This window comes from Symphalangus syndactylus, chromosome 5 (assembly GCF_028878055.3).
Source record: "Symphalangus syndactylus isolate Jambi chromosome 5, NHGRI_mSymSyn1-v2.1_pri, whole genome shotgun sequence".
NCBI lineage: Eukaryota > Metazoa > Chordata > Mammalia > Primates > Hylobatidae > Symphalangus > Symphalangus syndactylus.
Genome location: NC_072427.2, coordinates 52118454 through 52406811, shown reverse-complemented (window position 1 = coordinate 52406811; position 288358 = coordinate 52118454). Strand labels below are relative to the sequence as shown.

The window sequence follows — 288358 nt, the reverse complement described above, 5'->3', positions numbered from 1 at the left end:
CAGTCATAGTAATTTCCTTGGCAATAAGCTCTAGTTTGATTTTACAACAAATATTTCCATACCAAGACTGATTTTGTAGCTTTTCCTGTGAATATTACTGGTGTTACTAGACTTGGAATGGCAGCTTCCACTTACATTGCAATTGATTGAATTAAAAGGGCTTTGCAAGGCAGAGAAATTCAATTTGCTAGCCATTTACTCCAAAGATATTTTTCTGAGCAAGAAAAAAAGCAAAAGGTTTCTCATCACTAAGAAGATTAAGAAAGTTTCAGAGCCTCAGGAGAAAATGTAAAAAGAGGCTAGTCAAACAGTCAGAAACTACATTATTGAAGAGCAATTCTGTAAAAGTCATTGAGGCTTTTTCATCTTCTAATGACTGTTGATTTTCTGACACTGCTCAAGGCTCGGCAGGTTCTGGGAAAAAGAAATACCAGCATAACTGCTCATATACTTGTTTTGAGCTATATTCATTTTTTTGATATAATCATTATGTAACATATAGCCTCCTAAGTGTTTTTAATTTTTCTAAAATACACATTGTTTAAAATTACAAGAGATTAAAAAATTTTTTGAAAGATATTTTCCTATAATCTCAATTCTATTTTTTAAATTCATCTATAATTTATAGTCACTTTATGATTATGAAATGGTATATGAATTTGGACACTACAAAAATTAACTCATTATTTCAATACTCAGAGTTATGCATTATTTAAATTTCATCTATTTACTAAGCATACACAGGCAAGGTTTTGTATTAGGATGTCATTTAATATCGTATTGTGAGCATTTTCTTATATCATTAAAGATTATTGAAATAGATGATATGCCTGATTAATATTCCTTTAAAAGTCTGTTACCATATTTTATTGAACAATTTCTGTATTGTTGGACACATACTGTTTCTAACAGTTTAGTAGTAAAATGTATTGATATAAATATCAGCTTTTTTATAATCAGCTTTTTGGCCATGAGCTTTTTTAATAATCAGAAATCAGCACATGTTATTTTCTATAAGCAGATTCCCACATTTGTAATTACTACCTAGCTATTCATTGTTTAATTTTACTATAAATTATTTTGAAGATATTATCAGTTTAAGATATTTACATAGCATTCATTAATCATAATAGTACTTGGACTATGCAGGAAGTACCATGAGGATGTACACATGGTTCATTGAAGAACATGTAAAGTATTTATTATGTTAAAATAATAATAATAACCCTTATTCTTAGTTTATTAAAATTTTGTTTTAAAAGTAAAAGAAAAGAAGTGTTGGTTTTTATTAAATATCACTTCTGCAGCTATTGATGGGATGGCATAGCCTAGTTCATTTGTTATTTTGAAGCAATGTGATGTAAGATTTTAAAAATGGGAAAGAAAATCCTTCATTCCAGTAAGTACTATTTGGTTATTGAAAATTTCCTTTTAAAATTATTGTTGAGATTGACTTAATTCTTTTTGGGATTTTTGTCCAGAGAATCAAAAAGATTGATTGCTTTTTCTTTGGAACTATACTGGGTTATTGTGTGTAACCTGTCTTAATATAATGAGTTGATTAACCTTCTAATTTACTGCATGCTTTGAAACACAATATATAGTGTCCTAGAATCATTGCGAAAAGATTGCCAATGAAGTTTTCCACACCTAGAGCTTGTGGAAGGTAGTTTTCACCACATTTGTAAACTTCAGGCTAACTTCAAGGTAATCGTGCCCTTTATTGCGCTTGCAAAGCCCCGCTGTCTTGATTTCTAAATATAGATGGCATTTTACTTTCCCTCTCTTTCATAACCTAATTCCATTCCCCTGCCATAGGCAGCCATTCAAATATCATTGATATATATTCTTTCATTTGTATTCGTCCTTACACAGTTCGTAATATTACTTTCTGAACATGCACTTTTACATTAAATAAATAGCTTTTGATATAGACTTTAATCTATTTCTCATTTTCCACTCCAATCTATGTTTCTATTTTGTTTTGTTTTGTTTTGTTTTTGAGACAGAATTTCACTGTTGTCACCCACGCTGGAGTGCAATGGTGCGATCTCAGATCGCTGCAACCTCTGCCTCCTGGGTTCAAGCAGTTCTTCTGCCTCAGCCTCCTGAGTACCTGGGATTACAGGCACCCGCCACCACGCCCGGCTAATTTTTTGTGTTTTTAAAATCTATCTTCTATTTCAGTGCTTACAACTACTTTGTGACCTATTATTTTTGCGTAATATTTCCAGTATGAATCCATTATGTCTTAAATTTCCCCAGGTTATGGACAACTTGATTGCCTCTAACCACCACTCCCAAAGACAATGTTCTGATGAACATAATTGTACACATCCCATCATCAAACTGTGTGAGAACTGTTCTCTATATGGTCACAGCAGCGGGACTGATGGTCACAACATCTGGGCATATTTAACTGGACCAGGGCTCCCAGGTTCTCTGCAGAATGGCTGCACCTGTCTGTATTCTTATTGGCTGCAGATTAGGTTTCCTCTATCCACAGAATTTTACTAACACTGCATTACCCAGCTGTTTTTGCCAATCTCTTATGAGTAAAATGATATCCGATTATTGTTTTAATTTGCATTCCTTTAATTACTATAATGTTTGAACAACTCTCCAAATGCTCTTTTGCTTTCTGGCTTCTTTTCTGAATTACTTTATCTGTTCATATGCTTTGCTTAGTATTTCAACTGGTGTGCCTACATTTCTTCTTGTTTACCTGAGGAGTCCTTGCGTAATCTGGGTATGGATGCTTTTTGGTATTAGACTTGGCAAATAGTTCACCCCAATCTGTGATCTGTCAGTAAACTGTGTCATATTCCCTATGGAACATAATTTTTTCTTTTGATATAATCGCATATCAAATATAGCAATATTATACCTTGTGATTTGTGCTTTTGGCATTTAGGTTATGAAGACCATCCCTGCTTTTAGGTTACGAATGTATTTTCCTACATTGCCATCTATTCAGTTTTTTTTCCTTTCACATTTAGTTTTTAAGATACCTGGAACCAAGTGCTACAGATAGGTTTATTAAAAGCAAAATCTATGTATTACTTCGTTTCTTTCAGACTACACTGTGTTATTATGTATAATGTCTTGAAAAAGTGAATTGATTAGTTTTCCAGCTTACTGCGTTATTTGAAACAAACACATATTGCCCTAGAATGATGGCAAATAAACTACCCACAACATTGCCCAGGCTTAGGGCCTGTGGAAGGTAATTTTCTAACGTTTTAATTAACATTATATATATATCAGACTAACTTCAAGGCAATCATGAAATTGTATTTTTATATTTTTCTTTATATAGTGACTCAGTTTTTCCAAAACCTTATGCTAAAATGTCCCTTTGGCCATTGATTTTTAGTGCCAGCTTTTCCAGATTTTATGAGCCTATCTAAGTTTAAATATGTTGTTGAGATCTCTATTGTGTCACATTAGCCTTGCAGATTCTTGTTGAGCCGGCACCTTACTGGCCTTATTTTTATAACTTTATGGTATCACAGTATCTGATATGCTTAATCATTCTTCTTTGCCTTTTTTAAAAATAGTCTTAATTATTTAAAACATTCTATATCTCATAAATTTTTGAATCAATATACTGAGTTTCTCAAAAACTCCAGTGGGAATTTCGATGGAAATGACTTGAATCTATAGATTAATTTAGGAATAACTAACTTGTTTCTATCTTTAGCTCATCATAATCATGTGCAAGAAATGTCTTTTGTTTTAGAAAACTGTCAGTCACTTTAAAAAGTTACTTTTAACAGTTGATTGTGTGTTAACGTTTATTTCTTCGATGTTTGTACTAAAGAGTCCGACCCTAATTGTTTAATGTCTGACTCCTGAGACAGCTTTTTTTTTTTTTTTGAAACGGAGTCTTGCTCTGTCGCCCAGGCTGGAGTGCAGTGGCGTGATCTCGGCTCACTGCAAGCTCCGCCTCCCGGGTTCACGCCATTCTCCTGCTTCAGCCTCCAGAATAGCTGGGACTACAGGCGCCCACCACCACACCCGGCTAATTTTTGTATTTTTTAGTAGAGACGGGGTTTCACCGTGTTAGCCAGGATGGTCTCGATCTCCTGACCTCGTGATTTGCCGGCCTCGGTCTCCCAAAGTGCTGGGATTACAGGCGTGAGCCACTGTGCCCGGCCTGAGACAGCTTTTTAAGCCTCGTTCCTTCTTCTTACCCTTGCACCTCATTTCTGGGCAAGCTTAGAAAAAAAACCTGGTGCTGTCTCCTTTGGCACCAGCTGGGGTTTCAAACCATGCAACCACCTACTGATGTACAGAATTCCTCACCCAGGCCCCACTCCCTATATGCAATAAAAAACCCTAGCCAAGCCATGTGCAGTGAGTGGTGTGTGCCTGTTGTTCCAACTACTCAGCCGAGGCAGGAGGACTGCATGAGCCCAGGAGTTCTCGCCTAGCCTGGGCAACACAGTGAGACCCTGTTGGTATTAAAACAAAGCAAAACAACAACAACAACAACAACAACAACAACCACCACCTAGCCAGTCTCCTCCCCTCCCCCACTCTCTCAAGTCACTTTAAGTCCAGCTTGGGAAGCCTGCCACGCTGTCCCCCAAGATCCCTGCTATGTGAGTGGTAAACATTTCACGCCCTCTCAGTTTGAGTGTGGCAACAGCCAATCCAGATTTTGGATGAGGGTCCATCTTCTTTCTGCAGAGCAACAGCAACAATATTTAATTATATTTTATTTTTATTATGGTCATATATTTTGTAAAGTATTATATTTTTTAGTAGTTTTACTTTTGCAGAGAAATATTTGGTTTTGGAAATTGACCAAAATCTGACATTTTGCCAAAGTCTTGTTGTTTTAATAATGTATTTGTTTATTATCTTATATTTTTCTATTCAAATTATCATGTGATCTAACATAACAATAGATTTATCTGTTCCTTTCTAATCTTGACACCTGCTAATTCTATTCTTTTCCTAGATTATTATCTAGAAGCTCCAAAACGACATTAAATTAACATGGCTCTAGTGGGCATTTTCACCTTATCCTGATCTTAAAGAGAGGGCATCTAAATGTTCTCTGTTAAGTGTGTGTATGCTACAGATTTTATATGCTATATATATTTTTGGAATGTAACATCTTCCAAGACTAAGAAGTTTCCTTCTATTTCTAATTCACTGCATTACTTTTTAAATCTTCTTTTATGTTTAATTTTTGTGGGTACATGGTAGGTGCATGAGATGTTTTGATACAGACATGCAATGTGAAATAACCACATCATGGGGAATGGGTATCCATCCCCTCAAGCATTCATCCTTTGTGTTACAAACAATCCAATTACATTATTTTAGTTATTTTAAGATGTACAATTAAGTTTTTATTGACTATAGTCACCTAGTTGTGCTATCAAGTAGTAGGTCTTGTTCATTCTTTCTATTTTGTGTACCCATTAACCATTTTTACCTCCCCCCAACTCCCCACTCCCCTTCCCAGCTTTCGGTAACCATCTACTCTATGTCCATGAGTTCAACTGTTTTGATGTTTAGATCCCACAAATAATTGAGAACATGTGATGTTTGTCTTTCTGTGCCTGGCTTATTTCATGCCACATTTCTTTATATACAGCCAGGCTATATAGTATTCCACTGTGTATATATGCCACATTTTCTTTATTCATTGATCTGTTGATAGACACTTAGGTTACTTCCAAACCATAGCTGTTGTGAACAGAGCTATAACAAACACGGGAGTGCAGATACCTCTTCCGTATACTGATTTCTTTTCTTTTGGGAATATACTCAGCAGTGGGATTGCTGGATCATATGGCAGCTCTATTTTTAGTTTTTTGAGGAAGCTCAAAACTGTTCTCCATAGTGGTTTAACTAATTTATATTCCCTTCAACAATGCACAAGGGTTCCCTTTTCTCCACATCCTTGCCAGCATTTGTTATTGACTGTCTTTTGGGTATAAGCCATTTTAACTGGGGTGAGATGATATCTCATTGTAGTTTTGATTTGCATTTCTCTAATGACTAGTGATGGGGAGCACCTTTTCATACATCTATTTGCCATTTGTATGTCTTCTTTTGGGAAATGTCTATTCAAATCTTTCGCTCATTTTTTGATTAGATTATTAGTGTTTTTTTTTTTCCCCTATAGAGTCGTTTGACCTTCTTGTATATTCCGGTTATTAATCTCTTGTCAGATGGGTAGTTTGCAAATATTTACTTTCATTCTGTGGGTTGTCTCTTCACTTTGTTGTCTGTGTCCTTTGTTGTGCAGAGGCTTTTTAACTTAAGGTGATCCACTTGTCCATTTTTGCTTGGGTTGCCTGTGCTTGTGGGGTATTGCTCAAGAAATTTTTGCCCAGATCAATGTCCTGGAGATTTTCCCCCAATTTTTTTTTTTGTAGTAGTTTCATAGTTTGAGGTCTTAGACTGAAGTCTTTACTCCATTTTGATTTGATTTTTGTATGTGATGAAAGATAGTTGTCTAGTTTTATTCTTCTGCATAGGGATAACCAGTTTTCCCAGCACCAATTATTGAAGAGACTGTCTTTTCCCCAGTGTATGCTCTAGGCGCCTTTGGTGCAAATGAGTTCACTATAGGTGTGTGGATTTATTTCCGGGTTCTGTATCCTATTCCATTGGTCTGTCTGTTTTTATGCCAGTACCATGCTATTTTGGTTACTATGACTCTGTAATATAATTTGGAGTCAGGTAATGTGATTCCTCTAGTTTTGTTCTTTTTGCTTAGGATAGCTTGGCTATTCTGGGTCTTTTGTGATTTCATTTAATTTTAGGTTTGTTTTTCTATTTCTGTGTAGCATGTCATTGATATTTTAATAAGAATTGCACTGAACCTTTGCAATTGCTTTGGGTAGTATGGCTATTTTAAAAATATTGATTCTTTCAATCCATGAGCATGAAATATTTTCCATTTTCTGTTGTCTTCTTTAATTTATTTCCTTGGTATTTTATAGTTTTCATTGTAGTTTTTTTTTTTTTTTTCACTTCTTTGGCTAAGTTAATTCCTAGGTATTTAATTTTATTTGTGGCTATTGTAAATGAGATTACTTTTTAAATTTCTTTTCAGATTGTTTACTGTTGGCATTTAGAAAAGCTACTGATTTTTGCCTGTGGATTTTGTATCCTGTAACTTTACCGAATTAGTTTATCTGTTCTAATAGTTGTTTTGTGGAGTCTTTAGGTTTTCCAATAGTTGAGTTAGTTTTTAATATCATAAAAATGTTTTGAACTTTCCAGAAGCTTTCTTTGAATCTGTTCAGATAAGCATATATTTTTTTCTGCATTCCAACATGGTATGTTCCACTGACAGATTTTCTAATGTGAATTCGCCTCGCAGTTCTTAGTTAAATGAAATTTTGGCCTGTAGTGTATTCATTGCCATCCATTTCTAAGTATTCATAATCCTCAAAATTATTTTAAATCTAAGAATCCTTTTTCCAAAATATGTAAAATTTTAGCAGGAATATATTGCATTACATTTAAAAAACAGTCTGTATGATACTGGTTCGTTGGAATTGGTGGAAAATTTTCATTTATGGCCTAAATAGTGCATATGTTATCAGATCATTTAATGTCTCTATCCCAGGTATAGTGTTCAGATTGGCTCAAGTTTTCATTTTAAGTGATGTTTTAATTTTAAATACAACTCTTTGTATAGTTATTTTTGTGGTTGCTCTAAGGATTACAATATACATACTGAATCTTTAAAAGTCTATTTAGAATAAAAATTGTACCTGAGTAAGTGCAATATAGAAACATTTATAGGTCCCTTTAAACTTGTTTTTTTTTTTTTTTTTTTTTTTGGTATATTAGCCCATATATTTTCTGTGTTGTACAGACACATTTAATCTAAAATAGTTCTTATTGAATTCTGGGAAATTTGTTCTAATTTTATCACAGAAGTTATTTCCTGGGGCGTTTTCTTTTTTTGCACTTCTGTTATTTCCTATTTTCCAGATGTTGTCACTTACATATTTTCTCTCTCTTTGCTATTCCTAACTCCTGAGACTCCAGTATGATCTTCCAGGCCACTCACTTGTTCTTCAGTCATTTACATTCTATTTATTCCCTTCCACATGTTCTTTCTTAAAACAGTTTCATATTTTATAACTGATACTTTATCATATTCTGTTTTATGTCGTTTCATCTCATGCTACTAATGTTCTCTTCTGTCTTTGACATATTTATTTTGCCTCTTTTACTTTATTGCTCCATCTTTGTCAGTAATTTCACTTCATGTCAAAAATGTTGTCTGGTTTTTCCTTTTTAATTCTAGAAGTACTTTTTAGATGTCCAGTAATTCTGTGTGAGGCAGCAGCTGACCTGCCTGGTGACAGGTGTTGGAGGAAGGTAAAAGGCCAGGCCTCAGGTTGTGTTCCTCCACATCAATGGCACATTTTTTTTTTTTTTTTTTTACTATCAGTTATAGTTTTTCTGCCTTCAGTTATGGATTTGTCTTTCACTTGTTTATTTGTCTTAGTTTTCTTATTTTAAATGACTCTTTCAGCATAAGAAATACAGTGCCTTGTACATAGTAATCAACACATAATTATGATTTCTATTGTTACCATTAACAATAATGTTTAATTCTGCATATGAATATCCAATTGTTCCAACACCATTTGCTGAAAAGCTTGTTCTTTGTCAAGAATGATTTACTGTGTTTCTGGAGTCACTGTTTTATTCAACTGACCTATATGTCTTGCCCTTTCACCAATACCATACTGTCTAGGTTAGTTTACTGTGGATTTATGGTAATTCTAAAAATGTAGTGGTGAATCATCATTCACCATTGTATGATGATGGAGAAGGGTGAAGATGTTGATTTTTTTTTCTCAAAACATACTTGATGCATTTATACCTTAGGAACTTTGAACTTTATATTGCCTCTGTTTTCCTACAAATCTCATGGTTAACTTCTTCCATGCCTCAGGTTCCAACTAAAAATTTGTTTTCTAAGGAAATTTTTCTTTTCTTGTCTTTTCTATTAATACAGGTTCTTACAGTGTCGCCAAGGCTGAAGTGCAGTGGCACAATCTTGGCTCACTGCAGCCTTGACCTTCTGGGCTCAAGCAATCCTCCCACCTCAGCCTTCTGAGTAGCTGCACTACAGGCATATGCCACTATGCCCTGTTCGTTTTGTTTATTTTACTTTATTCTTTTTTGAGACAGGGTCTTACTCTGTTGCCTAGGCTGGAGTGCAGTGGTGCTATCTTTGCTCACTGCAGCCTCGGCCTCCTGGACCCAAGTGATCCTCCCACCTCACTCTCCCGAGTAGCTGGAACCAGACCTGCACTACCAAACCCAGCTAATTTTTGTATTTTCTGTAGAGACAGTGTCTCACTCTGTTGCCCAGGCTGGTCTCAGACTCCTGGACTCAAGCGATTTTCCCACCTAGGCCTTTCTAAGTGCTGGGATTACAGGCATGAGCCTCCGAGCCTAGCCAATGAAACTTATTTTTTTGCATCCTATTTAATATGACTTCTCTCACATAATTTTCTATTATAATATTTTATTTTAATTTTGTTACTGGATATACCACAATTAGAAATTATCTTTATTGTTTGTTTTCTGTCTCCTTCACTAAAATTTAAACGGTGGCTCAGTAACCACGTTAGCTACTCTTAGAGCAGAAACCAGAGCCTAAGCTTATCTAATATAATGTGTATTACTTTTTTAAAATGTGTGTACATTTCTTTAAATATTATTTCTTGATTTTCACAAAATGCTAGTCAAGATATCTTAAGTAGGCATAGTTTGGGAACATGCTTATTAAAGGACTTTTAGACCTTAGCAATAATCATGAAGATTATATTTTATCCTTCTTTGTGTTTTTTTTTTTTTCAGGAACGCAGTCAAAGAACACAGAACATTTTATGCCATTTATGAAACCAGGTATGTCCATGATACCTGCATTTTATCAATGAAAGGTTTTCACTTCTTACTAATGCTATGAGTATTAGTAGTGATTATAATATGAGCTATAACTTATTTTATGTATTTTGTTGTTGAAATGCTTGTCTAAATTATGTTAAGGAATATATAGAGACTAAAAGAATATAATGATGAAATAAGATCACCTTAACTTGTGTAATTTTGCTATGATTTTAAATGAAAGTTTTGTTGAATTGCATCAGGGCATCTGATTCCAGGACTAAGTGTATGCAAGTTTGAAATCGAGTGATTTAGCATAGGAAGGAGCTTCAGACATCCTCATTTGCCACGTTTGGAAAGGTAGCCCACGAAGTTTAGGTTTGCCCAAGATCACACAGCTACTCAGAAGAGGAGTTAAAAAAAGAAAACATGTTCCTTACCTTTATCACCATGTTCTCACATTGCTCCACAATGACTGGCAAAAAAAAAATGCCCATGTAATTATTTTGTGCATATAAAATCATGTTCTCCAACTGATATTCTCTTAGAAAGAGACAAACTGACAACAAAATCTTGCAGTAACTATTTAGAAGTCATATATTTAAAGAAAACTAATCATGTAATACTTTTCTTTAATCTTTAAAGATTCAGCTACACTACAACTTCACAGTTAAGACTTCTCTAGATACCAAACACTCCAAGCCTCCAAACCAAATCAGCTAGCATTCCAGCCAAAGTTCATTCTCCTCTGGGCCCATTATTTTTTAATGTTTAAAGCTTTTCTATGTAAAAATGTAACCGCTCCTTCCTTCCTATTTTATTTCCTTCCTTCCTTCCTTTCATATACCCAGTCTCAGTACCGTAATATAAACTATACTAGTTGTTAAATACTATTGGTAGAATTCGTAATTTATTATTAAACATAATTCTAGTTTATCATTTTTGCATATATATAATTTTATTTACTCATCCACATGGGAGCATCAAGAAATGCTCCAATGGATATCTGAAAATCAAACATATTCCTATATGTAATCTTCCTCCTCATAATGACATGGGTCAACTCCCCTGACCATATGACAACTCCAGTTTTAGCCATCAGGTTTACTGGCATGAGAAACCAAAAGTGACCAAGCAACAATAGCTTTATTGTTATTGAGGTTATTAACATGCCTACTTGTGGGAGTGTCCCTTTTCTGAGAACCAGGACAAGTATACCCAAAATATTGATGTTTATAATTATTCACTATTAACATTAGGGTTCACACTTTGTGTTGTAAATTCTATGGCATTCGAAAAATGTACAATGACATATCTGTACTTGAGAACAAGTGTAGTATAATAGTAACATATTCTGTGTGTATTATAGTATCATACAGAGTAGTTTCACTGCCCTAAACTCCTCCTGTTCTTAATCTATTCAACCCTCCTTTCCTCCCCCTGAAGCTTTAAGAACCATTAATCTCTTCTTACTGTCTCCATCATTTTGCCTTTCCAGAATGTCATATAGTTGAAACCCTACAGCATGTACCCTGCCAAGACTGGGTTCTTGTGCTGAGCAGTATGCATTTAAGAACATTCCATGAATTTCTGTGACTTGATAGCTTATCCCTTTTTATCTCTGAATAATCTTTCATAGTATGAATGTGCCACAGTTTGTTTAGACACTCAATTATTGAAGGATATCTTGGCTGCTTTCAAGTTTTGACAATTATGGGTAAAGCTACTATAAACATTCGTGTGCAGATTTTTGTGTGGACATACATTTTCAACTCAAATTAATAAATACCAAGAAGCATGACTGTGGATTAAATGGTGTATTATTCTGTTTTCATGCTGCTAATAAAGACACGCCTGAGACCAGGTCATTTATAAAGGAAAGAGATTTCATTGACTCAGTTCCACATGGCTAGGTAGGGCTCATAATCATGGCAGAAGGCAAATAAGGAGCAAAGTCATGTCTTACATGGTAGCAGGCAAGACAGCTTGTGCAAGGAAACTCCCATTTATAAAATCATCAGATCTCATGAGACTTACTCACTACCACAAGAATAGTATGGAAGAAACCACTCCCATGATTCAATTATCTCCACCTGGAACAACCCATGGTACATGGGGATTATCACATCACAATTCAAGATGAGATTTGGGTGGGGACACAGCCAAACCATATCAAATGGTAAGAGTATCTTTAGTTTTGTAGGAAACTGCCAAACTCTTTCAAAGTGGCTGGACCACTTTGCCTCCCAGCCAGCAATGAATGAGAATTTCTGTTGCTCTATAGCTCAGTCAGCATTTGGTGTCGTCAGTGTTTTCGATGTAGCCTATCTAATAGGTGTATAGGGGCATAGCATTGATGTTTTATTTGTAATTCCCTGAGGACATGTGATGTTGAGCATCTTTTCATATGCTTATTTGCCATCCATGTTTCTTCTTTGCTGAGGTGTCTATTCAGGTCTTTTGCCCAATTTTGTTTATTTTTATTTTTGTTTTATTTTAAATTCTGGGATATGTGTAAGATGTCCACGTTTGTTGCAAAGGTAAATGTTAGCCATGGTGGCTTGCTGCACCTATCAACCCGTCAACTAGGTATTAAGCTCAGCATCCATTAGCTATTTTTTTATGCTGTCCCTCCTACCCCCTCCCCCAGACAGGCCCCAGTATGTGTTGTTCCCCTCTCTGTGTCTGTGTGTTCACGTTCTTCAGCTCCGACTTACAAGTGATAACATGCGGTGTTTGGTTTTCTGTTCCTGCATTAGTTTACTAAGGACAGTGGCTTCCAGCTGATCTACGTCCCTGCAAAGGATGTGATCTCATTCCTTTTTATGGCTGCATAGTATTCCATGGTGTAGATGTACCACATTTTCTTTATCTAGTCTATCATTGATGGGCATTTGGGTTGATCTTATGTCTTTGCTATTGTGAATAGTGCTGCAGTGAACATACATGAGCGTGTATCTTTATAATAGAATAATTTATATTTCTTTGGGTATATACACAGTAATGGGATTCTTGGGTCAAATGGTATTTCTTGTTCTAGGTCTTTGAGGAATTGCCACACTGTCTTCCACAATGGTTTAACTAATTTACATTCCTACCAACAGTGTAAAAGTGTTCCTATCTCTCCACAGCCTCACCAACATCTGTTGTTTCTTGACTTTTTTTTTTTTTTTTTTTGAGACGGAGTCTTGCTGTCGCCCAGGCTGGAGTGTAGTGGCATCATCTTGGCTCACTGCAAGCTCTGCCTCCCGGGTTCATGCCATGCTCCTGCCTCAGCCTCCTGCGTAGCTGGGACTATAGGCGCCCGCCACCTCGCCTGGCTAATTTTTTGTGTTTTTAGTAGAGACGGGGTTTCATCGTGTTAGCCAGGATAGTCTCTATCTCCTGACCTTGTGATCCGCCCGCCTCGGCCTCCCAAAGTGCTGGGATTAGAGGCATGAGCCACTGCGCCCGGCATTGACTTTTTAATAATTGCCATTCTGCCTGGCGTGAGATGGTAACTCATTGTGGTTTTAGTTTACATTTCTCTAATGCTCAGTGATGTTCAGCTTTTTTTCATATGTTTGTTGGCCACATAAATGTCTTCTTTTGAGAAGTGTCTGTTCATGTCCTTTGCCCACTTTTCAATGGTGTCATTTGTTTTTTTCCTGTAAATTTGTTTGAGTTCCTTGTAGATGCTGGATATTAGACCTTTGTCAGATGGATAGATTGCAAAAGTTTTCTCCAATTCTGTAGGCTGTCTGTTCACTCTGATGATAGTTTCTTTTGCTGTGCAGAAGCTCTTTAGTTTAATTAAGTCCCATTTGTCAATTTTGGCTTTTTTTTTTACAATTGCTTTTGACATTTTCATTATGAAATCTTTGCCCATGCCTATGTCTTGAATGGTATTGCCTAGATTTCCTCCTAGGGTTTTTATGGTTTTGGGTTTTACATTCAAGTCTTTAATCCATCTTCAGTTAATTTTTGTACAAGGTGTAAGTAAGGGGAACAGTTTTAATTCTCTGCGTATGGCTAGCCAGTTCTCTCAATACCATTTATTAAATAGAAGACCCTTTCTCCATTGCTTGTTTCGTCAAGCTTATCAAAGGTCAGATGGTTGTAAGTGTGCAGTCTTATTTCTGAGCTTTCTATTCTGTTCCATTGGTCTCTGTGTCTGTTTTTGTACCAGTACCATGCTGTTTTGCTTACTGTAGCCTTGTAGTATAGTTTGAAGTTTGGCAGCATGATGCCTCCAGCTTTAGTCTTTTTGCTTGTGAATGTCTAATTCTGTGAAGAATGTCAATGGCAGTTTAATGGGAATAGCATTGAATCTATAAATTACTTTGTTTTTGTCCAATTTTTAATTGGGACATTTGTTTTTCTGTTGTTGAGTTTAAGGGTTTTTTTGTTTATCTAATAGTTTGGAAATCAGTACTTTATCAGATGTGTTTTGCAAAGATTTTCTGCCAGTCTGTGGCTTGTCTTTTCATTCTCTGAACAATGTCTTTCACAGGACAGAAGTTTTTAATTTTAATGAAGTTCAACTTACCAATTTTTTGTCATTAATAGTGCTTTTTGTGTTGTATCTAAAAAGTCAACACCAAACCTAAGGTTGCCTAGGTTTTCTCCTATGTTATCTTCTAAATGTTTATATTTTTGCATTTTACACTTAGGTGTATGATCCATTTTTAGTTAATTTTTATGAATTTTTATGAAGGTATGAGATCCCTCCCCCTCTCTCTCCATATCTATATCTATATCTATGAGGCATATGTATATGTGAGGCACACATATATATATGAAGCACATATATATGAGGCATATATATATACACATACACTTGCATGTGGATGTCCAATTGTTTCAGCACCATTTTTTAAAAATTCTATCCTTTCTGCATTGAATGGCCTTTGCTATTTCATCAAAGATCTGTTGACTCCACTTGTGTGAGTCTGTTTCTCAGCTCATTGTTCTGTTCCCTATATACATTTATGAATTCTTTCACCAATACCACACCCTCTTGATAATTGTAGCTTTATGGGAAGACTTTTATTTTTAACTTTTATTTTAGGTTCAGGGGTACATGTGCAGGTTTGTTATAAATGGAAACTCAAGTCATGGAGTTTGTTGTACAGATTATTTCATCACCCAGGTACTAAGCCTGGTACCCAGTAGTTATTTTTCTTGGTCCTCTCTCCTCCAACCCACCACCCTCAGGTAGGTCCCCCTGTGTCTGTTGTTCCCCTCTATGTGTCCACGTGTTCTCATAATTTAGCTCCCACTTATAAGTAAGAACATGTGGTACTTGATTTTCTGTTCCTGTATTAGTTTGCTAAGGATAATGACCTCCAGCTCCATCCACGTTCCTGCAAGGGACATGATCTTATGGCTGCATAGTATTCCATGGTGTATATGTACCACATTTTTTTAAATCCAAACTACCATTGATGGGTATTTAGGTTGATTCCATGTTCTTTGTGTTGTGAATAGTGCTACAGTGAATACACAAGTTCATGTGACTTTATGATAGAATTATTTATAATGCAATGGGATTACTGGGTCAAATAGTAGTTCTGTTTTTAGCTCATTGAGAAATCACCATAGTGCTTTCCACAATGGTTGAACTAGTTTATACTCCCACCAACGGTGTATAAGTAACCCCTTTTCTCTGCAAACTCACCACGATTATTTTTTGACTCAGAGCCATTCTGACTGGTGTGAGACAGTATCTCACTATAGTTTTTATTTGCATTTCTCTAATGATCACTGATATTGAGCTTTTTATTGTATGCTTGTTGGCTGCATGTATGTCTTCTTCTGAAAAGTGTCTATTCACGTGCTTTTCCCACTTTTTAATGGGGTTGTTTTTTTCTTGTCAATTTGAGTTCTTTCAGATTCTGAACATTAGACCTTTATCACATTCATAATTTGCAAAAATTTTTTCCCATTCTCTAGGTTGTCTGTTTACTCTGTTAATAGTTCCTTTTGCTGTGCAGAAGCTCTTGAGTTTAATTAGATTTCATTTGTTAAGTTTTACTTTTGTCGTGATTGCTTTTGGTGTCTTTATCATGAAATCTGCTGGTTCCTGTGTCAAAAATGATATTGCCTAGGAGCTTTTGGGCTGAGACTATGGGGTTTCCTAGATATAGGATCATATCATCTGCAAAAAGGGATAGTTTGACTTCCTCTCTTCTTATTTAGATGCTGCCCCTTATTTCTTTCTCTTGCCTGATGGCCCTGGCCAGGACTTCCAATGCTATGTTGAATAGGAGTGGTGAGAGAGGGCTTCCTTGTCTTGGGCTAGTTTTCAAGGGAAATGCTTTATAAGAAGTCTTGAAGTTGGGTAGTGTCAGTCCTCTGACTTTGTTTTTCTTTCTTTTTTTTTTTTTGAGACAGAGTCTTTCTCTGTCCCTCAGGCTGGAGTGCAGTGGCGTGATCTCGGCTCACTGCAAGCTCTGCCTCCCGGGTTCACGTCATTCTCCTGCCTCAGCCTCCAGAGTAGCTGGGACTAAAGGCGCCTGCCAACACGCCCAGCTAATTTTTTTGTATTTTTAGTAGAGACGGGGTTTCACCATATTAGCCAGGATGGTCTCGATCTCCTGACCTCGTGATCCGCCCGCCTCGGCCTCCCAAAGTGCTGGGATTACAGGCTTGAGCCACCGCGCCTGGCTTTGTTTTTCTCCTTCAGTCTTTTGTTGGCTATTTTGGCCCTCTTGCCTTTCCATATAAACTTTAGAATTAGTTAGTCAACATTTAGAAAACAATTTGCTGGAATTTTGATTGGTATTATGTTTAATCTATAGATCAACTTAGAAAGAACTGATGTCTTGGCAGTGCTGAGTTTTCCTGTTCATGCACCTGAAATATCTCTCTATTTAGATCTTTGATTTATTTCATTGAGTTTGTAGTTTTGTAGTTTTCCTCACATAGATCTTCTACATGTTAGATTTATTCCTAAGTATTTCATTTTTATGCCAATGATCAAATAGTTTTAAGTTGTATTATTCTTTTATTGTTTACCATAGATATTATAGTAGGCATTCTTTTAGTAGAGTATAATATGAATTATAATTGTCCTATTTCATAATTATCATTAATTTTAATTCTACATACATTTTAAACCCTACAAGTTGTTATAATTATCTTAGAAGTATGTTTTACACATTCAATATTCATTTAGATTTACTTACATATTTACCACTCATGTAGTTCTTAATTTTTTTATACACTATCATGTTTCTCTTAGCAAGTATATTATATATGGGAAGGACTCCTTTCAGCATCTCTTAGTACAAGTGTACTGACAGCAATTTCTCTAAGTTTTTTGTCTGATATGTCTTTATTTTTCCTTCAAAAGTGAAGCGTGTTTTCACTGAGAATAGAATTATTTGTTGGCATGTACTTTCTTTCATCACTTTAAAGATCAGATTCCAGTGCCTTCTTTGTTGTCCTTTTTCTGGTAAGAAGTCAATTACCGTCAGTCTTACTGCTGCTCTTTGAAGTTAATTTGTGCATTTTGGGGATGTGTGTACAATTTTTCCTTTGATTCTGATTTCCAAAACTTTTATATGGTGTCATTTTCTTTTTTCTTTTTCTTTTTTTTTTTTTTTTTAAGATGCTTTGGTTTCATAGTTCCTGTGAGTTTGTGGCTTAATCTCTTTTTACCAATTTTAGAAATGCCTTCTTAGCCATTATCTCTTCAAATATTGCTTCCACACCATCAGATCTGTTCTCCCCTTCTGGAACTTTAATTAGAACCATGTTACACCTATTTCACCACAGTCTTAGGTCTTTTGTTCTCTTTTCTGTGTTTTCATACTTCATTTTTTTTCCATGCTTCTGTCTGGTTATTTCTTACTAACCTATCTTCCACGTAACCATTTCTCTTTTCATTTTATCCTATCTGCCATTTGGCCCATAGTTTGTGTTCTTAATTTGCCATTGTATTGTTTTTTTTTTTTTTTTTTTTGAGACAGAGTCTCGCTCTGTCTGTCGCCCAGGCTGGAGTGCAGTGGCGCAATGTCGGCTCACTGCAAGCTCCGCCTCCCAGGTTCACGCCATTCTCCTGCCTCAGCCTCTCAGAGTAGCTGGGACTACAGGCGCCTGCCACCATGCCCGGCTAATTTTTTGTATTTTTAGTAGAGACGGGGTTTCACCGTGGTCTCGATCTCCTGACCTCGTGATCCGCCCGCCTCGGCCTCCCAAAGTGCTGGGATTACAAGCGTGAGCCACTGGGCCCGGCCGCCATTGTATTTTTTATTTTCCATTTAATTAGCTCATATAGATTTTCATTCCCTGAAGTCTTTTTCTATCTTGTCATCTATGTCAAGTATGTTAATCAAAGTTTTGTTAAAGTCTGCATCTGATAACTCTAATATCTGGATCACCATGGTTATTATTTTATTGCTAGTTTTTTAGGTTCTAGGTCCTGGTATGTTTTTTAAATTTGATTTAATGCCAGAGATGTACTTTAAAATATAAAAATCCTAGATCAATACTGTGCAATAGAACTTTCTATGGAGATGGAAATGTTCTATGTGTATGCTGTCTGATATGGTAACTATTAGCCACATGGAGCGTTTGAACAGTTGAATTATGATTAGTGTGACTGAGGAAGTAATTTTTAATTTTATTTACTTTTAGTAAATTTAAATGTAAATAGCCACATGTGGCTTGGGGCTGACATTGGTCAGCACGGTTCTAGATGAAGTTTCTTGCCTGGCACTGTGTTGTAAATGTTGCCCACGTTCTGGTTGATATTTCTTCTACCAGAGAGCATATTCTTTAGCTCCCAGCAGGAGGTAGAACAGGAGCAGATCATTTTAATGTGATCAGGTGCCAAGCTGCGGTTCAGCACGTCTTTGCTCTCTCTCTGGTTACCCTGCCTCTTAGTTTGTGGTTCCCCAGGGTCATGCATGAAAGTCCAGCATGAGAACCTGGGCCTCTCCACCTTGCCCAGTTCCGAATCCCAGTTTTTGTTTCCTAGAATGATGGGAACCCTGGTGGTTCTCCTCAGCCCTCCAGCCTGTCACGACCTGCCGGCTGCTCAGCTTCTCTGCCTCTTGGCCTGTGCTGCTCAGGAACTGGCAAAGGGCTTAGGAGAGTAACGGGTGAAACTCTTGAAATCACTTTTCTGCACTTCTTTTTTCCAGGATCTTGGCCTCGCAGGCCCTGGCTGTGTGGCGGCCCTGATCCTCCATCTTCATCTCATTAGGCCTGCCGGCCTAATGAAAGCTCTCCTCAGCCTCGCGCCCTCCGCAGCTGCTTTCTGTTCAGCTTCACAGCCTCTGCCCCACACAGCTAACGAATCATCAACTGGGCTGCCTTAGTGCAGACCCTGAGATAAATGTTACAGTAAAAAGTCATTTATTTGGAGGCTGCAAGGGACACTGGTCATGGCATGGGGAAGTGATAGAGATGGGAGGGCAGCTAATAACTTTATTTCATTAAGCCAGTTACCACGGGAAGCAACTGGGGCTGAGCCCTTCGAGGAAACTCTGGAAAATGGCTCAAAACACCTGTCTCACATTTGTCATACTTCATTTTTGAGGGATCTAGGTGGTTTTTGTACCAACTCCCAAGGGCTGCGTTGGGAGGGAGGTGGTGTCTGTATCCCGCACCCTACCCCCACCTCATATCCAGCCTGCCACCACTTAGAAGAGCCTTCTGAACTTCCCCAAACCCTACATTGTCAGGCACTGAGATGCACACACAGACTTTGGAGGTCTGTTGGAGCATACCCAAAGGCTGCCAGCTGCAGCACAGCAAACGTGACACGGAAGGTCGGGTTCACCTCAACGAATTTGTTTTCCTTCCAAGATTTCAGTCTCTTCAGTCCTGGCTACTTTAAGAGCTCTCAAACGCCCTCATACGTATATAGTTTTTTTTTTTCTATTTTTATCCATTTATTTTCTGCTTGTTCTAAGTGGGAAGATTAGTCTTCCAGAAAGCTAGTCAGTCATAGCTGACAAGTGGAAAGCTAGGTTGTTATATTTTGGACACTAAAAGTATGTTACTGAATGATTTATGGGCCTGAACACTAAAATATCTTTTTATTGATTTGGAATTTGGATAACTGCTATCCAATTTGTACCAGTGAAATGAGAGTATTTTAAAGACCATCAAGCAATTCTGAACAAACGCGGACCCAGCGGAGACCCACTTCCTCATCTCAGTGACCTACTGATGTATGTCCCTTCCAATTAAACGTGTCTCCTACTGTGTTTGTTATTTTTTCATATGTGATTATCTATGAAAAATTAAAGAAACAGAGTAAAGTCTTCCAGTGTCATCCTTCCACACAGTTCATTGATGGAATCACTTTGAGAACAAAATGGAAATTGCTAAGCGGGGGAAGAGTCTTCCCTGATCTGTAGTGTTCATGCTTGCAGAATTGTAATGTTCCTGGGCTTGCTGCCAGGCCACAGTCAGGCCCTGTTGCTGAGAGATCCTGGCCTCTAACTTGCTGAGAGCTCAGTTTCCCTTTTGGGTACTGCCGTTGGTGTCAGTTCTCGTGCTCTCTGAAGCATCTGCCACATCTTGGCTGTGTTTTAATACTGATGGACAACTGTCAATGTACATCTTCTTTGGCATCCCAGGAACTCCCACTTAGGTACTTCCTTGTTCCCCAGACGGGCTGACCCCACCTCCTGCCCCATGCTCTGTGCACAATTCTAACACCACAGACCATGCCGAGCAGCAGGATGTGCATCAGGGGCCAGAAGTGGAGAGTTTCTGTGGACTGGCAGAGGCCACTGGGCAACAGGCAAGCAGCCGCCTTCATAGCAAGTTTGGGGAATGTGGACTAAGGAAGAAGGAATTTGAAGGAACAGCTTCCACCAAGCATTTTTGGTCATACATACTAACAGTAAAATATAATTCGGTTCTACCCATATATACATTATGCTTCTTGTAAAATGCATTAATGCAAATGAGATTTTTTTAATGTCCAAAAAAAAAAAAAAGAGCTCTCATTTCCTACCTCCAGTGGACCATTTTAATGACCTCTTGGGGAAATCATTAACATAGACAAGAAGAAAGCCAGGTACCAGGAAACCCAAAGGCACCACAACTGGAAAAGTGCCATTGTAAAGCAACGCAAGGTCAGTCCTTGGGGTAGAAGTGACAACAGGCTGAGAGACCAGTGTGTGCCAAGTTCCACAGGATGCAATCACTGAACTAGCTTCCCCCAGGACAGAATCCAATTTCAGAGGAGCTTAACTAAGCCCTGTAAGCAGAATGGTTAATGAGCAGCTTCGAATTGAAGTGGAATATGTAGAGAATTAGTGTCGTTTCCAGTGAGAAAAACCAAAGAGATCCTGAGCTTGCACTGAGTTAGTTTCTTTGCCTTCAAAACCTTACATTCAATGCAATATGTACTCCACTGTGCAGATATATTTGTATCTGTTTTCCAACACTGAACATCAGGGTGGATTTTCTATCTATTGGGGTGCAATTCAATCTCATTTTACTTAAGCAGAAATTAAGTGTAGCATGACTTTTATGTTCCATTGTTTAAATTGAATGAGTCAAAATCTGATATCAGCCCTTGCAGTTAATGCTGAATTGGGGAAAAAAAAAAGCAACGGATGGTAGTTGTAAATGTTAGCATAGATTTGCAGGGGAACTTTGCATTTATGCTTCTCCTGTCCAGAGTTCCTCACATCATCTATATTTGGCAGCAACAGTAAAAATGTGACTAGTACTGTGAAGGTACCGCCAATATTTGTGTTCCTTTTGACCACCGTCAGAACCCAGTGCAGGATCCCCAGTAGGAGGAGATATTACAAGGCTCCTTGTCAATTTTCGTGCAGATGGGAGGCACAGTGACGCATGCTGCCACCTGACCCTCCTTCTCATCAAATGGAGAGCATCAGGTGGCTTCCGACTTACGTATCTTTATACCTGGTACTTATCTATTAATACCATACTCCAGGCAGGTTGACATCACCAAGCTCCTGGAGTGAGAACACCTGCAATTATTTTCCAACCAGGGCACTATAGCCAAGAGAAAGTGGCCTCCGCTCCATTCACAGTCGTATGTGTCTGACCCATCATGACAAGATCCGAGAGAAAATCTTGTCTCAACCTTAGGAGAGTATATTTTGTCCTAGGAGTGTCTGCTTTCTCTTTCCTTGAAAGTTTGTATGCAAATATGTTATGAATATTAGGCAAAAAAAATGTGATTATCATCATTTTTGTATCTGGCTTTTTTCCATTTTCTGTCCTCCTATAAATTTGGCACCAATAAGTTTGAAAATAAGAGTTCTGGCAGGGTGCAGTGGCTCATGTAACTCCAGCACTTTGGGGTCCACGCAGGAGGATCAATTGAGGCCAGTAATTTGAGACCACCCTGGGCAACCTAGTGAGACCCTCAACTGTACAAACATTGTTTTAAAAAAATTAGCCAGGTGTGGTAGTACACACCTGTGGTGATAGCTGCTGGGAAAGCTGAGGCAGGAGGATCACCTGAGCCCAGGCTTCTGTGAGCTATGATTGTGCCACCGCCCTCTAGCCTGGATGACAGAGCAAGACCCTGTCAAAAAAAAGAAAGAAAGAGAAAGAAAGAAAGAAAGAAAGAAAGAAAGAAAGAGAAAGAAAGAGAGAGAGAGAGAGGGAGAGAGGGAGGGAGGGAGGAAGGAAGGAAGGAAGGAAGGGGAAGGGAAGGGAAGGGAAGGGGAGGGAGGAGAGAAAGAAAGAGAAAAGAAAGAAAGGAAAGAGAAAGAAGGAAAGAAAGAAAGAAAGAAAGAAAGAAAGAAAGAAAGAAAGAAAGAAAGAAAGAAAGAAGAAAGAAAGAGTTCTGTTGAGTTTATATATTTGAGAGCATTAGGAAACTAGTCACAAAACCATCAGGGTTTTCGTGGGCCTACAGTCAGCCTCCTTTTATCGTCTGGCCCTTGCTGTCTCAGGAATGTGCGGTGGGACAGCTGCGGAAGCCTTTCCTACACAGAGGTAGTCAGGGCGGTGCTGAGTGGCAGCTGTCTGCACGTTCCACCCAGGGACTTTAATGGGCTCAGGGCTGCGATCCCTGTGAGAGGAGCAGCAAACGAGATAAGGCTTCTGGTCACTGAGATTTCTGCCTGGACGTAATTTCCAGAACTTGGCTGAGGAAAGGGGAATCCCAGTTCAGCAGCATGGTTGAGCTGAGGAGCGGGAGAGGGTCCTCAGAGGCTGAGGTCATCATTACGTGGTGCAAGACTCTCAGATACACAGAGAAGGAGCTCCAGACACAGGCTTGGGTGCACCTGAGACTGAACATCCATCTGCACGTGCATAGGGCAAACCTCCACGTGGCCAGGCAAAGAAAAATGTGCAGGAAAGACTAACTACTGGGAAATTAAAAGTAAAAAAAAAAAAAAATCCTCAGAGATCACACAGGGCCAAGAATCATTTGAATTCCCCAAATCCAGAGTGGAGAACACTTGAATACATGAGGTTTTCAGTAGGCCCCAGAAAGATGTCCTAGTAATGAGGCTAAACTAGACCTACAGGAATAGGCACCCGAATCCATCATGAAAAAAGCTTAAAAGCCAGTCTTGAAAACATCAAACTTATCCACTGAGGCCAGCCAGAACAGTCACAGGAAACTTTGTAGGCATACAGCGAAGCCCAAACTTAAAAATGTAACATTCACAATATGTGGCATTTCACTGTCTGTAAATTATACCTCCATAAAAGTTGACTTTAAAGAAATCAAATATTCTCATCTCAACAGACACATCAAAAAATTAGTAAAACTTAATACTAGCTCATTAAAAAGCAAAAAAACATTTAGCAATCTAGCAATAGGAGACAGCATCCTAAAGGCTGTGATGGGGCATAAGGCTCTATTAACATCACAGTTAATAAGGAAGCATTAAGCACAACCCCTTTCAGTCTTTAACATCTGCTATCAGCACTTGTATTTATCAGAATACTGGAGGTCCTGACCAGCAAAATAACATAATAGAACAAAATTGAAGATAGAGGGAAATAAGATAAAGAATTAGAACTTCTTACATAGTTACTGGCTGCATATAAAGTCATATATATAATAGCAAAACTGCTCAAACTCAGAGGGTCTAGCTCCAGAATACTTGAGTTCCCCAGCAACAACTAATTAGAAAATTGACTTTATAGTAACCAAGCACTCCTACTTTTTTCAACTGAGTTGTATATCATTCCTAAGCGTATGTGAAGATCTTGGGGAGAATATTAAAATTTTATTTTATTTTATTGTTTTTGTTTTTTGTTTTTTTTTTTGAGACGGAGTCTTGCTCTTTCGCCCAGGCCAGAGTGCAGTGGCGCGATCTCGGCTCACTGCAATCTCCACCTCCTGGGTTCACACCATTCTCCTGCCTCAGCCTCCCGAGGAGCTGGGACTACAGGCGCCCATCACCGCGCCCAGCTAATTTTTTGTATTTTTAGTAGAGACGGGGTTTCACCATGTTAGCCAGGATGGTCTCGATCTCCTGACCTCGTGAGCTGCCTGCCTCGGCCTCCCAAAGTGCTGGGATTACAGGCGTGAGCCACTGCTCCCGGCCCTAAAATTTTATTGAAAGGCATAGAGAAGACCTAAATAAATGCAGAAATATGTTATGTTCATGGATGGCATTATCGTAAAGGTGGCATTTTTTCTCAAAGTGATAGTAAATTCAACATAATTCTAATTATTCAACAGGGCTCTTTCTAAAATCTGACCTGGTGATACTAAAATTCAAGAGCAGATAAGACAACTGAAGAAGAGGAGAAGTAGCTAGGGACCAATTCAACCACATTTTGGGTGTTACAGGAAAGCTATGGTAAAGAAAATGTGGTTCCAGGAAGGCCACTAGGTAATGGACTAGACCAGAAATCCAAAAATAAAGCAACAGGAGCACATGAATATGGAGTGTGAGAAAGGTGATGTCATAAATCAGAGAGCAAAGTGTGGATTTACTCATTCATGACACTAGAATAATGGGCCATGCATGCAAAAGCAATAAAGCCAGGTCCATATCTCGTCCCTTACACGGAATTGGCACCAAATGGGTAAAGCCAGGTCCGTACCTCATCCCTTATATGAAATACCTCATCCCTTACACAGAATTGACACCAGATGGACAAAAGACAAAAAAATGAGGGAATAAATTGTAAAACTTGAATAGAACAAAACACGAGAGAATATCTCGATGACAATGGTGGAATAGATGCCTTTCTTGAAGTATACACACACACACACACACACACACACAGAAGCACACATTACAAAAGAGAAGACTGATAAATCGTCTTTGCCAAAAATTACTTCTGTAGGAAAAACGTGAAAATACAAGCCCAAAATTCAAATGTGTGCAACCTTCAGTAAGCCATAAATAATATCCAGAATATATATATGTGTGTGTTTGTACATATATATATTATACACAAAACAGGCAGCAAATATGAATGATTAGTTCACAAATTAAAAAAATCCCAATAACTAGTAAGCACATAAAAGTTATTACATTTAATTAATGATAAAGTGCAAATTGAATAGTAATCTATTACTAGTTCATATTCATTATATTTGTAAAAATTAATGTTTTATCATGCCAAGAGCGTTAATGATGTAGGAAAATGAAAAACTCTTACGTGGAACTGATGACAATAGGTAAGCCTATTGATAACACATTATAATGTATAACGGGTTATGATGTATAAATGGGTACAACAATTTTGGAAATCAATTTGTCAATACTAGTAAATTTAAAGATACAAGTAATAGATGATTCTATTTCTAAAGAAATTTTCATCCACTAAGATTTATGTACTAGGATGGTTATTTCAGCAGTAGGTAATAGTGAAAACAAAAAAAAAATTTAAATCCTAACCTCTTTAATGTAAGGAAATGGATTAACTAAGGAAGCAGTGATAGAAAATTAACACCTTTATCTTGTTGACTCTTCCAGTACAGAAATAAGATGGATCATTTTATTTCCTTTCCTTTAGCTTTTTCTTTACGTAAGTTTAAGCTTTGTAGTTAGGTTCATTCCAAGAAATCTTGTATCTTTTATAGTTATTGTTAATGTGAAACTGTGAATACATTTTCTAATGGTGTATAGGAAATATTTTATTTTTCATGTTGGCTTTTTAATGTAGCTACTTTCCTTCCTTCTTTCCTTCCTTCTTCCTCATTTAGACTAATTTTATTGCTCTTTTAAAGAAAATATTGACTTGAATATTTATTTAGTTCCCAAATTTCATTCCTTCTAACTGTACAATGAATTGATTCAAGGCAACAATTTTCACATGTGTTTTTTGGGGAAAGGTTCAATTTTATGACATTCTCTTGTTTCTAAATATATAGTTGTTTCAGTTTTCCTTTCTCCTAGTGATTTAATTTTTAGGTGAAGAGATATTTGGCTATCCTTTAGTTGTTAATATGGAATTTTATTACATTGGTTAGAGCACATTGATTTCTGCTTTAAAAAATTTGTAGACATTTGCTTTTGCATAATGTCTTTCCTGTGACTGGTCTGTATGTGTTCGCAAAATTTGTTGGTTATATATACGTACATTATCATATTAGGTTATTTTTTTCTCCAAGCTAGTTAAACTTGTTATATAAATCTCTTATATTCTTATTTATTCTGAAAGAGTTGTATTAATGTCTCTCACTAATTTTGTGGGTTTGTCAATTTCTCCTTACATTACTATTTATCTTTATCATTTACTTTATATACATATATTAACATCATTAGAGAAATAAAAGAGGAAATAGAACCTGCATTACAAGAGTATGTTGCAGATTACTCATTTCCAAGATGTCCATATATTGCTTGTGTTTTAGAAAGACCGTTAGTGATCTTGGAAATAAGGCATAAAATTATCCAAATTTAAAAGTAATAAAAGTGGCTGGGCATGGTGGTTCCTGCCTTTAATCCCAGCACTTTGGGAGGCCAAAGTGGGAGGATGGCTTGAGCCCAGGAGTTCAAGATCAGCCTGGGTAACGTGGTGAGATCCTGTCTCTACATCTCTACAAATACTTTTAAAAATGAGCTCTGTGTGTATGGTGGTATGTGCCTGTAATCCCCGCTACTTAGGAGGCTGAGGTGGGAGGATTCCCTGAGCCCAGGAGTTTAAGGTTGCAGTGAGCTGTGATTGTGCCAGTGCACTCTGGCCTGGGCGACAGAGCAAGACCTCATCTCCAGAAAAAAATAAAAAATAAAAAAGAATAATTTGTATATTGGAAGTGTACATTGAAAAAGTCAAGAATATACACTAAAATGATAATATTATTTTGTGTTGGGAACAAGAGCAATCTTATATTCTTTTTTATTTTCCAAAATGATACTTATTATTTGTATAATTTTAAAAAGACTAAATAAGGGCAAGTTTGTATAAAATGATAAGGGAACTATATGCAATGTTAATAATTAGTTTTAATGGATAAGATTTTGCATTTCATTTCTTGTCTTTGAATTATAAATAAAGTGATATATATTTTAATATTTGATCATGCTTAGGGTACAGGCATGAACTACATGAAGAAGCCTACAGTAATACTAAACAGTCATATTGATGGAGAATATTTTGAAAACTCATTATTTTTATCATACCCCATCACATAGTACTTGTTATCAGTTAATGCCTTATATTAAAAAATTAATTTCATGAGCTCACCTGGGTATTATACTCAGACAGAAAAATGTAAGAAAGCTGTTGTACATGAGTATAAACCAATTAGTCAATTGCTTTTAATTAAACAATATATTTAAGGCTTTGGATTTCATCCTTACCATATAAAGGAACTTGGAGTAGTCACTGCTGTCCTTACAACAAGAAAAGTCCCAGCAAATTGAAAATGAACAGCTTTTCTAGGACTATCAGAGCACTTGAGTCGCGAGGCAAATCGCCTCCCAGAAATCTGGAGACACAGGGCAATTCAGAGGGGCAGAGCGGAGAGCCGGGGGTGCAGCGGGGGCTGCTGGAGCTCACCCCAGAAAGATTCCTCATGGACAGCCTAAAATGTACTTCAATTTTTATGCAAGGGTATAAAAACAATTCATCCTCTACTTCTAGGAATTAATCTTAAGATTCTTAAAATTAACATCCGTGTGTGGAACACTTACAGGGTCATTTTGATGACCTGATGGAGGCTGAGCACTGACGAGGCAGGGTGTGAAAATCCTGGGGGCTGCAGTCTTGGGACGTGGTCCTCACTTGCGTGGATTTTACCTGCAAAAATGCCACCAGGTTCTCATGGGGAAAATCTGAGAAACAGTCTCTAGTGTTCTGGCAGGAGAAGGGGGGAATTAATTATTATTTTCTCTGCCACAGAAGCCTACACTCCAGGGAAAAAAATTCCCCTCGGCCCTATCCCAGCTGGTGGAGGTTATTCTTCCCACACCAGACACCTCTAGACTACCTGCCTCTTGGTAAGGGCTTTTTTTATTTTTTATTTTTAAAGGGCATTACAACTTTGGAGAAAAAAAATGTAATCGTAAAGGTCAAAGCCTTTACACAGGCTGGTAAAATGCTGAGATTTAAGTATTTTATATATACTTTAATATATGTATATATATGCAAACACACACAGATATATATATATATATATATAGGAAATATATATAAAGGAAAGGAAATAAAATGTGTGTATGTGTGTGTGCGTGTGTGTGTGTGTGTGTGTGTGTGTACAGCAGAATGTTCAGGAACCATGGCGCAATTTTATTTGTTTGAGGCAGGGTCTTTGTCACCCAGTACACTTGTGTGATCCGGACTCACTGCAGCCTCAACTTCCTGGGCTCAGTGGACCCTCCTATCTCAGCCTCCTGAGTAGCTGGGACTACAGGCACACGCCACCATGCACAGCTAATTTTTTGTTTTTATAGAGATGGGGTCCCACTATTTTGCCAGGCTTGTCTTGAACTCCTGGGCTCCAGCGATCCTCCTGCCTCGGCATTCCAGAGCACCGAGATTACAGGCATGAGCCGCTGTGCCCAGCCTTAATCATAACATTATAAACTATTCTCCTTTCCCATACCTGGCCACTGCACCAGCAGAGCTTCTGTAGAATAACAAGGAATTACAGTGGAAAAATATGAAAAGCACAGAGTCTCTCTAAGAAAGAGTAATTAGGGAGCCCAAAATCAAGAGGGGAGGCAAAAAACAAGAACATTGGAGGAATTGGAAACCCCCGGCAACTAAAGCCACCGCACACATTCAGTAAAGGCCACCTCCCGCCCAGGTTCACACAAACACAGTAAAGGCCCCTTTACCGCAGCCCCCATTACGTGATACGAGTTTGACTTTCAACAATAACTACAAATAATGCCAAAAGGCAAGAATAACAGAATAGTCTGAAGTAAACAACAAAACTAGCAGCAGATAGGCCACAGATATTGGCATTACCAGAGAGGGACTTTAAATAACTGTGATTAATGTGTTTCCTTTAGAGCCCTCATGGGAAAGGTAGAAACATGCCTGGACAGATGTATCATGTAAGCAGAGAGATGGAAACTCTAAGAAAAATTCAAAAGGAAATGCTAGAACTCAAAACTGCAAGAATAGAATTGAAAATTCAACAAAATCGAGAATGCTTTCGATGGCTTCTCAGGACCCTGGGCATGGGCAGGGAAGAGTCAGCAGGGGGAGGGCATAGAAGCTTCTCAAGCTGAAATGCAAAGAGAACGAAAATAGGCAGAACGTTTAGGAACTATGGTACAATTTTATTTATTTATTTATTTATTTATTTATTTATTTATTTATTTATTACTTTTTAAGAGGCAAGGTCTCACTCTGTTGCCCAGGCTGGAGTGCAGTGGCACAGTCACACCTCACTGCAGCCTCTGACTCCTGGGCTCAAGTGATTCTGCTGCCTTAGCCTCCAGGCTAGCTGGGACTACAGGCTCATACCATCATGCCCAGCTAATTTTAAAAAATTTTTGTCAAGATCCTGTCTCACTGTGTTGCTCAGGCTGGTCTCCAACTCCTGGCCTCAAATGACCCTCCTGCCTCAGACTCCCAAAGTGCTGCGGTTAGTCATGGGCCACCATGCCTGGCCACTGGGACAATTTTAAAAGGTGTACATTCTCATAATTGGCATACCAGAAACAGAAGAAAGAGAAAGCAGAGGCAGGAGAAATATTTGAACTGAGAATGTCTGAGAATTTCCGTAAATTAATGACAAACATCAAACAATAGATGAAGTTCAGAGAACACCAAGAAGAATGAATACCGAAACCAAAAACCAACGACAACAGAACTAACAGACTACACCTAGGCATATCCTATTTAAACTTCAGTAGACAAAAAACAAAGAGAAACTGGAAAGAAGCTGGCAGTGTGGAGCTGCGGAGAGCTTTCCCTCTGGAGAAGCAAGGATACGAGTTACAGTGTACTGCTGTTCGGAAACCATGCAAGCAAAAGGAGTGAAATAAAATATTTAACATATTGAACAAACAAACAAAAACCAACCCACGATTCTATATCCACTGAAATGATCCTTCCAATGTGAAGCAGAGATAAATTCTTTCAAGACAAAAACAAGAAATTCAAATCAGTAGACCTGACTTGCAAGAAATATGAAAAGACTTTCTTCACTGAGGAGAAAGATTGTATAGGTCAGATTTGGAGTGACAGGAAGAGATCAGAGAAATTAGAATGTAGATTAAATTAATCTAAAATATAGCTATTTCTTTAAAGTAGGTGTCGTCACCATATATTGAGTGATTATAGCGCATAGATCATTGAAATGAATGACAGCAATGTCATAAGGGAACTGGAAATAGTTTTAGGGTCCCTGCATTATGTGTAATGAAGTATATTGTCGTTTTAAGGTGAATTTGGATTTATTAAAGTACATATGGTAAACACTAGGGAAACCCTTAAAAACATTAAAAAATAAATAACTTATATTTATAATAATAAAAAAATATGTTAATAAAGGCAACAAATCAAACCACATAAAATGCTCAATTAAAGCACAAAAGAGAGAAGAAAAAAACAAAGAACAAATACGATGAACAGAAAACAGTTACCAAGATGATGGAGATTAATTTAACTACTGTATATTAATAATTACTTTAAATGGAAATGGTATAAGTACAACAATTAAAACACAGAGAACAAGACTAGATTAAAAACCCATACCCAAATAAACGTTTTCTAAAAGAAACCCACGATAAAAATAAAAATCATAGGTTAAAAAAATAAGGATGTGAGGCCAAGTGTGGTGGCATATGCCTGAAATTCCAGCTATTCAAGAGGCTGATGTGGGAGGATTGCTTGAGCCCAGGAGTTCGAGGCCCCAATAAGCTTAGATTAGGTCACTGCAGTGCAGCCTGGGCAACACAGTGAGACCCCGTATCTTAAAAAAAAAAAAAAAAGGTGGGAAAAAAACATAGCAATGCTGTGCTGGGTTGAATAGTGCCCAGTGTCCTCCCTAAATCATGTCCGCATGGAACCTCAAAACCAGAACCTCAGAATGTGACCTTGCTTGGAAATGGGGTCTTTGCAGATGGAATTAGTCAAGATGGATTCGAGTGGTTCTAAATCAAAAGACTGGCATCCTTATGAGAAAGAATGTGGATACACAGGACACAGAGACACACAGGAATAACAGCATGTGACGATGAAGGCAGAGGCTGAAGTCACACAGCTGACAGTAAAGGAGTGCCATGGATTCCAGCCACCACTAGACGCCAGGGAGAGGCAAGGAAAGATTCTTCCCGAGAGCCTTCAGAGGGAGCATGGCCCTGCCTGCATGTTGATTTCAGACTTCCAGGCACAGAACCATGAAAGCACCCACTTCTGTTGATTTTAACAACCCAGCTGGTGGTTTATGACCACAGCCCTGGAAAGCCCTGTGTTGACACTATGAAAGCAAAGCTAGTGTCGCCACAGTCATTTCAGTCACGGTAGACTTTACAAGAAGGAAGATTATCAGAGTAAAGAGGGAAACTGTGGCTGGGCGTGGTGACTCACACCTGTGATCCCAGCACTTTGGGAGGCCGAAGCAGGCGGATCACAAGGTCAGGAGTTCGAGACCAGATCAACATGGTGAAACCCCATCTCTAGTAAAAATACAAAAATTAGCTGGGCATGGTGGTGGGCGCCTGTAATCCCAGCTACTCGGGAGGCTGAGGCAGGAGAATCGCTTGAAACCAGAAGGCAGAGGTTGCAGTGAGCCGAGATCATTCCACTGCACTCCAGCTTGGGTGACAAGAGCGAAACTCCAAAAAAAAAAAGGAGACTGCATGATGATAAAGGGGTCAACTTTCCAAGAAAACATAACAATTCTCACTACTAGGAGTAGCCTAAGAAGACACGACTACTAAAAAAACAGGGGATCCTGAGTAGTATCCTGGAACAGAAAAAGGACATTAGATAAAACGAAGAAAACCTAGATAAAGGATAAACTTTATTTATGTAATGTATCAATATTGGTTAATTAATTGTAACAAATATGCCTGTTATGTCAGGTGTTAATAACAGGGGAAACTGAGTGTGGTTTATAGGTTAACTTTCTGTACCTATTCTGCAATTTCTCTGTAAATCTAAAACTGCTTTAAAATCAGTTGTGTGTGTGTATCTGTGTGTATCCCCTTAGATAAATGCATGACTACACAATTTAAGGAAAAGTAAAAATGTCTCATGTGTTTAAAACATTTTACCTTAATAATAAAAGTGCTGTACTAAAAAAAAAAAAAAAAAACTCTTGAGTTGCTATTTTTCACTCATCATCAAATGCTCACAGATTAGAAGATGAAACTAACATCTAGATGGGTATTCTGAATTAATGAGTGTCATACTCCTCACGTGACTTCAACTTATAAACTTTGGAAAAAATAATTGAAAATATTACAATATCCTTTTTATAAGGTCCACACCATTTGACTATATCACTCATTTCTTGAAATGTTTTAGAAGGCAAGTGTCAAAATGGAAGCAAAGGTTTTGGCCCCAAGACGTCAGAAAGGACACTGACTTATAATATTGCATATTGAATAGAATGTGTCTTGTATAATGTCTAGATACAGCTAAGAGTTTCCCAGGAGAAGGCCACTTTGTTCTTCATATTCTGTTTTTATAAAATGTATGTCAAGAGCTGAGCTAGAGAGCTGAGCTGCCAGTTGTCGGAAGTCGTTGATTAAGACAAGCCAAAATGAAGGTAATGGCCAAGGCTTGGGTCACTAACTGTGAGAGTATAAGCAAGAAGCTACTCAGGACAAAGTGCCAGTCCTAACTGCCACTCAGCAGCCCAGTTCCATTGTCCTCACAGAACAGTGTAAGGTGTGGGGCGGGTGGATCAGCTTAGAGGTGGGGATCATAGCTCTTCTCCAAAGAAAGGCTGCTTACATTTATGAACCTGGGGACTATGAGGATGGATCAGGGCAAGGGCTAGGAGTGGAAAAGTACTAAACCCTGAGTCACAGTGGAGAACGTGCCATCAAAGTCACCTACGCCTGATAAGAAGGGTCCCCAGTCAACAGGCCTGGGAGATAGGAATAGAGACATGCCTAACAGCATAGCTGGCCGGGGACTGTTAGGAATAGAGACATGCCTAACAGCATGGCTGGCCGGGGCCTGGTAGTTGCAGCCGCTCTCATCAGAGACTGCAGTGCGCTGACTGTGCACCAGGTCTTGTGTGGGGAGGGCAGCTTCCCCCATGAGACTGCCAGGTAAAGCATCTGTAATTGTCTGTGGTTGGCCTGAAAAATCACACACAAGATTTTGGCCAGGGGCTAGATTCAACATGCTTATCTGTTGAAAGAATGCTTTTCTGCTGCTGTTTGCATAAGGGGAAATAGACTCATGTTTCCAAGAACCGTATATTTTTAAATGAAATGATGTGTGGTAAAATTCTTAAGTGATATTCCTCTTACAATTGTCAGAATGCTAGAATCATACACAGATGTTTTGACAGAGTGTCAGGAATAAAAAACCAGCCAGGCACAGTGGTACCCATCTGAATAGTACCAGCTTATCAGGAGGCTGAGATGGGAGGAAGGTTTGAGCCCAAAAGTTCAAGTCCTGGCTGGATAGCACAGCAAGACCCACATCTCTTAAATAAATAAATACATTTTTAAAAGTATTATTTAAAAAAGAAAAAAGGGAGTATCAGAGAGATAGCATGTTGCTGAGTGCAAAGTAACTGTTAGTTAAAAACCATACTTCTTGCTTGGTGCTCAGGAAGTGATGTGATAAAAATTCTACAGCTTGGAAAAAAATTAATGATAATGTAATAGCAATAAAAATGTTTAACAAATGTTTCTCCTATCTTTGTAAAACAAGGTGGCAAAAATAAAGATTTCTAAAACATATATCTGAATCATATAATCAATGGCTTTTTGCCTAAACTTACCAACTTTGTTATTAGAGAAGCACTACAAACTCCTCTCTAAATGCTTATGAGGCAATTATAACAATTGTTTATATATTGCAACACACCAATAAACTAAAAATAACAGAAAAATATTGACCAATGTTCTGATTACACTGCAAAAATCTGGAAACAATCACATCATATTTTTAAAAATTAAAACAAAAAATAAAGTAAAAACCTTATTACTTGGAAATTTTTAAAAGTATTTTGGGTCAAAGATGAAATAAAATTGGCAATCATGGAGTACTGAAATCCACTAATGTAGCCAAAGCTGATTCAGAAGAAAATTTGTAGTCTTAAACAAACAAACAAACAAACAAAAAAAGAAGAAATAAAAAATGTCATGACTTTAACATTTAAGTCAGGAAGGGAGATGAAATGTAATAACAAATACACACAAATACAGAAGAAATTAATGAAAATATATATCAGTAATTTAGAAAGCAAATAAAGAATAGAAATGATGTATGAATCCAATATCTCTTTTTGGGAAAAAGAGTAAAAGGCAATGACAATATTCTAATTTTAAGAAAAGAAAAGGCAAAAATATATGAAATTGCATATAGAAACACTGCCAATGTGGTTTTTAGGCAGAAATCTGTAAATTCATAAATCAGTGAAGATACATAATATATATACAATCTCAAAAATATAATTCAAGATTCGTTATCAAAGACTTAAAAAGAAAGAAAATTCATAGTGATGAGTAGACTAATACTCCTTAGTATGTTAAAAAATACCCATTTTTACTTATTATATGATATCTAATCTTAATATGAATAATAATATATTTTCTGTCATATTTTATTGTGAACAAGTAATCATCAAGGAACTATTAAAGTGAGATGACAAGAATATCTACAATAATCAATGTTTAACATTGTTTTGTACATTAGAGGCAATGCAATAATGGCTAAATTAATGTGATATTAGCAACTGAGAAGAGAACACACATTTGTCTTATTTCAGATGTTATAAATATTCACCTAAAATACCAGGAAAATAAAGTTTTATAGTATTTAGAACCAAAAGAAAAATATTCTGTAAGTCTTGCACCTCAAAATTAGCATAAAGTTAGTAGTTTTCCTGCATGCTTCTTTTTTTTTTTTTTTTTTTTGAGACGAAGTCTCACTCTGTCGCCCAGACTGGTGTGCAGTGGCACTATCTCGGCTCACTGCAAGCTCCGCCTCCTGGGTTCACACCATTCTCCTGCCTCAGCCTCATGTAGCTGGGACTACAGGCACCTGCCACTACTCTCGGTTAATTTTTTTGTGTTTTTAGTAGAGACAGGATTTCACTGTGTTAGCCAGGATGGTCTTGGTATGTTTCTAATAGTCATTTAAAAATACAATGAGGAGCTGGGCGCAGTGGCTCACGCCTGTAATCCCACAACTTTGGGAGGCCCAGGTGGGTGGATCACTTGAGCCCAGGAGTTCGAGACCAGCCTGGGCAACAGGTGAAACCTGTCTCTACAAAAAAAAAAAAAAAATCAGCCAGGCATGGTGGCGTGTGCCTGTTGTTCCAGTTGAGGTGAGGTGAGAGAGGCTGAGGTGGGAAGATTACCTGAGCCTGGGATGCAGAGGTTTCAGTGAGCCATGATGGTGTCACTGCACTCCAGCCTGGGCAACAGAGCGAGACCCTCTTTCAAAAATAATAAATAAATAAAACAAAATAAAAATAGCTTAAAAATACAATAAGAAGCTTCAGGCTGAGGAAGGTTGGTGTGGGAGCAGTGGGTAGTGAGGCTGGGTTTGATTGCTAATGTTTACAGGGCTTCTTTTAGATGGGTGAAAATGTTATAAACGGAGATCGTGGTGTTGGTTGCAAAACCCTGTGAATAAATAAAATTCAAAGGAGAATAAAAGCAGAATAACACAGGAAAAAGGGAGGTTGACATTCTTAGCATGTGAAGCACTTGTACAAAAAATTAGCATGTGACAATCCATAACCTACGATTCAGTAAGAAAAATAAAGTTTGTCTTTGTCTGAGGGTACGAGCAAATCTAAATGGTCAGAAAATCTGAAAAGATTTCTGAAGTTACGAATAAACAGGGAACTGCTGTTATCACCACATTAGTATTTCGTTTTAGAACAAATTGACAAAAATGTAATTCTTGGTATGACAGAGAATTATTGAATATATAGACCAAAGAGAAGTTTCGAGCTCTGCTATTGTAACTGTAAATTGATAGAGTCAATTTGGAAAAGAATTTTTGTCAATATTTAGTAAATACGAAGATGTATATATTCTTTGATAAGACATATTTATATGTATGTTTGTGCAAATTTACTGGAGCCACATTTATTAATAGGGATAAATCTAAAAATCATAATCTTAAGGAATAAAAGCTAGTTACACAAGAGTAGGAAGTCTAATGATATACACAAGCATTTGGGTATGTGGGGGCCATCCATACACATTATTATCTCAGTAGAAGTTCTTTGCACAAGGAGAGTAGAGTCTTCCCTCCTCCACTTCTCTCCCTCTTCGTGGTATTACCAATGATTTAACTAGCACATTGCACTTGTCTTCAGCTGTTAACTGAAGCTACTATTTAACAAGTGTACTTTTGTGGCTCTATGAACGTCTCCAAATGATAGTCAAAGAACACAATTGAAGTAGTATGGATGGCTGAAATGTTTGCTCTTCTAGCACTCTGCAGGCTAAATTCAGCTGATCTGATGGAATAAAGTTTGTATCTTCTTCCTCTGTAACCACTCCATGACTTTTTTTAGCAGGTAAGTAGCTGACTTCAGTAATGAGAGGTGAAGCCGACTGGGCTTCTGGGTTGGGTGGGGACTTGGAGAACTTTTCTGTCCAGCTAAAAGATTGTAGGCCGGGCGCAGTGGCTCACGCCTCTAATCCCAGCACTTTGGGAGGCTGAGGCGGGCGGATCACGAGGTCAGGAGATCAAGACCATCCTGGCTAACACGGTGAAACCCCGTCTCTACTAAAAATACAGAAAATTAGCCGGGCGAGGTGGCGGGCACCTATAGTCCCAGCTGCTCCGGAGGCTGAGGCAGGAGAATGGCGTGAACCCGGGAGGCAGAGCTTGCAGTGAGCCCAGATCAGGCCACTGCACTCCAGGCTGGGCGACAGAGCGAGACTCTGTCTCAAAAAAAAAAAAAAAAAAAAAAAGATTGTAAACACACCAATCAGTGTTCTGTGTCTAGCTAAAGTTTGTAAACGCACCAATCAGCACGCTGTAAAAATGGACCAATCAGCACTCTGCAAAATGAACCAATCAGTGCTCTGTAAAATGGACCAATCAACACTCTGTAAAATGGACCAATCAGCAGGATGTGGGCAGGGCCAAATAAGGGAATAAAAGCTGGCCACCTGAGCGTCTGTGGCATGTGCTGGGCTCTTCTTTCACCTTGTGGAATGTTTGTTACGTGGCTCTTTACAGTAAATCTTGCGGCTGCTCACTCTTTGGGTCCACACTCTGCTTATGAGCTGTGATATTCACTGTGGAGGTCTGTGGCTTCATTCCTGAAGTCAGCAAGAGTAAGCCAACCACGAACCTACCAGGAGGAACAAAGAACTCCGGATGCGCCACCTTTAAGAGCTATAACGCTCACTGCAAAGGTCTGCAGCTTAATGTAGATCATGAACTCACTCAGACCAGCAACCCACCAGAAAAAAGAAACTCCGGACACGTCTTAACACCTGGAGGAACAAACTCCAGGCACAGCATCCTTAAAAGCTGTAACACTGCAGGAATCTGCAGCTTCATTCTTGAAATCGGTGAGACCAAGAACCCGCCGGAAGGAATAAATTCTGGGCACAGTAGTAAGTATGGGAGTCCTTAAATTCTACTTACTTGTTCCACCTGTTAAGTCCTCTTTTTGTCTTTCCTGGTAGGGTCTTAGTGTTAATGCTTGTCTACAGGCGCCCCCGTTTTTTTCTCAATGTTCAATCTCATGGAAAGAAATGGATAATCTCTTCGAGTTCTTACATAGTCTTTGAAATTCCGCTGTATCACAAGTGGTTAAAAGGCAAGAAGTGTATTACATTTATATTTTTGTTCGGTAAATTTGTTAGCAAAATGTCTAGGATAAGGTAGATCTCAAAAATTGTGTAACTTAAATGGATGCTTAAATATAAAAAGGAGACAGAAATCTGAAAGCATTTTCAGACGTTAGATAACATAAACTTATTTGCTTAAATTATACATTATGTATTTCAACATTCTATTATATAATGAAGTAATTGTGAAGCTTAAATGTTCTTAATATGTTATATATGTTAAAGACATAATGTAGACTATAATTTAGACTACATTAAGTTTCACAATTTGTTACTTTTGCTGTATAATATAGAATGTTAAAATCCATAGTTTATAATTTATGATTTAAACTATGTGTTATATACCGAAATGTTATATATAATGAAATATATTAACACATTAACATGTTAATAAATGCTAGTGTTTTTTTAAACTTATTTTGAAATTATTTCAAACCTATAGAAAAGTTTCAAAAATCATACAGAACTACCATACACGTTACTCAGATTTAGCAGTTTCAAACATTGTTCCACATTCTTTTTTCATCTGACTCTACAAATATAAACACACATTATTTTTCCCAATATATTTCAATATAACTTGCATATATCATGTCTTTTTACCTCTGTTAATTCAGTGTGTACTTCGTAAAAGAAAGGACAAGGGTGTTTCTTCTCAAACTAAAGAGACTACTCAAAAATTCAGATGTATTAAAATGGTGCAAGATTTTTTCGTCTTATTTTTACCTGTGTTTTGATTTACACTTTTCATTAAGATACAGCCCTATGGTGGAGTTAGACTTCCAAGCTTGTGTCAGTTTCCTATTTGTATGATCTTAAAACGCGAAAACAGTTCTTTATCTGTGTCTCTCGTTGCACCCAGCTTACACTTGGAAGTATTAGGCCATCTTTTCACTACTTCTGATCATCATTGCTATTTAGTCAAGTTAGGAAGGAGACCCACACAAAGAATGACTCAGGAGAAGAAGAAAAAGGGGACCATGGCACGAATCTTAAAAGAAATTAATGATGTTTTGGAAATCAATGATTGATTGATAGACTTCTAAGTCCATTGTTACTGAATATGTTAAAATCTGAGTAATATGTTGGAAATGCACATTGTATCATCATTGGATTAAGATCTTTTCTTGTGGTGTTTGTGGTGTAAGTGGACTATTTTTGGAAACCTTGGGTGGTAAAATGTTCCAGATGCAGGAAGACAACAACAAACTATATGATTTATTATTGAATATTTTGCGTTATCACTAGTAATCATTTTCTTCAGGGCAATTCTTATCTTCTATTTCTTTGATGAGTTAAGAATTAGCCAAGCAGGTCACATCCTTTCCCCTCTGCCTATTGGCATTTCAGCAACTATTCCAGAGACAAGGGTTTTAAATTAGCCTTTCTGATTGGGATTTTGCCATAGGTGTAAATATACTTAATAGGATATATAAACATACTTCGCTAGTAAAGTTATTATGGATTTAATGAGATACTGAGGTAACCTCTGCTGCTTTTAGATCACTGTTCTGAGAACAATGACAATTACTCTCAGTAACTGCTCTTAGTAACATCAATAGTCATTTCTCTATAATCAAAATCATCTTAAGAGTTCTCCTTCCAGCAATAATGAAGTAAATGTGACTAGACTTGCTTTTCTCTCATAAGTCACTAGAAAAGCTGAAGAAAACCTACGAAACAACTGTATGTAGTCATTAAACAATAGGCAGTTTGGTACTCTGATCCCTCAGAGAAAGGAAACAAGAACCCTACAATTGACTTGGCTTTTTGCGTAGAGACCTTTATGGACTACAGGGTAGTGAAAAGAATCTTAAGCAGGACATGGCGGATCACTAGATTGAGAAGACAGAGATCAGCATTCTGAGAAAATGCAGCAACTTAAATTTGCAGAATATGGAATGAGAGAGGAGGATGCTAGGCAGAGCGAGAGCTCAAGACATCTGGGTTCTCTTGCATTTGTTGATGAGTATTAAGCTGTACATGCATACAGTGAGTCTCCACAGAGCTCAATAGACAATAAGCCCGGACCTACAACCTATATGATTTTTGGAGGTTACACAAAACTAGATGAGTTTCTAATTCTAACCAGCAAGAATGGAGGATCTTTATTAAACATATAAAGACCATTAAATAGGACCATTAAATGGGCATATTAAGTAGGTATCCTAGAAGGGTAATGCTTTAGTAGTAGGACAAAAAAATCGCCTTAAAGGCCACCTTAGACCTTCCCTTTAAAGAACTTTAAAACTACTCTTGAAAAGATCAAACTGATCATTACATAACAACTGCCGGAATAAAGACAAACACCCTTTAAAAGAAGATGGCAAAATACAGCACAGAACAACATAAAATTCACAATGTGCGGAGTCTGAAAAGAATTATTAGCATACCAAGTTTCAGGAAAATGTAACACATAACCCGAAAAAAAAACTACTCATTATAATAATAGCAGTGCAAGAAATAATGATTGAATAACCAGACAAGAAAATGATAAAACTACTGTTGATGAGCTTAATGGTTTAAAGAAAAAATGAACACAAGGCAATAATGGAATATATAAGAAGAACCAAATGAAATTTTTAGAGCTGAAATACAATTTCTGAAAAGATGGTGTCACTGGACATGACTCAAAGCAAATTGGACAACGCAGAAGACAAGAAAAGTTAGGATTCCCACTGTCACCACTGTTATTCGACATAGTACTTGAAAGTCCTAGCTAAAACAGTCAGACAAGAGAAAGAAAGAAAGGGCATCCAAATTGGAAAGGAAGAAGTCAAATTGTCCTTGTTTGCAGATGATACAATATTATATTTGGAAAAACCTAGAGATTTCACAAAAAATATATATTAGGTTGGTGCAAATTGTGGTTTTTCTCTCTAACATAATTACACGCTAGAAAATTATACAATTACATAATTGCATAATTCTAACAAAATAGAATGCATAAGATGTATTTGATAGCACAATAGGATGACTATAATCAACAATAATTTATTGTACATTTAAAAAACAAAGTATAACTGGAATGTTTGTGACACAAAGAAATGATAAATGCTTAAGGAGATGAGCACCCCATTTACCTTGATGTAATCAGTATGCGTTGTATGCCTGTACCAAAATATTTCATGTACCACATAAATATATACACCTACTGTGTAAACGTAAACATATAAAGGCTTTAAAAAGAGAACTTGAAAACATAATATGGCTATCTGAACTAAAGCACAGTGGAAAAACAGACTGAAAAAAACAAAGTATTCAGAGGCCTGTGAGACTATATCAAAGTGTCACACATATGTGTAATTGGAGTTTCAGAAGAGGGGAGGAAAAATGTTTTTGAAAATATTAGCTGGAAATTATCCAAATGAGATGAAAGCTATAAACACACAGACCTGAGAAGCTCAATGAATTCCAAGAAGGATAAACACAAAGAAAAGCACATCTGGGAACATCAAGATAAAATTGGTGATAAGTATTGATAGATGGAAAAACTTAAAGCCAACTCAGATGGTGTATATTAAGATATTATGGGCTGGGTGCAGTGGCTCATGTCTATAATCCCAGCACTTTGGGAGGATCACTTGAAGCAAGGAGGTTGAAAGCAGCTTGAGCAACAAACTGATACCCTCTCTCTACAAAAAAAAAAAAAATTAAAAAGTAAAAACTAACTTAGCTGGTCTTAGTGGCATGCACCTCTAAGTCCCAGCTACTAGGGAAGCTGAGCCAGGAGGATCATTTGAGCCCAGGAGTTTGAGACTGCGGTGAGCTATGATTGCACCACTGTACTCCATCCTGGGTGACAGAGCACGACCCTGTCCCTGAAAAAAAAATAAAAAAAAATGTACATGAGAGAGATAATGTATTTTTATTAATTTATTATTGAAATACATAAATTGTTATTAATTTCTTATGAAATAACAAGGGACTACTATTTTTACAGTGCTAAAAGAGTGTCAACTTTGACTTTTATATCTAGCAAAATAATCTCATGAAAATGTAGGCAAACAAGATTTTCAGTCAAGAAAAGCTAGGAGAATTGTCACTAGCAGACGTGCTCTGGAATAAATGTTATAGTAAGTTCCTTGGACAAAATGAAAATGATATCAGATGAAAACTTGTATAACTACAAAGTAATAAAGAGTGCTATAAACAGCAAATATGTAGAGAATTATTTTATTTTAAAATATTTCTTGAAAGGTATTTATAGCAATGTCAATGTGTTACGGTATTTTAACATATATACAATATAAGAAAATAGGACACAATTTGGGGGTGGTACAATTGCACTGTGGTAAGTTTCTTGCATTAGACATTAAATAGAATTATAGTATTTGACACTAGCCCGTACTTAAAGATAAACGTTGTAAACCTTAAACACCGGAAAAAAAGCCATAGCTTATAACCCCACAGTAAATATGGAATTGAATGCTGTAAAAAAACGATTTGAGGGGTTTTTTGGTTGTTTGTTTGAGATGGAGTCTCACTTTGTCGTCAGGCTGGAAGTGCAGTAGCGTGATCTCAGCTCACTGCAACCTCTGCCTGCCAGGTTCAACTGATTCTCCTGCCTCAGCCTCCCGAGTAGCTGGGAATACAGGCATGCGCCACCACGCCCAGCTAATTTTTGTATTTTTAGTAGAGACGGGGTTCACCAAGTTGGCCAGGATGGTCTTGACCTCTTGACCTCATAATCCGCCTGTCTCGGCCTCCGAAAGTGCTGGGATTAAAGGTGTAAGCCACTGCACTAAGCCGAACTGAATTTTTTAAAAGGCAAGAAAAGGTGGGAAAGGGCAATGAACAGATAAGACAAACAGAAAACAAAACAAAATAATGATGTTTGGCTTAAACTCTACCACTTCAATAATGACATTAAACACAGGTAATTTAGATTTGCATTGTGCAAAATGGTAGCTAGTAGCCACTTGTGACTATTGAGCACCTGAAATGGACCTACCCCAAATTAAGATGCACTGCAAGTGTCAAAAAAACACCAGATTTTGAATGCTTAGTATGACACTTTTTTTCATTACATCGATTAAAGGTTGAAATATATTTTGGATATATTGGGTTAAATAAAATATATTACTAAAATTAATTCTACTTATTTCCTCTTTTTAATATGGCTACAGAATTTTTTTGAAAATCTCAATGTGTGGCTTACATTACATTTCTATTAAATAGATCTGAACTGGACAGTTCAACTAAAAGGAATTATCAGACATGATAAAGAAGTTGGCCTGACTAAATGAGGCCCACAAAAAAGATTTTAACTCTAAGCAAATAGGTTGAAATAAAAGGAAAAATCATCATAAAAGAGTTGGAGTAGTTACTAAGATAAGACAAAGCTGGCTCCAGGCAAAGAATACTACCAGCAACGAAGAGGAAGATTTCAGATAATAAAAGAGACAATTCACTGGGTGGATCACAAGCTCAGGAGTTCGAGACCAGCCTGGCCAAGATGGTGAAACCCCATCTCTACTAAAAATACAAAAAACTAGCCCGGTGTGGTAGTGCGCACCTGTAGTCCCAGCTACTCAGGAGTCTGAGGCAGGATAATCGCTTGAACCCTGGATGCAGAGGTTGCAGGGAGCCAAGATCGTGCCACTGCACTCTGGCCTGGGCAACAGAGCGAGAATCCATCTAAAAAAAAAAAAACAAACCATAAAACTCCTCCACGCCTGTGCACCAAATAACAGTTTGAAAAGACAGGAAGACAGGTAGCAGAAACTCAAAGAATTGAAAGAAGTAATAGACAATAATAATATTTAAAGACATCAACATTCCCCTCTCAGTAATTGACTGAACAAGTACACAGAAAATCAGTAAGGATATATAAAACCCAAACATCACTGTCAGCCAACTTAACCTAATTGACATTTATACAATACTCCATCCCCAAAGAACGGAATGCACTATCTGCTCAAGTGTGCATGGTATAATCTCCAACCTAAACTATGCACAGGTCAGAAATTTTATCACAGCAAATTTAAAAGAGCTGAATCTATAGGAAATATGTTCTCTGATTATAACAGAATTAAAAATAACAAAATAGAATCTAGCATATTTTAATGGTTTGAAATTAGAGAACATACTTCTAAATACCTACGGCTAATAAAAATCAAAATAAATGAGAAAATACTATGAAGTAAATTAAAATTAAATAGTAGCATACTAAATCTTTTGGAATACTACTGAAGCTTAGAAATACATAGCTTTAAATGCCCATATTAGAAAAGTCCTAAAAATCATTAATCTAAGCTTCAATCCTAAGAAACTAGAAAAGGAAAAAGCAAAGTAAGCCCAAAGAAAGTAGAAGAAAGGAAATAGTAAAAACAAAAGCAGAAATCAATGATACAAAACAGACAAATAATAGAGCAAAGTGGTACAACCAAAACCAGATTATTTGAAAAGATGAATGAAAGTAAGCAACTTTTAGCCAGACTCATCAATATAAAAAAGAGGACACAAACTACTAATATCAGAAAAGAAAGTGGGAGCATAACTACATGCACTACGAACTTTACAAATCATAATAAGGGAATGTTACAAATATTTTTCATTAATAAGTTTAGAAATAAGTTAGAAATCTAAATAGCCTATGTCTGCTGAAGATAATGTATTTATCATTTAAAAATTAAGGAAATCTTCAAATTTCATTGGCTTCATTGGCAAATTCTAGGAACTATTTAAGAAAGATGTAATGACAATCCTACATAAAAATCTTTCAAAAATTACAGGAGAAAGGAACACATATGGAACCTTGCTTTCTGAGGTCAGCATCGCACTAATACAAAAACTAGGCAAGAAAAGGCAAACATACACCGAAACACTCATGACCATAGACACACACATTTTTAAAATAATATTGGGCAATCAAATGCAGCAACAGGTAAAAAGTATGAGCAAAATGACCAAGCAGTGTTTATCCTAGGAATACAAATATTGCTTAACATTTGAAAAATCAATGTCATTTATCAGTCTTTACTGGAGTAGTTTATCAGTCTTTACTGGACTTTGATGGTGAGAGGTGACAGCGTGCTGGCAGCCCTCATAGCCCTCGCTCACTCTAAGCACCTCATCGGCCTTGGTGCCCACTCTGGCCACTCTTGAGGAGCCCTTCAGCCTGCAGCTGCACTGTGGGAGCCCCTTTCTGGGCTGGCCAAGGCGAGAGCCGGCTCCCTCAGCTTGCGGGGAAGTGTGGAGGGAGAGGCGTGGGTGGGAACCAGGGCTGCCTGCGGCGCTTGCAGGCCAGCGTGAGTTCTGGGTGGGCGTGGGCTTGGCAGGTCCTGCACTCGGAGCGGCCAGCCAGCCCCACCGGCCCCAGGCAGTGAGGGGCTTAGTACCTGGGCCAGCAGATGCTGTGCTCGACTTCTCACCGGGCCTTAGCTGCTTTCCCGCGGGGCAGGGCTCGGGACCTGCAGCCTGCCATGCCTGAGCCTTCACCCCACCCTGGGCTCCTGCACCGCCCGAGCCTCCCCTACGAGAGCCACCCGCTGCTCCATGGCGCCCAGTACCATCCACCACCCAGGGGCTGAGGAGTGCGGGCACATGGCGCGGGACTGGCAGGCAGCTCCACCTGCAGCCCCAGTGCAGGATCCACTGGGTGAAGCCAGTTGGGCTCCTGAGTCTGGTGGGGACTTGGAGAACCTTTATATCTAGCTAAGGGATTGTAAATACACCAATCAGCACTCTGTATCTAGCTCAAGGTTTGTAAACACACCAATCAGCACCCTGTGTCTAGCTCAGGGTTTGTGAATGCACCAGTCGACACTCTGTATCTAGCTACTCTGGTGGGGACTTGGAGAACCTCTGTGTGGACATTCTGTATCTAGCTAATCTAGTGGGGACCTGGAGAACTTTTGTGTCTAGCTCAGGGATTGTAAATGCACCAATCAGCACCCTGTCAAAATGGACCAATCAGCTCTCTGTAAAGTGGACCAATCAGCAGGATGTGGGTGGGGCCAGATAAGAGAATAAAAGCAGGCTGCCTGAGCCAGCAGTGGCAAGCTGCTCGGGTTCCTTTCCACACTGTGGAAGTTTTGTTCTTTTGCTGTTTGCAATAAATCTTGCTGCTGATCATTCTGTGGATTCACACTGCCTTTATGAGCTGTAGCACTCACCGTGAAGGTCTGCAGGTTCACTCTGGAAGCCAGCGAGACCGCAAACCCACCAGGAGGAACGAGCGCCGCCTTAAGATTTATAGCACTCACCGCAAAAGTGTGCAGCTTCACTTTTGAAGCCAGTAAGACCATGAACCCATCAGAATGAAGAAACTCCGAACACATCCCAATGTCAGAAGGGACAAACTCTGGACATGCTGCTTTTAAGAACTGTAACACTCAACTGCGAGGGTCCGCGGTTTCATTCTTGAAGTCAGTGAGACCAAGAACCCACCAATTCTGGACACAATGACATTTGCACTTTTGGATTATTATAGGGGTATTACGCTGTAGGAACTCTTAATTTGGGTTTGTCTGATGTTTCCTTGTGATTGGATTTAGCTTGTATATTTTTGTGGAAGTGACATAAACTGATGATCTCACTGCGTTATATCATGGGATGCATAATTTTGAGACCTAATTCTTTAAATTTGTTCATATTCATCTGTTGATTGAGGTAGCATCTGCCCAGCTAAATTATATACTATTTTCAATTTATAATTTTATAGTTAATTTTATAATTTTGTGAAACACAGACTTAAAAGCTCATTAATGATCAAAACATCATTCATGTTAAAACACTGAAATGTATATGAACTCTAATTTTCCTATTTTATCCTTTGGGTTGTAATTCATTATTATCATTTTTTATTTTTGCTCAAATCATCCCAGAATTAGGCAGTATAAAAAATTCAAGCTGGATTTTGTGTCTTTTTGACATGTTCTCGTCATTCTTTGAACACCTCCTTGCTCTGCCACAAATGTTCCAATCCCATCTTATACTTTCCCTGTCTTTCTCTAGAAGTATCCATTTTCCCAAGTAGCTCTGGTTCCTTTCAGTAGAAAATAGTATGGAGAAGCCAAGATCTGGGTGCAGAGGGTGCTCATTGCTGTTGTGCTGTCACTGTTCCCAGGCCCTCTTGGTGGGTAGAAGCAGAATATATATATATACGCACACACACACAACACACATGTGTGTATATGTATACAGGAAGTACATATATACATGTCTATATGTGTAGGTATATATTTATAGTTGTATTTATAGATATACTTTGAAAATCAGTAGTTCACACTAATACATTCAATTGCAATCATACCACAGGGATTATCTCTCCCTTTTTTTGTACTTGTAACTCCCATCTCCAACAGAGAGAAACTTGGCTTCCGTTACTCTTGGTATATGTACTTACTGGATTAAGTTTCCACTATGTCTCCCATTGCTGCCACTGCTTCCATTCCCTGTGGGCATTCTCCTCTTCCTTTTCAGGTTCTGACTGCCCATTTTGGGCCATCCCAGTACATGGATGCCTTCCTGACCTTGCTTGGGCTGTTTTTCGACAACAGGTCACTTTATCAAATGAATGCCCCCCTCATCTTCACCTTGTGTGTGTCTTCCTGTGGGGGAACCCTCCTAGCACTGTGTGAGCTCGAACTCTGTATGCCAGGCTCACCTACCCAGTGCTTGCTCTCCTCCTCCTGCGTGGGCTTAGACCCTCATGCAGGGCAGGCTTCAGGCCTAGACACTCTCCTCATCCTCTGAAACAGACTGCCAGAACAGACCAGGCCTCAATGGGGGATGTTCTCTTAGCTTTGCTTTGGCTATAATTTCAAAACACAGGCTACTTTGCCCACATTCCATGATCTGAGAACCATGGCTGGCTCTCCCTCTCCAGGCCTTCCTTACCTTGCTTTGGCTGTGATTTTCAAACTAAGCCTTCCATGTGAAATGGTGCTTTTCTCAGTTTCTCAAGCTATGAAGCTTTGTGCCATCTTCACACTGCTTGGACTCTGGCCTGAGAGCTCCCTACTCCATACCAGGTGCACACCATGTACTTCTCTACTCTTAGGACTAAACTTTTCCAGGAGATGAAAGAAAAGGAAGAGAGGGTAGGGGAGGGAGAACAGAAGAAAAATAAGAGGAAGATGTCAACACCATACTTAATGGTAAACAAACAAACAAAAATCCTGGACAACAGCAACGACAAAACCTGAATATTTTCCCCTAATATTGGAACAAGGCAAGGGTGTCCACTCTTACCACTTCCTTTCCACATTGTACTGGAAGCCCCAGCCAGTACTGTAAGGCAAGAAAAAGAAATTTAAAATACCTACGTATAGGAGAGGAAGAAATAAACTGTCTATATTCACAGATGACATAATTATCTCTTGGATATAATCCTAAGGAATCTACAAAAAAGTCTATTAAGTACACTGAGTAAGGTTGTAGGATGTAATGATAATATAGAAAAGTTAATCATACTTATATGTACTAGCAGTATGCAATTGGCAATTAAATATTTTAAAATCACTTATAATAGCATAAAAATATGAAATATGTTATGATGTCAATTTTCCCTAGATTCATCTACAGATTTTATGTAATACAAATTAAAATCCCATCAGGCTTCTTTATAGAAATTGAAAAGATCATTCTAAAATATTTAGGAAAATGCAAAGACGTCACACAGTTAAAATAATTTTGAAGAAGAACAAAATTGGATGGATTATGCTACATTATTTCAATATTAACTTTATAGCTACATTAATCAAAACAGTATGGGTTAGTGTAAAGAGATATAGATAAATTAATGGAAAAGGGTAAATAAAATAGAGTAAAAAAACACAGCCACACATATAAGATCAATTGATTCTCAACAAAAATATAAAGGTAACCAGATTGAAGGAAAGAATATTTCCAACAAATCATGGTTCATGATATGGTTTGAATCTATGTCCCTGCCTAAATCTCATGTTAAATTATAATCCCCAGTGTTGGAGGTGGGGTCTGGTGGGAGGTGATTGGATCACGGGGGAGGTTTCTTCTGGTTTAACACCATCCCCCTTGGTATTGTTGTGACAATAGTGAGTTATTGTGAGATCTGATTGTTTAAAAGTGTGTAGCACCTTCCCTCCTCTCTCTCTTCCTCCTGCTCTAGCCATGTGACATGTCTGCTTCTCCTTTGCCTTCCGCTGTGATTATGTTTCCTGAGGCCTCCCTAGAAACAGAAGTCGCTATGCTTTCCACACAGCCTGCAGAACTGTGAACCAATTAACCATTTTTTCTTTACAAATTACCCATTCTCAGGTATTTCTTTATAGCAATGTGAGAACTAATACACTTCATTTGGAAGAACCTTGATCCTTGCATCATCCACAAAAGTTAACAAATAACAAGTCTAAATATTAATGCTAACTTTTAGATAACATGCAGAAAATCTTAACTTTTAATTAGGCAATGATTTCTAAAGTAGAATATCAAAAGTGTGAACCTTAAAAGAAAAAAATGGATAAATTGCATTTCATCTAAATTAAATTCTTCTTTTCCTTGAAAGATACTATTAAAGAAATAAAACAGCAAGGCGGCAGACTGGAAGAAAACATTTACATTACATATATCTGACAAAGGATTTATATTCAGAATATATAAAGAACTCTAGCTGGGCGTGCTGGCTCACGCCTGTAATCCCAGCACTTTGGGAGGCCAAGGCAGGTGGATCACAAGTTCAGGAGTTCAAGATCAGCCTGGCCAACAGTGAAACCCCGTCTCTACTAAAAATATGAAAAATTAGCCAGGCTTGGTGATGGGTGCCTGTAATCCTAGCTACTTGGGAGGCTGAGGCAGGAGAATCACTTGAACCCAGGAGGCAGAAGTTGCAGGGAGCCGAGATTGAGCCACTGCTTGCCACCCAGGGCAACAGTGCAAGACTCCATTTCAAAAAAAAAAAAACCTCTCACATCGCCATAAAAAAGATGGCAATTAAAATGGACAAAAATCTTGTATCTTCAAAAAGAAAATGTGAGTGGCCAATATGTAAATGAAATATGCTTATTTATATATCACCAGGCAAATGCAAATTAAAACCACAATGGGTTGCCACTATACACCCACCAAGATGAACCCAGAGGATGTGGAACACCTGCATTTCTCTTGCATTGCGGGTGAGATGCAAAATCCTCCAAGTGCTTTGGAATATTTTGGCAGTTCCTTATAAAAGTAAACATACACTCACCACATGATTTAGCCATTTTACTCCTAGGTATTTGTCCAAGAAAAATGAAACCTCATGTCCATATAAAGACCTATGTATGAATCTTTATTCATAATCACTAAAATTAGAAAGGCCCATCAACAGGTGAATTGAATACTACTTGGCAATACAAAGGAACAAACTACGGATCTGCAACAACATGAATTGAACTCAGAAACATTACACCCAGTGAAAGACGCCAGACATGAAACAACATATAGTACATCATTCTACTTATATAGAATGCCTAGAACAGGCAAGAAAAAAAAGTAACAAGTGTAATGACAGAATGTATGTCAGTCAGAGCTTGTCTGGAACCCTCAGTGGCAGATGGGTCAAAGGGTCACAAGAGAACTTTGGGAATGATGAAAATGTACACTAGTTTATACATTTGTTGAGACTCAGCTAACTATACATGCAACATTTTATTTCATGTGCTACGAGTTGTTTTTCTGAAGAGCATTAAAATGTAGTGCCAGAAAATTTTGATACTGTTTAAAAACACAAATTTTCTATAAGAAAGAAGAGTGACTGAACAAAATAGTTTGGGTAAAAGGCATTTGGGTCAATGAAAATGCACAAACATGGATGAGGTAATGTGATCACCTGATGCCTCCCAGCTATCTGCTTCCCTTCCTTCTTTTTACCTTGAGAGTCTCCAAATATTCTTCTAGACCATTTAAAACCACCTTCCTATGAACAAAACGCCATTCACCTCCTTTTCCTTCTGCCATGAAAAATTACCCTCTGTGGGACTCCTGGAGCCTTTTTCTCTTCCAGTCTAATATGAATGCAAGTAAGAACTGAATTAATAATTTTCTGCTGATTTGGCTAATACGTAATTACTATCTAAGCAAGAGAGCACAAGGATGTGGGTGCTGGTGTTCAGTGCTTATCCACCCTTCCCAGATGGCTGCCTATGTTGGAGGGAGCTGAGAAAGGAGGAAGGGCGGCAGGCTGCATGTCCACCCTTTGTTGCGGATGTAGGTGCAAGTTGGGCAGCGGCTGTGATGTGCAGTAGCGTGGGGGTGTGTAAGGACCTTATAGCCCATGCATCCTGATCACACCTTTGCAGTCTTTCTCTTTGATTTTGCCTTTTGAAAGAGACTGTGTTTTAGGTGACACTTCTAGTGACTTGCCGACTAATTCACAACTCAGCCTAGGTTCCCCAGAAAACATATTCTGAGGCAAAATTTAGGTGGTGATATGTTACTAGGATGTTTGATTCCAATGAAAACAAGAGCAAAGGAAAAGGGAATTGTGGCATGAAAAGAGAGGGGGCAGATAGGAGGGTTCATTACGAGGCAGACCACCCACTGCTGAGTATGAAGTACAAAAGATGGATCCATCTCACGAAATCATCTTTGAGAGGCCAACAGCGACTGCATCTCAGGACATTTCTTAGGAAGCAATAAAGGGAGACTCTTTGATCCATGGATATGTGTCCATTAGACAAAAGTCTGCCCCATAGGTTTTTACCTTGCCTGAAATTTCAGATTGCATATATGTGAGTACTGAGCAAATCCCGTGGCATCTTAGACCTTGTGGATATGAGGTGAGCATATCCCATGTGGGCTTGTTCCCATGTAAAGCTGATCAGACCTCTTGCAGAACTGGGTGCTGAGGCAGCAGCTGGGGTGATAAAGCCAAAAGCTCCAGAGAGGGTGAAGCCAAGAAGTTCTGATGTGATGCATGGTTGGATAATAATGTTTGTAATGTGGTTTTGCAAGTCTTAGAACATATAAACTGGTAGTAAGGGGGCTAATTCTTGCTATGTTGTTGGTTTTATTCAAACAACTTCTTTTCATTGTTTACTTTTTATAGCCACGATCCCCAGCAGGGCATTTCTCCGAAAGAAATGCATGCAAATAGGAGAAATAAACTGAAATATGAATGTGTGTGTGATACAACAGATATAATTTTCCAGATAATTTCATTGTGCATTAACAGAACATTGAATGCGAAGCAGTGGTGAATAGACTTTTCCAGAAAATAATTAGGGTGCTATATTTATCTCTGAATCTTTCAGGTACTGCGGTCACATTTTCTGTTCCAAAAATAAAATAGCTGATTTTTAGAAAAGGCAGTTATATTTAAAACTAATGCACAGAAACATGCCAACGTGAGATTTAGGATCTAGATTTAGATATTTACTAATATAAAGTCTCAATGATCTTAAAGAAAAGCTTAAGCTTCATGGAAAAAAAAATGAGTCAATACTGGAAAGTAGTTATCTATTATTAACCATTCATTAAGTCCTGGAATAATCTGAAGAAGTCTACAGAACACAAAAACGAGCTTGATGTGTAGGTTTCGTTAGTTGGCTACAAGTAGAATTGTGTAACCATCTTCTTCAATATTAGAAGTCCGAGGTACAGAGAAACTTTATTGGGGATCATTCACTAAAATAGAAAACCCGTGGCCGTAGGTGAGTGGCCCCTTAGGTGTGCGGTGGTGGTCCAGAGGGCGGGGTGCATCCGGTGTGCACTGGTACACCAGGGTCCTTGCACCAGTGGGCCAGTAGCCTTCTAATGACAGCCGAAGGAGGCCTGTTGCAGGGAAGCAAGGACCCTTGCCTTATATTAAGGACCACGGATAGCTCTGGGCGGCACCAAAAAAGGCACGTATTTTACCATCCCTGGAATGACAATCCAGTCTCCAAGTCTGGCTGGGATTCCAGTTTGCTGATAACAAAACACATATTCAGGCCTCTCTTAACCATCCATTACATTTGTATATATGTGAGCAGAAAGGGCTCAGTGCTCCCAAGAAATGTTCAGGAGTAAGGGTAAGAGGTGCAGTTTAAGGAGCAGCTGTTCAAAAAATGGTCCAATTTTATAAATGAAAATTCGGGCCGCCACGCCAGGGGCTGGAAGACGGGTCAGGCGGGAAAGCCTGGGAGTGGGGGTGGGGTAGGGGTAGGGGCGGGGATCCGTCGCCGTTTGGATGCTAGGAGACTAGGGGGGAGAGCGGATCCCAGCAGGTTAGGCCGGAACAGCGCCATGTGCTCCGGGCTCCTGGAGCTCCTGCTGCCCATCTGGCTCTCCTGGACCCTGGGGACCCGAGGCTCTGAGCCCCGCAGGTGAGGCGGGGGCTTCCCGGCGTTCTGCAGGCACCGTCGGGAGGCGGCGGCACGCAGTCCGGCGGGCAGAGGCGCGGCACCTGGGGGCTCTCGGGCTGCGCTGCAGCGGGCGGTGGTCGTCGTGCGGGGCCAACGTCGGGGGCCGGGGTAGGCGGGCAGTGTTTCCGCCGCCGCTTATTCCGGCGCCGAGGCTGCCGACAGTCCCTGCACTCGCCCGGCCGCCGAGAGCCCAGAGAAGCCGGCTCAGTGGCCGACCCCCGGCCCCTCCCGACTCCGCGCAGCCGCGGTTCCGCTCGCAGCGTCCGGCTCGGGTCGCCCCCGCACTCCGCGGTCCCAGAGGTCCGAGTCCCGTGCGGCGGCCGCCGAGGCGGGACGGGAGCGCACAGGGCCCCGGCCTCGGGCCGCTGCGAGCGAGGGGGAGGGCAGAGTGCGCGGCGCGGCGGCTCCGCCTCCGACTCTCCGGCCTCCTCCCCCGCCCCGCGCCCGCGCGCGCTCCTCCCTCCTCTCCCAGCGCCCGCTCCTCCCCCTCCTCCCCTCCCCCTCCGCCCTCCTCCGCTCCGGGCCAGCGCGGCGGCGGCGGCGGCAGCAGCAGGAGCAGCCCCGGCTGCGGGTCGCGACGGCGGCGAGGCGCCCCCTCCCCCGTGCCGGGGCGCGGCGGAGGGATGTGGGGCCTTGCGGGAGGAAGGCTTTTCGGCATCTTCTCGGCCCCGGTGCTGGTGGCTGTGGTGTGCTGCGCCCAGAGGTAGGGTCGCGGGTGGGCCGGCGGGCGGCGGGCAGAGCGCGGGGTGTGCGGGGCGCTGGTGGCTGAGCCGCCCCTGACCCTGCTCTCTGTGCTCCCCGTCCCTCCCCCAGTGTGAACGATCCCGGGAACATGTCCTTTGTGAAGGAGACGGTGGACAAGCTGTTGAAAGGCTACGACATTCGCCTGAGACCCGACTTCGGGGGTAAGTGGGCTGCGCGGGGCCGCTGCGGGAAGCGCGACCCACGACGGCATTGGCCTGGGCGGAGGGAGGCGGGGGCCGCATCCACGGAGCCGCGGCGGGTGGGGGTGGGGGCCCTTCGCCCGTGCCCCTCCCGGGATAGCCCCCAGTCCTCAGAGCCGCCCGCGCCCCGCGGCGGAGCTGGGCTGATCGCCGTGTCCTGCGCTTCCCGCAGGTCCCCCAGTCTGCGTGGGGATGAACATCGACATCGCCAGCATCGACATGGTTTCCGAAGTCAACATGGTGAGTGCCCGCCCTCCCAGGGCGGTCCCCGAGCCCCCGGCCCGCTGTCTGGGATCACAGGCGTCCACAGTGCTGGGCCGGAGGCCTCTTCGGCCGGGGCCGAGTTTCCCCGGCCCCCAGAGGGAGCCGCGCTCCCGGGCGCCGGCCCCTCGCTTGCCCGGCTCCCTGCACCCGCCCGGGGCGCTCGGGGGCCTGGCCGGCGTCGGAGCCGCGAGGGCGCACCCTTCCTGCGGAGGGGTCCTGGCCGGCCTAGTGCTCCCATCTGCCGCTGCCCGTGGGCTCCCAGCCCCTCCAGCGCACTGTCGCCTGGTCCCGAGGTTTCCCGAGCGCTGTCTCGCCTCCTTAGCAACAGGCGCTGGGGAACCGGGAGAGGCGAGATGTGGGGGTGGCTCCTATATTCTAGGTAAGAGGTACTTAAGGTTTCCTTTGTTGTCGTTTGGAAAGAGATGCTGGCTGCAGGAAAGGGGAACGAAGACGGTGGTCTGTGCGTTCCAGGGGTGTCTCTGCGGTTTTTCCAAGGCTCCTCCTGGACTGGGAGACCCGGGCCCGGCACCGCCAGTCTCTGTCCGAGGTGCTGACAGGCTTCCGCTGCTTCAGAGAGCGGGAGGCCGCGCCTAGGCGGGCTCTCAGAGGAGCCGCTCTGCCGGGAGAGTCGGAGGCTGGTGACCCAGTGTCACTTAGGTTTTCTGTGAATGCAGACTGGATTCAATATTCTGACCTGTGGGAAGCGGAGGTCAGTACCCCGAGGTGCGAAGCGGGCTTTTGCCAGGAGCGCTTTAGGACGTCAGGGAATCAGGAGAAGGATGGCTCTTTCATTTGTTAATTGAGCTGAAACGCCGTGGGATTTGAAAACTAGTTTAGTTTTCTGCTGAGAGACACTCTAGAAGGAGCATTTGTAAACAATGTATTTTTTTTTTGGAAGAAATCGTTTGGCAACTTTTCTTTCGGACATACAACATTGAGAATACAGTGAGACATGGTTTTAGATCCACTCGGTAGGCTTCTTAACTCTCGCGTACGTCGGAATCACGTGGGCAAACTTGCTTTAAATGCATGCCTGCTAGTTCCTCACTCCAAGGGATTCTGATCAAGATAGGCTGGAGTCTTGGGGTCTCTGCATTTAAAATTACTTCTTCAGATATTTTGAAGCGGGTATTTTGTGGACAATATTTTGAGAAACTTTGCAGTAAGTCACAGATATATGAATATATACCAATAAAGTAAAACTGTTTTTAAAAACAGACGTTAGTGAGATACTTTTAAAATACCTACCACTAAAGATCTTGTAGGACGAAACTTTTGACCACGCCAAGCTGTTCTCATTAATTTTTCACTGTTAATCTAAAGCTTTTAAATTTACAATATGTATTTAAAAATGTACTTTTTTCCAAAGTATATCACTTAGGACATTTGTAAGTCAAATATTGTATCAGTAAAAGTGTTAGCAAGAAACACAGAAGGAATGTGACTGCATAAATTACCTTACAATAAAAATTAGCATTATGTCTATTTTACTTTTTATGTAATACTATAAAATATTTTACTCAAAATGTTTGTTTTATGCTTTTAAGGAAACAAGTTAATACATTTAAGATCCACACTCTGTGATCTATGATTTTCTCAATTGGGGACTTCACATTCTCTAGAGAAGACAATTTAGTACAGAAGTTAATTGATTATTTAGTGGATTATTATGTCAAAAATAATTATGTCGGGGGATGGCAGGTGGAAGAGAAAATGTATTGATTTGGCCCTTTAAGAACTCTACACAATAGTAAAATAATTCGGGGAGTGAGGAGAGTGTGCTGTTGCACACCATCACATATTTGTTTGAGTTATTTTTTAAACTTAGTTTTCCAGTTGTTCTGGCATCATGCTGATAGTTCGTACGTTTAAAAACTTCATCCATGTTTGCCTAATTTGTAGTCTATGATTTGAAGTGTCTCAATTTTCTCTGAACCCAGTAACAGAAAGACAAATGGAAGATATAGGCCATTGTATTGAACAATCTTTAAGTGTATATGCCATAGCCAATAGGTATGCATAGCAATCCAAAATATACTTGTACGCATTTTTTTTGCATTCTTATGACAGTAATTTTTCTGGCTCTGTAAACACACACCTATTATAAACAAATATTGAGGATCCCAGTAGGATTGGAGACTGAAGGCTATTGGGCAGATGTGAATGTCAGCCATTTAAAATATCTTCCTCCCACAAGCAGATTGGTCACATCATGTTTTAGAAAAATCCGATTTTCCTTGAAATATTTATGCATGATAATAGCTATGGTATTTCGCCTGTTCTTAAAGGAACCTCAAATAGATCAATGGTTAAATATCATTTAGGATCTCACGTTTTAGAGGGAAAGAACAGAAAATACATAAGCATAGGATTAGAGCTGCCACTCAGTCAATGTTGTTTGAAAACAGTAAAATCTATTCATGAGCTTTATTAATCACCTTACTGGTCACACAAAACTAAGTGTGGTAAGTTATGAAACTCAATAAGAAATGGTCTCACTTTAAGTGTGTTGTAACTCTTAGAGCAGATATGACAAACGGTTGTTCACAGGATGTGGCAAGTCCCATTAGAGGAACAAGTGACAGAGGCACACAGAAGAGAGAGGGAGGGAGGAGGAGGGATGAGAGAAGCTGGCTGGGAGGAAGGAGGTATTTGATGTGGAAACTTCCACGAAATAAATTATATTTAAATTGTGTGAGGGGTATGAATAGAATTCTGACTGGCTTACTTGAAGGAGGATATTCTGGGTTAGGAAAGAAAATGGCAGAGTTACGAATGGATGGATGAGCAGGATCAGAGATTTAGAAGGGGATATTCCAGAGATGAAGTAGGAAAAGCAAGACAAACCCCTGTGCACCTAGGCCGTTCTGCAGGAGGCCAAGGACTTCACATGATAATTTCAGGAAATAAGGAGCCTATAAATGGTAAAGGTTTTAAAGCAGGTAATTGACAGGACTTGAGATGTGGCATAAGATGACTATTTTGGCCAAAATGTTAATTTAGATAGAGTATTAGTGATGGTGAGGTAGAATGAATGAGGGATAAATGATCTTGGAAGATTCTTTCTTGAAATTTTCCCCTCAGGTTTTGATAGATGCATTTTTGAAAATGTGTATTTAGTGAAATAAATACAAATTCACCAAAGTTCGAAACAAGGACTTTGAAAAACACGTGTATCTCAAAATGGGGAGAGATGTGTATGCATTTGTTCATGAGTTTTTTGAGGGTGATTGCAGAGAACAGTAACAGATACTACACAAGAATGATGCTGTTGTTGCTTTTTGCTTTAAACAATTGTAGACTCCAGTCTTTATCTACTGGTAGTGTGGGTAGACGATGCCTCCAAAAAATGTCTCCAATCTCAAATAAACACATATATAGATCAGTTATGCATGTAAATGCATATCTCATCATTCATTTTGGTGTTTTGTGGAAACAATCTAGGAAGGGATTTGAATGTTTTAATATTTAGCATTGGTTTTGCCATAACTTGCTTCATGGATAGTGGAGTTATACATTTCCATTTTTTTCTAAATCTTTTAATGTTTCTTTTCATACATTCTTTTTTTTAAAATTAGCTGACCTGATACTCGTCAAAGAACATTTTGTTTTGTGTAACTTCCCTCTTGTTTCTCTTAGCCCCTGTTTAAAATTTTAGATAATCTATAAAAATTATACATGGCTAGATAATTATTGTGATTTAGTTTGTATATTTCTTTAAGTGAGATTGCGTATGTCCAAGAACACTGTCTGCTTAAAATTACTGTGTGTGTTATAATTTTGGTGCTTACCAGTGGTTCTAGTGAACAATAAATGTGTTGAGTAGATAGATGAAGAGATCAACAAATGGGAAAAACTATTGCAAGTATAGGAAACATAAAATATTGAAAAATAAAACAATTAGAGATTTTTAATTTAAAAGCAGTATTTTAAAATATGAGTTTTAAAAAATTTATTAAAGCGAGCCATTGTTTGATCTGTTAATTTGGAGAAGTTACATGTACTTACTTTTTACTTCATTAACTATCTGGTATTAGGGACATAAAACTAGATTCAGACTCTAGTGATAGTAATGATAATTCCTGTGATTTAACTTGCACTTTGCTATTACTTCATACTTAATCCATTAAAATTAACTCAATCCTAATGAAAGTGTAACTACAGGACTTTTTTTTTCTCATTTCATGTGTATAAATAATAAATTATTGTTTTTTGTTTTTAAAAATTAGAGTTTCTTTTGGGTAACATACAATGTGTATTTTTAGTTATGAGACATACTCATCCATTATGCTAGCTGTTTTGTGTTCACTTCTCACTTGTTGCATTTTCTTCTCATAAAATCCATTTTTTAATGTCTAGGTGTGAAATAAGTGTGCAAATGAACATAATTTTAGCACATTTCAAGAAGCAGCTTTGGAGCTGTATCACTACTAAATGGATACAGTCATACCCATGTACAAAAATCACACACACACATTTGCACTATTATTTTATGTTTTTCTTTCTTCTTTTTAGAAGAGGGGCAAAGAGGAGAGGCAGATTCAGGCTAGAGTGAGCTAAGATTAGAGGTTTGGAAAATGCAGCTTTTAGACATCTTTTGACCAAATTTATGTTAATTAGTCCTCCTTCCTGCTACTTCAGGGTCTAGAAGCTGCTTTGCCATCAGTGGGTGCTGAATGAACACAGTGCGTCCAGTCCCTGGCTAGGTTCTCAGGCAGGAGGATCTGAATCCCAGCGGTCCATATAGTGTGTTTAAAAAAAGCCTTATAGCATTGGGAGCTATGGGTTCTGTTTCCAAGTCCGTGGGAACATCTAGCCTCAGGCAAGTCACTTAATCCTCAGGAATTCAGTCGGAGGTTTCCACATGCCCATTGTGTGGGGCCACAATTGATACCAAAGTGGTATCATAAGAGGCTGAGCTCTACAGAGAAAATCTCAGTGAGCACACTCACACTATCACATGTTAGCAGGCTGTCCTTTACTGATTGCTTCTGGAGAGGCCTGGGCCATATTCAGAGTTTGCATATGAATTGCTATTAACAGTTTAAAGGTAGGAAATGCGCTAATGCTCTTATTACAAAGCACGCTGGGGGATGACTCAGCAGAAAGGAAGAGTTTCCCTGACCCAGTTGGGGTTGTAAAACTGCTTACATGGAAGGCACTTCAGGGGTAAGGTCCAGGGTGTGTGTCTGTGCTTTGGCTCTAGGTCGCTCCATTTGGGAGGTAAGGGTGTTTACTGAGCACATTACTTTTCACTGACGGTATGTTTCATGCATAAGTTATGATCATACATCAATGCTGGGCCACTGATAAGAAAGCATATAATGAACTTCAGAGATGGATGACAATAATACCTTATATAATATGCTCTTTAATAAGAGAGGCTTGTGTTTAATATTAGAACATATGGTATAGAGAGCAAAAAGAGAATGCTTTTTGCCTTTCTCCTCAGGGAGGTTGTAAAGCTTATGTTACATCCCTTAAAAAAATGGATCTTACATGCATGGTCCTGTTGTGGATGGCCTCTTGCTTGAGCCTGTGCTGGGCTCTAGGATCTTATGGTATGCTGTCGTTGGTTTGAAGTGATGGGGCAAATCTGCTTATTTACATGTAGTTAAAGAATTAACTACATGTAAATGAGTTAAAGAAGTCTGGTAGGTTGCAGTTGGAGTTGCAGTTGACAAATTATGACTGCTGTCTGTCTTTGACTCCAACATTTGGTTTTTCCAAAGATAAAGTATTCTGTTTATATTTCCTTGGATAATGGTAAATAAAATGAGTTCAAAAAGATAGCTGTTGCTTCTTGGGCTACTTGCCAAATGAAGGTGTCTTGTAGATTTGGTCTTCATTTAAATGAAGAATGGAGTAGATGTTAATGAGGAGGGCAGTGTTCTTTTAATGAAATGCATGCAGGAACAAAAGAAATGGAGAAGTGTCGATAGCAGGTGGAGAGTTCTCCTAGGGTGTCACATCTCTTGGAAAGAAAGGCTCATGTTTGGGACTGCAGACTTCTTGATTTTCACAAGGAATGCCACCTGAATTCATCAACTGACTTTTCAGAATCTAATATGGGTGACAGCTCTTCTTTTTCTTCTCTGGGTAACTGAACCTTTCTTTCTCATAGGGGTCTGTGTCTTATGCATGCTGATCATCGCGTTTTGATGACTACCAAACATTTGGAATAAATAAATGAAGCCTATCAAACATTTGAAATCTTTTGTCATTCATATTGAGGTGTGACCTAGGGAGTTGGTAACTAACAGTTTTACACCATTCTGCGGTTTATAAAATGCTTCAGGTATTATGTCACATTTGATTATCAAACTTGATCCATCAGCTGGTGAGGTAGGTAATAGAGGTGTTAACCGCATCTCCATTTTTTAGATGAGGAAATAGGCTCAGAAATAGCACCAACTTTCTCACTCTTACTGCACGACAAAGCTGGGACCTGGTTCTGCTTCTTTGATCTGTCTACCTCATCATGCTACAGGACAACAAAAGATGCTCCTTTAAGGGCTCACGGGACTTTATCTTCTTCCATGACCTTCACTGCTATCTAAATTAGACATTTCCCATTCTGCATTTCTGTGAAAACTTATTCTTTCCTGCAACACTTATTATAGTGTTAAATGTTCTTTGGGTGTGGTTGTTTGCTTAGTCTTTCTTCTCCATCTCTCTCCTTTAGAGCATACACTCCATGAGGCAGGGCTGTTTCTATGAGCCGTTCTTTGCATAGGATCCAATATTCGATAGGTACCTTTTCAATATTTGTGGAAAGGAATATATGAATGAAGAATAAACAAATGAATAAATATATAAGTGCATGAAGAAAGTGATATGTAAATTTCCAATGAAATACTTTTATATCTCGGAATTTGGGCTCAGGATAAAGAAGAATCTTACAGGCTAAATGTGATATATACAGTGTTTACTTTAGAGGACATAATTCAACCACAATTTGTGTGATTGCACCCAATTATAATACCACCAACCAAAGATCACAAAGTCTGTAAAGTATTTTGTAGCTGGTACCCCTTTCACTGGGGAACTTTTATGCTGATTTCAAAGCAGAAAGAAGAGTCAAGGATTGCGGTGTTCTCTCAAAATTTAGCCTATGTAAGCGCTGGTGAGGATGTTCTAAGCACCAGTCACTGGTGCCTTTGTATACCAAAAGTTTTGTGTCTCCTTAGAAAGTATATGAGTGTGGGCCGGGCGCGGTGGCTCACGCTTGTAATCCCAGCACTTTGGGAGGCCGAGGCGGGCGGATCACGAGGTCAGGAGATCGAGACCAGGTGAAACCCTGTCTCTACTAAAAATACAAAAAAAATTAGCCGGGCGTGGTGGCGGGTGCCTGTAGTCCCAGCTACTCAGAGAGGCTGAGGCAGGAGAATGGCGTGAACCCGGGAGGCGGAGCTTGCAGCGAGCCGAGATTGCGCCACTGCACTCCAGCCTGGGCGACAGACCGAGACTCCGTCTCAAAAAAAAAAAAAAAAAAAGAAAGTATATGAGTGTGGAGCTTTTGTATATTACAGGGAAGTTTTGACTCTTTTTTTTTTTTGAGATGGAGTCTCACTCTGTCGCCCAGGCTGGAGTGCAGTGGTGCGATCTTGGCTCACTGCAAGCTCCACCTCCCGGGTTCACGCCATTCTCCTGCCTCAGCCTCCTGAGTAGCTGGGACTACAGGTGCCCGCCACCACACCTGGCTAATTTTTTGTGTTTTTAGTAGAGACGGGGTTTCACCGTGTTAGCCAGGATGGTCTCGATCTCCTGACCTCATGATCCACCTGCCTCAGCCTCCCAAAGTGCTGGGATTACAGGCGTGAGCCACTGCGCCCGGCCTTGACGTTCTTTTTATACAGGGATTCTTTGGGCTTTGTCTTCCCTTCCCCCTGACCACTCAGCAGTGCAGTGGAGCAGAGGTGGTTTTCATTTGTTTGCAAGTTTCCAGTGCAGCTTACTTCTGGGCCATTTATGCCAGCCATTAAGAGGATTGTCTAGCTGCAAAATTTGGAAGAAGAGGACTAAGATAGGTCTCATCTCTTGGCGATTTGCTCAGTGCCACTCAATCAAGATAGAGAGGGAGTCACTTGATCTCTGTAGCTGGAAATGTAGATTGCCCCTCATTCCTTTGTAGTCAGGAGACCACATCCAGAATTAGAAGCCATGTGTAAACGTTAACTAATGTATCTCTTTTTGCATTTTTCCACTGAACTTAAACATCACACAGAAGCATTTACTACAGATATCAAAAACTTTGGCATGTGCAGTACTAACATTTCACATGAATAAGAATAAGATCTGAGAACATCACAGTTCTTTAAGTGTCCTAATTTGTTTTTAAAAGAGGATCTGAATTCTATTGATTACATCATCATCATGTTTTACCCCAGTTCTACAATAAAAGAATTCCTTTTATGTAACTGCTGAATCCACATGCCATGATTCATGACACTATATATATATATATATTTTTTTTTTTTTTTGAGACCGAGTCTCTCACTGTCGCCCAGGCTGGAGTGCAATGGTGCGATCTCGGCTCACCGCATCCTCCGCTTCCCGGTTCAAGTGATTCTCCTGCCTCAGCCTTCTGAGTAGCTGGGATTACAAGGAACTGCCACCACGCCTGGCTAATTTTTTGTATTTTTAGTAGAGATGGGATTTCACTACGTTGGCCAGGCTGGTCTCGAACTCCTGACTTTGTGATCCGCCTGCCTTTGCCTCCCAAAGTGCTGGATTACGGGCATGAGCCACCATGCCTGGCCCTATATATATATATATTTTTTAAGACAGAGTTTCGCTCTTGTCACCCAGGCTGGTGTGTAATGGTGCGATCTCGGCTCACTGCAACCACTGCGTCCTGGGTTTAAGTGATTTTCCTGCCTCAGCCTCTCGAGTAGCTGGGATTACAGGCGCATGCCACCATGCCCGGCTAATTTTTTAATTTTTATTTTTAGTAGAGATGGGGTTTCACCATGTTGGCCATAGAGATGGGGTTTCACCATGTTGGCCAGGCTGGTCTTGAACTCCTAACCTCAGGTGATCCACCCGCCTCGGCCTCCCAAAGTGCTGGGCTGACAGGTGTGAGCCACCGTGCCCGGCCCATTTGTTTCATTTTATTTTGTATTAACTTTAAAGATTACTTTAAAATCTGCTAGCTTAAAATGATATAACCCTGACTGTGTTTGTTATATATGTATAAAATATTTGTCAGTTAGCTCAACATCACATCACTGTTCTTTTAAATTTTATTTTTTTGAATAAGACTTTACAATAATTAATTTTAATGAGTAGAAGGAACAAGTTTTCTGGGTCATCCATTATTCCATGGTGTGTGTGTGTGTGTGTGTGTGTGTGTGTATCTATGCAGACCAAAAATGGTTGTGAAAGAACAAAACCAATTTGGATAATTTATTGTAATATTATTAATTTTTGCCAATTATGCTGACTGTAATTCTCTATGTGAGAGATAAATCCATATATCAGGTCAAAAGTATACTAGAATGGCCACAGAGCACAGTTCTTGCCGTGTAGGATATGCTTGGTAAATATTTGTTGAGTGAATTCTTGGAGTCAATGGCCCTTGCAGTAAAGGTGTACCTTTGAACTGTTTTATTGCAGAGATTCTCTTTTTTGGGTTTTTAGCCCATAAAATTAACCGTAACTTTAAACATGAGGATCCCTGGCAACTTGTCCCAGAAAAAATATCTGAGTTATGGAAAACAGTGCCATCCCTATGGCCCAGACCACTGGTTCCAAAGCTATGGGTCAAGAACCCTTGGGAGGCTGTTGGAGTTACTGCCAGGTGCCCTCCAAGCATAATTTCTCACCATTGATATACACTGAAGGCGCAGAGTGCACAATTAGGGCAGGGCCTGCAAAATGCCTTGCCTTTCCAAGGCAGTGTGCATGCTAGAAAGAGGGCGGGAATACCTGTCTGAAGACCTGGATTGATTGTGCGATATTCTTCGTTGAGGCTGTTAAACATTCTGCAGTTAACTCATTGGTATGAGGGTGTATTGGATTGTGCCACTGAATGAGTTTTCATTTCTGAATCTTTCTTTTGATTTGGCCCTGGTCACCAAAATTCCCTGTGAGGTGTCATTACTTGTGGCGTGGACTAAAACAATGGTTGTTTGGAGAACACCGTCCTATGGAATGTTAACGTGTGTCCTGTAATCATTCCCTGTGAGATGTCATTCCTTGTGGCATGGACTAAAACAATGGTTGCTTGGAGAACACTGTCCTATAGAACGTTAACGTGTGTCCTGTAATCATTCCTTGTGAGATGTCATTCCTTGTGGCATGGACTAAAACAATGGTTGCTTGGAGAACACCGTCCTATAGAACGTTAATGTGTGTCCTGTAATCATTCCTTGTGAGATGTCATTCCTGTGGCATGGACTAAAACAATGGTTGCTTGGAGAACACCGTCCTATAGAACGTTAATGTGTGTCCTGTAATCTAAGTGTTTCTGCTCAAATAATGTTGGAAATTATGGCCAACACATAAAATAGGTTTCGTTGCTGCAGGAATTGTCAGGTTGTTTAATACATTAATGATTTTGTAAATCTTCATAAGGGGGTGAAGAATTCAATGTTTTCCAGATATATTTGACTGCAAATTTTTTTTCTTTGTGAAGGGATGAGGGGCCCTTAATTAGCACTTCTTCACAAAGGTTTTGGTAGAATACAGTTTAAGAAGTATGGGGCTAAAGGACTGAATCAGAATGGTCTTCCATATTAATGACAATAGCGGAGAAGAGTACTGTATTAGCAAAGCCACTTTGACTGACAGTGCCCACATCACGGAAGGCAAAATTTTGACAAATAATCTACTGGTTTATAAGGAGATGAGTGATGTTTTCCAGAAATGAAGATTAAAGCACTTGTTATAATTAATTGATTTTAAAAAATAAGATATTTTTTGTTTTACAGTAACAGTCTCTGTGACATTGAGGGGAGGTTTGTATGTATTAAGCCTTCTTATGTTCTTGTACCTATTATAAGAATAAATGATAAAGAGGGCTGGGCGTGGGGTTTTACGCTGGTAATCCCAGCACTTTGGGAGGCCAAGGTCGGCGGATCACCTGAACTCAGAAGTTCAAGACCAGCCTGGCCAACACGGCAAAACCCCATTTCTGCTAAAAATACAAAAATTAGCTGGGCATGATTGTGCTCTCCTGTAATCCCAGCTGCTCAGGAGGCTGAGTCACAAGAATCTTGAACCTGTGAGGCAGAGGCTGCAGTGAACTGAGATCGCGCCACTGCACTCCAGCTTGGGCGACAGAGAGAAACCTTGTCTCAAAATAAATAAATAAATAAATAAATAAATAAGAGGGATAGAGGTGTGTGTTAAAGAGGAGAAAGCGCAAGAGGCGTCAACAATAGTAGCTTAATTTGGAGAACAAAATACGGCTGCCTGAAGCTACTGGGCGTGGCCGTGGTTGGTAGCCTTGGATACTGGAGATTCCTCCTGGGGGCTGTAGCAGCAGGGGAAACAGGCAGTGCTCTGACACTGCATCCCACTAGGGAGAGTCCCCTTCCATCTTTGAATATATTCTATTATATACACGGGTATGGTGACATGTAATTTATATTATACAATGAGAATATGTAGTATAGTATATAATTTATGTATCAGTTATATTTACATATAAAATGAAATTCTGTTTGGATGAAAGATTCTAGTGATGAAAGTATTTGGCCTCCTCTGGAGGAAGTCATCTCTAAAATTTCTCTTATGACTAATTTTTTTTTTTTTTGAGATGGAGTCTTGCTATGTCACCCAGGCTGGAGTGCAATGGCATGGTCTTGACTCACTGCAACCTCAGACTCCTGGGTTCGAGTGATTCTCCTGCCTCAGTCTCCCAAGTAGCTGGGTCTACAGGCGCGTGCCACCACATCTGGCTAATTTTTTTGTATTTTTAGTAGAGACGGGGTTTCACTATGTTGGCCATGCTGGTCTCCAACTTCTGACCTGGTGATTTGTCCGCCTTGGCCTCCAAAAGTGCTAGGATTATAGGCGTGAGCCACCGCGCCTGGCCTAATTTTGTATAATTCTATGAAAAGTGTATACCTGTTCAGGAATAGTCACTAACAGTAGCTCGGGGGCAGATGCATTTTCTGGACTGTTCTGTAAAGCACAGTACTCTCATAAGAGGACAATATTGATTAACCACCACTGCAGAGGCCTCTCTGGCACCTGACCTGTACTTGGCTCAGGATTGTAAAAGGCTGGTGATCATGGGTGAGTAAATGAAAGCAGATCCAGAAATTCAAAGAGATTCAAAAATGTTAATTGATTGTGGTGGGTTTTTGTTTGTTTGCTTGTGTGTGTGTGTGTGTGTGTGTGTGTGTGTGTTGGCATTTAGAAGCAGAGAAAACCAGTTTTTAAAAGAAGCATTCTTGTTTTGGAAATACAGTGCTTATCTGTGTATACCTGTATCTATATCAATCAATCAATCAATTATCCATTCATCTTTCTTTTTCTCCTTATGCCTGGAGAACCACTTTTCAATCATAAAATAAAGATAAAGTTTGAAGCAATACGAAATATGCTAAATAAAACATGGTTCTCCAGGCTTAAAATTTTACTTTATTATCATAAACTGTTTGGAACATTAATTATCTAGGCAATTTCCTCCATACTTCAGGGTATTTTGCCTTTAGAGAATATGGAGGGTTTAGCTTTCAAGCTCACCCTCTGCAGTGGAAAATCTGAGGTGTAAGAACGCTTATATCCCAAGGAAGGGTTTGTGTGAACTCTGGCAAGTCATTCAGACTCAGTTTGATCATCTTTCTAATGAGGGTGCTGGAATGGATGCTCTCTGAGTTGCCTTGCAGCTCTGATTTCCGTGTTTCTTAGAGTCCGTGAGCTGTTTGAAACATAAGGAGACCTTCTATTTGCTTTACACAGATCGCAGCTTCTAGTCATTTGATACCGCATGTGGTTTAATTGGTTGTCCATGTGGTGGTCAGTGGCACTGAGCCCATCTCCTCTGGCAGCTTGCAATTGTGTTGTCAAAGCATGGTGAGTGTAGAACCCGGGAACTCTTTTTTCAGGTTCCCTTTGCTGTGTGCTATGAGCCTCAGATACTTTGTACATAAACAGGTGGGATTTAGCATCCGAATCCATGCTCAGTAATTTTCAGGTCTCAAACATAGTTGCTTTAGTTTTTTTGGTCTCAATTTAGAATTATTAGTTTGTGAAAAAAACCTTCAGTGAGCTATTAAAATGTTTCTCTTGTATCCAAAGCATAATATTTCCCTTATTACCTAAGAAGAACCAACCAGTAGAGAAGTACCTTAGTTTTTGTTGTTGGGTTCCAAATTGTCCATATTTAGGTTTTTAAGAACATTTTACATGCATTTAATTCATGCACCATTTTTTAATCTTTTGTGGTATTTTAGTAACAATCTTAACATTCTTTGAGTTCATAATCCAGACCAAAAGGAAGAGGACAGGGGTGTGGTCAGTATCATCTGCAGTGCTGCACTCGGCCAGTGTGGGGCGAGGAGCCAGCATTTAATGCGGATAATTTTAAGCTTGGGCCTCAATTATAGCATCTCTACAAAAAATAATGTTTTGGCTGGGCACGGTGGCTCACGCCTGTAATCCCAGCACTTTGGGAGGCTGAGGCGGGTGGATCACGAGGTCAGGAGTTCAAGACCAGTCTGGCCAACATGGTGAAAACCCATCTCTACTAAAAATGCAAAAATTAGCTGGGCATGGTGGCACGTGCCTGTAATCCCAGCTACTCGGGGCTGAGGCAGGAGAATTGCTTGAACCGGCACCCGGGAGGTGGAGGTTGCAGTGAGCCAAGATTGCGCCACTGCACTCCAGCCTGGGCTACAGAGCGAGACTCCATCTCAAAAAAAAAAAAAATTTTTTTTGCTATATTCTATTTTTTTGATTCCTAGTCTTATTAATAAAAAAATTTTTTATACATAAAGTCCAAACAAGTAAACCGCTGCAGGTGTAGAGATGAAGACTTCGGTCTGCCTGTACCAGAGATGTGCAAAGAGACCAGGAAAATTGCTTGATTTTATTCTGTCATAGGAAAAAGTTGGATGTGCAAATATATTAAGTTTTAGGAAACTTCCCCGTCAGGATTAGGATTATATAGATCCAAATGTGGAGTGTGTACCAAACTTGGAAGTAGCCAGTGACCCCCACAAACGATTTCCAAGTGTTTAACTTAGGCTTTTCCACTGTAGATGAAATCCTGTTGGTAATGGATTTAGTGTTTGTGTGGAGGAAATTACAATGTAAAGAGAGTAAATAAGTGATTTGCGCTAATTTATTACCTTGACATACTTTGTCTACAATGGTGGTGTCACATATGTTACTTAAGGTTTTCTTTTCTTTTTTCCTTTTGTCTTTTTCTCTTTTAGAAGTATGGCTGCTTCTTGCAAAGTTCAGATGCTTGCAAGGGGAATGCTCTTTGTTCCATGTGTAACCGAATTAGCACACCTGGGGTAGAATCAACTCTTGAGAATTGGTGGGTGGGTATAGATCGTGGGCATTGGTTGGTTTGTTGAGATTAAGGAGAAAAGGTCAATTAATGGGGCAGATTGTCCCACACTGGTTCTCAGCTGCCTGCCTGAATGACATTTACCTCTCCTTAGGAGATAAGCAGTGATGGCTTTACCTGCTGGTTTCTCTCTCCAAGTTTGGATACCTCATGAGTCTGTTTGGCTCAGTATTTTTTCTCTTTTTATCGCATCTCTGAGTTTCTAAAATAATTAAGGAAAATTCTCTTCTCCAACATCCTTCAGAGGAAAGCATTTGGAATTTGTTAAACAAAGGCTGACAGGAAAGCAAGCCTCTGTTAATTGACATCTAATTTCCTGATATGGCAACCTTTGCCCAAGACTATATTTGATTATGCAATAATGTGCAAACAGAAAAATCAGAACCTGCTCATGCTGCCAAATTAATAGGAACCATCAGTCAGCCAGAGAGGGACTCACACATCAGACTTACATATTACTAAACTATTTTCTGTGTATCATCACAAAAGCGTGATTGCACCTCTGTGGTTTTTTTTTTTCTTCTGTATGGCTACTTGCATTATAAAGGAAACTGTGAAAACAGCAACAATCAGAACAAAACCCTGAAATGTAAAACAAAACATGTTAGAATTCCATTATACTGATAGTGGAGCCTGTTGAGATGGTAGAGAAGAAGGCTTGTAAGGGACTGGTTTTGTGAATATGTATGGCAAAACACTAGTTTTGATGCTTCACAGTGAAGTGCTGTTAACTAATTTACACTTACTCTAACAGGTTAGTGCAAAGTGAGCTACATATAGAGAGATTTTTAAAATTCTAGTCTTATCAAAGCACTTTGCATTTTGTAGGTTAACAGTGGGAACTAGCTGGAAGGAGGCAAAACAGTGAACTTTGCCATTTTTAATTTTCAAAATACATAATATCACTGAATAATTACCTCTTGTATTCTCTGCTGTGACTTGACTTTTTAGTTCAATTGCTCCGTGTTGATTAGTGTATTCTTGTACTGTCTCTTTCCTTCTAAATACTTAAGCTTTAAGAGGCAGCTTAACTCTATGATAACTGCTCTTGTAACTAAATGAAATGTCCAGTGACATAAATCCAAATGATGATAGTTTGGGATTTTCCACTTTTTTAGTGCCCCCGTTCAAGCTTTGCAAGTTTGACTTGTGACACTCATAAGTCCTTAAGGCCACATTAAAGTTACTGAAGAAACTCATGAAGAGAGTATTTGGTTTGAGCCCAGGAGTGAGTGAGCAATTGAGCACGCCAGGCAAGGAATGTGTGAAGAATGAATAATTACAGCTCCTAGGGACACTGTTGGGCCGTGGTTGCAGGGCAGGAGTGAAGAAAGGGATGAGTTTCTGGGCACTTGGCCTGGGGAGCTGACACTCAGTCCACAGCAGACTAGAAGGCATGGAAAGACCCAAGGGAACCATGGTGGGATATGAATAGCAAAAAATGGTATAAGAAACAGGAGTTTTCTTTCTTTAAATACTTGGGACACTGGGATATCTTGCTATGTTTCATCAGAAGGTAAATATATACTAGTTGCTACTGTGCCCCAAATTAAGTTCTATTTAGTTTAGCTCTTAGTATGTTTATCCCTGATACAAGTGAAACCGCTGGGGGTTTTGACTACCTGAAATGTTCCTACCATCATCCTTCTGGTGGCAGCCACGTTGGGTACATAGTTCTAAGAGGGTTACAACCTGCAAGGAGCTGGTGCAGAAGAATCTCCAGGGGTTTTCAGAGCTGCAAACTTATGGGATGCTTAGACACCTGCTCTGTTCAGATGTGATGAAAGGGAGGAAAGCAGGTAGGAGAATGGTTAAGTAGAAAGAAGTGAGGCAGACATTCTCCTTTACTTAGCTGTGAACTCTATACATGATCTGTACACCCATGGGTTTTTATACATAGCACATATGGGACTTTATACATAACACATATGTGAGATTACATTTTTATATTTTTTTAACATTGTGTCAGGTGCAGGAACTTTTTACCTGTGTGGAGTGTTCTGTACTTAGAAAATTTTGTTTTGAGACAGGATATCGCTCTGTTGCCCACACTGGAGTGCAGTGGTGTGATCTTGGCTCACTGCAACCTCTGCCTCCTGTGCTCAAGTGACCCTCCCACCTCAGGCTCCTGACTTTTTTTGTTTGTTTAGTAGAGAGGGGGTTTCACCATGTTGCCTGGGGTGGTCTCGAACTCCTGGGCTTGTGACCCGCCCACCTCGGTTTCCCCAAGTGCTGGGATTACAGGTGTGAGCCACCATGCCCAACCTGTTCTGTATATTTAAATTGTGAAATGAAGACCCATCTGGAGTCGATAAGATCATTATTTAGGAAATTTGATACTCATTACACTTCTACTGCTTCTACAAAATAATATCTATTATTTTCCAAAATTAAAAAAAGTCCTCACGAAGAAAATTTTATAATATATGAATACATTTGGATGTATTTCTTTTAGTTTTTCATGCACATTTAATAGGTATGCACTATTATTTACACACTGTACATACAAGTAACTATCATACTTTTATGTGTAACTTTATATTATAGATACTCTTGTGCTATTAAATATGTTGTACATTTATTTTAAGGGCTGTATAGTATTCCCTTGACTGGCCAAATAATGTATTTTACTTAGTAGTTTTCTATTGTTGGACATTTAGATTACTTGCTCTGATTTGGTTGACTAAATAATGTTTTGATGAATATCTTTGTGCCTAAGTTACTGTATGTGTTATGGATTATTTCTTTGAGATATATTTCATTAAATAAGATTACTGAGTCAAATGGTATGAATATTGTTTTAAGGTTTTTTATCCATGTAACCAAGTAGCTTTCAAGAAAAGATCTTTCACTTTGGGCTCCCATTGGAATGTCCAAGAATGTTCTATATCTATACTTCTAGAATCAATTTCTATTAGTAAATGGGAAGACAACTGTAGCCCACAAAACATTAGAATGCAAACTAAAATTGAGTTAAATCCCCAGATATTCTGAGTATTGCCATTATTCCAACATGATCTCATATAATAGTAAAAAATAACACATACTTTGGTTTTACATTAAAATTGACTTTAATTTAATTATATATTTAATATTCTGGTAGGTGAGCAATAGAATACACATGTTCAAGTCATTGTTTTGGTTTAGTCATTAAGACTAATTCTAATTTCCGCAGTAAATCTTACACAAGAAAAGAAAAAGTCTCTCAGAAGTCAGGCCTAAGAAGTTGGGAAAAAAATTGTTAGGGGCGGCTGGGTGCGGTGGCTCACACCTGTAATCCCAGTACTTTGGGAGGCTGAGACGGGCAGATCACGAGGTCAGGAGATAAGAGACCAGCCTGGCCAACATGGTGAAACCCCATCTCTACTAAAAATACAAAAAAATATTAGCCGGGCATGGTGACCCGCACCTGTAATCACAGCTACTTGGGAGGCTGAGGCAGGAGAATCGCTTGAACCGAAGAGTTGGCGGTTGCAGTGAGCTGAGATTGCACCACTGCACTCCAGCCTGGTGACAGAGCGAGACTCCGTTTTAAAAAAAAAAAAATTGTTAGAGGCTCTAACCATTTTTATCTGGAGTTTCATATGGTCAGATTCCACCAAGGGATTTAAATCTCCGTTTAATCCTGTGTTTTATCTCCACGACTGAGCCGAGCCTCGACCCCTCGGGTGTTTGAGTGCATGACACACTGGTGAAATAAAGTGTGGGGAAACTGAGGTCTCAGGCCTGGCACTGAGAGGAGCCCATCATCACTGCACACACCTCTGGGGTAAAGGGTCCTCCTCCGTGTCATTGCCTTGATCTTTGTTGGAGTGCAGTGAGGGTGTGCCAAGTGAGCACTGATTCATTGGAGGTGCTGTTTAGTGAACCATTAGTTTACTTTGCCTACATGGGTAGCATTTTCGGAGACTGTTTTCCATGTAGTTAATGAGAAAAAAAAAAGTCAGACATCATTTAATATGATTCAAAGTTTGGTCTACTGATGCAGAGACAAAATGTTAAGTGGCTATTAACATGTAATTGGGAAGGGCATTTGGACTAATTTGGATTTTTCCACAATTGATTGTGAAATGAATCAGTAACTGTTTTTTCTCCCTACCCTAATTCTTACTCCTTCCAGCATGCCCAGAAAAGCAGCACCTTGGTGAAATCTACTCAGAAGGGACTTCACATTTCTCCAAGTTTCTCAACTACTTCTGATCTCTCTGTCTGTCTCTGTCTCTCTCTTGTTTTACATTGTCAGGCATTTGAGCAAAGGTGCTCTTCTGCTTTTGAGAAGACCCTTGTTGCTGGTCATCTTCTCTCCCTCTCTCGCATTCTTACTCTTCCTTCTGCTCTGTCAGAAATTTTAGTTCAACTCGTGCTTAATTGCCTGGTTCTGCCTCCCATCTCAGGCAGCAAAGAAATCTGTTTCAAGTCCCTCTATCCCCTTTAAATCATGGGTTTATGTTGCTTTTTTCTAGCCTTCAAAAAGATGCAAGCCCACCCACTGGAGAAAATGGTCTCTGATGACAAAATGTCTCCTAGTAAATACATTTATTATTTTATCTTCATTGTCTTCACCACCCAGAACATTCTCTGTCCTCAAGGCCTTCGTCCTAACATCCCATCTTTGCTGATAGTCGTGGAACTCAAATTTTGTTTCCATCAGAAGACCGACAGCGTTGGTTTACCTGTAGCCTGCCCTCGCCCCAGACCAGTGTATTTCTCGCAGAGATGCTGCTCCCTGTGGAATTCACCTCTCTACCCACGCTCTGTATTTGGCTTTTCCTGTACCCACATTCGCTGTCACCTTTCTAAAATGATAGCTTCCTCTCCATCAGGTTCTTTCCTTTAATCTTCATATAGGAAATAGAAAGAATCTGTATTTAAAAGAGACTGGCCAATCCCTTTGCTTGGCTGCACTGCCTCTAACAGTTGAGTTCTTTTTTACAACCACCTCCCACCGTGTATTTCTGGACAGTTCCTGGGACCAGAGTCAACCTATATCCTTGCCCATGCCCTGGTTATTGGCCAGGTCTCCTGAATTGTGCTTCACTTGTCACTCAGTCCCAAAGATCATCTTTATCTCTTTCTTCTTTCTCCAGTATGTAATTATTCACCCAGTCTTGCCCAGTGATTTTGGTAATATAGTGAAGACCGCTCCTTTTTTCCCAGTGCCATAGTGTGGAGCCCTCAACTGCAGTGGTCTCTGATCTGTCTTTCATCTGTGAATCTCCTGTGGTCTGGTTCCTCTTACACAGTATTATTAGTCGGTTCTTCCTGCCACTCCCAGCATAGGTAGCCCTCACGGCTCTAGAGTGCCCGCTTGATGTGTGTAGTGAAGGGGTAACTGGAGCCAGTGTCTGCAGTGACGGGACACTAAGAATAAGGACCAGCTCCACCATCTGGAGAAAGTGCCTGTGGACATCTGGGCAGCCCTCAGTGCCTGGGGCAGCTCAGAAGTTAGCAAAGAGTAGAGCAGGGAGTTCTGAGGCTCTCAAGAGGTATCAGAGCCTGCAGCACCATTTGGTCAGTACAAGAAGCAAGATTTAGCTTTCTGTCGGAGAAAATGCTAGAACAATAGAAGAATAGACACCTCAAGCATATGTACTGGTAGTGATGCTATTTTCATTGAGATGACCAGAGGCAAAGAGGACCTAATCTTCAACGAAGGCATTGCCCAGAGAAAGAGTGCAGCAGGGCAGACAGAGCCAGTTGTTGTCCTGGCGTGCAGTGTCCCTCGGAAGGAGGATGCTACAGCGCGCCGACTGTAGTTAGTAATAACGGACATGTGAAAATTGCCAAGAGGGTATTTTAAATATTCTCACCACAAAAAATGCTAAGGATGTGAGGTGATGGATGTGTTCATTCGCTTGATTGAACCATTCCACAACATGTACACACATCAAGGCCTGATGTGGTACATCATAAATATGTACAGTTTTTATTTATAAATTAAGAATACACGTGAAAAAACGCTTATTAAAGAGAGGGGCTGGGCGCGGTGGCTCACGCCTGTAATCCCAGCACTTTGGGAGGCTAAGGTGAGTGGATCACGAGGTCAGGAGATCGAGACCATCCTGGCTAACACAGTGAAACCCCATCTCTACTAAATATACAAAAAATTAGCTGGGCGTGGTGGTGAGCACCTGTAGTCCCAGCTGCTCGGGAGGCTGAGGCAGGAGAATCTCTTGAACCCGGGAGGTGGAGGTTGCAGTCAGCTGAGATTGCACCATTGCACTGTAGCCTGGGTGACACAGTGAGACTCCATCTCAAAATAAGTAAATAAATAAATAAATAAATAAATAAATAAATAAATAAAATAGAGCAAGCGATCAATTCTGAAATTTTGAGAGTCTGCAGGAAGTCTGTCCATGTCTGCTAATTGCTAATCACCCTTCCCTTAGGTACTATGGTTACAAGGAGAACCAGAAAGGAAAGACAAAAAGAAGGTGTGCATGAGGAGGCTCTTGGTGTGCGAGTTAAATAACACTAGGTTGTTGATTTTTAAAAAATGTTTTAAAGCATGCTGTTTTTTGTATAGAACAATTTATTTCTTGGGAGAAGCAGACGTGCCACCTCAGATACATTTATATTTTTCGTTTATTAGCCTATGTTTCCTCCTTGCCAAGCACCCATTGAAAGCCATGTTACATAGTTTGTCTGAAAATCAGCGATGCATGTGAGGTTTCTAGTTTACTAGTGTGGTGCAAGAACATGGCTTTTATTCCTACAAAATAAAAATCTGAAATTAGCTAGGAAAGGAACAAATTTGACAGTATGAAATCTAGAGAAATGAAGGCATGATTTATGCTTGGACCAAAATTTATTTACTGGAATGCTGAATCAACAGTAACATAAAGGTCCCCCAACATAAGGGACCCCTCATTACCAAAAATAGTAATGAGTTAGATATATTATTGATTTTTTTAAGGGTGCTTTGGAAATAATAGGCTACAATGAAAATTAGGAGTCTAACATCAAATTCTAAATCAGGAGGAGGCAGTGGAGGTGGTTACTTTCAGATTCTTGGTCTCATTGTCTAGAGAGCCCTTTTTTAACGGAAGGAAATCTGATCACTTCTCTGTTATTACTGTTGGGCTGTATTCCAGGAGTTGGAAATCGTAGCCTTTGGAACAATGCAGCTTTCCCTCTGCAATTGTTCTGGACACATTCCTGAGCATCTCTGGTTTGAATTTCCACAATGTAATTGTTGCCAGTTGATGTTTAAAAGATTATTATTTTAAATATTTGATTAACATGTATTGTAAAACGTGCTTTGTTAAAGAAAGGAAGGAATACTGTGACTTCTAGATAGCCTTATCATCAGACACCATTTTTTCCCCAAGTTGACTAAAATGGAAAATACGAAAGCTCAGAGTTTGAAGAACTTTTGTAAAAACGCATCACATATGTTTCAGCATTAGCAGTTCTTCAATCTTTTGTTATCTGGAAAGATTATAAAAATCTAGAGATTTCATTATTCCTAAATGTGAATTGTATTTTATAATACATAATTTTAGAGGAAAAAAAAAGGCCAAATACTGACTTGTTACTTGAGGGACTTAAGAATAAAGGCATCTGATTGTATCATAATGAAATCTGAAAATAAATAAGTTTGGCAAAATGTCTGTAATTCATGATATTTCTGCGTTTCATTAAGTAATTAGCAAAAAAAAGTACTTTTCTTATTCATTCAATATAACAGCATTGCCTTGACTTCTTCACTTTCTAGCCTGCATCACAGGTTTTTACAGGCTTTCATATCTCTGGCAGTTTTCTACTATTTATGAGTTGAGCATTTTATGAAATTCTATTTTTTTCAATTTAATAACAATGCCATTTTACTCTAAAGCAGCTTCTTGCATTAACTTTTCTCTTCATAATCAGCTTAAATTTAATGTAAACACACATTTTAGTTAATCTTAATTCACTTGTCTCTGTGTATTCTACCTGATTCTTATTATTTAACTGAGCATGCCTCGAAGATAGGTACCATGTCAGCTGGTCCCTTTGCTTGACACACAGCAAGGAAAATTTTTAAAGAATAATTTACGCTTTCCTAACAGAAAAGTTGACATTTCCATGATATCATACAGTTTCTCGGTTTGAGTGGGGAATACCTTATCCTCTGAGCAGTTCATCTAGAAAGCAACGGAAGGACAGTAGTGAAGGGTAGTGAATGGGGTCTAAACCTTAGTGTCTTCCGCTAATTGAGGGCTTGGGTTGAATGGATAATTAACACCCACAGTTTATTGGAAACCTCATTTTAGTATGTAGTTTTAACTTCTTCCTTCACTGAACCTCTCCTAGAGTTGCTAATGAGTAGCAACATGGACTGATTTGAATTCCAACTCCTTTAATTTCCCAGCCTTCTTTCTGTTGGAGGTGCTTAGAAGCAGGGATACAATCAAAAGGCGTGAAGACACAGGGGAAGAAGAAATGGAAGAGAGAATAGAAACAGTTAAAAAATTTTTCTAAACAGATTTCCAATTCTGGCCAACATGGAATAGTGTCATTCTTCCCAGGTCCTTCCTCCTGGAGCACAAAACTCTGGCCATAACACAACAAATAAACACAGGAAGAATCTGAAGGTTGAAAGAGGAAGGCAGCTTGCCTGAGAAACTCAGGACTTGAGGAATGATGCTGCGTTGAGTTCCTTAGGTATTCTTTTTGCCTTTCATGTATCCCAGATACTGCTCTGGGAAGTCTGCAACCTGACACTGCTGACAAGCAGACAGACACACAAACAAACAACAACAAAAAAGCTCCCGCCAAAGGACCAGGAAAAAGATGGTCTAAGAGCACAAAAAACTTTTTGATAATGCCTACCCTACTCCAGCCAAACACCAACCAAAAGCTGCATGCAATTCCTCCTCATGGTTTCAGCAGTCAAGCTGGGAGCTAATCTTACACCCACCACTGAGTAGAAACAGGAGGATGTGCTCCCAACATACAGAAGAACCAAACAACACCATCAGTCAACAGGATTTGACTGACATTTATAGAACATTTTACACAACAAAAGCAGAATAAACATCCTTTTCATCTGCCCAGAGAGCATTTCCCAAGATAAACCATACCCTGAGTCTTAAACCCTAGTACATTTAAAATATTAGTATTATACAGTTTGTTTTCTAAGCATAGTGAAATCAAACTAGAAATCAATGACAGAAAGATAACACTAAATCACTAAACATGTGGAAGTTAAACAGTAAACTTTAAAGTAATCCGTAAGTCGAAGAGAAAGTCTCAAAGAAAATAACATGATACATAGTACTGAATGAAAATGAAAATGCAGCATGTCAAAATTTGCAGTGCACAGTTAAACCAGTGCTGATGGGGAAATTGTAGCACTGAACAATTAAAAAAGAAAGAAAGAAAGAAAACACTCTCAAATTTAAGTCCTCAAAAACTAGTAAAGGAAGATCAAAACAAACCCAAACCAAGCAGATGATTTTTCTCATTTTTATTTGTTTATTTATTTATTTTGAGATGGAGTCTCACTCTGTTGCCCAGGCTGGAGTGCAGTGATGCAGTCTCCACTCATTCAACCTCCACCACCTGGGTTCAAGTGATTCTCCTGCCTCAGCCTCCCAAGTAGCTGGGACTCCAGGTGGACACCACCACGCCTGGCTAAATTTTGTATTTTTAGTAGAGACCAGGTTTCACCATGTTGGCCAGGCTGGTCTCAAACTCCTGGTCTCAAGTGATCTGCCCACCTTGGCCTCCCAAAGTACTGGGATTACAGGCATGAGCCACTGTGCCCAGCCCAAACCAAGCAGATGTAAGAACATTATAAAGATAAGAGAAGAAATAAATGAAATTGAAAACAAAAACCAATAGAGAAAATTAATCAAATAAAAATTTTTATCTTGCCCCCCCAAAATCAATTAATTTAATAAACCTTGGACAAAGATAAAAAGAGAAAGACATCAATGTCAGGAATGAAACAAGCTATCACCGCACATCCCACATACACTTGAAAAAAAATAAGGAAATACCATGAACAATTTTATACATATAAATTCAACACTTCAGAAAAAATAGACCAATTCCTTAAAAAACACAAGTTACTAAAATATACCCAAGATGAAGTAGAGAATCTGAGTAGTCCATTAATGACTAAAGAAATTGAATTTAGGCCGGGCGTGGTGGCTCATGCTTGTAATCCCAGCACTTTGGGAGGCCGAGGCGGGCAGATCACAAGGTCAGGAGATCGAGACTACGGTGAAACCCCATCTCTACTAAAAATACAAAAAGATTAGCCGGGCGTAGTGGCGGGCGCCTGTAGTCCCAGCTACTCGGAGAGGCTGAGGCAGGAGAATGGCGTGAACCCGGGAGGCGGAGCTTGCAGTGAGCCGAGATTGCACCACTGCACTCCAGCCTGGGCGACAGAGCAAGACTCCGTCTCAAAAAAAAAAAAAAAGAAATTGAATTTGTAATTAGAAGTTCCCAAAAAAGAAATCTCTGGGCCCAGATAATTTCGCTGGAGAATTCTATGGTACATTTAAAGAAGAATTATTACTAGCTGTATGCAGTCTCCTCTAGAAAATACAAGAGGAGGGAACCATTCCCAACTAATTTTATGAAACCAGTATTAAACTGATACCAGGAAGAAAGACAGTGTGCTAAAGGAAATCAGGGAACAAAATCTCTCAAGAACAATGGCACAAAAATTCTGAACAAAATATGGGCAAATCAAAGCCAGAAATATCTTAAAGGAATTATATGCCATGACAAAGTGTGATTTATTCCAGGTGTGCAAGGCTGGTTGAAGAGTTGAAAATCAACCAGTGTGTCCACAGTATTGATAGGCTAAAGAAAAAAATTGTAGACAAAAAAAAAAGCATTTGAAAAATACAGTACCCATTCATGATAAAAATTCTTAGCAAATTAAGAATAGAAGAGAATTTCCTTAATTTATAAAGAGAATCTACAAAAATCCTACAGCTGTCATTATAGTTAAAGGTGAATGACTGGATGCTTTCCCCCTGATTGTGAACAAGGCAAAGATGTCCACTTTCACCTCTCTTATTTTAGCTACTTCAGTAAAGCACAGATGATAAATAGAAAACATACAGATTGGGAAGGAAGAAATACAACAGTCTCTGATTGACATGGTTATCCACATAAAAAATCCCAAAGATTTATATAAAAACTTCTGGAACTGAAAAGTGAATTAAACAAGATTACAGGATACAGGATCAACAGGAAAATCAATCACATCTATATGCTAACAACAAATATGTGGGAACTGAGATTAAAATAAAGACATAACATTCAGAATCACTCTAAGAATATGAAGTACTTGAAACAAGTGTAAAACTGTATGCTGAAAATTACAAAATGCTGTTAAAAGAAAGGGAAGAAGACCTAACTAAATAGAGAAACTTCCCGTTTTCATGAATTGTAAGACTTACCATAGCAAAATGTCAATTCTCCTCAAATCTATCTGTAGCTTTTAGGCAATCCCTATCAAAGTCCCAGCAAGGATTTTTGTACACATAGACAAACATACTCTAAAATTTATATTGAAGTCTGGGAGAAGGGGATTTATATTGAAGTCTGAAGACAGGGATTGCATAAAAGCTATAGACTGATTTGAAGAGAATCTCAGTCTGGGAGGACACTGGGGGGGAACATTCTGCACAATGGTTATGCTTGCTATATTACCACAGTAGTCAATGGAATAGAATAGTCAATTCAGAAATAGACCCACGCAAATATGCCCAACTTATTATTTATTTATTTATTTGTTTATTTATTTATTTTGAGACCGAGTCTCGCTCTGTCACCCAGGCTGGAGTGCAGTAGCGCGATCTCTGCTCACTGCAAGCGCTGCCTCCCCGGTTCATGCCATTCTTCTGCCTCAGCCTCCTGAGTTAGCTGGACTACAGGCACCCACCACCACGCCTGGCTAATGTTTTGCATTTTTAGTAGAGACAGGGTTTCACTGTGTTAGCCAGGATAGTCTCGATCTCCTGACCTCGTGATCCTCCAGTCTCGGCCTCCCAAAGTGCTGGGATTACAGGTGTGAACCACTGCACCCGGCTGCCCAACTGATTTTTAACAAAGGTTCCAAAGCAATTCAGTGGAGTGCCTTTATAACAGCGGTGATGGGCAAATGACTTTGACCTAAACCTCAGACTTACACAAAAAACGGACTTAAATGTAAAATGTAAAACTTCAGAAAAAAACATAAAAACATCTTTAGGACATAGGGCTAGAAGAAGAATTCTTAAATTTAACACCAAAAGCATGATTCATAAAAGGACAAATTGGCAGACTGGACCTCATCAAATTAAAACATTTGTTCTGCAAAAGACTCTAAAGACTCTGTACACTTAGAAAAAATATCTCCAAACCATGCATTTGACAAAGAACTTGGAGTATATAAACAATTCTCAAAATTCAGCAGTAACAAAACAATCCAGTCAGAAAATGGGCAAAATATATGCGCTGACATTTCAGGAAAGAGTATATACAGATGGCCAATAAGCACATGCAAAAATGTACAACATCAGTAGCCATTAGCAAAATGCAAAAAAAAGCTGCAGTGAGAAATTCCTAAACACCTATCAGAATGGCTGTAAGAATAATAAAAAAAAGTGACACTTTAATACTAGCTAGAACATAGAGAAACCGGATCGATCACTCCTACATTGCTGGTGGAAATTAGAAAATCATACAGCCACTCTGGAAAATAAGTTGGCAGTTTCTTATAAAATTAAGTATGCAGTTACCTTACAACCCAGCAATTGCACTCTTTGGCATTTATCCCAGAGGAATGAAAATCAGTAGTCACACAAAAACCTATAAACAAATGTTCACAGCATCTTTATTTTTAATAGCCCAAAACTGGAAACAAACTAAAATTGTGAATCATTAAACAAACTGTGTTGCATTCACACCGTGGAATTCTATTCAGCACTAAAAAGAAACTATTGATACAGGCACCAACTTGGATGGAGCTCATGGAATTAAGCTTATTAAGCGTAAAGGTTACACTATATTTTATTTACGTAATTATTATGAAATAATAAAATTACAGAGAAAGAGGACACGTTAGTGGTTGCCAGTGATTAGAGATGGCGGAGGCCAGTGGAGGAGGGGTGTGGGTAAAGAAGGTGGCACCTGGAGCCTTGTGGTGTGAGAAAAAAAACTGAACCCAGGAGGTCAAGGCTGCAGGGAGTCTACGCCTATGATAAAATTGCATAGACCTATAGCTATTCCTGCCCATGTATGAATACACACCCACGAGTGCATGAAATACTGGTGAAATCTGAATGAGGTCGTGGATTGTACCATATCACTTTCTTGGTTTTGATATTGTACTATAGTTACACAAGATGTAAACACTGAGAAAACTGGGTATGGAACCTCCCAGTAAAATTTTTTTTTTTTTACAACTTCTTATGAATTTATTTTTCTTTCAAAATTAAAGAAATGTTAAACTTTCTGAAAACCTATTGATAGAGTTTGAATATATGTTTCTGCCAAATCTCACCTTGAACTGTAATCCCCAGTGTTGAGGTGGGGCCTGGTGGGAGGCCTTTGGGTCATGGGGACGAATTCCCTCATGGCTTGGTGCTGTCCTCATGGTTGTTAGTGAGTTCTCACTAAAGATCAGGTTGTTTACATGAAGCATGTGGCACCTCCCCCTGCCACTCACTCTCTTGCTCCAAGGGATGTGCTGCTCCCACTTCACCATCCACCATGAGTAAAAGTTCCCTGAGGCCTCTCTAGCACCATGCTTCCTTCATAGACTGTGGAACTGTGAGCCAATTAAGCTTCTTTTCCTTATAAATTACCAAGTTTTAGGTATTTCTTTATAGCATTGCAAGAATGATTTAATACACACACACGTATACACTTATATAAATAAATGTCAATAAGTAAAAATCTTCTTGAGGATATAACTTGAAAATTGAAAATATGATTTTTGATGTCATGAGTTTGATACTGATTATTCAAGTTTTAATGAAAGTTTCTGTTATTGGCCGGGTGCAGTGGCTCACGCCTGTAATCCCAGCACTTTGGGAGGCCGAGGTGGGCAGATCACCTGAGGTTAGGAGTTCGAGACCAGCCTGGCCAGCATGGTGAAACCACGTCTCTACTAAAAATACAAAAATTAGCCAGGCATGGTGGCAGGCACCTGTAATCCCAGCTACTCGGGAAGCTGAAGCAGGAGAATCATTTGAACCCAGGAGGCAGAGGTTGCAGTGAGCTGAGATGGCACCATTGCACCCCAGCCTGGACAACAGAGCAAGACTCTGTCTCAAAAAAAAAAAAAAAGTTTCTGTTATTGCTGATGAGTTAAGTTGAAAACGATTTCCACTGTAGTTAATAACTCTTTACTTCAAAAAGGAAGCATAGTTTAAATTTTTAAAAATTATGAAACCAAAAGGCATGGGAGTTACAAAATTAGTTAAATATTTATACAGCCTATCTAATTTTTTAAGTGAAATATCTGAGAACTTTCATGCTTGATTTTAATATCAAATGCAATTACTCGTCTGCTGTGTCCTGAACCATGCTGAATTGCATGGATAAGAGCACGTAGATTGTGCTATTTTTATATGCCTCACTCAGAAAACCTCTCCCTGTGTAAAATTCCTTCTCTTTAATTTGTGTGAAGCTTGGCTGGTGTTTTAGTGGGAGACACGATGTTGGTCACACTGGGTGGGGAATTAAGTACAGAAGACTTTGTTTTAGGGTGACTGGTCTCATTCTTTTTCCCTAGTTTCCTTCCCCATCAGTAAATGCATTCTCCTTCCTACTTAGCGGGGAGAGTTGAGAAATAAATTTGTTTTAAAGAAATCTGAAATGAGTTTCTTAGAGAGGAGTCTCAAAGCATACAAATTGCTGTTGATACTTGTGTGCATCTGCATTCATCTCTGGTGACCAATCTAATCACAACTTGGAGTCAGTTGCTTGGTAGGAATGCAACTGGTGCAAGGTAAGTGTTCATAAAGTGAGGTGATCAGCAGATGGGGAAGACAGTCACTGTAATGATAGAAAATGGCCTTTTCCTCTTAAGGATGTTGGATTACATTTTGCTGAGTAACAAAACATACAGAAAAACTAATGATGTTCACCTTCCCCACAATGTTGGATTTTCTTCGCTCTGGCATAGACTGTCCATTGATCTAATGAAACCTTTATGTGAACACTTAGCTATACTCCGGCATCATTCTGACTTGAAAAATATTTACAATAATACATACCAATAGCCAAACGCCTACAATTTAGGGCAAGTAAAAGATTATATGGTTAAATAACAACAGCCATCTGTCACAGTAGAACACTCAAAGAGACTAATTGCTCCAAGGCATGTAGCCTTCGTGGAACTGGGATTCAACTCCTACCTGAAATCTTTCTCCTGCAGAGCTGAGGGGTGTGTTAGGGGCTGTGGGAAGAGTAGAGATGGGAAGCAAAAAAAAAAGAGTATTGTCTGTTTCATGTGTGCCGTTTTCAAGGAGAAAATAAACTCCAGCTGGGCTCAGCTCACGCCTGTAATCCCAGCACTTTGGGAGGCTGAGGTGGGCGGATCACGAGGTCGGGAGTTTGAGACCAGCCTGACCAACATGGTGAAACACCATCTCTACTAAAAATACAAAAATTAGCCCGGCGTGTTGGTGCGCACCTGTAATCCCAGCTACTCAGGAGGCTGAGGCAGGAGAATTGCTTGAACCTGGGAGATGGAGGTTGCAGTGAGCTGAGATCCTATCACTGCACTCCTGCCTGGGCAACAGAGTGAGACTCTGTCTTAAAAAAAAAAAAAAAAAAAAGAAACTCTAATGGCTAATGATAAGGTGAGGAGGCTTGTTGTATAGACACTAATCATTCCCAAATTAACTTGTAAGATAAAATTCCAGTTGGAATTATAACTTTTGGCAAGAACTTGATAAATTGATAAAGTTCATGTGACAGAATACATGGGTGAGAATAACAAAGTTTGGGAGAAAAAGATGAATTACAGGACTTTCCTTAAGCATTTAAAAAGCAGTTGGAAATGAGGGCAGGTCAGTCACAGCAGGATGATGTAGTCAATCAGTGGAAGAGAAAAGACAGTTCTGGAGCAGACACATTCATACATGGGAATTTAGACAGGTAACAAAGATGATGCTTCAAGCCTTGGCAAAGGGATAGTCTACTTAAGGTTTTGGGTGAAAACATTAGACACAGTTTTCTGTCTCATGCCATGTATCTGATGGAGCAAAAGCTTGCACATTTTAAAAGGACTTGGGAGAAAACATAAAGGAATATTTGGACCACATCTTGAATATAAGTTATAATCCTAGAGTAAGAGAGGCTTTTTTTTCCCCAATACATCATAGACCAGAAACTAAGGAATAACAGAGTTTAAACTAAAAATTGGGTAAAGAATGGATGGGACAATATTCACGCCAAAGGGTAAAGATCCAATGCAGTAAAAGGACTCCCAGGCTTCAAAGACATCAGAGAGCCAGTCCTGGGAAGGACCCAAGAGGCAAATTCTAGGAGATACATGGATAGTGGTAATGGGGAGGCAGTCAGTATCGATGATATGCTTAGAGAGACATAAGGATAAGTCACCTTTCACCCAGCATTACTAAGGATATGGGAAAATGTGCTTGTGAAAAATGTCATGTGGCAGTGCATAAGGGGCCAGTATAAAAAAACTGCATGCTTTTAACCCAGAAATTGCATTGTGAGGATTTTTCCCTGAAAATATTTACATGATTGTTACAGAGATTCTAATTGCATCCTTTAGAACTGCAAACACTCATAGTAGGAAAGACTGGTTAAATTAGCATAAATACTCTCAGACAATTGAGTAAAACTCTCCAAAGGGTGAGGTGGGCTAAGGCAGGAGCATCTCTTGAGACCAGGAGTTTGAGACCAGCCAGGGCAACATAGCGAGACCCGCATCTCTACAAAAAATTAAAAAGATTAGCAGACATAGTGATGTGTGCCTGTAGGCTCACCTACTTGGGAGGCTGAGGCAGGAGGATCATGTGAGCCCAGGAGTTTGAGACTGCAGTGAGCTAGGATCCTGCCAGGGCACTCCAGCCTGGGGGACAGAGTGAGACCCTATCTCCAAAAAACAGACGAACAAAAATGAGGTGTATACACCCACATGATGCTGCAGTCATAAATATTTGCAAAACCAGCATATGTAGGATGGACATGAATTTAGAAATAAATGTATATAAACCGGAAATGGCCAAGAAGGACTATGTGTTTAGCTCTTCTAGGAGGTGTCAGTTATAGGTTGCTTACATGTATATGTGTATAAGATTCTCTTTTTAATGGAGATAGAGATACTGGACAGCAGACTCTGATGAATGTGATGGCTCTCGTGTGTCAGTGTCTGGTAATGGCACTGTGCCCAATGGAAAGGCTACCATGTTTATTTTCCTTTTTTTCTTCTCTGTGAAGAATATGTAGAAATCGCTGAAAGCAACTATTCATCATACGATGGGGAACTCAATTCATATAAGGCTTCTGCATTTTCCACTCTGACCCTAAGCTTGGTACTTCAAGGGATGAAAGATTAAAAAGAAAAGGAAGTAACACGAGATAAAGTCCATATAGGAATTTTTTTGCTATGAGCTTGTATAAAGTACTGATACACACACACACACACACACACACACGCATTCCTCCCTCGCCCATCCTGCCATTCTACAGGTGAGGAAATCGAGGCATTCTGTGAGTTCTCCTGGCCCGTCTGAAATTCTGACTCAGAGTTGGCTCTGTAACTTGGCTGTGTGCCACTCCCGCCATCTCCCCCTCCAAGTACTTCCAGGAGTGCTTGTGTGTGTTGGGGAACCTGGGAGGAGTCTTATGGCATATTGTGCACACCAGCAGACTCTGAGAGTGAAAGAGTACATTCTTAGTACTCTGCTGGGACAAGCGGGAGTGGCCAAGGCTGTCCTGGACAACGTGGGGCCACCAAAACTGGCTATCACATTAGATGTGGCTCCTATTGCCTGTTACTGTGGACGTGCTTCACAGCACAGATTAGGAAAAGTCCTGTGAGGATTCTAAGGAGGGAGAGCCAAGCCCCAGCTGTGGAGACAGGGAGGCTTCCTGGGGTGCCCACGGGACAGACAGAGGTTGTCCTGGTCCCTTGGGTGCTGCAGAGGAGGAGGAGACAGACCCCGTGAGTGGACCAGGTGCTTGCGGGCCGCCGTGAACGTCAGATGCAGGTGCTCCTTCAGCCATTTCTCCTGCCAGGAACACAGCCCAGACCCCAGGTCCTCACTGCAGCGTCCTTGTCATCTGCTTGGCGGTATCCTTTGATCCTTGAAGAGCCAGCCTGTCTTCCCCCTCATAGTGAACCCCCTTTCCCATTCAGCCAGGGTGAATTCATCACTACTTCTACCCTGTTGGGCCCCTGAGCCCGGCATTCACTTCAGCCGCACTTTTCACAGTTTATCCTGAGTGTTGGCTCATTGGAGTGTGTCCCCTGTGGGCTTCCTGTTCCTGCAGAACAGTGACCCCAGCCTAGCTCCCCTGCCTGCCCGCCAAGCCTGGCACCTGGCACACCGTGAGGATGGGGATGGTGGGGGGATATCGAGTCACTTGGTCAGCCCTGGGAAGCTGCCGATTGTTGTTTCAGCAAGAGAGTGATGACACCCACACTGGCTTGGAGGAAGATTATTTTGTTGACAAGTTGTTTAAAAGCAAGGGAGTCTTGGAGGCAGAGACAAATGAGCGGCTCGTGCAGGTGTCACGGCAGGAAGTGGAAAGGTCTCTGTTAAGAGGCTGGCTCCAGCAAATCTCTTGTGTGCAGCCCCTTTCATTTTCTGAAGATAAGAATGGATTTTATCTTAACCCCGTTATCCTGTTTTCTATTTTATAAATTCTTTTCCTAGCATAAAGGAAAGATAAACGATGGATAGGTCCAATTAAGAAAAGTGATGGATATTCCAATTATCCTGATTTGATCTGTACACATTATGTGAACATAACAAAGTATCACATATACCCCCCAAATATACACATCTATTATGTATCAATAAAAATTTTTCTAATAAATTTTCAAACTTCATTTTTCCAAATTTATAGTCTAGACACACCTTGTATTTGTTATTTAGAAATACCTGGTCAATGAGAAAAGGAACGCTCATCCTGCCTGCCATATCGGCCCCTCCTTGCATCATGAATATTTGGTATAGAAAGGTGAATTAATTAATGCATTAATTCACTCAGCAAATATTTACTGAACACCTGCTGATCCCTTCATAGATTTCTATTTCCCAGCAACTATATCGGACCAACCATGTGCCATAAACAAGTAATTTTTGTCAATAAGGATAAAGCTGTCTGGATTTTTAGGGAAGTTAACTATTCCTTCTACTCGGCACTTCTGACACAAGCAGAGACGAGAATAAGCTGCACAGAGTGGTATCTACTTGGCCAAGCGTCGCTGTTGTTTGAGAACAAGCTGGTGTGGGTTTCTGTAGACACTGACCTTACTGAGTGTGATGTAGGACAGCCAAGTGGAGCAGACAGGGCTGGGCTGGGCGAGGCTGGACGGAGGTGCCCTATCCGCCTCCCAGCGTCAGCTGTGCTAGGATTCCATGGAGCATCAGCACCAGGCAGTGATGAGCTTGATCACCGTGGGCCGCAGTGTCCCTTCTCTAAGCCCATATTTGAGCTCCTATCTTTGCGATTTATCTATCAGGGTTGTTGTTGGAATTAAATTAGACATATTGTTAGGAAAGAAAACTGCACGTGCTGAATACATCCTAGGTCCTTCTTCCCCTTTTTATCTGTTCACCTCATCAAATGTGAAAAACCCACTTTCTCTTCCTCTGTCATGTTGTTGTTTCTGTTTTATTAAGATATATGGCTAATTTCTCATGGATAAATGCATCTAACCCTCAGGCTGAGATAGCTCAGGGAGCCAGGAAATGTGGATGGAGAGTAAGCCCTGGTCCTCCTGGAAAATGAGACTGAGCCTCTCTCCTGATTGCAGCGAAGTTACACATTGTCTGGGAGGGAATTCCAAGGTAGCATGAGAGGTGGTGACAACAGGTGCAGTTACAGAGGGAAGATAAGTACAAAGAAGGGGGTGAACAGGCAAGGGCACTATGAGAGTCAGTCCTTGCGGTTTGCAGTCTCAGTGTGTGAAAGTACTCACCACAAGCTTAGCTTTCCCTGCCAATACTTTGTATTGTTTGTTGAGGTCCCTTTAAATAGTTTCAGCCAAAAAAGGAATTATAATTCTCATAGAAGACAAGGAGACAGGGACAAAGGTTCTCTCAGGTGCAGCTGGTAGAAAGAGAAATCCATCCTTTTTGTCAATAAGCCCAAGACTGGACGGGTGCTGTGGCTCATGCCTGTAGTCCCAGCATTTTGGGAGGCCGAGGTGGGTGGATCAACTGAGGTCAGGAGTTCTAGACCAGCCTGTCCAACATTGTGAAACCCCGTCTCTACTAAAAATACAAAAATTAGCCAGGCATGGTGGCGGGTGCCTGTAATCCCAGCGACTCGGGAGGCTGATGCAGGAGAATTGCTGGAACTCGGGAGGCGGAGGTTGCAGTGAGCCGAGATCGTGCCATTGCACTCTAGCCCAGGCAACAACTCCATCTCAAAAAACAAAACAACAACAACAACAACAAAAAAAACAAAACATAAGCCGAAGACTTCAAAAAGTCGATAACTTTTGCCTAGTCATTTCTCTTCCAGCAATCAACCACACAGAAACATTCAGGAACTTAGACAGAGATTTGTGCCACATTGTAGTTTTAGTAGCAAGAAAGGAGAAAACAAACTCAATGTCCAGTGATTCATTGTGTATTGAAATGATAGAATATTACACCACAATAAAAATTCATGTCTTCAGAAATGTTTCCTTACGGGAGAATGTTTATATAACATTAAGTAAAAAAGTATGATATGAAAGTGTATGAACAGAATGATCCCCTAGTGTGTGTATATATAGGAACTGGGCTGAAGAGTTTATTTTATTTTAACCACATTATCCCCTTTTGTACACACACACACACACACACACACACACACACATTGTAGTAAATTAAAATATTGACTTTCCACCTGGATAGATTGCAGGAAGTTCTTTTGGTTTATTCTGTGTACTTTATTATTTTTCAAATGTTCTATCTTCTACCATCTGTTTTTCCCACCCCTGTCCTAAAGACATTCAGTGAGCACACACACATAGCAGGGGCCTGAGGATTGACCAGAAGAGTCTCTTTCCATTGTCCTGCAACATTCATCTTTAGTTTCAGTTTTTATCTTGGTGAAAATGTTTTCATTTATATAGTCAAAGAAACAAAACGCACCCGATTTCAAATCCCTTTAGTGGTTGACTGTGCAGTCCTCTTGTTTTCCATGCTCAGTCTTGTTTTGCACAGCGAGTTCTTCCTTCCCTGGGCTATCCAGTCATCACTGCTTTTGAGGTCACAGCCTTTTGAAGCATGCACCAGAATCACACAGACAGGGACCGCTTTTCCGGTCAGATATCTCACTAACAAATCGCAGAGGGGGCGAGCTCCAGTGGCCTCAGCTGTGTTCTCTGGAACAGACTTTGAGAGTTTCTCTCATTGCTCCAGCACTTTAGAGGGCGGTGGTGTCCCTGGAGGCCTGGTGGTGCCACAGGAGGCTAAGAGGGAAAATCAAGGAGGTTAAACCCAAAGGGACAAGGCTGTGCTTTGCCAGCCGCCCTCCTTATTGGAAAATGCACTCTTTGCAGACCTAACCTGGGAAGTGCCGGTGACTTTTGCACCAAAGTTAAAGGATGTTCTCATCCACCCAGCAACTTCGGCCCCCCTTTGGCCCTCTTCGTTTCCAGGCCTGTGGCCATTGAGTTATGGATTCATTCAGTCAGTGTTCCTTGAGGATTTGCTACCTGCTCATCCTCACAAGAACCCACACTGTGTGATGTGGAAATGGAACACATTCTAGCGAATTCCTTTCTTAGGTCACAAAGCTACCCTATGCTCCACATCCACAGCCCTGCAGCACCCCACCCCATGGCAGTTGGAACGCCCGCCTCTCCTGTGGGAGCTGGGCCTCCTCCCCGCCGCCGTGGCTCACTGTGCCGAGGGGCAGCTCACAGAGTGACATTGCCATATGCGTTCCTCAAACTCCGGATTGAAGTTGCCTGATACGAACATTTAGCTAACAATTTCAGAAGGAGTACTCCTCAAGACAGCAATTTCTGTCATGTTTTATTTTTTCCTTCCCTGTAAACTGTTAACCATTTACCTCAGGTTAAAATGAAGCACAAGTTATGCCTTATAATTTTATCATGTTATTGAATAGTGTATTTCTTATCCGCTTTGTACTAATGGGAAAATAACTTTATATGATTCTGCCAATGATAGTGCCTTATGTAAGCAGCTTATTTAAAAAATTATTATTTATTTTTATTGAGGTAAAATACATAAAATTTACCATCTTGACCATTTTAAAGTGCACAGTTTAGTTGCATTAAATGCATTTGTACTTTTGTGCAATAATTACCACTATCCTTCTCCATAATGCTTTTCAGCTTGTAAAACTGAAACTGTGTACATTAAATAATAACTCCGCACACCTCTCCCCTCAGTCCCTAGCAGCCATCACCTTACTTTCTGTCTCTGTGATTTTTACTGTCTAGGATCTCATATAAATGGAACTATACAGGATACGTCTTTTTAGAACTGGCTTTTTTTTTTTTTTTTTGAAGACAAGGTCTCTGTCTGTTGCCCGGGCTGGAGTGCAGTGGTATGGTCATAGCGCACTGCAGCCTCAACCTCCTGGGCTCAAGTGATCCTCCTGCCTCAGCCTCCTGAGTAGCTGGGACCACAGTCACGTGCCACCATCCCCCACTAATTTTTTATTTTTATTTTTTTGTGGAAATGAGTCTCCCTATATTGCCCAGGCTGGTCTCAAACTTTGGGCTCTAGCGATCCTTTTGCCTTGACCTCCCAAAGTGCTGGGGTTGCAGACATGAGCCACTGGGCCTAGCTTGACTGGCTTCTTTCACTTAGAATAATGGCCTCAAGGTTTATCCACGCTGTAGCTTGTGCCAGAATTTCCTTCCAGCTTAAGGCTGACTAATATTCCCTTCTATAGCTATACCACAATTTGTTTATCCATTCATCTGTGGATGGATTCCTGGGTCACTTCTACATTTTAGCTATTGTAAATAATGCTGCTATGAACATGGGTGTACAACTATCTTTTTGCAACCTTGCTTCCAATTCTTTTGGGTGGGATTCCCAGAAGTGGAGTAGTTTTATCCAGAAGTGGAACTGCTACCTCATATAGTAATTCTATTTTTAATTTCTTTATAAAGGCCACACTGTTTTCCATATTGGCTGTACCATTTTACATTCCCATCAACAGTGCCTAAGCATTCCAATTTCTTCACATCCTGATCAACACTTGTTATTTTCTCTTTGTTTGTTAGTAGCCGTTCTGTTGGGTATGAGGTAGTATTTCATTGTGGTTTTGATTTGTAGTCCCCTAATGACGAATGAAATTGAGCATCCTTTCATGTGCTTATTGGCCTTTTGTGTATCTTCTTTGGAAAAATGCTTGTTTATGTCTGTTGTTCATTTTTGAAATGGGTTGTTTTTTGTTGTTGAGTTGTAGGAGTTTTCTATATATTCTGGATATCAATCCTTTATCAGATATATGACTTGCAAACATTTTCTTCCATTTTGTGGGTTGCCTGTTTACTCTGATAGGGTTTTGTTTTGTTTTGTTTTGACTGGTTCTTGCTGTGTCGTACAGGCTGGAGTGCAGTGGCACAATCACAGCTCACTGCAGCCTCAACCTCCCAGGCTCAAGCCATCCTCCCATGTAGCTGGGACCACAGGTACATACCACCACTCCTAGATAAATTTTCGTAGAGATGGGGTCTTGCTGTGCTGCCCAGGCTGGTTTTGAACTCCTGGATTCAAGCAGTCCTCCTCCCTTGGCTTCCCAAAGTGTTGGGATTACAGGTATGAGCCACTACACCAGGCTTTTTTTTTTTTTTTTGAGACTCACCCTGTTGCCCAGGCTGGAGTGCAGTGGTGTGACCATTGTTCATTGTATCCTTAAACTCCTACGCTCAAGTAGTCCTCCAGCCCCAGCCTCCCAAAGTCCTGAGATTGCAGGCATGAGCCACCTCACCCAGCCAGATAGTGTTTTCTGACGTGCAATGTTTTAAAATTTTGATCACATTCAGTTTGTCTGTTTTTTTCTTTTGTTGCCTGTGCCTTTGATGTCACATCCAGGAAGTCACTGCTAAATACAATGTTGTGAAGATTTTGCCCTGTGTTTTCTTCTAAGAGTCCTATAGTTTTGTCCGGGCACAATGGCTCATGCCTGTAATCCCAGCACTTTGGGAGGCCGAAGCAGGCAGATCACCTGAGGTTGGGAGTTTGAGACCAGCCTGACCAACATGGAGAAACCCCATCTGTACTAAAAACACAAAAAATTAGCTGGGTGTGATGGTGCATGCCTGTAATCCCAGCTACTCGAGATGCTGAGGTAGGAGAATTGCTTGAACCCGGGAGGCGGAGGTTGTGTTGAGGCGAGATCACACCATTGCACTCCAGCTTGGGCAACAAGAGCGAAACTCTGTCTCAAAAAAAAAAAAAAAAAAAAAAGCCCTATAGTTTTAGGGCTTACATTTAGGTTTTTTTTTTTTTTTTTTTGCCTATTTTGAGTTAATTTTTGTATATGGTGTTAGATAAACGTCCACCTTCATTCTTTTGCATGTGGATATCCGGCTTATCCAGTACCATTTGTTCAAAAGACTGTCCTTTCCCTATTTAACAGTCGACTCCCTTGTCAAAAGTCATTTGTTCATATATTCCAGCATTTATTTCTGAGGCCTCTATTTTATTCCACTGGTCTGTGTGTCTGTGTTTACATCAATGGCATATCGTTTTGATTACTGTTGCTGTGTAGTAAGTTTTGAAATCAGGAAGTGTGAGTGCTCCAGCTTTGTTCTTTTTCAAGATTGTTTTGGCTATTAGGGGTTCCATATGAATTTTACGATGGGCCTTTTTCTGCATAAAATGTCATTGGGGTCTAGAATTGTGTTTAATCTGTAGATCACTTTGTAGTATTGTCATCTTAACAATGTTAAGTCTTCAAATTCATGGACTTTGTTTTCATTTATTTATGTCTTTATAGTCTTTCAGCAGTATTTCATAGTTTTTATTGTACATGTCTTTCACCTCCTTGGTTAATGCCTAAGTATTTTTTTTATTGTATCATGAATAAAATTATTTTTGTAACTTTCTTTTCAGGTTGCTCATTGTTACAATATAGAAATGCAGGTAATTTTTGTGTGTTGACTTTGTATCCTGCTACTTGGCTTAATTTATATCTATTAGCTGTAACAATTTGTGTGTGTGTGTGTATGTGTGTGTAGTAAGTGTTTTCTACATAAAATATCATATCATCCATAAAGGGAGAGAATTTTACTTCTTTCTTTCCAATTTGAATGCCCTTTATTTATTTTTCTTGTCTAATTGCTGTGCTAGAACTTCCAGTACTATGTTGAATAGAAGAGGCAACAGCAGGCCTTCTTGCCTCTTTCCTGATCTAGAAGAAAAATTCAGTTTTTCAGCATTGAGTGTGATGTTCACTGTGAGGTTTTCATATATGGCTTTTTTTTTTTTCTATTAGTGACAGGATCTTACTCTGTCACTCAGGCTGGAGTGCAGCGGCACAATCGTAGCTCACTGAAACCTCAAACTCCTGGGCTCAGGGAATCCTCCTATCTTACTTAGCCTGCAGAGTAGCTGGGATGACAGGCACATACCACCACTCCCAGCTAATTAATAAAAAAGAATTGTATTTTAGTAGAGACGGGGTTTCATCATTTTGGCCAGGATGGTCTTGATCTCCTGACCTCGTGATCCACCTGCCTCAGCCTCCCAAAGTGCCGGGATTACAGCTGGCTATGGTAGCGCGTGCCTGTTATCCCAGCTACTCAGCGGGCTGAGGCAGGGGAATTGCTTGCACCCGGGAGGTGGAGGTTGCAGTGAGCCAAGATCGCGCCACTGCACTCCAGCCTGGCAACAGAGCAAGACTCCATCTCAAAAAAAAAAAAAAATATTTTTGGTAGAAAGGGATCTCACTATGTTGCTCAGGCTGGTCTTGAAATCCTGGTCTCAAACAATTTTCCCATCTCTGCCTCCCAAACTGTTGTTCCCTGTTTTTTAAGAATCTTTAAACATGATAGAAGTCTTTGTGTTAATGGATAATCATACTGGAAATTGGACTGTAAGAAGAAGTGTGATTCATAGATGTGCTGTTTATTTATCTCTCTGTCTACTCATCCATCCATCCATCCATCCATCCACCCGTCCATCCATCCATCCATCCACCCATCCATCCATACATTCATCCACCCATCCATTGATCCATCCATCCACCCTTCCATCTGTCCATCTGTCCGTCTGTCCGTCCATCCATCTATCCATCATCTATCCATCCATCCACCCATCCACCCTTCCACCCATCCGTCCACCTGTCCATCCATCCATCCGGCCATCCATCCATCCACCCATCTGTCCATCTGTCCACGTGTCCATCTGTCCATCCATCTGGCTATCATCAATTCACCTATCTGTGAGAAGCTGGTCTTATCTAATCAAATTTTATACTGACTTTGTTACCAGGAAATAAACATAATCGGTACCCAAATATCATTAAATCTTCATTTTAGCCACATTTACCTTGTTGAAGAGGTAAAGGTTGTTTTGTTATCTTTTTAAAAACATCGCTAAATGGTATGCAGGATCTACTTTTTCATGTTCACAACTCTGCTGTGCATATCTGCTATGTTTGTTTGTTTACTGAATTTTGGCATAAACCATTTGCAGTTAGTATCAGTGTGTGCAACATTACATGCAGAAATAAAAATGCAGAGTGTGAGAATATGAATATGGCGGGGAGGGAAGACCATTATCTTATAAACTCTAATCTCCTGGTTGAGCTGAATTTCAAAGGAGGGAGTAAAAATAAGTCTCCTGCTGGCCTGCATCCCCCACTGGCATATCTGTGTGGGTGTATGTCTACTCTACTTTCCATGTGGGTACCAGAAAGAATCACTGAGGTGCAGCGTCCTCTGTATGGACTCCAAAGTGAGGTCCATGGAGCTGGCAAAGCCTCAAAAAGGTTTTATTCAACTCAAGAATTCAACAAGGATATGATTCTGGCAAGAATTGTATACAGTGAAAAGTAACTGCCTCCCTGGTGGGAAGCAGTCTTTTGAAAACTTCAGTTAAAATGCTCATTGTAGTATGTATGTATGTCTGCTGGTTTTCTTCATGATGTTTATTTTTGTTGTACTGTTGTTTGGTGATTTCTTTCATTATTTTATTTAATAGGTCACATGTGTTCTATAAAATGATCTCATTTTTAAAACAGAACTGTGAGATCAATGTCAATTATAATCTTTGCATGAAAATAGTCATTGATTTGTTGAAAAGATTAATAGAGAGAGAGAGAGAGTGAGTGAGAGAGCCTGCATCATTAATACTGGTGTTGTTGCTGAAAATAAGACTTCGCAGCAGTGGCTGAAAAGATCACACCTGTAAGGTTAAATGTTGAACCCAAATTGTATTCATTATTGCTTGATAAAAGTAATCTGTTAGCTTCTATTATAAGTGTTGCATATGTGTGAGTTCATTTGCTGCTTACATTGCTCCTATAAGAAAAGTATTTCACTCTTAACCCTGTTTTACATATGAGGAAACTGAAGTGTATTTGGATTGAGCAATTTGTGCGATATGGCATAACCAGCAAGAAACAGATGGAAGATTTAAGCTTGGACATCTGGCACTGACTTTCGTTCTTATCTTCTCTATTATACTACTTTTCATTAGGTCATTCATTAATATATGTACCAAACCTAGAAAAAAATCCAAAATGGCAAAATGACTTTAAGATGTAAAGGAAGAATAACGGTCCTAAGGACCCAGCCCCACCCTGGCCATTTGCCCCGTGGCCCTCGGCTGAGGGCTGTGGCCTCTTCAGCTCCTCTTCTTTCTCTCCACAGTGGGATGTGACTGCGTTCATCTGCAGGGCGGGTGGTGAGGTGCCTGTGCACCGGGAAACTGTTGTTTCATCCTGTAAGTCTTATTGCCCTGGTCTTATTCAATTAATCCAGGGGCAACAGGGCTTCAGGAAATGGGATATAACCAACAGAAGAATGATACATTTTCTCCACTTGGACTGTAAAAACAAATATTTGCTAGATGTCTCAGGAATTTAGAATATTTGAAAGCCAGGTTTCTTCTAAATTTCTTTTGTGTATATTGCTGTTCTTCGTATAAGTATAGAGACGATACTGCTTCTGCCTGACATGGCCAGGCCATTTATGAGTTCAGCATTCATTTGACAATATTTATTGCATACCTCTTATGCACCTAACTTGGTTCTAGGTACTGAGGTTACATCAGGGAATAGAATGAAGCCTCTGCCATGCTGGGGCAGATGTTCTGTAGAGAGAGACCGACCACAAACAAACATGCAAGTAAACATCTATTGTGTTGGATAGTAGTGTGTGCTGTTGGGCACGGCAGAGCCTGGCAGGTAGAGAGTGCAGGGAAGGCCCTGCTGCTTGGGTGGAATCTGAGCGTGCACCTGGAGGAGGTGAAGGAGCCTGCTGGGGGCATAGGGAACAGATGGTGTGAACCTTTCTGCCCTGAAAAAGTAAAGCATGAACTGATCTATTTTTGGCTCAGAAGGTTATAGAGAGAAGTGAGATTTTGTTCCCCACCCTCCACATCCACAGAGAATTTGGGGGCCTGATCCATGGAGGCTTTAGAAACACCCGGATTAACTTAAAGGCTTCTTCTGCAGGGGTTGTGTGCACAGTCTGCAGGCCTCCTAAAAGGCTAGCCACTAGCTTGGCGCTTTTGTCCAGTGTGCTGTGCGGAGGATGATGGAGAGGTGGCAGTCGGTGGCTGGATCAATAAAGGCACCACAGTCCTCCCCAGGCTTCTTGGGTTCATGAGCCTCCGAGGAGGGGGAAGGTGGAGGGGACAGCTTCTGGGGAGGGATGGTGGGTCGGTCTGCCAGACTAAAGCTCTAGATTTGTTACCTACATGTCACTCCCGAAGGCCAGTCGGAGGCAGTGTTGCTCAGTGGTCTCCAGGGTGGGGAGCTGAGCAGTCTGAATACACTGTGCAGCCAGGACCACTGAGAACACAGAGGCCCCCGGCCCCTTGCCCAGACCTCTTTGCTGCTGCAAGATCAGCAGATGCCAACTTGCAGAGCCATGGGGGAAAGCAAGTGAGATCTGAATGATAAATATATTTTTAAAACAGTTGAACTATCTTTCTTATAAGTTACTAAGTCAGTCTTGACTCACGTATACTCAGTATAGGGGTGTTTCTGTTATACCACCAAAACCTGGACCTTCTTGAGGAAAATTGCATCAGGAAGCTACATTTTCTTTGCACATTTTAGTGTTGTGTGAGCGAATTTATGTAACCATATGCATTTAAATTGCTTAGCACAAAGCCTTGCCTATATAAGGGATGAAATAAAAGCCAGCTGCTGGTATATGAGCTGATAAATCTAGACAGGACCAGAGATCTTTTGGAAAATAACATACAGGTAACAACATGAGAGTCCTTTGAGTTTGAAAGTCTGAGCAAAGTCCTAGAGCAAATATGTCGTGAAAGATGAAATACGTTAATGATGGCTGTGTAGAATACTACTACCAGAGCTTTTTGAAAAGGCACTTTAAGTGTATCTCTCCGTTATGAATATTCTGTGTGGGCAGCGTGTGCTGTGTGGCCTTCTCACCATATCCATGGTATTTTCTCCCTTGGGCCTGGAGCCAGCCCACCCTTCCCAGTCTCTATTGTAGTTAGATGAGACCTCGGGCTTGAATTTCAGCAGAAGTGATGTACATCCGTATAGTCACTGCCTCCACTTCAGCATGCAGTTGTGCGTGCTGGAGTGGAGGCAGTCCCTGGGCCAACCATGGAGGGCAGGTGCTGAAGATGACAGAGTCTCCATATGTGTGGGAACGAGAATACATGGAGGGGACACTTTGCTCTTTGTTTCCCCTGTCTAGTGCTGTTACAGAGGGAAGATTTAAATTTTGATGGTGTTTGGGGTTTTGGTCTCATTGATACAGTTGTGAGCCTCACCTAGTAGAGTGAGGTATCATAAGCCATTTGACAGAGAATCCCTCAGTTGTTCCCCTGGAGGAATGTCTCGCTTCCTGTTTAAATGTTACCTTTAGATGCAGTGTATCTGGACGGGCTGGGATGGGCAGAATCAAGAATCAATGTAGGTAACTTTGAAAAACAGTCTTTTGACCATTGACTAGAAGGGAATAACAACTCCTCTCAAGTATTGTATTCTAGTTAGTAAAGATTTTAGTTTCTCTCAGGGGTAAGTGATAGAATTTCTGAAATTATCTGTATTCTAGATGTGAGTAAATAAGTGAGTATATTCAATAATAAAAGCAAGTTTCTCATTGTCTGAGAAAAGAGTGATAAACAAGGAAACAAGTAAGGCTCGTATGAACCTTGTGATGTTGAATTGGAATCAGTGGTATTGGTATGAACACATGAGGTCATGATATATATGCAGAGAGAGAGAGAGAAATGGATGTGGCTGTGTGTAAATGGACTCGGAGGTCCCAGCTCTGGCTACAGCGATGGCTGAGAAGCAGTGTCATTTGAGCACACCTGGCTTCCTGATCTTGGTTTCTAATATCCTCCAATAAAATGAATCAGAGCTTCTAGGAGCAATCCCTGATTTCAAGGCTGGGGTAGGGAAAGTGCTAGGTAAGCTTAGACAAGCCTTTAGTATCAGAAAGTAAGAAAGTGCTTACAAATGTTGGGAGTCTATTGAAACAGCATAGAACAGAATTGAAGGGTCTCGGGATGGCCAAATCTGGGGCAATTTGAGCAACAAAATAATGTCATCATTTTGTGCTAAAACTTACAGAATAAAAGTATCCCATAGAATAAACTATCCATGAGTCCACACTGATACAATACATAATTAAATAGATATATACGTAAGTAAATACCTAAGGAAGGAGGGACATCTCTTCCTTACTGTAGAGGATGGTGGAATTAGAAAGTCATCATTTGACAGGAATCATAATAACCGAAATTTCAGGTGAGAGTCATTAGTATATGCTAAAACTGGTGAGTGATTTTTTTTTTTTTTCCTGAGACGGAGTCTTGTTCTGTTGCCCAGGCTGGAGTGCAGTGGCACGATCTCAACTCACTGCAACCTCCACCTCCTAGGTTCAAGCAATTCTCCTGCCTCAGCCTCCCTGGTAGCTGGGATTACAGGTGCGTGTGACTACACCCAGCTAATATTTGTATTTTTAGTAGAGATGAGGTTTCACCATGTTGGTCAGGCTGGTCTCGAACTCCTGACCTCATGATCCGCCTGCCTTGGTCTCCCAAAGTGCTGGGACTACAGGTGTGAGTGACTGCTCCCGGGTGTGAAATTTTAATGAGAAATAAAATATTTGCACAAACCCACATGATGCCTCTTAATTGCGAAAGGAAAAGCAAAATAGTGACTTTGCAGTGTAGAAACCCAGCAGATGCCAGCTTGACCAAGTGGTAAAAGTTAACCTTGCTGACAGTGGCACAAAGAGACATCGTGTCCCTCCTTGTATGATCACCAAGAAGGGCACAGCATCACCTCTATAACATATTTGCCAAAAATATGTAACTTGAATTGAGTCACGAGGAAACATCAGGCTATCCTAAATTGCAGACATTCTATAGGATACCTTGTCAGAACTCCTCAATGGTGTCAAGATCATGAAAGACAAAACAGATTGAGGAAGTGTCCAACCTTCGAGAAGACTGCTAAATGCAATGTCCGTCCTTGTTTGGAACCTGGTCCAGAAAGGAACTAATGTGGAACTATCAGTGACATTCAAATAAGACTTGTGAATTAGTTAATATGAGACCATTGTTGATGTCCTAGTTTTGATCATTTTACTGCAGTTATGTAAGATGTTAACATTTGAAGAAGCTAGACTAATGGTATATGGGATATCTTTATACAGGTTGAGCATCCCTAATCCAAAAATCCAAAATTTAAAATGCTCCAAACTCTGAAACATTTTTAGTGCTGACATGATACCAACAAGCAGAAAATTTCACATCTGACCTCATGTGATGGGCTGCAGTCAAAATGTAGGCACACAACATACAGTTCATTCAGTATCCCCAAGGGAAAAAACGACCCTCCCAGCTCCCTCCAGCTGTGATATGTCTTTTCTGCACATGCCCAGCACATCCCGATTCCCCCATACTAGCACACCCACAGTGAGGAGTAAAATGACACATATGCAGGCTGGACATGCCAAAGCAGGTTCCCACATGGGACCAGGACTCATGAGCATTACTCACTGTGTTTTCTGATGGTGGTGCCGAACAACCACAGATTGTTTACATGGGTGGCTGAGATAGTGACACCTTTGATTGTTGATGGTTCAGCATATGCAAACTTTGTTTCATGCACAAAATTATTAAAAATGTTATACACAGTTGCCTTCAGAATATGTGTATAAGTTGTATATGAAACAAAAATGAATTTCATGCTTAGACTTGGGTCTCATCCCCAGGATATCTCATTATATGTTTGCAGATATCCTCAAATATGAAAAAGCTCCAAATCTGAAATTCTTATGGTCTCAAGCATTTTGAATAAGGGATAGTCAATTTGTTCTAGATTTGCAACATTTTCAAAAGTTTGAAATCATTTCAAAGTGCAGAATTAAAAATTAAAGAATTTAGAAGTAATTTGCATGTAAGCATCGTTACCAGCTACTTACTATGAGGTCAAGGTCCATAGCAAGTAACATTGGCGCTTTTGTCCAATGTGGTGTGTGGAGGATGATGGAGAGGTGGCAGTCAGTGGGTGGGTCAATAAGGGCACCACAGTCCTCCCCAGCCTTCTTAGATCATGTGCCTCTGAGGAGGGGAAGGTGGAGGGGACAGCTTCTGGGGAGGGATGATGGAATTATAAACTTATTTTAAGACTGTGCATCAGCCTGAAAAGACAGCTGAAGTTATAGCCACTTAGTACCTTCCCAGAAAAATATTCAGTCAGTTGAAACTCCTCACAAGGCTATGAAAATCCAGACTTTTGTGTGTATGTTTGAGGGAATAGGGTACCTTTTCCTAAGAACCAATTCATTCTACAGATACCTGTAGCATGTACTATGTACAAGGAGGGGCACTGTGATGGAGGGACAGCAGTTAATTAGAAATGGCATTGTCTTCAAGAAAGTGACACTATACCAATTGCCTTTGACAAGTCATGGCCAACATTCACATAGTGTATTGTGAGCTCCATGGGCTGTGTCAACTGAAGAATGTCAAGGGTCATACATTTGGAAAGGGGAGCTTTATTTCTCATAAAGGGTTGCAGCCTGCATGGCCATTCTGATAGGCTGGGAAGTGTAGCCTCTCTCATCAGAAGCTGGAAACAGACACTTTGAGGGAGGGGCAAAGGGAACAAGAATTTTTGCAGACTGGGGTGGCTAAATATGCATATTTAATACACTGTAGGAGGAGTCATGAATATTTATGAAAGAAGAAAGGAGAACCATGCACATGTGCAGTTAGCCTCGTGCCTCTCCATGGGACCTGTGTTTAACAATCCGTGGTGTTATCATCATCTGAGGGTGGAGTTTTCAGCCCTCTGACATCAAAAGGTGAAACAGAGGATGCAATACCCCTCACTGTACATCTGCTGTAGACTGGTGCCAACCACTCCATGGTTGGTGGTCTCTTATCAGGAAAGAATGCTGGTTGGTTGTTTTGCTGAAATTGTACAAGGAAGAGGCAGCCTCAGACAGTTGGTTGCTATCTGTGGAGTCTTTCGAAAGGGCTGGTTTCTGTTTAGCCCCTGGGAAGAAAGGTGGTTAGCAAGGGAAAGGGTATATAATGAGGCATTTCTGACCTTGCATCCCATGATGGCCAAGAACTCAGCTTCCAAAATTTCTCTAGGGAATCCTTGGCCTAGAGGGGGTTCATTCAACTGGTTGGGGGTTTTAGGGTTTCATTTTTATTTCTCAGCTGTGATGGCCCAGGAGCAGAGAGGATCCACTGATACTGTTAGAATTATGTTACATGGAGGAGAAAAGAGTTTCAGAACAAGTGACATTTCTAGAAGATGGGCAGAATGTTCCCTGGCAGAAGGGTGTTGTGGGTGAAGAGCTCTGCATAAGTAACAAAAAATGAATATGAAAAGCTTAGCTTGTGAACCAGGAGAGCAGAGTGATGTACACGTGGACTGTAGCAGCCAGTGAAATGTGGGAAACAACACCAAAAAGGAATCTGTCCACATTGTGAGGTGCCCTCCTCAGGAATGTGCCCATTCCTTGGGGCTAACGAATTACCATTCTTGTTTATGACATTTTTTTTTTCTCACAGAAAAGGAATTCAGGGAACACTGGTACAATTGGTTTACATCACGTGTCTGATAAGTTTTTCTTTGTGAAAAAACAGTGGAGCATAGGAATCGTGGCCTTGGTTTGCCTCAGAGAGAGATGTGGTAGGCAGTGATATCCTCATTCACAAAACAAGCATCTCTGTTTACCTGTGTGTTCCTCACGTTCCTGGTGACCTATATTATTTTCTGAGTTAAAACATACAGGTTTCCAACTGACAGAGTCAGTGAACTAGAACTTCTAGGAGAATTCATCGGGACAATGACCATGGCTGGGAGGTCAGGTGTGTCCCCTCCAGAGGCTGCACTTCCCACCCATGAGTGCTCAACTCTGTGTCTGCAGGCAGAGGCACATTCTATCTTCATATCTGTGAAGATAATTATTTGCTTAAATTAAATGTGGGTAGTTCATTCTTTGCAAAATTATAGCTGATGAATGCCAAAATGTAGGATTTCTTAGTGTGAAAATAACTACTCTAGGTAGGGAGGGGTTATATTCCAAGATAGTTCCACACTTATCAGGATGTGGAATTAGAAAGAATGCCTTCAGCAAAGCAGAATACAACATTCAAAAGACATGTTGAATATGTGAATTATTTTCACATAGGAAAAGTTAAAAGATATGTATAACTTGTTCAAAGAACACATAATTTTATATTGTGACCTTGTAAAGACTCTAATGATAAAATTAGTTTGACAGATATCTTCTGCAAATTGAGTGGAATTTTTCTATGATTTTTTCCCTCTGATTTGTGTAAACTTCAGGACCTCTACCCTTACCCCTTTATTAATATGCTTACCATGATTGCAGAACTTGGAATCTTCTCAATGGAAGAAAAGAGGCCCTTTTGAGTGACATTTTGGAAGCTACTCTGAATGTCTTAAGGTTGAGAGCTTTCGTATTATTATTAAAATGAAGTCACTCTCCTGGGAAATGAATGATACAATCTAACATAGTGTGAAGCTGATAGGTCCCTGAGGCAAAGCAGTGGGCAGGGAGAGGCAGTCACAGTTGCAGCTGAGCAGAGGCACCCAGGAGGAGAGCAGGGCTGGCTATGGCACGGGGAGCCAGAACAAGGAAGCCCAGCCCCCGGATCCAGTGACTCACATCTGAAGGTACAGAAAGAGCATTATGGGAGGAGTCAGAAAACCCTGATTTCTATGACTGCTTCCCAGGCCAGCCATGGTATTCCTGAATGAATGCCTTTGCCTTGGGCCTTGGTTTCCCTATCTATAAAGTCAAAAGTGTTGCCAAGAAGATACTTAAAGACGACAATGCTGCCAAGCTTGAAATTCTGTCAGATTACGAGGACTGAATATTAACGTAAAGTTCAGTGAATAAATTGCCTTAGAATTTCCCCCTTCAACTGCAGCCACAAGGAAGAAATGAAGGTGAGAAGCCAGTTTTAATTTTCACAGCACATCATGTGGTTTGTTTTCCATCTGAGTGCCTATATTGCCAAGACCCTAATTGGCCCAGAAGAATAACCAACTGGAGGGCCTCAGTGTTTGTGAGATGGTTTAGTCCTGCATTCTCAAATTCTCTCTTGTAAACAAGCAACCCAAACAGCCATCCGGAGATCTCGGTGATTTGCTGCTCAGGTCTCCCTTTCATGAGATAGTTTGGCAATTCCCCAAACCATCTTACAATGAATCCTGATAACCTATGCTCCACCCCAGCCCAACTGAAGCTCTCCAGGTTGTTCTAATGAGCCACCCTTGTTGAGGACCTAGATGGGGCAAACTATATCTGAGCGAAGAGAAAAGAAGGAAATTAGGTGAGGTAAGCTAAGATTTATTGCATGGAACTTGCATATACTGGGGCTCATTAAAAAAAAAATGGATTGCATTTCAATTTAAAGAATGTAAAACTTTTTTCTTAGCAATATTGAGTAGATGGAAAACTGAGCTTGGTGCGGAACTACAGTTAGAAAAGTAACTTGCGACCACATCAGCAAGCTTTAATTGAACTGTCATGGACAGTGGTCTTTCTTTGATGTTCTCAGATGCCACTACATCCTCTGGGAGCAATGAAGGTGCAGCTGAAATCTGCTAGTCCTGACTCTTTCTTGGTGTCTCCACTGACTCACCAGGCAGCCTTGTCTCATCAGATTTATGATGCCTGTCAGGGAGCACTGTGGACATTTGAGGTGGGCTCTATATTTTGTGGTGCAGGCTCTTTCCCTTAGGTAGGAGTGCAGGAGTGGACAAATAATTTCTCCTCTACCCTTTACAGTTCTTAGTTGAGACAGAGCTCTGTAACAAAAGACAGCTCAACAAGAGAAAAACAAGCAGAAGATTAATGCATGCCCATGTGCAGCCGTGAGATACCCAGAGAAATGAGTACATCTCAAAGAGGTGGCTTTGAATTCAGGTTAACTATCATCCTCTGTTGAAACGAAGAAGGGAGTGGGGAGGCCTGGCTTGGGGAGGTGACCCAGAGGAGCAAGAATAAGGCTTGTTATGCAGACTTCAGTGGGTGCCTCTCCATTGATGAGTGATTTAGAGTCCTCCTCTTCCTGGTACCCAGAGGAAGACACTCTTACAAATGGAGATTTCCTTGTTAGATGCAAGTTTCCCTTCCAAAGGGCCACTTCTGCTCTGTTTACAGAGCTTCTCCTGCCTGCAGTTTCTCAAAATTACCAGCTTAAAATCATCATTATGCCAAAGAAGCATATTTTGGGGTGGCATATTCTGGACTCCTACAGGAGGTTCAGCTTCTCTGTCACTAGCTACTGCACCTAGCAGCACTCCCTGCATTCCCACAGCCAGAGCATCCACACATTTTCAGGTCCCCTCAGGAGAGCTTGTGGGGACCCCTGGGCGGATGGAGGAGGGTGAAAGCCTTGCAGAATGAAGTGTTTACTGACATTTGAAATGTTGGGGCGGTCTCCCCCATACACACACCCCTGCAGGATCTTGTTTGCATCCCCTTTGAGTGCCTTATTTGGGCCAATGATAATATTAACCTTTTTTTAAACACTTTCTGATAAAATAAACAGAATTTTGGGAATATCTGCACAATGCACTTCACTAGAATATAGGTTCCATGTTGCAGAAGTAAGGTGTTACTGTTGCTCAGCAGTTAGTCCTTCAACCTCGATTCCGGGTTCCCTTTTGAGGAATCTTCCTCCCTTTTGAAGTAGCTAGAAAATCCCCAGGGATTGTGTATGTGTAAAGGCCCTGTACATGTATAACGAAGGTTTAAAGAGAAAGAATGTAACAGCTCATGAATCAGAGACTCTTGGTATTCCTAAGAGAAGATATTTGTGGTCTAAGTAAAATCTAATTCCTTTTAGTGGGGAGAGGGGAAGAGATTGTACAGTTGCCAATTTTTAAAAACCTGACTGTCTGGGTCCCTGGATACTCTGAAATGATGCGTGCTTGCCCCAGTCTCGTCTTCCTAAGTCACAGCACCTTTGAATCTTCATCACATGGATATTTCAGACACTAAGTTCTACAATGCTGTGTGATTGAGGTAGGCATCAGAGAGCCCGGAGAAAAATAATGACTGACAGCAGCTGATAGAGATGACAGGTAAGTTTCACTTGCGTCCGTGTGAAGAGACCACCAAACAGGCTTTGTTTGAGCAATAAAGGTTTTTAATCACCTGGGTGCAGGCGGGCTGAGTCTGAAAGGAGAGTCAGTGAAGGGAGATAGGGGTGGGGCCGTTTTATAGGATTTGGGTAGGTAAAGGAAAATTACAGTCAAAGGGGAGTTGTTCTCTGGCGGCAGGAGTGGGGGTCACAGGGTGCTCAGTGGGGGAGCTTTCTGAGCCAGGTTGAGCCAGAAGAAGGAATTTCACAAGGTAATGTCATCAGTTAAGGCAACGACCGGCCATTTTCACTTCTTTTGTGATGGAATGTTATCAGTTAAGGCAGGAACAGGCCATTTAAATTTCACTTCTTTTGTGATTCTTCAGTGACTTCAGGCCATCTGAATGTATATGTGCAGGTCACAGGGGATATGATGGCTTAGCTTGGGCTCAGAGGCCTGACAGTAAGACAGGTTTCAATGACCAGTCAGGTTTGGGAATTGCCAGTCTGGGGTTATGATATCAGTTATTGGGTGAATTTTTGGGTTTAACTGTTTTTATCTTTCTCTTATTGTCCTAATTTCTTCAACTGGCTTGTGAAGTTAATATTCAGAGCTGACCATCCTTAGCATACCTGTGTCCGAACTGATGATCTGACCTATTTCATGACAGAAACAGTGGTCAATATAGGATGATAAGCTACAATGCAGGGATCAATGTGTTCACACCTTGAGGCATTTTAAAACACTGTGCTTGAATGATAATAAATATCTGCTAAGTAGTGTTGTCAGTCATTCAAAGCTGAATATTTAAAACTTAGCTTTTACCCATGGATATTGCAAAATTGAGCCTATTAAAGTGTGAATAAAATTTGAATAATAACAATTTTAGGAACGATTGACAATTGTTTGAATCATTGTGCCATGGATTTTCATATAATGATTTTATGCCTGATTTGAAGTGTGAAATTGAAACCAAGCACATTCCATTTGTAGAGGGTGCCAACCTGAGTTCCTGGAAAGAAAGACATACCTGTCAGTGTGTGTGTGGAGTCCTGGAACAGTCCGTACTGAGCAGGGTCGTTCCTTCACTCTTTAGTTGGCCCCACATCTGTGCAGCAAACACTCATGGGCACCTGCCATGTGCCTAGTGCTATGCCAAATGCTTCGCATGCAGAGCAAAGACCAGGAGCTTGCTGTGCTGTTGTGGACATGGCAGGAATAATTACAATTCAGACCGATGTGCATGTGCCCGCCCAGAGGTCAGTGTGGTGCATGCAGGCAACCTGTAGGAAGCCCCACTTGCCAGGTGGCGGTGGGGACCACGAGGAGATGCACAGAGCGGCCCGGTGAAGGGCAGTGTAGGAAGCACAGCAGCAGAGGAAGAGCTTGTCCAGGCCATCAGAGTGTGAAGTGGCCCCACAGCATGTCAGCAGCGAGTGTGGGGAGAGGCAGGCCGAAGAGGGGGTCGGGTCTGATCATATCCGGCTTGGGAGCTGAGCCCAAGAGGGCCACACTTCAACAGTGTGGGAGCATGGAGGTGTACAGCTTCAGGAGTAACAGGATTAAGTTGGCATTTTTGAAAAATCATTCCGGCCACCTTGTGGAGGATGATGGATGGTGGGTGGTGTTCTGAATATCTGAGATAGCTACAGCTATCCAAAGCCTGCTGCTGAGGAGGAAAGGTGGATTATCTGGATCAGCTGGGGAATAACCATAGGCGAGAGTACTAATAAGAAAAAAAACACATTTGAGCATCATATTAATCTTGAGATTGTATGCAAAATGTTTTGCAGTGTTAGTATGGATTCTTGTAAGTATTAATAGAAATAAGCTATAAATGCCGGGCGCAGTGGCTGACTCCTGTAATCCCAGCACTTTGGGAGGCTGAGGTGGGCAGATCACCTGAGGTCGGGAGTTCAAGACCAGCCTGACCCACATGGAGAAACCCCATCTCTACTAAAAATACAAAATTAGCTGGGCTTGGTGGCGCATGCCTATAATCCCAGCTACTGGGGAGGCTGAGGCAGGAGAATCGCTTGAACCTGGGAGGCAGAGGTTGTGGTGAGCTGAGATCATGCCATTGCGCTCCAGCCTGGGTAGCAAGAGCAAAACTCTGTCTCAAAAAAAAAAAAAAAAAAAGAAAGAAATAAGCTATTAAACTGCACAGGCTGTCCTTTGCCAATTCTGGCCTTGGACTAGACCTTTGGGGAAGTTTCTTTTTTGTTTTCAGGTGTGTGTAGGACCAACAGCTTCCAGAAAAGAACACTAAACACAGTGCTGCCATAGATAGTTTATTGTATGACATTTTTTTTGGTTGTTTTTCTTTTCCAAAGTGGGCAAAAGAGAAAGAGTGAGACAGAATGAGAGAGAAACTGATTGTGGAAATACTTGGGCTATGCAGAAGTGAGAACTCTTCTGCCTTTAAAATGATTAACAGAGGATAATATCATTTACAAGGATCAAGGGATCTCCACCTTTGGCCTAAGAGGCAAGTGGCTTTGGAATGCTTGGATTTGTTACAGCTGTTGAATTCTGTTGGTTAACGCCAAATACCAGATTGACAAGACGAAGATCCAGCTCAGCTTGTAAAGAGGTGTCTGTTCCAATGGGAGAGAAGAAAAATATGGAGGAAGGGAAAACAAAATCAGTATCCCTAAGAGAAGCATGAAGCATTACGTGTGATGGGTAAGGGAGGGAGCCAGGGGGAGAGAGAGAGATTCCATCCAATTATCAGATCTGAAGGGCTGTCTTTAAAAAATGTGGAGTTCTAGTTTTGGATGAGCCTTGTTGGGAAGGCATGATTTGGACAAGGGGAGAAATCAGGGTAGCATCTTCCCTGGAACCCACAGCATGTTACTGTTTTGGTGATGGGTAAGTAATCAAAGTGCTAGGATGTGTGGTCTTAGCTTTACACATGATCCACGTTATCCAGTCCCTGGGAGCTTCAGAGCTGGAGAGCAATGTCATTAGAACTGGGTTGTTCTTGGGTGGATATTAGAACTGGGCTGTCATGGGGTGGAGGTCCCCAGAGCTGGGCTGTCATTGGGTGGAGGTCCCCAGAGCTGGGCTGTCATAGGGTGGAGGTCCCCAGAGCTGGGCTGTCATTGGGTGGAGGTCCCCAGAGCTGGGCTGTCATTTGGTGGATGTCCCCAGAGCTAGGCTGTCATTTGGTGGATGTCCCCAGAGCTGGGCTGTCATTGGGTGGATGTCCCCAGAGCTGGGTTGTCATTGGGCGGAGGTCCTCAGAGCTGGGCTGTTGTTGGGTGGAGGTCCCCAGAGCTGGGCTGTCATTGGGTGGATGTCCCCAAAGCTGGGTTGTCATTGGGTGGAGGTCCCCAGAGCTGGGCTGTTGTTGGGTGGAGATCCCCAGAGCTGGGCTGTTGTTGGGTGGATGTCATCAGAGCTGGGCTGTCATTTGGTGAAGGTCCTCAGAGCTGGGCTGTTACTGGATATATGCCATGTGAGCTGGATGCACTGTGAAAGAGAAAGGCAGTTGGTGATAAAAATAATTGGATGATTCTTAAAGAAATAGAAGAGACTTGCTGTTGGCAGTGAGAACCCACAGGAGGCCTTTAAGATGTAAGTGAGATTAGCAAGTTGATGTGAGGCAGGCTGTGAGAAGTTGGTGAAGATGGTTTATGGGTTTGACCTGCTTGGGGAACTTGCACACATTGCTCAAACCCCCTGAGCATCATTTCTTCATGGCAATTGTGAAGGTGAGTTAGGTACTGGATGGTGAAATACAGAGGGGAGCTCTTAGCTCTGAGGGACTTGGATGTGCTGTGGTATGACACAAAGGGCTGAGATAGGGGTTTTTGGAGCCTGTGGTTCTCTATAAATATGAATGCAGCATCATCAACTACATCGGGATCATTATCCTACCTCTTTGTTGGATGTGCTTCCACCTCCACTCCCAGCGCACACCCGTCACACACACAGCCACGTTCAGTGGGAAGAGGATCAGCATGTAGCATTCAGTTGCTGAGAGCTGTTTTGCAGTTTGTACCCTCTGGGCCTTTAGGAGAAAAAAATCAATACAATCTTACGTTTTGAAGATGAGACTTCTGTTTCTTTCCCTTGAGTCAGGATATTGATCAGCTCATGTATAGCTTGAGTTGGATGCACTTGCTTTAGAAGGTGTGGGGAATTCCTGCATGGCTCAGCTTTCCCTTCTAATTGAAAACCAGCACTGTGTTCCCAACAGTGTGTGTTCTTACCACGGCTTGTTCTCTATGTATTTTGCTTTTGGTGTCTGGAAGATGTAGCAAGTCTGGAAATCTTAGAGCAATCTATGGAATGTTGAGGTCACATTCTATACATTATAAATGAGTTGCAATAAAGAAGGCCCATAAATGCCAGACCATGGATGTTTTTAATAGTTTACTAATAAAAGAATGGATTTTGCACACAAGACAACAGATCATTCAGGCACTGGATGCATCAGAGTAATCTACTTATCATTAGTATATTACATATCACAATGCAACCAACCCCATGCACCTTAGCAACATTTTCTAGCATTTCATTATCTATATTTTTATCTGAAAACATATTCTATGTGCTCAGGACTAGTAAGAGAATCAGTTTATAAATAGTTATTATTTCATAATTTGTTCAACATAATTACCAAATGCTAAGTCATGTCCTTCTCGTTCCTGCCTTGGCACTTAAGGACTTATTGTCATAATTTGGCATTTTTGTGCAAGTCTTATTACATCGTGTGGGTTTTCTCTCCTCTCTCTTCTGGGATGTAGCACATCCCACACACAGCTGCAGGGAAAAATTCTCTGTCACCATCATATCTGTTGCTCTGTTTCCTGCTCAGTTCTTAGAGAGGCTTCTGAGGACCCTCAAAACCCAAAGTTAACTTTGCTGGCTGGAAATGGCAACTTCGAATAATTGGTTTTTCTGCTGTTTCTCAGATTTTTCTGACCTCTTCAATCACCAGCCCAAGTCTCCCATGTGTGTTCCTGCCTCATTCCAAGGCTGGGGTGGTTAGAAAAGCTCACTGGTCCTGGTGAGAGAGACTCTCTCCTTGCTCACACCTGCCTCCTGCTTCAAGCTCAGACCCCCCAGGTCCTCAAGGAGCTGCCCATGAACCCCTCTTGCCCTCTTGCCTGCATGCCCTCAGTATGGATATATTTACCTGGTACCTTGTTTTTTGTGCCTAACTGCTATGTGGCTTTGTAATTTTTTTGCACGTGGCTTTTTTGGGATGTGCTTTATCTCCCCTTGAGGCAGGGGATGGTTGTGTTTCTCTGTTTTTGGTGTGTCCTCTGAGAACTTAGTGTTCTCCACAGACTTCAGATTTGTCTTTCACTCCTATTTCCTGAACTCCTCCTGTTCACTGAGACAGTCCTGAGTGATTTCCTATGCACCTTTAATAATTTCTAACAGTGATAATGAAAATAATAATAGATAGTGTGAAAGGAAAATAAATCTGGGACCTCTAAATCACTAAGCTAAAGGGAAAAAGTCAAGCTGGGAATTTCTTAGGGCCAACCTGCCTCCCATTCTATTCAAAGTCGCCCCTCTTCTCACTGAGATACATGCATATCTGTTTGCCTCCTTCGGAAAGGCTAGTCAGACACTCAAAATAACTCGACCATTTGTCTCTTATCTACCTATGACCTGGAAGCCCCGCCCCACTTCCAGTCTTCCTGCCTTTGCTTTGAGTTGTTCGGCCTTTCCAGACTGAACCAATGCTCATCTTACATATGTTGATTGATGTCTCATGTCTCCCTAGAATGTATAAAACCAAACTGTGTTCTGACCACCTTGGGCGCATGTCATCAGGCCCTCCTGAGGCTGTGTCATGGACTTGCAGCCTCAACCTTGGCAAAATAAACTTTCTAAATTAACTGAAACCTGTCTCGGATTTTGAGGGTTCATAGTAGTTGTGGGGGCATTGTTATATTTCAGGCACTGTGTCAAGCAGTTTCTGTGTATCATCTCGCTACATCCTTACACCGACCCCAATGCGGGGACACTTACGAAGAAGCTCTTTTTACAAGGGAAGAAACGGAGGCTTAGGGAAACTAGGTGAATTGTCGTAGCTCAGACGTCTAAATATTCTGCACACCTTCCTTGGCCGTTTTCCGCGTGTTTGAATGCAGTGACAAACGTATTCTCCTTATTATTGTTCTCGTTGCTGGCACGTGTTAGAGTTTCCTTCTGGGTCAGAGTCTCTGCCAGGGTAGTCACCTCAGCTCCGCCATGGCAAGTGTGCCTGGGGAAGGCACTTTGGATACTCACAACATGTGGCCGTTCAACCTCCACCAGCCGTCTCTGATCCCTGGTTCCTCTGCTGGGTTTGCTTCCTTCTTGGGTCTGCTCCCCTGAGGGTGTGTGGTTTGCTGAGGTACAGTACACCTGCAGTAAGGAGGCAAAGTGGGCACAGGAGTGTGCCGCCTGATGAATGCTTACTTGCACATAATAAGCTCATGCAACCAGTGCCCAGATGGAAACAGGGAGCATGCTGTCTCCCACCCACAACGTCTTATGGAAACGGCATGTTGCGGCCACCAGTTCTCACTCCTTCCTGTGCCAGCATTGCCTGTCCACAGCATTCATTCTTCCCACCCTGTTGGCCCCTCTTGGAGAATCTTTTTTGATGCATCTCTGATGTTTTTCCAGCCTCTACCCTACAGACCTCCAGGCTGGATCATCCTGGTAGCCTCTTCCTCTCTCCTTGCTCCTGAACCCAGCACTGTGTTTCAGGGCTCACAGAGATGACTGATGGCACCAGGCGACTGAACTGCCAGTGTTGCTGATCAGACCTGGGTCTCCCCTCTCCTGTGCGTCCACTCTCTGCCTGTCCATACGCTGCCTCTGCTACCATTCTCTCTGCCCGCCACATTCTCAGCAGACGGCCTCACCCCATGAAAAAAGAATAAAAAGGTTATCAAGAGGAAATTCCTTTGGCTGTCCTCCCACTACCACTGCCCCTTCCCCTACAGTCACGGCCTCCTGTGACACCTTTCCCACTGCCCCACTCTGCCTCAGCCGCTCTCAGGAGCTGAGCGCCGACTGGTTGCCCAAACCAGAGTCAGGAGGACCCAACCCTTTGTTTGTCCTTGCCCTCATGGGCACCTTGACCAGCAGAGCCTGGTTCTCCCACTTCTTAAAAAGCTGCCCTTTCTTCTACCCCTACCTGACCCTGGAACTCCCCCGTGGTGGCATGCTGCTTCTGGCCAGCAACCTCGCCCCTCCGTTTGCCTTCGCTGTGCAGCCAGCATGATGCGGAGTTTCCGAAGCCTGCAGCCCAGTGTGCTGCCTCCTGTGGCTGGCTTTGGGTTTCCCAGCCCGCGGGTGTTCCTTGAAGCTTGCCTGCACATCTCCTCAGCCTCTGCTCTGGCCACAATATCTGCTCTGTGCCTCCCAGCTGTTTGCTGTGGTCTCCTCAAGGGCATCTCCTCCCCACCTTCCCGAGGTGGCCGTGGGCACAGGGCCCTGGCGTCTTCCTTCTCTCCCCCCCTCGCCTTTCCAGTGCCTTCCGCACACTGTAGCAGCACTGACATGTAATACAAGCTGTCACTTCTCCCAAGGGCCAGACTCACATCCTAAATGACCACTTGGAGGTTTCAGCACCGCAGATATCAAATGTCCACAAGAGGATTCTGGAGTCACGGGCTCTCAGCTTCCCACACTCTAGTGCTTGTTCGTCAGAGAATCCTGTAGTGTGCTGCCTGCAACAGCTGCACAGATTGAATCCCCCCCCACCACTCCTGCCCACCCCTGCTTTCCTACAGCTTCAGCATCTCCATCTGGACACTTCTCCCTGCCTCCTTGCTGCTCTTCTGGTTCCCCTGCTTCTTACATAGTAGCCAGAGTAACCAGAGAAAACCACATTTATTCCCTTAAACAACCCACTGATATGGGCAGGCATGGTGGCTCATGTCTGTAATCCCAGCATTTTGGAAGGCTGAGGTGAGAGAATTGCCTGAGGCCAGAAGTTCAAGACCACCCTGGGCAACATAATGAGATGCTGTCTGTATAACAAAAAAAAAAAAAAAAAAAGAGAAAAAAAAGAAAAGTCCACTGATGTGAGCATTCTCCCTCTCCTTCACATCCTCCCCAGTCTTCCCCCTGCCCACCTCCCTGGCCTCCCACTTATGCCCTGTGCTCCAGCCCTCTGTCTCACCAATGCATGACATCTGTGCCCACCCAGGGTCCTTGCCCTTGCATCTCAGCTGCTCTGCCTGCTCTGCTCGTGATCTGCACCAAGCTCTCTTCTTCTCAGTACTCAGATCGATACTAAAATGCCTCCTCCTCAAAGAGCCCTTCCTGTTTCCAAAGCAGCTTCTCCTCTCCATGCAGTGCCCCTCTCTCCCCTTACTTGTTTTACTTTTCTCGAATTGCCAAGTGTTAAGATTGCAATGTTAAATCATTAGTTTATTTCATTAGGTTCGCTACTTCATTACAATACCAAGACAGGTGGTTTATGCTGCTGGCTGCTGCTATAAGAAAGGAAAGGCTTATTCTATGCTAGCTGCAGCCAGAGCCATTCCAGGGAGGAGCTCAGGTTGATTCCCCACATTTTCGGGCTCACTCTGATGTGTCCTGCTGTGATCATGGGCTTTGTACCCTAAGGCTCAGAAGAATGGGAGATGGGGAGCCTGGGGCGGGGGAGGTAGTGTTGACAAATCTAGACAAGAGCCAGTCAAAATCACTCTCATGCAAACACAATAGAATACATTCATAAAATGAATATGAAGCAGATGGAAAAGTGAGGCCGAGTGGAGCAGTGGATTTAGAATATGCCACATCCGTCACGAAGCTGTTATATGTGAGATCTACAAATTATCATCCAAGGGGGTCAGAGGGCCAGTCTCCCAGAAGGAGAAACTTACTGTTATGTGGTGGTGTCTACAGGGGAATCAAACCTATTGCTTAGGAAAATACAGTCATTTCTGTCTTCAAGACCGGCCAACATCCTCACAGAAAAGGAGGAGTTCTTTGCCATATGACAATGTCCTCAAAAACATCTTTAAAATAAACACAGTGATATATTTTGCTGGCCTTTCCTTATTAATATAGGCCAGTGATATCATTCCAAAGGGAAGATGGTGGAATTGGCTGTAGAATGATCTATCTAGATTTGTTTTGGATGGAATAGATGGTGTTGAACTTGATAGAAAACACCAAAAAATTATAAGGTATTTTCAGACTACTTCCAGAGCTCATAAGGCATAGTACGTGCTTAGATTAAAGGAGATGTCAAAAACAGTCTCCCAGGAGAACTGAGAGATGAAAAAAAAAAAAAGATCAAAGTGTTATTCATTAAGAAAATGAAAAGACAACCCACTAACTGGGAGAAAATATTTTTAAAGTATATATCTGTCCAGTATATAGAAGAAACATTTATAGCTCAATAGTAAGAAGACACAACCCAGTTGAAAAATGGGCACACTCTTTCTATCAATATTTCCTTTGAAGACTGACAATACTAAGCATTAGGAAGCATTTGGAGAAATTGGAGTCTTTATACATTGCTGGTGGGAATATAAAATGGTAGATACTCTGGAAAACTATTTGAAGGTTTCTTAAGAACTTAAACATAGAATTACCTTATGACCCAGCAATTCTACTTCTTAAGTATCTGCCCAAGAGAAATGAAAATATAGGCCATCCCAGCACATTGGGAGGCCAAGGTGGGCGGATCACTTGAGGTTAGGAGTTCGAGACCAGCCTGGCCAACATGGAGAAACCCCATCTCTACTAAAAATACAAAAATTAGCTGGGCATGGTGGCAAGTGCCTGTAATCCCAGCTACTGGAGAGGCTGAGGCAGGAGAATCATTTGAACCTGGGAGGCGGAGGTTGCAGTGAGCTGAGATTGCGCCACTGCACTCCAGCCTGAGCAACAAGAGTGACACTCCATCTCAAACAAAACAAAACAAAACAAAACAAAACAAAAAAACAAAGAAATTATATGCCACACAACTTCTGTTCAGGGTATTCAAAACAGCCCTAAACTAAAAACAACCCCAGTGTTCAACTGTTGAATGAATAAACAAAATATGGCCTATCTGTACCATGTAATACTATTTGGCAATAAAGAGAAGGTACATGCAACCACATTGATGAACCTCAAAGAACATTATGCTGAGTGAAATAAGCCAGACACCAAAGTCTACATAGTCTATGATTCCATTTATATAAGAAAGGCAAACCTATATTTAGAGAGAGTAGATCAGTACTTGCCTGGGGTTGAATGTAGAGAATGACTGCAAAAATGCATGAGGAAACTTCTTGGGGTGATGGAAATTTTCTAAAACTGGATTGTGGTTGCCTTAGTCTGTTTGTGTTGCTATAAAGGAATACTGGAGGCTGGGTAATTTATAAAGAAAAGAGGTTTATGACTGGGTGCGGTGGCTCACGCCTGTAATCCCAGCACTTTGGGAGGCCGAGGTGGGTGGATCACAAGTTCAGGAGATTGAGACCATCCTGGCTAACATGGTGAAACCCTGTCTCTACTAGAAATAACAAAAAATTAGCTGGGTGTGGTGGCAGGCACCTGCAGTCCCAGCTACTCAGGAGGCTGAGGCAGGAGAATGTCATGAACCCAGGAGGCAGAGCTTGCAGTGAGCCGAGAGGGCGCCACTGCACTCCAGCCTGGGTGACCGAGCAAGACTCTGTCTCAAAAAAAAAAAAAGAAAGAAAGAAAGATAGAAAAAAAAGAAAAGAGGTTTACTTGGCTCATGGTTCTGCAGGCTATGCAAGAAGCATGGCACCATCAGCATCTTGTGAAGGCCTCAGGAAGCTTCCAATCATGGCAGAAGTAGAAGGAGGGTCAGCATGTCCTATGAAGAGAGAGGGAACAAGAGAGGGGAGGTAAGGGGTACAGGCCTTTTAACAACTCTCCTGTGAACAAATAGAGTGAGAACTCACTCTTTGCCCAGAGGCGGGCACCAAGCCATTTATGAGGTCTCCACCTGCATGACCCAGATAGCTCCCACCTCCAACATTGGGAATCAAAGTTCAACATAAGATTTGGAGTGGACGCATATCCAAACTGTATCAGTGGTGATGATTGCTTGACTATAAAACATTTGCTAAAAATTATTGAGCAGTACTCTTAGAATGGATGATTGTTTTATCTATAAACTATACCTCAGTAAGTTGCTTTATGAAAGTAAAAAATGTATCCATATGATCTTTTAGCAGAAAAGATAATAATCAATATTTAAATTTTCTTAGAAACATAGTACAAAATAAGATATGCAATACTAATAGTAATAGCTAACACATACCAGTTATGTGCTTCTGTGTGATAGCTGTCTGGATCCTTCCAAACAGCCTGCATAAAGGTCCTGTACTGATCCTCATTTTACAGACAAGGGAGCTGAGGAAGGGAAAAGCTGGTTATATATACCTTGCCTCAGGTCACACAACTTTTAACTGGTGGAACCAGGATTGGAACTCTGATAGCCTTGGAGTTTGGCTGGCAATCGTGGACAAGCTGATGCCCATGGATGTGGCGTGCTGTCTTCCACTTCAGGTCTTTTGCACATGCTGATTCCTCTGCAGAAACACTCTTGAACCTTCTCTTCCCTGTGATGACTCCTGCTCTTTTTGGAGTTGAGCTTCATTGCCGATTCTCTGGAGATATTCTTTCACCCCCTCCCATATAGCTCCTCTCCTCATGCAGTGCCCCAGTACCCAGGACTCTCCTTGTGGAAGCAGCAGTCACTTTTGCCTTATGCCCTCATTCTGTCATTGACTGCCTGTCCCTGGAGTGTACTGCCTAGTACAGTGCCTGCACCTGGTAGCTGCCCATTTCTTGGCACTGTCTGATCTGCACCTGTATTGAGCAGGAGTTAGTCAATAAGTGAGCTGAATAGTAGTTGGTAAATGCCATCTGTGGATCTGTTCTCACTTTCTGCTTCATCATTTCTTAGGGAGCCAACTGGGACATAGCACACATTTCTTGAGGGCGACTGTCATGTAGAACAATCAATTCTACTCATCCTTTTAAAGATTCAAACTCTAGAAGAACATGAACATTTTTATTTCTCATAGAACATCTCTAGGAAAACTAGTATTTCCAGAATTTTCTTGGAATTTCTGATCTGGTCATGTATTATAGGCCAAGCATTTCTAATCTGAAAGCCTGAAATCTGAAATGCTCCAAAATCTGAAATTTTTTCTGTGCTGACATGATGCTCTAAGGAAATGCTCACTGGAGCATTTAAGATTTCGAATTTTGGGGTTGGGGATGATCAATTCGTATAATGCAAATATTCTAAAATCCAAAAAATTTGAAATCTGAAACACTTCTGCTCCCAAGTATTTCTGATAAGAGATCCTCACCTGTGTATCATTTTGGGGGACATTCTTTTCCTCCTCTCCTCTGCAGCCTTCCCATTTCATGTAACTTCTGCCCCATCATTATGCTGAAACACCTCATGTTTAAAAGGCCTATGTCCACCTACTTGCCAAGTCTAAGTGACACTGTTCACACTTATAATATTGGGTCCTCTTGCAGCATTTGACAACTTAGCCTGGGGCAGTGAGCCCTAATTACCTCTGCAGCTAGGAAATGTGTCTTGCTCCGTGTGGCAATGCCTTCCACATCTCAAATGCACCATTGCCAATAATGAGTGCATCCTCTTTTTCCTGGACCATATTCTCTCTTTTTCCATGACCTATGGCTTAAACTCAGGCTCGCACGTGACCTTCTCTTGCCCTAAGCCCGCACTTCTAATTAGACATTCACTCTGAGTGACTCTATCCTAGATATTTTTCAAGTCTCTGCTGTCTTTTCCATCCTAAACACCACAGTTTTCATTCAACATCTTGACATTTCTTGCCTGGACTTTGTAGTCATTTCCCAACTGGTTCCCCTGCCACTGGTCTTGCTCTCCATGCCCTGTGCTAACACGATATTCCTTTAATATCGGTCTTACCTCACAACTTCCATACAAAAGAGTTCCTGGGAACATGTCTGTCCTGCTCTTCTCACTGGGAACCTTATCCACAGTGCTCAGTGCAATTCTTCCTTCTCCGTGAAGCCTTTCTAGCCTCCAAAGATACTTTCTCTTTTATGATCCTGTGGCATCTGGTGCATTTTGTTAAAATATTTATCATGTGTTTGCAATCGTGTATTTCCCTGATTTTTTCCCGTTGATTATGTGAGTGCTTCCAAGGTGGAAACCACAGTCTCATCCTTCCTGGCACTCCGACACCTAGCACCTTGGCCAGCACAGAGTTGCAGCTTCAGCACTGCTTCTCAAATACAAACCCTCCTTCCTATCCAAACTTCCATCTCCACCTTTACCCCTCACAGAAGGACTGAGGGTAAAGGAAGGTGGCCGGGAGGCTGAGACTCCCTTTTATTTTCATGCAGAATATCTGTGTACAGATTTAGGGCATAATGGCTTACAGAATTTTTGTTGAATGAATACATGAACACATGGATAAAGGAATGAAAAAACACACCCTTCCTCCCAGAAAACCCTTGTTGATGACTCTGCTTCACTCATTCCTCTTTTACTTTGAGGTCCTTTTTACTCTATTCATGCATTTACCCCTATTTTCTCATTTTTTAAACCTAAGTTGTTTTAAAACAAATTAGTGCAGATTTTATCAGAAAAGGGAGCAAGGCTTTTTTCTCCTTAACTGCAGTTAGTCCATTTCTTTGGGTACATTAGGTGCTAAATAAATGTTTGATGAAGCAATGAATACATTAACAAAGCATAACATGCCATAAAATGAAAAGGAACAGAAAAAAAAAAACAAAAAAACCCTCAATTTGATTCCAAAGCCCTAAGTGACTATTATCTAGGTTTTTGAAAATAACAGCTAAGTGTGAATTTCCAAGGAAGGATTTCTAGGCTCCTGTAACACTTCTGTATGAACTCTTTTGTATGAAGATTTTATGGATAAGTGTATTTGTCATGCCTGGTTGTTTCGACGCATGAGGCGGGTATTGCCTCAGGTGCTGTGCCAGGTTCAATTTTTGTGCTGGGACCCCGTGAGTTTCGGAGGTGGGTAGATCCTGAAGTATCTTCTGACTGAAGTTAATGAACATTGAGTGGAGTGGGATAGTCTTTGTTTTGTTTAGTTTTTTGAGGCATAATCAACATCCATGTACTGCACATATTTATTTATCTATTTATTGTTTTTTAATTTTAACTTTGGAGTCGGGGGAAACATGTGCAGGTTTGTTACAAAGGTATATTGCATGAGGCTGAGGTTGGGGCTTCGGTGGAGCCTGGAACCCAGATAGTGAATATGGTATCCAATAGGAAGTTTTTCAGCCCTTGCCTGCCTCCTTATCTCCCTCCTTTTGGAGTTTCTGGTATCTGTTGTTCCCATCTTTATGTCCATGAACTGTACATATTTAAATGATACCCTATGGTGAACTGTGAAAACCCAGGAAACCATCACCATGATCAAGGGAATGAACATATTCATCTACCCCCAAATGTTTCCTGCTGCTCCTTCATAATTCCTTCCTCTCTCGTGTCCACCCTCATCTTTTGTCTGCACTGATCGATGTCTCCTAAAATGTGCTATACATGTAATTGTATAGAATGTACTCTTGTTTGTCTGGGTTTTTTGTTTGTTTGTTTTGTTTTGCTTTTTGCTCAGCATAGGTGTTTGAGATTTATCCATGTTTGAGTTGTATCAACACTTCATTCTGTTTTATTGGTGAATAGAGTTTCATTATATATGTATCCCAGAGTTTGTTATCATTCATCTGTTGATGGACATTTGGGCTGGACTATGTTTATGTCTCCCAAAATTTACATGTTGAAATCCTAACCCCCAATGTGATGGTGCTGTGGTTTGAATGTTTCCTTTTCAAAATTCAGGTGTGCCAATGTGATAGTATTAAGAGGCGTAGCCTTTAAGAGGTGGTGAGGCTTCTTCCCTGTGAATTAGATCAGATGTCTTTATAAAGGCGCTTGATAAAGGGAGTTGGTTCCCTCTTACCCTTCTGCCTTTTGCAATGTGAGGACACAGCAGGAAAGCCCTTACCAGATGTCGGCACCTTGATCTTGCACTTTCCAGCTTCCAGAAATGTGAAGGAATACATTTCTGTTCTTTATAAATCATCTAGTCTCAGGCATTCTGTTATCGCAGCACAACTGGACTAGGGCAGGACTTGATAGGGTAAGTCAGAGGAGGAGAGTGTTGCTGTAACAAACACCAAAAAATGTAGAAGTGGGATTTGAACTGGGCAGTGGTTAGTGCTTGGGTCAGTTCTGAAGTGAACGCTGGAAAAAAGCCTATATTGCAGTGAATGAAGCCTTAAGAGTGATTCCGGTGAGAGCTCAGAAGAAGAGGAGAGGTGCAGGGAAAGCCTCATTCTCCTTAGAGATTACCTAAGTGGTCTTGGCAGTGATGATTATTTTGATGAAGTCTCAGAGGGAAATGAGGAACAAGGTATTGAAAACTGGAGGAAAGGTCACCCGTGTTATAAGGCGGCTAAGAATTATATACATGCTGTAGGACTTTCTGGAAGGCAGAAATTAAAAGCAATGGCTAGGATATTTAGCAGATGAAATCTCAAAGCAGCAAGGTGTTCAGGATCCTTCGTGGCTTCTCTTACATGCTTATAGTAAAATATGAAAACAGAGAAATATTTAAAGATGATTTATAATTAAAAGGGAAGGAAAATGTAAAGATTTGCAAAATTCTCAGCCTGGCCATTTAAAGACTAAAAAAATGTGTTTAGGAGAGAAAACCAAGGGTGTGGCCAAATGACTGTTTGGTGAGTAGATTAGTATGGATAAAAGGAAGCCAGGGGCTATATACATCAAGACAATGGGAGAATGACCGCAAAGACAATTCAGAGAGGTTCAAGGCCTTCCCATCTCAGACTCCAAATGCTACAACCTTGAAGGCAGAATGGATGCAGGGCACCTGTGGGACCTCAGGACTTACTTCCCAAGGCTACTTTAAGTCTTTTCCCCACATTCTGGCACAGCACTTCCCAAACACCCTGGCTGTTGCTGAAGCAGGCTGAACTGTGGCTCCGGCAGTGGCTCTAGGCCTTGGCAGTGTACCCTTAGTACTGATTCTGTGGGTGCACAGAATGCAAGAGCTGTGGTGGCATGCCTTCCTCCTCCCAGATATCAAAGCTTGTCTCAGAGAAGGCCCATTCGGAGAACTGCCACAGGGGTGGAGCCATCACCGACAGCCTCCATAATGCATTACCTAGTGGAGTCTTGGGACCTGGCTGCCCCCAAGACCCCAGAATGTAGAGCCATCAATATGCAACGCCAGCCTGGCAGAGCCAGAGGCATTTGACTTGAATGTATGAGAGCTAAGGTGTGGGTCTCGCAAAGCCAGCAAAGTGGGGCTGCCCAGGGCTTTGGGGGTTCGTCATCTACCCCAGTGTGTCCAGGAGGTGGTACATAGAGTCAAAGATTGTTCTTCAGTCTTAGGATGTAATGCTTGCCCCCTTTAGGTTTTGGACTTGCTTGGGACCTGTTACCTTGTTCTTTCCTCTCTTTCTTTCAGCCCTATCCTATGCCTGGCCCTCCATTGTCTTTTGAAAGTATATAACTTGTTTGATTTCACAGACTCACAGCTGGAGGGAAATTTGCCTTAGGATGAATTATACCTTGAATGTCACTGATGCAATGTTTGGATGAGATTTTGGACTTTAGACTTTAAAGTTGATGCTGAGATGAGTTAATACTTTTGGGCTATTGGCACGGAGTGAATGTATTCCGGATGTGAAAATGACAGAGTTTGGGGGGCCAGAATCAGATTGTTGTGGTTTGAATGCCTCCTCAGGTGCTGCCAATGGATATGATTAAGAGGTGGAGCATTTAAGGGATAATTCGGCCGTGGGGGCTCCTCCCTTGCAAATGGGATCAGGTGTCCTTGCACAGGGCCTTCACTGAGGGATTGGTTTTCTCTTGCCTTTCTGCCTTCCACTGTGTGAAGATGCAGCAAAAAGGCCCCCACCAGGTGCTGGTGCCTGAATCTTGGAATTTCCAGCCTCTAGAACTGTGAGGAAATTAATTTCTGTTCTTTATGAATTCCCCAGTCTTAGGCATTCTGTTATGGCAGTACAAAATGGAGTAAAATGATGCTTATTAGGAGGTGGGGCATTTGGGAGGTGATTAGATCCTGACGTCAGAGCCTTCCTGAATGGGATTAATGTCCTTATGGAAGAGATTGGAGAAAGATTTCTTGCCTCTTCCACCACGTGAGATTAAAGCAAAACGGCCATTTATGAACCAGGAAGAGGGCCCTTAACCAGACACCAAATTTGCTGGAGACTTGATTTTGGACTTTCCAGCCTCTAAAAGGCTGTAAACAACAGAAACGTATTCCTCACATCTATTCGAGAGATGGTATTTATGGTATTTTGTTACAGCTATTTCGTTATAACTGACTGAATGGATTAAGACAGGCTGTCTCCAGGTTTGACTATTAAATTAAAAAGGCTGCTATGAACATTCATGTACAAGTCTTTTTTTTTTTTTTTTTTTTTTGAGATGGAGTCTCGCTCTGTCGCCCGGGCTGGAGTGCAGTGGCGCAATCTCGGCTCACTGCAAGCTCTGCCTCCCGGGTTCACGCCATTCTCCTGCCTCAGCCTCTCTGAGTAGCTGGGACTACAGGAGCCCACGGCCACCACGCCCGGCTAATTTTTTGTATTTTTAGTAGACATGGGGTTTCACCGTGGTCTTGATCTCCTGACCTCGTGATCCGCCCGCCTCGGCCTCCCAAAGTGCTGGGATTACAAGCGTCAGCCACCGCGCCCGGCCTCATGTACAAGTCTTTGTGTAGACATATGCGTTCATTTCTCTTGGGTAAATACTCAGGGTTGTATTGGCTGGATCATATGTAAGTGTTCATTTAATGTTTTCTGAAATAACCCACAAATTTTCCACCGTGATAGTATCATTTTATGTTCTCATCAGCAGTGGGTGAGTGTTTCAGGTTCTCCTTATTTCTGGCAACACTTGGTATGGTCAGTCTCTTTGAAATTAGCCACTCTAGTAGATGTGCAGTGCTCCTGATTTGTATGTCCCTAAGGACAAGTGATGTTGAACACCTGTTCATGTGATTAGTTGCTGAGTATTTTCTTAGGCAAAGTGGCTGTTCCACTCTTTTACCCATTATCTTACGGAGTTGTTTATTTCCTTATTGTTGAATTTCGAGAGTTCCTTACATATTTGGATATAAGCTCTTTATCAGATATATGCTATACAAATATTGTTTCCCAGTCTGTCTTTTCATCCTCTTTTAACAGTATACTGTATGTTTCAAAAGACAAAAGTTTTTCAGTGTAGTGAAGTGTTTTTTACAAATTGTGCTTTTGGTATTGAATCAAAGAAATCCTTTCCCAATATAAGATCATAAAGATTTCCTCCTGTGTTTATTTCCAGAAGTTTATGGTTTTAGGTTTTACATTTAGGTCTCTGATTCTTTTCCACCTGATTTTTATGTATAGTAGAAGGTATGGGTTGAAGTTTTTTTTTGGGTGTGGATGTTTTCGCTTATGGATATATAGATATCAAATTAGTCTGGCAGTATTTATTGATGTTTCTTTTTCATTGAACTAACTACCTTTGTCAAAATCTGTTGTTCAGGTATGTTTCAGTCTATTTCTGGACACTATATTCTGTTTCATTGATCTCTCCATGTGTAGTTATACCAATACCACAATACCACACTATCGTAATTACTGTAGCTTTAAAATAACTCTTGAAATAAGGTGGTGTTAGTTGTATGACTTTATCCTTTTTGAAAATGTTGTTTTGGCTATGCTAGGTTCTTTGCATTTGCATGTGAATTTTGCAATGTTTGTCAATTTCTGCATTAAAAAGCCTGTTAAGTTTTGATTAAAATCGATTTGAATATACAGTTAACTTGGGGGAGAATTGACCCCTTAGCAATATGAGTTTTCTAACCTGTGAACATGGCATATCTCTCCATTTATTTAGGTCTACTAAAATTTCTCTGAAATATTTGCTGGTTTCCATTGTATAGATCATTCACGTCTTTTGTCATATTCATCTCTATTTCTTATTTTTGTAGGCTATCATATAAGGAGTATTTTTAATGTAAATTTTTAATTTTTATTAAATTGCCAGTATACAGAAATAAAATTGTTTTTGGGCATTGACTTGATATCCCACAGTCTTGTTAAACTTGCTTATTAGTTCCAGTAGCTTTTCTGTAGATACCATTGGATTTTCATGTCATCTGTGAATAAAGACAGTGTTGCCTCATCCTTTCCAATCTAGATGGTTTTTATCTCTATTCCCCCCCCCAGCCCCACCCGAACTTATCACACTGGCTGGATCTCTCAAGTGTTGAAAAGAAGTGGCAAGAGCAATATCCTTGTCTTGTTCCTGATTTAGAAGGAAAGCAGTCAGTCTTTTTACTGTTAAGTATGTTTGTAATAGTTGTTTCATAGATGCTCTTTCTCAAGTTGAGAAAGTACTCTTCTCTTCCTAGTTTGCGGAGTTTTTTTTTTTTTTTTGAGATGAGTCTCGCTCTGTCACCCAGGCTGGAGTGCGGTGGCACGGTCTCGGATCACTGCAAGTTCTGCCTTCTGGGTTCACGCCATTCTCCTGCCTCAGCCTCCCTAGTAGCTGGGACTACAGGCGCCCACCACCGCACCTAGCTAATTTTTTGTGTTTTTAGTAGAGACGGGGTTTCACCATGTTAGCCAGGATGGTCTCAACCTCCTGACCTCGTGATCCACCCGCCTTGGCCTCCCAAAGTGCTGGGATTACAGGCGTGAGCCACCACGCCTGGCCCAGAGTTTTGTAAAACAAGGAAAGGATGTTGACTTTTGTCAAATGTTTTTCCCATGTCTATTGGGATAAACCAATTTTTTTTCTTAGTATGTTGAATTACATTGATTGACTTAAAAAAAGTTAAACTTCCCTTGAATTGTTGGAAACTTGGTCAAGATATATTATCCTTTTATATATAGTTAGATTTGATTTACAAAATTCTATTGAAAACTTCTGCCAAAATGTTCATGAGGGATACTGATCTGCAGTTTTCCTCCCTTGAAATTTACTTGTGATTCAGGGGTCATGGTAATTTTAACCTGAGAATAAACTGGGAGGTGTTCTCTACTTGTCATTATTCTGGAAGAGTTTACATAGAATTGATATTAATTCTTCCTTATATGCTTGGTAGAATTTATCCTTGAAATCATGTTTGTGGGAAGGTTTTTGTCTAAAAATTAAATTTCTTTGATAGATATAGGGTTATTCATGTTATCTGTTGTTTCTTGAGTTTGCTTCAATAGTTCGTCTTTGAAGAATTTGTTGCATCTGTATTGTCGAATGTATCAACATAAAGTTGTTCATAACATTCCCTTAGTTTTCTTTTTGACATCTGTAGGCCCTGAAATGATGTCTCTTCTTTTATTCCCAATGTTAGTAATTTTGTTTATTCTCTGTTTTGTTTGTTTTTTTCCTTATCAGTCTGGTAAAGGTTTATTGGTTTTTTTGAAGAACTTTCTGTTTCATTGATTTTTCTGTATTGTTTTTGTTTTCTCTCTTATTGACTTCTAATCTGATCTTTATTATTTTCTTTCCTCTACTAATTTTGGATTTAATATTATCCAATTTTTCCAGTTTTATAAAGTAGAAGCTAAGGATATTTATTGATTTGAAACTTTTTTTTTTTAAAAAATAGACTTTCAGTGGTTGTAAATTTTCTTAAATATTTCTTATTTAAGCAGCCCACAATGTTATGTTTCCATTTTTATTCAATTCAAAAATCTCACTTATGCTCTTTTATTTTTTCTTTCCTTTGCTCTCTATATTTTATTTTGAGTTGTTTCTAATGTGATGTCCTCAAATACACTCACCTTTTCTCCTGCAAGGTCTAGTGTATAGCTACTTCCATGTGTGTATTTTTGTCTCAAATATTATTGATTTTATTTCTAGAAGCTCAATCTTAGTCTTTTATGTTATCTTTCATGGATCTAGTTAACTTCTTGAGTATCGAGAATAGACTTATAATAAATTTTAAAATGTCTTTGCTAATCCTGACATTTAAAAAAGTTTTGAGTTTTTTTTTTTTTGATTCATCGATGTACTTCCTTATTATGGGTTATATTTTCATGCTTCCTTACATGTCTGGTAATCTCTGTTTGGATGCCAGACATTGTGAATTTTAACTTGCTGAGTACTGGATATTTTTGCCTTCCTAGAAATATTCTTGTGCTTTGTTCTTCGACACAGTTAAGTTACTTGGAAACATTTTATCCTTTTGGGTCTTGCTAATATTGGTTAAGCAATACTGGAGCATTGCCTAGTCTAGATTTAATCATTACTATTACTGAGGCAAGACCTGTGTACTCCATCTCATGCCCTATGAATGCTGCTCTTGTGGGAACAGATACTGTTCCCAGTTCTGGAAACTTCTTAAACTGTGACAAATTTTCCTCTAATATTTATATTCCTGCTTCTCAATGCACTTTTGTGTCTGTTTTTCCTTTTTTTCACTGTTCTCATAACATTAGCTTAATGTAAAATCAAACGCTCATCACACTATATGAAGAATGATGTTCCTTTTTTTCTTAGTTTTATTAACATTTTAATTATTTAATCTAAAATGGGCAATTATGTCACTATTATAGAGGTTCAACATAGCTCACTCAAAAATAAATGTTATGTTTTTGTCATTGTTTTAGTTGATGAATTAGATTTACTATATCGGCTTTCTTTTTCGCAGTCTTTGAAGCTAACATTTTAACAGATGAAGTTTCTGACAGCTGAGTGCAGGGAGAATAAACATGCATCTGTGAACACAAGCCAGGCGGGAGCCTTTGGGGAGCGACAGGGGAAGGGCAATAATGAGCCCAAAAGAGGGAGGATTAGCCCTGTAAATATCGCTCATCTACCATCAGACCCTCTCCTAACATTGCCCCTTCCCTCCCTCTTCATTCTATTTTATCATTTGTTTTCTCTCTTGGATGTATACTTTTTGTCATTAAAATTTTTTCTCTTTTCTATTTTTATCCTTTTGAACACTTAAAGACTCTCTTCCTTTTTTCTTGTTGCAGGTCCCTTGTCACAATGTTTTTTACGTTTGCAGAGCAGTACTCTATAAATGTGTATATAATTGTGATTCCCTGAGTGTGGTCACAACATGATCCATTGAATTCTAATAGATTTCACTTTGGAATTCATAGCCAGTTCACAAAAGAAATGGAAGAATATGTAATAAAGAGTAAATACGCCTTTTAGCAAGAAACAAGCCAAAATATTACCTGACCCTAACGTTGTAGAGTCTATGGGTAAACACTTTCGCATTTTCTCCCTGTTTCTAATTCTCAGAGGCAAAGAGGCTAATGACGTTATTCATGTCAATCCGTCTGTCCCCTTTCCTCCTGGGGTATAATCAGTTGACATTTCTTTGGCAGTCTGGGAGGCTAACCTGGCAGCTTCCTTTGCATCTGTCTTTTGTGCAGATTGCACGGGGGCTGTTGTGTCTCTTTTGCTGGGCATGATTCACGGAGGCTTGCTTAGTTGATGAGCTGGGACTCCTTTGATCAGCTCTAAGGTGATGAGGGAGGTGGGGTAAGTTGAAATGCCAGATGAGTTCTAAATTATTTCATAGATCTGTAATTCAACGGAAAAATAAAAGTATTTGTTGGCATCTCTTTTGATAAGAGCCCTGAGTTCTGCTGGGAGAAACAGTGAACGTGGAGAAACAGATGAGAGCAGAGCATGGTTGCCTGGGCCTCAAGAAGCTTGTATTTAAGACCAATTTTCTTCAGTGAGGGCTTGCAGGATTTACCAGCTCAGTGACCTCAAAAATGTTTGGATTGGAGGAGGGGGATATAAAGAGATATTGCAGTCCCTTTTTTCAACCCCAGGGGACAGGGGACAGATTGGATTTTTTGCACACCATCTCTGAATCTGTGGGCTGAGAATTGAAAAGCAGCATTTAAGGGTGAATGTGGGTATGGATTGGCATATGTGCTCCCTCTTCCTGCATTATCTGAGGTCCTGCTTCCCTGGAGGACTTGAGAAGGACCTGAGAGAGTGTGCCAGGGTGGAGGGAAGGAGAGAGGCCACTCTCAGCAGGGGTAGGAGGCTTACCCTTGGTGGTCAGGGATTGAGACATTGATTCATTGGTCATTGAACAGATTGTGCTGATAGACTTTGCTTCTCTCCAGAAAACGTTCTTTCTCAAGCAGAAATCCAGTAATTTACTTTTTTAAAGAAAAGCACATATAGGTTATGTTTATTTCCAAGGCATTCAAAGGAAAATCACATTATTTTAATAATAAGGAAAAGCTTACACTTTGAGAATAGATCATTACTTAGGGTAATGTGTTTCTTAAGAAACATTTTTCATAATCTTGTGCTTAAAAATAATTGAAATCTTAGAATTACACTTTCCATGCATTTAACACTCTAAGGAATCTGTGGGGATCTGAAATTGCAAGGCCACAAGTAGGTGGAAGTAGCCAGAAGAGACTTGTATGTTGCAAGGATTCTTAACAACTGTGTGGGTTTGGATATAAATGTGTTTAAAGCACAAGTTTTGATGTATCATTTCTTTTAAAAAGTTCTCTAAATTTGATTTTATCATTTGTTGACATTGCCTCAAATTCACTGCATGTTGGCCATTGTTGGGGTGCAATATTGCAATGTCAGAAGTAGCCCAGGGTTGCAGTGCCACAGAACACACATGCTTCATATGCGAGCTTTTTGTGGGAGCATGTTGACATCAAAGTCTCCCACCCGCATTGGTGTTCAGGTACTCTCAGTTGTACTGTGGGTCCCTGAGACCCTCTGCAGGTTCCAGCCTAAGTGTGGTGAATGGGTCGACGTGGCAAAAGGCAGTGTGGCTGCTGGTTGCTGGGGAGACAAGAGTCAGATTGCCTGGGACCCTGAGAAGAGAAACCGCTGTAACTGTTGATCCAGTGTCAAGCTAAGAGTGTATACAGGTTTGCTGTATTGAAAATCCATTCTGACTGAGTACATGGGGTTATACCAGGCATAGTAGATCTCTATCCCCAGGAAAAGATGATTATCTGTATATGGGAGGTAAGAGTGTAGGTTCTAGAGTTTGGAGTGCAATCCTGCACCTTTCTGCTCTACGTCATTGTGCCTCAGTTTATTCATTGTTTGAATGATAATAATAATAATAGTAATTATAATAGTAATAGCAGTAGTACCTATCTTAAAAAGGTGTGTGGGGTTTAGATGGGAAAATGTATATACAAAATGCTAAACACCATGCCTAGTCACAGGAGGCACTAAAAACAGGTGACTATTAGTAAAATAAAAAAAAAAGTATGTGACAGAGTGATAGAGACTGCACTGTTTACTTTATCAGTATGTGTGCACCTGTGGAAATAAGCTAGAGGAGGAAGGATGTTTATAAGCTAGATTCCTGTAAGTCCAATATGGGAAGAGACCTCAAAGAGTGTAAAATTTCCATCTTAGAGAGAAATAATTTCAGCTTCCAAACACTGTTGCTTTTTGTTTCCGGTTTTGCTTTGTATTGTTTCATGGTTCCCCATGTAGAATTTACTTACTAATTTCTTACTTAAACCTACCATGGAAGAAAAGACTTTTGGGAGTTTTCACAGGCAGAAAGAAAAGACAAATTGCCTCTCCATGCCACAGTTTCCTTGGATTTACCATCTCAGTATCAAGGAAAAGCCTCTCTGTTGTCTGTTTCAGCTTCCAGGATCTGGGAAGAACTTCCAGGATGTTCTGCTTATTTGACCTATCCAGAAGCTGTAGTCACCAAACCCATTGTTGCTATTATCATTTTGAACAGTTATTTGTCAGATCAATTATGAATTAGGAAAATAAAAGATTTTATTTTACCATCACTTATTTTTTTCTTTAATGCTTTCCCTTTCTTTATACAGATCTGAGCTCCTGACCTATGTAAATTTTTTTCTCTTTGAAGAACTTCTTTTAACAATTTCTTGCAAAGCAGAACTACGGTTAACAAATTTCCTCAATGTCTGTTTGTCTGAGAAACTCTATTTCTCCTTTGCATTGCAGGGATAATTTTGCTGAATAAAAAATTCCAGGTTGTTACCTTCTTTCAACAATTGAACTATGTTACTCTACTCTATGTTTTCATGGTTTCTGAAAGAAAATTTGGTGTAGTTCTTACCCTTTTTCCTCTGACTTTCTTCTAGCTCTTCACTCTCCTGTATGTTCTCATGGTTTCTGGAAGCAAGTCTGGTGTAAATCTTATCCTTGTTCTTCTATAGACAAGGTGTTTTTTCCTTCTGACTTTCTTGAAGATCTTCTCTCAGTCCTTGGTTTTCTGCAGTTTGAATATGATATGCCTAAGTGTACATTTTTTGGAGGTCATTTATTCTATTTAGTCTGTCATTAATTTTGGAAAATTCTTAGCCATTGTTACATTGACTATTTCTTAAGTTCCTGTCTTTCTTCTGTTATTACCATTAGATATATGTTTGTTATACCTTTTATAATTGCCCCATGGTTCTTGGATATTCTGTCAATGTCTTTTTTCTCTTTATTTTTCAGTTTGAAAACTCTCTATTGACATATTTGTGAGCTTGCTGATTCTTTCCCCAGCTATGTCTGATCTACTGATGGGCCCATCAAAGGCATTCTTCATTGCTGTTACAGTGTTTTTGGTTTCTAGCATTTTCTTTCAATCCTTATTTAGTGTTTTTATCCCTCTGCTTACATAACCCATCTGTTCTTGCATACTGTGCACATTTTTTCTATTAGAGCCCTAAGCATATTAGTCATAGCTATTTTTTATTTTTTGTCTGATAATTACAAAATCTCTGCTGTGTCTAAATCTGACTCTGATGCTGGCTCTGTCTGCAGACTGTGTTTTTTGCCTTTTAGTGTCTCTTGTAATTTTTTGTTGAAAACCAGACATGATGCATTGGATAAAGAGAACTAAGTTAAATCAGTCTTTAGAGTGAGGCTTTATATTTATCTGGCTAGGAGTTCGAGTGTATTTACTCTTTGCTGTAGCTGTAGATGTTAGAGGTTAAAGTTTCATCTAGTGTTCTTGTTTTTGTCTTCTCTTTTGTCTTTGGGTTTCTCTAGACATTCCTTCTTAAATAGAATCTGAGCCTTTCCGTTCTTCAGTGGTGATTCCTTGTTGTTATATGTCAGGCCTCTGAGCCCAAGCCAAGCCATTGCATCCCCTGTGACTTGCACATATACACCCACATGGCCTGAAGTAACTGAAGAATCACAAAAGAAGTGAAAAGGCCCTGCCCTGCCTTAACTGATGACATTCCACCACAAAAGAAGTGTAAATGGCCGGTCCTTGCCTTAAGTGATGACATTACCTTGTGAAAGTCCTTTTCCTGGCTCATCCTGGCTCAAAAAGCACCCCCACTGAGCACCTTGTGACCCCCACTCCTGCCCGCCAGAGAACAAACCCCCTTTGACTGTAATTTTCCTTTACCTACCCAAATCCTATAAAACGGCCCCACCCTTATCTCCCTTGCCTGAGTCTCTTTTCAGACTCAGCCCGCCTGCATCCTGGTGAAATAAACAGCCATGTTGCTCACACAAAGCCTGTTTGGTGGTCTCTTCACACGGACGCGCATGAAATTATACAAGAGCCCTGTTGGGGTCATGGTAAGGTATCAGGGAGAAGTATTTTATACTTCTGTGATTAGGTCACAGTTTTTAGTAAGTCTGTGCCCCTGGCCTGTGACCTTCACAAGTGCTTCTTGGCTCTTTTTCTCCCCCTTAAGTGAGACAAGAAGAATAGATTTGTCTGGAATCAGGTACTTTCCTTCCCCCATATTGGTTAGGCTCTAGTAAAGTAGTTATCCTTGCAGATAGGCCTTTGTTAAGGGAAGAAGGCTCTATGGGTGGATTTTAAGATGATTTCTTTTATAAAAAAATGTTTTTAAGAGACAAGATCTCACTATGTTGCCCAGGCTGTTCTCAAACTCCTGGCCTCAAGTGATCTTCCTACCTCAGCCTCCTGAGTAGCTGGGAGAACAGGTGCGAGCCACTGAGCCCAGTGGAAGATGATTTCTTTCCCCCTCTTCCTGCTGGAAGGACAAGGGAATTTTTCTGTAGTCTTTATCTGAGAACTTGATGGGCCTATTGGTGGGAAAAACTCTCAAAAGTATAGGGGCTCTCCTAATACTGGGCCCCCAGGAATTTTTAACACTCAAGGTAGGCTATGCTCCATCTACAGTCTCAGCAAGTATTCAGAATATGCCCTCTGTGTTTTCCCAACAGTTGCTGGCTACAGCGGCAGTTTCCCCTCTTAGTGAGCTATGATTCTCTGTATCTGTCTGTCTCTCTCTCTCTCCAGTTTTCAGGGCTTTGTCCTATGGATTCAGTTTTTGGATGGATCTAATAAGAGTTGTTTTGTTTTGTTTGTTCAGCTTTTTTTTCTTGTTGTGAGAACAGGAGTGATGAACTTCAGGCTCTTTACATGTTGGAGTGGGAAGCAGAAATCTGCCAGGTTTCAAGATCACCTCCTCTGGGAGTGTGAGGTGGAGCTCTCATGTGGTGGAAATACCGCTCTGGTGGACCTCCTCATACCAGGCCAACAAGGGCACATGAAGTGCCTGTGTATTTAGCATGATCTCATAGGAGAAATTCCTTTCCATTTCCTCTCTTATGTTTCCTCTTGCTGTTTCATTTTTCTGGAAACGTTTGGAGACTGTGCTAGGAACACTGAGCCAGCTTGGGGCTCTGCCATTAATCAGCTGAGTGCATTTAGGCAACTCAATAATCTTTCTGTGCTTTGGATTTTCTTACCTGTGAAAACATTTACTGATACATGTATTCTTCACCTGATTCTTGTCAGAGTCAAGTAAAACAATGTACAAAGGCTCTTTAGAATGAGAAATCCCTGTTCATAGATTATTGGTGTGGGTTTATTTTGGCCAGCTGGAACTGTTGTAACATTAGATCCTTAACATCTGAGCCTGGGAGCAGGAGAGATCTTCCTGTGCAGTTCTGGTTTTCACGGACTCCAATTTTTGCATATATTCTCCCTCAATCCTTTGTGTAACCAATAGTTCTTAAAGTTCGAATCTAAATCCTTTGCTCTTTAGGGAAAATTTTTGTCCAATAGAAAAGAAATGAACTTTACTCAAAATTGGAAACATTAGAACTAGGCTAAGTAAAACGAGATTTCTTGGTCTGTTTGTGTGTAGTTCTTTTCATGTGTGTCCCTGTGAAGAGACCACCAACAGGCTTTGTGTGAGCAGTAAAGCTGTTTATTTCACCTGGGTGCAGGTGGGCTGAGTCCGAAAAGAGAGTCAGTGAAGGGAGATGGGGTGGGGCCATTTTGTAAGATTTGAGTAGGTAAAGGAAAATTACAGTCAAAGGGGGTTGTTCTCTGGTGGGCAGGAGTGGGGGTCACAAGGTACTCAGTGGGGGAGCTTTTGAGCCACGATGAGCCAGGAGAAGGAATTTCACAAGACAATGTCATCAGTTAAGGCAGGAACAGGCCATTTTCACTTCTTTTGTGGTGGAATGTCATCAGTTAAGGCAGGAACCGGCCATCTGGATGTGTACATGCAGGTACACATCATATCGACAGGGGATATGATGGCTTAACTTGGGCTCAGAGGCCTGACAGTTCTGATTCACAAAGCACCCTAGTGTACATGCATTTATACTATGCCATTATCAAAGCAGTATAAATAATAATGAAAAAGATTTTTTTCTCTGCCTTCATTGCAAAAGCTATTGGGATTATCACATGTAGACTTGTGACTAAAGTAAATATGCATGTATCCTTATCAGCTACCTCCAAATAGTAGTCAGCCATGCATGATGCAGAACATAAGCCTTTGAGTGCAAAACTTAGGGAATTAATAATCACAATTTAATGCCATCTCTAGCTTCCAAGCTAGAGTCAAAATACTTGCTTTTTTGAGTTGATTACAGTCTTGGAGGGATAGAAAATTAGTTTTGGACTATAACTGATTGTTTTACCAAATACTATTATCTAAAGATTTCACAGAAATATAAAGGAGATCTTTGTGATGTTCAAACATGGGAACTTTTGTATCTTAAAAGGCTTCTGCTGCCACCAAGAAAAGGTAATTTAGCTGTTACTACCTTCCTCCTGCATGCAATCTGTTTGGCCTCTTATTTCTGTGTAATATTAAAGTGTATTTCAGTTGGATACCCTCTCTCTTAGACTACCACAAATGAGAAAAGGGATTATTTCTGAGAAGAGAAAGATCACCTCCATGAGATTAATTCACGTTTGGATGGCAGAAAAGACACTTGGCTTGAAGCCAGTCAATACTGAGTTGATCAATGCGGGAAGTATTCAAGCAGAGGTCGATATGTTCTTCTGGGTTATTTTCAATTCTAATTTTTTAATAATTATGTTCTCTTTAGTCTAATTTACTGTAGACTGATTTGTGGCAAGCTACTGAGAAGAATCAGTAAATTCTAATCACAGCCACTTAAACCAACACATGACCCTGGTGTAAGGCTCCAGTGAGCAGGTTAGTTATCATAGATACAATATAAATAATACATTTTGATTAAGGCTGCTAAAACTGGAAGATACACCAATATATTTGTAAGATCCACGAGCTGCACATAAGGAATGGGTTGTGGGGCAGATTATTGAGTCACTAGCAAGGCCTTTCTTTCTTTGTTTTTTCAACTTGTTGAGAAATTTTGAAATGACCTAAAAATTGGGTCTTGATATCAGTAGGTAGGAAATTAATTAAGTATAGGAGAAGAACCCCAAGGGAAGGAACAGATAAGTAACCTTATTTCTTGTAATTCCTTTTTCATGAGATTAGGTCATTAAACAAATTGTGATTCAATTTTTTTTCTTCCTTCCCTTCCCTGAAGAACCTGCTTGCAAATTCCCTTTGCCATGGATCATTTACTTCCTATCTATCCTCCTTACTCTGAGAGGCTGCTAGCACAGCTGAGGTAGCTGCCTGGAAGCAGAGTGGATGTAATGAATGGAAGGGATGCTAATAGGGCCAGAGGCTCCCTGGGATGGCCTTTTTGGGATTCACCTATGTGAAGTCCCCTAATCCTTTTTACTTTCTATTGTTCAGGCTTCTTTTTTCTTCCCCTGTCTTTGCATCTTGATGGTTCTTTCCTTCCGTACTAGGAAATTTATAAAGAAATCATTTCTTTGCTTCATGTTACCATAAAAACTCATATACAAAACTCATATATTAAAAAGGGGAAAAGAGGGAAAAAAACAAGAGGAACCTAAGGGATGTCTGAGAAGATAGAAATGAAAGACGGAGCGGGGAGAACAAGACTGGGCCTCAGTGTCTCAGTACCAGCTGAGAAGGTATTTGCTGTCCAATCTGTGCTAAAAGAATCCTGAAGAAAAAAGAAGGGGAGGGAGAGGAGGGAATAAGGACCAGGAATGGGAAGATGCATTGTGAACAGGAGGAGGGAGAGTGAGTGGGGAGAGGAGAAGAGGACTGGATCACGCTGGGGTTTGAAAGAGATCTGTAGAACAAATGCGACTGGGCAGAACTCTTGCATCACCACTGATGTAATCATGCATCTAATGATGACAGTTTTTGCATAATTCCTTGCACCAGAGATCAAACAGAGCAAGAATTTTGATCTCTGGTGCAAGGAATTATGCAAAACCTGTCATTAATTACCATAAATATGGCATGATTTGGAGTCAATGGCAAGTATATCCAATACCTTGTTCTCCCTCCAAGTCCTGGTTACTGGATGGACAACTGTGCTGGGCACAGCACAAACACTAAGTGGGAACATCAGCCCCACAATCACTGGGACAGGATGAGCAAATGCCAGCCGTGTGCCCTGGAATGACCAGAGTGTGCCCACTGCCCATCGCCAGCTCTATGACCCCACCTGATCTATGTTTTGTCCAAATGTTCATGCTGACACCAACAGGCCAGGGCTGAGTGATAATTTGACTTGGCTCTGGATTAATCTTATTGATAGTCAAGAAACCATTTCTTTCTTATTTGCCTAGAATGAAACGGTTAGTGCCTCCAATTTATTTGTCCCTAAGTCTTTGTAACTGCTTTTGTACAAGAATTTCAGGCCTGGCATGGTGGCTTTTGTCTGTAATCCCAGCACTTTGGGAGGCTTAGGTGGGAGGGTCACTTGAGGCCAGGAGTTCAAGACCAGCCTGGGCAACATAGTGAGACCCTGTCACTACAAATAGTTTAAAAAAATAGCTGGGTGTCGTGCCATGCACCTGTATTCCCAGTTACTCAGAATGCTGTGGCAGGAGAATCACTGAGCTATGATTGTACCACTACACTCCAGCCTGGGTGACAGAGTGAGACCTTGTCTCAAAAAAAAAAAAAAAAAAAAAAAAAAAAAAAAAAAAAATCCGTGTACCTTCTCATTCTTCAGATTGGTAAAAAAAAAAAAAAAAGAGCTGCATCTAGTGGGGTATGGCTAATATCCTATTTTAGACATATTTTAGAGCTGTTAGTTTAGGTTAGAGAAATAAAAATGACATTCTAAGCCCTCCAGCTGACTGAATGGACACCCTCTTGGCCGAGGGCACCCCAGAGCAATCTTGAAAACTTTCCCAGCCATGGCAGGAGGGGAGATCAGGCACGCCTCGTTATCATCCCTCCCTTGCTAACCATGATTAGGCTTCTTTCTTAAGAATTAAACAGACCAACCCTTTGGAAAGGCTGGCTTCACCGCTGATGGCAGACAGCCTCCCCAGGCGGCCTCTCCCTTGTAATTTCAGCAGAACAACCGGCCAGCATTCCTTCCTGCTTGGGGACCACCCAGCACAGAGTGGTTCTGGTTGGTCGACATGGATGCACAGTGAGGGGTTTCGTGTCCTCAGCCTCATCTTTTGATGTCAGAGGGCTGAAAACTCCACTCTCAGATCATGCTAACACCATCATTTTTTGAATATGGGTCCCAAGAAGAGGCATGACGTGTAATGAGGCAGGAAGTGTAATGTTTCTCCTTGCATAAATATTCGTGACTCCTCATAGCTTAATAAACATGTTTACTCGACCACCTCACTCTGCGTAAATTCCAGTTCCCCTTGCCACTTCCTGGAAGTGTCTATTTCCAGCCTCTGGTGGGTAGTCAAGCTTCCTAGCCTATTAGAATGGCCATGCAGGCTGCCACCCTTTATGAGAAATAAAGCTCTTTTTCAGGTTTATGAACCTCATCATTCTCCAGGTGACAGGTGTGACTGAGTGCATGTTTGGTCTCCCTTTTCCTGTGGTGTGTGTAGAAGCATCTGAGTCACCAGGGCAAGTCTGTGATGGAGGTCGCAGGAAGCCAGGTGCAGGAGACCAAGACTGTCCCAGGCGGGGCACTGGGGGACCTGGGACTAACCCCGGGCTTCCTGGGTCAGTCCTGAAATTCCAAACCACTGAACTCACTTCATAAAGAGGCCTTGTGATTCCACCAACCCATCTCTATTCTGCAGGAATGTGGTGAGGACAAATATGAGTTGATATCTCTGTGAACCTTTTAAAAGAGAGGCAATTCCAGGAGTGTTATTCCTGCTTTAGGATCTGCATAAGAAAATCGGGCTTAAAGAAACCAGAATAAAGAGGAGCTGAAGTTTTATTACAGATTTGTGCTTTACAGTCCTGTCAACAGCTTAGCCACTCCTAAGACGGTTAAAATCATCTATGGAAACCTTTGTAGGATTCTTTGAATATTACAGTGTTCAGCCTGGGTAGCCAGCTGTCAGTGGCTAGCTTTACATAGCATCAGAATTTCTCAGCCACTCCTCAAAAGTGACTTCCGTGATTCCTGTCCCATAGAACCAATGCAGTGAATGTGGATCACAGTAGCCTTTATCTAGTATGGTTGAACTCTAGATGGACATAAGCAATAACTTAGGAGATGGATCACAGAAACTCCACAAATAGCATCGGTGACACACCTGTGGCTCTCATTTTTACTGATTCCTTCAGAGCATGTTTGAAAAGTCCTCTGCTTCTCTGAATTCCTTATGCCCCACCCCCAAAGAAACACAAAACGAACAACCACAAAACCAGTATTAGCGTAGAGTCCTAGAAGCTTACTCCATGGACAGATAACTGTAAAGTGCTGGTTCAGCCTCAGGTCAGCCATCGCCCCTGCTGAGGTTTAGAGTGGGAAGGCCTGGCTGGGGTCATAGAGCTGGCGATGGGTAGTGGGCACACTCTGGTCATTCCAGGGCACATGGCTGGCATTTGCTCATCCTGTCCCATTGATCACAGGGCTGATGTTCCCATTTAGTGTTTGTGCTGTGACCACCACAGTTGTCCATCCAGTAACCAGGGCTTGGAGGCAGAAAAAGGTATTGGATATACTTGCCGTTGACTCCAAACTATGCCATGTTTATGGTAATTAATGACTGATTTTGAGCTTTCCACTCAAATGACCAGTCTTGTGGTCATTATGAAATGGAGAAAACTTTCTAATTTTAGTTTCTTACACTTTTTGGCTGAAGGTGATATGTCATAAAGTCAGAGTGTCTTCCTTAGTAATAGGTTGTCCACTGGACTCAAAAAGTGTGCTCTGGAAACGATGAAAGTTACTAAGATTCAGTAATTGTAAGCTACTAAAAATTAAAATAACAGGTGTTTATTCTAGGTAATTATTTGGTTTGAAGGCGGGCTTCTTTTTGAATACACATTTTCTAATGATGTGAGAAGAACATTCATCACAGAAGTACTTATTAAAACTTTCAGTCAGCAGGTGTAATTAACAGCGCTAGATATGCTACAGGGCAGCAGAAGCAATCGGTATGGAAAACGCAAGACCTGCCCCATTTTGCTCTTGTCAGTCAAACTTTTCTCAATTAAGTGAAAAACAAAACAAAGGATGTGATGGTTCTAAATATTTTATATTATACTATTTTTCATCATTCTGAGAAATGACTGAGAAGAAAGGAAGGGAGAGAGGGAAAAGGGAAGAGAAGAAGGAATGAAGCAAAGAGAGAAGGGAGGGGATGGGAGAGGTAGGCAGGCGGAGGAAAAGAGGAAGAGAAAGAGAAGCATGATGTCGAGATGTGTCAGGTCACGCTGATTTAGGGCATTGCACGGAAATGTATCCTGTTAGCATTGCCTCCTCTTTTGTATTTAGGCAGTTGCGTCTATATGCAGTTACTTATATGAGTGAACATATGATTTAATAAAGCTCTTTGAAATTTTAAAATCTTCACTAGATTCTAAATCTCACATACCCATATATAATTTTGGTCTTTGAAAAGGTGGCATTGATAAATTTCTTGTGAAATATCCTTAAAATGAATTATGAAACTGCATGAGAAAGCTGAATATGTAAGTGTTCAATCTAGCCCCCTGGAGCACAGTGGAGAGTCATCTGACAGTAGGATGAGGAGGAAGACATGGGTCAGGAGGAGGTTCAGAACACCCAGAGACTCCTCCCTGCACCCTCACTTCCCAGAGTGGCAGGGGAAGGCCCTAGGTCCCAGAGCCAGCTCACCGTCGCTGTGCACCTCTTGGCATGGAGCCCCATGGTGCACCAGAGCTGGCAGGCGGCTGCGTGGTCATCTAGCTTATGCCTGTTTTGCTGAGCTTGTCAGTTTCACCTTGGCACTTTCCCAGATGTGGCTACTATTGATACCAGAACTTCCATTTTGTGGAGAACCATCACACTCTAGGTAGAGCTTCTGTTAAATATATTCCTTCCAAAGCAGACTTTGTGCAAGTTGGCCATTCACAGCGACTCCTGGATGGTATCCCACGCCGGGTGCCCTGTGGCCCGGTAGCGTCACTGTGCCAGCCCGCTAAGGAGGCTGTGCTCATGCTGCCTCAGCACTTTCCTGGGACACTGTCAAGGCAAGGCAAGGCAACACTGCTGGCCTGTTGCCTTAACTTTGTGAAAACCCTTTGATCTGGGGTATATTTCCATGAGCTATGACACTATTATCAAATTAATTGTTAAAGCCACACAGTATGACCATCAAAATGTCTCTGAGTTGTCAACACCTATTCTTGCCTTCTGGTAGGAATTGCATGATTTTTAGAGCTTTGTGTATAGTAATGGATCTCATACTGTTGTTTATCAGTATCACTTAGTTGTTTATCAATATCACTTTGTGAGGGTACTGAATATTCTCAACAACAGCAAAGAGGTGAGAATGCCCCCTGAAAACTTCAATGACATCTCATCTTCATTTGTTGAAAATCTATTTTTATATCCAGTCCTTTTTCAAAATAGTTAGTGGTCATTTTTATAACAGTCATTCATATTTTAGGAACATAAGAACCACCTTAGAGCTGGGTGCAGTGGCTCACGCCTGTAATCCCAGCAACTTGAGAGGTGGAGGCAGGAAGATCCCTTGAGGCCAGGAGTTCAAGACCAGCCTAGGCAACATAGCAAGACCCCATGTTTCTATGAAAAATAAAAAATTAGTCAGGTGCGGTGGCACACACTTATAGTCCCAGCTACTCAGGAGGCTGAGGGAAGATAGCCTGAGGCCAGGAATTCGAGACCAGCCTGAGCAACATAGCATGATCCCACTCTACAAAAAATTATATTAAAAAAAATTAGCCGGGCATGGTGGTGAACACGTTTTATCCTAGCTACTTGGGAAGCTGAAGCGGGAGGAACGCCTGAACCCAGGAGTCTGAGGCTGCAGTGAGCTATGATTGCACCACTGTACTCCAGCCTGAGTGACACAGTGAGACCCCGTCTCTAGGAAAAAAAAAAAAAAAAAAAAAAGACCACCTTACTACTGAGATCAGTCTAATATTCCTGCCGTCAGCTGTTCATTTGTGGGTCTTTCCTAGCCATCATTTTGACAAGTTAGAGGTCCACTCCTACTATCACTAGATCCCTTTAATAATTTATTTTGAAGTAACTGTTTCATAATTGTATTGAAAGTATTCTCGAATCTAATGATTTCTTTCATCCCGCATTACTTTTTGAGATAATCTCATCTGCTTGTTACCTAAAACTATATCTTTTTTTCTTAATTATTTTTTTATACTTTTATATGGGGTAACACATAACACAAATGCTTGGGGAAGTATTTTCAGAAATATAGAAAACAAATCCAAATTCTCTTTTCCCTTGGAAATTGTGCTGTAGACTTGGATCCTATCTTTATGTCTTCCCATTCTAATCATCAGCCATTCGTGCCTCCGTTCCTGTATCATCAGCTCCATCTCATAGGGGGATGCGTTAGCCTCTGTGCTGCAAGATTCCTCAGTTCTGCTATGAATTGCCTTAGTTGGCTCCCCTGTAAGCAGACACTGAGAAGATGAGCTGAGAGGAAGGGTCTTCACCTGAGAGGGTTGTGAATGCTGGTGGAGAAGTAGGGCAGTGACCCAGGTGGGAAGGCAGCCACCAAAGCCCCTTGGTTAATTCACTTGTCACCACCTGGAGCTTCATCCCACGGGACCTGCAGGAAAAGGCTATGCTTCAGTGTCATCTGACCCCTGAGAAAAGGAAGAGACACAGTGCAGGCACATCTAACTTTATCACACTTTGCTTTAGATACTGTGTTTTTTACAAACTGAGGGTTTGTGGCAACCCTGCGTCGAGCAAGTCTATCGGTGCAAGATTTTCAATAGCATGTGCGCATTGAGTGTCTTCAAGTTACATTTTGGTAATTCTTGCAATATTTGAAACTTTTCTGTTATCATTCTGTCTGTCACGGTGACCTGTGATCAGCGATCCTTGTTACCACTGTAATTGTTTTGGGGCACCATGAACAGCACCCATAGAAGGCGGCGAGCTGAATCGATCAGTGTTGTGTGTGTTCTGACTGCTCCACCAACCGTCTCTCTCTTTCTCTCTCTCCTGTTTTTGGGCTTCCCTTTCCTATCCCCTGAGACCCAGCACTATTGGAAATAGGCCAGTTAATAACCCTACCATGGCCTGGAAGTGTTCAAGTGCAAGGAGGAGTTGCACGTCCCTCACTGTAAATCAGAAGCTCGAAATGATTAAGCTTAGTGAGAAAGGCATGCTGAAAGCCAAAACAGGCCGAAAGCTAGGCTTCTTGTACCAAACAGCCAAGTTGTGAGTGCAAAGGAAATGTTATTGAAAGAAATTGCCAATGCTACACACTGGTGCACTCTGGTGCATTTTTCTTCCCATATGTGAACATTTCTCTCGTACTCCCCATCGTTTGTTCTCCTCACCTGGACCAACCGCCTTCAGCTGCATTTCCCCGTCCCTGCCTGTGGCCACCAGACCTCCACCCTGCATCCAGGAATAGGTGGCAATGTGGGGGTGTACCTATTGTCTCTTCGTTGTCAATTTCCATCCTCCTGGGTGGATCCAGCCTTGTGTGTAAGTTTCGGACTAAAGAAAACGTTAGGGTCTTCAGGGGACATCCTGAGCGTATTCCTCACCCCCCTTCCTAGGTTGCAAAATGAGAATGTGGAGCTGTTCATTTGGTAAGTCAGTCTATTAACCTAACCATGCACATCCTGCTGTCACTCTTATGCCTAATTCTCACTCTCAAAATTTCTGCCGGGGTTTTTCCCATTCTTTGGATGAAGGGGACCTATTATACTCCTTATAATAACTCAGCAGCATCTGAAAACCTGGAGGTGGATTTGTGCCCTCCTCCTTCTAGGTCAGTTATGGAAACGTCACAGCGATCTCCACACCTCCCTAGAGAGGTCTCCAGTCCTCTGATTGGAGACATTCTTCATGCCATTCTTTCCTTTTCCACAAGCCAGGTCCCCACTCGTGAGTGTATAATCCTATATAGTTTTAGAGTGGCTAACAGGTTGTTTGTGTTTTGTTCCCTCCCGCCCTGCCCCCTAGGAGCATGTGGTGGAAAAGCCATGAAAGTGTTTTTCAGATCTAAACTCATGATCTGTATTGGGTTTCCTCCTGTCTTCCAGCTCCAGGAGACGAGGGTGGCAGAACATCTCACATAGATCAGGTTCACATACGTCTTCCTCTGCTACGACTATCATGTCTGTACCCAGAGGTCAATGGAAAGTGTCAATCTCGTCCATTGATTCATTCATCAACCCTTTAAAGCATTTACCATGTATCAGGAACTGGGCTAGGGGCTGCTGATGGAGCAAAGAACAGACCAATTGGGTAGCCCTCATTCCCCACCCCACCCAGCAATGAGCCATTTCCTACCAGGAAACCCAGCAATGTGGGAGCTCTGAAACTCCAGGAGGGTGCCTAGTCTTGAATTAAAATCGACCCTCAGATACCTAGAGGAAGTTCCAGCTCACATATGCTGTCTTTATTATTTTGTAATAATACAATTTATTAATTTTATCAGTTCTCTTAAACATTTATTATAAATGTTTTTATTATTTTATAATAGAGGTCTGACAAAAGAGTGTTTAGAATCTGTATCACACCAACATCCAGCATTGGCAGCCAGCAGCCTCGTTGATGGAAGAGTTTTTTTGTGAGCAGCTATCACCTGGCTGGCCTGGGGAGTTTGTTTTGAAGCAGAGGCAGAAGTGCAGGCCCTGAGTTTGTTCCTAGAACCCAGTGAGCCCTCTACTGGGGGCAGTGGTGGGGGCAGCACTCTCTAGTGGCCAACAGCCATTCAGGCCACAGCTGCAGGAGCTCCTGGCACTGTGAGAGGAGCTGCTGTTTGGGCTCCAGGCTAGCCGGCCGGCCGTGTGCCCAGCTTGCTGAGTGTTCTTGGAGGCTGATGGGTATATTTGCAGGGAAGTGATGGCCCTGAACTGAGGGGCAGTGCCCCCTATGCATGGAGGACAAGGGATGTCTTTTCAGAGCCTCAAGTCCTCCCACCTCATTGTCTAACAATACTGGGCCTCCAGGCATGAGGGAGTGTAATCCCTGAGTTGGTACAAATCCATCATTATGTCAAAGGACATTAAGGTGCAAGGGATGTGACCTACTCCAAGTCACCCTGCTAGTTAGGGGCAAAGCTGGGACTCAGAACTCCAGACTCCCTTTCAGCATCAGGCTCCTACCAGCACAAGAGTGAGTTTTCTATAACACTGTGTTGATGCTCTTTCATTTAAGTAAGCTCGGGGGCTGTCCCGTGCCAGGCTCCGTGTCTGTACATCCTGCATGGGGTTAGGTCAGTACTGGTCTTTTCACGGGCCCTGCTCAGATTTCATTTTGCTCCATGATAAGGCTTTATGTGCTCTGTGCCAGCAAATAATGGGGAAGCTTATGGAAACCCGCCCGGGCATTTTCCTTCAATATAACAGTAAAAAGGGCCAGTTGCACAGGGAGTGGGAGAGGGAGGAAGGTAGTGAAGCGCTCGTTCCAGGATTTCATGCAGCCTTTGTTGAGGACGTTGTGAACATGAAGGTGAAAGTAGACTTGCCTGTGCTGTGGATGAGTCACCACTGCCTTCGCAGCAACCGTGAGAAATGCAAGAAACTGATGGTCAGACATTAGCACCAGGCCTTATAAGGACAAACCATTTGAGTCAAAGATTTAGTAATCTTCCTCCAAAAAAATATGAAAAGACCCAGAAAATATTCAGGGTAAACAGAAGCAAGTAGCTAGCAATGCTGTGATAATTTTATGAAATAATTTTTTTTTGAGACAGGGTCTCACTCTGTCACCTAGGCTGGAGTGCAGTGGCTCAGTCTTAGCCTACTGCATCCTCAAGTGATCCTTCCACCTCCACCTCCCAAACAGCTGGGACTAGAGGCATGTGCCAGCAGGCCTGGCTAATTTTTCTTATAAAACATTTTCTTTGTAGATTCAGGATCTTAGTATGTTTCCCAGGCTAGTCTCAAACTCCTGGCCTCAAGCGATTCACCCACCTTGGCCTTCTGGAGTGCTGGGATTACAGGCATGAGCCACTGTCTCTGACCAAAAACATTCTTTTACATCACCAGAAGTACATTTCCAAGCTGCAAGGCCTGGGAATGCCTGGCATTAATTAGAACCAAGATAAATTTACAGTTTCTGTTTTGTAACATGGAAAATTACATATATCTCAACTCTTGAAAACGTAGAGAAGGACAGGAATCCGTAGCCCATTGGAGGAGGGACAAAGGGACTTTTCCTGGGTGTTCTGACTTTGCATACCTTAGCACAGACACAACATGAAGCAGAACCACCTCACGGTCAGGTGTAGCACCTGGGTTCTGACAGTATCCCCTTTCCCATATTGGGGGGCAGAATATCAGTTTGGATATTATTTATGTTTTTAATAATCTGATTTTGAGGGAAAGTAATAGGCATTTAGAAACTTGCATTGATTTTCTCCCTGAGGAAGGAAATAGAAGGCAAATTATATCATCCCTTCACCTTGTCATTTTGAGTCTAAGTTCTGAATGAAATGAGGAAAGAATCCAGGATGATCGCATCCATTTCTAATATTAGAAATGCCGCTGGTTGGTTGGTTTGTTTATTGCGCATCACATCCAAAAGATTGAAGGCAGCTTACAAAAATACATAATGAGCAATACGACTTTTAAAAGGAAGAGATTTGAAATCAGGCCTAAAGGAAAACAAGGATTAGAATGAAGTAATATAAAGCCGTGAGGAGGGTTAATCTTAACAAAATGCATGCATTCACGGCTGCTACAATTGCAAGAGGAAGGACAGAAGTTTGCTTCCTTTTTTCTAGCAAGCAGCCTAAAGGAGACAGGAGAAGTTACTCAATAAGAATGTGATGTTCCTTTACCTGAGTTTGACAACAAACCCCTCTCTGGGGCCTCAAAAAGGGAGCATGCTGCATTCTCCACTGCCACCGTCTAAAGTATTGTATCTCTTAATGATGATGTTGAATAATCATGCCTACTTATTGGATATTTCTCATATCCAATTCTCTGGAGTCAGTAGCTAACAAAGGTTAGCTCCCTAGTAAATGCTTAACACTGCAGTCAATCTGACCACCACACCTTTGCTTTTAATCATGCGGTAAATGAAGAGAAGAACAAGTTTGGGAATTTTTACTCTGAAAGGTAAGCATCATCTATGCCAGAAGATATATTGAACAGTGTTCCCATGTGTCATTTTTGGCTACAATAGAACTTGACTGTTACATCAAGAAGAGTCAATTTCATAACAAGGCTGTAGGGTGCCCATAGGGTAGGATATAGGGTGTGAGCAAGGGAGGACTAGGGGGCCAGTTCTTCCAAGGTGGGGATTCATTTCACTTGCAGTGTTAGGAAGGGAGCAAGAGTGATAAAGTGCCTGTCAGGCTTCTCCAGAGAAAGAGAACCAATAGGATGTATATAGAGAGATACTCATTTTAACCAGTTGGCTCACACAATTGGGAAGGCTGGCAATTCTGAAATCTGCTGTGCAGGCTGGCAGTATAGAGACCCTGGAAAGAGCTGATGCTGCAGCCTTAGTCTACAGGCAATCTTCCTCCTGGGAGGACCTCAGGCTTCTTCAGGACCTTCGATTGATTGGATGAGGCCCACCTTCATCATGGAGGGGAATCTGCCTTACTCTCAAAGTCTATTGATTTAACTGTTAATCCCATCTGAAAAATAGCTCCATAGCAACATCTAGAATTGTGTGTGAACAGACATGTGGGCACCATAGCCTACTCAACAAAATGAACACGTGAAATTAACTACCACACCAGGTTATGAAAGAAATAGAGGGAAGATGCTAATAAGAAAGTTAATCTGTAGAGTAACCTGGCCACAGATCAGGGCTAAGTCTTTCCACATATGATTGATAAGTGCCTTAGAGAGTGAGGAGTTCGATTTATGCTGTGGATCCAGCGAGTCCTAGCCCCGGGATGCAGCTTTTTGTCTGACGAAGGGAAGAGCAAGTTGCCCTGCTCACTGGGACAGGCTGACTCCCCCATCTCCGGAAGCTTTCTGGAAGCAGTGAGATTGGCTCTGGGCTTTTGTGGAGGGAACTGTTTCTGGCTCTGGGTGGTCCTAGATCCAGATCTGATATTCTCTACTATTCTCTAGTAGAGAATATTTAACTTAAGATAATGCGATCATCAAAAATGATTTCCTTTCCAAAACAAATGGTCAACCTGACCTTGAAAGTAGGGAGGTGGGGTGAGGTGGGGACAAGCATCTGGGTTTGTGATGTGAATGTATAATAGACACCACATCATAGAGCAATGGGTGTGACCGGATCAGAGTGAAATGCTAGTACGTATGTGTAACTTCTCAAGAGCAGGTGAGTGTGATTCTCACTGTTTTATTCTGAAAGTTCAGGGAGGATATTTTAGAAAGGTAGATGCCAGCCTGTGATTACCCTAAGGAGGTCAGAAACAGATTTCAGTGGACAGTGTAGCCACATTGCTCAGTGAGTGAGGGGCTAAGAAGCAAGTACCAGAGGGCAGAGGGACTTTCCCATAAAAAAAGTTAATGTTTTCATTTTGATTTTACACATTCAAATAAGACAACAACCCACACCTCATGTCCCATAAGGTATGACTGGAGTGTTGGTTTCATCGCCAATGATACAGACCTTGTTGGTGCCCCCGGGGCGGATGCTGGAGGTCTTTCTGCAGGTTCTGGGCCTCCTGTTCCTTAGAGATCTGCCTAGAGGGACCCTGCCCCGTGGGTCTTCGCAGAGAACAGCCTCCCTTGAGCTATCCCACTCTTTCTGTATAGTTGAGGTTTGCCTCATTCTTCATAGAAACTCACACTAACATATTATGGGTTCCCACTTAATGGAAATTTTACAATCACTGGGCTCCTCTCGTTCTTGAACTGAACTCAGCCTCAGTGAGGTACACTTCCATCTGGGACAGAGAAACACCAGCCCCCAATTGCCTTTTTGCTCCCAGCAACCAGGGCTCCAGAGAAGCAGCTTCCCAGTGTATACCTGGCTGTCCTTCAGAACTCACCTTCCTGGGTGGGTTGAGAGCCATGGTCACCTCAGAGTCGATCCATCCATATATCCTTTAGAATCTCTCTTACTGTTTCTCTTGCTCTGGCTTTCTCTCTCTTTTTCGTCCTCTCTGTGTCTCTCTCCCCCTCTCTTTGCCTCTCTCTCTCACTCTCATTCTCTCTCTCTCCCTGTGTTGCTCTCTTTCTTCCTCTGGCTTTCTTTCTCTTTGTTTCTTGTGCTTTCTCGTGCAATAAGGTTCACAGAGAAGCATGGACGAGCACGGGGCTTGGGCAGGCTGTTGCGAGGATCTTGCCCACACTCTGCAGTCAGGTGCGTTAGCAACACCATGCTTGCTAAAGGCCAGGAAAACAACATTGTCGGGAGCCTGAAGGAGGCACTACAATGTGTACCAATTAATTTAGAATAAGAAATTGTCAGCAGCTTAAGCATAGAAGTCCACAGGGCCAGCTCATTCTCTCCCTGCAGTCAGCGTCCTGAGAGGCCAAATCATAATGAGAATGTTGCTGTGGTTGGTGAAGATAAAAATCACAAAGGATTGAGTGGGTTTTATGAAAACGTCTCGAGAGCGTTTGGGGGCAGCCCTATCCTAGCCCTCACATGGTTCTGCTCTCACTCTTGTTTTGGGGCTTTCCTTTCTTTGGTGCGACACCCACTCTGTTTTTTTCTTTGGATTTGTTACTGGCACTAGTCAAATTGCTAAAATGCCCACACAGCATAGTTTTAGATAGAGCTGGCCTCCAGTGCCTAATTGGAAAATAAATTCCTGACCTCTCTTTCACAGATGTAGTGGAGGCTGCTTCATGTGTTTCTGGAGGCCCTCGTTGCCCTCCTGTGTGCTGATCTCTGGGTGAAATCGGGAGGACAGTTTTAGTTCCCTGATTTACAAATTCTTATGGGAACTTCATGATAGCCCTTAAACGTGAACAAAACAGGAGCCCAAACTATTAAATATTAAAGCATTTTCACGAGTCAACTCCAAAGTAAATAACCAAGAAGTCAGAGCAAAGAGATAGTAAAAAATAATCTGATCCTCCATATCACAATGTAGTATTTAATTTTGGTTCCCTTTACTGTAAATTGTCTTTCTTTTCCCTTTCGTGGAATGGGTAAGGAAAACTGTTCTACCTTTGCTTCATTCTTCTGGATCCCCAGAAATTGGGTGGATGGTATTTTCTTCAAGCTTGAGCCCTAGAATTCTGTAAAGTGCATATGTGGTGTCTCCCAGGTGGAGAAGGATGGCCAAGAGGAGGCCAGAGCCCTTGGCTTCCTGTATTTTCTCTCCCCCAAAACCAGCTTTTAGGAAAGGCTGTGATAAATTCAATATCTACGATGTCCATGAATGAGAGGACTTTAAAAGTTATCATTGCAAATGAATGAACAAGATTTGTATGATCTCTTCTATGGATATTTGCATTTAAACATCCCATGTTTGAAATCAGCGAAGGGAAAGGTGTTCTAACTGGGAATTGGGGCACCTTTCATCTAACAGGGAACGTATTTGGGGGGCAGAACAGCCTTCCTACCTCTGAAATCACAGCTGTTTTCGGTCCTGCCCTTTTGATCTAAAGGACTTAAATTTCAGATGTTTTAGATGAGGCCAAAGAATAAAAGTAATATAGAGGTCAAAAGAGGCAACTGGGATCCAACTTATCAATGCTATTCCATGTGCAACCATTTCAATCATGGAAGCGTTCTTCCCAGCACAGGGCCCAGGCCTGTCATACCCAGTTCACTCAAAAGACAAGCCTAAAATGAGCAGGCATGAGCCACATCTCTAGTTAATATTATTGCTAAAATAGATTTTTAAATCAAAGTCACTATATAAATTTTTAAAAATCCAAGGAAGAAAAAATTCATAGAAAAAATATATATAATATCTGGTATCATGTTGAAATTGTAATCATTTATTTTATCTTGAAAATATTATTGGATTAACATCATTCATGCTTAGGTCTGTTAGTGGGGGAGTGTAATGTAAATGATGGAATTAACAAGATTTATTTAAGACTGATCTATTTTAAGCCTGATGGAGATGTTTAAGCATGGAGAATTTAGGAGTGTATGTATGCCTAAGAAACTGAAATCTAAGAGAGCAAGATAGAATAGCTCACTAAGTTCTTTTCTTCTTGTGTTAGTAGCTTGAACTTAAGAGCCATTTCTGATAAGAAATTGAACACTTATAAAGAAATGGCAGTTCTGCCCCTGTGCACGTGTGTGTATGTGTGTGTGCACACACAAGTGCGGTGCCTTGAGTCTCTGTGGTCTTCTCAAGTGGTAGTTTTAGTCCTGCCCGGTTCTGTTTTGTGTCTGGGAGCCTGTCCACTCCTTGTTGGTCCACTCTCTTCTCACAGATTGATGGACGATGCCCTGAGCCAGCCTTCTATCCCCAGGGACTTGGCAGGACCACAATCAGAAATGAAAAGAGAAGAGGAAAAACCCTGGGGGGAGCTGCAGAAATTTGATTTTGTGTAACTTAGTCAAGTGCTAGTCACAAAGAGAAGTCTGTTGAAACAAAATAAATAGTTGCAAGCAGGTGCTGAAGAATTCATTGCTTAACAACTCAGGTACGTCGAAAGGTGTGCTCTGTGCTTATGGATGCAAAAAGATAGAGGATCTAGTGGTGACTCCTTAAGCACTGTAATTAATTAGCTCAATTGCTTTCTTAAGGACACTTGCATACTGCATAAGGTCTGATGACAAAGAGTCTCTCCTTGACCAAACTCTAATCAGGCCTTTCTGAACTCACTTCTCAACTGGGCCCTGACCTTTGGGTGTCAGTGTTCATCTCTGCATTGGAAACTTTTAGCAAGAACCCTGCGAAGTCATTTCAACCAGAACCCCCAACCCTGGATATCTGACTGTCCTCGGTATCTGTTCAGTTTCCTCATTTACCATCTGCCTGGTGATGTTTGATCACCTTGGCCTGTCTTTAGCAAAAAGAAAGTTAAGTCAGTTTTTCCAGGATCCTCCGTTACCCTCGATGTTACCTCCTAGTAATTTTGCTATTGACTGACCTCCCGCCACCTCCAACATAAACACACTCTGCTCTTTTGCCATAAGTCCCCACCTTTCCTTGTTGTATTGAGAAGTGAGCCTGACCTTCCTCCCCAACTGCAGGATCCACTGCAATGGTTCCTATACCTATCTCAATAGCCCTTACACCTATCTCAATGGTTCTGAAAAAAGTCTGCCTTATTTTGTTGAACATATGTCATGAGTAATTTTTAACACTGCTTACCTCTACTCCCAACATGCACACACACTCATACACACGCACACGCACACACTCGACACACAAGGTAGGGGGTGTTCAGAGTCATCCAGTCTTTAAACGGGTTCCTGGTTGGTTTAGGTCCTCTTGGAAGGGCCTGAGTGTGGAAGTGAAATGAACAGAAGGTGGTGAAATGAACAGAAGAGCTCCCTCTTTTGAGCCAGTGCTCCACTCTTGAGTAGAACAGGGCAGTGATTCCAAATCAAATCTTTGGTTTTATAAGCTGCAAAAGATCTTTAACATATTTTGTTGTTGTTCAGAAAATTGAGAAAAAGAAATAGCAGTGCTATGAGAAATCAGCTCCACAATCTCAACTGGACCCAGCGCTCTCGAGTGTAATTTAATATTCAGTTCCTCATTAAGAGACCCAGGGACTCCTGAGATTTTTGAAACCACAAGTAATTATTTCATAGGAAGGCCTGCTAGCTTTATCAGTTTGATCCTACCTTCTCAGGGAGAAGGAAGGCAGATGCTTGGATTATATAAGGTTAACTCTTTGTGGCAACTTGGTTTTATTTGATATGTTATTCCCTTGACCTCAAGGAGAAAACAGTGCATCTAAAATGAAGGAATCCCTTCCATTTATGCAGGAGTGTCCTGTTGATCCTGTAAGCCTTGCCCTTCTCAAAACTGGTGATCTTCTGTTGAAATCCTTTCCCATAATTTTGCAGTCACTCTTCCTGATTCTAATTTCACGATTTCAGATCTGCGTTTGGGCACATGCCCTCAGGTCTGTGCTCAAAGTCATTCCCCAGAGAGGCCTTGCGGCATCACTCCCTGTCCCTTCTCATGGCTCTGTTTTTCCTCATAGATCTTACCAGTCTCCCTCATTTCATTAAATGTATATGGATTTGTTTGTTATTTTTTTCCTAGAATTTCAATGCCGCAAGTACAGGGTCTTATCTTCCTCTCTGCTCTGTTCATAGTTTCTTTTTTTTCCTTTCCTTTTCTTTCTTTCTTTCTTTTGTTTTTGAATCTGAGTCTCACTCTGTCACCCAGGCTGGAGTGCAGTGGCGTGACCTCGGCTTACTGCAGCCTTCGCCTCCTAGGTTCAAGTGATTCTTCTGCCTCAGCCTCCCAAGAAGCTGGGATTACAGGGACCTGCCACCATGCCAGGCAAAGTTTGTATTTTTAGTAGGGACAGTGTTTTTTTCACCATGTGGGCCAGGCTGGTCTCAAACTACTGACCTCAGGTGATCCGCCCGCCTCGGCCTCCCAAAGTGCTGGGATTACAGGTGTGAGCCACTGCGCCCTGCCAGCTCTGCCCATAGTTTCTAAAACACCATCTCAGGAAATACTAAAAAAAAAAAAAAAGGGGGGTTGAATAAGTGATTGATTGATTGAATTAATACATTAATGTACCCATTCCTGAAACCGTTTGGCTTTTGCTGCCAGATAACACGTTTTATAGATTAACAATGTTAGGTGTATATATCTTTAAGAGAGGACTTACATAACAATACTGCTAAGGTAAAAGATATAAATAGAAACAGAAATCTGCTTTAATGTGGAGTTTTCCCCATAATGGGTCATTAATTAACTTGTCACATTCTAGCTCTATTCCATTCCAAGAATAAAAGCTTTGGACAAAGTTTTTAACACTCTGGTGCATTTCTAGATTTATGCGTGGTGGGCATCTGCCGTGAGGAGTGGCGTTTGGGGCTGGCTTCTCCTTCCTGCCTGGGACCTTTGTCTTGTGATGCACATAGTTGTCTGATTTGCTCTGAATGAGGGAGCTTCTGGTGGCTTTCACAGTCACTGCTTTCACAGGCGTGCTGGATAGGGTCTTTGCTCCATGTCTAAGAATGGAAGAGTAATTCGTATCATCAGTGTCATTGTATGGCCAGGATTTTGAGGTTACCGTTCTATCTTACTATACTCCAAGTACCTTAGGGGATGAAGCGAAATTTTAGGTGAACAGGTACAGCTGCTGACATTGTCCGGTAAGTAACAGAGATAAATGCAGTAGCCACAAGAACTCACTTTCCAGAGAGAATGTGAAGAACATGACTAGGCTGAAGTCTGAACTCAGCTATTCACTCATCTATGGTTTAAAACAGTGTGTTAAGATAAGGCTTGTTACTAAGTCGCCTGCATCCACCCTCTAAGAAAGAAGGAAGGAAGGAGGAAGGAAAAGAAGGAAAAAAGGAAGGAAAGAAGGAAGGAAGGAAGTTACAATTGCAACTTTTTTCTTGCAGAATTAATGAATGTTGAGTTTCAAGAGTTACTTGAGTTTTAAGAAATGCCTACTTTCTGTGCCCAGCTTGTTTGGAATTTAGTCCCAGAAAGAGTGGCCCCAGGAAAACACGATAGGAGGTCAATTTGTAGCTCCATTATGATATACTCTGATTTTTGCTTAAAATGCAAGTTTTTCCATTTTGTGCATTGGCTTTTGATAGGTAAATATGACATGCACTTGTAATGTTTTTATGAAATAGAGTTTAAGACTCCATGAAATAAGTAGTTATTTAACCCCAACAGGTCTACATTTTGCTGTCTCCTTTCTCTTGGTGTTTTTCTCTCTTTAATGGCATTTTATCATTCTTCGTCCATCACATATTTTTCAGCAGTCCTTATAAACATCGAGCATCTGCTCTGATCATGATGTTTGAGGCCCACAGACTTTCCCATCATCAAAACTTTAATTTGTGTGTGTACATGGAGAATTATGCCAAGAAAAGAAATCAATGGTATTGGACAGTGTAGGGAAGAAAAATTTTTTTCTCCACTCTCTTAGGTTCAGGGGCTGGGGGTGGAGGGCTGCGAATTAAAGCAACGTCAGACAGGTGAACAGAAGAAAAGGCCTACTCACTTATTACTGCTAAATTTTATGTGCATAGGGGCATCATGGAAAGAAGTGAACACACAAAGGAGAGGTGAGATTTGAGAGCTAATACCAATCTTCATAGGGGAAAGAGAGAGGGAAAAACGCCACTTACGGAAGAGCAGATGATCTTTAGGAACTATAAGTGGGTCTTAGGAGGACAGATGGGCCATGTGGTGGCTTGTGACGATGTCTGAGTGTGGCGCTGACTTCTCTGCTCTCCTGCGATAGGGGTCAAACTTCCCTGGTTATGAAATGCCTGGAGATGGGATTTATGACAGTTGAGCTCTTTTTGAAGGGTCCTTTATTTGGCCAAAAATGAGAATTTAGAGAAAGTTTCTTCCTGTATTCCTTGATTCTCAAATGTCTTCAATTCAAAATAATCCTATGTCACTGTGGCACGTTCTGGACCTTCCAACAGTTTGTAAAGTTCTAAGCACACAAAGAAAAGGAGGGAGGGAAAAGAAAACTATAGGAAAAGAGAAAAACATTAAGAAAAAACAAGAAGGATACAGGGTAATTATTCCAGATTTTTCTTGGTATGACCTATTTTTTCTATAGTGAAACCATTTGTTGATATATATCAAAGTGAATTAGCAAACTTATAGATGTGAAAATGACAAGTAACTTTTTTCCTGGGATCAAATGAGCTCAAACTCTTTGAGACAGTGACTGGGAGAGAAAACAGGATTCCCTGAGAGTGGTCTGCTCAGCAGGCTTGGAGCCCTCACCACCTCATCCCCGTGGCACTGGGGAGGGGAGGAAAGGCTTGAGTATGCACTTTCAGAACTCATTTCAGCTTCTTAATAGTACAAAGTAAATTGAAAACATGTCAGCCATAAAATTGATGAAGCACAATAAAATCAGTCTGAGATTCTAGCAGGAAAGCCTACCCCAACTAATCAAATAAGAAATTTATAATTCTTTAATATGACTCATCCATAAAGCACCCCTGGCATTTATAAAGCACACAACTCTCTTATAGATTCTGTTGGTCTCTTGATGAATGTTTAAAGCACTCTTGAAACGGGAAGCCCCCATCCAGAGATTCTCTTTTTAGTGGCACTGGTTTCATCTGGGAACTTGGAGGAATGTGTCCCTGCTCCAACCTCAGATGGTCTTCTTGTCCTTCCGGCACAACTATGGTACAACTAAGGCCATCTCTGGCACTTCTTCTTAGAAGTATTTGAAAAATGAATTTGGAGTTTGCTACAAATTTGCCAGATACTTGAGTAGCATAATGAATTCTGTTTATTTCAAATCACTTAGTGATGGAAGTTTCTCCTAATTTATTTTATTATGGGAAAAATTTTAAATCAATCAAGAACCTGAAAGGAAAATGACCAGTTATTCAGATTCTGTTCTGAGGACATTTTTGGAAATAAAAGTCCTTATTTCTCTTCTTGATTGGCATAATGTTGTCGTTTCTTTACACATCACAGTATTTCTTACTTCCTTAAGTGACCTAGGGCTTATCCCTCAGCAGTCAACTATCTCATAGATTAGCCAGGCATGATGGTGCCCACCTGTGATCCCAGCTACTTGGGAGGCTGAGGCAGGAGGATCGCTTGAGCCCGGGAGATTGATGCCATAATTGTGCCACTGCACTCCAACTGAGTGACGTTTCTCTGAAAAAAATAAAATAAAATAAAACTATTTAAAAAGTAAATATCTCATACAGTAGCTACATGATAAGGATGTTTAGCTATGAAAGGTCTTTGGAAAAGGCAAGGGCTTAAAAGAAAGAAAGAAAGAGGCATAGGAAAAGCGAGTTTTAAATTTTTTACAAGTTGTAGCTTGTGTCCTGTGTATGCATATATGAATCTCATTAAATTGCTCAAAATACAGTTACACTTCATAATTTTCTCAGTGTCAGTAGTATCATCCTCCCAAATCCCAGAATTGTAATTTTCCTATCTCAATATTTGTGGGAAAAGCTGCAGCCGGGGTATGGAAAGCCCAGCCGGAGTGGGCTCCTGTGAAGGCCACGCGGCTCGAGAGCTGGCTTGGAGCTGCGGCGGGCATGGGCTTGGGCGCCTCTTCTCCTCCCTTCCTCCCTTCCCAGGCCGTGCTCCAAAGCCGCGCCTTGGCGGCCAACTCTGCGCTCAGCCTCCCGCGTCCCTCTGCAGCCAGCCATGACCCTGCTGTCGTCAGACCTGCACCTGCCACCTCCCGGAGCCCATGCTGCCGTGCCTGGACCGGGTCTGTCCGGTGCGCCCTGCCCTGCCCTGCTGCTGCAGACTGTGTCCCGGACCCCTCTTCCCGCCTACGCTTACCTCTCCCGCCCCTCCATGCCCACCTGGAGCGTCCTGGACATCTCTGCCTGGCCTCCCTCCCGCTCGCCGCCCCGCCCCGCATACCTGCTGGGCTTGAGCCCGCGTTGGGGCTTAGCGGTCTCCGCGCTCAGCCCTGTAGGTTCCCACACCGGGAGACTTCTTGCATCGCCTCCCAGGTGAGGCTCCGGGGCGCTTGAGCAGCTCCCTTCATGTGGCTCTGTGCCCGTGACCGTGACTGTGACCTCCTGCACAGCATGAGGGGTGCATTGGAAGATGGACAGAGCCTCTCTGGAAGTGACACTGGATTCAGACACACATACTGCAGGTGCAGTGCATGGCATCAGGAGAATGCCCAAAAGGCAGTGGCATCCAATCCTGAGAAAGGGAATCACAGGAAAGATTAACTTGACCCAAAAGAGAGAAAGGATCAGAATCAAAAGGAGAATCGTGAAACAACTCAGAGCTCTTAGAGGGAGTGGGTGATGGTGGTTGTAGAAGATGGAAAGAAACGGTAGCAAAGGAAAGACGGCAGAAATAGAAAGGAAGTCTTAGATCAGTATTTAAGTAGCCAAGAGAAAGGGTCAAAGAAAGGGACATTTTTATGTCAGAATAGGAGGACTATTGAGGGAGGGCAAGTTAAAGGAGAGGGTTGGTGGGTGGGGAGAGAGAGAGAGAGTCTTGGAAAGAGGCCGTGGGTGATGAGAACATCACAAGATTACAGGCCACCACCTTCTTGGAGGGAAAAGCAGGTTGTGGTATGAACTATCAATAATTAAGGAAGTGAAATGATAATATTAACATGCTGAACACCTACCCCATGGCAGACGATGTGCTAAGTGCTTTGGACAGATTATATGATTCACTGCTCACAGCACATCAACGAGGAAGATACCAGCATAATCCCCAATAAGCAAATGAGGAAAATGCAGCTTTGGGATGCCACACACTTAGGGAACATGCACCCGAGACTTAATCCAAGCTGTCTAAATTTTGGAGATGCTTCCCTAAGTAGGAAGGACATCATTGAAATTAAATAGATAAAATTCCTGTGGTAAGGAAAGGGCAGGATTCTGTAGGGGTCACAGAGCAGATACACCAGGGGTTTGAGAGGTGGGAAAAGAGATAAACCAAGAAAGGAGACAGAACAAGCAGAGGGAAACAGACAGATAGACGGAGTGTGGGGCTGTTTATGGAAGAGCAGTGAGCGTTGCTCTGGGGAATCAGATAGTTTGACACCAGGACTTTCCAACTGCCTTCATGGAGGGGCAGGTACAATAGTTATCTGGATGCATAGTCATCCTCATTGTGTTCGATATGGTGTGATTAATCTTAGCCTCACTTTTCACCCAAGGGTACCCTGCAGGGAATATGTTCATCTATGAATCAATCACCCACGCATTCATTTAAACTTTGTTTATGCTTCTTAAATCATAGTCCTCTAGAACCTTGGGGAGTATGGGACTCGATATTTTGAGGGCCAAATGTGTACAGTTTTTGCATAGAGAGGTTTTGCTGCTCACTTCCTCAGATGTTATGGTCATACAATTTTCTCCCCTTGATTAGGGAACTCTATTTCCATATGATTTAATCTTAGCTGTGTATTATTTTGTCAAGTACACATCAATTCTTCAACACCACTGATTAAATAACTTTCTCAAGAAAAGATAGAAAAGAGGGAGTAATTAGGGACTATATGCTCTTAGCAAGAGCTGACAGGCCAATTGACAAAAAAAACACATAAATGACATCCAAGGTATAGGGAAAACTGTATGTATGAGGCTGAGGGTTCTCAAAAGAAGAGTGAGCCTTGGTGTGACTGAGTCAGTTCAGACCTAGGCAGGGCCTGCAGGCATTCCCAGCCTCATGTAGTAAGAGCTTATACAAATGATAGTCATAGAATATTTGCTTTCTGCCAATCATAGTATCAAAACTTATTTCCATATTTTTAACAGGACATTAGACACTAAAATAGCTAACACTATTTACCTTAGAATATCTTAATTCCAATTTACTTTGCTAAGTTAAGTAAATTGCATTCATTTTGAGTAGGCATATTCCTTATTTCCTTGCTTGCAAAGAAACCTGTGAGGTAGGTCCTGTTACTGTTCCCTTTCTACAGGGAAGATAATGAAGGTTCCTGGAGAATGGCCTGCATTATAAAGAAGCAGCAAAGCTGAGACTCTGACTCTTGTCTGGGTGACTCTAGAAACTGTGGTCTTAAAACCTCTGTTATGCAGGGTGTTAGGCAGGGAATCTTGTTTCTTATTTCTGGAATTATCCTTCTCAAACCTCGTTTTGATTGTTTTATTTCTCTGGCCAACCTCACTACAGTGCATTAAGTGCAAGTCCTTGGCCTGCTGCTCTGAGCTTGCATCTGGACTTCCTACTTCATATGGGATTTGCAGACCCAAGGTTCTCATGCTTGAGCATGCCTCTGAGTCACGTGGAGGGCTTGTTTCGACACAGCTGGCTGCATCCCACCCCTAGAGTTTCTGAATAAACTGGTCTGGGATGAGGCCCAAGAATGTGCATTTCTAACAAGTGCCCAGGTAACGCTGATACTGCCGGTCTGGAGAGCCTACTCTGGGAATGAGTGCCTGAGACCACAGCAGAAGGAATTACCATTAGATTGTTTTAACTCAATGATTAGTTGGAGGTCACCTTTTAATACCAAAGAGAACATATTATGAATTTAAGCATTTAAAATAAACCTGATTAAACCACACCTTTTGTAGAGGGCTGATGCATTTTAAAACAGCCAGCGCTAGCACCCCGCCTTTGGAGTTCACATGCTGCAGGTGGAACTGTGTCACACAAGAGTTTACCATCCTGAACTGGTTCTTCTGGTTTGCTCCATCCGGTGGCCGCATTAGTCAGAGCAGTTAAGATGAAAGGGGGTGGGTGAAAATGTCGCGGACTGTGTCACCCCCAGATCCTACTAGAAATAAGAAAACTCCACTGCCAACATCTATGGTCCCCACAAGTCCTGGAAGGCTCTGCTGCTTGGCGGTTCACTCCTCGGGCTCTGGCATTGGAGACTTTGGCTGGAATCGTGGCTGCGCCCTAACCCAGCTGTGAAACCTGCAACCGTGACCCTCTGTTTTCCTTCACTGTAGAACAGAGACAGTAATACAGGATTCGTTCGGGACCAAAGTGAGGTGATATTCATGTATTATGGAGTGGTGTGCTCTCAATCAATCCATGTCCTGTTATTTTCACACCAAAAGCACCTAACCCCTGCAATTGGTGTGCACTGGGGTGGGCACCAGTTCTTGTGCTGGCTGAGGTCATTTTCAGAAGGGATGGATAACCCCTTGCCTCCCTGGAAGAAGGCAGAGATGAGTGTTCAGATCTAGAGGTGGCTGTAGTGGAAATAGAGAGCCCTGATCCTTCTTGCTCAATGCTTCCTGGGCCGTGGTGACTGGCTTCATGTTTCTTCTTCCTGACACGTCTTCCCTTTGAGAGCAACTCTGGCTGTCTAAATGTGTCCTAGGACCATGGAACATTGCTTCTGCACAAATCCTTCCTCTTTCAAGGCAGGGGCTCCCCAGGCCCCCATTCCCGTAGATATCCTGAGTCCTGCAGGTGACATAGGAATCCCTGAAGAGGCAAGAGGTGCTAGCTAGATTGCCTCCCTAGTTCCTGCCCTGCCCTGCATTTGACATGCACTGATGATTAACCATATAAGTAACGACTGTCAGGCTCTCAGTGTCTCGCAGACCATTTCGTATCCTTCCACGTTCGCCTGTAGTTTCTGAACTGCTTCATGTAGAGCAGCCAATGGCTTGTGACAAGACTGGCAGGGTCACTGCAGCCCTTGGCCTCCCCCTACTTCACCACGCTGAGTGACTTCGGTGTGTACAAGAAGCCGGATATGCTGCTGGTGAGTGGAAAGTACATTACCTCTGACAAATTACTTTTCAGAAAGAGTCACAATAAAAATATTCTGTTCTTGCTTCCCATCTGCCAAGCAATAGAAATACACTATTCAGTTGGTGCCTTAAAAATTGTTTGACCATAAGTAATATGGTACTTGGGTAGAATGAAGGAGTAATGCTTTCATCTGAACAATTCATTTCCCCTGAAACCTAAAAATAGCATCACACTTGGCTGGATTATTGAGGAGTTTCACAGAGGCCATTTATCAGTGCTGGTGTACTTATGTAAGCATGCTTTCCTTTAGACAGTGGCTTCAGGCTAAAAAGCTGGTCTCTGTGTGCATGTTTGTGTGTGTGCTTGGTAAAATAACAGTCTAAGGTCAGGGGATTTCTACTTTGATTATCTGAGGTTGAGAAAGGTTTTATACTTGTAAACCTACTTGTCTCAGTGGCTTACCACACGTGCCATTTCAACACAAATGCACGCTTTTTATTGTTATCATCCATTATAAATAGCCAGGTTCATACTTTTTCTTCTGTACAACTTTATAGTTTTTCCTATTGCTGTCATATGAAGTAGCTCATTAGCACCTTTAAAAGAGAAAAACAACAACAACAACAACAACAACAACACATAAGCCTGTATGGCAGTTAGATGAGGTTTTATCATTTCCATTTTGAAGATTAGGAAATGGTGCCCCAGGAAGATAAAATGACTTGTTGGGAGTGCCCAGCCCTTCCAACATGAGTGCCCACATGAGCATTTATGGTCTCCTTTTACCTGACACCGGCTCCTTCTTCTCCCTTATTTCCTATTCCTCCTCTTGTCATGCATGGGAAATGGAATGTCACTTTAGGTGGAACAGAGGGTAAATATCAAAAAGAAAACGTTCATTTGCTATTATTACTGTCATTACTACAGCTGTTTAAAAGATACTTGTAGTTTTTAAATCTTGGTTCTTTAATTTTATGTTTACATCCAGCCTTACAAGTAACAGTTTGATAATCTCAGCTACCTTTGCAATTTTGCATGATTATTCTGTTTTGCATTTGTTAAATGAGTGTATTTAATTCTATGCTCTTGAAGATTTCTTCCCCCGAAATTGAACTCATGGAGAGAGAGTAGAATGGTGAGGCTGGGAAGAGTGGCAAGGAGTGAGGGATAAAGTGGTCATCGTTAACAGGTAGAAACATACAGATGGATACAATGGATGAAATCTAGTGATAGGTGGCACAGTAGGGTGACTACAGTTAAAAATAATATATTTTGTATTTTAACATTTTAAATACTTTAATTTTAAAATGCTAAAATATAAAATATGTTATATATAAAATATACATTAAAAATGTTAAAAAAAATAACTAAAACAGTAGAATTGGAATGTTCCTAGTGTTCTTAACACAAAGAAATGATAAGGGTGTTCATGCCTGCAATCCCAGCACTTTGGGAGGCCAAGGTGGGTGGATCACCTGAGGTTGGGAGTTTGAGACCAGCCTGACCAACATGGAGAAACCCTGTCTGTACTAAAAATACAAAATTAGCTGGGCGTGGTGTTATGTGCCTGTAACCCCAGCTACTTGGGAGGCTGAGCTTGAACCCAGCAGGTGGTGATGCGGAGGTTGCAGTGAGCTGAGATTGCACCATGGCACTCCAGCCTGGGCAACAAGAGCGAAACTCCACCAAAAAAAAAAAAAAAAAAAATGAAAAAAAAAAAAGAAATGATAAAGGCTTGAGGTGATGCATACCTCATTACCCTGGTTTGATCATTACACACTGTATGACTATATCAGAACATCACATGTACCCCATAAATATATGCAACTATGAGGTAACCATAATAATTAAAAATAAATAAAAAAATCAATTTTAATATGCAAAAAATTGATTTCTTCCCACCATGAAACATAATCAAGATTGAATGAAGTTATAAGTGAAGATGAGGCTTATAATTCTGGCCAACATGGTGTATCCCTCTTCCTCCCATGCCCTGTCCACAACTAAAACACCCTGAACATGGTACAACAAAACATGAGAGGATTCTGACAGGTGGAAAAATAAGACCTCAGAATGGAAGACCACCGTGGTTTCCCGGGATTTTTGTCGTCTCCTCTGTTTTCCAGATGTGGTGCTGGAGAAGGCTGCATCTTGGAAGCACTGATGGAGAGCTCCAACCAAAGCCCAGTTCCTAGGCAAACACCCAAGAAAAGGGCGCCCCAACAGAACAGAAGACATTCTTTTTTTTTTTTTTTTTTTTGAGATGGAGTCTCACTTTGTCATCTAGGTGCAAGCTCTGCTTCCCAGGTTCACGCCGTTCTCTTGCCTCAGCCTGCCTAGTAGCTGGGACTACAGGCACCCACCACCACCCCTGGCTAATTTTTTTTTGTATTTTTGGTAGAGATGGGGCTTCACCTTGTTAACCAGGATGGTATCGATCTCCTGACCTCGTCATCCGCCCGCCTCGGCTTCCCAAAGTGCTGGGATTACAGGCGTGAGCCACTGTGCCTGGCCCAGAAGACATTCTTGACAATACCTGCCCTGGTCCAGCCAAACACCAACAGAAACATTGCATCTCACTTCCACCCACATAGTTCCCTGGGGCTGAACTGGGAACTAATCATCCACCTGTCACTAGTGCAGCAGTAACAGCAGCAAAATTCAGATTCGCCTGTCAGATGGTGTTGATGAGCTGACCAGGGAGCTGATCTTCCATCCCTCTCCTGCCAAGCACATGCTGACGGGCCTTAGTAGAGATTGATCTTCCATCTAATTCTCCCAATGGGGTAATGTCAGTGGAGACCAGTCGGGAGCTAAACTCCACCTTGACCTAGAAACAAAGAAGGTAATCACAAAAGATCTAACATTTGTATCACCAGACACCTAGAAGAAAGGAGTATGGGCCTGAAAAAAAATCAAAGATATAGATCGAGACCATCCTGGCTAACACGGTGAAACCCCGTCTCTACTAAAAATACAAAAAATTAGCCAGGTGTGGTGGCAGGCGCCTGTAGTCCCAGCTACTCGAGAGGCTGAGGCAGGAGAATGGCGTGAACCCAGGGGGCAGAGCTTGCAGTGAGCCGAGATCGCGCCACCGCACTCCAGCCTGGGCGACAGAGTGAGACTCCATCTCAAAAAAAAAAAAAAAAAAAAAAATCAAAGGTATAATAGCTGGAAAATTCCCCAAATTTGGCAACTGCTGCAAGGAAAAAAATATTAACTGTGAATTTTATAGCCAGCAAAAATATCTTTCAGGATATTTTAAGGATATTCCCTTCAAGATATTCTAAGATGAAGGGAAATGTAAGAGAATTTGTTCTCAATAGACCTACCTAGAAAGCATGCCTAAAATAAGTTCTCTTAGACTTAAAGGAAATGCCAACAAAGGACGGCTGACAACCATAAAGGAAGACAGAACAATGGAATGAGTAAATGAGTGATAAATACAATAGGCTGCCCCTCTCATGAGTTTTTTAAAAATTATGTTTGAAGATTGAAACAAAAATTAACGTTACTCTCTGATGTAGTGCTCAGCGAATGTAGAGGAGGCCTGGACAGCATAGCAAGACCCCATCTCTACAAAAAATTTAAAAAACAATGAGCTGGATATGGTGGCACATGTCTGTAGTCCCAGCTACTCAGGAGGCTGAGGTGAGGGTCGCTTGAGTCCAGGAGTCCGAGGTTACAGGGAGCTATGATCACCACTGCATTCCCACCTGGGCAATAAAGTGAGACCCTGCCTCTATTAAAAAAATGTAGAGGAAATTCTTAAGACATTTCTATTTCAAAAGATGGGAGAATAAAAGGACTTAATAGACGACAGGTTTTTAAATTTTGCTTAAAGTGTTAAAATGCTGATACCAGTAGGCTCTGATGTATGACTTACATACATGTTAAAACTTAATCACTAAAAATCATACAAAAATATATAATGGAAAACACTATAGATAAATTAAAATGGACTTCCAAAAGATGTTCATGTGATATGTAAGAATGCAAGAGGAAAAGCAAACAGAGGTATAGAAAACAGAACAAACAGAAAACAAGAAATAAATTGGCAGGCTTTAGCCTTGACCTATCAAGGCTATTAAAATATCTATTTTAAATATAAAAGGTGTAAACATAGCAATTTAAAGACAGGGATTTTCAGAATAAATAAAAACTATGGTGCAAATTCAGTGCATGCTTTGTGATAAACTCACATCAAACATGACAGCACCGGTAAGTTGAAAGTCAGGTGATGAAAAAAGATACATTATGCAGGCACTAACTTTTAAAAAAGCAGGCATGACTATGTCAGATAATGTAGGTTAAAGAGCAATGAAAAGAAGGACATCCCATCACAATTTAAAACATCAATGTAGCAATTAGACATAGCAGTCCCAAATATGCATGCATCAAAACCATGAAATTCATGATACCAAAACTAATAGCTTAAAGGCGAAACAGACAATATAGTTGGAGATTTCAGCACCCCACTTTTAGTAATTTGTAGAGCTATTAGATAGAAAATCATATAATGTTCCTAAAAATAACAAAATTGAAAAGTTGAATACATCAGTCATTGCCAGGGTTGGGATTAGAGAGGAGGGAGGCTGATGTGGCTATGAAGGGGGTCACGAGGGAGACCTGTCACAATGAATGGTTCTGATTGGTTCTGTATCTCAATTGTAGTGGTTGCACAAACCTATCCATGTGATGAGATTGCACAGAACTACACACAGAGACACACACACATGTTTACATGTAAAGCTGCTGAAATCTGAATGTGATCTGTGGGATGTACCAATGTCTATTTCCTAGTTTTTGATATTGTGCTAGAATTATGCCAGATGACAGCCTTGGGGGACACTGGGCATGGGGTATGTGGAACCATCCTGGGCTTTTAAACATTTGCAACATCTTGTAAAGCTATAATTACTTTAAAATAACTGTAAAGCAAATGAAGAATGCTAACACTAAAAGATGTGTTGGGTCTGTTGGAGTTGCCTCTGTGTTCCTGGTAATGCTTTTCCTGTCCTCATGTGACTGTGCCTTCCTTTCTTGATCTGATTTGGGTTGGGGTTGTAATGACACTGCCCTGAAACGTACTCCTGTGCACTATGCATTAGAAGTGAGGGACTTTAGGCTCTTGTGATTGCTGGGGCGAGCTGTCCTTCGGAGGACCAGGGTTGTGGGCACCTTTTTTCTAAGGTCAAGGCTCTCCCTGTTTATCTGTGCAGGGGCACCGTGGCATGGAGCTGCACACAGTAATGAGGCCTAATTGTTGTGGGGTTTTACGCAAACCACCGAAAGCTAAAAATAAGGCCGTTTGTTTCCTGATGCAGGTTTAACAGCTGTGGAAATGCCCCTGGCTGTGAACTGGGCAGCGTAATCCAGTGAGGGAGTCGTGGTTGGATGTGTCTATAGAAGGGAGGGAGGATGGCTGAGCTTACCCCCTTGGATAAACCTTCTTTTTTGCCCAACCCAATAGAGAGTTAACCCTTTATATCCTGTCAGGGTTCTTTTAGAGCTATCTTTGAAAGCATAGAATCTTTGAAAATTGTAGCATTCATGCTTTTCTATGGTAACAGCAATGCCTATTTTCTTTGTATGAAATGTGGATAAAGATGAAAGAGGATAAGTATAGATCAGCTGAGAAGATATATTTCTGGTAAACATACTTCCTTTGTATGCACTGCACAGGTTCTAAAGCCTCCGTTCATTCAAAGGGATTGTGTTTTGATGATTATTAAAGATGGCATCTGAGGAAAGTTAGGAAGTACAGTGGAGATGAGTCATCCGTGGGTTATATTTTAATTTGACTATCTCGGCTGCGTTTAATTGAATACTCAGTGTCTGTTATATAATACAACATTTTTTTTCATGTGGTTTGTGGCAGTCAGAGCTACACGTCAGGCATAACAACCATATTAAGAGCTCAGCACTCACATAGCCAAATTCCTTCCTAGGCAGTACTTCGGCCTGAGGACTGGGAGGATGCTGTTTCATGCAGGTCCAGGTTCACATCCTGGTTTGCTTTCCCCCTGCTTAGCCGGGCTCTTTCCGGCGGGATGAGCTCCTGCATCTCCTTGGGTGTCCCCTCTCTTCATTGCAAGACCCCTTCCGATCCCCACTCTCGTCTTCTCTGCATCCCATATGCATTTCCCTCACCACACCTGAAACCCCTTCTTGCTCTTGTGCGTGTAAGCCTTTCCCTGCACGCCACTGTTCTCCACTCCAGAGTTCAGAGGTTCTGCTTTTGTCTGTGTTCCCCAAGTACCTTGTAAATGTTCCCTGGCTGACAAGTGAATATGATGCTGAAAAGGGATGCCCCGTGTAGACATCTAGCAGGGGTCTTGCATACAGGTGCTCAGAATTAAAGGAAACTGTAATTTGACTTGGCTTTTAGATACCAAGTGTGTTAGATACTTAAGAGTTTGCAAATAATTAAGGGGAGGCAAAGAATTTGTGTGTGTGTGCGTGTACATGTGCTTTGTGTGTGGGTTTGTATGCATGTGTTTGAGTATGTGCATGTGTAGGCATGTGCATGTATGTGGGTATGTCATAGTTTTCTCTTGAGCATATCAGTGTTGAGAATTCAGTTGAGAATTCAGCTGGTGATCAGGAACCATGAATCTCCTCCACTATGACTATCTCGAACTACTCAATTTGCCTGTTTTTACCTACACTAATTGTCAGTGAGGAAATATTTCTTTTTTTTTTTTTTAAGGCGGAGTCTCACTCTTTCACCCAGGCTGGAGTGCAGTGGCGCAATCTCGGCTCACTGCAGGCTCCGCCCCCCGGGGTTCACACCATTCTCCTGCCTCAGCCTCCCGTGTAGCTGGGACTACAGGCGCCTGCCACCTCGCCCGGCTAATTTTTTGTATTTTTAGTAGAGACAGGGTTTCACCGTGTTAGCCAGGATGGTCTCAATCTCCTGACCTCGTGATCCGCCTGCCTCGGCCTCCCAAAGTGCTGGGATTACAGGCGTGAGCCACCACGCCCGGCCATTTCTTTTAATTTTTTTTTTTTTTTTTTTATCCTTGGCTGGGCACAGTGGCTCAAACCTGTCATCCCAGCATTTTGGGAGACCAAAGCGGGAGGATCACTTGAGTCCAGGAGTTTGGGACCAGCCTGGGCAACATAAGGAGACCCCCACACCTCTACAAATAATTTAAAAAATTAGCCAGATATAATGGTGCATACCTGTGGTCCCAGCTGCTTGGGAATCTGAGGTAGGAGGATCATTTGAGCCTAGGAGGTTGAGGATGCAGTGCGCCATGAGTGCACGCTACTGCACTTCAGCCTGGGCAACAGAGCGAGATCTTGTCTCAAAACCCCTTGCCCCCACAAACCAAACAAATATTTTTATAATTCATTATAATATCCGGATGTGGGCACTTGGCATTTCGCTTAAACATCATAACAGATCTTTGTGGTGTACCTAGCAGGTTCTGTCTCACTTTGCAGGTGGGGAAACTGAGGCTCACAAGAGTTATGACCAGAAAAGGCAAAACCAGATCTACAACCTAAGTTGTCTGTATCCTGGGTGCTTTCCCCAAAATATCCCACAGAATCTGGCTGCTGTGTGGTGGTGGTTCTCTGTATGATAAACAGGCCTGGACTTTTGCCAGATTTTGGGAATAGTCCTTACTGTCAAAGCATTTTGGGCAGTTGCCAGTTGCTTTTCATTCTAAATTAGGCAACTATTAACTCTGATGTATTTATCCTCTATATATAGAAGCTTAGAGGAGAGAAACGAGGAAATTGACTTGGGATTTCAAAAATCCCTCACCATCTGAGATCGGGTGGTTTTAACTACAATGTAACAAAACTGTTTATTACACACATTTGGTTGCTCTGGAAATAGCCATAGTTCTCGTAATCAACTGAATATCTAGAGGATCCTAGTGTTGCCATATTTACATGTATATTTTCCCTTCTTCTTATTTTTTTTTTTTTTCCGAGCTGGAGTCTTGCTATGTCGTCTGGGCTGGAGTGCAGTGGCATGATGTCGACTCACCGCAACCTCCACCTCCTGGGTTGAAGCAATTCTCCTGCCTCAGCCTCCTGAGTAGTTGGGATTACAGGGGTGCGCCACCATGCCCGGCTAATTTTTGTATTTTTAGTAGAGACCGGGTTTCACTGTGTTGGCCAGGCTGGTCTCAAACTCCTGACCTTGTGATCCACCTGCCTCAGCCTCCTAAAGTGCTGGGATTACAGGTGTGAGCCACCATGCCCAGCCCTATTTTCCCTTCTGATGGTCAGGCCTTCTGTTAGTTGCCGCTCCCTGAAGTGTGCCTTTTAAAGGGATTCCTCCATGATTCCTGACAATACTGGCGACAAGATGCTTTTACAATGTAGCTTTCTGTGTGCGCCTCCCCATGGGTGGCCCAGTGCAGGCTGGTGCTCATGGTGGACGGTGCTTGCTCTCCAGGAACGTGCTGGATTATGCTAATAAACTACTCCTTTCTTGACAAAGAACATGTATTTCTTCCTCATTTCCATCTTCCTCTTTCTACTCTCTATTCAGACTACCAGGTTAACCTGTTTGGAAAATGGGATATTTCAGTCAAGTTTGTGGAAAATAGTCTCAAGATTTTCAGCTTTCCATTTGCCATCATCATGATACTTAACCTGTTATTTATTTATTTATTTATTTATTTATTTATTTATTTATTTTTTTGAGACAGAGTGAGTCTCTGTCGCCTAAGCTGGAGTGCAGTGGCACGATCTTGGCTCATTGCAACCTCTGCCTCCCAGGTTTAAGCGATTCTCCTGCCTCAGCCTCCTAAGTAGCTGGGATTAAAGGTGCTCCCCACCACTCCCAGCTAATTTTTGTGTTTTAATAGAGACACAGTTTCACCACGTTGGCCAGGCTGGTCTCGAACTCCTGACCTCAACTGATCCACCCACCTTGGCCTCCCAAAGTGCTGGGATTACAGGCATGAGCCACTGTGCCTAGCCTTAACTTGTTTTAAATAAATTATTCATTTCATTTTTCAAACAGAAAATGAAACTTCAACAAGCTGAAGAATAGTGCATGACTTGAACCATTGACAGTGGTTCCATGGCTGCCTCTAACAGCTTCCCAGGCCCCCTCCCCAGCTATCGCAGGCATCTGAAGCCACAATCTTCACCCCTCGGTCTCAAGAGCAAAATAGAGTGGACGTAGCCTCTATATTTATGAGGCTGAATAGGAAAGTGAAAACAAATTCCAGGGACTGAAATGGAATTGCTTGTAGCAACAATTTGATCAATTTATTTTAGTGTAGTGATACTCACCTATGACCTATTATTCAAATGGGTATCCTGTGACTTCCTTTGTTGTTGAATAATGGTTTTGAGTGTTCCGTTTCAATTGGCAAAATAGCAGTTACAGAATGTTTGCAATCAAAATGGCCAATTTCCATTCAAATGTCAATCATTATGGGTGAGGAAATCAGCATTACATCACAGATGTGTGAACACCTACACAAAGCCTCCAAATGCTGGACAGAGAACCTCATGCAAATAATATGGCAGTATTGGCAGGAATGATGGAGGAATCCCTTTAAAATGTACACTTCAGGCAGCAGCAGCTAACAGAAGGCCTGACCATCAGAAGGGAAAACGTACATGCAGATGAATGTGTGGCAGCACTGGGATCCTCCAGATACCCAGTTGATTACGAGAACAATGACTACCTCCATAGTCAGAGTCATTCTTTAGAATCAGACAGAAGTGTATGGGCTGGAGTGTGTACATATTAGGGCCATAACAATGTAAGTGCCCATCGAGTTCTTGACTGCTGCCTATAGAGCTGATTTATTGAGGTACAGGAATTGCAGTAGAGAAAGAATTTAATGCACACAGAGCCTGCTAGACAGGAGACAGGAGTTTTATTATTTCCTCAATTCAGCCTCCCCCCAAAATTAAAAAATTAGAAGGCACGGGTTTTTTTTAGAGATAGTTTGGTGGGCACGGGGCTGGGGAATGCTGACTGGTCAAGTCGGGGATGAAATCATAAGGACCAAAACCGTCTTCTCATTGTTTTTCATTCCTGAGTGGGATCACATAAATAGTTGAGCCAGTTTTCTGGTCTGGGTGGCATCAGCTGGTCCATCACAACGCACAGTCTGAAAAATACCACAAACATCAGTTTTAGGTGTTACAGTGGTACTAGTTATCCATAGGAGCAATTGGGCAAGTTTGGAACCTTGTGGCCTCTGACTGCATGACTCCCTAGCCATAAATTCTAATCTTGTGGCTAATTTGTTAGTTTAATGAAGGCAGTCTGGTCTCCAAGTAAGGACGGGGTTTGTTTTGGGGAGGAACTGTTATCTTCTTTGTTTGAAAGTTGAACTATAAACTGAATTCCTCCCAAAGTTAGTTAGGCTGGGCCCAGGAATGAACCAAGGGCAACTTGGAGCTTAGAAGCAAAATGGAGTCAGTTAGGTCAGATTTCTTTCACTGTCATAATTTTCCTATGTCAGACTTTTCTGTCATAATTTTTGCAAAGGCGGTTTCATTAAGTGAATAAAACCCTTTGAAATTCAGTTACTTATGAACTAGAGATGATACTTCTGCTTCTCATGTTTGCTGTGAGAATTTAACAAGGCCACATATATAAAGCACCTAACACAGTGTCTCAGACATACCATGATGTCATCAGTATTCCCTTTTCTGGTCTTCAGCTCACTGTGTTTAGAAAATAATCACAATTTTACCCACACTTGAGCATATTGGGTGGCTAGCTTGTCACCTAACATCCATCCATAGACTTAGACCATATAGGTCTCTGTTACTAAACTAGGGCAAGTGAGTATTAATGTGTTAATGTTTCATTTTCAGAATAACTTTGGATTGCATTTGGTAATTAGGATTCAAGTCAAAGAATTATCAACCATTGATCACCAGTTTTCTCTGAAATAGTCTGAAAACTGGTGAAGAGAAGCCACTCACCATTTGATACTAACAGCTCAAAGGTGAAGAATATTCCATTAAATAAAACACTAAAGAAGATAAGCCTCTCCTCAGGAGAAATGGGCCAACCCCAAATGAAGTCCGCGCTGCGGGTCTTACGGTCATCTCCTGCTCATGAGAAACTGGTCACTTCTGGTGTGAGTTAAGATGAATGGAGAGAGAATTGGTTGCCAGAGACCACAGTGAAAAAGCTTAAGAACATAGTAAGGACTGTAAGTTCCCCAAATAGTGAATTGTGTTTCCCTTCTTCCTAAATACAGAAAGGAAGGGTGCTACTTTCCACTCTGAGACAGATGGAGCTACTAGGTAAAGCATCATTATTGCTGTTTCAGTCTCTATTTGAAACATCGCTTCCTGGGACTTAGATCAACAAGGATCTCAAAACTCAGACAAGAATTTTTTATTTTAATCCTGCGTTTTACGACAGAGTCCCCAACCTTTTTGGCACCAGGGATCTGTTTCGTGGAAGACAATTTTTTCCACAGATGGGCCATTGGGTGAGGGGTATGGTTTTGGGATGAAACTATTCCACCTCAGATCATCAGGCATTCGACTCTCATAAGGAGTGTGCAACCTAGATCCCTCACATGTGCAGTTCACAATAGGGTTTGCGCTCCTATGAGAATCTGATGCTGCCACTGATCTGACAGGAGGCCAAGCTCAGGCAGTCAAGCTTACTCACCTGCAGCTCTCCTGCTGCTGTGTGGCCCATTTCCTAACAGGCCATGAACTGGTCCCAGACCACAGCCCAGGGATTGAAGACTCTTGTTCTAGGATAGGCAGAGTAAAATGAACAAAGGTTAGCCATGTGTAAGGTACTTAAGGAAAAATCGTAAGTTTGCAGCAAACAAATCATGCCCCTCAGGTTGTCTGAGAGACTCTGATTTTATGTGTCACCTCATCCTTATTGGCAACGTTTGCTATTTGTGAAGTTTAGGAAGGATGAACTGAGTTTGCCTTGCACTGAGTCACTAGACAGTTTATCTTTTCCGGAGCTGGAGGGAAATGAGAGACGACAACTGGCTCCCTTTTTTACAGGTGCGGAGGCTGAAGCCCAAGCAGGTGAGTTCTGCTGAGAGTGACAAAGCTCAGCTCAGGGCCGTCCCTGTACCACGCGGCCTGACAGAGGAGGCAAGTTCTATCTGACCGCTGTGAAAATATGCATCTGTATCTGACGGCTGTTAAAACATGCATATCCCAAAGTAACGAAGAGATGAGAGGCAAATAACAGAAAGGAAAACTAACTTGCCAAAATATGTTAGTCAGAGGTTTAATAACCATAATATGAAAAGAGTGCTATGATAAGAATAACTCCAACCCTCAAAAAAACAGTGATGCAGATGACTTGTGCTTGGAAATAAAAAATGTAAATGAAAACAATAATGAGCTTTCTCTTTGGTCTGTCTAATGAGCTGACTAGCAGGTGCCTGAGTTGTGAGGCCATTCAGGTATACAGGCACTGAGAGGTACAAGTACACAGCTATGCAGAAACTGAGGGTTTTTTTTTTTCCGAGACGGAGTTTCGCTCTGTCGCCCAGGCTGGAGTGCAGTGGCACAATCTCGGCTCACTGCAAACTCTGCCTCCCAGGTTCACGCCATTCTCCTGCCTCAGCCTCCCGAGTAGCTGGGACTACAGGCGCCCGCCACAACGCCTGGCTAATTTTTTGTATTTTTAGTAGAGACAGGGTTTCACCGTGTTAGCCAGGATGGTCTCAATCTCCTGACCTTGAGATCCGCCCACCTCGGCCTCCCAAAGTGCTGGGATTACAGGCGTGAGCCACCATGCCTGGCTTAAACAGAAGGTTTTTCCATGCGATCATAGCCATAAAATGTGCATTCACCCCCAGTGTGCATCCTACAAAATAATAATGTGGAAGCTTGCCTTTATGTCTATGGAGGTGTTCATCATTATGTTATATACAACAGTTAAAAGGGAGGTGGGTTAAATAAATTATGATAGATCAGACAGTAGATTTGCACATAATAAAGTGATTATTAAAGAATTTTGAATGTGGAAAGATGTTCAGCATGAAATTTTACATAATGTGAAGCATGCAGCACAAAATTCAATATAAGCATGATCTCTACTGTATTAAATTAACCCATATGTGCAACACAAACTTGTAAATCAATTCACCAAAATATTCACAATACTTATCTCAAGATAGCGGGGGTTTTGTTTGCTTTATTTTTTATAAACATTCTACAATAAACAAATTATTTTATAATCAGGGAAAGGAATATACTTATTTAAAAATAATTGCTAGGCAGGGCATGGTGACAGTCTTAGCTACTCAGGAGAGTGAGGTGGGAGGATAACCTAACCCCAGGAAATCAAGGCTGCAGTCAGCCGTGATCGTGCCGTTGTACTCCAGCATGGGCAACAGAAGTGAGACCCTGTCTCCAAAAAAGGCAAAACTAAAACCAAAACCAAAAACAAACAAACAAAAATTTACAAAGATAAATTAAATTGAACCTCCCTCCCCTTTTTTTGAGACAAGGTCTCACTCTGTCACCCAGGCTGGAGTGCAGTGGCACAGTCACAGATGACTGCAGCCTTGAATTCCTGGTCTCACATGCTCCTCTTAAATCAGCCTAGCCAGGAGCTGGGACTACAGGTGTGTGCCACCTTGACTGGCTAGTTTTTTTAAATTTATTTTTTGGAGAGACAGGGTCTCACTGTGTTGCTCAGAATGGTCACAAACTCCTGGCCTCAAGCAGTCCTCCTGCCTCGGCCTCCTGAAGTGCTGGGATTACAGGTGTGAGCTACTGCACTTGGCCAAACCTATTTTTAAGAGCACCTTTATTAGCCAGGCGTGGTGGCTCACACCTGTAATCTCAGCACTCTGGGAGGCCAAGGCAGGCAGATCACAAGGTCAGGAGATCGTGACCATCCTGGCTAACACGGTGAAACCCTGTCTCTACTAAAAAATACAAAAAATTAGCCAGGCATGGTGGCAGGCACCTGTAGTCCCAGCTATTCGGGAGGCTGAGGCAGGAGAATGGCATGAACTCAGGAGGCGGAGCTTGCAGTGAGCTGAGATTACGCCACTGTGCTCCAGCCTGGGCAACAGAGCAAGACTCCATCTCAAAAAAAAAACAAAAATCAAAAACACCTTTATTTACCACAAATTAAAAATTGGAAGTCATCAAACTTTGTATATTTATAGTGCATCTTCTGTAGATTGCAAGAAATAGCTATTGCCAACTTCATAATGGTATTTTTCCTGGTGTTCTTTGCATTTGGGATTTATTGTTTTAACATTCAAGCAGTTTATTAGTCTGAATAAACATTATAGTCATGATCTGATTGAGTACTTTTCCAAGCTGCTTCCCAAATTTTCCATGAGCCTTGAAAAAAGGAACTTATCTAAATATTCAAACACTGCAGTTTATTCCTTCTCAGTTTCTACATGCTTCCTGTTTTAAAAATATTTAGGCCAACATTTATTTGATGTATTGAGAACTTTACATGCATAGTTCTGAAACTGGCTTTGCAAAAATTATGACACTAAGAAAATTATGACAGTGAAAAAAATCTGACCTAAGTGTAACCACCCAATGGGTTCATTTTGCCTGCTGCCCAGATACAGCCAATATATCAAGATAGAGGAGTTGCAATAGACAAAGAGTTTAACTCATGCAGAGCCAGCTAAATGGGAGACTAGAGTTTTATTACTCAAATCAGTCTCCCTGAAAACTCACAGTCTGGAGTGTTTAAAGGATAATTTGGCAGTTAGGGGACCAGAGAGTGGGGAGTGCTGATTGGTCAGCTTGGAGATGAGATCATAGGTGATTGAAGTGGATTCTTTTTGCTGTCTTCTGTTCCTGGGTGGGATTGCTGAACTGGTTGAGTCAGATTACTGGTATGGATAGTGCCACCTGATACATTAGAATGCAGGGTTTGAAAAATATCTTGAACATCAATCTTAGGTTTTACAATAGTGATGTTATCAGTAAGAGCAATTGGGGAGGTTCAGAATCTTTTGGTCTCTTTCTGCATGACTCCTAAACGCTAATTTCTAATCTTGTGGTGAATTTGTTAGTTTTACAAAGGCAGTCTTGTCCCCAGGCAAGAAGGGCGTTTGTTTTGGGAAAGGTCTGTTATCCATCTTATTTTAAACTATAAACTAAGTTTCTCCCAAAGTTAGCTCTGCCTACTCCCAGGAATGAAGAAGGCAGGTTGGAGGTTGGAAGCAAAATGCAGTCAGTTAGGTCAGAACTCTTTCACTGTCATAATTTTTCTCCCCTTTGCAATTTTTGCAAAGGCTGTTTCAGTTTTACTTGGTTATCAAAACAATCCACTAAGGTGTGTACTCGTGTTATCCTTATTTTAAAGAGGAGGAAAGCAGGACTTAAACTAGAGGCTGTCAGACTCTCCCTTTCCTGCCCTGCATCATTCATTTTCAATTTCCTGTATTCTGGAGATAGAATAAATCAGTGTGAATAAACATTTTCACTGTTGCAGTACAAAAATATAGATTTACCCTCCTTTTAGGGTACAGCTCAGTGGTCTAGGAAACTGCAAATCCTCCCTTGGTTTTTGAAGCCATAAATTGGAAAGGATTAAGGGTTTCATCTAGGCTAATGCTCAACTTGCTGTTGACTATTTCCAGGAAAGGTTTATGGCCTCTATTTATACTTCTACATATATATTTATATTTTTAATATATTTTTATTAAGGACACATTTATGTTTTGATGGAATTATGGCCCCAGCTGTTTCTGTTGCATCATGCAGTTAAAATTCATGTGATTTTTCTTTGGTTGTATTTGTCATCTTTGTTCCTGGTAAGATGTTAGCCTCATGATTGTAAGAAAACCAAATTCTGCCAAAATACATTTAAAGAGGTTTATTCTTAGCCAGTAGGAGTGACCATGGCCTTGGCTACACAAACTCAAGGGGTGCCAAGTAAGAGTGCCTGAGGCCGTTAAGTTACAGTTTGGTTCAATATATGAATTGCAGATAAAATCGTCAGTACCTGGAAGGTATACATTGGTTCTGCCACAGAAGGAGGAACATCTTGAAGCCATGGGGCTTGCAAGTCATAGGTGGGTTTTAGAGATTTCTTAGTTGACCCCTGGTTGAGAGTTAAGCTATTATCTAAAGACTTGAAGTCCCTGGAAAGGAATGCCTGAGTTAAGGGGGTTGTGGAGCTAAGGCTCTTATTATGCAGAAGAAGGCTCATAGGTGGCAGCCCTCAGAGAGAATAGATGGTGAATGTCTCTTCTCAGACTGACTTAAAGGTGTCAGGCTCTCAGTTAATCTCTCCTAGATCCCGGAAAGGCCTAGAAAGGGAAGACCTGGCTGCATGAATGGAGATGCACTACAAATGAAAATTTTCCCACAAAAGATGGCTTTGTGGGGGATATTCCAATCTGTTAGTCCTGTGGCAGCCATTTCAAAATATGTCAAAGAAATATATTTTGGGGATAACATGGTTTGATTTCCTTCAGGGCCTCCTGTCTGCCATGTGATGCTGTACCAGAGTGAGGTTGGAGAGCAAGGCACATCATATCAGGTTAAGACAAAAACCCATCAAAATGAGATGTTATGGTTTGTAGGGTGTGCCTCCCCAAGTGCCTTAGATATGTATTTTGGCAAGAGGAAAAACAGGTCAGTGTTTCGTTCTCACTTGAGAGCAGTAACCATGTATAAGGATTATTTCCCTTTCTGATCTTCTTAGCATTATCTTAGCATTTAAGAATGGGGTCTAACCACGGAGTTTTCCTCAGTCAGAAACCACTAATATAAGGAATATTTACACCTGATTGTTATAGCTCTGAACATACTTGAATGTTCCCACAAGTCAGTACACCCTCTGGTTTTTATCAGCAAGTAGCTGAATGCAGAAGGATGATACTAAGGCTGAAGTTAAATTGATGCAGTATTCTTCTTGGCTCCTTTGCTGGACACACCACAGGGGTGCCCTGTTTATTCAGTCCACACACTCAACCGCTTGTGGGAGGGAGTGTGTGAACAAGCAGGTGAGGGATCCAGTCAGCTGCTCTGGACGCCAGCAGGGGCAAGCTCTGTGTGGGGCCTGCAGTGGTGCCTAGGTGGGGTGTTCCGGTGCTGTCCTAGCTCCACTGTCTGCAGATGGCAGTGTGTTAGCAGCTCAGTTGGCCCCTTGTGGCAGTGCCCAGAGCAGTTGCCCTCTGTCGAGGGCAAAGGGCCTGTGTAACAACCTTTTTGGGTACCCATACTCAGTGGGTCCCTAGCCCTTGTCTGGCATCCAAGAAGAATGAGGTCGGGTCGGTTGCACAGACAATTGAAGGATGGTGAAGCCGGATAATTTTCTTAAGCGATGAACATGGCTCTCAGTAGAGAGTGGAGCTAGAGAGGGGACAGGAAAGGCAGGCCATCTTTCCTGAAGTCTGATCACCTCTTCTCTGGAGTCCGTCTCCTCAAAGTCCAACCGTCTCCCCATCTACCAACTGAGTCTGGGGTCTTTATAGGCACAGGATGGGAAGTGTATGCTGATTGGTTTGTGAGCATGCAAAATAGGTTAAGGTGAAGACACCACTCAATGGTGAGCACAACAGTGTAGAAAACCAATTAGGAAAGGGTAGGTATATGTAAACTAGGTGAAGGGTGGGGATCAATCAGAAGGAAGGCAAGTTCTCAATCCAGTCTGAGGATTTAACTTAAATTTGGCTTTCAGGCTTTAAATTGTCTTCAGCTTGGAGGTAGGGCTTCACTGGGTACCTGCCCCATCTGTCTAGGCATTTGGCTGCCTCCTGTTGCTATCAAAAGAAACTATTTCCATTTACTTCTGAAGTCCGAGGGAGTCTCTGAAAATCTTCTTCTCTTTTGGCCCTACTGGGTCTTCAGCCTGACCTCTCCTCATAGGTTAAGTCCCTCTCTCAGCATCACCCACTCCAGCCCAGTTACCCAGGTCTGAATCCCTCACTGCTCAGATGGGGCTAAGGATATGCGTGGGGCTGGGGTGAGGCCAACTTGACTCCACTTTTGAACTGCTATGAAATCCCAAGGGAGTTCATTAACCCAATACTCATCTTTCTCACCTGAGAATTGGCGTGATAACAATGTGAGCCTTGGAAGGTGGTGGGGTGATGTACATGAAACATGTAACAGGGCTCTGGACAGGAACTGAGTGTTTCAGAGATGCGCAGCCTTGGCGTGGTGATTATTGAAAGCTCATTGTTGTTGGGCTGCTGAGGGTAGCTGAACAAGGCCACATAAACTTGCTGGCTGGCTCCACTACATACGCACAGTTTCAGTCTCTGTTGGACACTCAGAACTGTTCAGAATTTTGTTTTGGTTTTGTGCCCAATTATCTCTAAACATAGAATTGGACTGTTTTATCTCACTAATAAAATATCCCCTTTGTAGGAGATTTGGAAATTACAAAACATTATTAAAGACTGAAATTAAAAACTCATGATCCCACCCCTCAGAGACAGCTATGATTCCATATTTCCATATTTTAGTGTATTTTCATATTGATGTCTCCATAGCTACCATCTATCTATGCATCCATCCGTCCATTCTTTTATCGACTTATCTTCTCTCTCTCTCTCCCTGTCCTCTCTAATTTCACATAAACACACACAGCCTTGTATCTGTCCTGCTTTCATCTATGGGCTCAGCACCCCCCAAGCTCCAGCCCCTCCCTGGAACCCCACCACATTCTGAAGGCACCCCCTTCTGTCCACCCACCTGCTGCTCAAAATCCCAGCCGCTGTCAGTTCTTTCCTTCTCCATCAAAGAGGAATCATTATCTCCACACTAGTGATTCTGTCTCCTGCCTCACCCTTGGGCTTCTGCCTGTGGTTTTACAGACACTGTTTCTCTCCTGTGACCTCCTGGTCCCCAAGACCTTGGCCTCTTCCATATGCCTTGTCTCAAATTTTTTGCCACATTATTCTTGGCTACCTGAGATTCCCACTGCCTGCTTCTCCTGCTGCTCGCTCACTGTTCCTTCTCAGTATTTTTAACTGATGGCCCTTTCTCTGCCCCTTTCTTCGGGATCATAAGGTTCTCACTATACACCCTCTCCATGGTTATTTCATCCATGCCAAAACCTCCACTTATTTTAAATTTAGAGCTTTAGCGCTTCTCTTCCACATGCACAGTGATTGCTCCTCCCTAGTTTGCCCCACAGGCACCTCCAAATTACTCTGTGCAAAACAGAACATTCTTACAATAAATTATTGTTGAGACTTGAAAAGGAAGAAAAGTCTTAGACGTGGTTCCACATGGATGAACCTTAAGGATATTATGCTAAGTAAAAAAAAGCAGTCACAAAGGACAAACGTTATGTGACTCCACTCATATGAGGTCCCCAGAACAGTAAATTCAGAGACAGAAAGGAGAATGGAGGTGGCCAGGGGCTGGGGCTGGGGGCAGGCAAGTTGGTGTTTAATGGGCACAGTGTTTCAGTTGGGGTGATGGAGAGTTCTGCAGATGGATGGTCATGATGGTAGCACAACAATGGGAATGTACTTAATGCTGCTGAACTGAACACTTACAGATGGTTAGGCTGGTAAATCTTGTTAGATGTGTTTTAACCACAATTGGATAAAAAAAATAAGTTTTCCCCCTTCTCTTCTGTCCACTTGCTAACCAGGGTAACCCGTTAGTTGTCTCCGTTTTGAGAAGGCTGTGGGCCACTGCTTTTCCTCCTTGACTAACAGTGGGGGAAGCAGCTGTGCCCCTGGATCCTTCAAATCATCCCTAGTGCTGGCCAGGCAGCCCCGCTCTGGGATCCTACCTTATCCTGCCTTTTCTGACAGTCCCACAGGTCCCGCTGTGGCCTGGGTTTGGTTTCATCTCTTGAGAACGTCTGCTACTTCTGTTGAGTCTACAGACTGCATTCCAAATAGTCTTTTTTCAAATTGAAAAAAAAATTCAAATTGTACCCCATTCTATAGAATGCCTGGCCTTGGCACCTGCTCTCTCTTTACCAAGCCTGAGCGCACTGTCTCCTTTCTATGACAAGCAAATTTACAGACCAATGACCTGCACACAGAAACAAACTCAAAATGCATCCTCCACCTGAATGTAAGATCTGAAACCATAAATCATTTAGAGAAAAAAACCTTAGTACTAAATCTTCCTGATCGTGGGCTCAGCAAAGATTTTTTAGACTTCAAAAGCCCAAGTGATGAAAGAAAACATTGATAATTTGGACTTCATCAAAATTTAAAACTTCAGCTCTTTGAAATACTGTTAAGACTGAAAAACAATTCACAGCCAGGAATAAAATATTTGCAAAGCATATAACTGACAAGGAACATGTATTCAGACTATATAAATAACTCTCACAACTTAATAAGAAAAACAGATTTTAACATATATGGGCAAAGAATCTGAATAGATATTTCTCCAAAGAAGTTATATGAGGCTGGGCGCGGTGGCTCACGCCTGTAATCCCAGCATTTCCAGAGGCCGAGGTGGGCAGATCACGAGGTCAGGAGATTGAGACCATCCTGGCTAACATGGTGAAACCCTGTCTCTACTAAAAATACAAAAAATTAGCCAGGCATGGTGGCGGGCACCTGTAGTCCCAGCTACTCGGGAGGCTGAGGCAGGAGAATGGCGTCAACCTGGAAGGTGGAGCTTGCAGTGAGCCAAGATCTCATCACTGCACTCCAGCCTGGGCAACAGAGCAAGACTCCATCTCAAAAAAAAAAAAAGAAGTTATATGAATGACTGATAGGGAAAAGACAGTTAACATCATTAGTCACTAGGGAAATGCAAATTAGAATCACAGTGAGATACCACTTAACACCAGCTAGGATGACCATAATTTTAAAAAACAGAAAATAGTAAGTGTTGATGAGAATGTGTAGAAATTGGAAACTTCTTATGTTGCTGGGGTGAAGGTGAAATAATGCAGCTACTTTGGAAAAACATTTTGGTGGTTTCTTATGTTATTTACCATATGACCCAGAAATTCCACTTCTAGGTGTATACCCAAGCAGAATGAGAACACTATTCCACACAAACACTCATACATGGATGTCTTTAGCAGCACTATTCACAATTTCCCAAAAGTGGAAATAACCCACATGCTCACTAACTGGTCAATTCATGAACCAATTAGTTTATTCATACTATTCAATCATATTTGGCAATAAAAAGAAATGAAACACTGATACATGCTACCATATAGATGTGCCTCAGAAGTATGATGCTAAGTGAAAGAAGCCAGTCACCAAATACCACATACTATATGATTCCATTTATCTGAAATGTCCAGAATAGGCAAATCCATAGAGCCAGAAAGTGGCTTAGGGGTTGCTTGGGGTGATGGAGTGTGAAGGGAGAGTCGCTGCAAATGGGCACTGGGTTCATTTCTGGGGTGAGGGATATGTTCTAAAATTAGACTGCAGTCATGGATGCATGACTGTCAATTTACTAAAATAAATGATTTGATTGTACCCTTAAAAACAACTGAAATTTTTGCTGTGTAAATTATACCTCACTAAAGCTGTTAAAAAATACGTCCCATTATTTGGTAAAATATTACTGAAATGTGGAAAATTATTTTTCATATATTCTTAATATGAGGCATGTAAAGATAGTTCCATTTCTGTTAACAAGTCACTATCTTTGGATATACACATCCAGATACGCACTGTCACTGTCACACAGAAAATGACCAAAAGAGTTCACCAGAGCAGGAACAAGTGGCTTTTTTCTGAGGGGGAGACATGGTCTCACTCCTTCACCCAGGCTGTAGTGCATCGTGCAATCATAGCTCAGTGTGACCTGGAATTCCTGGGCTCAAGCACCCTTCCCGCCTCAGCCTCCAGATCGCTGGGACTACAGGCTCACACCACCAGGCCTGGCTTATGTTACACATTTTTGTAGACAGGGGGGTCTCACTCTGTTTCCCAGGCTGGTCTCAAATGCCTCAAGCAATCCTTCCTCCTTAGCCTCTTACAAAAAGTGTTGAAATTACAGGCACGAGCCACTAAGTGTAGCTTTGTATTGGAGACGTTGGAAGTGTTTTTCATTTTCTCCTTTTAGCTCATTTCAAAATTTTACTACAAACCTATCAAGTTTTCAGTGAGTCTCCATCACATGCTGATGTGTCCCTGAGTGGAACTGTTCTCATGTGGACCCACCTTGGACTTGTTTCTGCTCCTCAGCCTATGGACAAATCATCAGGAAGGCCCTGTTGTTTGGCAGCTTAAATTTCTTCCCAACACAGCCATGTCTGACTGTCACTGTCACCATGCCTCATGGGCTGCAGCAGTGTATCCCTCTGCTAGGGCTGCCATGGCAACATACCACAGACCGTGGTCTTCAACAACAGAAGTTCATTCCCTCACAGTTCCGGAGGCTGGAAGCCCCAGATCAAGGTGCCAGGAGGGTTGGCTTCTTCTGAGGACCTGGAGGAGAATCTGCCCCAGGCCTGTCCCCTCCTTGTGGTGGTGGCTGGCCATCTTTGGCATTGCTTGGCTTGTACAAACATCACCCTGATCTCTGCCTCCTCCTTCACGAGGTCTTCTCTCTGTGTGCCTGTCTGTCTCCAAATCTCCTCTTTGTATCAGGACACCAGTCATGTGGGATAAGGGCTCACCCTGGCAACCTCATTTTAATTTAATCATCTCTGTAAACACTTCCTCTCCAAATAAGGTCACATTCTTGAGATACCAGGGCTCAGAACCCCAACATATGAATTTGTAGAGAAGACAGTTTTCCATGTAGCAGCAAGACCGAGATTTTTAGCGCAAACCCAAAAATGCTCAATAGCTTCTCAATGCTTTCCACACAAAACCAAAAATCTGTACCAGAGCCTCTAATCTCAGAGTGGCTAATCCTGTCCTCTGCTTCTGGTCTGAATGTCCACCCCTGCAACCGCTGGTGGGCCCGTCAGCCTGGAATTCCTTCCCTCACCTCCTGCCCTGGGTACCCTCAGTCATCGCTGCCCAACTCCCTGTCACTTCTCATGGTGTAATATTTCTGTGGATGTTTGTCAGTGTCTGCCTCTCTCATTGAATTCCACGAAGCCCCACTAAGGCAGACAGTGTCTGCAACATAGGAAGTGCTAAACAAGTGCTTGTTGAGTGAATGGAAAAGGGAAGGATCCGCAGTTTTGGTCTTTGCTAGCCTGTGAGCAAGATCCTGACAGTGTCTTACTGTCTTCCCTATGACGGCAGGTGGTGGGTCACCAGCAGTGTTTGTTGGATGAATAAATGAAAAAGTAACAGAAGAGGAGGAAAGTTTGCACTTCGGAGGTCAGTCTGAGGTCACCCAGGGGACTTCTCGTGTGTCAGAACCAGTAGGGTGAACCCCCCCCACACACACAGTGTCATGAAAGCTGAGGTGCATATTGGTTCTATTACGTTCTCCTTGTTCAAAGAGAATGCTGATGATAGGAGCGTTGACCTCTGTGTCATGGGAGGGAGACTGAAGACACCACGACATGAACATTGCTCCTGCCTGAAGTTGAAAACTACCCTTTGGCCGGTACCCTTAGCTGTTCATTTCAGAGTTTGCTGTGTGGAGTGACTCTGATCTTGAGGGTTTAAGGTTGCCTGGTGGATGTGCTCAAAATGGGCTGTGCCATCTCTGACGGCTCCTCGTCTCTTTGCATGGCTTGCTCTTCTGCTTTCTGGCATCCCATCCTGAGGCTGTGTTCCACCATGACTGCAGTCAGGCACCTGGCCCCCAGGATGGGGGCACGGGGCAGTGCACGAGACCAGGGGAGAACAGCTCCTCAGTGAACTGTTATATAGGGCCTGTGATGTTGTGGAGAAACATAAAATCTTCGCATGGACAGGATCTTGCTGGCCATTAAGGATAACCTTCTTATGTTAGATGAACAACTGACAGAGTGCAGAATGGAGGAGACAGTCTAAGAAGGTCAGGGTGGAGGTGTCAGCTGAGGGTTCTTTGGTGAGATGGGACAGATGACTCGTGAGATGGTGAAAACAGAGGAGGGCCATGTGAAGAGAGTAGCAGGGAAGCCCCGAGGGACTGAGACAGACTGGCGATATCAGTGTAGTGGCGAAATCAACCCCAAAGCTGTGGACTGAGTCCATGACATATTTCTTCTATAAACTTGGTGAGGCAAATGTAATGAATAAATGAATAGAAAATGATGAATGGATAAACACAATAATTGAGTTCATAAATAAATGAATTTATTTAATAAATGCTCATCTGTTGAGTGATAATCTTTCTTGCAAATAACTCACAACATTTAAAAATTGTGTATCAGTGCAGCTGTCTATTGCTGCTTTGGTGTGTGTGCGCGCGGCGGGGTACACATACATATATGCATACATATGCAGGTAGATAGAGAGGAGGGGGGATTATGTGTAGGATAGCAGTTAGACTATTTTTAGCATGAGAACAGTAATTCAAAGTGTCCTTCATGTTTCTCATTTCTTTGCAGGCTATGCAGGAACTGAACAGCTAGGATTCAGCCACTGTGGAACTAACGTGGCTTATAGATTCATTTTTTCCTTTCCAGGAGTTTGGAATTGAAAATGTATGTATACATATATATACACAGTTGCCCCTCAGTATATTCAGGGGATTGGTTCCAGGACCACACCTATACCTCCAAGTACACCAAAATCCACATATACTCAAGTCCGGTAGTCAGTCCTGTGGAACCCATGTATACCATATACGAAAAGTTGATCCTCTATTTTTGACTCACATTTGGCTGCAGATTCAGAACTGGTGGATATGGAGGTCCAACTATATTTATTGAAAAAACCTGAGGGGAAGGCTTGGTGGCTTATGCCTGTAATCCCAGTGCTTTGGGAGGCCGAGACAGAAGGATTGCTTGCGGCCAGGAGTTCAAGACTGGCCTGGGCAACATGATGAGACCCTGTCTCGCAAAAAGTTCTTTAACAAATTAACTGGGCACAGAGGTGAGGGCCTGTAGTCCCAGCTACTTGAGAGGCTGAGTTGGGAGGATAGCTTGAACCCAGGAGTTTGAGGCTTCAGTGAGCTATGATCGAGTCACTGCACTCCAGCTTGGGTGACAGAGTGAGACCTTGTCTCTAAAGAAAAAAAAAGAAGAAAGAGAAGAAAAAGTAAAACAATCTGTGTATAAGTGGGCCTCCACAGTTCAAACCTGTGTTGTTCAGAGGTCAGCTGTCTATTTTCCCTGTTCTTTATTCCTGATGCCACTTCATTAGTGCAGGACATCAATATGGGTCTTGCTGTCAGCTGTCCTCCATCACAGCCAGGGAAGCCAAAGGGGCATCTGGCCATGGCCCAGCCATGAACTGGTAGAGTAGTGTCGGCATGGTAAGTGTGGCCCACAGGCAGTGCTGATGGAAATAACCAGAGGCAGATGTGATCCACCTGTCAGGTCCAGAGGCTTCAATCAAGGACAGTTGAGGGGCAAAAATAGAATGCTGGAAACCTTCATTCTAACGAAGAGTTTGTATTCCATAGGAATGCTGGCTCCTGCACTTCAGCACCCTTCTCCTTTAGTGTCAACTTTGAACCTCAGCTATGCCAGTCAATTCACTTTCCTCTCCCTTCAGTGTCTTGCCTTCCTCTGGCCAGGGCCAGAGGGAAGGCATCCCAGAGAGGTGAGGGGGAAATGCCAGCTGGCTGAAGCAAGACTTCTCTGCAGAGTCTCCCAACGTTGGCTCCAGCTCTGGGAAGTCGTAGCAAGCAGTGAGCAAGTTCTAGGTGTTACTTCTCTGCCTCATGTCCTGCGTCAGAAGGCGATCTGATCATTGCAGGCTGTCATTCATAAAGGTATATTTGATAATGGGCTGCAGTGCTATAGTGGCTGAGATGGGAGTCTACGGATCTTCATAGATGTTCCCCACTCCTCATACTGTTCTGTTTAACCTTGCTCCTGGACAAGGTTAGAACAGGGTGTTGGATTTGGAGCCAGGGCATAGCAGGAGATAGTCAAAAGGATTGCAGCTTTTGTGACATCACATCCTGTAAATTTTAAGCAACAACAATTTCACAGTTTTAAAGGTGAACGTAAAGCAAGTGAATCGTGACTGACTAAATTACCATCTGTTAATTATATTGCCAGTTATAAATTATAAACCCTAATTCTGATTAACACAGCAGCTAATGAATTGACATCTCTGGTTATGTTACAACTGAATCTGGCATGCACAATTCCAAACTCATGGGAGGTTTGGACAGTGTATCTCTAAGCTGTGTAATCATCTCTGCAGTGCCAGTGCCTGCAAAGGAATGAGAAACATAAAGTACACTTTGAATTATTGTTCTCACACTAAAAATCGACTAGCTGCTATCCAACTTGAGGCAACTCTCACATATGGAAAACCTATATTTTAATATCCAACCTTACTCACAAAATCAGGAAAATGTACAATTAACTTGATAGTTGATGCTTTAACCAGTGCTATGGTGAATAGAGACCTTTTGCTACTTTTTTTTTTTTTTTTTTTGAGATGGAGTCTTGCTCTGTTGCCCAGGCTGGAGTGCAGTGACGCGATCTTGGCTCACTGAAAGCTCCACCTCCCGGGTTCACGCCATTCTCCTGCCTCAGCCTCCTGAGTAGCTGGGACTATAGGCACCCGCCACCACACCTGGCTAATTTTTTGTATTTTTAGTATAGACGGGGTTTCACCCTGTTAGCCAGGATGGTCTTGATCTCCTGACCTCATGATCCGCCTGCCTTGGCCTCCCAAAGTGCGGGGATTACAGGCGTGAGCCCACCGCGCCCGGCCAACCTTTTGCTACTTTAAATCACCATCTGGATGCTACAGGAAAGTTTGCATTCAGTGGCCTCAGGTTGGCTTGGCTGGTCTATACCTCTGTCATAACTCCCTTGAGCTCATTTAAATATGAATAGTGTGAGATGTTTTGCTAAAGTTTAACAGGACTGCAGCTTGTAGCTGAGGGTGTGCCTTGCTTTATTAAAACAATGCTCTCTGTTTTGAGTAATTTAATAGTTCTTGTTTATTTACCAACTTTCAAACCAAAATATGGCGATTTTTACAATGAAAATCATTCATTCACGACTCTTGTTGGCATCATAGACATTTCACCTTCTCTTTGTGAAACCTAAATCTTCCATCTGCCTGCCTGATATGTGTGCATCATCACTGAAAGGGAATAATTAGAAGCATCTGTTTACATTTACCAGGGGCAGATATTAGAGGAATTAAAACAAACACAATCATTACCCAACAGCTTGAAGAAATTGAATGTACCGGCATGTCTGAATTTCGCAAGAGCAATGGTTTTCTATATGAATACACTATGTGAATACGCTGTAGGATACGGAAGTATCCTTTACAAAATGATAGTAACCAGCAAGCAAAGTTAACATGTACTGGATATGTAGTTTTCCCTCCATATCCTTGAAGGATTGGTTCCAGGAGCCCTTAAGCATACTAAAACCCACAGATGCTCAAGTCATTGATATAAAATGATGTAGTGTTTGCATATATCCTACACATATCCTCTTGTATGCATTAAATCATCTCTATTCTCATAATTCCTAATAAAATGTAAATGCCATGTAAATAGTTGTGATACTGTATTGTTTAGGGAATAATTACAAGAAAAAAATATGCATGTTTGGTACAGACATAACCATCCTTTATTTTTGGTTTTCAAATATTTTCCATCCGAGCTTGGTTTGACTCCACAGATGAGAATTCACAGATACAGGGGGTCTACTGTATTCTGAAGTATTCATTTCTGTTCTTAATTTTACTGAAACACCTAGTCATTTTGGAATTAACAATGGGCATTGGGTTGATGGCCATGATTATTATAGCATCAGGCCCTGGACTAAGGCAGGTCCTCATGCGGAGGCCATCCTCAGACACCTGTGCTGCAGTGAGAACCATCTGAAAACCGGTGATGCAAGAGCCATGACCTGTGTCTTCTTGCTGTCATGTCAGGTGTTGACATGGCATTGATGGCTTTTTGGAGACCCCCTTGAAACTGTTTGCAGCAAGACCATATTGACATCCACTAGAATCCCAGAAGCGAGTGGAAGACTGTGTTCTTGCACCTCACCGGAACAGACTCTTCTAGTTCCCGGCGGAGCGTGGTGGGGGCTGTTCCTCTGCCAGTGGCTCAGCACACATGTGCATGTTTCTAAATATAGACTGTTGATTTTAGGAAATAGAATTTTCTGATTTGAGTGAAGTTGAAAGGTTTAAATCAAAATAGTGACCAGAATATGTATTAATGTCATAAAGACTGATTACATGCAAAAATAAGAATTCCAAATGGAGCTTTTAAAAAAATACAAGCCTTGGGCTTTACCTCCTGGGATTCTGACTCAAGGCAACTGGGGTGGGTCTTGGAACTGGATTAGGAAACAAGGAAAGAGAAGGAATAAAGATGACAAAGGACTACAAAATAGAGGTGTCAGAAGAGCAGCTGGATAAGGGATTGGCACTCAGAGGGGTCTCCGGCCTTCAGCCAGAAATGTGTGTCATCAGCTATGGTTTTTGTCAAACATCTTAGGAATGATCGAGATCACCTTGGAAGAGAGGACGGAAGGAGCAGGGCTCAACTGAAGTAATCTAACCTTTAAACCTAGAACAGAGGTGCCGTCTATCTCAGGAGCCCTGAGCAGAGCAGCCAGCCAGTGAAATAAAAAGGCAAGAGGAGCCGGTATCACAGAGACTGGGCAGACAGGCATAAAGAGAACAAGCTCTCAGCCGTGCTGCATCTGCCTAGATATTGAGTAGGATGAGGACAAAAGAGTGCCCTTTGGGGGTCATTGTGTGACCTTGCTCTGACCAGGCTTGGACCAGGTTCAGAACCCTGGTGGGCTGATGAGGGATGGGGACTTCAATGTCCAGAAATATGATTGACTACCAATTCTAAAGAACTCTCCATATAAAGCCACTAGAAATGGCAGATAAATTATAATGCACAATATTTAAATATATTACTTAATTCATAAGAAAATAATAGGAAGCCCCAGCTAAGAGTGAAAGCATTGTAAGCTGCACTTGGAGGATGGAAAGCCTGAGGTCTTTTGCCCGTGGTAAACAAGTGGCTTGGCGTCAGTGGCTAGGCAGAAACAGGAGGCTAGGGAGGAGGCAAATCCTCCAAGCAGAGGGCTGAAATGGAATCCTCATAGAGCTGGTGCAATCAAAGGGGTACACAGTAAAAGGGTGTTCTAGAAAACTGGTCGCCAACTATCAAACAAGGAAATGTGTCTGTCTCGCTAATGCTTCAGGTGGCCAAGACAATGTCTGCCCTAAGAATTTGTATCCCATGCCTGTACTAATCTGGATTTGGGGTTTAACTTTAAGCTGCAGAGAAATTTTCACTGGAAGCAATCCAAGGCTATCAACCAATCTGGAACACCTCTGAACAAACATACAGATCTTTTCTGAAGGGACATACCAACAACCAGGTTATATAGAACTTCTCCACACTTGTTCAGTAGATTTTTATGCAATGCCTAATTTGTGCTCAGCACCATCCTAGATGCTGCAGATACATCTGTGAACCAAAGAGACAGAATTTCCTGCACTCATGCAGCTGATGTTCTAGCAGGGGGAAAAAGGAAAGAAACATAATAAATAAGTGCAATAAATAAACCTATCATCTAGAGTATGATTAGGATTAAGAGGATGGGAGCGTGTAGAGGGTGCAGGTTGCCACTGTCAGGAGGGTGAATCTGAGCAGACTTGACTAAGGTAAGGAAGTCAGGAGAAGGTTGTTAGGGGAAAGAGAGTTCAAGGCAGAAGAAACAGCGAATGCAAAGTGGAAGGATGCCCGGATTGTTTGAGGAGCAACATAGAGGGTTGTTGTTGCCAGAACTAAGCTAGCAAAGGTGACAATTATGAGAGGTGAGGTCAGAGAGAGGCTAAGTGGGCCAGAGCATGTTGACTTAGGCTTTACTTAGGCAGGGAGCCACTGTAGGGTTTTGAACAGGAGAGCAAATGATCTGACTTCAGTTGTTCATTAATCATTCTGGTTGCTCCAATGAGAACAAGACCGAGGGAGAGAAGAGTGCAAGGACCCAGTTAGGACACCCCTAGACTAGGAATGGGGAGAGATGGTGTGTTTGACAAGGGTGGTAGCAACAGTGCTGATAAGGTATGGTGGAACCTGTGTCTGTGTTTAACATGGGGTCAATAGAATTTCAGACAGATTGATGAAGAATGTGAGAGAAGAGTGAAAAATGACTCCAGAAATGTTGGCTTGAGTAACTGCTAGGAGAGAGTGCCGTTGTGTGAACTGAGAAGACCACAAGTGGATTGGTTTTGAGAGTAAGATCAATAATTCCATTTGAATGTGTTGAGTTGATTCTGGAGTTTGATTTAAAAATTTGGTTGGAGACAACATTTAGGAATTCTAAGCATATAGATGGAATGATCAGGATCAGCCATGCAGCTAGAGGCAATCACTTAAGGGAGGGAGTGCAGATAGAGAAGAGACCAAGGCCTGGTGGAAAGAGTGGGTGGATGGTGGCATAAAAAGAGGAGCCCTGGGGCCCTCTAGCATTAAAAAGAAGAGGCAGAATTGGAGGGAGCAGCAAAGAAGATGAGCCATTTAGGTCGGAGGAAAGGCAGAAGAGCGTGCGTCCAGAATGGTGGAGAGTCTGTTTTGCCCTAATTACAAGCTAGCAAGTTGGTGCCATGGATGCTGGAGGAAGACATGGATCTCAATTGTCAGAGACAAAGGACAAGGTTAGTTTACTACTCACAAGCAGGGCCAGCTACGTAATTTGAGGGGCCTAATGCAAAATGAAAGTACAAGGTCCTTTGTTCAAAAAGTAGAAATAAGGTGCTGTTATTCTCCAATCTAAAGATTAACACTTGTGTTTTCCCTCCTTCGGCACTGTGCTTGACTGGATGTATGAAACCTGCATTGTAGTTCCTTTCTGGCTACCTGGGCTTTGATTACAGTATTCCAGAGGAAAGGGCTGCTTTTTGCAATGCCTTGCAGAGACGTCCATCCAAATATTTCTCCAATTAATAGCAATTCAGAAAATACAACTATCAAACTAATATTTCTCAGCCATATCAAGTGCAGTACTGTTGATATTGTGATTTATCTAACAGCAATAATCTAATAAGTTCTGCACAGAAACTAGAAATAGGCATGATCTCAGAAATGAATAGACTTGCTCTCTAAAAATAGCACATCTCAGACATTGAAAGAACTCTAAAATGTGTGGCATCACTAATCCACATGATTTGTCTTTGAGGTGAGGAAATCCATTGACAAATCCTGATCTAGAGGCATATATATGAAATCAAAGGGCAATTGAATTTTCGCAGTGTAAGGGTATGGGAGCGGTCTTAAGACAGAAATACTCATTCTGTACATGAAAGGGAGTAAAAAACCCATTAAGAAAGGTTGACTGTTACGGTTCTGGCATTCACTTGTGCCAAATATCAGAAATCATTCCTCCTGATAAATAAACGTCCTTCTTTCTGTTTAAGCTTTTTTTTTTTTTTTTTTTTTGCCTTGTCTGCTCTCTTGAAGGGATTCAGAGAAGGAATTTTAAGTGATACTCAGTTTAGCAAATCTAATAGCACAAACTATAAATCACGCCACCCAAGAGAGGACCATCACTATTTAAGAACATAGAATGCTTAACCTATGGTCATCTGCAGGAGCTATGTTTAAGCAGGGGAAGAGCACAGAGGCATGGATCATCCAGCCCAATACACGTCGCACGGTCAGAATGGGGATGAATCACTCGCCAGTCTGCAGGGGTAATGTTCACCCAGTTTGAGTACCTTTGAAATATGGAGATTGAGGGTGCCTTGTCAAGCAATATGGATGTTTTTCACAGCCAGTTCTCAGAGCATCTTTGGAAGAATGATATCACTGGGAGTCAGTGCATTCCCTTTTGGAATTCTCTTAATTAAAGATAGTTGCCGGAAAATAAAACTATGGCTTTGATTAGTACACATATGTTTCAACATATAAAGTCTCTCTCTCTTCCTCTCTAAATATATATATATATTTAGAGATAAATATATCTCTAACTTGGGAAAGTTATCTAATCTTTAGAGATTATCTAATATTTAGATATATATATATAATTTTTAAAGTTTTTTCTCTTTATAAATACATGTGTGTATATACGTGTGTATATATACATACACACACAAACATGTATACACAAGTATTTAGTGAGTATTGTTCAGATAAATACCTGTTTTAAATAAGGGAGAGTATGCAATGACTCTGCAGTTTACCAGCACATTCCAGAAGTTCATTCATATAATATTGTGTTGAGTTGGAACATCTGCCCCCATACAGAGCGTGAGGCATCTGGTCATTCCCTATATTATTCTGTTTAACCCATAACATGTCAGAGGTCTGGTATTTGACCTCCATACTCAAGACACCATGGGTAAGCATGCTTCTGGGATGCAATTTGTGAGTCTAGGCACTCATCTGCTAATCCGTTGCCATGGCGACATCAGTGGAAACACTCCAGCCCTCAGCACTGCAGCTGACCTCATGATCCCATTCTAGAGATGAAAGATTTTTAGGAAATAGTATCAACAGAACATAGTGGCTGAATGATTGTTGGAGGTTAGGGTGAGAATGAAAGAGGCTGGCATATTGCTTCTGGTTTGGGTTGGGTTGCGTGAGTGGGTGGGTGGGTGAACACATTTGAGGCAGGAAGACAGTGAGTTAATTTTGGACATCATGATCTTGGGTTGCATGTGGGGCATCTGGATGGAAAGGTTCAGAAGGCAGTGGGATCAATACATCCAAATCCCAGGAAAGTAGAATGGGCCAGAGACAGCAGTGGAAGAACAAGACCCAGAGGCTGATCAGGAGTGGGAAACGGTGGTGCCCCTCTCCTTTAGCTCTTTGGCGCCCAGTTTGGGAGAAGAAGCAACCTCCCCAAAAAAAGGCTACAGTAGGTCACCAACTTACAACTAAAGGAGGCTGCAGAGGGAATGCTTATTGAGAATGTTCCTCATGTGGAGGAGTCACTTTGTTGTACCTGTGCGAGTTAGAGAAAACTCCACACTTTGAGATGAATTAAGAGTCCGTTTATTTAGCCGGCGGCCAAGAGACGGCTAACGCTCAAAGTTCTCTCGGCCCCGAAGAAGGAGCTAGATTTCCTTTTATACTTTGGTTTAGAAAGGGGAGGGGGGTCTAGTTAAAACAATTTTACAGAAATAAAGTAGGCAAAAAAGTTAAAAGGATAAATGGTTACAGGAAAGTAAACAGTTCCAGGTGCAGGGGCTTTAAGACTATTACAAGGTGATAGACGTGGGGCTTTGGGCGTTATCAATCAGACGAATTCCTGGGAACTGCGGATATTGCTCGCCACAGTATCTTATCAGTTAATTGCATTCTCGGATGTGCTGGGAGTCAGCTTGCACAAGTTAAGTCCTTGAGGAAGGGGCTGCCAGTGAAAGAGCCAAAATGGAGTCTGTCTGGCTGTCTTAGCTAAGGGAGAGTCAATTCAGGTGGAAACAAGGCTAGGTGATTAAAGGAAAAGGGAGAGTCTAAAAACAGTTAGTAAAAAGGTTGGGCATTACACTTGACTATAGGATGGGGTTTTCTAAAGGTACAGGGAAGAGAGAGTGGATGGGAGGTGAGCCCTGGACCACTGGAAGGGTGGCTGTCAGGGTCAGCTGCAGTAGGATGGCTGGTAGTGGTTTCATTTTGATTAGCACTGTAGCTCTTTTACAAATTTGTGTTTAATTTTAATTTGTAATTTCAAAGTAATTCACAGCAGAAAAAATGTTTTATGAAAAAAAGCCAGTGACCTGATACATTTCAGGAAACAAGCTTGTATTACATTTGGATATTGAGTAGACGATGAAAGTTGGGATTTGAGAGCAAAGGACGAAGACTGCTGCAGATAATTTTGGGAATTCTACACCATTGGGCTGAGATTTCTTCACCTGCATCTCAGGAAAACACAGCACATTTTCCTTTGTGGTTTGGTGTGCACTTGCTGTAGAACAGTGGGGCTGGGGGCAGCTAATAAAGAGGGTCCTTTTTCATTCGGTTCTGGAGGTTCTTCTTTCAGAGGTGACTGGCACTGCTCTTGAGACAAGAGAAAGTAGAATTTTCCAAATGCCTGTTATGAATCCAGCACTGTGTTAAGCATTGTTACATCAATTAATGGCTACAGCACTTTTGCAAAAGGAGCATTTTTAGTTTCATTTTTACACAAGAGGTTGCTGAGGCTCAGAATGATAACTTTCCCAAGTAAGGAACATGGCAAGGGTGTCACCCAGTGAGTCTGACACATTTTGCTCCAGCACACTCAACACCATCGGCAAACAAGCACCTGCATGAAGAGTTTATTTAGTGAAGGGCATCTCTTTTACATTTCCCTGGTTCTCACTGGCTTAGGTTGAATTCTCCAGATTTCTTCTCACAATACAATTTATTTGTCCTCTGAATGTAGGTCAGTGCAATCATTTTGCTTTTCAAACTTACTTGACTCCAGAAAAGTATCTTTTTAGACTTAAAAAGAAAAACATTTTCAAAATAATTCCTATCCTATGCCAGCTTTTCAGATGGCTTTAGGGGCCTGGGAGACTTATATCTCTTTTCACCAGCCCTTTCAGATTTCATACAGAGGTGACTACTTCATCTTCTGACTACATTTAGCATTTAGGTGGATGAATAAATGCACACTCTGCCTTCTGGGAGGTATAAAGGCTGAAAAGCCTCCTGCCAGCCCTAGGCTGAGTGAGAGGACGCTTACATATATACTTCTTTTGCATTGTTGTACACTTAACTCAGCACACCACATCCTCCCCATGCTAAGGACTTCAGAATGCGTGGCAGGCAGTCTTCACAGATCCAGTGACAGGCATAAGACAGTGAGGTCGCCTGTCACTTGCTCGGCCAGTAGGAGGCCAACTTGATACTTGGGCACGTGTGCTTCCAAAGTTGCTTCTCCTAATCACTCTAATTGTACTTGGATCCATTTTTCTTTCTCCCCACTAGATTGTGAGCTTTTTAAAGGTACCAATTCTGTCTTCCTTATCTCTGGATCCCTAACACTAAGTATGGTTCTTGGCCTTTGGTAGATAATCAATGCTTAAAGCAAGATGGAGGGAGGCAGAGAAGGAAGCTGTTTTATTATTAAACATCAAATAGAGTCAACAAATGGAAAGCTAGATACCATCAAAGTCTGTTGTGGGAGGAGAGTTGGTTGTAATGTTAGATATTCAGTTTTTGGTCATTAAATGGAATAGATTGGAATTTCCTAAATAAATTTTGTTAATAAAAGTGCTGATTCCCTCAGCCTAACCTTCCTTGTAGGAATGACTGCAAAGGAAGTCACCACCACCTAGGGCTTATGTAAGCTTCTCGAAACAATTTTCCATCTTCCCTGACCTGAGAACAACTTACCTGCAAGGTTTTGTATCATAAACTTGCTGAACCAGATGCAAATGCAGGTGTCCTGTGGTTTTCACAGCTGCAGTTAAATATTTAAATTTGGTTTAGAAATTGCATTTCTTTCTCAGGGATAGTAAATTTTTTCTTCATTTCCTGTGCTAAGGAATGTAGTCAATTACTTAATTGCAGAATAATGAGCAATATTTCCACTTTCAAATGTGTATTCTTGTCATTTTAATGTCATAAATGCCAAGAGATTTGCAAAAGCAGGCAGAAACTTTGTTGTTTATATGTCTTACTGCAATTCATCTGAGCTGCCTGAATTATACACCTAAAGATGAGCTGAGGTTTCATTTTGTTTTGTTGTTGCTGCTGCTTGTATATACTCCGGAGATTTTGAAAGGACAGTCACTATGTATAAATACTTCACTCGTGGGTGGCTCGTATTCCAGAATGCCTGCTCCCGGCACTCAGGGCTTCCTCTACAGCTTCTAGGTCCAGCAATACTTTCCTCGCCTCCCCGCGGCACTGTGGCTCCAAAACAGGGAGCCTGGGCTAGTCCTCGTGTCTCACCAGGAACCGTGGCTTCTTACCTTTGCATGAAATTGTTTGATAATCTGGAGTGAAACCTAACAACCCTTTTTGTCCTATTTTTTTCTATAGGAAAACACTGCAGACATCCTAAACAAATGACTTACTAATTTGTGGAACTCCACCCACTAGTATTGAAAGCAATTTGAGCTTGTAAAACACGCATCCCATGAACTTCAGGGTTTTGTGCTAACTGATTGATACACACACCAATACTGAGAGAGATTGTATTTTCTGTGGAGAGGGGCCCCGATTTCATTAGATTATCAAAGGGCTTTATGATCCCCAAAATAAGCCAAGATGAATAAATGACTTTTTAATTCAAGTGATTTTGTTTGCAAAGCTTTTAAGCAAGACCCTTTTTTTTAAGAAAGATTCTGTTTTTAAGAAAGACCCTTTGTTTTGAATGCAGCTCTTACTCGAATATTTCTTCATGCTTATTCTAAGTTCTTCAGAAGGCTTTTGTAAGAGAAAGAAAGGTATTGATTGAAGACATCTTATCTAATGATTTTGATAAACTACAGTAGTTCAAACCACTATAATTCAGCAAAACAACTCACATTTATACAGCATACTCCAGAGAGTTTCAGTTCCCAGTGGACTGGAAAATTCTCTTGTGTTTTCCTTCTCACTGCCTGAGCACTCTCCATTAAATCCCATATCCCAGGGCTGCAATGTCCACAGGAACCTGTCACGGTATAACCAGAGGTGCTGGCAGCTTTCCCTTCTATGGACAGCTGTTTCAGGTACAGAGGGACTGGGTAGAGCAGGGGCCCAGGGCTCCTGCCCACCCAGAGGAAACAGCCTCACCTCCGGGAGCCTGGCCGAGGAATGCAGGAGTCCAAGGATAATTGCTCCACAAGGGCTTCCCCAGCGGCCTTCCCTGGTGAGGGTTTGGGGTTGAACTGCTGAGTAAATGGGGTGGCAGAGGTCGTGGAGGGTTGCTGGGCGCCAGGACCTCTCATTGCCTTTACCTAGAGCCTTCTAAGTACTGTATCCATCCAGGGCCTGCCCCATCTCAGGATTGGCACTGCACCTTAACCAGAAGCCAAACGTTCTCAGGGTGCCCAGGGCTGTGGAGACACCTGCTAACAAAATAAGTTTGAGTCAGTATTGGTGAGCACATATTCAGTGTGTCAATTAATTTACAGGAGGGATATTTTATACATGCTTGAATGGCTATAAATCTCAACTCCCACTAAGAGTGTAGTTTTCTAAAGTCAGGTTACATCTAATTATAACCAGAAGGGGCTAGGTGAACTTAGAAGCTGCACCAGGGCTGAAGAGTTTGGTGATGTGAGAAGAGGAGTTGTTACCACCTTCGGTCTGTGGGGCTCACCCACAGCCGAGGACGAGGACGCTTTTGTATCCCCTGGACACGGGGCTGTGTCTCCGCAGCCCCACTGGAAGCTGCTATTTTCGCAAGCTCTGACCTCTCCACCAATACCCCCTCCTTCTCCTGCCAACACATTCGGTCTAGATGTGCTGATAAGGCTGGTTGTGCCACAGCCAAGAGCCAGTGCCAGGAGGCAGCCTGTCTCTTCCCGGTGTGTGCTAATCTAATCAGGCCCACCCGCCCAGGGCGAGGTTCCCCAAGCCGCCCAGCGCCAGGTTCCCCACGCCGCCCAGCGCCGCGCACAGGGAGGAGCTTGCCCACCAGGCTCCTGAGCTGGGCCACGCCTTTTCCGCTACGGGCCACGCCCCTCGAGCCACAGACCACGCCTCCTCCCGCCCGGGGCCACGCTTCCGCGCTGCCCTCTTCCCCAGGCCCCGCCCCTGATTGCCTCTGCTTCTCAAAGCCCTGCGTCTCCCAGGAGCTGCTTCTCCCCACACTCCACCCCTGCGCCTCCCCGAGTTTCAGCCTCTCCTGTAAAGAGCGGAGATGGAGAGGAAGCGACAGTCACAACTTCCGGTTAGCGTGGCGGAGGCTCTCCGAGTCTTTGGGACCTCAGCACGGGGATACCGGGAGACTCCCTCGTGTCCGCATGTGGGCCACCTACCAGCAGAAGAGGTAAAAGTCGGGGACGTGGGCTCTCGGCAGTCACAAGGAGTGGAGGCGCTCTTGCACCTGACTCCCCCACACCTCCCAGCTCTGATTTCCAAGGCCTGAGAGCCTCTGTTTGAGGACTGCCATTTCAGGCCTCTGCTGGCCCGCTTTCGTCTCTCTAGGGCTCCCTCAGCTACCCTGGGAGGGTCACCAACCTAGGTAGAATGTGAGGTCCACCCTGTGGAGCCATCTCCTCTGCTTCGCCTTGTGGCACTGTTTTGTTTTGTTTTTTTTTTTGCGAAAATAGCTGTGTAGGGTCAGTCGATAACAGGAGCTGCTTTGTCCGGATGTCCATACCCAAGACTGGCCCTCTAGGGGCAGCCGCCCTGCCCTTCACCTAGCTGAATCTTTTACTTCTAGGTTTAGATCAGATGGTCGTTTTTCCAAGAATTCACCTGTAGTCATCCTTCCCAGAAGTGGCTTATTTTTCTGATTGCCATATCCCTTCGTGTTTAGTATAGCACTTAACCTAGATTGCTTTTGAATTCTTGGAACCTGCAATTATTGTCTCTGCCACATGGGCAGCCCCTTAGGGCTCATAGTGCCTCAGGTTCATCTTCGCCTCCCCCAAGTTGCCTAGCAGGCGGTAAGCACTCAATAAACATTTGCTGAATAACTAAGTAAATACAGGCACACCCTCAGAGATGCTGCAGGTTCGGTTCCAGACCATTGCTGTAAAGCAAATATCACGAAGTGAGTCACAAATTTTTTGGTTTCCCAAGATATATAAAAGTTATGTTTACACTATATTGTAGTCTATTAACTGTCCAATAACATTATGTCTATAAAATATACATACCTTAATTAAAAATACTGTATTGCTAAAAGTGCTAACAATCATCTGAGCCTTCAGTGAGTCATGATCTTTTTGCTGGTGGAGGGTTTTGCCTCACTCAGTGTTGATGGCTGCTGACTGATAAGGGTGGTGGTTGCTGAAAGCTGTGGGAGTTTAAGACAACGATGAAATTTATTACTTTGACTATTCCTTTCATGAAAGATTTCTCTGTAGCATTGGATGCTGTTTGATAGCATTTTACCCAGAGTAGAACTTCTTTCAAAATTGAAGTCAGTCCTCTCAAACCCTGCCACTGCTTTATCAACTAAGTTTATGTAATCTTCTAAATCTTTTGTTGTCATTACAACAATGTTCACAACATCCTCACCAGGAGTAGATTCCATCTCAAGAAACCACTGTTTGCTCATCCATAGGAAGCAACTCCTCATTCATTCAAGTTTAATCATGAGATTCCAGAAATTCAGGGAAATCTTCAAGTTTCACTTCTAGTTCTGTTGCTATTCCCACCACATCTGCAATGACTTGAACCCCTCAAAGTGATCCATGAGGGCTGGAATCCACATCTTCCAAACTCCTCTTGGTGTTGATATTTTGACCTCCTCCTATAAATCATGAATGTTCTTACTGACATCTAGAACGGTGAGTCCTTTCCAGAACGTTTTCAGTTTACTTTGCCCAGATCCATCAAAGAATCACTGTCTATGGCAGCTACAGCCTTGTGAAATGTATTTCTTAAATAATAAAACTTGAAAGTCAGTTTCTCCTTGATCTATGGGCTGCAGAATGGATGTTGTGTTAGCAGACGTGAAAACAACATTCATCTCTTTGTACATATCCATTAGAGCTCTCGAGTGACCAGGTGCATTGAACATGAACAGTAACATTTTGAATGTTTTTTCCTGAGCAGAAGGTCTCAACTGTGGGTTAAAAATATTCAGTTTTGTAAACATGTGTTGACACCCAGGTTTTATTGTTGCATTTTTTGAGCATAGGTGGAGTAGATTAGCAGAATTCTTAAGGGCCCTGGGATTTTCAAAATGGTCAGTGAGCATTGGCTTCAACTTAAAGTCAGCAGCTGCAATTAGCCCCTAACAAGAGAGTCAGCCTGTCCTTTGAAGCTCTGAAGCCAGACATTGACTTCTTCTCTCTTGCTATGAAAGTCCTACATGGCCTCTTCTTCCATTAGAAAAGACTTCTTCCAAAGTCTACACTGAAAACCTGTTGTTTAGTGTAACCACCTTCATCAGTGATCTTAGCGGGATCTTCTGGATAACTTGCTGCAGCTTCTCCATCAACACTTGCTGCTTCACCTTGCACTTTTATGTTACGGAAGTGGCTTCGTTGCTTAAACCTCATGAACCAATCTCTCCTATCTTCTAACTTTTCTTCTGCAGCTGCCCTACCTCTTTCAGCCTTCACAGAATTGAAGAGAGTTAGGATTTTACTCTAGATTAAACTTTGACTTAAGGGAATGTTACGGCTGGTTTGATATTCTATCCATATCAGCAGTAAGGCTGTTGGACCTAATCTTATCATTCCCCAGAGTAGCACTTTTAATTTCCTACTAAAACTTTTTCTTTGCATTCACAATTGGGCTAACTGGTAGAAAAGGCCTAACTTTAGGCCTATAAAAATCTTTTGCACATCAATCATTTGACCTGCCTCCCTCACTAAGCTTAATCATTTCTGTTTTTCATTTACCATGAGAGATGGGTGACTCTTCCTTTCACTTGAACCCTTAGAGGCCATTGGAGGGTTACTAACTGGCCTAATTTTGATATTGTTGTGTCTCAGAGAATAGGGAGGCCCAAGGAGAGGGAGAGATAAGGGTTAAGAATCAGTTGGTAGATCAGTCAGAGGACACACAACATTTGTACAATAAGTTTGCCATCTTATATGGGTGCTATTCCTGGTGCCCCAGAGCGATAATAGTAATATCAAATATCACTGATTATAGGTCACCATAACCAATATAAAAATAATGAAATACTGAGATTGAAATCTTATGAAAATTACCAAAATATGACCCAGAGACATGAAGTGAGCATATGCTGTTGGAAAAACAGTGTTGATTGACTTACATGCTCAACGTTGGGTTGCCACAAACCTTCAATTTGTTAAAAATGCAGTATCTGTGAAGCACAGTAAAGTAAGGCATGCCTGTATCTAATGATGCAGATAGTTTCTTGTGCAGCCTGGGGGTCTGGCAAAAGAGGGAACGTTAGCAACTCAATTGGTGGAGGACGCGGGCTGCTTCTGTAAACGATATCAACTGTCTGTCTCATTTGGTGTCCACTGCTACCTCCCCAACCCCTTGTCAGCCAGCAGGAACCATAGCAACAGGGGTCCACCCTGCCCCAGAGTGGCCAGCTTGGCTGTTCTTTGAGAAGCTCCACCCTTCCCAGTCATTTCTTGTTTTCGTACCCAGACATCACCTGAGTCCACCTCGATCATTAAGGTTAAAGAACAAAGGCTTAATTTCCATTTCATGTTCTGTGAGGAATCCAGTGTCTCCTCTGCTCCCCACAGCCAATATTCCTTTAATCCTTGGAGATTTTAAAGTCTCAAAGTATCTTCTGTTTCTGCAGACAGGCTTGGAATTCAAAACTCTGATAGACTCTCCATCCCATGCAAATTCCATCTCTTTGTGACTGTGCTCTTCTCTTTGGTTCATGCCACATCATTGCAAATGTAAAAATTGGTTAACTTCCCTGGGATGTATGGGATGCATTGAAGAAAAGGATACTTTTACAAAGCATCTTTCTATAGCAGCTGTGCTAAATGTTTGGCGATGGGTTGGGCGTGGAAGGAGGAATTGGTGGTGCCAGAGTTCTGATTACTGCCCTGAAGAACCCCCGCATGACCTGACTCTCCATGCTCAGAGACAGCCTTTCAAAGCCCCACCCTGCCAAGCTCACTCCACTTTATTGTGAGAAACTGTTTAGCTCCCATCCCTTGGAGCTTCCACATTGAGAGCCAGGTCCTGAAAGGAAGTGGCCCGCACTTCAAGTTCCACTATCCCGGGTTACTTGTGTTTGAGGGAGTGGAGGGAGCGGATGAGGAGCCAGTTACTTCAGCTCTTCAATTTTTGTTACTTCATCGATATAGGATAATAATTATAATACCTGCCTCGTAGTTAAATGAGGTACTAGGTAGCACGGGGCCTGGAGTTTGCTGAAGGGATCACGCACACAAGCGGCTGCCCGCTGTTCCTGGCTCAGTGCTCACCACTGCACGTCACAAGGGGCGGCACCATGGCTCCCATAACATGAAAACCCTGCACTTGCTACTCCCAGCTGCAAGAGAGTGGAGGGAGGCTTGGACCTTACCATCCCCTTCCCTTTGTTGCCAGCTAGTAAGTATCCCAGAAAAGAAGGAGGACACTGATTTGTGCCCCCACTGATGTGACAGTCCTTGTCATACGTGGCTGATCACATGCAGCAGGTTTGGATTTACATACTGTTTTTTCCCTGTTGCTGTTACCTAAGCCCTTACCTCCTAGTCCACTCAAGTCACCTAAGCAAACACCCAAGACCCAAACTGAGAGGCGCTGCCGGTGGTGCAGAGAGCGACACAGTCCAAAATAAGATGCGGAGCCCGAGCTGTCAGGTTGTGAGTGACAGCCAGGCTCCCAGGGCTGACTGACAAGTTCTCTCCCTTCTCGTGGCAAGCCATGTGCAAGCCCATCCGGAGGGACTCTGAGAAGGGCGCTAGACATCGCGACTCAGGCGTAAGCGTGCGGGGTTAGGAGTAAAGAAACAAGTGAAACTTCTATTTCAACACGAATGTAACATGGAGGGTGATAGTAGAGAAACTCTATGGTCGCCACCGCTAACACATCCTCCTTTTGTCGTGAAACCACAGCTTTGCACACCTCAGTTCCAGCGCGCCACCCACACCAGCGAAAGGTAATGGTGATGAAGGGGCGGAATATGCCCTGTGAAGGTGCATTCTCATCCTGATGTTCTGCATCAGCCCAGTGTCCGAGAACCTTTCAGGCCTTTGCTTTACCCACTACTCAGCACTGTCCACTCCTCGGAGGCCTCTGCACGCCATCCCTTCTACCCCTTGAACTCACCATTGCTACGCTAGTTTTCCTCACAGGCGGCTTTGTGTTTTAAACCGGAGGTTTTATTGTTATTTAGGTCAGGCAAGACCGACAGATCAGGAGACAACTGCCATTGAGAGGAGAGTGTGTTCCTCCCAGTTCCGGAGCAGCAGGGAGCCACACCATGCCATGGGGGCTGCTCAGGGAGTGCTGGGGTGGGTCAGGCAGCAGAGGGAGGGGAAATGCCTTTATTGTGGTTGCTGGGAAGGAATGGGTGACACGAGGTGTGCAGGCTCAGAATTGGCTGGTTTAAATAATTTCAGGCCCATGGGGGCACAGGGGCTGTCTTTAGTTGTCCAGTACCTGGACCTGGGGCAGTTTAGGTGGGTGATAGGGACCCCAGAATGTGCAAGCTCAGTAAAAGAGGTGGTTGGAGTCTAAGCCGCTGAAGTCTATGCCCTATGAATTTATGGCATAATAGGTATAAAAAATAAAAGACCTGGACTGTAAAAACAAACAAACAAAAGAGACGGTTGGGGTGTGAGTTCTGGATTGGTTGGTTTGCATGTGAAATGTACAGTCCTAGGAGAGTTGCTTGCCGTCTCTAGGAATTAGCCAGCCCTGGAAGGGGCCCTCCCTCCAAGGTCCACAGGGTCCCAGAACAAAGCATCAGAATACAGAAATAAAAGACACGGTTAATACTCTTGGTCATGGCTCTCTGCTCCATGGAAACTATCAGTGGCTTTCATTGGCTGCAAAGGTGGCATTCTAGTTTCCACCTTGTGGTCACTGCCCTGGGGTCTAGCCTGACCCATTGCTCTGCTCTCTTTTCCCCATAAACCCAGCATTCCAGCAAAACTGCACTCCACAGGCTTTTCCATCAGGCCCTTAAAAGCAACACCCCGTGTGTTTTTTGATGTGCCGTACCTGCTGTCTATCTAGCCGAGGCTTATCTTTAGTGCCACCTGCTCTGTGAGAATCTGTAATTGGTGGTGGTGGTGAGGGCCCCCATAGGTTATTACTAGGCACAGAGCTGTGCCCACAAAAGTGTCTGGGGAAAAAAAATGCCTGCTTCTTTTCATCTGCTTAAATGCTGCCTCTCCTTTAAGTTGAAGACAAGGCCTCTCTAAAGACTGTCCAGCCCATTTCGACTTCCTTGCCTTTCCTTCTACTCTTAATTTTTATGGGACTCAAAGCTTAAAAACGTATTTTGTTTACAGTGATACAGTACAAGCTGGTTTTGTTTCCCCTTCTTGTGGCAAGCACCTGAAGACAGATCAGTGTCCTCTATCAGTCCCTATATCAGCCTCTATATTCCAACACTATAGAGAGCAGCAATAAACAGTCATCAGGTTAGCAACACTGAATTGCCCTGCGTGGAGCAAAAAGAATACTGGAGGGCTTGTCAGGAGGCCTGTGTTAAGGCTGGATTCTTCAACCGCTTTGCTGTCCATCTCTCGCTGTCCACAAGTGAGGATGTTTGCAGACATGATCTTAAAGTGTGTGAACTCAGAAAGCTGCTTGTGCAGAATGGCAGCGATTTTTTTCCCCTCCGTGGTTGGAGAGTTTACCTCCTAACCTTTGATTTTTTCAGCTTGTATCCTTCCACAGAAGGGTGCGAAATGTCCTGTGAATATCACCAGATTTTTAGACTTGGTCATTCTAGAACTGAATAGTGATTGCCCCCAACAAAAAGAGAATTTCTTTTGTTCCCCCATGTCTAGCCTCTGATTTGTCTTTTTTTCCACTTTGTTCTCACTGAACTAACTGCTTTGGCAAAACAAAAGCAGAACCATCGCGTAGATATTTGGTAATTTTGTGGGCAAGCCTGTGGACAACACCGTGGCCCTGTCTGTCTCCCACCTCCCACATCCTGCTTTGACCTCAGGTTCCCGTTTTCCCCAGGTGAATATGTCATCATCTCTGGGTGATTGTATGGTCCACTTAATGTAGAAATGGCCACGGCAAGCTGGAGGAAAAAGGAAATACAATAGGTAGGGTATGGAGACCTCCCACAGGCCCTTGTGTCTCCAGAGGATGTTTATGGAAGGTTTGTATTTATAGCCCTCATGGAGGGCAGAACCAGAGGAAAGGGGCTCAAATTGCAGAGAGAGAGAGAGTTTGTAGATAGAGCTCATCTGTCGTAGGTGGTTAAAGCACCTGTCTGCCTGGTGGGAGAGAGAACATCCATGGGAACAATCTAGTTCCCCGCCAGCAACCTGATTTTACGATGACTTTTTCCCCTTTATTTCTATGCTGTTATCTGTTAAATGCCAGTTTGTCTAGTCTGCTTCTTAACCTAAGTAAAACAGAGGACATCTATACGTGACACACACAGATTCATGTACCTATTAAAGCTGGTATTTGCATTCACAAGAAAGCAGCCATTGCTTCCCATCCTGCATAAAAATGGCATCCATTTCTCCTGGTTATTCACTGCAGAGCGTAGATTGCAACTTGAATTTGGCTGGTCGCGGAGGAAGTACACCTGTGGCTGAGTACAAACTAACTTTCTTTCTTTTCTTTTCCCCCCAGGATTATACCTTAACCATGTATTTTCAACAATATTGGAGAGATAAAAGGCTCGCCTATTCTGGGATCCCTCTCAACCTCACGCTTGACAATCGAGTGGCTGACCAGCTATGGGTGCCCGACACATATTTCTTAAATGACAAAAAGTCATTTGTGCATGGAGTGACAGTGAAAAACCGCATGATCCGCCTTCACCCTGATGGGACAGTGCTGTATGGGCTCAGGTCTGTGTGCCTCTTCAGGGCCAATTTTGCTGTTGCATGGTGCATGGGTGTTGAATATCTCACTTGAGATGATTATCATAAGTGAGGCAATGACCTCAGATAAATTAGGAAGCATCTATGAAGCACTAAAGCTTTGCAGAAAAAAAAATCTCATCACCATAAAATTTGGGGCATTACTGTTACTATAAATAGTCATCAAGCAGTTGAAAAACAGCCACCTTTGGATCAATTGTATATAATTGGATTGCCATGTCTAAGAACACAGATTCCCTCAGGATGGATTTTTCCATATCATAGCCACAGAGGCCTGTAATTAATATCGCCCTGACCCTGCAGTGACTTCAGTGAAGTTTTTTTCAAAGCTGTCTGCACAGTTGAAAAAAAATGTCTGTTGCGCAGATTGTAGGGTTTACTCTCTACGGAGCTTTATTGAGGTAGTGCCACGAATATTTATGGGAATGACTAAGTGAGAGGTTTCCTGATGAGAAACATCTCTCTCCAGCTCTTGTAATATAATCACTCAAATTAGGAAACCAGGCTGTCTTCCTGAGTCCCAGTGAGGAGGCCCTGGGCTTCCCTGGTTGCCCTGGAAACTGCCAGGCCTTTCCATAGGGCTCCATCCCAGCTGGTGGTCAATTATTTTGAATATCACCTTGCTAAATGGTGCTCTTAAAAACCTTCTGTCTCTTGCATAGATTTTTGCCTGATTTTTGGGTTGTTTTATTTTAGAACAGTATTTTGTGTGTATGTGTGTCTGTTTCTTGATCTCCTGGCCTAAAAGTGCCCTTGAGACTCTCTAGCAGTGGCTCTCAGTGTTGAGTGGGACACATGTGGATAGCTTGGAGAAAAGATGTATCTGAAAGTGTTGTGAGCCCAGAGCCTTTGAACTAAGACTTTAACAGCTATAAGTGAAATCGTAGCAGTATATATTTAAATCCACATCCCTGTGACTTTCATGCCTCAAGACGGGTAGAGTGAATGATTTAACATAGCCTCAAATAAAACATGTGAGTGACTTTCTCAGAACCACACTACAGAGAGCAGAATTTGGGATTTTAGCAAAATCAGATGTTTTTAATGGTAAGTGGCACATGTCAACCAAGCCATGGTGTTCCTTTAAAAAGAGTCTAGCCTGGAGTTTCTTTGGGAGGTTTTCAGCATTTTATGTTTTTGCCTGAAAATGAGACCTGTGGTTGTAAAGCTCTGGAGGTTCAGGTTCTGGTAAGTGCATCAGCTATACAAAAGACTATTCAGAAGTCTTGGGAACGTAGAATGAGGAGCCATTTACCTGTCCCCACACCCAAAAAAACTGAAGTGAAAGAGGCTGATATGTGTGTGTAAATGCATGTGAGTTTGTGTGTGTGGGTGTGTGTTGAGTTTTGTGTGTGTGTGGTATGTGATGTGTGTGGTGTGTACTTGTGTGTGTGTGGTGTATGTTGGGTTTGTGTGTGTGATATGTGTTGTGTTGGTGTGCATTGTGCATGTGTGTGTGGTGTGTGTTTTGTGTGGTAATTGTGTTGTATGTGTGCACGTGTGTGTGTGATGGGGAAGAGCAAAAAGAAGCAAATAACAAAAATTAATCTAGGAATTTTTGGCTTTTTAAACAAAGTAGGCTATTTTGGTTTTCTCCACTTTTATTTTTGCATTCTTTTTTTTTTTTTTTTTTACCAGAAGTAGAGTATGTCAGTCTGTCTCCGTATGTCTTTGTTAAAAGCAAAGAGCTTTAACTCTGTTAAAATAGAATTATGTAATACATATAAAAGCTCTGTAATAAATTCCACAACTCTTTGAAAATGTTGGATTTTAGGTAAGAGTAAGGTAAACCAAGAAAACAAAAATTGCTTGGTCTGTAAGTTCATATGTAAATGTTAAATAATAATGTAATAATAAGCCATGGGAAACCTTTAGTAGTAAACTTCATATAATAACCTAAAAAAGCCTTAGTCAAATTTATATCCATTATGCCTCTCAAACAGCCTTTTAAATCAGTAAATGGATTTTTAAGTAAGTAGCTGTTTTTTTTTTTCAAGTATAGTATAGGTATACTCCTCAGCTCTTTATTTAGAGCATCATATTTTTGAAACAATTCTTCAGAGTTATATGGACCTGGATAAGCTGTCATAAAGAAAATCTCCAAAGTGCAGACTGACCACCACATTCTTCGTGTGTTTAGCAGCTAAACTTATGTCATCTGCTCATTAGAAATTGGCTATTCTAGAAATTTCTGCCTTGATATTTAAAAAACATGTAGCTCTAGAGATTGATTTGAACTTCTGGACAAAAGAGCAAATTAATAAGTCTCAACACTGATCATTAAACTCATATATGCATATTCTTTGCTATCTTATGTAAACTTCAGTAGCATTTATATATTTTACAAGTGACGTTTGATAAAAAAACAAGATGTGAGTGCTCACATGGATCAGCCACCCTCCATCCTCTCCTTGGCCCCAAGGCCCACCTTCCCTCCCCTGTCTTTTTACTGTTGCACTGGCTGGATGGTGTCATGGCAGGCCAGGAGTGGGCCAGTGTGTGTAACCCAACAATGCATTGCATTCTTTTGGTAAATAGGTACTATGGCCCTGGCCTGGATGAGGTCTGGCTTAGCTGAGAACACTGAAGTTAAATTCTGCATAGTGGAAGGTTTGCAGAGAGCTGGGGTTGTTCCTGCTGTTCCTGCTTGTAATGTACTGCTGGGGAAGGTCCTGCCCAACAGAGATTGCTTTCCTACTGATTATGTGCTTGAAATACTGGTTGGACTGGCTGTATCACCTTCAGACTGAATTTCTCTCACCCCTGGACACTGGGATGGCTCTCACCTTGTCTATCCAGCAGTAGCCTACACTGGTAGGTCAGTCGCCACTTAGCTCCTCTAGGCTTCTTTTGTTATTCATGCCCGGCCATTATGGGAACAGTATCAGTGGGCTTTTTGCTTTATCTAGGCTAGATGAAGACCTTTGGCTGTAGGTGAGCTGTCCATGACGTAGGTTTGTACGTCACCTCAGCCTTATTCTGGGAAATCATTAATCCTTAACTCTGATGACTCTGCAAAAGTAGTCACTGACCACTCATGCAGATGCTCAAGAGTGATCACATTCTTGTAGTGATAAAAGGTTGTTTTAAATCATGAGCCATTTTTCCCATGACTCTTGTAGCCCCTTGAGCTTGAAACTTGGGCTAACGCTAGCTTGCTCTTCTTACCAGCTTGAGCTCAGCTGAATACGACGGTGAACTGATATCCCTGCAGCAGCTTAAGTCAGTATGTGATGGGAGAGAATGCTCTGGACAGGGTATGCATGCCATCCTAAAATAAAACATAAATCCTTGACAATTTCCTTTGGACAATCAAACCTTTTAAGGAACTAGGAAGATCTTGGCTGACTAAGAGACTAATGGTCTTTTGTCCTGTCCCAGTCACAGCTTTTCTGTTTTCTTTTATGCTGCACTGAAGTTTTCTTCTATTTGTAAAAAGGCAGAGTTATCATCCCTTTTCCTAACTTTCTTTTTCAGTCTCTTGGCCCTCGGATGTCATTGAACGTCTCACCTTGCATCATTAAGCGTACTTCGTAATGTGGTCTTTTCTTCATGCCATACATGTTGTATCTTCCTATCATTTCTCTGATGCTATGAGTTGGCAAGGGGGGTTCACAAAAGAGTATTCAGTTTGCTCCAAAAAACACCTGGGAATCTGAGGCTGAGTCATCAAAGCAACATAATCCATATTTTGCCTGAGAAATGTATTGCAAAATCTGTTGGACAGTACATTGTAAAGTTCCCACTTGTGGCTAAAAATTGCTTTAAGTTGGCAAAATTGCCATTTCTATACTTAAAGATTGAAAGCAATATTAAAATGAAGCCAGAACTTATATCAGAAGATTCAAATTAAGTCATCGAATTCGTTTGACTATCATCTTATTCTGAAACTATTTTATACGGTGGTTCTGTTAAAATACTTTTCTCCTCAGAAAAGATATCAACTCACAGAGGTATTAGGTCTCTTGTGATTTTTATGCAGCCGTCCCTAACTCCCAAACCCTTGTTTTGTCACCATCTCCCAAATTATGCAACTAAAAAGCATACTGATAAATTTCTTACTAGATGGGATTATGCCAATTTACACTCCCACCAGCAATAAAGTATATATTAGCTTTAGGATTGTGATGCCTGCTTTGGAATTTATTATTACTCAGGCTACTGCAAGTAATCTATCCATTTTCTTCATCTCTCAAGGCTGGTGAAGATTGCCTGACTCACTTTAAATTCTGGCTCATACACTTCTTTGCTCCCCACCCGCAGCATGTTTTATTCTTCCGCTCCTTATAAGGATTCCTCACCTTCTCTGCAAACTCTCCCCTCACTTGGATTTAATGAGATTACTTCACACTTTAGTTGGAAACACAGAAACTTCATCTTTGCGTTACAAAGAGCCCACCTGAGCTATCTGTTGGCTCACTCTTTGCCTCCCCTATCAAAATGGGGAGCAGCTCAGCATCCTGACCATTTCCAAAATGAGCTTCGCATTGGCACTGTGTCACTACTGGGGGACTTGGCTCCTGCAGTCCTGACCTCGCCCTTTCTGCTACTCTTCTTCTCCCTCGTCATGCTTCCAGTACACACACTTTCCTTCTGCTCTTCAGAAACATCAGGCATGCCCCTGTCCTAGGGCCTTTGCACATGCTCTTGCTATATATAGCTACACTGTGTCTAGATGGTTATGTGTTGAGCATCATTAGAAGGTAATTAGGTAACTAAGGATTGCTCAGCTGTCACACTCATAGGGAGAGCCGTTCTCTGATCATTCATTCACTTTCTATTACATTAACTTTCTGGGTTGTTATCATAGCACTTATCCAGAGCTGACATTATCTTGTCAGTTTATTGCATTTCTTACTTACTGACTCACTATTCCCATCTATGATGACGGGGAAGCCACCATGAGAATATAAACTCTTTGAGAAAAGAATGGTTTCTGTCTAGTTCATTATTCCATCCCCAAATTCTAGAGTAGTGCTTCATCGAAAAAAAAGTATGGCATGAGAGTTAACTTTGAATTCCATTTAGCCTTTCCATAGTACTTATATTTTCATATTTTCCATTTAGGCATTCAATCCCTTGGAATTTATCTTGGTGTAGAATGTGATGTAGCTATCCACATTTTTGTTTTCCTTCCTTCCCTTCCTTCCTTCCCTTCCTTCCTTCCTTCTTTCTTTCTTTTCTTTATTTCCTTCTTTCTTTCGAGATGGAGTCTTGCTCTGTTGCCCAGGCTGGAGTACAGTGGTGTGATCTCGGCTCACCACAACCTCCACCTCCCAGGTTCAAGCGATTCTCCTGCCTCAGCCTCCCGAGCAGCTGGGACTACAGGTGTGCGCTACCATGTCTGAGTAATTTTTTTTTTTTTTTTTTTTGAGACGGAGTCTCACTCTGTCGCCCAGGCTGGAGTGCAGTGGCGCAATCTCGGCTCACTGCAAGCTTGGCCTCCCGGGTTCACGCCATTCTCCTGCCTCAGCCTCTCTGAGTAGCTGGGACTACAGGCGCCTGCCACCATGCTTGGCTAATTTTTTGTATTTTTTAGTAGAGACGGGGTTTCACCGTGTTCTTGATCTCCTGACCTCGTGACCCACCCGCCTCGGCCTCCCAAAGTGCTGGGATTACAAGTGTGAGCCACCGCGCCCGGCCTCTGACTAATTTTTGTATTTTTAGTAGAGATGGGGTTTCACTAAGTTGACCAGACTGCTCTCCAACTCCTGACTTCGTGATCCACCCGCCTCGGCCTCCCAAAGTGCTGGGATTATAGGCGTGAGCCACTGCGCCCAGCCTGTTTGTTTCTTTTCAGACCGGGTCTTGCTCTGTTGCTCAGGCTGGAGTACAGTGGCACAATCATGGTTCATTAATACTTCCAACTCCCAGGCTCTGATGATCCTCCTGCCTCAGTCTCCTGAGTAGCTGTGACCGAAGGTGCAGGCCACCACAGCCAGCTATTTTTTTTTTTTTTTAAAGATGGGGTTTTATTATGTTGCCCAGACTGGTCTCAAACTTCCAGTTTCAAGCAGCCCTCCAGCCTTGGCCTCCCAAAATGCTGGGATTATAGGCATGAGCCACCATGCCATGTCCAATTTTTTGTTCTTAAATGCTTAGCTATTTGTCCTAATAGTTACCAGTTTATTCTTCCACATTAACTTTAGAATCATTTATTTTATCAAATTCCTAAAAGTATAGCTTGTGTTGTTTGTTGAAATTATGCACATGTAGCACTACTTTGGCAAGAGCAAAAGATATACTATATTCAATGTTTCCTGCATGAACATGGCATGTCTGCATTCATGTCTTTGTTTATGGCTTTTAATAAAGTTTTGTCATTTACTCCACTGACTGCTAAACTTTCCATTTTTAACTTAGCATTTCTTGCTAAACTTACTCCACTTTTTGAAAGCGTGATGCTCTTAGAAGTAGAATCATTGCTCCATTATTTTTCTAGCTGGCTTTCCCCTAGTATGTGGGAAGGCTCATGGTCAATTTGTATATAACTACCTTTAAGTATGCATCTATCAAAAATTATATCTAGTCAGTCTGATGTTTAATTATTTTCAACAGTTTAGTTAATCCTGATTATTTTAATCTTACAATCATATTGCTTATGATGATTTTTAATCTTCATTTTCAATTGATTTTATTCTTATTTCTGTTTTATTGTATTTCCACCTTCCTGAACAATGATAACCAGTGATAACAGTGTTAATATCAGCACATTTTTCATTGTAATGGGTGCTTCGTGTGGCCCACCATGAAGGATGAGCTGCACTTTTAGTTTAATGTAACTATTCCCTATTCTTTTACTTCCATTGTTTTTTGTTCCTGGTATATAAATTAATATCCTTAGGTCCATCACCACCACTATGCATTTTGTGCAATTTAGAAATTACTTCAGGCATGTGACCAGTAAGCATGTTAGTGCTAATACTGTCTATGCAGAGGAGTAAGTACAGTGTGAAATAAAGCAATGCCAACATTTATGTGAAATGTGTATTCATGCTAAATCGGTCTTTAGGCTTAACTCTATTAAAAAGGAATTGTCAAACTGCCAGTGTATTTCATTAAATATTTCTTATTTACATCATCAATGCTAAGAGCTTTAACTATGACCAATGTTAATTAAACCAACTTCTCCAATTTTCTATCTCATTTTAAAACAATTATTATCTAAACTTTTTCAACTTTCTAGTTCCTCTGTGTGTGCATGAAGATAGACATACAGAGAAACAAAAAAAAAAATTATGTAAGCCTTATACAGACATGCTTGGACTTTCTGTTTTTTCATACATTATCTGTTTTTTAAGTAACCAGTCATTTTACTTTAGGACAAAGATTTAGCATAGGCCATAATTTGAAACAACTTTGAGATCACATCTGGATTAGACAAAAATTATTCTTTTATTCAATAAGTACACATCTTCTTTGGCATATTTTATATACAAAATTATTCACTGCAGTTCTTATTCTTAATAATATTAAATTTTGTAAAAACCTAAGAAGCAAGAAATCCTGAACTGCCTATCAAATGTTAGCATTTTATGTATGAGAACCATTCTATAATTTATAGAAATGTTTCCTCATAATTTTTATTTGACTAGAAATGACCCAGACATCCAATGAACATCAAAAGAATTTTAAGGTTTTAAATTACACAAAAAGTTCACCTACAAGGATTTATTCTATTTACATTTACTCAAGCCTTTCATTTTTTAAAGAGTCGATCTAGATTAATTCTGAGAACTGCGATATTATACAAAACTAGTTATTTCCAGTTACTTCCTTGTTCGCCATTTTTTAAAATAGTCTGTGAATATCAGGTGTTCACCTATGTAAGAACCTTAAGGTTAAATACATGGGTATTTTTGCCAATAACTCAGAAGATTCGGCTGTTTTCATTAAATCAACAACCCTAAATTAGTCATTTCTCAAACAATGTCACATAAACAAAGATCATTTTGTTTTGGCTGAGTTATAATTTTATAACCTTCTGTGCTAAATCCTGACACCTCAAAATATCTAGCAGAGACAAATATAAAACCCAGACAAAAATGTATGCTGACAATTCTGAAGACATTGCTATTTTCATCTGTTACTTTGGAACTCTAGCAATGAGATAGCAATACAAACCCACGAGTTTATGAACAGGTTTACATGCTTAAAATTTGTTCTGATAGGTAATCCAATGAAGGCTGTGAACCACAGTTTTAGGTAAAGCAGTTTCCAGTTAGGCTCCAGAGATCACTGGGGCCAAACAGTACTATAGAAAATCATCACATAACTCCATCCCACTTTCCCATTTAACAGCAAAATGAGGTCCATAGGGAGCCCAAACTTCTCCAGATTCTAAAGAATACTGGGGTCAAACAGTATTATAAAAGAATATCAGCTTATCAAATCCTGATTTCCCATTACTATGTTGATACATACACAATCAGTCACCAAAACACAATCCAACTGCTGCACCAACCAACACATTTATGATCACGGAACCAAAATCTGTTACTGAAATACCGGTGGTTTGGTCTAGGTCTGGCTACAAGCCACACACAAAGCCAATCACTGAGATGAGTGTTGCCAAGGAAGAAGACTTTCTCCGGTTGCTTCAGCTGAGGACAGGGGAGATAAGTCTCAAATCCATCTCTTGAACCAACAAAAATTAGGGGTTTATATGCAGTTTTTACTATTACTTTTAATGGCAAAAACCACAATTACTTTTGCACCAACCTAATATATTAGCAGGGAAAAAAATATATATGGGAAAACAGGAATTAGGGAGGGATAAGGAAGAGGAGTTGGTCAACAGGAAGCAGATCAGGCAATCATGATGTGTGAGGGGTCTGGCCTCTCGTTGTCCAGATGTGGTGAGCCAGTATGTTTCAGTTCTTTGATACCGTCTGCAGGACCTGATGGTTGGTTTCCAGAGAAAAGAACTCAGGTAAGACAAATGTAAGTTTTTCGAGTTTGAAGACGGGGAGGGTCAATTTCTATGGTTACTCAAAAGAAACTGTAAACAACAGTTCTACGGGACAATTGGGTCAGTTTCAGAATAATTAAATCAAGTGAGTTAACGTATTTATCTAGCTAGCTAGTATTTGAACTAAACTTTTTTTATGGTAAGCACACATCAAATTTATTCTCTCAGCAACTTTGAAATGTATAAAACTCTATTATTAACTATATTCACCATGCTCTTCAATAGAACTTAAAAAGAACATATTCTTCCTGCCTAACAGATTTTTTAAAAATAATATGGGAAGTCCTTTATTTTATTATGTGACACTATATAGCAGCTGCCTAACCACACGATGTAGACATGAATAGGGAAGATGGCTCAGAAATAGCAGTACTAGTGACTGGAGTAGCTAGCTTTATACAATAAAAGGAATGAGTTCTGACTGATTTACGAGGGTTTTAAAATGCATTTTATATTGAGTAGATTTGTTTCATGTTTTCTTAAAAGAATTATTGTATTGAACCAAAAATAAACTAGATATAGTTTGTTCACATAATGAATCTACGTTTGAAAACATGCTTACAGATTACCATTTGATAATCATTGCCCCATACCCCCATCCTCCATTCTCTGTAACCACTGTTCTGTTCTCTGCTTATATGAGTTAAACTGTAGATCCCACAAATAAGTGAGAATATGTGGTATTTCTTTCTGTGACTGGCGTAATTCACTTAGTATAATGTTTTCCAATTCCATCAGTGTTGTCCCAACTGACAAAATTTTTTCTTTGTTAATACTGAGTAGTATTCCATTGTGTGTGTGTGTGTGTGTGTGTGTGTATCATTAAAAAAATCAATTTATCTGTTGATGGACACTTAGTTGATTCCATAACTTGGCTACTGTTAATAGTGCTTCAGTGAACTTGGGAGTGCTGACATCCCTTCAGCAAATTTATTTCAAATCTTTTGAGTAAATACCCAGAAGTGGGATTGCTGTATTATATGTTAATTCTATTTTAAGTTTTTTGAGTTTTCCATAATGACTGCACTAATTTGCATTCTCACCAACAGTGTACAGGAGTTCCCTATTTTCCACATCCTTGCCAACACTTATCTTTCATCTTTTTGATACTAGTCATTCTGACAGGTATTAGATGTTATCTCATTGTAGTTTCAATTTGTGTTTCCCTAATGATTAGTGATGTTGAACTTCTTTTCATATGTCTTGTTGGCCATTTGCATGTCTTCTTTTGAGAAATGTCTCTTTAGGTCTCTCCTCCATTTTTTAAATTGAGGTTTTCTTTTCTTGCTGTTGAGGTGTTTGGCTTCCTTAAATATTTTGGATATTAACCCCTTAATGGATGGATTGCTTGCACATATGTCTTCCAGTCTGTTGGTTGTCTCTGTATAGTATTCATTGTTTTTGGTGCAGAAGCTTTTTAGTTTGATGTAGTCTCATTTGTCTTATTTTTGCATTTGTTGCATCAAATCAAATTTTAAAAATCATTACCTAGCCTAATGTCATGTAGTTTTCCCCCTATGTTTTCTTTTAGTAGTTTAACAGTTCCTAGTTACATTTAAGTTTTAATCAATTTTGAGTTGATTTCTGTATATGGTGTGAGATAAGGGTCCAATTGCATTCTTCTGAATGTGGATATTTAGTTTTCCCAACATCATTTGTGGAAGAGATTATTCTTTTCCCATTGCATATTCTTGGCATTTTTGTCAAAAATCAATTGAAAGTACACGAATGGGTTTATTCTGGGCTCTCTAGTCTATTTCATTGGCTGATGTGTCTTTTTTTTTTTTTTTTTTGCCAGTACCATGCTGTTTTAATTACTATAGCTTTGTAGTATAGTTTGAAATACAGTAGTGTGATACCTCCAGCTTTGCTCCTTTTGCTATGATTGCTTTAGCTATTTTGGGTTTTTTTTTTTTTTTGGTTCCATATGAATTTTATAATTTTTGTTTCTATTTCTATGGAAAACTAGATCAGAATTTTGATAGGGGTTACAATGAATCTATAGATCATTTTGAGTAATGTGGACATTTTAACAATAGTAATCCTTCTAATACAGATGCATTTCATTTGTATCTTTTGTTATTTTTTTTTCATGAATGTTATAGTTTGCAGTGTGCAGGTCTTTCATTTCCTTGGTTAAATTTATTCCTAAGTATTTTATTTTATTTTATTTGAAACTTGTAAATGGGATTGTTCCCTTGATTTTTTTTTTCAGATAGTTTAGTGTTAATTTATAGAAACACTACTATTAATGTTTTTTGTAAGTTGTTTTTATATCCTGTAACTTAACTGTTTTGTTTTGTTTTGTTTTGCTTTTTTGTTTGGTGAGTGTTTTTTTTTTAGACAGGGTCTCCCTTTGTCCCCCAGGCTGGAATGCAATGGGGCAATTATAGTTCACTGTAACGTCAAACTCCTGGGCACACAGGATCTGCCCACCTCAGGCTCCATAGTAGCTGTCACTAAAGGTGTGTGCCACCACACCTGGCTAACTTAAAAATACTTGTTGTAGAGATGGGCCTTGTTATGTTGCTCAAGTTACTCTAGAATTTCTGGCCTTTAACAATCCTCTTGCCACATTGATTTTACTTTTAAATTAGTTATATCAGTTCTTTGGTGGAGTCTGTAGATATACATAGATAAAAGAAAAACTTAAGCCGAATTAAATGTAAGAGAGTTTAATTGAGCAATGAACAATTGGTGAATCAGGCAGACCCTAGAATCACAGTAGATTCACAGAGACTCCAGGGGTGCCTCGTGGTCAGAACAAATTTATAGACAAAAAAGGTAAAGTGAGGTACGGGAATCAGAAGTGAGGTACAGAAATAGCGAGATTGGTTACAGCTCGGTGTTTGCCTTTTTTGAATGCAGTTTGAACATTCAGTAGTCTTTGAGTGGTTGAAGTATGGCCGTGGGGATTGGCCAACGCTCAGCCATTGTTAGAGGTGCATACTATTAAGTTAGGTTTTCAATTTTGTCTGACTATTAAGCTAGGTTACAGTTCATCCAGAAGAACTCAAATATAGAAGTGTGGAGTCCTTCTCAGGCCATATTTAGTTTGCTTTAACCATATATATCTATATCTCTCTCTATATATATATGATTACATTGACAATTTACCTCTTCTTACTTGTTCTATTCTGATTTGCATGCCTTTTATTTCTTTCTTTTGCCTAATTGCTCTAGCAAGGACTTCTATTATTATGTTGAATTAAAGTGGTAAAAGTAGGCATAGCTTTCTTGTTCAATATCTTAGAGAAAAGGTTTCAACATTTTACCGTTGAGTATAATGTTAACTATGGGCTTATCATATATAGCTTTATTGTGTTGGAGTATATTTCTTCTATTCCTAATTTGTTGAGAATGTTTTTTCAATTTTTTCAATTTTTAATTTTTGTGGGTACATAGTAGATGTCTATATTTATGGGATACATGAGATATTTTGGTCCAGGCATGCAGTACATAATAATCACATCATGGAATATTGGGTATGCATTCCCCTAAGCATTTACTCTTTGTGTTACAAACAATCCAGTAATACTCTTTTAGTTATGTGTAAACGTACAATTCAATTACCCTTGACTATAGTCCCCCTGTTGTGCTATCAAATACTAAGTCTTATTCTATTTTTTTGTACCCATTAACCGTCCCCACCTAATATGGTTTTGATCTGTGCCCCTGTCCACATCTCATATTGAATTGTAATCTCCAGTGTTGGAGGAGGGGCCTGGTGGGAGGTGATTGGATTGCCGGGTCTGATTTCCCCCTTGCTGTTCTCGTGATAGTGAGTTCTGAAGAGACCTGGTTGTTTAAAAGTGTGTGGGACCTTCCCGTTTGCTCTCTCTTCCCCATGTTCTGACCGTGTAAGATGTGCCTCCTTCCTCTTCGACTTCCGCTGTGTTGTATGTTTCCTGAGACCTCCCTAGCAATATTTCCTGTACAGCCTGTGGAACTGTGTGCTAATTAAACCTCTTTTCTTTATAAATTACCCAGTCTCAGGTAGTTCTTTATAGCAATGCAAGAACTGACTAATACACCCGCTGTTCTCTGTCTCCCTGTACCCCCACTACACTTACCATCCTTCTAGTCTCTATCTCCAGGAGTTCAATTGTTTTGATATTTAGATCCCACAAATAAGTGAGAACATGTGATGTTTGTCTTTCTATGCCTGGTTTATTTCAATTAACATGATTACCTCCAGTTTCATCCATGTTGTTGCAAATGACAGAATCTCATTCATTTTTATGACTTGGACTTATGCACGAGTACTCCATTGTGTGTAAGTACAACATTTTCTTTATCCGTTCATCTGTTGATGAAAACTTAGGTTGCCTCCAAATCTTGGCTGTTGTGAACTGGGTTTCAACAAACATGGAAATGCAGATAATTCTTCAATATACTGATTTTTCACCTGTTGGGTATATACCCAGCAGTGGGATTGCTGGATCATGTAGTAGATCTATTTTTAGTTTTTGAGGCACCTCCAAATTTTTCTCCATGTTGTACTAATATACATCCCCACCAATAGTATTCGAGGTTCCCTTTTCTCTTCATCTTTGCCAGCAGTTGTTATTGAATGACTTTTGGATAAAAGTTATTTTAACTGGGGTGAGATGGTATCTCATTGTAGTTTTGATTTGCATTTCTCTGATGATCAGTGATGTTGAGATTCCTTTTGTATACTTGTTTGCCATTTGAATGTCTTCTTTTGAGAAATGTCTGTTCAACTCTTTGTCATGTTTTAATTAATGACACTTTGTTCTATAGAGTGGTTTGAGCATCTTATACATGCTGGTTATTATTCTCTTATCAAGTGGATAGTTTGCAAATATTTTCTCCCATTTTGTGGCTTATTCCATTACTTTGTTGATTGTTTCCTTTGCTGTGCAGAAGCTTTTTAACTTGATGTGATCCCATTTGTCCATTTTTGCTTTGTTTGCCTGGCTTGTGGGGTGTCACTCAATATTTTCTTTTTCCCAGACCAATGTCCCGGAGAGTTTCTCCAATGTTATCCTGTAGCAGTTTCATAGTATCAGGTCTTGTATTTAAGTTTTTAATCCATTTTGATTTGATTTTTATATAAGGTGTGAGATAGGGGTCAAGTTTCATTCTTCTGCATCTGGTTATCCAGTTTTCCCAGGACCATACGTTGAAGAGACTGCCTCTTTTCCAGTGTATATCATGGCAGCTTTGTCAAAAATGAGTTTACTTTAGATGTACAGATTTATTTCTGGGTTCTGTATTCTATTCTGTTGGTCTGTGTGTCTGTTTTTATGCCAGTACTATTCTGTTTTGATTACTCTAGCTCTATATTATAATTTAAAGTCAGGTAATGTGATTTCTCCAATTTTTTTCCCTTTGCTTAGGATAGCTTGGGCTATTCTGAGCTTCTTATGATTCTATATAAATTGTAGGATTGTTTTTTCTATTTCTGTGAAAAATGTCATTGGTATTTCAATAGAGATTACATTGAATCTGTAGATTGCTTTGAGTAATATGGACATTTTAACAATGATTCTTCCAATCCACGAATGTGGATTACCTTTTCATTTTTTTGTGTCCCTTTCAATTCATTTTATCAATGTTTTATAATTTTTATTGCAGAGATCTTTCATTTCTTTGATTAAGGTAATTCATAGGTATTTAATTTTATTTGTGGCTATTTTTAATGGGATTTTTTACATTTCTTTTTTAGATTTTTCACTGTTGCCATATAAAAGTGCTACTTGTTTAGTATGTTGATTTTGTATCCTGCAACTTTACTGAATTTAGCAGTAAACAAATAGTTTTTTCATGGAGTCTCAAGGTTTTCCAATTATAAGATTATATCATCTGCAAACAAGGATAATTTGACTTCTTCCTTTCTAATTTGGATGTCTTTTATTTTTCTCTTGTTTGATTTCTGTAGCTAGGACTTACAGTACTATGTTGAACACCAGTGGTGAAAATGAGATTCCTTATCATGTTCCAGATCTAAGAGGAGAGGCTTTCAGTTTTTCCCCATTCAGTATGATACTAACTTAGGGCTTGATATATCAGGCTTTTATTATGTTCAGGTATGTTCCTTCTATCTTAGTTTTTTTAGTGCTTTTTTATCATGAAGGGATGTTGAATTTTATGCAATGATTTTTTTAGCATCAGTGGAAATGATGATATAGTTTTTGTCCTTCATTCTGTTGACACAGTGTATCACATTGATTAATTTGCATATATTGAACCATCCTTGCATCTCTGGAATAAATACCATTTGGTCTTGATAAATGATTGTTTTAACATATTCTTGAATTTTGTTTCCTAGTATTTTGTTGAATATTTTTGCATCAATATTCATTAGAAATATTGGCCTGTAGTTATTTTTTATTTTTTGTTTTTGTATATATTTTTCTGGTTTTGGTATCAGGGTATACTGGCTTCAGAGAATGAGTTTGGAATTATTTCCTTCTTTATTTTTTTGGAACAGTTTGAGTAGGATTTGCATTAGTTCTTCTTTAAATGTTTGGTAGAATTCAGCAGTGAAGCCATTGGGTCCCAGGCTTTTCTTTACTGAGAGACTTTTTATTGTGACTTCAGTCTTGTTACCTGTTATTCATCTGTTAGGTTTTGGATTTCTTCGTGGTTCAATCTTGGTAGGTTGTGTCTAGAAATTTATCAATTTCTTTTAGATTTTTCAGTTTATTGGTAAATAGTTGCTTATAGTAGCCACTGATGATCCTTTGAATTTCTGCAGCATCAGTTGTAATCTCTCCTTTTTCATCTCTGATTTTATTTATTTTTATCTTCCCTCTCTTTCTTTGTAGTTAGTCTGGCTAAAGGTTTGTCAATTTTGTTTCTCTTTTAAAAAAACTTTTAGTTTCATTGAACTTTTTTATTGCTTTCTTCATTTCAAATTCATTTAGTTCTGCTGTGATCTTTATTATTTCTTTTCTTCTATTAATTTGGGGTTTTGTTTGCTCTTGTTTTTCTAGTAAAGATACATCAGTGGAAATGGTTATTTAGTTGAAGTTTTTCTTTTTTGATGTAGACACTTACAGTTATAAATTTCCCTTTTAGTACTTACTGCTTTTGCTATATACCATGGGTTTTGGTATGTTGTGTTCCCATTATTATTTGTTTCAAGACATTTTTCAGTTTCTTTCTTAATTTCTTCATTGACCTGCTGGTCATTCAGGAACATATTGTTCAATTTCTGTGTGCTTATGTAGTTTCCAAAATTCCTCTTATTATATTGATTCATAGTTTTATTCTATTGTGGTCACAGAAGATGCTTGGTATTATTTCAGTTTCTTTCAATGTTTTAAACTTGGTTTGTGACCCTAACATATGGTCTGTCCCTGAGAATGATCCATGTGGTGAGAAGAAAAATGTGTATTCTGTAGTCATTGAATGAAATGTTCTATAAATATTTATTAAATCTATCTGTGTTCTATAGTGCAGATTAAGTCTTCTGTTTCTTTGTTGATCTTCTATCGGGGAGATTCGTCCAGTGCTGAACATGGCTTGTTGAAGTCTTTAGTCGTTTTTGTACAGACGCCTATCTCTCTCTTTGGCTCTTATGATATTTGTTTATGCATCTGGATGCTCCAGTATTGGGTTCATATATGTTTGCAATCATTAGTTTCTCTTGATAAGTTGACCCCTTTATTATTATATAGTGACCTTCTTTGTCTCTTCTTATATGTTTTGTCTAGAAATATAATTTGTCTGATATATGTACAGGTACTCTTGCTCTTATTTGGTTTGCACTGGCATGGAGTGTCTTCTTCCATTCCTTGATTTTCAGTCTGTATGTGTCTTTATAGTAAAGTGTATTTCTTGCAGGCAATAGATCATTAGGTCTTGTGTTCTCAACCATTCAGCCACTCTATATATTTTGATTACATCATTTATTCCCTTTACCTTCAATGTTATTATTGATTAATATGGACTTACTCTTGCCATTTTGTTGTTTTCTGGTTCTTTTGGAGTCTTTTCTTCCTTCTTTCTTCTTTCCTGTCTTCCTTTCTGTGAAGGTGCTTTGCTCTAGTAGTATGATTTAGTTTCTTGATTTTTATTTTTTATGTATCATTGTATATTTTTTGATTTGAGGTTGCTATGAAGCTTGCAAATACTGTCTTATAACTCATTATTTTAAGCGGATGACAACTTAACACTGATTGCATAAACAAACAAAACAGTTGAAAAGAAAACTAATAAAGTCTACACTTTAACTTTGTCTCCACTTGGTAACTTTTTGTTATTTCTCTTTTTTTTGAATAGTTAATCCATTTATATTTGAGATAATTATTGATAGGTAGGATCTTACTACCATCATCATGTTAGTTATTTTCTGGCTATTTTGTAGATACTTTGTTTCTTTTTTCCTCTTTTGTTGTCCTCCTTTGTGGTGGCTTTCTGTAGTAGTATGCCTTGAATCCTTTCAATTTTTTTTTTTTTCTCTGAGACGGAGTTTCACTCTGTCGCCCAGGTGGAGTGCAGTGGCGCGATCTCAGCTCACTGCCACCTCTGCCTCCAGGTTTCAAGCAATTCTTCTGCCTCAGACTCCCGAGTAGCTAGGATTACAGGTGCCCAGCTAAGTTTTATATTTTTAGTGGGGATGGGGTTCTGCCATGTTGGTCGGGCTGGTTTCAAACTCTTGACCTCAGGGGATCTGCCCGCCTCGGCCTCCCAAAGTGCTGGGATTACAAGTGTGAGCCACTGCGCCAGGCCGAATCCTTTCTATTTTTATTTTGAGCTACTTCTAAAGATTTTTGCTTTGTGCTTACCGTGAGCCTTATGTAGAACATCTTGTACTTACAGCATCTCATTTCAAGCTGATAACAGCTAATTTTGATTACATACAACAGCTGTACGCTTTTACCCCCCCCACACACACATTTTATACTTTGATGTCAGAATTTACCTCATTTCGTGATGTGTTTTCCCTGACAATTTATGGTAGCTATAGTTGTTGTTAATAGTTTTGTTATTTAACCCTCATACTAGAGATAACATTATCTTACACATCATCATTACTAACCTAGAGTATTCTGAATTTGATACTGTTTTACTTATATCATTGAGTTTTATTCCTTCATATGTTGCATATTATTAATTTTTGGCTTTTTGTTTCAGTTTAAAGAATTCCCTGTAGCAATTCCTGTAAGTCAGAGCTAGGGGATAGTGATGTCTTTTACATTTGTTTGTCTGGGAAAGTTTTTATTTCTTTGTCGTTTCTAAATGACAGCTTAACTGGATAAATATTCTTGGTTGATAGTTTTCTTTCTTTATCATTTTGAATATTTCATACCACTCTTTCTTAGAATGCAGGGTTTCTGTTGATAAGTCTGCTGATAGTCGTATTGGCACCTCTTATATGCGATATGTTTCTTATCTCTGGATGCTTTTCTTCTTTTTCTTTCTTTTTGATAATTGTTAGTTTGATTATTATATGTCTTAGTGTACTTTATTTGGGGCTGAATTTGATTGGTGACTTCTGTGTTTTCTTAACTGGATGTTGGTATCTATTACTAGATTAAGAACATTTTCAGCCACTATTTTTTAAAATATGCTTTCTGGCTTTTTTTTTCTCTTCTACTTCTGCAAATCCTGTTATGTGACTGTTTAGTCTCTTGATGATGTTCTATGATACCCAGAAGCTTTCTTCATTCTTTTTAAATCTTTTGTTGTTCTTGTTTATCTGACTGGATAATTTCAAATGTTTTATCTTCCAGCTCACTGATCCTTTCTTCTGCTTGGTAGAGTCTGCTGTTGAAATTTTCTATTAAATTTTTTTAGTTCAATCATTGTAGTCTTTATCTCACAGATTTATATCTGGTTCTTTTCTATTCATTCTATTTCTTTGTCAATGTTTTGCTTTGAGTATCATTTTTCATATCGTATTAAATTTTATCTCTCTATAATGTTTTAGTTCACTGAACTTCTTTCTGAATATAATTCTTAATACTTTGCTAGTCATTTTATAATCTCCATTTCTTGAGGGTTCATTGTTGGAGCTTTATTAGTTCTTTTAGAGGTGTCATGATTTCTTGATTCTTTTTAATCCTTGTGTCCTTCCATTGTTGTCTGCACATTTGAGGAGATAGCTCTTCTTCTGGCCTTTACAGCTGTTTTTGTTTTTGTTATTGTTTTGTTTGTTTCTCTGTTTGGCAGTGATAGACCTTCACTGTCTCATCCTCTCTGCCTTCTGGCCTGTGATTCTGAAAGGCCAGCTCATGACAACCTTGCACAGGCAGAGCTTTTCAATTCTGTAGTTGATGGGTCACTGCCTTTGCTTTGATGTTGAATGAAGCTGCTGACTGTGCCCTACTCTCTGGTGAGGCTACTGGCTGGACTCTGCTATCAGACAGAGCTGCTGGCTGGTTACTGTGATGGTTCCTGGTCAGGCTGGTTATGGACTGTATTCCCTGGCTGGGCACTTTTGCTATTTGAGATCTGTGGTTGAGCAGGGCTGCAGGTCAGGCCCTGAGGTTAGGTGGGGTCACTGTTCAGGATGGGTGGAGCCCATCCTGATGTGGAATCACCTTTTTGTTGAGTTCAGTAGCTGTTTGACCTCCCAGCTCAAGCAGGTCTAGCCCCTTTCCATCTTTGGAATGTGCAAAAATAGAAGTTTCCTTACTGGGTGGGGTCATTGAGTGGACTTTTGGCTAAATGGAATGCTGCTTGACTTTCTGGTTTAAGCTAGTCTAGCCTCTTCACTTTTCTAAAGTGCATAGAAGTGGGAGTCTCCCTTCCTGGGCAAGGTCATTGCACAGGCTTTTTGGCTGAGTGGAATCATCTTGACTTCCTGGGTCAAGCTGGTCTAGCTTCCACACTTCTCCAAAATGTGCAGAGGTGGGAGTCTCCCTGTCTGGGCAGTGTCATTGGTTAGGCCCTGAGGCTAAACATGTTGACTAGCCATCTAGAAACTCGAGCTAGGTTAAACTTCCACTCCATTTCTGAAGGCAACCAAATCAGCTTTGTGGCTGGTTTATGAGGTGTGGTTTGGTGCCACAGCTGGGAGAAACAGAAGTACCACCCAGATTTGTTTGCTGGTGACTATGACCTCTTCCTCTTTTCTTTGTTTCTATCTAACCCTGGGCAATCTAGCCATGTCATTTCCCCCTAATGTTCTTTGTGAGGTGAAACTAGGGTGAGCTTCCTGGGAAGCCTTTCGAAATGCTTGGAAAATGGGATGACTGCCTCCAATTTTCTTTTCCCCATATAGAACGTGTGTGCCCATAGAAATCCTTTTTCATCTGGCATCCTGCTGACCTGGGGAAGGGGAGTGCAGTCAAAGTAAGACCTTTCTTTTTACTCTTCTAATTTGGATTTCAATCAGTTCTGCAGACCAAATGGATGTCTCAGGCTTGTTTCAATATTGAAATTTTCAAAAGGATGTTCTGGTCTGTAGACAGTGGCTATTTGATCTTGCTTTGTGGGGTGGAGGGGTGAAGGTGGAGTTTGACATCCCATTCCACCAGGTTGGTGACATCACTTCCCCCACCCAATCCATTCAGTTTCTGGGATAAATCCTATTTTATGATGATGGGTAATCCTCTTACAAAAACTTTAATTTCGCTTTGCTCTTGGTTAATTTACCATTTTTTTTTTTTTGCTTAAAAATTCTTATTCAACCAGTTTATTGATTAAAAAAACAACTTGTGATCTAGTCATAATGCAGTTATACCCTACTGTTAAACTTTGTTCAGGGGGGTATAAAATTTATCTACCTTGGTGAAATTTGGGCAGATCTCATGGTTTTCTATATTCAATGTTTTAGTAAAAGTTGTTTTCTATCTTTATGTTACACAGGTATTCTCAGTTCAATGTTTAATACTAAATTCAGATTTAGCATTAACATTTTCCCTTTCCTTAGCCCATTTGTACTTCAGGCTGGAAGCCTGCAGTGGCAAAGAGCAGGGACTTGTGGCTTCTCAACCTCTCTGCCTTCTACTTTCTCTTTTCCCTACCCCTACCCAGTATGATAAATTACATATGACTTCCCTAATTTTAAAGATTTAATTTTGAGGGTGGAAAAAAAATGAATAAGAAGTTTTACATTAACTGATACTGTTTTCTGGTGGCTTCATACTCTGACCTGGAAAATATTGAAAATTAACTCTTCTCAGAGCTTTCCAGCAAATCCCTTGACTGAAATTGGATATTGGTGGTGGAGCCAGTAGGCAGGTTTTCTATTCCATGGAATTTCTTGGGACTTTTGTTAGCTCTAAGAATGTATTCTTCATGGTCATCTTCCATTTCTCTACTTATCTAGGCAGCTCTATTGTAGAGGATCCATGATAAATCCAGGACCTCCATTTCATCCATGTAGCTCATGTGTGTGCAACAGGAAATATGCCTGCATTCTTCGTAATCTGAAAGGCCAATTCCTATTCAGTCTCCTCTATCTTGTCACCTTAACAACTCTTTTCTCAGGTGTAAAGTAGGCACCATTACTCCTTGTATGCCACTTGGAAGGTGCCAACCTTCCTTCAAGATGTGTGTAAACTCTCCCAAGAAATCTATTTCCAAGTTCCCTCTTTCTCATCTAACATCATGGCTTGGCTGAAGTTTCTAAGAAACATGAGCCAATTTATTGAAATTTCCTAGATAAACTATCCAATGTAGAGGTGGTGGTAGGAAGCCCTGCAGTGGTTTGAATGTCCCCTCCAAAACTCCTTGAATTCCAAAACTCACTGAATCCCCAGTGTTGTAGCATGGAGAGGTGGGGCTTTTAAGAGGTGATTGGGTCATTGATGGCTCTGTCCTCGTGAATGGATTAATCCATTTATAGATTAATGAATAATGGGTATTTATGGGAGAGGAACTGGTGGCTTTATAAGAAGAGGATGGGAAATCTGAACTAGCACATGAGCCTGCTCAGCCCCCTTGCCGTATTACACACTACACTGCCTCGAGACTCTTCAGAGAGTTCCCTCTAGCAACAAGGTTCTCACTTTCTTCAGATGCACCTTCTCTACCTTGGACTTACCAATCTCCATCACTGTAAGAAAGAAATTTCGTTTCTTATAAATTACCCAATTTCATGTATTCTGTTACAAGCAAGAGAAAATGGACTAATGAAGGTTGTCTCGCACATTTATCTGTGATATATACCATATACAGTCTCTTAAATATAGTAACAGATTATATATGTCTTCTTTTTTTGTGTGTTTTGTCCTAACATGAATCAAGTAGATTCCTCTCTTTTTTATGTTCTGCAGTGGATTATATTATATGGGAAATTTCTATACCTGAAAGGGTTGATATTCCTTTAAGTATTTAAAGGTTTACCCATAAATGTATAATTTATATGAAATAGTTTTGGGGGGAATGTTTTATAAATGCATGTTACTTTGTAAAGGATCTTGAATAACATTTTCCACCCTGGCACACAGGGCTTCAGTTTCTGCAATACTTATGGGTCTCTAGGTTTTCTGCTTGCATTAACCGTGAGGATTCATGTTTTTCAGGAAGATGTCATTTTTATTTGGCCTTTCTAATCATTAGCATGCACAGGTACATTGCTTTTTCTTATATTTTAAGCTTCTTAGAACATACTGTTATATTCCCTTTTTCATTTATAACTGTGTTTGTTCGTATCAAGAAATATCTATTTCATTTATATTTTTAAAGAACCAGGCTTTGACTTTATATCATAATTCTATTTACTAAATTCCTGTCTATCTTTGTAAACACCTTCCTTCTCTTGCCTGTAAAGACCCTTCTCTTGCTTTGGAAACACCCTCCCTCTCCTGCCGTGATCAACCCCTATGTTGGGTTCTGCAGTGGGCAGGTCTGTACACACCTACCGTACCCAAAGGCTGAGGAAGCTGAGAGGCTAAAGAAAGAGGCTGACAAATCCAGTTTCTTAGAAAGACACATTTAATGAGAAGTTATGAACAGGGGCCATGTCTTTGTCTCAGGCAGCAGTGAGACAAGATGGTGGATCCTCACACCATTACCCTCAGGATCCAGGGCTTATATACCATAGGGAGGGGATGTGTAGGACAATTGAAGTTGACCTCTCAGGGAGAGACAAGAATGCTGTGTGAATCTGCTTAAGGGCAGGATTTATGGTCCAGGCTCTTTTGACTTAAAGTCAAGATTTATGGTAACAGTAGAAAAAGTAGAAATCTTAGAGGCATTCCTGGAACAGGAGTTAATCAGAAGTCAGAATGGCAGATTACCATCCAAAATGGGGTTGCTTTAGGCTCCACTTGGACGGTAACATCAGCAAAGTGGCAGACTGAAAAGCTCCAAGTTCTTGTCCCCTCACAAAAACATCAAAACAAAAACTAGAAGCTATCTGAACCAACCTTGTTGAAGCTCTGGAAATCAGTTTAAGGTTCACAGTAACCAGTCAAATGCCCAATCAAGAAAAAAATCTATATTAAAAACAATAGGAAAGTTTTGTGGCATTTTTTTTTCACTTGCCATTTCCCCCACCCACATCCTAGGGCAGGGATTGTTTTGGTTTTGAGCAGGCAGCAGCCTAGTTCCCGGTTCTCCCTCTCCTACCAGAGGGAGCAGAGCAGATCTTATTTGCAAATTATTGTTTACATATGTTCTAAACTGTCTGGAGGATGCCTGAAGGACTGAAGCAAGATGTTCATCTCAGTTTTGCCTAACTCAGAATGCAAGTAAGAGAAGGGGCAGGCAGTGCTCATTAAGGCTACAGGGTGAGGACAAACCTAAAAATGCCTAGGATGGGAGATTTTGGATGGAAGCATAAAATAGACCATCTAAGGCTCAAAAGAGAAGCTGGGATGGGACTCTTAGAGAAATTAGGTCATTCAAAATCAGCCACATATATAGAAGTACTTAAAAATCCATGCACATGCCTAGACAAGAAGTATGCTCAGAAAAGTCCTAAGGAACCTCCAATTTTTCCTTTCTGCTAATCCCTAGGCTTAGAGGAAAGTGTGCCCCAGTACACAGCCAGTCTGCAAAGACTGAGAAAGAATGCTGTTCTCTTTTTTGTTTGTGTGTTTTTTGTTTGTTTGTTTCAGCTCTTGGCACTTAAAGAAATTCTTGTTAAAATATTTTCCAGACATGGTGGCTCATGCTTGTAATCTTAGTGCTTTAGGAGGCCAAGGTGGGAGTATCAGTTGAGATCATGAATTTTAGTCCAGCCTGGGCAATGTAACAAGACCCCATCTCTACCAAATAAATAAGTAAATAATAATAAAGAAAATATCTAGCCAGGCATGTTGGTACAGGACTGTAGTCCCAGCTACTTGGGAAGCTGACACAGGAAGGTCGCTTGAGCCCAGGTGTTTGAAGCTACAGTGAGCTGTGGTCTTGCCACTACACTCAGCCTAGGCAATAGAGTGGGATCTCATCTCTGATAAATAAATACATAGATAAATAAATTTAAAACATTCTCTAAACATGAGCTAAAGCAACAGAGACTTCACTGATTAAACTTGACAAGAAATAATCTTTTCAAAAAAGGTTTAGAAATGACTCAAAACAAATGGACTCATAAAGTTAAAAGCAGCAAACCCTGGGCAAAGGAAAGAATCTGATTTTCAGAGTGACCACATTATAATGATGAAATGCCCAAGTTTCAGGGAAAAAAGTCACAAAGCATACAAAGAAAGAGGAAAACATGGCTTAGTCAAAGGAACTAAATAAATTGGCAGAAATCTAATTATTGGACTTAGTTGATAAAGACTTTAAATAATCTCTTTATTCAAAGAGGTAAGGGAAAACATGGACAAAGAACTAAAGGAAATAGGAAAAAAGACAGTAGCCATCCTAATGTGTGTGATGTAGTACTTCATTGTGGTTTTGACTTGCATTTCCTTAAACCACAATGAGATACTACATCACACACATCAGGATGGCTATTTTATATATATATATATATATTTTTTTTTTTTTAAAAGGAAAAGAACAAATGTTGTCAAAATCAAGAAAAAATAGGAACCTTAGGGATTGCTGATGGGAATTTAAAATGATTCAGTCACTGTGGAAAGCAGTATGGTGGTTCCTCAAAATTTAAACATAAAATTAACATATGATCCACAATTCCACTTCTAGGTATATGCAAAAGAAGTGACCCAAACAGATATTTTTATGCCAGTGTTTATAGTGGGATTATTCATAGTAGCCAAAAGTTAGAAACAACCCAAATGTCTGCCAACAGATGAATGGATAAATAAAATATGGTATATCCACATAATGGAATATTTTTCAGTTTTAAAATTGTATGAAATTCTTGTACATGCTACGCCATGGGTGAACCTTGAAAAAAATATAGTAATTGAACTAAACCAGGCAGAAAAAGACAAATAGTTCATTTATATCATTTCACTTATATGTGGTGACCCATAGAATAGGTCAATTCATAGAGACAGTATGTGAACTAGAGATTACTGGGTCTGGGGTTAGGGTAATCGATGTTATTGTTTAAAAGGTACAGAGTTTCTGTTTGAGATGATGAAAAAGTTCTGGAAATGGATAGTAGTGATGATTGCACAATATTGTGAATGCACTGAATTATACACTTAAAAATCACTAAAATGGTACATTTTATATTGTGTATATTATATTTTAATTAAAAATTTTTAAATTGTTTCATGTTTAAGTTTAATTTGCTAATTTGGCTGCTGTTTGGTCTTTCTCTAATAAATCTCAGTTACATATCCATTTTATCCCCTCAGTATCTATCATCTCTTCTGTTTTCAAAGCTTCTGCCTTTGAGTAGGTTTTACAAGTTTGCCCTCTCCTTTCTACTCAAAATAGGGTCACCCAGACCAGCATCAGCATCACCTGGGAATGTTATCTGGGAATTTCAGAATGAAAGACCCACCCAATTCCAGAATCTGAATTTTTTTTTGTTTTTTCTTTTTGACGGAGTCTCACTCTGTTGCCCAGGCTGGAGTGCAGTGGCACAATCTCGGCTCACTGTAACCTCTGCCTCCCAGGTTCAAGCAATTCTCCTGCCTCAGCCTCCCAAGTAGCTGGGACTATAGGCCTGTGCCACCACGCCCAGCTAATTTTTTATACTTTTAGTAGAGATGGGGTTTCACCGTGTTAGCCAGGATGGTCTCAAACTCCTGACCTCGGACTCCCAAAGTGCTGGGACAGAATCTGAATTTTAACAAGGTACTTTAATAACGTATGTGCCCATTAAAATTTAAGAAGCTTTCCATGCCGTTAAAGGATTTTCAGCCATGTTAATTCTATTCCCTTGTCTTCAGTACAGATTTCAATTTGGCATTTGTGGCTAGAATTTCTTGCATTTATCTCTCAGTGTTGCAGCTTCTTCTCTCTGTCTATGCCTTCATTTCAGAATGTTCTTTTGCCTCCCCATTCTTGAAAAGAGGCCGTATCCACTCATGCATTTAGTAACCAGACACAGGTCATCTAAATTTTTCAACTTTCATTTTCTATGCTTCCATTGCTTTTCATAGAACATCTCTTTTTTTATTCAGAATGTTTATGCTTTGGTGGGACAGATTCATAGAAACAAAGTGACTTTCTAGTGTCAATATAGATATGGTGATCTTGACTTCAGTTTCACTCTCATATTGGAGACTGTAGCCTCTAGGATATAAATGTGAAGATCAGGTTAAGGTGATCCATTTGTTACGCCTAATGGTCACTTAATTAGGGAAGGTCTTTCTGTCTGGCTCCTGTGTTATAACTAAACCATTAAGTCAGACACAGTTTGGGTAGAGTCTTGAGTGACATTTTCTACCCCGGCATGCAGGGCTTCCTCCAGCTGTGACAGCTTACCTTCACAAGCCTCTGGGTTCCATGCATTTGACCATATCCCCCCAACTACATTCATGCAGGGAGTCATGTTCTCTGAGGCTAGAGACACAGATAGCAAGCTATTATTTTTGTGCTGTCTGATGGAGCTTTCTGTGGTAATGGGGGTAGTCCATAATCTGCATAGTACAGTAGCTACCAGCCAGTCACAGGGGACTATTGAGCACTGGATATGTGACTAGTACATTGGAGGAGCTACATTTTTAATATTATTTCATTTAAATTAATTTAAAATAATTAATTCTAAATGTAGATATAAATAGTCACACATGGTTGGTGGTTACTGTTTTGGACAATGCAGTTGTAGATTGTGAAACCCCCAAGTGCCATAATTAAATCCAGATAGTTGGAGTGACTCAAAGTACTTTAGTGATTCTTTGAAACTGTTTTCTCTCCCTCTTCAGAGGGTTGAAGCTGTGGTGTAGTGCTTAAGAACTTCTCATTCCACCCTCTGGGCAGTTCCTTTCTTTCAGGTATTCTAGAATCTGGCATACACCTTTTGTTCTGGCTTGAGCACTATTGCCAGTTTGCGGCTTTGTGTAGCGTGTTGCCAAATTCTTTGAAAATCAAGAGGAGGTACATTGGGCCTGTCTCATTTGCCTGATGGGACTACTCATTCACCAAAATTAGGATTGCTAAATGTTAGTGGAGTTATGCTTCAATATAGAAACAGATGTCCCTATTTTAGGAAAATGCTGTTTGCTAAGGGTTTTGCTATCTTATGACACTCCTCAGAAGTATCAGGTTGTGATTCCTACCTAGCGATAAGAGAATTTATGCTTTTGTATGTTTGCAGTTACTTGTGTTGACTATTGTATCGGTTATCTATTGCCACAAGAGTGCTGTGTAACAATCAGCTAGAAAGCCTTGATGCATACAGTAACCCCAAAGTGCTCACTGCTTGTGTGTCTGGGTTGTTAATGAGCATCTCTGCCGATTCTGGCTGGCTCTCTCACAGGCTGGGTGTGGGAGACCCATTAGTTTACCCAGAGTAGTCTCTGAAAAGATGAATGATCACCTCAGTCCTGCTCTCTATGTTCATTCTCCTTAAACCAGCAGACTCTTCTGGGCATGGCTTTCTCACAGAAGAGGAAGAAGCAGAAAAGCCTAGAAAAAGAACACATTTAGGGCCTAAGCATGGGGCTGGCATATGGTCACTTCCAGCCATTATATTAGATAAAGCAAGTAACAAAGTCGGTGCACATTGAAGAGGTTGGCAAACAGCCAGCTCCTCTTTGGTGAGAAGAGTTGTAATGACATGGCTGGGAGAGTGGATTCTGGAAAGAGGAAAGGAATGGGCTGCTAACATAGTCAACTTACCACAATAATTTTCCCAGCAACATCTTCAAGGAGTTCCCATAGCAAAAGCCTTTGGACAGTTCTATGAATGTGTTTTCTTATGTATTTTGTAAAGTAAAACAAAAATCGGGATAACCGAAATGTTGGCCTATGTCCTGTGACTTCTTCACATTGAATAACAAGCATTTGCTCAAGGAAAATGCTTGGTCTGAATTATTTGACTTAGGTCAAACATCCTAGCATCTGAGTTCCTTTTCCTGGTAAAATGATAGCTGCCTCCACCAGCCAGTGCATCCTGCATCAGAGGAACGACGAATGAAGATGAGAGTGAGTTGCCGCAGCGTGACTGCAAAGGGCCAAATGGTCACCTGTGAAGCAATGCCTTGGCTGTGGTGCTAACCCGTGGCCATAGATACAACTCTTGCTCAGATTTCTGGAACATTTGGGCATCTCAAGCGCAAGCCAGAAGTCACACCAAAGGAGCTACTAACTTGCTTCCAGGTCATGCTAGCTTAACAGGATTGTGATCAGAGATCCAGGATTCCCCTGAAGGCGGCATTTCATTGTGGTCTTCACTGTAGCTGAAGGCGTAAAGCTCTCACACACTGATGTTGGATTCAATTCTGCAGGATTGAATTCTGCAACATAAAGATTCATGGAGACCACTTGATCGTAAAAATAGGGGATTCTTTTCCAAGCCTCTTGACCGGTGACCCCATGGAGGTTCTCAGAGTCCATAACCATGCACAGCCAGGACTCACGCTGGGAGTGCTTCTTAGCAGGAATGTGTCCCCGCTGACTCTTACATTTGGGACATTAAAGCCAAGAAGGACTAAACCGACTCTTTCTCTTTCCACATTTTGCTCGAGTCCCACACTTCAGCTTATGCCTGGTCCTCATCTTGAAAGTCATTTGTTCTGAGAATATTTACAAGACACTTATTCCGCGTGTGTGGTTGGGTTGCTGCCGTTCTAGGTGCTGGAGAGGGAACTGTGGATGGGAGCAATAAAGTCCAGCTCTTGTGGGCTCACCTGGGGGTGAGTGAGGGGCCAGCAAGCTAACAAATAATGGACATTCTGATTTGTAGGTGTAATGAAATGTAATGAAAACATTAAAAAGGAGGAAGCTGAGGAGAGATAGAGACCAAGATTGTTTAGTTCCAGAAGCTTCTCTGAGAAAGCTGGTCCAGGACCTTGACGTACAGTGACCAGCCAGGAACATCAGAATCAGTGCTTGCAATGGACATTTTAATCTGTTCTCTCCAGTGTTTACAGTGAATCAAAACTATTCATACAAATGGGGGAAGAGATTGTGTGCATTGCTGGATTCACTGTAAGCATGAATCCCAGACTCTGACTATATCCAGCCTTTCCCAGCAACACTACTGACAAGGAGCACTTTTATACCTAAGTCAACAGGTGGACGTTTCAGACAAATGTTTGCAGAAGTGAGCAAGTCCCTGACTATCAGACAACAACATTCCCACAGCAGTTCTTATGCAGAGAAATTTGTATTTATGCAATTCATGAAGAGTTTGCATCTGCCCTTATTATGATTTATCAATGTGTGAATAGTTTAAAAATGGAAATGCTGATGCCAGAAAGTATTTCACAAGCTTAATACAACTGAGACAAAATGAAAACCCTTCAACACACTGACATCCATGGATCTTGACCTCCTTGACTCAGGCTTCCTCACTCAGGTGTGCAGGGAACGGTCTCTAAGAGTAGTTGAAGACAGCGTCCAAAGACAGTGCATCACCAGAATCTCAAAATATGATTTTACACTTACTAGAAATAGTGCTCTGCTTACAACTTCAAGTTTATTTCTTACATGTTAATACTTTTAATTCTTAATCATATCTTTAGACATGTATTATTTGTAAAAGCAGGAATGATCTAATAAATGACCCTATTCCACAATGGGTGAGAAGCTGTTGGATTAAATGTCACTATAGCTACTGCAGGAATAGCATGTAGAATATTTTCTGCATTTACTAATTATATTTCCAATTTGACATATCTAATGAGAATATTATGAATATGTATATATATGCCTATAATATGTGTATCAATATTTATATCTCTGTCCACATAAATTTATCAACCTTATTGCTCTTCATTCAAAACAAGATTCTCATTTCCTGAGTAGGCCTTTAAAAGTTGAATATATTTTGTATGTTTAAGGTAAAAGAGTTAATATAGATGTAGCAGAGCATAGGGTTCAAATTGCCTGGATCTGAATGCCACATCTGCCTTCCAGTGGCATTGGGAACGTGGTCAAGCTGCTTACTCTTTCCAAACCTTGGTTCACTCATCTGCATAATGGATATAATAATAACAATACCTCTATAATATGGTTGTTGTGAGAGTAAACACGTGTGTATTAAAGTAGTTGGCACAGAACTGGGCACTGAGCAACTGCTCAACTGGTGTTCCATAAAGTACAGATATGACTGGCGGTTGTCTTGGGCACTGAGATGATGAATTAGCACCATCCCTGTAACGTTGTCCTCACTCCTCTGTCTCTTTGTTGACTTTTTTGTTTGTTTTTTTCTTTCTACTTTCAGCATTCTCAAAGTATGACTGTAAAGAAAGGGTTTATTGGACACAGGCATGTCTTCTGTCACTTCGCCATTATCTTCCTCTGCTTCTCTATCAGAAACATGCCTTGTAGTCACAGAGACCCTAGGCACTACATCTCTCAATCATAAAACAAAAAACAAACAACCAAAAGAAAAAAAAGGAACCTACTGAAGAGTAATACTGAGAGAGCCTCACCCAGTCCTGTTGGATTCCGATTGCTGAGCTTCACCAGTATTCCTTAGGAATAACAGTGGAATTCTCAGATCACAGAGGGCTGGAGAAGGTGGCACTAGATGTTGGTTAAATTATTCTGTCAGGACAAAATATATATATATATATATTTATTAGGGAAAATATAAAACCATGTGTGTGAGTGTTGGGGATTACACAGGTGGAGCCCAGATGTCACTGTGGCCTATCTGCCCTTGGTTGATCTCTGTGCACTAGGCTTGAACTCTCAGTTCTACCATCTGTGAAATTCCTCAACCCTTCTGTAATCCTTCTCAACCTTAACGCAACTCCTGCACAAGCTTTGAGAAGCTGCTCCCTGGAGAAGTGGAGCACACATTCAATGATTTCTGCAATGCCCCAGGGTCGATTCACTCAAAAGGCCCACTCTCCCAGCCTGTGATGAGTTTAGCCAACTTGAATGAGGATTTTGTGGCTCAGGGAGGGGCATGCTCCTGCTCCACATTCTACTTCATCGCTCTGCTCCCCACCCCTACTCTCTCTCTTTTTGCCTTTTTATCCCAGCTGTTCAGCTACTTCTTCTATCTTGATGGTTACCTTTTGTAGCATGAGCAAGAGCAAGCTCATGTGCCTCACTCTTCACTCTGAGAGGGTTTTCTGAGTATTTCTTCCAAATAAAGAAAAGTAGTGAGTAGATGTGTCTACCTTATTCCTCACGTAAAATGAAAAAACTGGCTCCATTTTTTTCCTTTTTTTATTGTAAATTGACAATGTATAATTGTATAGATTTATGGGTTCTGTGAAGAGGGAGTTGCATGGCGGAAAAATGTATGGGGCACAAAATGATGGTATGATTTATGAATCCAATGTGAAATAATTAAAGCAAGCTAGTTAACATATCCATGACCTCAAATAATTAACATTTTTTTGTGGCAAGAACATTTGAAGTTTACTTAGCAATTTGAATTGTACAACACTCTACTGCTAACTATATTCACCATGCTGTGCAATAGAATGCACAAAAAGAGAAAACATATTCTCCCTGTTCGAAATTGTCTACCCTTTGCTCATCACCTCCCCATTTTCCCTCCTCCAGCTTCTGCCACCACCATTCTACTCTCTACAAGTTCATTGTTTTAATTCCACAAATAAGTGAAAACATGTGGTATTTGTCTTTCTGGGCCTGACTTATTTCACTTAGCATAGTGTTCTCCAATTCCATCGATGTTGTCACAAATTTCAGAATTTCCTTCCTCTTCTTCTCTCTCTCTCTCTCTCTTTTTTTTTTTTGAGATGGAGTCTCACTCACTTTGTCACTCAGGCTGGAGTGCAGTAGCCCCATCTCAGCTCACTGAAATGGGGCTCCATTTTATATACAGCATTATAACTGAATAAGAAGACCTGGACAGCTACTGTACTTGGTGTACTTGGTGGGAAAAGGGCATGCTGTCACCAATTTGTCTAGCCTCAGGTTTCCCTTCTCCCTCCAATAATGTGACCACTGCACATGGTGTCCCCAGACAATTTGGGCATGTTCATGTGTGTGTGTATGCGTGTGTGAGTGTGTGTGTGTGTGTGTGTGTGTGTGTGTTAGGGGTGGTTTGAAAAGTGAATAAGAAAACAAACAGTAAGGAACAGTAATTTCAATCATTGACTCAGTTCAAGTGAATAGGTACCAAAATATATAAGAAAATTAAGCCGGGCGCAGTGGCTCACGCCTGTAATCCCAGCACTTTGGGAGACCGAGGTGGGTGGATCAGGGTCAGGAGATCGAGACCATCCTGGATAACATGGTGAAACCCCGTCTCTACTAAAAATACAAAAAAATTAGCTGGGCGTGGTGGCAGGCGCCTGTAGTCCCACCTACTCGGGAGGCTGAGGCAGGAGAATGGCGTGAACCCGGGAGGTGGAGATTGCAGTGAGCCAAGATTGCGCCACTGCACTCCAGCCTGGGCGACAGAGCAAGACTCCATATCAAAAAAAAAAAAAAAAAGGAAAATTAAAAAATTTGAACATTGTCAGTGAAGGTTCTTTTCTTCTTCATAAAGATTCATAATTTTAGCAGAACTCTATTCTAATTTTGCATTGTAGGCATCTTGTATGGACATTGGGTTGTCAATCTGCCATAACACATGCCAGAGTTGAAAAGTGTGAGTCTGGAACTTCAGTTGGCTAGAATGTTAAATGTTGTAGAAAAATATGCCAAAGAGCTATGTGTTGATTTGGGATCCCAGAATGTAATGCACTCCTTGATTCCAAGGATAAGGGGAAGTGTTATGACATTTGGAAGGAACACACTTTCACCATTGGTATGGATTTTATTGATGATGTCTGCATGGTGCATGCATGCTATTTGCACAAAAAATTCAGCATTGACCTGTTTGCTAAATATGTTGACATTTTCCCTCACTGCTTCTCTCAATCATTGGAAAGTAGAATGTTGCTCAAACTGCTTGCTTAACCAGATGCTAATAGAAGGGCATACTTTGCTCCATTATTTCCTTATCACCTGCGTTTAGGGTAAATGACACAAGTCCATCAGTATTGACACACATCTAGTGTTTTACAGATGTTTGGGTTAGGATCTGTTGGTAAGAGTCGGGCTTGCACATTACCTGCAGCATTAGTAGGTATGTTGTGAATATTCGTAAAGAAGATCATTTAGAAAAAGCTCAACACTGGGCTTCAAGAAAGATGGAACCTGAAGGACAGCTGGGGATTGAAGGTGACTAGGGATCTCGGGAGAAAGCATTCTCACATTTTCATTCTTACTCCCCATCACTGAATGGGCATAGCCAGGACTGCCGGTTACACAATTCCTGCACAGGCTTTCAGAAGCTGCTCCCTGGAGAGGTGGAGCACACATTCAGCAAGGCCACCCGCTGTGGCCTGGGGCACAGCTACGACTGCGTCCTTAACTCTACTCGCTGCACCTTCTCTCCATCTATGATGCTTTCTCATCCTTTGCTCTCCAGTTTGAAAACAGCATCACAAGCCTGTAAACCATGGCCTTGCAGATGAACTTCCACTCTTATCTTTACTGTTCAATTCATTCCTATGGAAGAGAGTCTCTTTAGCTCCACTCTGCCTTTCAACTCAGGCCATGTCATGTATCTCTCACCCGCTAGTGGCTTGCTGTCTTTGACTCAGGAACCCACCCCAGTCCAGTCACCTTTGACAGTGGTGGGAAAGGGTGGGGTTCTAGAGATACATAGTGTAAAATATAATGACCCTAATAGTTGTGTTTTCAAAGAAGCAGCTGTGAGTAAGTTGGTCTCCCTAACAGAAGGCTGCAGGCAGATTAGGAAATGGACTTGACATTTCTATAAGTATTGTTTCTCGGTGTAGGGTTGGCTTAATCATTGCATGGTGGAGCCTTAACTGTTTTTGGAAAGTAATTATTTCCATGCCTTTAGCTGGCCCCAAGAGAACTTAACCCACCCAATTTTGGTTCGTAATTGATAAAATAGGAGCCAAATATTCTTTCTGAAAAGATAGATGATCACACAGTAAAAAAATTTCTGTAATAGCAGAATCCAGCCCAACAGACAACTGTAATAAAATAGAAAGAAGCAGAGGTGAGGTTTAGAGTTCCAAAGTGCATCTGTAGCTACTTTAACACTTCCCATGGATAGTCAAAGACCTCAGTCTTACCCTAATTGGTGGTGTCCCACACATAGGCTCTGTCTGTACTAGAGAGGCTAGAGAGCCTATAGACAAGAAGAGAAACAAAAATTGAAGGTAAGAACTTCTTGGAAACCCCTTTCTCTGCCACTGATTATCCAAAGTCAGTAAGACATAGTAAGGTTTTCGGTATAATATGGTGACTATAGCTAATAACAAAGTGCCGTATACTCAAAAATTGCAAGAGGGTAGATTTTGCATTTTCATCACACACAAAAAGAGCTAAATAGGTGATACAAGCCAGGCGTAGTGGCTCACATCTGTAATCCCAGCACTTTGGGAGGCCGAGGTGGGCGGATCACGAGGTCAGGAGATCGAGACCATCCTGGCTAACATGGTGAAACCCCGCCTCTACTAAAAAATACAAAAAAAATCAGCTGGGCATGGTGGCGGGCGCCTGTATTCCCAGCTACTCAGGAGGCTGAGGCAGGAGAATGGCTTGAACCCGGGAGGTGGAGCTTGCAGTGAGCCGAGTTCGCGCCACTGCACTCCAGCCTGGGTGGCAGAGCGAGACTCCGATCCAAAAAAAAAAAAAAATCGGTGATACAATACATTTGTTAATTACCTCAGTTTAACTGTTTCAAAGCATATACATATTTCAAAACATCATGCTGTATATTACAAATGTATACAATTTTTATGTCAATCAAAAAATAAATGATTAAAAAATATATAATAAAGTTTTGTGTTTTTTTTCTTGATAAATCTGGTCTATGTTATGCTGAAAAGAGTTTCTTATTTACTCAAGTTTCTCTCTGTGTATAGTGAACGATGTTTAGCCAGGTGTACTTTGGGCAGGGTTCCCACAGGGGGCTTACTCGTTGTTTATCTAGGAGCAGTCTCCCTGATACATTTCTCAGCTCTTCTTTAATATCTTCCCTCATGCTGTGTATTTCAGAATCACCACGACAGCAGCATGCATGATGGACCTCAGGAGATACCCTCTGGACGAGCAGAACTGCACTCTGGAAATTGAAAGCTGTGTGTATCCGTATCTGTGTTTCTTTCTCCTCCTATGTGTATTTTAGATCCTTTTGTCATTATTTAGCATCTTTTTTCAAGGCATCCATAATTTTTTTGACATAGAAAGAGGGGAAGACAGAGAGAAAGACAGAGAGAGAGAGACTCGGTATAAAAGAGTTCTTCATTCTAATCTGATTAAGAGAGTCTGTTTGCTGCGCTGAAATAGAAGAAAACAAATGCCCCTCATTTTGGTCCATTCAGTGAGAGGAGCAAACACCGAGATGCTATTTTCCTACAATATGCTTCATCACGCATGAGTGGCTGCACTGCTGGGACCCTGGGCGGTCAGAGTAAAACTCATTTCCCATCAGGAACTCGGCTTTACAAGCAGGCTGTTTCTGCATCTCGGCAATTTTCTTCAATTTGAGTAGTATTCAGATACTTTATTGATAATTCAGCATTGAGTACTCCTATATGAGAGATGAGAGCTGCATCCATAACATCTAACAATGTCCCTCCTGCTGCCTAAACTACACCTCCTGGCATATCAGGATATGGGTTTTGTTGTTGCTTATCTTGGCCTATTATGAACTGGTTTATAACTAGTCTCAATTGGATTTAGGCTTGTCAATATTTATACTGAATTTTAGGGGGATAAATGACTTTGACTTTGCAGTCCCACTTGATACAATTGTGGTAAGAGGCGAATGTCTTTGTGCATGAACATGTTGAGAAACTGCACTGGTGGTAGGCTACTGTAGATCCTGGGTTGGACTGGCCCCACGGTGCCCCTCACTTCCACCCACATCACTGTCATGTTTTCTGAGAGCTGTGTTTTTACAGAAGAAGAAAGACATAAAGCCATGTCAAGTGATGCATAGTTGAATTCTCTGGGGACGTTTACCTTAGAGGACAGAAGCTCAGGGGAAAGATGATTTCCCAGTATTTGAAGGACGATCTGAAGAAGTTAACTGGCTTCAGTGTGGCCAGAGGGCACAACTCTAGTGAGTGAGTCAGTGGAAGTTTCAAGAAGGCCAATTTGGAATCTAAGTAAGGCAGCAGCTCCTATTTCAACTGTCAAGTCACACAGTGTGACTTCTGAGAGAGAGGACTCTGGCGCTGTGGTGTATGGGCAGTGGTGTATGATGAGCAGGAAGATCTGCTGTAGAAGAGATTCTCTCCATGTGTGAGGTCCCTTCTTTGCAGAGAATCCATGGTTTAATCATTTGAATGGAAGAAGGGATTCTCCTGATTCTCTTGTGGTCCAACTACACATGTCTCCCTATTGGGAACAGACAAAAGAAAAATGGTGTCTTTAGTTCCACACTTGAGGGCAAATTCATCAACCCAAAGTTTATCCAACAAATACTTACTGGACGTTAACTCTATGTAGGCACGGTTGTAAGCACAGGGATATTTAGAGATGACAGACAAAACACCTGCCTTTGTGGAGCTTATAGTCCACAAAAGACAGGAAACCATTAGACCAAAATCAAATAGTGGTAGTGCTTTGAAGAAAGTAAAGTCTGATAAAAGCATAGTGAGTGATTGCGAGGTTGCCTGTGAGATGGAATGCCAGGGAAGGCGTCTGCAAAAGGTTTTATTTCAGCCAAGATGCAAATGTGGGAAAGCATGAGCTATGTGAAGATCTGGAGGTGTGTCCCTGCACAGGACCCAGGATCTCTGGGCACAGCACGCTGCTCTGAGCTGCAATAAGAGACCAGTGAGGCCTGGTTGGGTGAATGAGGAAGTAGGGCTGAAGGCCCACGGGCCAGGCCTGTAGGTTCTTGAGGTTCTTGTAAGGAGTTTGTACTTGTTTTGCTATTAATAATTTCACTAGGAAGCATTTGCAGGTTTTAAGCAGAGTATGCCACTTACCGTATGGAAAGATGGATGTTTTATTAAAGAGAGGACAGTAGGTAGGACCGGAAAGGTGGCATTAGCTGTGGGGAGCAACTCTTCCCTACCCTACAGCTTTGGTCCATTTGTTTGACTAACATTAAACATCGAGTGAATATTTTTTTCTTATATTTTATATTCAAATTAAAAAGTATTTTATATTGAGATAATATTGTTCTCCCAATCTCTGCTTTAATTGATCTTATTGACAAAGTTGACCTAATGTTTTAGGAGACTCCTGGGTGCTACAAGTAACAATGGACTCTATTGCCCCATTTACTCATTCTCAAGAAGCCATGATTAATCACCGTGTAAATATGAGCACTGTGCTAAAGCTGGATTTGGAGCTATAATCCAGCTAACGACCACTGTTCTTTCTGATGAGACCACCTGTGCCCATCTGTAAGGGTCAGGAATATCCCAAGAACAGGCATTTCTAAGGTTGGCAAACTTTGTGGCCAGGAAGAGCTGATAAAACCATCCAAATATGCCAAGGAGAACATTCCTTTTGCTCTGAGCTTACCTCATGTAATCAGCCACTGATTGGTGAAATTCACCTTTGGTCTTTGAACTTTGAACTCTCTCAAAAGCTCTTGAGAGGAGTATGCCTTTCTGGAATTCTTCATACTTCAATTCTCATTCTCATAAAACTATCTTATTCATTGCAGTTGAGATATATTTTAAATTCATCTCTGTATTGTGTCTGGGTCAGCTCTGAAGTTACACTTCGCAAATAGAACTCTGGTCAGAGCACCCATTCTCCCCAGCTTCTCGGCTTTTCAATACCAGCCTGGTACAAATAAAATGGCAGCGATAACACGAGAATATTGGAAAGTTAGTTCTTTGATGACACTTCGCCTAGACAAGCACATTAAGCAAATCTACTCAAAACATAGCAGAGCCGCAACCTCCATGTTAATGATAGTTTATTTAGCCATGCATTTATATGAAATGGTGATGTTTCCTGTCTCCCTGCTTCTCTCTCTCGGCAGATGGCTATACCACGGATGACATTGAATTTTACTGGCGAGGCGGGGACAAGGCAGTCACCGGAGTGGAAAGGATTGAGCTCCCTCAGTTCTCCATTGTGGAGCACCGTCTGGTCTCGAGGAATGTTGTCTTCGCCACAGGTGAGTCCTGCATCCACTTATAGTCCCTTCAGGGGCACTGGCTCCATGGGCGTGACTGGAGTGATAAAATATGCTGCAACAGACTCACAGCACAGGATCATCTGAAGGAGTGCTGTCATCATTCACACATCACACACACTCCTCCTCTCTGTATCTGAAGGAGAGTGATAGGCTTTGATGGGGAGGAAGGCTCACCTGAGAAGAAGATGCTCTCTGGGACTGGTTATTGAAAAGACTGAGGATGAATTTCACCAATCAATGTTTGATAACGTGAGAATCTCCCATCCTTGGGCAGACAACAGGTCATTGATGACCTTGGAGGCAGGAAGGAAGAGGAAGGAAAGAGGATGACCAGAGGAGGTGGGTGCTGTTCTCCTCCCAAGAGTAAGCCGCCTTCGCTCCACTGCGGTTAGCAGCCAGCCTTGGTGGTCCAGGAACTTGCGCCACCTCCAGTCCACCTTGTCCCATTAGACATGGTCATCTTCTCCTGGTGTTACCTGATGAAGGTTGCCTTAGCCTGGGTTTCCTTGTCATCTTTATATCAACTGCCCAAAGATTGAGACGGTGTCTTCTGCTCCTCAGTCTGTTCTTGCACAGGTTTTACTAAATTACTAAATGTATGTTTTACAGTGTGCAATGCTGACTGTGCTTACTGAATGCTGTGCATTGTAATTGGTATAATAAATGAAAGTGCTTTGTAAAATGTAAAGCATTACAGAGATCACCAACTCTGGTTTGAAAATGCTAAGTGAAGGCGGGGCTGTCCATGTAGCTTGAACAAAAAGTGCATAAAAATTGACCCCAGTCCTGTGATGACAACCATGAAGCCATTGAGTGGGTTGAATGCTCCTGACCCATAGCCACCAGCTTCGCCTTCATGTGGCTAGCTGCGACTTATTCTTAGGCTTCATCTGATGCCACTTCCTCTGGGAAGCCTTTTCAACCTGCTTGACCCCACACAGCCCCCCAGGCTGGATTAAGTGGCTGGGGTGCATCTCCACAGGGCAGTACTGACTACCTTCCAGCTCTGCTCACAGCTCACGGTGCCTGCATCTGCAAGGGCACACCTCCCTGAGGAGGGACCTGCGTCAGTCATGCGTGGTTCGTCCTCTCCCCACCCCCATCTTGAGTAATGCCCAATGTCCTGGGTGTGTGACAGTTGTCACTGAGTAAGTAATTGATCAGTCAAGGTCACCAGCAATGTTCCCACCTCTCCACCCCAGCCCCTAAGAGCCAAAGTACGTGATAAGTAGATGTAAAAGCCTGAATTTTTAAGACACCAATCAGGTCCTTTTTTAATGCAGTGCCACTTTATCCTCCGCCTCAAGAGGTCTTGAAGATGTCACTGTATTCTCCAGAGAAGACGCACTGAGAGGTTTACCTCAGGGAGGAATGAGAGCCAGCAGGAACATGGGCTTATCATTAAGAAATAGTGTCCACAACCAAGAACACTGGCCTGTGAGGCTTTTAAAAAAATGATATATTACTTCCAAAACTGGGTTTCAAAGTGTTCCATGCCCTGACTGGTATGAGCTAAAGGTCTGCTCAGAACAGAGGCTAGTATACTCACTGTGGAGTAATCCTGCCCGTGCAGCCTTTGCCTAGAAAGTTGCAGAGATGGCCATGAAGGTGCTGCTATGAGGATTTCTTACTGCATTTTCATGCAGCCTCATTAGAAAGCCGGGTGAGGTGTTTGTAGAAGGTAGGCTGCTTCTGTGGGGGACCACAGCCGCGTAGAATGACTTCCTGAATCCACTAACTTGAAAGCACTTAGAACCACCGTTCTCCAGGTGCAATCCCCGTCTTTCTTTTCAGTCTGTATGTGGTAGAACACATCCTAAAAATGTCTGGAGAAAATAGGCACTACAGGTATGTGGCCGAACACTTAAACTTTTCACAGACCCATGGGGCCATCAGAATGCAGTATCGTGTCTTCCTTCCAGCACATACTGAGTCCTGCATTTACTGGGTGTAGCGGAAGAGCTCCGCATCTGTCAGTTACAAAACCTCCCAACTTTCAAAAGCTTGCACTTTAAAGTTATTCTAATTCACCTGTGCATGAAGAAATGGCATAAGTTGCAGTGTTCTAAAGATATTTTAATATTAAATGTTATCCTAATTTATTTTCCTTTCTGCAAGTATTCCGAATTAATAAGAATGTGACTAGTAAACAAGATTGAAGGACTTTCTAGCCTGAGAGAATATTCCCGAAAAAAGGGATTAGAGGCTGGGCACAGTGGTTCACACCTGTAATCCCAACGCTTTGGGAGATCAAGGCAAGAGGGTCACTTGAGGCCAGGGGTTCCTGCCCAGCCTGTGAAACACAGTGAGACCTCATCACTATAAAAAAATAAAAGATTTAGTCAGGCCACGGTGGCAGCATCTGTGGTCCCAGCTATTCAGGAGGCTGAAGTGGGAGGATTGCTTGAACCCAGTAGTTTGAGGCTGCAGTGAGCTATGATTGTACCACTGCAGTCCAGCCTGCAAGATGCTGTCTCCCCAAAAAAAGGTTGTAGGGGGGAGCTAGAAAAGAACAAACACTCTGGAAGTTTATTAGGACCAGACTATGATGTCACCAGGTGGTAGGAATTTTTCAGCTCCCCTATAATCTTATGGGACCCTGTCCATTGACCTACAGGTCATTATGAGGGGCACGACTGTAACTTGTTTTTCTCCCCCTGCAGATGACTTTATGATTTTTCTCTTTGTTTTTGGTTTTCATGGGCATTATTATGATGTACCAAGTTAGCTTTCTCTGTGATTATTCTTTCTTGGAGTTGTTTTGTTTTTTTGTTTGTCTGTTTCAGACAAAGTCTTACTCCGTCACCCAGGCTGGAGTGCAGTGGCACGATCTCCACTCATAGCAACCTCGGCCACCTGGGTTCAAGCGATTCTCCTGCCTTAGCCTCCCTAGTAGCTGGAATTGCAAGCACATGCCACCACGCCTGGCTAAATTTTGTATTTTTAGTAGAGACGGGGTTTCACCATGTTGGCCAGGCTGGTCTCCACTCCTGACCACAAGTGATCTGCCTGCTGCAGCCTCCCAAAGTGCTGGGATTGCAGTTGTGAGTCACTGCACCTGGCCCTTCTTGGAGTTTATGGACCTTCTTGAGTCTCTCGTTGGATGTGTGTCTGAGGTTTTGGAGCATCACTGGCCATCATCTCTTCAAGGCTGCCTCTACCCCATTCTCTCTTCTTCTAGTACCCCAATTACACACGTATCCGATCTTGTCATCATATCCTGTCTACCTTGCTCATTTCTTTCTGTGTGTTGCATTTCATTTTCTTCTCAAGCTTCATGCTGGAAATGCTCTTTTGGTGTATCTTTTAGAGAGAATCTATGCTTGCTTCTAGTAGACAGCTGGAGGCATTAACAATCTAGAATAAGCTTCATCTACTTTCTAGGGTGTGAGTAATTCTGAGTTCAGGCTCAGTCTTTGAGCACACATGAGTCCGTCTGGTTTATCTTTACATCTTGAGCAAAACTCTCTATGTAAACATAACCAGCCCAAGCTGTAGGAGGTTTAATGTGGCCCCCTTCTTGATGGCCTCTGTATCCAGTGCCTGCCCCCTTAGTCCCCTGAGTCTTGGATGTTCTAATTAGCTTCTCATCTTTCCCTTATGAAAACTGCAGGTATCTGAAACATGGAGCTCTTCTCTCTGTTTTCTTTCTCTCTCACATCTTGATACAGATTTTTTACTGGCTTGTTATCTCTCCATTTAAGTCTCTCCAGATTTAAATAAATCTTCAAGCAGATTTATTTAAATTCTGTCCATTTTTTCCAGTCGTTTTCAGAAGATTCTATAATACCCGAACCCATGTTTTGTTTTTCACTCCTCTTTATATTTTTCAGAAAAGTTTCCAGTTGTTTCGATATGTAATTCTTATTTAGTTTGCGCTACTAATACTTGAGCGTAAAAAAGAAGAAAATTTAGGAAACCTTTTTTAAAATTTCATTTCAGGAAATTCTGTATTTTTCTGAAAATATTATAAAGAGGAAACATTTATCTGGAATACTCTGTTGTTGAAGAAAGCACTATAAAGCTCAGTCAGGGTATTTGAGCCTTTGGCTGTAACAGTTACAAGCTGTGAAAACGTGAGCAAAGCGTTTGCATAACAGACAGATATGGGATCAGGTTAAAAGAAATACTGAATCAAATTTATTTCAACAAACATATTCAGCTAAAAATCAAAGAGCTCCTCAAATATCACTGTGAACACACTGATCAACAGATTGAAACTTCAGCTTTGTATTGGTCTTGCAAATGTGTCCCACTCACCAGCAAAATTTGGAATATACAGTTTTTGCCAAATCTGAAATTTACTCGTAACTTCAGAGTTGTCTTTGAACGGAAAGATTGAGATTTTCACAAGATATGTGGAGAACAGATGATTTAATATGCTTCTTTAATTTTGTGATGTTTGTCTTTCTCTTCCTTTTTTCTGTGGTACATTTGGACAGTGATATATTCTGACTTTATTTCAAAATACTTTGGCTAAGATTGGAAGAAAAAGAGAAGGATGCAAAATGAATAATGATGAGACATTGCAGTTAAGATATGTGAATTTTCTTGTTTTCAAAAATCAGTTTTCAAAATACTGCTTTATTTTCTTATTAATGATCATGACAAATTATAAATTTTTTTAAAAGTCCACCTGTCACACTGTTTGTAAATACATGCACTCAGCTTTCTCTTTAAGAGTCCATTTGTGAACTCCAGTCTTTAGTCTGCTTAACTAAAGCCTGGGATCCAATTATTGCCCATTCAGTCTGTAAATACTATCTACTAAAGATACAGAAAAGATAGATGAAACATTAGAAGGAAGAATTACCATCTGTCTTTTATTTGTAATTTAATTTGACCTTAAATTCCAGAGAAAAATTCCTATTTCTTTTCTCCCCATTGACTTTTGTTACAGGGATCCTTAGAGACAATTCACCTGTGCTTCCTAGCCAGTTACAATCCTTAATCTCTCAGTCCAAAATGCTGGACCAGAGCGTGCTCACACCCAGGGCCAAGGCAGCGCTTAACTGATTCTCTTTTTGCTGTGACATCACTTTTTATAAGGGCTCCTGACATATGAAACATGTCTCATTACAGAAGACAGACTTCTTCAGAAATTCATTGCCTTAAATCTTTTTTGCAAAAAGAGTTTTTAACTACCTTCATCCTTTTGAATTGCCTTTAAGACCTCCAGCAAAAATTTAAAACTGTGCTCAATGGTGAAAGCCCTGATTACAGAATCATGAAGAGAGAAGGCACCAAAGCAGGAGAAAAATAAAAGAAAGAAGGAATTTGTATTTATTGAGTGTGTACTTTGGGTCAGACAGTGTGTTTTATAGTTGATGTGAATTTGATTGCCAGTAAAAATACATGTAGTAAACATTTTTTTTCCTTATAATGGATCTATTGAGATACAATTCACATACCATACAATTCACCCATTTACAGGGCACATTCAATGGTGTTTAGTATATTTGCAGAGTTGTGCAACCGTGACCAAAATCAAGTTTAGAATATTTTTATCACCCCAAAAAGAAGCCCTGTATCCATTAGCAGTCTCTTCCCATTTCTCCCAACCCTAGACAACCACTAATCTAGTTTCTGCTTCTATGGATTTGTCTCTTCAGTACATTTCACATCAGTGGAATCATTTGTGTGGTCTTTCGGGTCTGGTCTTTCACTTGCATGATGTTTTCAAGGTTCATCCATGTTGTGCCGTGAATCAGTACTTCATTCCTTTTTATTGCCGAAGAAATATACTGCATTTTCTTTATCCGTTCATCAGCTGATGAACATTTGGCTTGTTTCCCCTTTGGGCTACTAGCTATAAGGCCGCTATGAACATTCAGGTATAAATTTTAGTGTAGATTCATGTTTTCATTTCTTTTAGGAAATTAACTCATATACTTAGGAGTGGAATTCCTGGGTCATATAGGGTAACATCCTTTTGAGGAACTATCAGACTATTTTCTAAAGTGGTGGCCTGATAATATTCCTACGGGAAGTATAGGAGGGTTCCAATTTCTCCATATTCTCACCAACACTAGTTATTTTCTGTCTTTTTTATTGTGGCCATCCTAGAGGGTATGGTGTAGTATCTCATTGTGGTCTTGACATTCATTTCCCTAATGACTAATGATGTTGACCATCTTTTCTTATGCTTTTTTGGGTGTTTCTCTATCTTTGGAAAAATACCTATTCAAAGCCTCTTCCCAATTAAACAAATTCAGTTGTTTGTCTTTTTTGTACGCATTCTTTTCTTTGAGACAGGGTCTTAGTCTGTTGCCCAGGCTGGAGTGCAGTGGCACAGTCTTGGCTCACTGCAGCCTCAATCTCCTGGGCTCAAGCGATCCTCTCATCTTAGCCTCCTAAGTACCTGGGACTATAGGCGTGTGCCACCATGCCCAGCTAATTTTTGTATTTTTTTTGTAAAGATGGAGTCTCACTATGTTGCCCAGGCTGGTCTTGAACTCCTGGGTTCAAGCAATCCTCCCACCCTGGCCTCCCAAAGTGCTGAGATTGCAGGCATGAGCCACCCAACCAGCCACATTCTTTATGTATTTTGAATATAAGTTCTCTATCAGATATATGATTTGCAAATATTTTCTCCCATTCTGTAGGTTGTCTTGATGGTATGCTTTGGAGCATAACAGTTTTTAATTTTTATGAAGTATAATTTAATTTTTCTGCCACTTATGGTATTCTTGCCTTGATTTTACACACAAGGAAAGAGAGGATAGTAACCTCAAAAAGGAGTATCCCAAATAACTGTGAGGCTGGATTGTTCAAACAAACATCCCTGTTCTTTGCTGCACTGTTATATGGCTCAATGCTGGTTTTTCTGTGGAGGATTAGAAAGGACTCATTGTCTGGTTGAGACAATATTTGAAACAATTTTTTTTTTAAACCCCAGTCCCATTTTTCTTCTCTCTCTTTTCTATTTCATATATTTCCTTTTCTTAATGGATTTTTTGAACATATAATAAGGTGACTAGTAATGGGAGTAAGAACTGGAAACACTATTTTTAATTTTAGGCTGCATTATAAAGTAAAAGCTAGATAATAAATGAATCATATAGCATGATAATGGGCCCAGAACGGCTCTAAGTGAGAGCTCACAAAGCTTCCCAGGCTGCAGTGGGAGTGCCCCACCATGGCAGCTTGATGGGAAGAGGAACGCGTGATAAGTGAGCTCTGCTGTGGTTGCTAAAATACCAGCTGATTAGTTCACAGATGCATTTGAGTGGCTCTTAGCACTCTACAAAGCTGGCATGACCTTCTGTGTTCACATTTTTAATGAGTTCTTCAAAAATATTAATGCCTAGAGAATGATATAAATTCAGGCTGGATTAGAGATCCAGAGCTGTGTTTTTGGCATAATGGTAACTGCATCTGGGGAGAAAGGGCTGGGATCAGCATCTTCACTAGGTAGTTTTGCCAAGGAATCCCTGCCTTGGAACAATGCACTTGTGCCCAGGGACTGTGCCTCTATCTGTTGGCTGAGCATCTGCCTGGGGACCTGACCACATCTGCATTGGCACACAGACATCAGGGCTTCAGCGCATTTCAGTTGTAAATTCAAGCTTCTGTTTCATTTTAAAGGGAATGTCTTAGTGCAGCTGACTCATTACTTCTCAACTTTAAATTATTAGCCCCTAGCTGTGATCACTTGGGAGTTTTCCACATAGATGCCGCATATTTCATGGCATTCCATCTTGCCAATATAAGGACCTTGTCTCCCGGAGCTACAAAAATACTTTTATGTACTCTTTAAGATGCACATCAAATGGGAAAAGCCTTTGCCTAGCAGAATAGATCTACTACGTCAGATAATTCTTGGGTTGACTAACATTCTGAGGTCTCTGTCTCATGGCATCTTGAATGGCTCTACTGGGTCCATTACCTTGAAAGCTCTCCTTTGTCCCTGTGTGAAGGAATCCTATTCAACCATGAGTGTCTCATACACCAGAGGTGCATACACCATGAAGCCTCTCCTAAATCACTTAGCCATGTGCGCTAGCATATTTTTATACCTCCAGGATAGTGCATGCCACAGCTTTATGGAGGCTAGTTCTGAATGAATCTGTCTGACATGGGTCGGGAGCTATAAACAGTTGGGAAGGTAAACTGTGTTTTTATTCACCTTCGTTGTTTGCCCCACTTACTGTTTCCACCTCAGAGACTAGGATGTGTGGGGCATACACCGAATACCTAAACATTTTGCTGATTGGAAATGGCATTTTCCTTTTTTTTTTTTTTTTTTTTTTTTGAGATGGAGTCTCGCCCTGTCGCCAGGCTAGAGTGCAGTAGCTCAATTTTGGCTCACTGCAATCTCCGCCTCCCAGGTTCGAGCGATCTCCTGCCTCAACCTCCTGAGTGCTGGGATTACAGGCATATGCCACCACGCCCGGCTAATTTTTGTATTTTCAGTAGAGACAGGGTTTCACCATGTTGGCCAGGATGGTCTCGATCTCTTGACCTCGTGATCCACCTGCCTTGGCCTCCCAAAGGTATTCTAATTTTAACAAATAGAATGTATTTGTTAAACAAATACAAAAGAAAATGGTATATTTTCTTACTTCCAAATTCTGTATCAATGAGTATCTTGGCGAATTTCCAGAGATTAATGTGTTTTTGAAATCGGTTTTGTATTGTCTTCTTCAAGGTCCCTAATGATCTTCCAAGTGTTTGTTTGACTGTACAGTCATGGCATTGCATGGGTGTCAATATTGGTTTCTACTGCCCACAGTTTCCCTGAAGATGTACTTTGGATAATGTTTAAGAAAGTTGACTTGGCAAATGGAAAGTTGGAGGATATAGTAAATTGCATTATCATTCAAAAATATTTGCTGCTCTTCTCTGGGAGAGGATTAAACGTTCCTGTTCTCCTGACAATAAGTTGGCAATGAGACTTGCTGTGGCCACAGAAATGTGATGGGAAGTATGTATAGCTCTTCTACCACAGAGGCCAACAGTGTTGCAGACAGAGGGAGCTAAGTGGACATATTTTTTATATGAAAAATTTTTGTTACACACTACTGAGATTTGGGGGCTATTTGTTACTGTAGCATAAGCCAACATGTCCTGACTGATGCAGAGACTGTTCTATGCATGGTGGATTATAGTAAGATTTACCTGAAGCAAAGAGAAGCAAATAAGTGCTAAGAAAGGTCTGAGGTTGCCGTGAAATTACAAATCAAGAGCCAATATTGAAGTTACTTCAGTAAAGATATTGAAGTTGCCATGGGATTTCAAGCTACAATTCAATAAAGATGTTGAGCATTTTGTGTATTAAGCTCAACTGAAGAGTCACATAAAGAAACTAAATACTCCTATTTTCATTCATTCAGCATTCAGAAGTATTTATTCATAACCTATGATGGTTTTGACATTTACCTAGGCATTGTAGCATATAAAAAAAATTACCTGACAAATTCTGCCCTGGAGACTGTACAGCTTATTAAGGAAGATCTTACCTTGGTAAATGTTTATAATTATAATAATATGAATAATGAGGAAAAAATTCAAGAGGGTGATTACTTACATTTGGAAGGAGGAGAAAGAAAGGATTCATGGAAGATGGGGCTTTGACTAAGACCTCGAGGTATGGATAAGGAAAGACACATCTTCAAAACTGGGATGTGAGTCAGCAGAGGCAGGAAATAGAGAAGAGTATTTTGAGGCAGTGAGAACCTCTTTGACTAAAAAATGTTATGCTTAATGCAGAAACATGGTGGAAAATAAAACTGAAGTTAATTTGGGAAAAGATGGAGAAACTGAAATTCTTGGATGCGTGTTTTGATGTTTGTGGGAAGCAATGAACCGTAGAAGATTTTGAGTGTGGCATGACAGTGAGCATCATTTCCGTGTTTCCCAAATGTGCCCAAGTCGCGAAAGGCCCAGAGCCGGGAGGGTGAGGCCCTCGAGGAGGATCTGGCCCCCATGCATGTGCATCAGTCCCATGATCCACATTTACAAGAAATGGAGTCTAAAAACAACAGAACTGTATGAAATGTATATGAAGGGAAGCCTCATTCTACTGATGGTGTTGGAGAAACCGTTTTGCTGTTTGTGGAACCAAAATCCATGTATGTTTTCACCTCATGTCAAACACTGAAATAACTGCCAACTCTCAAAATAGGTTTGCAGGTAGATCTGTACTGTGAACCTACCTAACGCTAAATACAAGTTTTAACAATCACAAGGGAAAAAGTGAAGTGGATAGATGTAATTGCATACAAAAAGTTAGGGATCTATATGTCCTCCACTGAAAGCCATTACAAGGTTTACAACAGACAACTGGGAAAATGCTTGCAGAGAATACAAGCAAGGATTAGCATATAAAGTGTTCCAATGAAAAGGTAAAAACCATCAGAGGAAAGAGAAATGAGAAAAATAAATGAGTAATCAGATAACTTATAAGATTAAATACAGAGAACAAACAAACATTTAGGAAGTATTCAATTTTTAAAAAAGTAATTGAAAGGACAAGGTTTTCCTGAGGGATTTAGCAAAAACTATTATAAGAGATAATGTATAATATTGTCATATTTGCAAGGTACGCTAGGCACTTCTATTAATCTGCTGATAGTGGCAGCGGCATACATTGGTTTGATACATTTGCAAAGTAATTTGACAATATTTATCAAAAGCTTTAACCCTTGGCCTAGCAATCCCGCCTTTGGCATATTCATCCTCAAGAAATAAGTCTAAATATGGAAAAACGGCTCTGCACAAATATATCCTTAAGAGTACTATTTATAGTTGTATAAAAATTGAAAACACCTAAATCTACAGCATTCAGGGATTTGTATTTATAGAGTCCTTGTGTCGATATTTGATGGATCACTAGGAAGAATCGAAAATTGTGTTTACAAATAATTTGTAGCAACTCTAAAAATTATTATGCTATGATGACATGTGATATATGCATTTGATCAGAACTGTGTAAGAGAAATTCTACACAGACACACACAAAGACTGGAGGAAATTTCTGAGACTGTCAGCCTTGAAGTGCTGGGTTTGTTTGGTGATTTCTTTTCTCTTTTATATAATCCTGGCTGCAAATGTGGTTGATGCTAAGGTAGGAGGCCTGGAGATAAAATCGTTCATCTCCTGCATAATGGTAGTAGTCATACGAGTGAATCAGACTGCCAAAGAGAAGAATCTAGGGACAGACACAGAAAGGGACATGGAATAAAGCCTGAAGAATGCATATATTTAGGGGCAGGAGGAGAATAGGAGCCTGCCAGGCTTGGAGTAGGAGGAGATGAGGAAAGGTGAGGCCTCTTGGAGTTTAGGGTGTGGGCAGCTTCAGAAAGAAGGCACCTGCCAGTGTGGGGGAGCAATCAGAGGAGCTGATTAGAGAGGGTCATTGAGTTCTCACTGGCTGGCCCTCAGGCAGCTCCATCAGAATCCAGAAAACAAGGAGTGGGAGGATTAGAACTGAGAAAGTGGCCTATTGAAACAAACAGGGTGAAACAAAGGCCACACTTGCCTTGCTCTAAGAAAAAATAGGCCGGGGGCAGTGGCTCACACCTGTAATCCCAGCACTTTGGGAGGCCGAGGTGGGCGGATCACAAGGTCAGGAGTTCAAGACCAGTCTGGCCAATATGGTGAAACCCTGTCTCTACTAAAAATACAAAAAATACCAAAAAAAAAAAAACTAGCTGGGCATGGTGGCAGGCACCTGTAGTCCCGGCTACTCAGGAGGCTGAGGCAAGAGAATCGCCTGAACCAGGGAGGTGGAGGTTGCAGTGAGCCAAGATCATGCCACTGTACTCCAGCCTGGGCGACAGAGCAAGACTCCATCTCAAAAAAAAAAAAAAAAAAGGAAAACAAAATAAGACAGAAAAGGCAAATATAGCACTGAATGTGGCGTGATAAATGGCATATTTTCTCACTCTGTCGTGGTGGTGGTAGGATTCCAAAGTGTGTTGAGTGGAATGTCACATCCGAGAATTAACACTGGGACTCGTGGGCAAGAAAGCAGACAGGTGCTCCTTCGAGGCTCTCAATAATGCCTCTTCTGTGGCCGAAGCAGAAGCCCTCAGTGTGCACCACTGCTTTCTCCGGGACTGGACTTGCTTCTCTGCCTCTCTCGTTCTCAGTGTGCCCCCGAGCTAGCCCAGTCACTCTAGGGGCAAAGCCTCCAACGTCTGTGTTCAGGGCTGAACTCCAGGTGGGCTGAAAGGACAACTGGTAAAAGCATTTCCTGCCCAGTAAAGCCTTGAGCCACATCTCCCCTGTTTACAAGGAAGAAGGGGATAGTCATTCATTAAAGAATAAACAAGGTATTTGGCATTATTCTGGATTCTAAGCTAAAAACTTCTAAGTTTTTCCAAGTTCTCAACTGAGCATTTAGCCTTAGAGGAGCATCCTTATCACTATCTTATAAATAGAGCGAAAATCATCCCCCTCCTAATCCTTCTATAAATAGCGCTAGCAGACAGAAGCAAACTGCTTGGTGGACCACCCCTTCATTCACGGACTTTTCCATTGCATGTTGTTGACCTATGGAAGTCAAAGCAAACTCTTTAGTCTGCTGTGTCGTTTCTCCAGTGTCTTGTCTGTTTCCCATAGGTGCCTATCCTCGACTGTCACTGAGCTTTCGGTTGAAGAGGAACATTGGATACTTCATTCTTCAGACTTACATGCCCTCTATACTGATAACGATTCTGTCATGGGTGTCCTTCTGGATCAATTATGATGCATCTGCTGCTAGAGTTGCCCTCGGTATGTGCTCTTTTTAAGTAATATTTAAATGTAAAGTCACCGTATCATTACAGTATTAAGAGAGTTCAAAGGCTGTAGTTCAACTACCATTTTTTGACATCGTGACACAAGCATTGCCTGTATAGTCACTTTTTATCTTGAAACACTAATTTCACGCACGATTCCCTTGATGTGTTAATTTAATTATAAGGCTCAAATATGAATTTTCATGCCCATGAAAGGGAAAATATGCTTGCAGAATATTTGCATGATAAAACTATTTTTGACACTAATTTTAAAGCAAGGATTAACATCTCCTGTTCAAAATTATTCCATGGCCCAGAAAGAAGACTTGATTAATTGTGCATTCTTCTTTTTTAAGTCAGAAAAATAGTCAAATATTACAGCATAGAATTGGAATTACACAATTTAATGAGCATTAAAATATGGAATTCAATTCTGAATGATTCCCAAAGGCTCTAGTGATCTTTTCTGACCATTGGTTATTTGGCAACTGGATTATTAGCTGATGTACAGTATGTATTATAGGTTCTAATATTATTTTTAGCATTTTGATTATTAAGGGAAGGCTTATAGTTTCAGAAACATTATTCTCTCCTCAGCTGATTAATATGAAACTGTGTAGACAAAATAATCATTTAAATACATTTACGTAAGTACAGAGCTGATGGGCAATCTGCAATCCATCCCTTTGGGTAGGGTTGAATTTATCTCCTGAAAGTGAAAGTATTAATGGTACTTATAAAAATTGATGGAAAAGAATTATCAACACATTATCTGGCAAAGTACCTTACAAAAAAACATAATAATTCAGGGTTCCAGTTATCCCTTTCCTGTTCTTTTCTTTTTTTTGAGACAGAGTGTCACTCTGTCAGCCAAGCTGGAGTGCAGTGGCACAATTACGATTACGGCTCACTGCAGGCTTAACCTCCTGAACTCAAGTGATCCTCTCAACTCTACCTCCTGGATAGTGGGGACAACAGGCACACACCACCACACTTGGCTAATTTTTTAATTTTTTGTAGAGATGGGGTTTCGCCATGTTTCCCAGACTGGTCTTGAACTCTTGGCCTCAGGTGATCTGCCCACCTCAGCCTCCCTGAGTGCTAGGAGTATAGGCGTGAGCCACCACACCCAGCCCTTTTTCTGTTTGCCAACTTTTCCCCGGACTTTAAATTGAATAACATGTTTTCTTTTCTAATAAAATGTAAGTACATGTGTGTATATGGATGACAAACGTGTGACTTGCATAGTCGTAATGAAGATTAGATTTATTTCCCAGGAAATAACACATAACTATGACTTGAGAAAATCAGGTAGCTATTCCTAAGGGTGTTAAGTGAATAAAAAAACCACTCTATGAAGAGTAAAGCTGCAAAAAACTGAAAGTGCTGTTTTAATTGTTATGTATTTCTAATAGGTATCATAAGCACAGTTCTCTAAAAAAAAAAAGAAAAAAGAAAAAAAAAAACTCCAGGACTTTTCTACAGCCTGCAGATCTTCCCCTGTAATGTCAGTCTTTATGTAGCTTTTACTTTAATATATATATATATATATATATATATATATATACACACACACATATATATTACTAGATTACGCTTTGTTAAACTCTTTTCTCTTTTCACTTGGAAAATTCAGAAATATTTGTAGGGGCAGATCTAAATTATGCAGAGCTGTTAGCTTATACGATTTCAAGCACCCCTTTTAAGAAAAATAATATGAAATATACAAATACAAAGTTGCTGGGACCCCTCCCCAAGCCTAGAAGAGGCCTATGAAAGTGGAGACCAACCTGAAGCATCTGCTACAGAGAATTTGCCAGTCACTGCGATAATTAGTGAAATATGAGAACCAAGGAACCATGATTATCTGACATTACAAGGGGTGGGGTGTACTGAAAATGTGCATATCCGAATTTCCCAGCCATTACAGATTCTGTCCCTCCCTAATTGTAAAGTATTGCCTTCTACAGTATTAAACCGTTAATACCCCGGAAGTGAGTTACATTCAACCCAATTTCATTAAGTATTTGAAAGTAGATTCTACTTTTTCTTCAAGACACAGCATTATCAATATAAACAAACCATACCTCTGTGGCTTTGCTGGGATGAAGGCATGGGCTGGCTAGGGTTGCTGAGGCTTCGACATTGGAGGATTGACGCTTGTGCTCTGGGAGGCAGGCATGAGAGCCAGAGTGAAGGGGATATTCACTAGAGTTAGGGTGACCCCGAGGTCAAGAGGGCAGCTGTGATCTTAGGGCTGTGGGTCTGGCAAGACAAGAACCCAACAGATCCAGCTCTCAGAGTATGACACCTGCACATGCATTCCCTCTGTCCCTCCTGCCAATACAAGACTGAGTCTAGATCTATAGTCACTGGGAAATGTCAGTTGGTGAATTCAGAAAAAGTATGACACAGTGTCAGGAGCACTGAGTAACATCATCATCATCATCATCATCAACTGAGTAGCATCATCATCATCATCATCATCAGCAGCAGCAGCAGCATCATCATCAATATAAGAGCCAGGATTAATAAAGGCTGAAAATTATCACATAGTTAGGTGCCACATTCTCTCCTACGGCCATTCATGTAGTTATCTGTTCTGGAGAAGATTCACAACACAGTACGAAGTATTATTGCTCCAGTTTTACAGAGCACAAAAATGAAATACAGAGAAGCTAAGTAACTGGTACGAAGTCATATAATTACCAAGTTTCAGAAGAAAGATTTCAATCCAGTTAGTCTAACTTCCAGACCTTCTCCCTTAACTACTACATGTAATTCCTAAAGTGTCAGTAAAACTACAGTAAAGAGTTATTTGGTCTACTATGTTGTATAAGCCATGAATTTTTTTAAGAAAAGAAAAAAGCTAACCAAACATTATTATTAACTTTTATTATTGAGGAATCCCTCATAACCGTTAAGATGCTACTGAGCTCCATAGGATACAGCTATAGTTTGGTGGGCTTTCGTTGGAGAAATCCCCCTTCCTGCCACCGCTTCCCAAGCACTTAGTCTTGTAGCACAGCTTTGAAATGCTCACAGTGCTTTTTGCATTCATCCTAAAGGGCTGCACTGTTGTCAATACACATTGCTTCTAAATGCATGATAAAGGTGCTGCCTCTGCACAGGCAGGAGGGATGGGGCTCGGCAGAGGCCTCAGTTGAGGGCTCACCCTTGGGCTCTGGGCACTGTTGGACCGGGACTCAACGCAGGAGGGACTCAGGGCCTGTTCTGCTGGCTCTTCAGACAGCCGTGCTCCTCAGCTGCTCTGTGGGCTTCAGCATGATATGCTTCTGCTGCCCAGGGTCTGACCATCAGATACATTGAACTGTTAGCATTAACGACCACCAGACTTTAAGGTGGGAAGTTGTAATTAGATGGCCTCTCTCAAAACCCTCAGTGAATACAGGTTGGGTGTCCCTTATCCAAAATGCCTGGGACCAGAAGTGTTTTGAAAATCAGATTTTTTTTCTAATTTTGGAGTATCTGCATTATACTTACAGTTTGAGCATCCCTAATCCAAAAATCCAAAATCTGAAATGCTCCAATTAGCATTTCCTTTGAGCACCATGCAGGCACTCAAAACATTCCAGATTTTGAAACATTTTTGGATTTTTAGGTTAGAGATGCTCAATCTGCAAAAGTACTGATACTTCTAAAGGTAAAAATGTATACTGATAAAATTTAGGCCAGATTATTTTTATCATGAGGAGGAGAAACAAAATATTTTGACTAATGCAAAGAAATTATATTTTTACTTCATATTCATTTTTATAAATGCAGCTTTCAAATACAATATTTCATACATAATCTAAATGACAAGTTGAGGCTAGCAATTTACAGAAAGACTTACAAGCCTGGTGAACGTACAAAAAAACACGAAAGCCACCACCCGGCCATTTCCTGTACTGCAGTTGGATGATTTCCGTTTAGAGAGCAGAAGGTCAAGGCGAGGCCAGGAAACCTAGAGGCTACCGAAGAATGATTTTTCTGTAATGATGATAGTCATATGATTATTTGTTGTTAGTGTTAACAGTGCCAGTTACTATTTATTGGCACATCAGAACTTTTCAGACATTGCCAGTAGATTTCCAACAGCTCGAAATGATGGCTACAGACCCATAGAGGCAGAGCTGGGCTTTGGGTCTGGGCCGTGTGGCTCCCCTTTACAGGCTGTGGACCACCACAATACACCACCATCCACAGTATCCCACATAGCAGGTAAAGCAATAGAAGGAGTTAGTAAATGCATTGGCCTCTTAAGCTAAGAACTCATGTGGCATGTGGGTCCAAACTAGAAAGACCTGAAGCACTCACTGTGAAATCTTATTGTTAGGGATTCCTGAGCCTGTGCCAATTGGCCTGGATCCAGGGTCCTAGCCCAGGTCCCTCTGGGGTTCATTTACCAGGCTGAGTGCCTGTGAGATGTGCTGGCTATACCTATTCCTGTGTGCCTTCATCCCATTGTCTGGGACATCTGCTGAGGCCTGTGTGATACATGTCCATTCAAAATAGCCAGCAGGAGAGGCAAAGCTGTGACTAAAGCAAAGCGCTCGGTCTTCCCAAATCCACGTTGAAGGGGGAAAAACGGTAGTGGCAACAACATTACAAACTTTTTGAATAATGGTGAGAATGCCTAATTTTGTAGCATTTGCGTGGTATTTTCACATTTATTTGTAAACAGTAATTATCTCATTGCCATTTTCAAATTTAAAAGTCCCCAGGTGCACATGAATGTGATGTTAAAAGAGAATCTTAAAATATTCTGACATCTTGGATTTCCATACATTCCGTCAGCAACCATGGTTTGCAGTTCTACATAAAAAGAGTTTCTCAAGTCTTCAATTCTCTTCTTAGCTTTTAGTAGCAGTTCAGAGCTCAGTGGAGGGAGCGCTTGTGTTGGAGATGGATGACTGGGCTGTCTAGCCTGCTCTCCAGCTGATTCCCAGGCCAGCTGAGCTCTGCAGTCTCGAGGTCCTCCCCATAGGACACAGAGGATGAGGATGCTGCCTCCCAGGATAGGATGGGAAATCAGAGGGGATGAAATTGGAATGCTTAGTAAATTTAACTCTGCCCTGGAGGGCTGGGCTGGGACCACGTGCAGAATGGCCTGGGCTCCGTCCCAGAGTACATATCCGGACAGTGCTGAACTGTAGGGCTGGCACTACCTCTTGGCCTCAGTGATGTCATGTGGGTTTTGGGTTACTGAGGATGAAGGATTATGGTTAGGCTCTCTCCTTTGAAAGTCTCCTTTTTGAGGGAAGCCTGACAAAGCAATGCAGAGGAACCTATTCTCTTTATTGGGTCCTGACACCCACATCTTCACATTCAGTGGTATCAGTGGCATAGGTAGAAAAGAGCTCAGCCCTCAAAGCTGTCTTGCTTCCTTGAGATGTATTAATATTTCAAAAATACAATCCCCAAGACAGCGTAAGCGTGTCAGCTGCAGTACTACCATCCCACCCTACCACAAGGGAGTGATCCGTGCCTTTCCTGTAAGCTCAGCTTAACTTAACTCATCAAGCTTTGGGCATGTCACTGACTTGCCTCCTGGTGTCTATGGCCTCAGATGATTCAGTGCAGAATCTTGTGTCTATTGCTATGGGAGGGAGAATTGCAATACATGGTCCTTACATGGTTTTAGACTAAATTGAGCTCTATTTGGGAAACAATGAGATCATCCATACAATACTATGTAAAGAATTCAACATAACGACATTTAAAAAAAGGATCTGATGAGTTGCCCCAGGGTATGGTGGGATTTTTTAAGATGAATGAAATCATTAACCCTTAACTTGCGCAAACATTTCCTAAGCAGCTTATGTAGAGATTCTTTCTTAGTTGAGGAAGGAAGTCGCTCTGTGAGATAATCTTCCCTCAGAAGCTTCACTCAGCTATTTCTTTCTCTTTGAGCTCAGGACTGGATCTCATGGCTAGTAATTTTAAAAATCATTGCCTCATTCCTCTTGCTTCCAATAAGCATTGTAGTAGGAATTATTTTCTTCTCACAGGCTGCCTCACTGAGCTCTCGCTCATAGCCTTGCCTCTGCAGCCACAGACACCTCAAATTCATTCTTTTTCCTGGAGGTTTCTCATCTAGACACTTTGTGGTTTGTGCTAAATTCTGGGCTTATTTTTATTTTTTCCAGCATTCATAAAAACCACATTCTTTTTTCCTGCTCTACATATCTCTTCTTCTACTCTCAAAATTCCATCCTGTGTGATAGCAAGGTGTAGTGGGCAGGGGGGTGGGTGGGGGAGGGAGATGCCCTGCACGGTTTCACTTCCCCAGAGTACAGATGTCAGTTTGCTGTTCTGAGTGGTGATGCGCGGTCCAAATGACAAGATGTATGCTCTGTTGCATTCCAGTCACCCCGCAGTATTCAACCCATTATCTCCGACTACTTAAAGCTGTTTGAGAAAACATAAAAGGAAAGTGGAAAGTGAAGACCAGTGTGGCAAAGCTTCAGCCTCTCACCACTTTGTTTCTTTTCTAGGGATCACAACTGTGCTGACAATGACAACCATCAACACCCACCTTCGGGAGACCTTGCCCAAAATCCCCTACGTCAAAGCCATTGACATGTACCTTATGGGCTGCTTCGTCTTTGTGTTCCTGGCCCTTCTGGAGTATGCCTTTGTCAACTACATTTTCTTTGGAAGAGGGCCTCAAAGGCAGAAGAAGCTTGCAGAAAAGACAGCCAAGGCAAAGAATGACCGTTCAAAGAGCGAAAGCAACCGGGTAGGCTCTCCACCGCCTTGACCCCACCTGGCCCCTGCAGCTCAGCAGCTACTGCATTTACTCGCATGATCTTTCTTTGTTTTTTCCCCAGTAGTGTATGTCAAGCCACACACCCTTCTTGTACATGTGATACAGTCCTTATGATGTGGCACCCAGGTGTTTTTTATTCAGGGGTTGCTCAAACTAGTCCAGTGGAGTCCTGGCCATCTAGCTAGGACTGGCCAGAGTTCACTGAAACCAGTGGATGTAGGCTTACACAAAAAGGACCATTGGACTGGCCAACAAAATTGACTTTTGATATTTCTGTGCACATTGACCCTGGCCTGGTTGCTTTTTGCCCAGGGAAAGCATTCCCCAACAGTCGCTTTCATTATTCCAGTCTACCCTCAGGGCACAGACCTAGGCTTTCTTCCTCTCACCAGTAAGCCCCTTAAAACAGTGACTATCTGGATGTGCAGCCTATTGAGAAGTGGATTGAATTTGGGTAAGGGCATTTGGACTGGGGCTGGTTAATCTCTGGCCTGGTGTTGAACACAAGGGAGGGGGTCAACATGGAGCTGGCAATGAAAGACTCCCTTGCCGTTTCTGAATTCTGCACTTACAGAAGTGAGTAACAGGACCTAATTGTTTTTAAGTATACTTGCATCAACTTTGTGTAGGACTTGGGCAGCCTTGATGATCATAATCTGAAATGTTTCCTCGTGCACGTCACAGGGTCCTATAAAACCAACATTAGTGTTGATGCTGGAGAAGCCAAAATCATCTATAGTTTCCTACAAAGAGAACAAAACCTGTGGGTCTGGAAAGAATGAAACGCTGGGGTGGAGAGTGTGTTATTTGTTCTACGGAAGCATTTTTCTAAAATGTTTCAGTATTCCTTTAGTTGTAAAATTATCAATTTGATGATCCAGCATGCTGCCATTCTTTGCACTGGAGCAGGCACACTATCTCTTGTCCACCTGCCCAGTGGCCACAGGCTTCCAGAGAAAAAAGCAAAGTCCAAAAGGAATGCACAAGGCAGGAGCAGTGCTCTCTCTGGAAGCTCTCATAGATCTGCCGTGGCCCTGGCCCCTCCCAGTTGTGTTCTGCAAAAAGCCAGGGTTTGGCAGACCTAGACACTTTGTTTTATGAAGTCCATGAACTTTCTAAAGCCCTTGCACACCCTCCTCCAGCCCAGCCCAACTCAGCAATGCTGTTACATCCTTCCAACCACAAATCCACTTTATCTTTAGATGTCATTTCGGCTTATATAAAAGCAATATGTTATTGTGATTATAAACAACATTTGAATGAAAGCACATTATAGTTCCAATATAATTTTTAAAATTTATCCTTCCACCTCTTCTATCCCTTCAAATCCTCAAGGATATATTTCTACCTGTTTACATGTTGGGTTTCTTCCCACATTTTTTTTTAATTCTTCTTGTTAAACTTACTGTTAGGACATTCTTCTGTTGCTATAAAGGAATACCTGAGACTGGGAAATTTACAAAGAAAAGAGGTTTAATTGGTTCACAGTTCTGCACGTTTTACAGGAAGCATGGCAATAATGACTGCCTGGCTTCTGAGGTGGTTTCAGGAAGCTCACAATCATGGTGGAAGTCAAAGCGGGAGCTGCAGGCAAGTTACATGGCAAAAGTAGGAACAAGGAGGAGGGGAAGATGCCACATACTTTAAAAAAGCCAAATCATCTCATGAGAAGTCACTGACTATCACAGACAGCACCAAAGGGATGGTGCTAAACAATTCATGAGGAATCTGTGTCCCCACCCAAATCTTATGTCAAATTGTAATCCCCAGTGTTGGAGGTGGGGCCTGGTGGGAGATGATTGGATCACGAGGGTGGTTTATCATGAATGGTTTAATACCACAATACCACCCTGCTTGGTGCTGTCCTCATGATATGTGCCTGCTCCCCCTTTACCTTCTGCCATGATTATAAGTTTCCTGGGGCTTCCCCAGAAGCCAAGAGGTGCCAGCACCATGCTTCCTGTACAGCTTGCAGAACTGTGAGCCAGTTAAACCTCTTTCTTTATAAATTACCCAGTCTCAGGTCTGTCTTTCTTTCTTTCTTTCTTTCTTTCTTTCTTTCTTTCTTTCTTTCTTTCTTTCTTTCTTTCTTTTTCTTTCTTCCTTCCTTTCTTTCTTTCTTTCTTTCTTTCTTCTTTCTTTCTTTCTTTCTTTCTTTCTTTCTTTCTTTCTTTCTTTCTTTTCTTTCTTTTCTTTCTTTTCTTTCTTTTCTTTCTTTCTTTCTTTCTTTTCAGATTGAGTTTCGCTCCTGTTGCCCAGGCTGAAGTGTGATGGCACGATCTTGGCTCACAGGCACCTGCCACCATGCCCAGCTAATTTTTATATTTTCAGTAGAGACAGGGTCTTGCCATGTTGGCCAGGCTGGTGTCAAACTCCTGACCTCAGATGATCCACCTGCCTTGGCCTCCCAAAGTGCTGGGATTACAGGCGTGAGCTGTTGTGCCCGGCCCAGTCTCAGGTATTTCTTTATAGCAATGAGAGAATGGCCTAATACACCTCCCACCAGGCCCCACCTCCAGTACTGGGGATTACAGTTCAACATGAGATTTGGGCGGGGACACAGATCCAAACCATATCACATGCTTACTTCTCAAGCCTGTGGAGGTTTTCTTGCTCTATTCTGTGTCCTCCATGCCTTTATGGGCCCACACCTCCCAGCGAACACAGTAGCTCCTTGGAGGACTGCCTGTGCCCGTAGGCCTGGCAGAGGCCAACAAACATTCATGAACCCATGGAAGCACATTAAGTGAATGTAAATGGCTCCTTCCTTTCAGCACAGCATAAATAGAGTTGGTCAGAAAACTGAGGATCTGTGAATAAAACCAGATTTTTCACAGGCAAAACTATGGAATTTCTTAGTGGAAAATATACTTAGTATCATACTGTTATGTTTCCAAATAGGTCCACATCCTACTAGGAACACACCATACGCTTTGGTCATGCTGTTTCCAAGGAAACTAGAATTCATCACATCATTACTGTTTCCATCACAGAGGCACACGTATCCACACATACACATACAATGCTGTCTTTCTAAATTTCCTCTTAATTTAAACAGATTATAAATTTTTTTCTTCTAAATGTGACTGTTTAAAACAGTCAAATTGTAGTGCTACAGAAATACTTTTCTGGGTACGAGACTTAAAATCTAAGATAAAAACAAAAAGACAAAAAAACTCTAGCATCCATAGAGAAAATTAACAGGATGTAGAAAAAGTATATTATAAATTAAATGCAAAAGAAATTTTTCATTGATTCATGAGTCCATGTTTATTGTTTGGTTTTTCAAAAATCTGTTTCTCTGTTTTCTCGGCAATCTTAGTAAGGCCTTTATATATTTACATGGTTAAGAATCTGTATTGTAGATCGGTACTTAAGGTTTGAAGTCAACATATGATTATATGTATGCTAATTCTAAATGCATATTTGATGCTCATAAAGATAAACATTAAAAATTGTTCTTGAGTACACCTAAGACTTTAGTGATAATTTTTAAGTAGAAATGTAACTCCGAAAAAGTTTATATCAAGTAATGTGGATGAATGAAAGGAACAGAGAAAAGAATCAAATTTTACATGAAACAGAAGTGGTACTATATACACAACCTAACAGCTTCTACAGTCCTTTGTTTCTTTTTTTAACTATCATTTTAGCTTCAAGGGTACATGTGCAGGTTTGTTATATGGCTAAAGTGCATGTCACAAGGGTTTGTTGTACCGATTATTTCCTCACCCGGGTAATGAGCATAGTGCCCAAAAGGTAGTTTTTTGATCCTCTTTATCCTCTCACCCTTCACACTCAAGGGTGCCCTGGTGTCTATTTCCTTTTTTTCATCCATTCATACTCAGTGTTTAGCTCCCACTTATAAGTGAGAACATGCAGTATTTGTTTTTCTGTTCCTGTGTTAGTTACCTTAAGATAATATCCTCCAGCTCCATCCATGTTGTTGCAGAGGACATGATCTTCTTTTTATGGCTGCATAGTATTCCATGGTGTATATGTACCCCACTTTCTTTATCCGGTCCACTGTTCATGGGCATTTGGATGGATTCTCTGTCTTTACTATTGTGAATAATGCTGTGATGTGTCAGGGATAGCACCTGGGATTGCCTCTCAGTGTGGCCAACAACAACACCCTGCAGCTTTCCCCTGACTGACAGCTGCTGGCTCCACAGCAGGGTCTTGGCTTGTCGTTGTCTTTCCTGAGGCCACTTTCTGTGTCCTGTAAGGCATCTCAAGAGAAAACAGTACCCTTATGGACATGTAGGCCACCAGCAACTGCCTCTTGGTACTGTGGTTTTAGTGACCCTACTGTAAAACCATGAGTAGATTTTCCTTATATTTAGTACTTATGCCGTATTTTAACCTAGTAATTGATTCATGAATGCTTAAGACATTCACATACTCACTTAGTATCTCCCCAGACTAGTCGTACCATGTAAGCCTTGACCTTAATTTATTTGTGCATACCATGTGTTTGTTCCTGAGTTGTTTCTATACCCAAGAGTTCATCTTTGGTTGTAATTCATGCATTATGGTTACAAGCCTTGTGATATTTTACAAGTTGACCAATTAGTATTTGAATTTCATGAGGTGGTAGAGAGTCATAATTCTTGGCAAGGAATCAGAGCTGCAGACTCAACATCATTCTTACTAAAGAGCAAGATTTCATTCTTCAAGTGGCAAGTCCTTTCTCATTCCTCTAAAACGACAGTATTTTACTTAATTAGAAGCTGGAAGAAAATTAGAGAATGAGATATCAACTGTGTGCCAATCTGGTGACATATTTTAGGAAAAAACAAAAAATCTCTCTGTGCTATATTCTGAATGAGATGTTTTTAGACTTTGAATGTTTGCACCTGTCAAGGTTATAGAGCAGGAAGAAAAACTTCATTGAAATCAATGGTTCTAATTATAGTAGATATGAGATGAACCCTTCAAAATAAAGAGTATTCATGAAGTGATTTAAAAATTGCAAGTCATCTGTCATTCTATGAAGGGCATTTCAGCGTTGTATTTCACCCACAATCGCTTCTTTCTACTTTAAGACTTAAATTCTAGATAATAGAAAAAGACTTTCTCTTCTGGAAATATTTGTTTAAGTTATTTGGTTCCTAAGATTTAACAGATTATAACCCTTTGGTTCTTTCAGAAAAAAAAAATCCATGAGTAATTTTGGTGGAAATTTTCTACATACTGGTTTATGCTTAAATGAAAACCATACAAATGTAAAACCATAAATAAAGCAGCCAAATTATTTCACACTAAGATCTTATTAATTCAATACATATTCAGGTTACTTTTCACACTAGAATGAGAGTTACCTGCACTGTTACTTCCATTACAAGTGTTCACCCACTCTGAAATAAGAATAATGTAAAATTGTATTGTTCTTGAGTTCTTTCTCACATGTGCTATGTCCTAAGACAGCTACCAGTTAGTCATACATGTCCAAAGACCCTAAGAGCACTGTAGTTTTGTAAAGTATTAACAACATAGGTGGGGAGGTGGGTTTGACTTCCCTCGGGCTAAGTTTTCTTCACTAGAGTTCAAGGGCACAGCCTTAGAGACCCACCTTCGTGAGGTCGTTTCCCAAACACAACACTGGCCACAGCGCTGGGGAAGACAGGACATGGATTCATACAGATTTGTATCTAAATCCAGAAAACTCAACTCAACATTCATTTTACCCAATGTCTTGTGTCTTCACTCTCCCTGTGCAGTTTCTGAAGTTCCCACCTAAATGATGACCCATTCCCCTTCCATTGTCCTGTCCTCTCTACCTAGAATGCCTTTCTTCTTGGTCCACATTTTCCCTCTAAGATCTAAGCCAGATGTTTTCCTCCATGACATTTTCGTTGTTTTTTTGTTTTGTTTTGTTTTGTTTTGTTTTGTTTGAGATGGAGTCTAGCTGTGTCACCAGGCTGGAGTGCAGTGGCTCAATCTCGGCTCACTGCAACCTCGGCCTCCCGGGTTCAAGCAATTCTCCTCCCCCAGCCTCCCAAGCAGCTGGGACTACAGGCACACGCCACCATGCCCCGCTAGTTTTTGTATTTTTTTTGTAGAGACAGGGTTTCACCATGTTGGCCAGGATGGTCTTGATCTCCTGACCTCGTGATCTGCCTGCTTCAGCCTTCCAAAGTGCTAGGATTATAGGCATGAGCCACTGCACCCAGCCAACATTTTCCTTGATTTTTTTTGCCTCCCACTTATCTGCATCCTGCCCCCATCACTCCTTGCTCTAAGCAGTTGGTTTTATTTCTGTTCTCCCAACTTATGGGGCATATGCTTTATACTTGTGAAAATGGCAGATCACTCACATCCCATGTGCCCAGCAAGCTTTGCCTCCTAGACAGCATCTGACTCTCTGCATCTTCCAAAATATGCACACCCATGACGTGGACTTGGTACACATGCTCTTGTAACATGTGTCCATGAATAAGTGCTATTTGTCATGGATTTGGTTGCACTGGAGAGGTATGTTTTTTCCACTTTCCTAGTGGGAAGGGAGGACAAGGCTTATAAATGTCATCTTTATAAAGCTGGGTAAAACTGAGTCATTAGAATCGTCAAAGTTCATCTGACTAAAGAGGTTGCAAAATACTCCCCTTTCTTCCTTTAAGAAAAGACATTCCTCTCCTTGGTATTTCACTCCACAAATTTGTTAATTCTGACCTACTAGATTTTGATAAAAGGAGCTTTTTATATGTTATTTTATAACTAGAAAAGAGATGGTATTTAAAAGTGTGTTTAGGCAAGGTGCGGTGGCTCAAGCCTATAATCCCAGCACTTTGGGAGGTGGAGGCGGGAGGATCACTTGAGCCTGGGAATTCCAGATCAGCCTGGGCAACCAAGAGAGACCTTGTTTCATATATATATATATATACACTTTACATATATATACTTTATATATATACTTTACATATATATACTTTATATATATATACTTTACATATATATACTTTATATATATATACTTTATACTTTATATATACTTTACATATATACTTTATATATATACTTTACATATATATACTTTATATATATATACTTTACATATATACTTTATATATATACTTTACATATATATACTTTATATATATATACTTTACATATATACTTTATATATATACTTTACATATATATACTTTACATATATACTTTACATATATATACTTTACATATATATACTTTACATATATATATACTTTACATATATATATATATATATATATATATATATATTATATATAAAATAGCCAGGTGTGGCGAGTTCCTGTGGTCCCAGCTACTCAGGAGGCTGAGGCAAAAGGATCACTTGAGCGCAGGAATTTGGGGCTGCAGTGAGCTATGGTCACGCCACTGGACTCAAGCCTAGGCAACAGAGCAAGACCCTGTCTCTAAAAAAGTAATAATTATCAATGTGTTTAAAAGGCAACATGCAGTATTTTTTCAAATGCATTTGTTGATTATTTAAGGTCTCATCAGTTAGACCCCTTGAGGGTGAGGACCTTCTTGTGTTCACTTTGTGCTCCTGACTAAGGACAAGGCAAGATGGTGACATGTAGCAGCCGCGTGGTAATGTTTTAATGAATGGTCTCAAACAATCCCAGCCCCTTCGTGCAAGTGCATTCTCCAGTGAGGCATCCCACATCCCGAAGTGGACGGCTGGGCTTTTTTCATCTCACAGTTTTGTTATTTAAAACATTGCATAGTCTGTAGAGAACATTTTTCTAAAGCTAAATGATGCTTTCTGGTTTTTCCTATCTTCAGGAAAACAATTTCACTTTTTTGATATTGTAATTCCCAAACCACTTAGTATTATTGAAAAGAACAAATCCTGCATTACTAAGCAGTGGCCCATTCCTGTAATCCCAGCACTTCGGGAGGCCGAGGCGGGAGGATCACAAGGTCAGCAGATTGAGACCATCCTGGCTAACGTGGTGAAACCCCGTCTGTACTGAAAATACAAAAAATTAGCCGGGCGTGGTGGCAGGCACCTGTAGTCCCACCTACTCGGGAGGCTGAGACAGGAGAATGGCATGAACCCAGGAGGCAGAGCTTGCAGTGAGCCGAGATCGTACCACTGCACTCTAACCTGAGCGACAGAGCAAATGTCTCAAAAAACAAAACAAAACAAAAAAAAACACCTACAAGCATCTTCCACCTTTGATTATCTCCTGACTCAACATCAGATAAATTTTAAACATATAAGCTTACCATTTAAGTAGAACTGTTTAAAATGCTGGACATCCTAATAAAATCGACTTGCGCTTATTTGATAAATGACCTCAATTTATCAAATCCCTTTACATGGTAACCAAATATGCTTTCTCTCATGATTCAAAATCAGACATATTTGATGGTGTACCAAGCATATTTGTTGCAGTAAATGGAATGAATGAAACACCCCAAATGAACAGGAACACATTGGTTGACCCCCCTCCCAGGTCCTCTCCAAGCAAGATTCCCATTGTGAGCCAGGCAGCTCATTCTCTCCACCCACTTCTTTCCTTCTTACCAAGGTCTAACATTCCAGGTGCTTTTGAGATACAAGCTTCATTAGAATTTTCCTTCTGCTGGATAAAAAAATATAAGAAAATGCCCTCCTCACTTCCCCACATCATGTGTCACCATGAAGGGCCTTCTTCCAGCACAGGTGGTGTGATCTCTGTCCATTCCCATCTCCAAGCACGAGCCTGGCCGTCCTCCATTCTAAGAAGACCACTCTGTCCAGTGGAGGACAGATGAGGTCACTATCTGACCACTTCTAAACCAATGCTGCCTGTAAACTATAAGGAAGATCCCACGGTGACACTCTTCATCCTATAACTATAGGATGTAGCATTGGTTTAGAAGCACTGGCCCCATCTGGACTCATGGCACACTTGCTGCAATGTGGACGCTCCTGCTAGGAGCTCACAGGGGACAGGAGTGCATGGGCCAGGGTGGGATTGGAGTGCTGAGTCACTTTCCACTCCTTCGCCAGCCCCTGAGCTGCGGAGATTCAGCACTGGGCAGGCGGAGGCCCAGCATTGCTGCTGTGGGCATGCTGTGTGTGTCTAGAGGCTTAGGGAAAACCCCGAGATGTGTTGCAGTGGCCGGGGGAGCAGTTACTCACGGGCTTCAGGCATTTCCATTCCAGACTCCACTAAAGGAAACAGAAACCATTGCAGGGCGCTCTCCCTGGGGCCCCTCTCTGCACTCTCTTCTCAAATTCAATTTCTTATAGCTTGAGTTGTACTTCAGAAATCTATGACTTTCTACCTAGAAATTATTCTTCCTTCCTGTTCCCTATAGAGTTAAATTGAAATTCTTTCACATGACATACAAAAAACAAAAACCTCACTGGCCTGAATCTAATCCGTGTTTCCACCCAGCACAAGGTGTACTTTTCTATTGTGATAAGAGGATACAAAAGTGATAATGGCAGTGATGATGATAGTGACCTCATCTGTCTCAGGCTTAGTATGTGCTGGGAACGGTGTTTGCCTTTCTCAAAGTATTTCAGGTGCTCTTCAAGCCTTTGCTTGTGATGTTTTTGCTGCATTTTGTCTGAAAAATTTCTACCAGATTTTGAGTAAATAAAAGTTTTATTGCGAGTCAGCTGGCAAGGAGATAGGAGGAAATGCTCAAATCTGTTTCCTGGAACTGGGGTTTGGGGCAGGTTTTATAGGCAGAGGGTAATGAGGCATGTTCTGATTGGATCTTTCAATGAGGTGATGCTGGGATGTGTGGTCTGACTGCATCCTGCTATGGGCTCAATCTGATTGGATGTTGGATCCTGCCATGTGGTGTTTGCTTCTTAACTCTAATCTGGGCACTTAGGTTCCACCCATGGTTGTATGCTTGGTTCATCTGGGCATGCTTAGGTTACATGACCTTCAACCTGGGGGTTCATGGCAACTGAAAACAACTCACCATGTTATTACACAAGGTTGAACCAGATTGGGTTGATCCTATGGTTACAACCTCCCTGATGACCACCTCACTTTCCCCAAGCATAATGAAGTGACCCAGAATGATGTTACCAAACCTGTAGACATCTGAGAGTCCTCTTTGGTGCCTTTCCACCACAGTCTGAGTGGTCCCTGGATGTGTGCAGCCCTTCCTGTGTCACAGCCCCCTTGAAGTCTGAGGCCTTCCCACCAGCAGTCCTATCCCTACTTGGAACTCCATACAGGCCCAGCACCTTCTCAGGCAGGACTCTTCTCACCACCTCACCTCCTGCTCATCTAACGGGATGCCATTGATGAAATTGAAGTATATACAGAAGGCGGGAAGACACAAATTAATACAGCAATAAATTATTCCTACACAAAATAACTGTGTTTTGTGAAAGATTCATGGAGGAAACCACAGACACTTAATCTAGTACTGGAACACGGGATAGGCTTTCCACAGCCAAAAATAGGACAAAGAAAATGGCCCTCCAGGCAAAGAAAGGGAAAAGAGATAGGGAAGTGTGGGGCTTGCTGGAGTGAAAGCCCAGGGGACTGTGGAATGGTCCTTGGGGCTGTGGCAGGGATGGGGTACTGCTCAGAAAGCAGATGCTACTAGTTCATTTCAGAAAGGACTCCACTGGGGCCCCCAGCTCCAGGATGTCCTGTGAAAGGTTGAAAGTTCCGAGGCAGACCAACCCACAAACAGAATGGACCTTTGGCATCATCATGAAATGTCTGAAGCTATATTTGGCACACAATAAAATGCTATCATTGTAAAGTTTAGCTCCATTATGGGAAGGGAATTTCGTCTATTTTATATATATCCCTTTAAAAAGAAGTCTCCTGCCAGAACCAGTATTGGGCAAGGAGAACCTACTTGAGTTGGGGTGGAGGGTGTCTGTATCTACTCCATGGAAGTCATCAGGAGTGCCCTTCGATCACAGGACTATTCATATGTTTCTCTGTAGTAATTCAGGTGCATTATATCATCAGAAAAGGGAACAAGAGGACTTCCAAAGACAAATGGGAGAACATAGTTTTTATTCAAAGTATAGTTGTGAAAATGGTTAGAGCACCTAAGTTAACATCTTGAAAGTCATTTGTACTTTAATTTTTTCAGTAAGGATTTGTATCCATAATGTGAAATTGCAATTTGAAAAACCCCCTCCCCCTTCTTTCATCTAATTTCTTACTTGAGCATTTTTAGATAAAGGAAATAAAAATCTCTCAACTGCAATTAACCTCCAAAATGACATTTTCCAATAAAACGGAGTGCTGGATTTGACAGATGTACAGTTTCTCATAAAACATGTAACGTGATGGCGTGACATCATTCTGTCCGGGATCTGCATAGGGAAATTGGATTTATTGGCATGCTGGCTGTCTAACCATGTGCATTTTCCTTCCAATTAGGTGGATGCTCATGGAAATATTCTGTTGACATCGCTGGAAGTTCACAATGAAATGAATGAAGTCGCAGGCGGCGTTGGCGATACCAGGAATTCGGCAATATCCTTTGACAACTCAGGAATCCAGTACAGGAAACAGAGCATGCCTCGAGAAGGGCATGGGCGATTCCTGGGGGACAGAAGCCTCCCGCACAAGAAGACCCATCTACGGAGGAGGTCTTCGCAGCTCAAAATTAAAATACCTGATCTAACCGATGTGAATGCCATAGACAGATGGTCCAGGATCGTGTTTCCATTCACTTTTTCTCTTTTCAACTTAGTTTACTGGCTGTACTATGTTAACTGAGTGACTGTACTTGATTTTTCAAAGACTTCATTTAACACTGAGTGAAATATTACTCTGCCTGTCAAGTTTTTATACCTGTACACACACAGACACACACACAAGCAGACACACACATATATACATACGCAATTGTATATATATGTGAACTTTCTCAGCATATATATAAAATACACGTGTATATGAGGATGTATGTGTATATGTTTATACACACAGGAGTCAGTGCCCATGTGTATGGAAGACAAATACACATACATATATACATTTTGCAGCTATGGACAATTTACCACAGGATGTATATTAAAGAAAGTCATAGTTTTTTTCTTTTTTAATTGAAAGGGACAAGTATCATCTAAATATTATGCCTTGAGAATGAGGGCGTGAAACACAATATCATCCCCAAATGTGTCTTTTATTATCATAAGTTAGATGTTTTAGTTTAAAAATCAGAAAGACATTCTTAGTTAATCTTTGAAAACTCATACAGTGGTATTGCTAGTTTAAAATGAGTCACTTCATATCCTCTCGTTCAGTTTAGTAAGCAAAGGTTTCTTGGCTTCTCTGGTGATGGGGTTTGTTTTCATCGGGCATACGTTTTCTGTAATGGTTTAGTGGCTGGGGTGAGCCACTGGCAGTGTGCTTACCTGTTGTCTTAAACATAGATGGATCCCACGTTGATGTCTGAACGACCGTCTTTTGAAAACCCATCGGGAGTGAATGGCATCTCGTTGTAAGTACTCTAATATACAGTGTGTAGTTTGTTTCTGTTGTTCACTTGGAGTGGATCCAGCTTCACTGTCATGTGCGAACACAGTGGCACGTTTGGCCAATGACATTTCAATCACTGAAAATGTGCTCTACATCTTGTATGGATTTCTAGGCCTGATATCCAACAGAAAGCATAGACGTCTCAGGTTATTCGTTACTCTAAGGTAAAACCATCTAGGATGATTTTCCCCCTTGCAGTTATGTTATCAGTCATTCTTATAACATTGTATGTTAATAGAAAATATATTTGCATAATATGCATATATATGTATATTTACCAAGATTTTGTTTCTTAACGCTTGCTATCATGGCAGCATGCGATGTCATATTTTCCTTTATGTGATGTAACTACTTTCTGTTATCTAGAAATTAAGATTGAAGCTAAAACACTTCTACTGTTCAATTTCAGAAACTAAGAATCATCCTCATGCCTTTATTTCTGTATCTGACATATTTCATAAGCACATCCAACTACTCCTAGACTGACTAGGATTCTGCAGGAACACGACCCGTACACACCACGCGTCACCCAACGACCCATGACCGTTCTCTGAGGCAAAGGAGGGCAACCTGACAGCAAACACGGTCACTGTTGGTTCCTTCTGATCCACAGCCTCATCAGTATTTGGACTTTTTAAAGCTCGTAGAAACAAGACAAGGTGCACCGGTTTCATAGACGCAACCTTAACTTACTATTTAGATGAGATCTTTCTAAAGAAAAAAAAAAGAGATGATATATTTTTTGTAAACAATATTTCTATCACAGGCATCCATAAACTGAAATGACTACAGTTGTGCAAACAGGTGTCACAGTGAAGTTGAGCATTTGGAGAAAAAAAAGCAAAATTTGCAGGAAGAACTGCTAAATTAATACTTTATCCCAAAATGCCACGTATGCCTCACCCTCTCTGTTCTATCCAAAACCAAGGACCAGAGTGCTCCAATGGTTGGCCCCAGCCCAGTTGTCTCGATGTAGGTAGAGTCACCACCCTCCCAGAGGATGCGTGTGGTATGGACTATCCCCATGAGCTGACCACTACTTGATTTTTCTTTGGTGGCCGTAACAACCTTTAATTTGTGGGCATCTGCAACAGTTCAAAACCCACCATCAGATAAAACATAATCCACAAAATCTCACGCTAGAGGCAATTACCTACTTTTAGACCCTTTTCCCTCCTTCATTCCTATCTTTTTCCTCCTAATCGCTGCTCTCTGGTTTTATTTTCGTCTGGAGACTAGCCAGGGATTTCTTTGGCTTTGGCTTTTCTCTGACAATTTTTTCCATGGGTAACAATGGGGGATCCTAAAAGTTAAACAGATTGGGAAAAACCTTGTAAGTGGCCTTATCATTATTATCATGTTAAAGAAAAAAAATACATTTGCAAAGACTTTATCCCTTTCAATACTTCAGGTATCTTTTTCTGTATCCAGTAATTAAAGGTGTGAGGTCCACATGCAGAAGAGGGACCCCAAAATGTAAATGGATGTGGACAAAAACAGTCAATGGTCTATTTAAGTGTATAATTTATACTATTCAGAACTGTGACATTAATTCTTTCTGGGAGAAAAGTGATTTAAAACTTTTTTGATGCATAGTTGAGGTACCCAAATATCAAAGGCAGAGACCCCATGGGGCTCCAAAGAGCTGCAGTCTCCTTCCCAAGGTTTTCTGGATATAAATTTGCATGGTATAGTCATAATAGCTTTTGAGCTTTTTATATGCATTTGGCACCAAGACTGGGATCCACAACTTTGTAGACACTGCGATGAAGTTAACATATTAGCTATACTATAAATAGTGTTTGTAACTACACACACACACACACACACACACAAATACATACATATATTCTGTAAAAACAAAAAAAGAAAACTTTTTAAGATCCTTGGGTATGTGTTTGCTTTACTCCATTTCAGAAGAAAATTACTTTTCTTCTAACAAAATTATTTTATAGCTTCTCCATTTTTAAAACTTGTGAGAGCATTGAGAAGAGAACTCTGACTGTGTTAACAGAAGCGAGTTGAATTGGAGTCTCTGTTGTGTTAAAATGACCTCTCGTTACTCCACAGTAGTTATTTGAGCCAGTGACTGAGTTGCGTTGAGGAATTCTGAACCCAGACCTCTGACATTGTTGGGAGGTGGCTGTTACCCACACCCAGACCTCTTGAGTAAGGAGAGAAACATTATCATTGGGGATATAATGAGATTTCTTTCTTAACAATTGAAAGTAATAAAAAGTTAATTTTCTAAGTAGTCCTGTCTTTCCAAAATGCGCCACAGGGGCTCAAGATCTACAGAAGAATCTTGTTATGACAATTGGTTATTACCCATATTCAGATATCCTTGAGATAATGGAAGAGCCCTGCTACCTAACTCCCGACAGAGAAAGACTGATAGACTTGAGTAGTCCTTAAAACAAGTGTTACTCCTGTTCACCAACCCCGGGACTGTGGAGGGGTTTCACTGTCTATACCATGCGACATCCATTTCCCCCTGAATCTCAAATGAACTAGAAAGTATGTCATGATAATATTTCCATTAGATTTGGAAACTACCTGTACATCTGCAATATCATGTGTTTTTAACGCCAGCACCCAGAACTTTGACATGTTCAGTCACTCCCTGAAAGGCACTTCTCTCTTGTCCAAACACAGCGTTGACATTTTTACCGAGGAGATCATCTCAAAGGTGATGCCAAACAAGTCTGGGGCTGGTTTTAAGGGGACAGGCACATTGCAGTTGTAGGTGTTCATTTTCAGCATCTAGTAGATAATCCATTGGTGTTTGTCCCACCATGGTGTGTTCTAACAAGAATATGTCCAACTTTGAATCTCCTGGCTTGAAAGTATAAACCATCACTTAATTCTTATTTTAACTCCCCACCTGAAAACCAGTTCATATTTCTGGCCATTTTATGTATGCAAAACTGAACAATTGGTGAAACATTTTGTTACTCTTGGAATTGACTCTGGCTGTCAGTGTGAGCCATTAGAGTAACATCGAATCTTGGGCAAAGAGCTGCCCAGGTGAATTAAATTTTTCCAGGACACTAGCTGGTGTGCCTTGGATTGATTACCTCTTCTACTGCATTGAAAGGTGCCGTGTTTTCCTGAAATACTAAATTCCCAACACCTGGGTAAACAATGACCTCCCAGAGAGTGGCTCCTGTATGCCTCTCCCTAGGACCAACCCCGTGATCATGTTTTGTCACGCTTGTCTCATGTTTCTACTTCACAAGTCAGTGAGTGTGTTTAAGGTAAGTACAGGATTATTCTAGTAGGAATAGGCGATTGCTGTCATAATCAATTCTCATGTTGATTTCATTTTATTGTAAAGATAAATTTAACCCAGTTTTGCTTAAGCACATTGATGTAATTTTTTGGTATTATTTGACATGAAAAAACAGCAAAATTGAGTGATAGATACAATATGAAACTTGTTGATGAATGAATTCAAATTTATTAAAAAAGGACTAACTGACCTAAATGTAAAGACTGATTTTTTTTTTTTTTCTTCCTTGGCTATCTTGTGAAGATGGTGTGGTTATTTTAATTCTAGTCATTCTTGCACATGCCCTTTGGGTTATGCTGAAAGTAAAAAAAAAATAAGCCCGAAATTGACTGCATGTGAGATCAATTGAATTATGACTTAAAAAAACGAAAATCACAATTTATCCTCAACTTCAAAGGACAACTAGACACACAGAGATCTAACTTGTCCCTGTCTTCAAATAGGTATTTTAAGCAAGTAATGTTTTTATATTAAAAGTCAGGGAGTCGACCTACCTATAAGCTCTGGCCAAAGTGGTATTGATCTTTATCTTGAGTTCTTTAGGCAATTTCTTTGTTTTTTTCTCCAGTGAGAAAGTACCAAGCAATGTCTCAGAACTAATTAATTAATTAATTCAGATCCTTGGACACTTCAGATAGAACTTTTATTGAGAAATATATTTCTAGGCCTCCAGAGAAGCTGTTGGTTCACCTGCAAACACCTTAAAAGGAAGGTTCCCCAATGGTGGTTTAAGTCTCACAAAATGCCCTCAGGCTTACCTCCAAATTTCCTTACTCTTAAGCAAAATAATGCAGATTCTTTGGGAATTCTTTACACGTCCTGTTTTCATTCTTTTTTTCCATTGTTTGGACAAGTTTTTTACATTCCTGGTCTACTTGGGGACCCCAACTTGGACATATTCCACACTAATTCTTCGTCTAAGGCTGGAACATCACGAATGGGGACAGTTCTCACCCATTTCACTAGGTTAAAACCTTATCCATCCCAGGGGACAATCTTAAATTATCATAACCACAGAAGAAAGGATTTTCAAATACTGACTGGATTTCTTAAAGCTTTTTCTTCAAAAAGTATTCTGCTTTTAATTGTGGAGGAAGCCTCCCTGCATGTGGGGCCCAGTGATATCCAGACCATCTCTGCACAGCCTCCTCACTCCTGTCTCATCGCTGCCCTGCCCACACCCACCTGTGACACCATCTTACAATTTCTGCTCTAACTTCCTTTTTACCAGCTTCTAAAGGATAGGGATTATGAACCCTCCTATGAATGGGAACATTATTCTTCAAAGAAGACAGACCCTTTGGAACCTGTGATACCATTTTTAAGGTAGGACATGCAGCCCCATGTTGCTAAACCAGCAGTGGTTATTGATTGAGGTACTCCTGGCATTAGAGGGACTTGTGCTTCATGGTCCTTGGTTTTTATAGAAACAAGTTCCAGTTAGAATCAACAGGCAAGCAATGTGGAGGGTACTTGTAAGTAAAATGCAATTCACTGAAACGGCATTTTGGGTGTGGGTGTGGGTCTGTGCATCTTGAAACCAAATAGGAAACTAGTTAGTGGCTCTCATAGCCAGGTGGTTTTAGGAAAATGTCTTCACAACTTACATTTCCATTTCTTATTTCACTAGATACGGGCATTTGTCTCTTGACTTCCCATTTTTTTAGATAAAGATAAAATGCCCCCATCTTTCCATGTGTTTTTCTTTCTCTCTTCCACCTCCCATCTTCTGTTTGCTGTAACTATAATTTTACATTATCTAGGTGGAAAGCATTTACACTGAGATCATGAAATTATATTTCAGTATTTAATATTATGTTTACAGATTGATCCTATAAGTTGAAAACTAACAACAACCCACATTATTGAGCTGTAGTATGTAAGTATGGTTCAAGGTTTAGTATTTTGTTTGAATGTATAAAGATAAACATTAGAAGAAGAAGAATAACAAATACTGTAGTGCTTTTAGCCTGGAAAGTGAAATTTGTTGATGGCATGTGAGGAAAGCGATGTTCTGTCAGCTGTTACTTTTTGTCAAGATCCAGAACTTTTACATTTGGCACTCTAACTATACTTCAGCCTTGAGGGGCTTACTTATAAATAAATTCTAAAAGTTAAAAACAAATGAACAACTGTGATGTTATTAAGATTATATAAATATTATTCAAAGCAGAGCTAAGCAGTTTGCTTGGGTTTCTTTCTCACCTTTAGAAATCCAGTGTCTCAATTTTGGGCTGTTTCAAGGAGAATATTCCTAAGATTCAAGTCAAATGAATTATTTTTCTTACATTCCTTCAATTGATCCACACCACATGACATTTGTATTTGCATCAAGACCTTAAGTTTCATTTCACTCTATCACCCACAAATATCTATTCTGAGGTTTCTAATTTGCATTCTTTTTCAATGAAGAAAGATGTATGTGCTTACTTGACTGTGTGCATAATATTACCACCACTTCAGTCATTAAATTTATTATTGGGAATCTTTTCCATTTTCCTTCATGAAAATATTCATCTTGTCATTGACTAACTTCCCGTACAAATTAGGATTGCTGCAAACTAATTCCTCGTTATAAATTTCATCCTGTGATTTATTTTCACTAAACTCCTATATTCCATAATTTTTAAATATCTTCATGTTTTTCCTTTTTTCTGGTTTTGTCCCCATTTTGCCTAAGTTCATCTTCAGTTAATGTCTCAGGAAGAGCATAGGTGACAGGAGGTTTCGAGGTTTCATGCATCTCTTGACTCTTCCTTTGGTCCTTCATGTTTAATTGCTAGTTAGCTAGGTATTGACTTGTGTGTTGGAAAGTAATCTCCCTAGAACTCTGAAATCCTTGTACTATTGTATTTTATCATTCAGTGATGCTGATAACAGGTTTGATGTCAGATGATCTTATTTGTTTATAGGTGGCTCACCCCCAACTTCTCACTTCCTCACTATCCCCACCCAACCAACCCCAGCCGAGTGAGGTTTTTCTGGTATTTCATAAAGGTGAATTTAGTATGAATCTTTTGTTTATGGTGTTGGATCCTGGGCGAAACTGTCAACCTAAAGATCTGTATCTCTTAGCTCTAAACATTTTTCTTCTATTACTTTTTAGAAAATTTCTTCTGCCTCTTACTAGTCTGATTTTGCATTTAATGGTTTGATTCTTAATATATAGTCTTTCTGTCCTGTTCTAGATTTTTTTTTTTTTTGTCTGTTAGCTATGTTTTCTGGGAAATTGTTTTTATCTTTCAACAATTCTATTTTATTTTCTAAATGGCATTTTAAAATTATAAATGACACACAAAAACCGCACATATTTAAAGTGTGTAATTTAATAAACTTTGACATCATGAAACAATCTTCACAATCAAAACAGAAAACATTCGTCCCCACCAAAATTTTGCTAGCATCACTTTATAATATCTCCACCCCACTCTAAGCCTCCCAATCCTGTCTCCAAGTAACAACAAATGTACTTTCAACAATTGATACACTATGGATAAGTTTGCATTTTCTAAAATCTTATATAAATGAAATCAAATAGTACACACTCTTTTTTCTCTACCCTTTGACTCAGTATAGCTATATAAGATTCATCCATGTTGTTGTGTGATCAGCAGCTCAGTTTTATCACCGAGTTGTATGCATTGTATGACTACACAACAATTTGTTATTCATTCACCTGTGATAGACATTTGGGTCATTTCTACTTTTTGACTCTTGAATATAAAGCTGCTATGAACATCCATGCACAAGTCTTTGCATACTTCTTCTATGCTTTCATTTTTCACTTGATCTTAGCTAAAAGGCCAAGAAGTGAGATGCTTTCATTTTTCTTGGGTAAAGACACAAGAAAGGATCTTATGGTGGTATATGTTTAACTTTTTATGAAACTACCAAACTTTTTCAAACTAGTTTCACCATTGCACATTTTACCATTTGTGTATGAGAATTTCAATTCCTCCACATATTCTCCAATACTTGGTATGGTCAGTCTTTCAAATTTTAGCCATTCTAAGAGTTGTGTAGTGGTATATTTTAGTTGCAATTGGTATTTTATTATTAATTAATGATATTAAGCATCTTTCCTTATGTTTACTTGCCTGTTTACATCTTCTGTCCATTTTAATTGGTTTGTTTCTTACTGTGTTTTGAGTGTTCTTCACATATTTTGGATACAAATCCATTATAAGATATATGCTTTGCCTTGTAACTTTTCCCTCCTATTCCTTGGCTTCTCTTTTATTCTCTCAGCAGTTTTTCAGGGAGTATAAGTTTTTTATTTTGATGAAGCCCAAATTATTTTTCTCTTATGGGTTATGCATTTGGTATTGTATTTAAGAAATCTTCCTGACCAAAGGTCCTCAAGAGTTTTCCTTATGTTTTTTTCTAGAAGCTTTATAGCTTTAGGTATCACATTTAGACTTATGATACATTTTGAGTTAACATTTGCATATACTGTGAGATATAAATGAAAGTTCATTTTCTATATATGCATACCCAATTGTTAAACACCATTTGTTAAAAAGGAAAACGCTATCCTTTCCCTACTGAATTGACTTTGCATCCTTGCTGAAAATCAATTGTCCGTATATATATGTTGGTTCATATCTAGACTCTGCTGTTCCACATGGCTACGTGGCAGTCAATATCACACTGTCTTAACCTCTGTGGTTTTATAATAAGGCTTAAAGTCATGTAGTGTTAGTTTATCAAATTTGTTATTCTTTTTCAAACGGGCTTCAGCTATTTTAGGACCTTTTCATTTCCTTAAGAAGTTTCGAACTGGCTTGGTAATACACACACACACACAAAAGCCTTCTGGGAATTTGATTGGAACTGCATTGAATTTATAGATTTGTGGAGAACTGCTACCCTAACAATGTTAAGTCTTCTGGCCCATAAACACTGTTTACCTCTCCACTGTGCATCATGCCAGGGTTTCTCAGCCTTGGCACATTGACATTTTGGACTGAGTAACTTTTTGTTGTGGGGTACTGTCCAGCAGCATCCCTGGCCTCTACTCATTATATTCCAGTTGCATAACTTGTTTTCCCCAACCCCAGGTGTGACAACCAAAAATGTTTCCAGACATTGCCAAATGTCCCCTGAAGAAAAAAAAAACAAAACAAAAACTGACTGAAAACCACTAGTTTAAGTCTTTTAACATTTCTCTCAGCAGTAGTTTTCGGGTTTTTTTTTTTTTTGGACGGACTTTCACTCTTTTGTCCAGGCTGGACTTGGCTCACTGCAACTCCCGCCTCCTGGGTTCAAGTGATTCTCCTGCCTCAGCCTCCCAAGTAGTTGGGATTACAAGCATGCACCACCACACCCTAATTTTGTGTTTTTAGTAGAGACAGGGTTTCTCCATGTTGGCCAGGCTAGTCTCGAACTCCCGACCTCAGGTGATCTGCCTCCCTCCCAAACTGCTGGGATTGTAGGCATGAGCCACCACGCCCTGCCAGTTTTCAGTTTCCAATGTAGAGACCTGGTATACCTTTTGTCAGATTTATTCCTATTATTTTATATTTAGGGGTGTTACTGTAAATGCTAATTTTAAAATTTCAATTTCTCATTGTTGCTGGTATGTGGAAATGCAGTTGACTTTTGTATATTGACCTGTATTTTGAAATATTACTAAACTCACTAATTCTAGTAGCTCTTTAAAGTGACTCCCTCAGATTTTTTACATAGACAGTATTGTTGTCTCTAAATAAAGAGAATTTTACTTTTTTCTTGCCAGTCTGGATGCCTTTTATTTCTGTTTCTTGCTTTATTTCATCAGCAAGAACCTCCAGTACAATGCTGAACAGAAATGGCAATAATGTTCTGGCCTGGTTTCTGACCTGACAGAGAAAGCATTTAGTCTCCCACAATTAAGTTAGTGTTTGCTGTAGGTTTTTCATCAGATTGACACCCTTCATCAGATTGACAAAGTTCCCTTCTCGTCTTAGTTTTCTGAGTGCATTTCATCAGGAATGCATATTAGATTTTTTCAAATGCTTCTACTCCTAATGAGTTGATGGCAAAGCTGTTTTTCCTTTTTTCATATGATGAATTATATTGATTGGTTTTTGAATGTATACATATATACATACATACATACATATATATATATATACTTTAAGTTCTGGGATACATGTGCAGTATGTGCAGGTTTGTTACATAGGTATACACGTGCCGTGGTGGTTTGCTGCACCCATCAACCCGTCATCTACGTTAGGTATTTCTCCTAATGCTATCCCTCCACTAGCCCCCCACCCCCTGACAGGCCCCGGTGTGTGATGTTCTCCCTACGTCCATGTGTTCTCATTGTTCAACTCCCACTTATGAGTGACAACATGCAGTGTTGGTTTTCTGTTCCTGTGTTAATTTGCTGAGAATGATGGTTTCCAGCTTCATCCATGTCTTTGCAAAGGACATGAACTCATGTTTTCTATGGTTGCATAGTATTCCATGGTGCATATGTGCCACATTTTCTTTACCCAGTCTAACAATAATGGGCATTTGGGTTGGTTCCAAGTCTTTGCTATTGTGAATTGTGCTGCATTAAATATACATGTGCATGTGTCTTTATAGTAGAATGATTTATAATCCTTTGGGTATATACCCAGTAATGGAATTGCTGGGTCAAATAGTATTTCTAGTTCCGGATCCTTGAGGAATCACCACACTGTCTTCCACGATGGTTGAACTAATTTACACTCCCACCAACAGTGTAAAAGCTTTCCCATTTCTCCACATCCTCTCCAGCACCTGTTGTTTCCTGACTTTTTAATGATCGCCATTCTAACTGTTGTGAGATGGTATCTCATTGTGGTTTTGATTTGCATTTCTCTAATGACCAGTGATGATGAGCTTTTTCTCATATGTTTATTGGCCACATAAATGTCTTCTTTTGAAAAGTGTCTGTTCATATCCTTTGCCCACTTTTTGATGGAGTTGTTTTTTTCTTGTAAATTTGTTTAATTTCTTTGTAGATTCTGGATATTAGCCCTTTGTCAGATGGATAGATTGCAAAAATTT

The 288358-nt window shown here is 41.0% G+C and overlaps 1 protein-coding gene across 3 annotated transcripts; it reads left to right on the top strand.

The window, feature by feature from the left end:
* The first annotated feature begins 53381 nt into the window (after positions 1-53381).
* Positions 53382-281533, top strand: GABRB3 (gamma-aminobutyric acid type A receptor subunit beta3). 3 transcript variants are annotated; one of them, XM_055278454.2, is made up of 9 exons: positions 53382-53497; positions 54350-54441; positions 54653-54720; positions 207328-207548; positions 242968-243050; positions 245924-246061; positions 258650-258802; positions 265308-265552; positions 276940-281533. In XM_055278454.2, exons 1-9 carry the CDS (start codon positions 53418-53420, stop codon positions 277279-277281), a joined length of 1422 nt encoding a protein of 473 aa, XP_055134429.1. In that variant the 5' UTR covers positions 53382-53417; the 3' UTR covers positions 277282-281533. The 3 variants fall into 3 exon arrangements, with proteins under 3 accessions (XP_055134429.1, XP_055134430.1, XP_063496308.1); XM_055278455.2 differs by lacking the exon at positions 53382-53497 and adding an exon at positions 53597-54239; XM_063640238.1 differs by lacking the exons at positions 53382-53497; positions 54350-54441; positions 54653-54720 and adding an exon at positions 199523-199912.
* The last annotated feature ends 6825 nt before the right edge of the window (positions 281534-288358 follow it).

Coding starts and splice junctions, on each gene's coding strand:
- GABRB3 (XM_055278454.2), top strand. CDS start 53,418: ATGTGCTCCGGGCTCCTGGAGCTCCTGCTGCCCATCTGGCTCTCCTGG. Junction 54,442..54,652: donor CCTGAGACCCGACTTCGGGG/GTAAGTGGGCTG, acceptor CGCTTCCCGCAG/GTCCCCCAGTCTGCGTGGGG. Junction 246,062..258,649: donor GAATGTTGTCTTCGCCACAG/GTGAGTCCTGCA, acceptor TGTTTCCCATAG/GTGCCTATCCTCGACTGTCA.